Below are 288,358 nucleotides of genomic sequence, written 5' to 3'. Positions count from 1 at the left end.
GGATATTTTTGTTAAATTTCATGTTTTTTAGGGTGCTGAATTCAATTTTCCTCCATCATGTACAGTCTTTTTTTGCAAAAAAGGACAACAGCGATGAAAAAAATCTATATTTTGTTACAATTAACTATGTATCATTTTTCTTATAATTAAAGAAAGAAACAAAAAACTATTCCTTCACAATATATTTACCACTTTTTGTCTGTGAAACCTTTTCTTCTTCTCTTTGTAGCTCCTCCAAACACGCTTTCGCTTTATTTCTCTTGATTCTCACTCTTAGAAATATTACATTAATATAAGAAATTATTACTAGATATGGTTTTTTGACTCTAGTATAGGATACCAGATTAAAAAGGGAAATTATACGCTTAAGTAAACTAAAAGCATGAAAACCTGACTTGATGGAATTTAAAAAATATTTTTCCAGGTTTCAGTGATTATAAATCTATAAGGAGCAGTCAAAAAATCCTATGCAGTTTTTTGGTTGCAGACATGTGTTATTGAATTCAATAACAGAAAAAAAGTCAGATGTTTCTGCGGGTATGTGGTCACACTCCCTGATTGTGACTGTGTTCACTGGTCCCCCCTCACATTCACATGTCCACATCCTTCACTGTAGGGTTTAACATGTCCTCACCGGTGCCTCTCTCGTAAATAGGCCAGTGTAACCTCGGCCCTCAGGCAGCCTGTTTCGGTGTGTTTGCAGTTTGGAAGTTGTGAATGAGGCCAGGCTGTAGCTACCACCGAGCTGAGCAACTGGGGCTGAACGGGGACATGTGTTCACCTGATGCACACAGTCGTAACTGTGCCATTGGGCCTTTACCCATCCTCTCATCCGAGTTACCTGCCTAAATGCAAAAGGTGTGAATATGTAAGTGTTCATGTAACAAAAACCCACCATAACCCGCTATCATCCATCCGTGGATTTGACAGAAGAGCTGGATCTCGAAGCGTCCTTACTCACCTGTAGTTGTGTGTGAAACCACGTGACACATCACTAAATCAGTTCCACAGTGGACATCACTTCACACATTGATGATTTATATTCAAATTCTGTCTGCCTTTTTCTCACCATCATGCCCTGTGTGCGTGTTTCTGTGAAACTTGTCCCCGTGCCAGCGTGCATTAATCTCCATTATTGAATCACGTGTATTAAGAGTTTGCAGGGGGGGAAAGAAAAGGGAGGACAAATGGGGGAGAGCTCTGCTTTGTTTTCATGCCGCGCACACGTCGTGGGTGCCTACCCCAACCTTTTGCCCTTGTGCTGTACAGTTTCAGCCGCTCCTTTCGGGCCTCATAATGGCCGCTGTCATAGCTGATTGTGAATCACACGTCATTAAGCTGATAGTTTTCTGCTATGATTGAGTGGCGCACGTGAAGGTAGATGTAAAATTCAAGAGAAATGCACACTGTCGCCTTTCTAAACGTATGTGTAGTTAATCTTTTATGGGGTAATGCATTCTCCATGTGCAACTGTATAGCATGTTTCATTTGGGATCTCTTATTCCGACCTTTAGCCGACTCTTTAGCATAGCCTTTCTCTGGACTAGGATTGGTTAGATCAATTGGCCCACCTCTAGCTCCAATAAAAAATGGTGTGGATACTTGGGGTTAAGGCTACGTCCACACGTACCCGGGTATTTTTGAAAACGCAGTTTTTTCTATGCGTTTGCTCCTTTCGTCCACATGTAAACAGCGTTTTCGGTCACTGAAAACTGAGATTTTTAAAAACTCCTGCCACGGTGGAGATTTTCCAAAACTCAGTTTTTGCATTTACATGTGGACGAGAAAAACGGAGAAAACGCAGCGTCAAAGGTGTGCGCCTTTTTTGACGTCAGACTGTGCGCCACATTATTGTTTCGGTAAAATGGATTTCTACAATGGCGGACTTAGACAAAATACTGTTATTGTTAACTTTAATCTCTGCAGTGTTTACATGCTTACATATACAACACAGTTTCTGTCCCTCCACACATAGGACTCAGTTCTGCTTCTATGTGCTATCTTTGTTTACTCTTTCCCGCCCAGGTTTCTAGACTTCTGATTGGCCAACATTTCTAAACGGTTAGGAATATATCGCCACCTGTTGCTTTAGCATGTTCCTAGCAGCGTTTTCCTTTGTTTTTGCGTTTACGCGTGGACGGGATTTAAAAAAAAAAAAAAAACGAAAACAGAAAATCTCCGTTTTCAAAAATACCCGTGTACGTGTGGACGTAGCCTAAGTTTTTAATTTTTTTGCTGTTTTGTTTTATCAGTTGTTCTTAACTTATTTACTGTATAGCACATTGGTCCTGTGTTGGCTGTTTTAAAGTGCTTTATAAATAAAGTTGGATTGGAACTTTCTACCATAAGCTTTTTGCTGTCTATTTTTGGGGAAATTCTAGTTTTATTTTGGCATACCCATGTCTACAACAAAAGCTGTCACAGTGCCATATAAGCTATGCTGTAGCATTATGCGCACCTTCTTTGAACCTACATATTGTAACGATGGTTAAGTGTTACTGGACAGTGACATGTTGGTTTTTCTCTGCACACTGTTGTTGTTCCTTTAAGATTCATGTTTGGTTGGGCTGCAGGAAGTAGTGAGGGTGGTGTACAGGAAGGGGTGGGGGGACCTGGTTGTTCTGTGTGTGTGCCAGGCTGAAGAGAGGTGTAGTTCGAGAGCGCTTCCCCCTGAGTTAACAACCCGCTGGCTTATGTGCCGAATAAACGGACAAACTGAGACCCCAACCGTCTGGTTCTTGTGAACGTTACATTGGTGTCAGAAGTGAAGAAAGAAAAAAGAACCCCAGAACGCCCGAGACCCTGTTGCCGGCGACGCTTGCCGTTACGTGACGAGGATGTTGCCGGGCAGGATTAAGAAGGAGACGGAGGAGAGGGAGGTTCGTCCGCGCTCGCCCGCCCATGGAGTGAGGGAAACGGCGCTGCGGCTGTCTGCCGAGGCTGGATTTTCTGGGCTCGGGAACTGTTCGCACAGCGGCCGCGATTCCGGCGGGAAGGAGTCGACCTCGCTTGGCGCGCCGTCACGTGATGTAAACAAACATGGCGGCGCCCAGCAAGCTGCAGCGAATATAAAAACGCCTAAGTTCAGCGGCAAGACGCCATGGGAAGTGTTTATCGCACAGTTCGAGCTGTTAGCTGTTGCAGCTGGCTGGTCTGAGGAACATAAAGCTCTCCAATTGGCTTTGTGCCTGTGTGAGGATGCAGCTGCATGCCTGCTGCTGCTGACCGAGGAGCAGAGGGGAGATTATAATGCTCTGGTCGGAGCACTTCAGAGGCGCTTCGGGCAGTATAACCAACCAGTGCTGCTGAGGTCGGAGTTCCACAACAGACGCAGATTGCCAGGTGAGCCCCTCCGCATTTTGGCCCATGAAGTCGAGTGCCTTTGCCGGAGGGCGTATGACAGCATGCCACCATCAGTGCAGGCGGAGTTAGCTCGGGACCAGTTCCTGCAGGCCCTGAGCCCTAAAGAGCTCCGCATGCAAACTCAGCTTGCTCGGCCGGCCACACTCAGTGCAGCCCTGGAGCTAGCGTTGGAGAGGGAGATGCTTGCAGGATCCTCTGGGGGCGCTGACGACGCACACGTGGTGAGGGCTGTGTCAGCACCTGTGGAACAGATGGAGACGCCAGCGGGCCTGTGCAGTTTGGTGCAGACAGCTTCGCTGCAGTCGCCTTCCCCTCGGGCTGGCCCACACCGCCGACCTCAGAGCTGCTGGGGATGTGGACAAGTCGGACACCTCATCAGGCAGTGCCCCAAGCTTGCAGCGGTTCAGGGAAACGCCCACGGGCCCGTGTAGGCGGGAGTACACGGGCCTGGGAGAACGACATCCCCACACCACCGCCACCTCCACCCGGTGCGGCCATCACTGTGGGCTGGACCCAGGTTGGCGGCTTTTGCCATGTTCCTGTGACGATTGCGGGGGTGTCCTGTACGGCCCTGCTGGACAAGGGATCCAATGCAACGCTGGTCCGACCCGATATTGTCCCAACCGGAGCTGCTGTACAACTGACTAACGTGCAACTTAAGACTGTGACCGGTGATCTGGCCCCAATGAGAGGGAAGGGAGTGTTCCAGTTCAAGGTGGGGGACCTCGGTGTGTCTTATGCTGCCTGGGTGGCTGACGTGCAGGACGCCTGCATCCTTGGGCTGGATTTTTTACGAGCCATTGGTGGTGTACTGGACTTAGGCAAAGGCCTCCTCGTACTCCCTGATGGGAAGAAGGTGCCGCTTATTCCTCCCCCGGTCTGCACAGCATCTGCCGCGGCGTCCACCTCCACCGCAGAGACCCCTGCAGACCCGCCAGCAGAACAGCGAGCGGAGGAGGAGGAGGAGGAGAGGCTCTCAGCAGTGAGGAGTATCTGGTCAAAGAACTGTGAGGGGCTGACTCCACAGCAGCAAGAGAGTCTATGGCAGGTACTAAAAGAGTTTAGTGACATTTTTGCCCTGAAAGAAAGTGATGTTGGCTTGACACACTTGGTAGAGCACGTCATTGAGACCGGGGATGCCCAGCCTATTAAAGTGCGCCCCCGCCGCCTGCCCCTGGCTCATCAGGAGGCTGCAGACAGGGAGCTGTGTGAAATGATGAAGGCGGGCATCATAGAACCATCTGATAGCCCGTGGGCCTCCGCGGTGGTGATGGTGCCTAAGAAAAAAAGTCCTAGGATGCGTTTCTGTGTGGACTACAGACCACTCAACAAAGTGACGAAGAAAGACTCTTACCCCCTTCCCAGGATTGATGAGTCCCTCGACTTAGTAGCCGGGTCCTCCTGGTTTTCCACCCTGGACCTGCGGAGTGGCTACTGGCAGGTGCCACTGTCCCCGGAATCCAGACCGAAGACAGCCTTCTGCACTAACAGGGGACTATGGCAGTTCAAAGTCCTGAGTTTTGGCCTTTGCAACGCTCCTGCGACCTTCGAGAGGCTCATGGACAGTGTGCTGGCTGGCGTCCCACGGCAACGGTGTCTGGTTTACCTGGATGATCTTCTAGTGCACGGGAGCTCCTTTGATGCTGCCCTGGATGCCCTGAGACAAGTGTTGGAGAGGGTGGCGGCTGCAGGCCTGAAGCTGCATCCCGACAAGTGCCACTTCATGAGGAGGGAGGTGGAGTTTCTGGGCCACAAGCTGGGTCGTGAGGGCATCAGCACTTTGGAGGAAAAAATTCACACCATTACCGAGTGGCCCACACCAGCAGACCAGAAACAGCTCAAAAGCTTCCTAGGACTGGCGTCTTATTACAGGAGGTTTGTGAAGGGCTTTTCCTCCATAGCCGCACCACTCTTCCACCTGCTGCAGAAGGACCGTGACTTCATCTGGACCCAGGACTGTCAGCAGGCGTTCGACACCCTCCGCAGATCGCTGACAGAGTCCCCAGTCCTTGCCCCCCCTGACACCGCCCTGCCTTTTGTCCTGGACACTGACGCAAGTAATGTGGGGCTGGGAGCGGTGTTGTCGCAGGTTGGACCGGAAGGGGAGAAGGTGGTGGCGTACTTCAGCCGGGTCCTGAACAGGAGCGAGCGGCGCTACTGTGTCACACGACGAGAGCTGTTGGCTGTGGTGGCGGGGGTGAGACACTTTAAATACTACCTGTGCGGCACAGCATTTGTTGTCAGAACTGATCATGCTGCCCTTCAGTGGCTGATGTCTTTCAGGGAGCCAGAGGGACAGGTGGCTCGCTGGCTGGAGGAGCTCCAAGCCTTCAATTTCACCGTGGAGCACAGAGCAGGGACGCACCATTCTAACGCAGACGCCCTCTCTCGCCGCCCATGTGCTGCAGCTGGCTGCCGTTACTGTGAGAAGCGAGAGGAAATAGAGCGGGAACTCACGACAATAGACGGAGCAGCACAGCTCGCCTGCAGGGTTCTTCTGGTGGTGGATGCAGCGGAGTGGAGGGCACGGCAGGAACAAGACACAGACCTGCTGCCGGTCCTGCAGTGGCTGGAGAAGGGGGAGCAACCCCTTTGGGATGAGGTCACTGGGTTTTCCATCTGTACCAGGGGGCTGTGGGCCAAGTTTGCAGCTCTCAGGCTGAAGGAGGGGGTGTTGGAGCGTGCCTGGAAGGATCCTGCCACGGGGGAGGAGAGGTGGCAGGTTGTGGTGCCAAGGTCGCTGAGGTCAGCTGTGCTGGGAGCCTGCCATGGGAGCACTGGCTCTGGCCACTTTGGGGTCTCCAAGACTCTTCGCCGCCTCCGCCAGGGCTATTACTGGGGTCAACAGCGGAGGGATGTGGAGGACTTTTGCCGCAGCTGTGATGCATGTTCCTCACACAAAGGGCCACAAGACCAGTCCCGGGCTCAGCTTCAGCAGCAACCAGCAGGAGCTCCAATGGAGCGAGTAGCTGTGGACGTCATGGGCCCATTTCCTCGCACAGACAGAGGAAACCGCTATGTTCTTGTGGCCATGGACTATTTTACCAAGTGGCCGGAAGCATACGCCATCCCAGATCAGGAGGCTGAGACTGTCACTGATGTATTAGTGGAGGGGATGTTCAGCCGCTTTGGGACAGCAGAGACCCTCCACAGTGACCAGGGGCGTAACTTTGAGTCCAAGGTATTTGCTGCCATGTGTGAACGCCTTGGGATTAAGAAGACCCGCACCACCCCACTTCACCCCCAAAGCGATGGGCTGGTGGAAAGGTTTAACAGGACGCTGGCCCAGCAGCTAGCCATCCTTACCTCAGAACACCAACGGGACTGGGATTACCATCTTCCCCTTACCCTCATGGCCTACAGGTCGGCAGTGCAGGACTCCACCCAATGTACGCCTGCCCTGCTCATGTTAGGGAGAGAGCTGAGAACTCCTGCAGAGTTGGCTTTTGGGAAACCCCCGGACGCGCCAGAGGCACCACCGGGCCGGGACTACGCAAGGAAGCTGCAGGACCGGCTGGATTCTGCACATTCCTACGCCCGAGAGCAGCTGGCGAAGGCAGGCCTGCGCCAAAAGAGGAATTACGACATCACCACTAAAGGGAGGCACTTCTGTGCTGGGGAGCTGGTGTGGGTCTACAGCCCAAAGAGGAAGAAGGGACGGTGTCCTAAACTGGATAGCAGCTGGGTGGGGCCTTGCAGCGTCCTAGAGCGAGTGGGGGAGGTTGTTTACAGGGTGCAGTTGCCTCCTAGGGGGAGGATAGTAGCGCTGCACAGAGACCGGATGGCCCCCTACAGAGGACAGTCCCTCCCCTCCTTTCCAGAGGGACGTGTACAGAGCGTCCATGACCCTGCTCAGAGGGGCCCCCGACCGGGGCTGCGTTCCCCCCCCTCGGACTCTTCACCCCAAAGCCCCGAAGCTCCGTGTCCTCCTCAGGGGCTCAGGAGGTCAAGGAGGGAACATAGGCTACCGCCCCGCCTCAGAGACTGTGTCGTTCCCTCGGGGACGAGGAACTTATTGCTGGGGGGGCAGTGTAACGATGGTTAAGTGTTACTGGACAGTGACATGTTGGTTTTTCTCTGCACACTGTTGTTGTTCCTTTAAGATTCATGTTTGGTTGGGCTGCAGGAAGTAGTGAGGGTGGTGTACAGGAAGGGGTGGGGGGACCTGGTTGTTCTGTGTGTGTGCCAGGCTGAAGAGAGGTGTAGTTCGAGAGCGCTTCCCCCTGAGTTAACAACCCGCTGGCTTATGTGCCGAATAAACGGACAAACTGAGACCCCAACCGTCTGGTTCTTGTGAACGTTACAATATAATAGCGACAAACAGCAGCTGTGACAGGTCTATATTCTTGTAGTATGCTGTTTAAAAACCATATGCTCACATGACATTAGTATGAGGTGAGTACCTCTATGAAACAAAATGTAAAAGACTAAACTTTTATCTAGCTTGCTAGCTTGCGCTATGCTAATTTCTACACTGATAGAACAGCTAGCTTTTTGGCAGCGCTGTTTTTCTCATTGTGAACTGGCTCCTCCTGTAATTCGGTCAAAGGAACTGCCAGTTTGATATATTGGAGACCTTACCCATTTAAGATCTTGACGTAAGCTTTACGAACACGTAAAATCTATGCAAATACTTCAAGTTTTGTTTTGTAGAAACAAGCTAGATTTTGCTGACCTGTATAAACAGATTTGACCAATCTGACCACTGCTTTGAATGGGTCTCTGAAATGATTTCTTTGCCTCCTTAGATGTGGTGCCAACTCTGCCGACAAGAGCTCAAACTGCCATGCTGACCTCCTGAAATGTACAAAAGCAGCTGCGATACAGCTTCAACTTCCTGCTGTTGCCTCCTTGTGACATTTAAATGAACCAGAATTTCCGTTTCTTCCTTTTCTTGTCAAGAAACATCAGGACCAGCGCTGATGTCAACTTTATTGTTTTCACAATGTGTTTTTGTATGTATGTACTGTATGTTTGGTGTGTGCATATACATTACACAACAACTTCAGACCCAAATAATTTTGAATTTTGTGTCATGTTTTTGCAGCATGCTCGGTGAGTAATGACCTTTAGCCACAGACCAACCTTTATCTCGGGTCAGGTCTGCTAGTTTTCTCAGCAACTACTGTTACACATCTCAGCTGCAGCTCTGATTTAATGATGTGAAATACCAGCAGGTCACATTTTTCACCAGCGTACGTGTGTGTGTGTTAAGCCAATCTCCATCAAATATAGGGTGAGAATGCCTTATACAAATGAGGCCCTGTAAGTTTGGCTCCGAGCAGAAGCAGAGATGCCAAAATGATTTTTGCGCCCATCGATTTTTGACAGGGTAGTCGATGCTGTTGACTTTGTGGCTTGGCCAGAGAATGTAAAACCTCCTGCCTCAAGTTTTCTTATCTACAGGCTCAGGAGAGAGGAAGCGGAAGAAGGAGCGGGGGTAAAAACCAGCGTGTCTTTCTCATGCAGAGTGTTTGCCCTGCTGTTCATGACTTAAGCACTTTTTCTGTTTAGTTTGTCATCAAGTTCACTTGCAGAATTAATCTCTCACATAGCAGTTCCTTCATCTTATTATATAAGCATCCTCCTCAGTTGTCTCTGTCTGTAGACTGCTCCACGACTCTTGCAGGAGGCACTTGATGACATCACTGTTGATTGTAATGCTGCCAGTGATGCCCATCATTGGACACAATTACTTTTATCGATCATCTCTACCTTCTCTCCTCTCCTTTGCTCGCCTCCTTTCAACTTTGCAGACACTGCTGTTGGCGTCAGATCCATGTGTGTGTGAGTGTGTGTGTGTGCACAGCAGGAAATGTCTAACTCATATCCAGAGAAATCTTCTTTAAAACTTGGATAACATCTTTAGCAGCAGACCAGCTTTGACTTAATCTCCAGCGAGCTTTACACATCAGATATAATTGTTGTCCTCTTTTACTTGCAGCTACATGACTAACAAATGTGCTGCTAACAGATGGGACATAGTCTATGGCACAGACGTGGGAGTTTTATCAATGTCCCATAAGAGGCGATTTGTTCGGCTGAGAACAGGAAACAGACAAAAGACCTGGAGGTGAGGGAGAAAAGTTTCACCAGTCAGTCATAACCAACTGTAAAATAATATTGATTTTATACAGCCACGTGTTTCAGATTTGCACCATGACAAACAAGAAGAAAGAAATAATTTTTTGTTTCGTTTTTACTATTTAGACAATTTGCGATGTCTGTTGCCAAGCTTTAGATAGAATGTATCACAAATTACATCATTATCTCAGAGTTCTGACTAAATCTTACAAAATCTGAACTTTTTAAAAATCTCCTTTTGATTGATAGCTGTGACAATTTGCAAGTAACAGAGTCACAGATTCGGTTTCCATTTGCACTCCCGCGGGCGGCAGTCACTTTCTGGCATACAATAACTTTTTGGCACAACACCTGTAGCTAAGGGGGCAAAACAGTCGCATGAATGCTGCTGTTTGACTGAGGAAGAATAAAGTAGTCGTGGTAAGCCAATCACACGAACACTTCAACATGACAAAGCAACAAGGTGATATATACCAGTTTTGAAATTGTGTCGATAGGCCACGTAAAACCAGAGTCATGATAAACAATATACACGCGTGTTTTTTCCTGAATAGTTTCGTCATGTTTACTGTCTAAGGACAGCGCTAGCAAGCACTCTCTGCTTATGAGCAAATCCCCCCCCCAAACAAAACAAAACCTGCCCTTTCGTGTTGGTGGAAAAATGCACCACGTCGACCAATCAGAAAATGATATGGCAACATGACATTTGGTTGTTTAGGAAGAGGGGGAAGTTTTAGGAGTGATGGTGAGAGAGAGAGAAAGTTTTGAAATGTGAGAGATTTGTGACGTTTAGCGGGTTTGGAGTGTGTAGTTAATGTGTTGTCTTGTGTAGTTAGTGTGTAGTGTTGTGGATAGTTTTGTGTTGTGTGTCAGAATGAGGCGACTGCTGACTACGGGTAGAAAACAGGAGGAGTGATACACATGCTGCTGTCAGACCTGCAGGTATCAGGCTGTGATGTTCTCCTTTATAGTGGACAGAAATTTTTGGAGTGGCACAAATAATTTGTGTTGCATCTTATTGAATGCAGAACAGCTGACTGTTATGTAAATAGTTTGAAATGGTTATTTAAAAAAGGGTAAAAGGTAAATGGCTGCAAATATCTTTGTTGTTTGCAAAACTTGTGCATAGGATTTTAAAATTGACCATTTAAATTTGCATTTAAAGTCATGAAACATGATTAAATAAACATGTTTGTAGTTGTTACAGTAAAAATATAACTTTTTCTACTCAGATTTCATTTTTTTTGTCTGATTTTAGATCAATTGTGTTAATACAGTATGTCAAAATGAAAACATAACTGTAAATTCAGACACGTGAGGTTGTGCTGAAAAGGATGACACCAAACAAGGCAAAGTAAATAGTTTTTAAAGGTGAAATGTGGAGGGAAAATCAAAAGTAGTTAAAAATGGCCAATTATACCCTGGACCCCAGAGAGTTAAACGTTTTTTTTTTTAAAGTAACGCAATAAATTAATTACTTTTAGAATCTCGTAACTCAGTTACTAACTCAGTTACTTTTTTTGAAGAAGTAACTAGTAACTATAATTAATTACTTTTTCAAAGTAACTTGCCCAACACTGGTTAGTCTGTTGTGCGGTGTAGTGCGGTACTTAGACGGCCATCCGTACTCTCATTAAGATGTCACTGAGGTATTGCAACTCATTTGGCTGCTATCTGCCCATTGAATTCTTATCAGCTGTTATCAGTCCCATACGTATCACTGTGGGTGATACGCCCGCGTAGCAGGCTCAAAAGGTACTTTTCATTAATTCAAGGGGGTTGCCCCTCCACCCCACCTCTGCTAATGTGGACTTGAGCTTCTGTTTTAAACTAAGCAGACGTCACCCATTACCTCTGTTCATGACATGGTAACTAGCCACTTGAAGGAGCAGGAGGATGCCTGCTTGTGATGTGGGACTGATAGCAGGCGATAAAAGCCATGAAGTGGGTGACTATTCAAATAGGTGGGGGAGGTTTTAATTGACTTATACCTGCTGCTTTTTGTCTGCTAAAATGTAACAAGTTCTAACTAACTACACAAATCAGGAGTTTGTTATTTTTGCAGTATGGCCTCACCTGATAGGCAGACCACCTGCAACCAGCCCCGTCAACCTGCTTTCTCTTCTTCCCCTCTACATCCCTCATTAGCCTTTCGTCAGTACAGAATTATGCTGTCGTTTTATTATCCTCCTGAGGCGCCTGGTGCTGACGCAGCACTAAGGAGTTGTCTTGTGCCGTCTGCGTTTTTTCTTTTCCAACCCCTTTTTGCTTCCGCAGCCCAGGAGAAAAGGAAACGAGGGAGGAAGGAGCAGGAGGAGAGGGAGGTGATAGGATGGCTACCATCCTAGATGGCGGCATGGAGAAAGAGCAACGGCAAGGCTAGCAAAGACACGTGTGATGGAGAGGCAAACCATACACATTAAACTTTACAGCAAGAAAATGACGAGACAGATGAGAGACTGACATGTTACGCATCTACCAGAGATTACTGGTCCCAGCTCCGGCTCACAATTTGGGATCTAAAATAACTCGTTCTGCCTTGGCTCACTAATCTCTCCCTCTCTTTCTTCTCTTTTCCTTTTCCATCTTTTCCTCCGTCTACTATGAACGTACAGTTCAAAGACCCCTCCTGCTCCTCCCTTCCCGTTCCCACATTAATTAAATCTGTATGTAATTACTATCGTCAAGAAGGGAATCTGAGACGAGCAAAGAAAATTGGTCACGGCCTCGGTATCTTTGAAGTGAAATTACTTGAGCAAAATTTACTACCCGAACATAAAGATGCTTCATCGGGATCGACACGCAGAGGAAGGTGGAGGCTTAAAATCTTAATGTCCAAAATGTGACGCTGGGAACGAGCTTTCACTTGTTGCAACCTCAATGTGACATCTGACCCCACTATGAGGATACAGGAGGGGGAACAGGGAGACTGAGAGGGGTGAGAGGACAGAGCCTTCAATAAAGATTGTGCAATGATTTGTTGCTGTATCTCGCCTGCTTGTCCTCATTTCCTGACCTCAGAGCAAATGTTTCCCCGTAGCATCTTTAATAGTTTATTTATGAAAAGAGACTAATTATTCATAGCTGCTACAGGCGCTGGAAGACAACTATGTGAAGCTGTGACTTTGTAGGAGAGCGACGAGTTAAACCAATAGTACAGATTACATGTTGAGTTTGTGGTGTGACACGCTGAAAGCGAATTAGAAATACTGAAAGCGGTTTTCATGTGTACCTTCTCAGCTGAATATAGACAGTAATAAACAGGGCAGTCTGTAGACGCTCATGTTAAAATCCCCAACTTTACAGGAGAAATAGACACACTCAGCTGGGCCATCAACAGTTTGAGTATCTGTAGCTAATTTCCTGTGTTTGGGACAACTGGTGGTGAATTTTGAAAGTCTGAGGCCTTAGACCAGGGGTGTCGAACTCCAGGCCTTGATCTCACCCTGGATCAACACACCTGAATCAAATGATTAGTTCATTACCAGGCCTGTTGAGAACTTCAGGACATGTTGAGGAGGTAATTTAGACATTTAAATCAGCTGTGTTGGATCAAGGACACATCTAAAACCTGCAGGACACTGGCCCTCGAGGCCTGGAGTTCAACACCTGTGCCTTAGACTAACAGGTCCAGATCGCCTTGATCGATGATCCCCTGGCAACCACAAGGATAAAAGGTATATTCTCTCAACCGGTTGGCAAATGGCTCGTAGCTGTCGCTAGGTGAAATCAATTCCAAAGATTGCTTTGGTTGCTAGCAGATTGCTGCAGTTGTCCGTAATTTTACTGGTAAGATGCTGACTTGTCTGTAAACATATGCTAACTAATCACAGTCCCTAGCACAGTCAGCTTCACTTAGTTGTGCAGGTAACCTCTTTCAACCACTCAAGGAATTCACATTTTTCCCCAAAAGGTGGGTGGTTTTTAAGGGGGTCAGTGATGGTGAACACACTTAGAAATCTACCTGTTACCAGTGCTAATTTCTTATCTGTTGTTTAAAATAGATTACGCAGAGTGGGATTGCCATACTGACGGTAAAATCGATGTATTTTGGTAGCCTTGTAAAAACAATGTTTTTTTTAAATGACAGAGATTGCATTTGCATTGCTTAAACAATTTTTTGTCCCAAAGGGTTTTTAATCATATTTACAGATAAATGGTAAATGGCCTGTATTTGTATAGCGCTTTACTTAGTCCCTAAGGACCCCAGAGTGCTTTACACTACATTCAGTCATTCACACACTGGTGATGGCAAGCTACATTATAGCCACAGCTGCCCTGGGGCGCACTGACAGAGGCGAGGCTGCTGGACACTCTGACCACCACCAGTAGGCAACGGGTGAAGTGTCTTGCCCAAGGACACAACGACCGAGACTGTCGGAGCCAGGGCTCGAACCGGCAACCTTCCAATTACAAGATGAACTGCCAACTCTTGAGGCACGATCAGCTAGGACACTCGCTCAGAAAAAAAAAAAAGACCTACAGTATAATAAAAATATAGCACCCAGCAACTTTGTGATCCGAGGCAAGCTAGGTAGCCAGTGCTAATTACACAAAGCAAACGTTTTCCAGCTCTACCCTCATGTTCACATATTGCCACATCCTTTATTGCAGCGGTCCCCAACCTTTTTTGTGCCGCAGACCAATTTATGTCCGACAATATTTTCACGGACAGGCCTTTAAGGTGTCGTGGATAAATACAACTAAATAAAACCAGTACCAAAAAAAAGTCGCTCGCCAGTCTCGAGTTCACAAAAGTGCTTCAACCTTATTCCAGACTAATAACATGTGAGATGTCAATCATCCTCTTTCCCTCCAGGCTAACCTGCTGCCATCATCGACTCTTCATTCTGTGATTATTCACCATCCCTCCTACATGAACTGCTCAGGCCAGGGGACGGCAGAATACATGAATAATTCTAGCAGAGCTGTATTTATTCTTGCATTTAGTTTAATAGGACTGAGACTAATACGAGTGTGTTTGTGCATGTGAGCCTCTCTTTCACCCATCAATTTGTCCTCCATCAATTGTACTCTCTACACAGAGATGGAAGCTTGTTGGCATGAATAGAAATGTACCTCTCATCGTGAATACCCATGGTCCATGATGCAACATTGTGTATGTGTTGTTCCAGCTTTTATTGACACTGATGACAGGGAAAATAAGTAATGAACAGAAGAAGAAACCTCTGTATGTGTGTCTGCACGCACGCATGTGTGTGTGTCTATGTGTTAGCCTTTAAATGTGTGCTTTTACAAAACTGTACTTTTCCCTAAAATCTACATGTGTACTGTATTTCTGTGAGTGTATGTGCATATATTTACATACACTAAGCACACAGATTTATACACACACACACATATATATGTATACATATATATGCAGAGCTTATGATTGGGCTCAAAGGTGCTATTTCAGATATGACTTAAAAAGGCAGGTAATCCATTTTTGCACACACTTTTTCCTCTGGGTGTGTGTTTGGGGAAACGATAGGAGGCTGTAGTGACGGGAAAAAAGAGGTGAAAACAGGCTGATTGGAAGAACGGTGGAATACTCCAGGGAGAGATAATGGAAACAGATGAAAGGAGCAGAAAAATATGGAGATATGATATAGAGTAATAATCTCAGCCTTATATTACCTTTCATGTACGGGCAGTGGTGCGAACTTACATTATACAAACAGCACAAGAGGAGCAGCCAGAGAGCTGGTGCATGTGTGTATGTGTATTCATACTATGTGTGTGCATGTTTTTTGTGGGTAATTCATCATTTGCTCTACTTACAATACAAAGCAATTTTACAAGTAAACATACAGAGAGATTACAGCCCACAAAAGCACCACAACAGAACTGTTGTAGTAACTCACTCTGTGGCTTGCACACACACACACACACACACACACACACACATTGTTACGGCAGACCTCCGGCACCCAAAGTGCAGAATGCTGTTTACACTCACTGCTGTGTATGTTGTTGGGATTTAATACTGACAAGAAACATGCGACAGCTACAAAAAACAAAACAAAAACATATCAGATTGTTTTGTAGAATGTGTAGGAAGGCAGAGCTGTAGTGTTCAAAAAGTGGGTTTTATTTTAAACCCTAAAATATGACAAAATTATTACCTAAAAGCGATGATAATAAAAGAGATCAACTAAAAGACTGCCACATGAAAATACTGCTTAATTCATTTCATTTTTATAACAGTTGCCCCAGGGCGCTTTACATTGTAAGGCAAAGACCCTACAATGTTACAGTCAGACGACCCCCTACAAGCCAGCACTTGGCGAGAGTAGGAAGGAAAAACTCCCTTTTAACAGGAAGAAGCTGTATGCTAGTGGAGCAAACCATTATAAACACAAAAGGGTGTTTATATGGAGTTAAACCTCTGCAAAAATAAACATCGACGTTGCTCCCGGCTGGAAAAATGAAGCCCATGAGGAGGTGCCTAAAAATGCATTCTATGTGAAAGCCACATGATGATGATAGCTGCGTTTGTTAAAAGATTTCTGCTTCTACAAAAGTCTGTTTTACACATTTAATAAAAATACTGTTAATTTTCACGTAGTTTCAACAGAATTTTGTCTGCCACCCATTGTTTCTGGACTTTAGTAATCAAAATTAATGTTAGCAAAATGGCCACCACCATCTTGGAGCCAAAAAATATCATGTTATTGATTTATTGGGTAACAACTTTGATTAACAGCCGACATTAATAAATTATACAGGCACCAAAAATGACACACGATACCTGCTAATTCCTGCTAAGTAACACACTAATCAAACACTACAATTTCGCTTACCAAAGCTGGAGCACATTGTTCTTAGATGGACTGTACCTCACAGAAAACCAAATTTTTTGTTAGATATTTCCATTGAAATGCTATAAAATGAACCAACAGCACAACCTTGATCGAGAGGTTGAGTTCAGCAGCTTGACATGGCAGAGTAAACATGCTTTTTAATGTAAAGTTGGGCAATTTTAAGAAGTCTGACCCAGTTCAAGTCTTGCCTTTTGTGCATCGGTGGTATGCTAGCTTTATTTTCCAGCCCTGGGTGCTACGTTGCATGCTAGCTGTTATCTATTGGCTAGCCTTGGAACCAAACACAGTTAAGACAAACCTCTATGCTATGTCGGGAATTTAGGACGGTCGGGATATAATGTAACTACGGTTACACCTTTCTGCATTTTCTTGTAACTTTAAAGCATTTTCTCAGATTTCCTTGTAGCATAAGGACAACATTTGTTAGGTCTGATTCACTAGTTTGAAATAATCTTTGTGCACAGAGATGATTAATCTGAGGAAAGAAGCTAAGCTGATTTAAATCCTCTTGAAATTTGGAAATTTTCTGCATACAGCTAGCATGCTAATACGTAGCTTCCCATGTGATTGATGGCTACATATTCCTGATCCCCGTTGGCAACACATTAGTAAAATGATATCTTAGGCACACATGTATTCTATGACTCAGTTTTTTAATATTTTTTTTCCACAGTAAAATTTGAGCACACATGTACCGTGAGAGCAACGGGACTCTGGCTCATGTCGAGTCTCTGGTGCTGAGTATCTAGTGATGTGTACAGTAACAGCCAGCAGCAGCAGCAGTGAGGTGACATGAGGTGGCTGTCATTCAGCTCTATCTGCATATATAACATGTGCTCCTTTGTCTCAGCCACTTACTCCTCTTGTCCATCAACGTCTACATGTGACAGAGCCGAGCTACGGCTCAGTGCTTCATAGACGGAGACAGAAGGGGGGGGGGGTGCAGGAGCGAGAGAGACCACAGGAAGGACAGTGAGGGAGACGAGAAGAGAAGCAAGTGCTGCGCTGAACACAGACAGCAATTCACGTCTTTCACACTGTAGGATGAGTCATCGCACTCGGCACTGCGCTGTGAACGAAACAGAATGGGGAGAGACACCTGCAGAGAGGGGCTGTAGAGTGTGACAGAGGGCTAGAAAGCATCATACAGTCACATAGAGGAAAAAACAAACAAGCAAACAAGCAAAAAAAAACAAACAACAACCCTAGTGTCTGCCGGATCTCCTGCTGCAAATAGAAGGAAAAAGGATGAGTGACAGACAGGAGGGGGGACAGAGTGTTTGAATAGAAACCGCACTGAGTAAAATATAATATATAAAACAAAAAAATATATCAAAGTGATTGCTATTAAGTGAAAGCTTCCAAAGTTGTACGTATGAGATGCTGAATGTTTGTAATGTTGAAGAAAAACTACACAGAACTGGTGAAATGGCTCCTGTTTTTATGGATAAGTCATCATCTTAGAAAGATGCTCCGGATCCTGAAGAACGCAGCTCACTCTCTGGGCAGTATTTACTTGTTATATTTTGTGTATGTTCTTCAAATGTACTTTAAGAATTTTCTATGGTTGTTTGCAGAGGTGTGATCTCTGGTTCTGCTGCAGGACAGGAGTCATGCAGCGAGCTCCAGGGACAGTACCGGACATGCTGGCAGAGCATGCAGACTGGAGGAGCCAGGGATTGAACCACTAACCTTCTGATCAGTAGGTGACCTGCGCTACCTCCTGAGCTACAGCCACACCTGTAGCCTGCTGTAGTCCATCCCAGTGTTACAGCAGCAATAAAAATTTGCTTACGAGAGCGTTCCATCTGCGAGTGGTGACTGGAGTTTACAGCTGTCATCGAAGTGCGTTTTTCAAACATTATATTCACTTTAAAACGCTTTACGTTGAACCCTAAATGTAGTCTATACATGTATTAGTGCTACACAATGAGGTTGCCCATTGGTTTCTCATTTTTAGCATTGTGTCAGTCGACATTTTAAAGGGAGAAATTAATTCTAGAGGCCAGAGATCAACATGCTTTTTGAGCCTCCCTCAATTGGCCATTCAAAGAACTGCACTTCCATTGCAATCGCAATTTATCAGCCTCAGGTCGATAAAGTAGATGCACCTGGTGATCCGGGTTACCCTTCACAACTATAAATACTTTGTATCATTCCTTAAGCAGTTGTAGGTGCAAAACATTTCTTCTGCTTTCTTCTCATTGATTGCCCAGTGATAAATCGGCCCTGGTAAACAGTCCATTTGAGCAGACACTCTGGGATGGAAGATCTAGCAGAGGACACTATGTTGTTAGGAGCAGAGCGTTATGGATCCCTGCCTCGTGTTTTTCTCGCAAACCTTCCCCCTTTGATTTGAGTTGACAAAACCTTTTCCAGCCAGCTGGGAACAAAAAGATCTTCAATTACAGGCTTTCAAAAGCAAGGTTGATAGCAGAGGACACGCTTGGGTGTGGAGGAAGAGTTGATCCACGTCATTATTCAACAGTACACTCAAGTGTATTCAGTAGGTGTATGGGAACAAATCAAGGGGCCAGGGTGGAGGGTATGGCAGGAGCTGGGTTAGTGTCGCTAAACAAGGTCAAAGGAGAAGCTGAGCTGGAGGAAGATGCAGAAGTGAGAACACATGAGTCATCTTCAGACTCATCTATCTGAAGGATTATCGCACTGTCCTCTCACAAAGTTATGCAGTTCAGCTCATTATGGAGGAACGAGATTAAAGCTGACTTCTGGGATGGCAGTTGTGTTGTGTCCATGGCATCACTTCTGACCTACAATTTTTGTACTGGAGAAAAAGAAAGAAAAACAGGTTAAAAACATTTTAATCTTTGGTAAATATTGTTTTATGACAGGAACCAAAAGGTAGCTGTAGGAAACAAAGCCGTAAGTATGTTGATGTCACAACAGCCTCCTTTGTTGGCACTGTTGTTCAATTATAGCACCTTGACGAAAGTTTAACTTGATAGTTGTGCACTTCCTGTTGCCAGTGGTTATTTCCTGTCATCAGCACATGCAGTCACTGAATGCCACTGACTTTTTTCATCTCAGCTAGTTAATTTCTATGAAGATTAGTCTGGATTAAAAAGTCTTTTATCAAGACTTGTCATAGAGAACTGCTGCATCTCTCTAAATGGCTGAATAGGATATTCCTACAGCATGCATGCGATTGTGGATACTCATACATTCAAGTCTTTAGTTGGTATTGATTAAAGTATATGCTGTTGTTTTCCTTATCTTGAGGCATTTAAATGTAGGACATGAACCAATTTTAATTACAGGGCAATAAGTTGGTCAATCAAATCAATTATTTGAACCAATCGCCTGTATTGTCATTTGTCACGGTTCACTAGCTCCTATTGAGTGGAAAAGGGAACCCTGTCAAAGAATAACACGAGTTAATGGGAAAACTCAAAGGAAAGTCAAAAATCTTGTGGCGCTACGAAAAGCAGATCAAAGCAGAGGCATCAATATCAAATTGCGAATGGAAGCATCAGTTGAAGCGGATAACGACAAAACCACAAACGAAGGAGAGCAGATCGATAAATGGAATTGGAATCTTTTGCTGAGCCAGTGGTTGGGTCAACGACTTGAAGCTGGATGGAGATCTATAGATGTGGTTCCTTTGAGTTACACTGATAAGAGAACGGAGCTAAAGATGAGGGCTCCATCGGGGTCCACCCACTCAGTGTTTTCTGCTAACTCTTCTGTTGTTGTGTTGGGCTCATATCTCATGTATGATGCATACTGCAAGGCATATTCTTTTAACACCATGCTCTAAATGTTAGATTTCAGATTTCTACAGCTTGCAGTGATCCCAAAAGGAGTCACAGCTTTTTACTCATATTTGCATTCAGAAGTCAAATATAATCAAACTTTAATAAATGATAAGGTAGCATTAAGGTCAAATACTCCAGGAGCCTGGAGCCAATAAATGCGCTCAACATACATTTAATTTTGATTAAGCCCCTTTAATGAGAAGTAATTACAGCAGTCACTATACACAAGGTCTATGGCTTATGGGCAGCTTGACCTGCTAGTCCTTTTAATAATGTATTTAAGTGTAATGGGGTGAAAAACATTAGATGATGACACAACAACTGTGTAGTCTGAACAAATTGCTTTTGGTATGACAATCAGCCAATGAAGATATAAGGTGTCATTGAAAAGTTCTGACACAGCTCAGTCTGGCCCTGTGGTCCAGTTCCTCTGTGGAGTTTGCATGTTGTGACTGTGGCTGCTTGGGTTCTCTCTGAATACTAACTCACAATTCTGAGTCAGGTGTGAATGTGAATGTCATGTTGTGTGTCTCTCTGTGTAAGCTCTGTGTTATGCTGGCGACCTGCCCAGGGTGTACCCTGCTTCTCGACCAGTGGCAGCTGGGATAGATTCCAGTTCTCATCACCGGAAGTGATCATGGATGCAAAATGTGGATCAGTCTGAAGCAGAACTTTGATGATTGATCTTTGTGCAAGTTTGAGCTCAAACTGGTGAGAACAAACAAAGAGCAGTCTGGAGCTATACAAGGCATGCCCAAGAAGACCTTGAAGGTGGGATCGGACAAATTGGAATGAGAAAAGGTTTTTGATTTTTTTTTTAACAAACCACACATGACACATATTGTAACTAGCAGTTCTTTTGGCTCCCAAACCAAGCAAGTCCTCATAGACTTCCATGTTAGAAAGTATTACTTACATTTATTTAGGCTGTAGAAACAATATAAACGAAAGGCCGAAGTGAACAAAGACGAAGTTAACCACAAACAAAACTGGGAAAAAATAACCTAAACAATGAGCACTGAACACTGAAACACTGAAACCTGGACATGGAAAGACCTGGAACATGAAACACAAGGAATAGACGATCTGACGGGGAACAAAGGGAAACTCACACAATATAAAAAGCACAAAGGTGATTAGGGAGAGAGGAAACTCATGTGAACCCAGAGGAGGCAAATAGACTAAACGACACTCAGGGGAAGCAAAACTAAATTCAATTCAATTTCAATTCAATTTTATTTATATAGCGCCAAATCACAACAACAGTCGCCTCAAGGGGCTTTATATTGTAAGGCAGATCCTACAATAATACATACAGAGAAAACCCAACAATCTTATGACCCCCTATGAGCAAGCACTTTGGCGACAGTGGGAAGGAAAAACTCCCTTTTAACAGGAAGAAACCTCCAGGCACAGGGAGGGGTGGCGATCTGCCACAACCGGTTGGGGTGAGAGAAGGAAGACAAGATAGAAGACATGCTGTGGAAGAGAGACAGAGGTTAATGACAACACACTGAACATTGGATGAGAGACTGTCAAATAAAACAGGAAACACACTAAGGCACACACTAAAACTCCCTTTACGCGGGGACAAGAGGAAAGAAACAGACATGGGGAAGAGATGGACTGAGGAGGCAGAGAGATGAACCACAAGGAGAGGAACAAGGACATGACTAGGACACACAGAGGGCAAGGGAGACGTAAACACAGATGACACAACAGGCTCACACAAGTGACACAGGGGTGAGACGAAGACACAAGAGGAATCTCGCAGCCAATAAACCATAAACTGGAAACACAAGAAAAGTCAAAAACACAGAAAAAACTAAACCCAAGGCTAAACTGTAAAACTTAAACTCAAAATGCAGGGTCAAAAGACCCAGCGCCCTGACAATGTGTTTGTGCTGGTGGTAACTTTTTGGCATTTTATTAGAAGCAGCTGAGTTTCAGTATGGCCCGCTGTGAGGTACAGCCCGTCCTAGAAGTTTGTGGTTTAGTTTTAGTGTGTAAATTCCTAGTATTTTATTAGTCGCTGATGTAGCAGTGTTAGTGTGTGTCTGTGCATTCCACCTGTATGGTTTAAGGATGCAGCTTGCAAAGTGCAAAGTTAAATAATAATTCCCCGTGTGCTCATAATAGCTACCATTTTCACATTACATACAAATATTCTGATGTTAATATAAAAATCTAGATTGATGTGGCTTCAAAGTTACATTGGTAAAAACTAAAATGAAAACTTTATGCTGCAAGCCAGCTGCTGATTTATGCATGACAAATGTTAGAGGCCTATATTTGGGGAATTGGTTATGGCATTTCAAAGATTAAAATTCAAAACTGAACAGCTATATGTTCAGGAATAATGCATTGTGTTACTGACTGACCCTGTGTGTGTGCGTGTGCATCATTTGCAGAGGATGCTTGCTTTGTGGATGTGCATGTTCCTGGTTTGTTATATCACACTGGGGTTAATCACAACGTGCTGTCCTGATTGGTTTGAAGCTAATCCCCCCTGGAACATTAGCACTAACGGACATCCTCACACAGATGAATGCACACACACACACGCGCACACATAGCCTTTGCCAGACACACTTGTATAGAGCCATTCATCAGTGAGTTTTTTCTCTGCTCCGATCCTCAGGCGAGCTGGTACTGCTGATGAAGATTTAGGACCTCCGCTATGAGGTGTGTGTCTCCCTGTTAACACTACGTCTGTCCCCTTCCCCACACAGTCGCCCATGTGAATCCTGACATGTATGTAAGCTGCCCACACAGGCACTCTCATGATGTGTGTGAAGTGGGATACTGTTTAAATGAATGATGACACTTCTTAGGTTTATTTTCCAGCTTGTTTTCACGTCTTTGTGCGTTGCCAACAGACAGAAAATGCTCTGTTAATCTCTGTGTGTCTCTGTGTGTCTCAGTGGTATTCCACAAGACCTATAAGAAGGATTGTGTAAGAATTACATCAGAGAAACACTCTGCTCTGATTGGTTGGTTTTGGAGGTTCAGAGGCGGGGTGCAGTGCATTTTGTTTATCAGTCCATTACCCTTGTAGGAAGATAAGGATTGCCCACTAGATGTTGGGGATGCATTTGGGTAACGGTGTGCAACTGCCACACACATGAACAACTCAGATCTGCGTACAAAGTGTCGCCTTGTGTTTTCCAAGCTGGACAAGGTCACAGGAGGCATCTAGAGTATTCCTCCACGCAAGCAGTCAGTCATAGCAGAGCTGCTGATCCACTCACCTCTGTAGAGGTCATATTTGCCATCCCCAAAGCCCAGAGGCCTTTGAGGGAACATCAATCATTACAGACCTTGGATACATGAACACACACGTATACTTTAACACTATAGAACTATAATGTGCCATAGGAACAGCCATGGCTATCCCTTTCACCGAGGGATTTCTGTTCCTTAACACCCAGGTTGTATTTCCAAAGGGCATGCATAGAAGAATTTTAACTGTTGTTGAAATGAGAGCTTTTGATGTGAGGTAAAATATGTTCTTTACAGGCTCCTGCTGGGTTGACTTTGGTAAGTACAAAATGTCAAAGCATCTCAAACACAGATCAAGGTTGTTTCTGTTGCCGTCATCAGTCACTGTAGCCTCTGCAACAATTTCTCACCCTTTGCAACATAGTAAAAGCACAAGGACATGAAGGCTTCTCTTTCTTACAATTTCCATTAGCACTAGCTCAAAAATAGAGCGATTCATTTTCGTTCGTGCACTACATTCTGAATACTACTGAATATTGGAAAAGAATGGTAAATGTAGGACTGATGGTTATCTGCTTGAATCAGAAGAAGGTGCTCTTGTGTCTGTGCATCTTATTATAGGACGCAAACACAAGGTGTTACAATCTTTTGTTGCCAGACAGAGACATCCACGCGACACTATTGTATGCCCAACTTTTTCCCAAGTGGACTGTGAGAATAACAGCTTTAGTGCAATGTTTGCAGTTATCTGGATGTGAGTTTGCAAACGTGCATAATCCGGGTCTTGAGCTAGCCAGATGTAGCTCTGTACCAAATGCACAGGCAAAATAGTTTTTGATTGGTGAACAGGTTCGTCTGACCTACGCTGGACAACTTTATATTAACTCACTTTGCTTTGTGACAATAAAAAAGTTAAACCAAGCTCAAGTTGTGAATTAAAAAGTTACATACCTGTAAAAATCTTAGAAGATATTTTTCAGACATTTCATGAAAAACAAAAAATACTGGTATAAAGAGCAGGCCAGGACTTTATAAACCAGACAAAATGATTTAAAACTAGAGGACTAATGTACAGAAGAGGCTACCACAGGGCCCTGTGAAGTTTACAATGTCACGTAGTAACGAGGACTGCAAACCAAACAGAGATAAGTGCTCTGGCCTAGATTGTACGAGTTCTCGCCTGCCTTCCAGCACAGTATCAGCACTACTGTTACTTATGCATGCATAGCTGGTCAGGGCTGCACAGATGAAGTTGGCTCGGCTTAGCAGAAGCAAAAGCCATCTTCTTCAGATAACAGCAAATACTCTTACGGTAATTTATATTTTAATTTTTGTCTTAAAATATTCAATCCCCCTACCCTTACACGCACACAAACAGTGTCTTAAGAATTCAAACCTTCTGGCAATCCAAGCTGTTTGAACTACAGACGTATTTAGCTGACTAATATACAGAGCTAAAATGTATTCAAAATATGGAGATATTAAACATGAATACATTTACTGTCCAGTACAGTCAGCTGGAAATTCTACTTTGTACAGATTGTGAGCAGAATATTATTTTAAAGGATGTGTAGCATAGCAATGCATGACAGTGCCACCTGATTATAGCCCTTCAACCTTCCTCTGAAGAATTCTTGAAAGAGTAGTTGTCAAACAGCTGGCTGATCATTTGCATCCACATCGCCAGTCGGATTCCATCACAGTACAGAAACAGCATTAGTGATGGTTACTAATGATCTTCTTATGGCTTCTGACAGTAGACTCGTCTGTGCTTGTCCTGTGAGACACGAGTGCAGCCTTCAATACCACTGAGTACAATATTTACTGCAAAGATTAGTGCATGCTGTAGCTACTGCACCGCAGTGGTTTGAATTGTATCAATCTAATGGACTCTAATGTGTACATGTAGTTATGGAGCTCCACAGGGTTCCTTGCTAGGACCAATTATTTTTTTCATTATACATGCTTCCCTTAGGCAATATTACTTAAAGCTAGATCTAGATGATGCCCATCTTTATCTATCCATGAAGCCAGATAACACACAACAACTACTTACACTTAATGGGGCGATTGTGGCTCAAGAGTTGGGGTTTCGCCTTGTAATCGGAAGGTTGCCGGTTCGAGCCCCGGCTTGGACAGTCTCGGTCGTTGTGTCCTTGGGCAAGACACTTCACCCGTTGCCTACTGGTGGTGGTCAGAGGCCCGGTGGCGCCAGTGTCCGGCAGCCTCGCCTCTGTCAGTGCGCCCCAGGGTGGCTGTGGCTACAATGTAGCTTGCAATCACCAGTGTGTGAATGGGTGGATGACTGGATGTGTAAAGTGCTTTGGAGTCCTTAGGGACTAGTAAAGCGCTATACAAATACAGGCCATTTACTATTTAAAGAATTTCCTGCTTCTAAATTCAGGTAAAACTGAGGTTATTGTACTCCGCTCTAAAAATCTTAGAAACAGAGTATCTACCTTGGCCTCCGGTAACACTATGAGGAATCTTGGAGTCTTTTTTTTTTTTTTAACAGAATACGTCCTTCAATGCGCATATTACACAAATATGTAGGACTGCCTTCTACCATTTGTATAATATCTCTAAAATTATAAAAATCCTGTCTCAGAGTGACACTAAAAAACTTGTTCATGCATTTATTACTTCGAGATGTTACTATTGTAATTTATTATTATCAGGATGTCCTAAAAACTCCATGAAAGCCTCCAATTAATCCAAAAATGCTGCAGCAAGAGTACTGACAGGGGCTAGAAAGAGAGAGCAGATTTCTCCTATAATGACTTCTCTTCATTTGGCTGCTTGTAAATCCAAAATCAAATTTAAAGTCCTTCTTAAAGACCTCACAGTACCCTATCACCCCATTAGAGCACTTCACTCTCAAACTGCTGGTTTTGAGAAAGCATATAGTTAGAGCTAGATCAGGTGACTCTGAAGACTCTTATTTTTTAAGTTTGATGCCTTCATAAAGCAAAACTATAATATCTTAAATATTATAGTCATAGTTAAATTCTCTACCTTTGTTTAAAAAGAGATTTATAAACTAAATGTATTAGTATTAGTAACCAAATATTTCACTCTCTCCTGTGGTGTCCCCAGGGCTCATTTCTGGGACACTGTTTATTCATTTTATCTCTGCTGTACTTGGAACAGATTACTAAGCATTTCAACATGAACTATTACTTAATTACTTATGCCATTCAGCTTAACATGTGACTGAAATGATAAGGTTTACAGATTATCCAGGTTAATGGACAGTCTAAATACTATCAAATACACTGATGATAAGGCAGAATCTTTAATTGTTGCACCAGAAAATGCTGTCTACATTATAATCTCGAGCCTATATCCTCTGTTCACGTCAGTGTGTGTAGTCTAAGATTTTTGTGTAAAACAGCTCTGTTGCTGCTAGGCTACATCCTGGAACAAACAGATGGTTCCACATCACTCCCTCACAAACTGTTTCCTCTCCACTGGCTCTGTATCGACTCCGTTTAAAATTTTCACGGCACAGAGACTTGCATTGTCAGTTGAAACACGGTCGAGCTGCTTCAAGCTCTCTCCCATATAAGTCAACCGGTCTGAAATGACTGTTTTTAAAAATTAATTTAAACAGTCTCTTCCTGTCACGGCTGGCGGAGTGAGCCGTGTGGTGTGGAGGAAAGGGGGGACCCAAAATGCAGCAGTGACTGATGATACGAGTGATGTTTATTTACAAAGTGACAATGGCAGAAACAGGCAGTGAGGCATGACAAAACAACTGAAGAAACCTAAACTGGGAGAACTAAATGACAAACCTGAGACCATACAAAAGGGGTGCGGGGCAGAGAGACGCAGAGACAGGAACACCATAGAACGCAGACGAGCCGACAATGAACACAGACCGACACCCACTAAATATACACACACACAAGGTAATCAGGTAATCACACACAGGAGGGAAGAACAGCTGAACCTAATACACATGAGGACCGGAGGACACAAGCTGAACACAATGACAACAGACACAGACCTTCAAAATAGAATAGGAAATCCAGAACATGAGCCTTCAAAGTAAAGCAGGAACACACAGACTGATTTACAACACAACACGGGGACATGAACAGAGCACCAAGGACAGACACAGGTAGGGCTGAATACACACACACACCAAACTACAGGTTCAACCCTAAACCAATACAAAATCAGAATAAACACAAAGCACAAAAATGAACTTCAAGGAAACACAAAACGCTGGGCCAAAATGACCCAGGACCATGACACTTCCCCACAGGTTCCTCTTTCAGCACATCTGAGATACTGAGCTGAAGGTGGTTTGTAAAGGTGGCCCGTTACTTTTCACATGGAAATCATGTAAACACTTTGAGGAGGGGGAAATGGCATTTCTGTAAATTCACTTCTCACTGTATTAATTTGATCCTCTTATAATAGAAAATAAACTGTTAACTACATTTATTTATTTTGCTTCACAACAAACTGTTGCTGACTTCAAGAGAGATCCGATCCCAACCTGTGATCCTCTGGCGCCCGCAGAAACATTAACTCTCTTCATGTAAAACAGATGTTCCTCATTCCTCAGCGCCGGTTACAGCTGCTGCTCTCCACTCGAACAACACAAAATAGATAAGCTCTCCAGGATATTTATCATTAAGTAATTGCGCACGGATCCAAGTGAGAGTCATTATGCTGAAAGTAGAAAATAATCTGGGGTGATTTGGCTCCCCACCCATCAGCCTTCCTCTGCGTTCTCTCCCATTGCCAGCCATTTCCCCTCCTGGTCTTGCCATCCTTCTCCACTTAATCCACCTTGTTGTGCCCTCCCCCCCTTTGCCAATCTCCTCCCTACTTCCCCCCCTCTCCCTATTCTCCTCTCCCCCCAAAAGTGACCAGATGCTGGCAATTTCATGACTGTTGACTTATTTACATTTTTGCAATCATGGGAGCGCATGAATATTTATGCCGCTGGTCTCTCGCTGCGGGGCATCTGCCTATACAGCCTGCTTATTTGATGTGTGTTTGAGCGCATCATTTCCATGACACCGTGTGTGTATTCACAGTTGCATTCTGTGTGTTCCTCAGCCATACATTTCAAGTGTGTACTTTTGTCAGCAAGCAGTGAACAGCTGGTGTGTGTGACTGTGTGTAAAGCAGTACTGTACTTCGTTCCTCCTTTCTGTGAAGGAGCGTGAGGACGCAGATGAAGAAAGCCAATCACTATTTTATGAGGACTAAACCCTCATGGCACACACATTCTGTCTTTTCTCTCCCTGAATGCTGTTTATAAATGGATTATTTTCAGAGCGCTGGAGGATGTTCAAGGAATGAACTACCCTGACTTTGAGGCTATAAGTACATCTATGCTTGGCTGATACAGTACAAGTTTTTTAACATAGCAGTTCTCATAACATAAAACTATTTCGTACTTTAATCATCGTGCATTTTGGCTCAGTATATTTTTTTATTGAGCATATTTCAGGCATGTAAAATAGGTTTGCAAAAGTTGCTACTTTCCTCACTTTGAAGCAGCTGGAACAAAGTGAATTGGCATGCTGTGTTGTTTTGTTATCCTTTTATTCCTTGCCTAAGGGGCTGCTGCAAGGTGTAGTGGTTAGCACTGTTAGCTCACACCAAAATGGCCCTGGTTTCGAGTCAACTGGGCCCCACTGGGACCTTCCAGCATGGAGCGTTCGTCCTGTTTCTTTGTGGGTTCTAACCAGGTAAATACCCACAAAGTAAATAAATTAGGCCTAAACTGGCCTATGGCATGAATGTGAAGGTGTGGTTGTCCATCTCTTTGCGTTACCGCTATGGTAATTGGCAGTCTGTTGATGGTGCACACTGCCTGTCACCCAGTCACCTCAGGCAGGTACCAGCCTCCTGTGATCCAGACTTGGGAAATTGGTTAAAAAAATGGATGGATGATTATACAATCTTCCAGTCCTTTTAAATAAATATCAAAATCTGTAATGGCATATATCATTTAAAAAGTTCCTTACAGAACCATTCTGTGATCGTCGCCTTTATGATTATGGTTTAATTCAATTCAAGCACAAAACACTCAACTATGATGGCTTGAGCGAACACAAATACACTGCGACTTAAAAATATCAGGAAATAGAAACATGTCCCAAAAGCACACAAAACATCTTATGAGGCAGATAAAGATGTAAGGTAATCTATTTTAATCGCATGATTTATGTAATATTGTAGATTCATGTTTGCTGTTAGCCGTTCACTGTTAGCTTGAAGGGAGGGTTACTGACTTTGCGGTCCAAAGGCAACAATTAACAGGATTATTGTTATCTTCATGGCAAACTCAGCCATATGCTGTTTTACACTCATGTATTGAGGGCTGATGTACGGGGATTGCAAATCCGCCAAGACTCAAGCTGATACATCAAAGTAAATAAGATCAAACACTGAATTTCATTTGTCAGCAGGTAATATATTCCACCTAAATGATCATCGCTGCTTTTCACAAACAAAGGCATCTTTATATTGAGACTAAAACGGGGCAAAGCATTTAGAAACACGATTAGATTTTTCATGTGGTTTGTAGTTTTAAAGGATGGTTTTGTTGGAACACCCTAATTCACAAAAGTGGTTTTGAACTCTATCATAGGAAAAAAAGAGTTTTTCTTAATTTTTCATTGATTATGCCCCATATTTACTGCTTTCTATGTCTTCTAAAAACAGCAGAACTGGATGTGGCTCACGTGTCACAAGTTAATGTAGCAGATGATGGATTCTACCTTTTCCTTTAATGCACTTTTAAATTGGTTCTCACCAACTTTCTGCCACACTGCACATACCACACAAATGTAATTAAGTGAATTTCCCGCTTTACTGTGATGGAGAAATTAAAACGTAAAACTAAACTAAAAGTCAGATCCCTTTGATTATTTGTAGAGTTTAGTTTTGTGTGTCTTTTTTAAATTCCATGTTGACTTGTAATGATTTTTGATGTGTGGTTTGTTGCAGTGACTCATCTTTTTCATGCAGTTAAACCTCCCAATGAAGGTTAAAGACTCTTTGTACATGTGTTTTTAGATTGTGCACCGAGGGAGAGAGCTGAGTGTGCAAACAAAGGTGACATGCACAAGGAAAAACATTAGCGCTATTTATGCCACTGGCTGAGGGAGCGACTGCGTGCACACACATACACGCTGCAGCATGACAAGCGAGGGCTGTATGATTTAAGACTCTGGTCATGTTCTCCTCCATTTCCTCTTTAGCATAGCCACGATAGCTTTCTCTCTCTCTCTCTCACACACACTCACATACACACAAACATGTAAAATGATATAGAGAACCTAAAGCTCTGTTGCATGATAACAAAGGATACATTTGTGCAGACGCAGCCGTGTGCACTCCACAGTAAACAATTCAGGGTTTGCTGAGGTCATGAAAGGTTAACTGAGTGATTTCACCCAGTAATCATTTCTATCTACGAAGCAGAAGATAAACAATCACTTGCATCTTCCACTCTTCATTACCCGCTTCAACCTGTCCCACTAACCAAGCACAACACTGCACATAATGCATGGTGTTCGCTCTGTTTTCAGTAAGCCACCTAATACCTTGAAGACCTTTTAATGTGGTCTGGAAATGATCTCCTATCAAAAGCTTCTTCATCAAGCTGCACAGGCTCAGCAAAATGTGAAATATTTATGTTGGTTCACAGTAAACCTTGTTGTGGGGCTTCTTCTTTAAACAGAATTCATCAGCACACACATCAACACGTACCCAATTTATTTATTTAAATGTATTAATTTATTCTTTAGGCACTTTATAACTGGCAGCCTGTCACAAAAAACACATCACTTGCTCCTGATTCTTTAGTAAATTCTATCAAAAATGCCAAAGATAACACAGTTTGACAGACATTTTTGCACCAAAAAGTGATTCCCAAAGAAATATGAGGCAAACGTTTGGTATGTTTCAGGATGATGTGCAGTGTGTCCTTAAAAAAACAAAGAACGAAGGAAACTGGACAAGTGGAGGATAAAAGAAGAAGTTCCAATCCTAAAAAGAAAAATATCTGCAAAAGATTAACAGTAAAAAGTCGGAAATAATCCAGCAAAGACCTGACACCTGAGAGTCCTTCACTCTCCATCGAATGTTCGCTGAAGCCTCATCAGAAACATCTCAGCTTAAGCGAAACAGAGAAAATGCTGAGGTAAATTACACAAGAACTGGATGCAAAATGAGTGGCAACAGGTCTTGTAGAGTGGAAATGTCAACATTATTGAAGCAGTGTGGGATCATCTCGACAGAGAACGGAACAAAAGGCAGCCAAGATCCAAAGAAGAGCTTTGAATGTGCTTCAAAGAAGCGTGGAGCACTCTTCCTGAAGACAAGAGCTGAAGTATTTGCAAGAACCAACGACAATTCAGGTTGTGTTGACGAATGAAGGTGGTCATACCAAACAAAGTCTGTACAAACTCTGTTTATGCCTTATTTACTGAATTTCCATATACTTTTTCACATGTTAATAATTTGCTGTACTAATTTCCCATTTCCTCAAATTCCTTCCTAGTGTTACAGATCACTGTAGGTATGCTTAATCATTTTTCCTGGCACAAAATCAACTAATTCTCTCTACAGAATGTTTTACTTTGAAAGGTTTTTAAACTGAAGACTTGACAAAGAGTACCCAGAACAAAAAAGGAAAAAAAAGAAGCAGCACATGAAATGCTGAAAAGTGTGTTTTGTTGTGTTAACTAATTATTGTGGAAAGTTAAATCACATTAATTTAGTGATCATTAAATGTGTTCAGAATTTGCAAATTAATGATGATTCATGTCATAAACCACTGATCTCCCCTACATACACTGTTTTTATGGGTCAGAAGTATTGGTATCGACAACACTCGCCCTGTAGTGTTTTCCTTGAGAAGAAGTCTACTTGAGAGAGCAGATTTCTCCTGTTTTGGCTTCCCTTCATTGGCTCCCTGTTAAATCCAGAATTCAAAATCCTGCTCCTCACATACAAGGTCTTAAATAATCAGGCCCAGTTTGGATTTGGGAGACAGACACTATCTCTACTTTCAAGATTAGGCTTAAAACTTTCCTTTTTGCTAAAGCATATAGTTAGGGCTGGACCAGGTGACCCTGAATAATAATAATAATAATAATAATAATACATTTTATTTAAATAGCGCCTTTCAAAGCACCCAAGGACACTGTACAACAGATAAAAACTGGAAATATACACAATGATAAAAATAGAAGATCCTCCCTTAGTTATGCTGCAATAGACGTAGGCTGCCGGGGATTCCCATGATGCATTGAGTTTTTCCTTTCCAGTCACCTTTCTCACTCACTATGTATTAATAGACCTCTCTGCATTGAATCATATCTGTTATTAACCTCTGTCTCTCTTCCACAGCATGTCTTTTATCCTGTCTTCCTTCTCTCACCCCAACCGGTCGCAGCAGATGGCTCCGCCCCTCCCTGAGCCTGGTTCTGCCGGAGGTTTCTTCCTGTTAAAAGGGAGTTTTTCCTTCCCACTGTCACCAAAGTGCTTGCTCATAGGGGGTCATATGATTGTTGGGTTTTTCTCTGCATGTATTATTGTAGGGGCCTTACAAAGCGCCTTGAGGAGACTGTTGTCATGATTTGGCGCTATATAAATCAAACTGAAATTGAAATTGAATTTAAACTTGTAGTATCAGATTGATACTAAACTTTGCAGTATGGACAATCAATACTTTGAATACACTCTTGCAGTATAATATGTGCTTAGCTCACAGAAAGTAACACTTTATTCCATTTCTCATGGTTTTTATCCTGTTCATGGTCAGAGTGTAATGCACTCACAAGACACGGATTGTTCTGTGTAATACAAGCACAAGATAATCAATCCTTACTTTGTTCATAATTCCTTTCAGCTTGACTCGAAACAGAAATAATCAGTAAACATAATTTCTTACACATGTGATCATCATTACTGCAGTGTAAATTCAGCATTTTTGGAATTTCACTTTTGGCAGTAAGTTTAATTTTAGCAGCCATGAACTTCCATATCTGATAATATCTTTTACATTTTTTAAAATGTCGTTTTTATCTCCTTTGCTGCCTCCAAACAACCCTGAAAGCGCACCTAAATCTAACAAATACAGCATCCAGTATCTATTTTTACTTTCATCAGTGCCATCTTTCAGCGCACTTCTTCCCCTCAGGAGCTTGACTGCCTATGAGCCTTTCATCATCTCACCCTCATAAAGTCAGCTCCACCATCAATGGTTTATTAATAACATTACGGGCTTCTAATCAGATTATCTTCTTGAACTTCATCTCTGGAGAACTCTCATTATCCAAACAAATGCTAAACAAGCTTCTGATCCGGGACTCAATTTGATCTCCAAGTAGCCAGCCAATCAGCTGCTTCTTGAACTTTTTCCAAGCCTCAGGACACCCCTCACTCAGTGCGTGGGCCTCATCCATGGTGACCGATCAGCTGTTGACCAGGCTGTATGGATGACTGTCCCCTGGCTACTGCTGTCAGATTCGAAAAGCTCAGCAATAATGGCTAATCCAATTTAGCAAATCCCCGCTGTCAACAACTCAACATACAGCACCCAATACAGTGGGGAACAGATCTGTAGAATACACATAAGACCTCATGCTGTGCCATGTTTCATCATGATTCATCGTGGAGAAAAACTCTCTAAGCTAGTAACATCAAAGACCGGTCTCTGGGCTGTCTTCATGTGCCAGGCAGACTCCAACAGGACAGAGCAGTGAGTACAGAAGAAGAAGAAGAAGAGCTTCCACACGAGGAGATGTCATAATTGTTGGGATCAGAAAATAAAGATGAAAGACTGAAAGACTAATTTACCCAGAGGGTTGACTGCCTTCTCAAGGTAACACAGGGGTGAGATTACAAAGACACAGAGCCTGAGGCGAAACCTCAGGAAGACAAAGGATGGAACATAAAGTGATGAGAACATACTGGGGAAAAATTCTGCATGTGTGCTGAAGTGATACAGTGGCTGTCATCCAATCATTAAATATAGCAAAGCTGGGATGCAACCAAAGTGCAATTGTGTTATTAGGAAATATGGAAGAAAAAGGAAGAAAGAACTTGTCTTCCTCTCTACTTTAGAGCATGCTCCTAGCATCGCATGAAAGCAGCTCTACAGCTCTATCTCCACTTCCCTCTCCATCCTTCGCTTCCTCTTCCATCCCTCTTTTCTCCTGTGTGGATCATGGCAGACTAATCTCAATCTGTTTCGCTGAGATATCACACAACAGCTCTGTAGCTGCAGCGGCGCCAGCCCATTGGGCTCGCCGGTCTGCCAGCCGGCACCGGCTCGCGGCAGCTCTGGCGCTCGCCTAACTTTAGTGTTGGGGGGGTTTCCATCAGCCGTGCACAAACACTCAGCTCAGCTGCTCCAACAGCGTCTCTCTGCCATTGTGCCGATTGTTCCGTCCCCTGCTTCACACACTGAGACGTTCACGCTCCGCTTTCCAACGACACTGAGACTAATTAAGACTGCAAGTAAAATGCTCAGGCTTTTAAGCAATCCTATAATTTTTTCTTAACTGAAATTAGGAGTTTTTAATGAACACATGGGAAGCAATTGCTTCGCTTTGATGGGGTTTCACATAAAGTTGCTGAATTTTCCCAAAATCCCAACAGTTTTTAATGACAGTTTCACTTTTAGTGGCTCCGGTTGATGTGTCTCCACTGAACCAGCCCTTGATGGGAGCTCCTCTGTGAACAATTGCTTAAACGTGTTTAATTAGATGCTACACTGTGTGTCTCTGCGTGTCTGCGTGTCTATGCTGTTACACAAAGTGAGAGTACAGTCTGTAAAACTGTGCCTCTGCTGAATTTCCCAAGTGTGCACACCTTCATTTCTGTCACTTTTACCGTCGCTACAGACTTTTAATCACAGATTACAGCTTCTTAATGCCAATTAGACCGAGATCACATCATTATTATAAGTTCATTAGATTTAAGAGACCTCGTCATATTTCTGAAACTCTGAATGCAATACTTCACCGCACTTTTTATTTGAAACTTTTGTTCTTCCTGAGGCATTCCCAGTCTATTTGGCTTATGACCTTGGCACCAGCAGCATTTTTCTAGGAGTGGAGGTAAATCAAAGTAAATCAAAGACTCATAATGTGCTACTTGAATACTTCATAGCAGGGATGTCAAACTCATTTTGGATTGCAGGCCACATACACACTTAGATCTTGAATCAGTGTTAAGAAGTGTAGCATTTCCAATGTATGTCAGGCTTTCTACGTGATAAAGAAATGTTGCTGTAGATGAAAGACATCTGTCAGCATAACTCTTTGGGCTTTCTAAGAACTGTCCTATAGTTATAAAATAGAAAGTTTTATTGAATTCATAGAAAAGTGGCGTTAAAAAAAATGCATATCCATTGTAAATAAAGAAATTTTTCCATTAAATCGTCTTTCATTGTTTATTTATTGCTTTATTTCTTTGTTGTAGTATGAATGGCCAATTGGGAAGTCTTTATTAGGCGAAAACGTTGTAAAACTTAAAATATAGTTAAAAGTCCAAATTTTATGACCTTCTTCACATTTTCTAAAGCAGCACAGTGGTTCAGATTTGAGTCTTTGCTGGTCCCTGAGCCTTATGTTTGACACCCCAGCTTTATACAGACCTGAACCTTAGAAAAGATTACAAATAATTCTGGATAATTTTGTTTCTTGATCTCCTGCTGCCCCAGATTTACTATGACACATGGGTCCAAATCCAGAATGGCACCCTAACAACCAGTCAGTTGCCTAAACTAAGACCAGTCTGCCTCAGTTTGGCAGTCGGTGCTGCCCGAAGGCTCACCATTGCTGTTTTTTTTTTAAAGCTACTATGGCATCAGCAAAGTCGCTTCAAAACACGACTCCCCGACTGAACCTATACATCCATCTATTGCCTGCAGTCTTTGCCGAAAGGCGAAGACTGCAGGCAAAGATGGCACTGACCACCAGACACAACTAATGATTCCAGGGACACAAAGAGCTGCGGTTATCTCAGGCAGAAAGCTTTGGGGGAAGTATTTCAGTCTGGCAATAAATTCCTATAAGGCATCAGTTTCTGAGGTAAACACAGTTCTTGGTCTGCCCACGTTTTACAAGACCCAGGATCCAGTACCTCAGCTACTATTCTGCTCATCCTCAAACTACTCCTTTATAATTTGAAATGGTCAAGATTGTAGGAGTTAATTAAGTTTGTGCTTTTAAGTTAAACAAATCTAAAGAGTAATTGTACTTTTGATTATTAGTAACTGGGTAAAAATTCAGTTGTTTTACCAGTTTGAAACAGTCTGTTTTTTACAGCATAAGAAAACACAGTAAGCGTTTGCCATGTAGTCTCTCAGCTTATCCTTCCCTGGATATATTATTCAAACCGAAATATCTGCAGGTAGATGTTGGGGCGGTGGAGGGGTTGAAACAGCGGACAGGGATGCAGTTCCACTGACATGTCAGAAGGATATTAGTGACGCCTGCCTGAACTTAGTTGCAGTTCCATTAGTTTCCCACTGCTTTTGTTTTTTGAATGTTTTCACAGCAGTTTCACCGACGTCCCCAGATACGAACACTGCTACTTAGATGAATGCAGGACAACCAGGTTTGTGAAGATATACCAATAACTGGACAAAGCTGTGGATTTATCCGTCTTTTCCACAGCGTAACCCACCCTCACTTTGACCATGAAGCTGTTTTCATTTTCCACTCCACTTAATCTGTACTGCATTCATCTCCTTAGCTGTTTGTCAATAACCCCCCCCCCCCCCCCCCCCCCCCACGTATCACTCTGCATATTGATAGCATCGCCACGACCTCCTAAACACCCAGAAGTCATCAACGGCTTTAATTAAAACTTCAGGAATAGAGCTCATTTACGTGGAAGCAGACATGCAGCAAGCAAACGGTGTGATGGGGTTGAAAGTTGAAGTTGAAAGTTTTACAGTTGTATCGTGCTCGCCCCACTTCTTCCACAACTCTCAAAGGGAGTAAAGAAAGTTGTATTGAACAAAATGAAGGAGCTGCTGGAGGCCTCTGAGCTGCGCCCAGCGCTGCGGAGAGATTGTCCGCTCTGCTCGACTGGGTGTTCGTATCTGCTCGAGACAACGGGTCAGTTCTCTTCCTCCTGTCTCTGTGTTGCTCAGTCCGCTGTGGCTCTGTAAGTATTCAGAGCTGCTAGCCTTCTCTTCTGCTCCTCTAACTCTGTCTTTTTAAGTGGCTCTAATACTCCCTTGTCAGCTTCCCCTATTCTCCTTCCTTTTTTCCCCCATCTCCTCTTTCCATTTCCTTTCATGTCTTCTTTCCCTCATCAGCATATTTCTGTCCGCAGACATAATGTCAGTGTCCCCTCGTGTCTCCTGGCTTCTCTGTCCCTTTTTCTTTCTCTTAAAATGTCATATCTGTGTTGCATTTTGTTGCCCTGTCACGTCCTGTCCTGCTCTGTCTCCTCAAATAAAGCGTCAGTGAACCTACCTGCTCTGGACCTCTGCTTATGAGTCTAGCCTTACAGTCTGTGTTTGTGCCCACACATGAATATTCATGATCTTGCCTGCAAAGGAGACACATACAAAGAGGCAGTGTGTGTGTGTGTGTGTGGAAGAGAGTGACTGGTTCGCAGATGGAGCTTCTACTCTTCGTCTCATACTGTATACTCAGCAGCAGGAGCGCACACACACAGCACTGTAGATGAGAGGAGAGGGCTGTTCCTTGATCCGTGTATTGTTTTGGAGATTGCCAGAGAGCCTTCTGAACTGAGTCACTTTCATTTTGCTGAAAAGAGAAGTTTGTTGTAGCAGCAGCTGCTGGGATCCTGCCTTAATTGCCTTGATTCCTTCGGTATCTCCGCCCCTTTGTTCTTAACTGTGTGTTTTTATAAGAGAGCAGATCCACAGAGGCACCCGCGATGTACAGTGCTGTAGTTGGACCATTTCTACAGGGAACCCTTCAAAGTTGAAGAGCAATACCGACTGAAACATTAAGTGAGCTTCCGTCCACCTAAATTTAAAGGGACCTATATACAATATATTCTGCCAAAACAATTCACTCCGCCATCCAAATCATTGTGCTCAGGTGTCCCAATCACTTCCATTCAAGATTCAAGATTCTTTATTTGTCACGTGCATGGTCATACAAGTACAACACGCAGTGAAATGTGACCTGATACGATTCACAACTGTGCAAAAAGGACACATACAGTGAGTGAATATATACAAAGAGACATTATGTGCAGCAAGTGGGTGAGTTATATACATCATATAAATAAAATAAAGCCGGTGATTCTCTGGAAAAGCTGATAGAAAAAGTTCTTGTACAACATTGTTGTATATTAATAAAGCTCCCAGTAACCATAGATGGATTCAACTTTTAGTTATTGAGTCATTTATAAATTATGAGTAATTTTCATTACATGGCATCTGTGTCCCGTGTCTCTGTGTCCTTTCTCATTCTATTGTGTCTGCTGCTGAATGGGATAATCACATAGAAAAACAGTTCGTTCCAGCATTTTGTACTTTGAGAAATAGTCTTAAATCATCTATGATCTCATCATCATCACCTGTCTTTTCACAATCCTGATTGGTTTGTTGGGTAACCACTTGCTCCGAGCAGGAAAAACAACCTTGACCGGAAGTCATTACACCTTCATCCCTCAATAAATACACAGTGTCACAGAAACAGTCCAAGGTCTGGCTTTGCTAAAATAAATGGCAACAGAAGGTAGTGTAATATTTATGACAAGACAATAACAAGTCCAGCCAAACCTCAAATCTAATGGAGCTCTTAGCAGCGCACAATGTTGACCCGAGGCAAAAAGCTGTGCTGTGCTTTTATGCAAATGCAGGCATTTTTGTTTGAAGCTGATATCTAGCACTAATATCAAGCTTTGCTGCCTTGAATGTTTAGAAGAGTTTCATATTTTTATCTGCTAACATAGAGCACGAGTTTGTATTTTCAAAACAAAAGAAGAAAAAACAGGCAAGAAGGTTAATGCCACTTTGTTTGGTGAAGACTAAATAGCAGAAGATTGCGTCCAGTAAGAATTAAGCACATATATTCTACTCATATAGCATATCAAGACTCACACTTTTCTCTTTAGCTGAAACTAACAGCGCCTGTACTCATTAATTGTCATTTTGGTTCCAGACTTTGGCCCCAGGCTGTTTGCAATGTTTTTTTTTTCTTTTTCTTTTTCTTTTTAATTGAATTCTTAATGAATTTCTGTGAGCTGCTTCCTTGTTACTTGTCTTGTCCTGCAGACACAGAATTGAAGGGAGGGCTGCTTTGCTGCACCCACATAATCACTTTTTGTGAGGAAAACAGGGGTTTAGTTCTTTCTGCATGCTCAAATTAGAGATGAAAAAGTTGGTGGGTTGCACAAAGGATGCAGAAATTGTGGCTAACTAGATGGGTAACTTGCGAAGCAGCAAGCAGTACGCATTTTTGTGTGACTACTGCTGTGCAGCTTAGGTTGTGGTTGAGCGCTGAGAGACTGGCCAGCTTTGTCACGGGTACAGCATGGATTACAGCTGGCCATGCTGTTTCTGGCTGTAACTGGTTAGATCGTATGGTGTTGAAGAGCGAGTACTTTCACTGTGTGTATAGCTTCTGCCTGACTGCTTGAACAGCTGTGTCAAGTCTAATATCTAGGGGCATCCCCGTATACTAAACTGTTTGGACATTTGGTACATTGATAAGAATGAACCCAAAGTCGTCTTTAGTCATAACTCTATGATATCAGAATTAGTTTCAACATTTTCTCCCCAGTCTTGGCAAACAGAGGACAAAATAATGCAAGTAAGGTTGAAAGTTTCCACATACTCATCATGAACTTAGGTGTCATCATAATTTTGGGCTTTTAATCATTTCTTTAAACTGTTCTTTTCCAGAGTGGAATAATTGTATAGCATAAATGTGACTTCAATAATGACTTTAAAAGGAAGATTTGGGTTCAGAAGTTGGAAATTGAGTTTTCTGTATTCCAAACAGGCTCAAAAGTAAACATATAACTTACCTAATATTTGGTTTAATGTCTCCCAGCAAGTCGCACAAGTACTAAATGCTTTTAGAAGCCATTGACAAACTTCTGGCTGAATATTTGTTCACTCTTCCTGGCAGAATTAGTAGAGATCATTTAAATTGGCACGAACCAGACTTTTAGTCATCTGCCACAAATTTTCAATGGATTGAGGTCTTGGATTTGGGAAGGCCATCCCAGCAGTTAAATGTTAGCTTGCTTTATCCATTCCAAAAGCAACCTTGATGTGTTGTTTAGTTGGAACATGCCTCTTTATATAGTTCTCCTTCTTCATTATTCTAACCACTGGTACCATGGTAAATGGACTGATCTAGCATTCACACACATACATACTCCAAATTGCAATTCGGGGTTAGTATCTTGCCCAAGGATAGGGCTGTAATGGTCCAGGTGAGCTCCAGTGTTTTCCTATACCTTCCTGCGTTCTCTGGTATCCACCCTGAATGAAGAACTTGTCATGCCTTGAGGCGACTTTTGTTGTGATTTGGCGCTATATAAATAAAATTGAATTGAATTGAATGCCACCTGCTCAGCTCACCTGTTCCTGATCCGCAAGCTATCGGCAGCGTCCTCATCTTTCCTTTGCCAGTTCGTCAGCTAAAACCTCAAGTTGGTAGCAGGCCCTCACTTCATGTTCCCTGTGAAAGACTCGTACTTACCATATCTTCTCTGCGCTTCTAGTTGCCACGTTTCTCCATCATTCTACTGCCCGCAGCTCAGGATCTTCTGGACGCTGATCTCCATGACAAGGCTTCGTTTTATCGCTGCACACTTCACCGCTCAGGTTAGACTCCTTTCCAATACTCCTCACTTCTCCTGTCTAGTTTCCCCTGCAGTCCTCTCTAACCACACTCTCTCTCTGCCCAGTTCAGACCTGCTCTCCTCTGTGTTGACATTAATTCCGGTGCTCAATTAAAATTAACTAGTGGAAACCTTACCATTGCCTTCTGTACTTGAATCTGCTTTTGGCTTCCCGCACTAGCCTCCGGGCTCTCCTGACAGTAGAAGCAGGGATTGAACCACCAACCTTCCAATCTGCTCTACCTCCAAAGTGGGGACACATCTGAACAACTTGTTCTTGCCTGCAATTGTTTGAACTAATGATTTTTGAATCTGCAGTTGTTTAGAAAGGGCCCATTAAGCTTTTAGAGTTGACTTCCCAAAGCCATGACCTCAAACCTATTGAAAATTTGTAGACTGTACTTAAAAAAGCCTGGTTTGTGCCAACAAACCAGCTAATTTAAATGAACTCTACCAATTCTGCCAACCAAATATGGTTGCTGGTGAATGGAGCTGCGTGAACCAGCTCTTCATTTGTTCTCCCAGTTGCACTACTAAACTTTGCCTACCAGTAACCTCCAATACAACGAAGAAGGACAAACAGGGGATAACACAGAGCATGCATGTTGCCTTGTGCCTCGTTTCTTGCACGACGCAAGTTAAACACAGATTAGCATCCTGGTCCAGTCTCACTTGCCACCACTGAGAGATTTATTTGCAGCACCTAGGGAGGCCAAAGCGGTGGATACCTTCATTATGTGTTCATTAAAGCCCCCCCACAGAAATACCCTCCACATCAATCCCAATTTGGGGCTCATTTCTCTCAGGCCTGTACGAGTTAAACGGCACTGACTGACACAAAGGAACGGTGCATTATTGGATTATTTGAGACAGCGTAGAGCCGCTGGGGTGTAATTTACCAGCATCTAATCCACAGCTGTACCTGGAGATTTAGAGGTTAGAAGGGGTAGAACAACACCAGCAATCACACATAACGAGGAAGCGGAACTCGTACACCATGTATAAAACACACAAATGATAAACACGCACTTTTTCCAGCCTTCAGATCGGCTTTGACACGGCTCCGTTTATGGTTTTATAAATGCGTTGTATGTATTTTCTATCTTTATTGGGTATATTTATCTGTGACACCAAAGTCCCAGCATGACGTAGGTTGAAATATGGCGCCATAATGCATTAGCGCCCTCAGCTACCTCCGTGCAATTGCTGATGTCGAGATGACAAATCCTGAGCTATATGTTGCACAGCTCATATTTTTTTCTGTACACAGTATAGATGCTTGAATGCAATAAAAAGCATGCAGTCCTTCATTGTTGCACGCTTCAACACACATCCCAAAATTCCTTCCTTTGAATTCGTCTGCAGCATGAGACTTTATGAATTAGCCTGAGGCTTCCTGCTGTCACATGCAGTATATACTGTGTATATATGCTAACCTATATAAGACAAGGCTGCAGCCCTCTGCACTGCTTTCTTCTGCTACACTTCTTTACACACACATCCACTCCTGCTGGCTCCCAGCAGGGGGAGAAAGGGTGGGTGACAGATAACCGTGCATGAATACTGTACAGCAAATGAGGCATGAACCGGTTAGCATGAACCATTACTTTTATTTTTTGAAGTGGTGTTTTTCACTTTGACTTTCCGCTGGTGAGTCACACACCATCACAAATAAATGGCCGTGTTGTTTGGGGAGGTTAAAAAAACACAAGGAGCTTAGCTGTCTGTAAATGTGCAGCCTATGAATTTTCTTCCAACATATGTTGCAAACAGTAGTTCACAACCTTCAATCAAAGATTCCTCAAAGCCACAACTTGAAGTGTGTGCCAGTCAGTACCCAGTTTTATTCGCATTCAGTTGAGCAGTTTTTACCTTTTCCATTCCCTGCTGCTTTTTGTGGCATTTTATAGCCTTCGCTGAATCCCTGAAATCTGAATATCATTGAGCCGCCCACAGCGAAACACTCACTGTGTCATCATTTTTTTAACTGAATGCCTCCCATCTGTTTCAGGGAAAACAAAACAAAACCATGTAAGTGATGCATGATATTCACTCCTCACTGTTAGAAAAAACAGAAAGATGATGAAGAAATGGATGGTGAAGAGAAGTTTTGCAGGTTGTTGATTGCTGACACTCGCTAAAAACAATGAAGAGCTTTACATTAAACACACTTGCTTTCTTGTCATTACAGTTTAATGTAAACCTTGAGTCACAAACAGGTTTTTTTTATAATGGGAACTCCCCCTTTGTACCTTTTCTTGAGGGTTGCAAACAGAGTTTGTGAATCACTTCTTACTCTAAATTAACTGTCATGTTTTGAGCTAGCCTGAGAATAAATTAGCATTTAGTTTTCATATGTATCAATCAATATGACGACTAATATCCTGGCATGCAGGGAACAAAAACTAATGTAACATATTGTGTGAAAATAGTTATTTAATATTCCCACTTGATCCCAGTTCTTTTGATAGATTTGTGAAAGAAAAAACCCCGTATGCTAACAGTCTTGCTAGGTGTGAAAGCTAGCAGTCCTGTGAGGTTGGAAAGTCCATTGCTAACAGCATAATACATTTTTAATGCTTCCGAAATATTTATCTGTACAAAGTTTCAAGTACTATGACTTGGACTTCAAAACGGATTTCCGCTCTCCTCATTTATATCCTGAAAAGGCGAATCATCATAATCTGGTTAAATTATAACCTTGGAACAAAGTCAAAAAAACTTGTATGTGTGTTTGTAACCTGTGTAATTTCTCCCAGACTTCTTACGTGATTTGGTGCGTCCACTTGCAGCCACAGTCTTTGCAGTCTGTGGTTTTTGTGTCTAACTAAAGAGTGATGAGTAAGAGGAAGCTTATGGGAAAGTGTAAACTGTCAGTTGGGTGGCTAGATCCGTGTCATCAAATTCACTTGTCTCACACACACAGACCCACAAATTAAAATGTGCACATCTTGCCCTCTTTGACCTTCTTGGTTTTATTGTCTCTTTCTCTCTCTCTGTATTTATGTCCCTGTGTCTTGGCCAGCGTTTGTGCTCGTCTCCTTGGCAGTTCTGCTCTCCCTACTGGTACTATCTGTACTGTGTCTTGACACATGGGTGCCAAGTAATGTCTTGTGCCTCTCCACAATCTCCTAAACCAAAAATCTTGATGCACCAGTTGTTGTTGGGACTGGACCCTCTAAGCTGCCAGGCTTAAAAGGTGCCAGAGTTGGCACAAGGCATGATTTAAAAGATATGGCAGAGGCCGATCGTGGTAGGATGACTTCTGATGTGGGTTGGTGTAATTCTGTAGAGAGTTATGGGATGGCCTGGGGGTGGGATGTTTGGGAAAGACACCCATACTGCTGTAAGAGGAGAGTGCACTGACAGAAAGAAAGGTAACTACTATTTTAACAACTTGGGAAACTGCAATACAAGGGTGTTATGTGCATATATATGCGGGGCTAAGTGGGTATTTGCTGGGGGTGGGGAGGATCCTGCAGTCCAGCAGAAACAGCGAGGAAGAGAGACCAGTGACAGGTTTGCCTACAAATCACAGAATCATCTTACATTTGCCTTCTCAGGAAAAAGCTGGCCGCTCCGGGGGCTGACACACTCTTGTTTTCCTGCCATTACAGTTTCATAAAAATCTTGAATCACAAACAGGAGAGGATCTGGGCTCCATTTTTCTTTTTAGCTTATGTTATGAGTTTTATCATGGGAACTCCCCCTGTAATATTTCCTGATGGTTGCCAGTAGAATTTGTAAATCACTCCTTACTGTAAATTGACTGTCTAGGTAAATTAGTATTTAGTTTCTCTTCACTATTCAGGCTGAAATCCTGTCCATGTTTTGTGGGCTGCTACATTCATATCAGGCTCGGGCTAATCAGGAGTGTAGCAGTGGTCTCACCAATCCCAGGGTACGTAAACAGTGATTCAGCGGCAGTTGCTAGGAGTTCTTAAATTAGCCCTGGGGACGTTCTCGTAAAGAAACAAACACTGTGGCTAAGTTTAAGTGCTGCGAAGCAGGTGCCATATTTCTTCAGTGGTCCCTTTTTATGGACGTTGCAACACCGAATCTATTTTGGCTCTGTGCATAAATGATGCTCTGAGTGTCGTGTCCATCACCATTTCAGCTGTTCAAAAGTACATAGTGCCAATGTGCTTGGGAAACATATTAGTCATACCAAATGGGAATGGGAACGCGATTGCTTTTCTACTCTTACACTAGAAGTACACTGGGTATTGGGCACCGCTGAATTTGTAAGTGTGCTCAAAACAATAAACACTCTCTAATTTTATGGTAGTTTCATTTTAACGAAGAGAGACAGCGTATCAACCAACAATCAAGAAAAACATGTTACATAAAAGTCATAAATAGATTTGAATGTCATTGAGTAAAATAAGTATTTGATCCCCAACAAGCAGCCAGAATTCTGGCTCCCACAGACTGGCACTGTGGCCATGCGGCACACAGATCACAACTAACCAACCAACCAACCAACCAACCAATCAATCACAGATACTCCTGATCTCTACTTGTATTTTGTATAAGGCATAATTGTCAACAGCCGTTAAAGGTCAGGGACAAGACTGTCGATCTGCACATGGGTTGAATGGGCTACAAGAGCATAAACTGTTGGTGCCATTATTTGGAAATGTAAGAAATATAAACCATCAATCACCATCGGTTGGGAGCTCGATGTAGTTTTGTGCTGTTTCACCACCTTGGCAGTTGGGCCAATTGTGGTCATGGGGTTAATGACCAGTCAAAGCTCTTCATCAGTCCCTTGACTACAAGTCACATTTAACCCTTAAATTCACATACTCAATGTACTTGAAGTACTTTATGTACCTCAAATCTATAGTTAACTAACCAAACATGCATGTGTTTGAAAGTAGTTGGAACACCCACAGAAAAAGCCACACAGGCGCAGGTAGAATATACTCCATATTCAAGACCAGGATCCTCTCCTTATCAAGCACCAACCTGTTCCCCACTCATACAGTACCAGCTTGTCATTCACACAGTAAGCCTGTGCTGAAATCAATCCATCAAAAAAAAAACACCATGTACCCTATATTATATAGGATATATATGCAGAGATGGGCAGTAACGCGCTACTTGTAACGCGTTACTGTAATCTGATTACTTTAAAAAAAATAACGAGTAAAGTAAGGGATTACTATCGCAAAACAGTAATTAGATTACCGTTACTTTCCCGTAGGAACGCTGCGTTACTGCGTTACTAAAACCGTGATTTTTTTTTGCGAGAATGTCTCATGACATTGACGTAAGCGAGTGCGACGTTCGTGACAACAGCTGTGTGCAGATCAACAATGGATAATATATTGAGTGCAGGAGAGAGTGTGAGCGTGCAGCGTTTAAAGCGTGGAGGTACTGACCTTACTTTCAGTTTGATTCCATAAAAAGTGACAAAAACATTAGCGTCCGTTGTGCGTGGGAAGAAAACTTCTTTTTACAGCGAAAAAACCCCCTAAACTTCCAAGCAAGCACCGAGTGCGCAACGACGTAATGGGAAACTCACAGAGAAACTCGCGGATTCTTCCACTGACCGCTGCGGCACACCTGCACCAGGGTAAACCTCCGCCTACCCTACTCCTGCTTTACAGGTGAAAATAGAGCAACAGGACCGTTAGTCTTTGATTTTATTTATTTTCTGCTGTGTTTTACTTGATTCTATTTGAAAGACTGAGTGTAAACACAAAAAATATTTTATTTTATGTGCTGGAATGTGCAGAAAATAAGTTTAAATATTAAACTAAGTTCTTCAAGTCAGAGAATGGTGCATATAATTTAATATTTATTTGATGCATAAAGTTAAAAGATTAAAACTGATAAAACAAGTTAAAAAAAGAGACTTTTCCATTTGATTACATTTTGTATGATGGATTATGCAGAAAAAGTAGAATTGGGCTGAAAGATCTATCACTTTATCACCTCTTCAGGTTGTAAATCGTGTTTTTAAAAAGTAACTAAGTAACTAAGTAACTCAGCAATTAATTACTTAAATAAGTAATCAGTAAAGTAACGGGAATACTTTTTTGGGGAAGTAATCAGTAATTAGTTACTGATTACTTTTTTCAAGTAACTTGACCAACACTGTATATATGCTATATTATAACATTATAGCGTATATTATAGACTTATACAGCTGAACTTCTTGTTGGAAATCATCAGAGAAATCACCCACTGCTGGCCATTAAAAAAAAGAGAGGTTTAAGACACTTCCATAAAGATTTTTGCTTGATATAAAAAGTAACATTTGGTGGTATACTGGTGAAAATATGTGTTAAAAGTAGTGATTGGGCATTCCAAGAAAAAGTGCAGGTTTACTGGGAATTATTTTAATGAATTTTTTGGTTCTTTCTATATCATGCCCACCCCAAAATGGTGTCAGATGTGAGTGCATAGTTTAAGAGAGTCCTAACTGCAGAGCACCACACATGCTTTACTGGTCTGATGCATGCAGTCAGGAATGTGTTCCTCTATTTTTGTCGCTTAATGGGACTCAGCAAACAACTTCTAGGTGCAAAAACTCTTTTTTGTTAACATTTTTTAGTATTTGAAAATTTGAAAAAAAAAACATCATACAGCTCTTTTTTTATTTATTGATGAATGTTGAAGAATATAAATGCAGAAGTGTTTGTGCTTCTGAATCTCTTCACCATCAGTCGATTATCTCTCGGGGTCTTTTACATATAGTCAAGTGGATTTCATTACCCTTTTTTTCTTTGAAATTACTTACAAAAGCTTGTACAGTCACATGCCTTGCTTGATTTGAATAAGAATTGTGTGGTAATTTCATTGTTGCTACTTAACTCGATTCTTATTGGTCCAATAATCACTGAATAGGTGAACAGACTGATAAATGACAGATAGAGAGGTACGATGTGATTAATTGCCATAATTTACCATATTGCTACATCCTTGGCAACTGAGTGATGTCCTGCTGCCAGCTTACCACCTGTGTCATTCAGTCTGGGCATTCATAAATTTGCCCTCCAGCATCAAAATTTGAACATGGGCCAAAAGAACAGAAATATGTATGGAGATGTCAGCTGAAGTTAGAGGCAACTGCCAGTTCTCTCACAAGATTAAATGCACTCTAAATCTGTAGCTACTCCTGCCTTTCACAATCACCTGCTCAAACTCCCAAAGTGCTAAACTTGTTTTTCTTTCTTTCTTTCTTTCTTTCTTTCTTTCTTTCTTTCTTTCTTTCTTTCTTTCTTTCTTTCTTTTATTTTTTAATAGGCCTTAATCAGTGTAGTCTTTAGAGATTAAAACAGTTTTTATCTGACAGTGTAAGAGCCTTGGTGGAAGTGGTAATTACAGGATGTTAGCTGAGCAAGCAGTCAGCACAAGTATGTTTATTTTTTTTTAAAAAGAATGACTTACTTGGATTATTGGTGGGTCCAGAAAATTTTAGGCATCATTGATGGAACATCAGAAGTGTCACCCAAAAAATACTACTCAAGGTCATAATGCTCAAAGACTTTATTTGACCATTTTCACATCTACCATGTATGCTAGACAGAAGCTGGACATAACAGCATTTCCAACAAAGTGGCTGGCGAGCCCAAACTAATAGGCAGATAGCGCACATACAGTGAACTTGTGTTTATTGGTGTGGCCAAAGTTTTTTCAAGTATGTAGGCCAGTACCACAGAATACTTATAATAGACCTCAGTCTTTATATGCAGAATAATGACAAAAAACCAACAAACAAAAAACCAACAAACCCAAAAACAAACTCTGAGGACACACCTGATCAAGCTCCTGAGATGATGTGCCAGTTCTGGTTTAGGAGGTTGAGCAGATCATCTGATAATTGAAAGGCTGGTTTTTCGATCCCTAACCCGAAGTTGCTCTCCGATGAATCCTTCAGAGTGTGAATGTTAGAGAGAAAGTACTTATTTAGAAAAAGCATTGAGGGCAGGGAAAGTGTGGTAGTTTAAATACAGCAAGTTGTACAAAGTGCTTCGAGCACTCAGGTAGAGTATACCAACATCTTTGTACTCAGCTACATCGCTCAACAAAGTCAACAGGACCACATCATCCACAAAGCATAGATATCATCCTGACACCACCAAACCTAATACCTTCTAGGCCCTGGCTGTGTCCAGAAATCCTGTCTGTGAAGGTTTTGCAAGAAATAACAGTTGGACACTGACACCCAACGGGTCTAACAGCACCAAAACATGCTCCCGAACCAACTTTCCAACTGATTTGGTTGAATTCCTTCTCCAAGGCCACAAAGTAGGCCGACTGGACAAACTACCACACACCCTCAAGTATCCTTGAAAGGTTAGCAAGCTGGTCCATTGTTCCATGAATACATAATTTCAAGGCAATTCATCAAATATATTAATATTTTATTTTTTACATTTTTTTTGTCTTTGTTCAGGTTAACCGCACACGTCTGGGAATGTGCATTAGTTCAATATGGTCAGTTTGGTAAGAAACCGGGACACTATGGGTCAATAATTAATTCTTATTGGAAGAACGAACAAATGCTATCAGAAATGCTACGCGTGGAGCGTTTGAGTGTTGTGCTTGAGCTGGAGAAAACTGAGCTCCAGCCTGAATTACAGAAAATGGAAACTAAGAAGAACAGACAGCGTCTTGTTAGCCACGGCATTAAAAGTGAGTATCTGCCTGTTCTAAGTTGAGAAAAGTGAGTTCTGGGTAAATTTACATGATGTTTAATGTACTTTACTAGAGCGTTTAATGAGCTAGCTGTCTAGCCTGTCTTCCATACTGGTGTCTGTACAAAACTTACAGTGCAATTTAGGCCCATTAACCAAAGTCTGGGTGTAAACACTCTCGTTTCATTCTGCGTGATATGACCCCATAACTATGTGATGTTGTGTTTGTGTGCAGATAACATGACGGCAGAGATAGGAGGTCCTGACTGAATCAGGCTATGTGTCACAGCATCTGTATGTCCTCATCACGGCGGAGAACGCAGCACCGACAACCTTGCTTAGTTGGACTCTTTAAGGTAACATCACTTTAGATGTTGTGGAGTGGAGGTGGCTTGGTCTGAACTGGTATAACATATGAGAGGTGATAGATGGGAGATAGGGGAGGAGGCGACGGTGAATCTCAGACGTAGAAGGAGAGATCTGAATGACAGAGGGGGAGGAGAAAAGGGAGGGAAGAAGAGGAGCAAAGGGGAGGGTTTAGGGAAATAGATTTGAGAAAGAGTGAGGGAGGGAGTGTCTGTGTGTGTGTGTGTGTGTGTGTGTGTGTGAGAGAGAGCGAGAGACAGACAGAGCGAGAGGAGGGAGGGATTGAGCGTGTGAAGCACGCTGCCAGCACACGCTCGGTGAATGCACTGTGAACGGGAACATGCCGGAAAGCGAGTCACACATGCACACTCACACTTACACGACATGCTGGTCATCTGTGTCACACACCCTCGCACCCGTACACCTTCACAGTGTATACACATGCACACACACCCATCTCCCATATTCACTCCCTTGCACGTGTGCAATCGGGCTGAGAGAAGCCTTATACCGGAGACACAGACTTTCCTCTCACACGGACGCGGACTGTGCAGGTGGACTCGGCAGAACCACACCACACTGCTGTCACCCACCAGTAGACACTTTTGCACGCGCACCGGCAACACAGCACCCACCGTAAGGCAGAGCTACCTGCTTGCACACCCCCCCTTCCTCTGTCACTCCCTTCTCCTCATCACCTCTCCCTCCCACCGTCTCTCTCTGTCTCCCTCTATTCATTCATCTCTCTTCCCCCCCGCTGTGAAGTGGCATGAGTTTCTGAAGGACACAGCGCTCCGCTCTGCTGTGGTGTAGTGCGCTGCTGTTAGAGTTGGAGAGCCTGATCCGACAGGAGGGATAGATAGACTCACTGCACTCCCTCCCTCTCTTTCTTTCCCTCCCTCTCTCTCTCTCTCTCCCCCCCTCTGTGTCGCTGTCTGTCTCTCTGTCCCCGCGCTCTCTCGTTCATGAATGTCACCTCTATCTCTGGGAAATGCTGGATTTGTCAAGTCTCCGTCTTTTTCCCTGTCTTCTCTCAGGGCGCGGGTGAACGCGACGGGGATTCCAGGGGAGCCTGAAAGATGCTGAGGAAACAAGCCGCGCTCCGTTCAGCAGAAGCCGCATCCCTTCATCAGCTTGCAGAGCTGATACCTCAGGTCGGACAGTCACTACTTCTTCCTCTACTTCTCTTGCTCTGACTGTGTTCGAGGTGGAGAATTTTTACAGGTGAAGGCAAAGAAAGGACGGGAGTCACAGGCTGTCCCAACAGTGATACTCCTGTCATTTTGGAGAGTTAATGTGTGGACCCCTTTTTTGTCCCAGTGAACAGCATCAGGCTTCTTATTTTTGGGACTGAGCAGGTGAAGAGGACTAAATTTCATTGTTTTTTTAATGGTTCTGGTTTTATAATGCGACGAGTCCCGTTTTGAGACAAACTTCATTTGTGCTTGGAGTACTCTTAGACTGGGACAGAGGTGTCAGAGGGATAGCGGCTACACTGCACTGGAATTTGGGTGGATAACAACATGACTCGTCCTGGCAGAGGTAGAGTGACATGTGAAAGCTTTACTTGAATCGGTCTCCCAACCACAACGCACAAATCCCAGAAGGACATATAAAGGCAAACGACCACTCATCCAAACCTCCGTGAGCAGTGGTTGTCAGACTTGGGAGGGCTTTTAAAGGATCCACCCTTCTCTTTCCTCCACCTCCAACTCTTCCTCCCTTCCTCTCCTTCTTTTTCTGTTCCCTCCCAGTTGATTCGTCCTAGGAAGCCCCCTCCTCCGCTCTGCACCCCTCCCTCAGTGGTGCTCCGTCGCCCTGGGTGAGTGGGCAGGGGGGTGGCCCACGGTACCCCCCGACACCTGGGTGCCACCGAGCCGCCAGAGGCTGGTGAGGGGGCAGCTGGGTCAGCACTGGGAAGATGGCCGCTCTTGCCAGTTCCCTCATCCGCCAGCGCAGGGAGGTCAAGGACCCCCAGGCAAACCGGCAGATCGCCAGCAAGCGAAAGCCCTGCCCGAAGAGCAACAAGTCACTTTGCCAGAAGCAAATCCTCATATTAATATCAAAAGTTCGATTATGTGGCAGTCGAGGGAGAAAAATGGAGAAAAGACCAGGTGAGTTTGTAAAGGCCTTCCTCATTCAAATCCCCTTTTCCAGTTTGGCACTTCCCCTCTGTAACCCCCACCCAATCCCCTCTTTTTCTTTGCTCTGTTTGCTGGATAACTGAATTTTAGTTGACTTGCCAGACGACAGATTAATCCTCAGCTGTAAAGCCTGTAATTTCAGAGTTCAGGACTTAATCTGAATCTGGGAAACATTCCAGCCCATCTTCCTGGTAGCTGTACCCAACATGTCCTGTGTTTATTGTAACAGGGCTCGTACAGGAAATGGACAGAGTAAATTCCAGCTAATACACTCAGCTCTGTAACACTCACCACAGGCATCAGCCAACCTGTGCTGTGACTTTAGTGATGACTTTGTCAGGGTGCATGTGGACACATTCACACTCATACACTGACACAGACACGCACACACACTCTGGTAATCTGCAAGCCTACGGTAAATGTGGCCCATGCATGCAGTGATTTACTGGGAAGTAAAAATGTCAAGAGGTCTCTCATTTGTAATTCTGACAGCCATTACTCTCCCTGTGCTTCCTTCAAAACAGGTTATACACACTTTGGACTAACATGTCTTGTTTGCAAGTTTTTTTTTTTCACACTGAACTAAACAGTTGATTTGTTTGATTAGGGTGACCTTGCTGCACAAGTTGCACAAGAGGGTTTGTGCCCCTGATATAAACCTTTGGGGTCTGTTAGAAAATACTTTTCTAAATTTAGATAAAGAGAGGCAGGACTGGGTCGTGAAACACAGGCACACGTGCAAGTGGCGTGGACTTGGTCACTGGCAGTGTTGCCAACTCCTCAGTAAGGAAAATCGCTATTGGCTGTCCTAAAAGTCGCTAGAAGTCACTAAATGACGTCATCACCTAATTTGCATAATTGGTCATGCTAATGTAATTGTAACCTACGTTGTTGGAGACAGAAATGACATCGTGGAAGAGACATAAAGTGAGTAAAAAATGTCCTAAATGCACTTAGAATTTATTTAGAACTACAAATAAAATTTCTTTTAGCAGTTATTGTTTTTTTAATGTCACAATTCCAACCCTGCTCCTTTATCCGGGCTTGGACTGGCAGAAGTGACCCGAAATAGGCACTCTGGTAGAGTTACTTTGTGTGTGTTTATAAGTAGTTTTAAACCTTGTGATCCACATAACAGCAAAAGAAGAACTGACTGTGTTACAGTCAGTGCGCAATTCATTTGCAGTTTGGATGCATTGGTGTGAACATCTCCTGCCCTGATAGCGCTTTGGCACAGGCAAGGTGCCCACGGCAGTACCCGCCGCTTGTTGACTGTAAGAGTGATACGCGCTTTCACATCAAAAAGTCGTCATAAATAAGTCTCCAATAACACCAGAAAAAGTCGCCAGATTTGTTGCTAGTCACTTTTTAGAAAAAAAGTCGCTAAGGTGGCAACACTGGTCAACTGGTCGACTGACTTACTTGAGCCTTGAGCCTCACTGAATTAACAAAGGATTAGGAATAGGTGTAACTCTGAGGTTAGAGCTAGCCATATATGCTTTAGAGACAGGGGAAAAAACCAAAATAGATGAAGCACATCATTTTTCAGGTATGTCATTTTATTATATTTGTGCCTTGATTTTTTTTTTCAGATTTAACCCTACCATCAGATTAGTATGGAATTAAAAACGTATCGATAACTCGAATTTCGAGTTATCTTTCTCGAAATTTTGACTTATTAACTCAAAATTTCAAGTTACTTTTCGTTTTGAGAAAAGTAACTTGAAAATTTGAGTTTGCTCTTCCAGTCAGTAATCTACATGGAATGCCCCCTCAAAACCGGATCACAACAAATTGGTGCTTTCAAGAGTACGTTTGCTGATAGTAACGCCATTTAATTCAGCTAATAACACAAGGATTTCATCACTTGTGAAGCCACGCTGAAGATAATCAGCAATTTGTGCTTTCATGACTGGCTCTAATACTGATAGCTTAGCTGTAGTATTTGCAGCTGAGGGCTTCAGCTTCCGGGTAATAAGGAAATGACATCATTCACGTAATTACTGATTGGCAGTGCTAACTCAAAATTTTGAGTTATTAACTCGAAATTTTGAGAAAAGTAAGTCAAAATTTCAAGAAAATAACTTGAAATTTTGAGTTATAAATACTTTTTTTTTTAGTGGCAGAAATGGGCTTCCATAGATTAGGGATTTGGGGATCATAAAACTTAATTGTATATTTAATTATTTGTCTTTCTTATATTTTTTAAGCATCTAATTGAACTCAGATGATTGGGAACTACATTGAGGAATATCAACATTCTGCTGTCATTACTATGTTTCACATTATTAATAAAAGTTTTGACAATCTGAACAGGTGTGTGACCGGATGTGATAGTCGACTGACCAGTTTGGACATTGCCTTTTCCCGTCTACTTGCCCTCCGCTGTCCTTTATTGCTACTCTGTGCAAAGTATGCATGTTCCTGTGCACCTGTGTGATATTTATTAGCGGTATGCCGAGTTCTTTGTGATAATTACGTAGGGAAACCTCTGGCGTGTGAAGCAGCATCTGCCATAGAGGCAGCTGCTCTCTATATTATAATTATGGTTGTAAAATATGTTGGACAGGCCGTGGCAGTGCCAGCTCCTTGGGAAAAGGCCACGTGCGCTACCATTCCCATTGTTTAAAGCCATTTACATCCTGCTGGCTTCACTGCTTCTCACACTCCTGTGGATTTATTATCGTAATCACGGGCACGTATGGAGGCTGTGGTTTGAGACACATTACCAGCTTCTCCATTTCAAGTTATGATCTACAGAAGCCTGTGATGAGCACCGCGTGTGACAAGATATCTTCATCATGTGTGCATGTGTCATGGACCCCCCGTGTGTCTGTGTGTATGCTAGCTGGTGAGTGCGAGTTTGAATCCTCATCGTGTGTGAGTTTCTCCCTCCCTCTCAGAGATTTACCCGAGGCTACAGTTGACCCCTGGCCAGGAATAAACAACTGGAATATTCTCGAGCTGTGGCCTCTACCTCCTCCTCTTCTTCCTCCTCCTGGCATCACTTCAGACCAGCTTGCTTACAGCTTACCTTCACTTTGCTTCCAAATGCCTTCCATTGTTTCCATGGGCTTCATTTGCCTTCTTTTGGCTTATTCTGCATGCTGTGGCTTACAGTCTGTTGAATAGTCATGTATTTTCATTGGTCGCTGTTATCTGACATGAGCTCCTTTGGCTCTGGTTACCTTTTATTGGTTTCTTTTAACTCTGAGACTGTTAAATTAAAATTCAGCCCAGATTTAACTACATACATATTACAACACGAGAGCTTTCACAGTAAAAAAGAAGAAGAAACTAAACACATGAACTTATGAATAAGGTGCACATGTGCAAGTATCCCCAAGGCAGGTAGAGAAACACTGATCAACCCCAGAGCACCATTAACTCACTCAAGTTACACGTTAGTCCACAACTCACCAGAAAGCAGCAGTGAATCTTTAACTCCGAGCCAACGTTGTAACATCAGACCACTTGCAATGTGATCTGTGCTGCTTTTTCTCCTTGTTTTTTCCATTGTTCATTAAAAATCGGTCTCTGTCATCCTTACTTGTTTCCATCTGAAGTAACTGGACCTTTTTAGTCGCAGGAAGTCTAAAATGTTTGATGGGTCTTGTTGTGTGTTTAAAAATAAAGCCAATATTACTAGTCTGCTGGTTATTGAAGAGATTGCAGGGTTAAAGTGCTTCTACATTGACTTTACCTTTAAGAACCTGGAAGTTAATCTATCTTTGCTTCCTACTCTATAGCGAATGTTACACAGCTTGAGTTATTGTTGAATGTTCTGATACAACCTATTGGAGAAAAATGTGGAAAGGTTGGTAGTTTTGATACCACTTATGATGTGCTGCAGGTCTTTTCCAGGGAACCCCAAAGGAGATTACACAGCTTGGTGCAAATTTAGGTGGGGATTCAATCCTTTGACGAAGCACACAAAATGCCATATCCTATAAGTAAGCAGAAAGCATTAGTGAAATGATTTATTCAGCCTACCAGAGCTCATTTAATTATGTAATCTTGTAGTGCCATTTTGAATACATTAACCGATGGAAAACTTCAAATCTAGAGAGTTGTGTGGCATGAGTCAGCACAGATGAGCTGCTGTGTGCCAGTTTAACAATCTGCCCACCGTATTTACAGACCAGTGTGTCAGGGACTCTCCACAGACACCTCAAACGTGCACGTCAGTCTTTCCGTATGCCTGTAAGCGTGCGTGTTTACGCTATCGTGTGTCAACCGCTCTCTGCTAGTACGTCACTACATTGTGACTGGATACTTCAGGTTCCCTTTGTTGAAGACCATTTGAGGCTATTGCAGGAGAGGAGGAGGTGTACTCTGAAACAATTGTGTGTGCGTGCGCACGTATGTGTCCTCAAACATTCGCTTTGTACCTGTGCTGTAGTGATGGCCGGAGTGACGTGTGTTTGTGTGTCCTGGCCCGACCCACATACATCTCCCCCTTACCTTCCCTCTTCTACTGTCACCCCACGTCTCCCGCTATCTCACTCCTGCACCTCCATACACACACACACACACACCCTCTAACCCTCACCTAAACCATACTAATGATGCCCCAGCACTACAGCCCACTCAGCTTATAACAAGGTCATCTTGCCCCACACAAACACACACACTTACACACACACAAACCACCCTGAGCAGAGACACAATTTCAAGTACAAACATACAAACCCACACACTCATACAGGGACAAACACAAACAAATGATGAGATTTTATGATAATTTAGGTAGAGTGTGTAGGAGAGAGATAATTTCACCCCGGCTTTGTGCTTGTGTGTGTAAGCAGGGTTGATATGATCTAATGAGGATGTTAAGCCGCCTATTGGATATCAAAGCGAAACCAGTATAGCTTGTCTTGTCCTCTGACTGCCGGCTGGAGCTGCTGTGGAAACCTTCCTCTCTTCTGTTAACAGGATAGAATAACACTCGGAGTTGTTTCTGCAGCACGGGGGCCAAGTGTTCATCCAGCAACAGCAAATTGGTGTGTGTGTGTGTGTGCAGCACAGAGAGAAAATCTGCGTGCATTTGTATCAGAGACAAAAGAGGAATGACAGCGTGACAATAATGGGCATGCACACTTCAGCCTGACTCTGTGTGTGTGCGTGTGAGTGTGTCCGAGGCTCATTGTTGTGTCGTGATACATCAGGGCACATCAGCTCCTCTCATTAACACACACTGATTTATCAATAACGTGCGGCAGCGTTTGGAGAGCACACATTGAACCGGGGCGATTTACTGCCTCGTAGACCGGACACTCTGGACAGGCCACACGAGGGAGGACTATATTTCTTTCTCTGCCTCTCTGTTTGTCTCTCTCTTTATCAGCGTTCTCCCTCTCTCCTCCTGCTGGTCAATCCATCAGCTTTCTCCTTCTCTCTCTATCTCACCTCTCTTTTTTTCTCTTTTCGCCCATAGCTTTGATCACCCCGATCTTCCTCCACACACACATACACTTATCTTTTCAAGGACATCTTGCTTTCTTATAACTGTCCGTCTCTCAGTGTCTTCCTGTGTCTAATCATCTTTTCTTTGGTCCTTTCTTTGTTTATTCACTGGACACTAGAGAGACTCTTGTTATTGTGAATCCATGTGATGTAACATGTGGTTGAGTTGTTAACTGATCACCAGTGGGTGTGATGCATGCCCTATACCAGCTTTATCTTCTAAAATTATACCGGTGTACTAATTTTCAGCAGATGATACATTCTAGGAAAAGTTCAACCCACCATAGACTGTATGGATGTGATAGACCTTGCCACTGTGACATCACACATTGGTGCGCCACCGCAAGGTTGCATTTATCACTATCAGAAAACAAACTTATTATCCACAAAGACCAAAAATGTTGTTTTTACAAGGTTGTAAACTGGATTTTAACTGCAATGTTATTGGGCATTACAGATAAAGTGACTGGAAAGACAACATGTCTATTTAATTAACCCTTTAATGCATCAATTATGACAACAACAATCAGAATTTCATGCATGAAAGGGTTAAATAACAATAATTACAATGAAACACGTCATACATCTATAGTAACATTAAACGACCAGTGGGTGGCAGGATATGGAGTGACAGATCATTGCCCAATGTAATGGTTTATGTGCAAGTGCACCATCAACACTGACACAAATAGGAGAAAACAGCCTTTGAATAGCTGTCCACTGTAGTGACAACTATGCGTGAAAGGGTTAAAACCACAGTCCTTACCCAACATTAGAAAATGGCCCATGTTTATTAAAATGCAACTATAGACAGGAGTTTAAAAGACAACACTTCAAATATTTGTAGCTCTTTCAAGGGTCCCAAAAACACACTCTGATATCACTTGAATTAATTGCATGTTAAAGAAAAATGGATGGATGGATTTAATGGAGACATTGTTACCAGAAAAATCTCTGATTCAGCTTTTCATGTGGTGCGAGTTCACAGGAGCCATCGTAAAGCACTTTTTGTGTACCACATTTTTATTTTCAGTTTCTCTGTTACTGACAGTTAGTTAGAGATAACCAGCCTTCAATCTGCTGTCAGCCAAACTACTACTACCACATGCTTCATGCAGTGCATTAGTAGCTGATTACATCCATTGTTTTATAACCGGTTCTGCTCTCCGTCTTTGCCAGTGCGGCAGATGTTGTGTATGAAATGGGGCCCAGAATAAATGATTCAGAGATGCTAACATTTGCCCTGTGTGATGATCAATGTGGGCTTTCAGTCCCGCCCCTCCCAAACAATTGATTTATGGAGACAACCGGCGTTTGTTTTTGCTGCAGAGTTTTTTTGGATCAGCATCAATCATCATTATCAAACAAAATCGAATATTTCTGGTGGAAGTGCCCGTATCTGTGTGTGTGTTGTATTTTATCTGGCATCTGTCTGAACTGTGGGTGAGCGCTGATTGGGACACGTTTGGTTTATGAAGTCTAGTAGTTCCTACCCTAGTAGGAATAAAGCGAGCTGCTTATATGGCATTTTGTTGGCACGACACGGCACAGCGAGGCACTGAGTGCGTCAAAGTGTAATTAGAGCAGGGCAACGAGTGCCACGATGAGTTTCAGATCTGAAGACGTTGCTCTTCAAATGACCTCCAGTTGAGATCGTATCACACACAACTGAAACTCAGTGTTTGTCTGTGCATGGGAAGACGTTTGAGTTCATCAATCCTAATACTCAACATCCTGCTTTGGCATCAGACACTGTGATTTACCATCTTGAGAGCCCGAGTAACAAATAACAAATAACGTCAAGCCAACGCTACCACCATCACCACCAACCCAACATCGCCTTTCTCAATGTCACAAACCCCTACAGGAAGACTGTCCCTTTAATCAATGCTTGTAGTTTAACCCATTATATTAACATGCTGAGGGCAGCGAAGCCATCATTTGCATTTGATATGCAATCAATTTGCCGCATGGTCTCTGTGCGGAGCCGGGCGAAACGTGCATCACATGGCGATGACAGTTTAGGGGTACAGGGAACACAGACAGACGTACGACTGCAGCAACAATCAAGCGGCACGAGACCCTTCTGTCTAACATGATGACACACAGCAGTGCAGGGAGATCCACATAAGCACACAACACACACGCACGTACATGTCGTGGTCACGCGTTCGGAGTCTGATCTCTCTTTCAGCTCCACCACACAGTGTCCCTGACCGAAGTGAGGCTCTCCAAAAGAAAACTCATGAAATCAGATGCCATTTTTATCTCCCTTTCTTACTCTCTCTGTGTGTGTTTGTGTGTATAAACCTCTCATTCTAACACATACGCACCACATCAAAAGTGCTGTCGAGTGATGTGCAAAGATAAGCTGGCCTTATGGGAAAAGTCTCTGTGTGCATGCTTTTCTGCTTGCGTCTGTATCTGATTACGTGTTAATTTACTCTGATCACAGGGTGGTGGTGTAGGATTTATTGACAGGTGCTCTGGCCCGTGGCAGATCAGCACACAGCACACACGAGCAACCCTTTTCTTTATAGCTTCTTTATATAATTCTTTTAAAATGTTGCTAACATGGGGTTAGACTTGTTATGTTTTCTTCTATAACTGGTCATAAGAAGTAGATCTCCAGGCTTTCTGAAGGTCTTTTAGAGTTTTTCTTTGGACATTTCTTTTCACTTATATCAGTCCAGTCCTTGCACATGATCATTTTCAGAGGAATAACTAAAAGGACGAACCAGTGTTGTGTTGCACTGACAACAAATAATTTTAAATTATTTTTTTGGGCACTTTGTTACTAATAACCTGTCATAAAAATATAATTTGTTCGATTTTCCTTTAATTGAATCAACAACAAAAAAATACCACTACCAACAAGATGATTCTTAAAGAGCTCTTAGCAGATTAGCAAAACATGCTAATCTGCTAGTAGTTTAGCATGTTTTGCTAATTGGCTAATGTCCCTACAAAATTTGAGAAACTGGTTAAGTGAAGGACAAAAGAAGAAGTGGCAGGCCTAAGAACTATCTGCGGCACATGAACAGCATAGAAAGTCGTGTCTTTAAGAAATAGGACAAAAGATCCAGCAAAGACCTGACACAGGGCTTGAATAGCTTCATTTATTAGCATGACAATCCCAAACACGCTGCCAGTTAAAGCATACCTGAAGAGGAAAACATACCATTGATCACTGAGAGCCTGGACATCAACATTAATAAAGCAGTGTGGGATTATCTTGACAAAGAATGAAAGAAAAGAAGAGCTTTGAATACCCTTTAAGAAGCCTGGAGAACTATTATTGAACACCACTTAAAAAAATTACAAGAAAACCTGTCTAGAAGAGTTCAAGCTGTGTTGTTCAGGTTTTTTTTTTAGGTTTTTTTTAGTTTTTTTTTACCTTTTTTATTATAGGTTAGCATGTTTTTCAACAAATCCCTGCACCTACCTCCTGTTTTCCTAGAAAAATATAAAGAGTGTGGTTCAAGACTTTTGCAATCTACTATATACCAATCAAAGTGTGATCTAGTTTCCAGTCCATAAACTTCAGCTTGCACAAGTCATTCAAAGTAAATTTATAACAGAAAACCTGCCCAATGAGCTGGGTTTGGACTTTAACAGCCAGGGGCTTCTAAGACTGCTATGAATGATATTAACCTAAATTACAAGATCCAGAGCTTCTGGCATATGATCCATCCAAAGAACTCAGTGTGGCAAGTGGACTACTGCTGCTTTCATTCCAATTTTAACTAAATTCCTCATGGAAGTGTAATACTGAATCAAGTGTCCCTTTTATTGATGTCTGAGCAAGAGCGGCTATATGGCAGCATACTGTATGATAAACAGGGCTGCTTCCAATATATTTGTATTTTGCAGTGAAGAGAAACGTATTCAGCCACAAACACAGGGAGACACAAGCACACGCAGGACCAAATCCCAGGACCCCCACAGATATTTACCACTTGTCCTGTACTGTATTTACAGTGCTGTTTCCAAGTCACTGCACGAATAATCCTGCATTACGCCTCTTACGAGTGTCTATAGAGAGGCAGCAGAGGCAAATGTCTTCCTTATATAATCATAATTGATTGTGTTAGTGTACAGACATTGAACAGGTACAGCTTTTAAGACAACTCTCCAACGGATACGCACACAATGTGTGCACAGTAACACAAACACTACTGTACTTGTTTTGGAAAGAAATGTGGCAAATTGCATAGACAGACTTGCAGTTTACATTTGCAGTACACACACACACACACACACACACACACACACACACACACACACACACACACACACACACACACACACACACACACACAGGTGATAAAAGAGCTGCAGTCTACACTGTATCACCCTCTTTAGGCAGGTCTGTAGTTTTAATACTGTGAAAATCTTAAACTGGAACCTACAGCACACACGTTTCTTATGTAAAGGATTTTCTGTTAATTTCTTTTATATGTCACACACATAATTCATATGTATATGCATGTGTTTGTGTGTGTGTGAGTCATCTTGCTGATTGCGGCATCCTGTCTACCTGTGTGTTGTTCCCCAGCGGTACACAAGCACAGGTGCATAACGTGCCCTTCACTTTAATGTGCCATCAATCTGGAAAGCTGGAGGCAAGCCAAAGTGCAACCTTCCCAAGCCACTGCACACATCACGTATGGACACACGCAGCCATACGTGTGTGTGCGGTTAATGTATGGTGGAAATGCTTGCCTTAACATGAGAGTTTGCATAGAATCGAGAGGAGAATTTCTTCTAATCCCGGGGCTTTCCCTGTGCCATTAAATTATCCATCATGCAATTAGGTTGTCATTCATCAGAAATGGGCAGAGACGGATCGAGAGTGATAGAAGGTCCTCTTCACCATTTATTAAGTCTGCACTGAGCATTAAAATCTTATAAGTCAAATGAAAAATTTCAATTTGTAGATCTTTGATCAGCCTGCTCTGTTATTGTCCTTAAACCAAGCAGAAATATCACAAAAATGTCATCTCTCAATTTTTAGCAAAGATGAATTGGCATAATAATCTGCAACCAAATTTTTTAAGGTGTAAATTGGACACGAATAAATGCTACACTATATGGTTGAATTTTTGTGTGTATAAGCTGCAATAATTAGCACTCTTACATCAACTATGTTTTAAGCATCTAAATCAGTGGTCACCTAATGGTGCACCGAAGCCAAGTGATTATATCATAATTATTATTATAAGTCATGGTCCTTGAGATTTGTTCTGAAGTGGTGTAATTGAAATCAAACTGAAACTGGTTCTTTGCTAATTAGCATACAAGATTCTTGCAGCTACAATAACATCAAATGTTTGTTTGGAAAAACCCGTTTTGAAACTGTGAAATGCCAAAATCCAAATACATGTATGCAATGTACGTTTATATGTAGTCTAATAATTTGCCTCAGCTGCTTTAGCCTACTTCCTTTTCACAAAATAAAAGGAAATACTTAGCTTATCCTTTACATCTTACAGGGCAAAGCTAGCACAGTGGGCTACTTCTATTTACTATTTCTCTTACTTCATCATGCAGCACATCTTGGCGAGCACAAGCTCTCTACAGGAGTGCAGGTGTGTTGCTTGAGTGGAACAGCTCGGTTATTAGTTCTTAATTTGCATACTTAACATTAAGACAAATGCATCAGTGGCAGCTGTCGTCGCGGGCCGCCTAACGGGTATTAGCGGTGTAGAAACTATTGGCGTTGCAACTGCTGTGTTTACACAACTCTGCTAGCCAGCAAGACAGCGGCTGGTCTAGCTGTACACTAACTGCACCTTATCCGGTCTTTAAGTCTGACATCATTAGCCTTGTCTGGGCTGTAACTCCGCTGCAGGTCCATAAGTCAAACAATCACTGCGGCATCACTGAGAGTTGAAAACTGTCTAAATTCTTTCATCTTTAATAAAATGATCAGCGTTCTGCTTTACCAGGTGTAACAATTACGTTTAACATCCAGGCATCCATGAAAACGGAATTTATGACATTTAACGGAGTTAGAAATTAGCAGGAAGTTAGCTCGCTACCTTCCATCATACATAAATACAATATAGCATGTCCTGACTGAGGGATTTTGGAAACAAATTAAAACGTACAGCTCTGCTATCACTTCCGACATAAATGAAGACAGAAAACTAAACAGCAGTGACGTTTGTAGGGTTACTGAAGTTTGGCTAGCTGGTATATAATGATGTGCTACGTGACCGCTAGTGACACAGCTATGTTAGCATAATATAAACACGCAAACTTTTTTCCACTCAATAGTTAACATGAGGATTCTCAATGGTCAGCGACAAATGTAATCGCATGGCAGGATGCTGTAAACAGACCAAACTTCAGCCAGGAGAACAACTGAGAGAATCCATCCACAATATGAGGTTAGTCATTCATATAGTGCTGCATGAGCTGTAGTTACATCCAGAGATGGGCAGTAACGCGTTACTTGTAATCTGATTACTTTTTTCAGGTAACGAGTAAAGTAAGGAAATACTATTGCAAAAATGGTAATTAGATTACCATTACTTTCCTGCAGGAACGCTGCGTTACTGCGTTACGAAAACCGTGATTTTTTTGCGAGAATGTCTCATGACAGTGACGTAAGCGAGTGCGACGTTCGTGACAACAGCTGTGTGCAGATCAACAATGGATCATATATCGAGTGCGGGAGACAGTATGAGCGTGCAGCGTTTAAACCGTGGAAGTACTGACTTTATTTTGAGTTTGATTCCATAAAAAGTGACAAAACATTAGCGTCCGTTGTGCGTGGGAAGAAAACTTCTTTTTACAGCGAAAAAACCCCCTAAACTTCCAAGCAAGCACCGAGTGCGCAACGGCGTAATGGGAAACTCACAGAGAAACTCACGGATTCTTCAACTGACCGCGGCACACCTGCACCAGGGTAAACATCCGCCTAACCCACTCCTGCTTTACAGGTGAAAATAGAGCAACAGGATCGCTAGTCTTTGATGTTATTTATTTTCAGCTGTGTTTTACTTGCATCTATTTGAAAGACTGAGTGTAAACACAAAAAAATATTTTATTTTATGTGCTGGAATGTGCAGAAAATAGGTTTAAATGTTAAACAAATTTCTTCCAGTCAGAGAATGGCGCATATAATTAAATTTTTGCTTGATGCATAAAGTTAAAAGGTTAAAACTAATAAAACAATTTTTAAAAAGTGTCACGGCTGGCGGAGTGAGCCGTGTGGAGTGGAGGAAAAGGAGGACCCAAAATGCAGCAACTGATGATACGAGTGAAGTTTATTTACACGGTGGCAGTGGCAAAAACAGGCAACGAAGCATGAGTAATGACAAACCTAAACTGGGAGAAACTAAAGAGCAAACCTGAAATCTACAAAACTGAGAACGGAGCAGAGAGACGCAGACTAAGGAACAAGATACCAAGAAACACAGACGAGCCGACAACGAACAAAGACCGACACACACACACACACACACACACACACACACACACACACACACACACACACACAAGGTAATCGGGTAATCGCACACAGGAGGGAAGAACAGCTGATCTGAATACACATGATGACTGGAGGACACAAGCTGAACACAATGACAACAGACACAGACCTTCAGAATAGAACAGGAAATCTAGGGCACGAGCCTTCAAAGTAAAGCAGGGAACACAGACTGATTTACAACACGACACGGGGACATAAACAGAGCACCAAGGACAGACACAGGTAGGGCTGAATACACACCAAACTTCAGGTTCAACCCTAAACTAATACAAAATCAGAATAAACACGAGGCACAAAAATGACTTCAAAGAAACACAAAACGCTGGGTCAAAATGACCCAGGACCATGACAAAAAGAGACTTTTCCATTTGATTACATTTTGTATGATGAATTATGCAGAAAAAGTAGAATTGGGCTGAAAGATCTATCGCTTTATCACCTATTCAGGTTGTAAATCGTATTTTTAAAAAGTAACTAAGTAACTAAGTAATTAATTACTTTTGAAAATAAGTAATCAGTAAACTAACGGGATTACTTTTTTGGGGAAGTAATCGGTAATTAGTTACTGATTACTTTTTTCAAGTAACTTGACCAACACTGGTTACATCGTACAGTTTTAAAAACTGAGCTTTTAAATGATTAGCAGTAATAAAAGTTTTTAGGGGCTTTTTGAGAATAAATAGAAGAAAATACAAAACATTAAACATGTTAAAAACAGTAAAGCCATATTAAACGAGACTACTTTGGGCCCGGAAGCAGGATTTGTCACGTCATCACTTAAAGACCGGATACTGACAGACGATGTGCTTTGCTTTCATAGCTAGGGATTCCATGCCTTTTACCGTCTCAGTAAACTACGACCCATAGTGGTCAAGCAATACTAACTTAATTCTACTAATCTGAGTTTGACATACTTGCCTTGCAGCACTGAGTGGATGATCTTTCACCAACCTCTCTCTTCCACCGCGCTTTCCAAAAGCCATACCCGCAACCTTGTGGTTGTTAGTTCAAATTCATTGGCCAATGTTTAGCGTCATTTCGTTATGTGTCCCAACATCCAATGGCATGTCACATTGTTTTCATGACCGTGCCCTCGCCCCAGGTGCAGAGGCCTATTTCTGTTCAGGAATGTTGCAGTTCCTGCCTCTACATTTATTTTTAAAAATATATAATTAGCACAGCGTGGCCGTGCAATGTTTAATGTTTTTTTTTTTTTTACGTTTTTATTCATATTAATTATATTTTCACTTATTACCTCTGAATTATTGAAACAGACCAAGATGACATAAAATTTTCAGCAAAATTATCATTCAAATACTCCTTTAATTATTAATTGTTCTCATTAATTTTTGATCATTTTATATATTTTTCCATAGTATTACATTTGAATTTAACAGTTCACAGTTAACAATGTAACTATGCATATGTATAAAAATATATTTAAAAAATAAGAAAATATGTTTTATTACATTTACAGTGATTTTATGTTATTTTACATTTGACATGTAAAATCACAGTTTATTTATGTAAATTTAATGATATTCTAGAAAAACAGTAAAAAAAACTGTGAACTACACAGTAAAATAGAGAAGGTCTCTCCTTCCCTTCCCCCCCAACCAGTCACTACAGATGCCTGCCCCTTCCTGAAGCTGGTTCTGCTGTAGGTTACTTCCTGTTAAAAGGGAGTTTGCCTTTCCCCACTGTCACCAAGTGCTTGCTGTTAGGGGGTTGTTTGATTGTTGGGGTTTTCTCTGTGTTATTGTAGGGTCTTTACCTTGCAATATAAAGCTTGAACAGGTGACTATTGTTGTGATCTGGTGGTATTTAAATAAAACTTAGTTGAAGAAGCAGAAGAAAATGGATGGATTGACTTGATGTTTTATTCTGTATGACCAAAAGCAAGTGAATGGGCCCAAAACTCATCAGCAAAGTATTTACTGAGGTCAGGACCCTTTTTCCCCATTAGACTTCTATAGGACCAGAAGTGTTTGTGCAGTCACAGTTCAAGTCAGGTTTGACTTATTTAGGAGTTACTTAAAGAATCTTTACGCAAAAAAGCTAACGCAGTCTGCTTTAGTCTGATTCCGTCATTGATATGGTTAAAATATTTACCTGTTCTAAATTTGTATACAGATATAGAAATGAAAATTATACCCAGCTCAATGAGCTGCTACTGTTATGTGTGGTTATGTGTTTATGAAAGGCAGCCAGGGTACCTAGCTGTTTTTAATCCTTAACCTCCTAAGACCCGAACTCTTCCATGGCATGCATTTTTAATTTCTCTTTGATATTTGGGCATATTGAATGTAAAAACAAAGAATTACAGATTTGTTTGTTTTTTTTACCTAATTTTTGTTTCCAAGAAAAACGAGAGCTACATATGAGGATATTCGTTTAAAATTTTGATAGAACAGTAGCAGTATAATGTCCTCATAAGTGGATATCAGGTGCTTGTAGAGCAAAATTGAGAATTTTGGTCTAAAAACCCAAAATGTGATGTCCACATATGTGGACGCCATATGCTGTAAGCCACCCAAGGCCTTTGCGCCATGAAGACAGCCATTCAAAGATATTTATCATCATTATTTTTAAACCATTTGAGTTTCATTAGACATGCTGAAGTGGTAAATGATGGGAGTGTCGGGTGCTGACATTCAGTAAGGTCACAATGCAGATTTAGACTCATGACGTTTTCTTCCATAATGACTCAAATCTCTAGAACATCAATCACGTCTTTAATAACTAATAAGTTAACCCATGTTTTCATGCAGGCATAGGTGGTGAAGCATTGAATACTTACATAACTTATAACTTATTTAACCCCTTTTTCATCACAAATTTATGTCCGTCTTCTCTTAAATGTAACCTCATCATTTCAACACACCTTATTGCAGATCTGCAATCAGTTGTAGGTTCATTGCACATTCATACAGGCTGAGGTATTTCACATATGTAGGCTTGTATGTTTATGACAGACTAACAAGCTAATGCCTAGTGCCTAATGCAGAGCTGAGGAAATTCCAGTGTTGTGTACCAACTCTACCCATTCACATAAGGCTATGCCAGCGTCTTATATGCTTTCTCTTGAGTGCAAGGACGTTTCTTGGTTGATTCTAATTGAAAAAACAAAACTGAAAAAAGACCTTGTGATTAGGGTTGGAAGACCTCTCAAACGATCAATTCTCAAAAAAGTGCTCCAGCTTACTACACATAAGTTCTTGTACAACTATAATCCAAGTGAAAATGAACTTTATTTGACTTTTTAAAATTGTATTTGTATAGCTCTCTGCCACTACACCTTTCAGATGCCGGTAGGTGCTGTTGTTACTTTGCTGTGTTTGGCTAAGTTTTGTACTTCTTCTAACAAAATGCAGAGAGCGTAGCTGAGCGGTGTATCGTGTGTCCGACAGGTTTTCTTTGTGATACCTGGTTCAACAAAACCTAAGATCTCAAACAAAGATAATGGCTATCATGGCAGAAAAAAACCCTTTTCCGTTAAGCTACGATTTCTGCTTCAGGCTCAGTGCACAGAGCCTTAAACATGTCTGACACTAGGACTGACACTTGACTCTTCTTTTACACAAAACAAACCTATCAGGAAGAAACCAGAGATAAAACTTATTCTTGCATTATCTAAATTCCTGAAACAGAATTCATGTAAATTCCTTTGTGCTTACAGTTTGTGCTTCTTTAATGCGACTGCATGGGGCCATCTGGGTGTATCAGCCCCACAGGTTTCATGTATAATGTGTTCTGTGATCTTTTAGTGTCACTTTGGTGCTTTTTATAAAAGATTTTTTCCATGACTCTGAACACAACCTGGTCCACAGCTTGTTATATGTTCAGCATAAGTTACCACGGCAATTCTAGTGCCAGAGTTAGATGCCCCTCCCACTGTCATGGAGGAGATCTTTGCCTAATCAGGCAGATGATTGGCTGACAGATGTAAGGAAGCTCACAGGGGCGTACAAAACTACAGAACGTTTCTCAGATGTTCTCTGGTCGCTCCTTCCTTTCACCTTACGTCAACCTTCTTTGATCTTTATGTTAGTTCATGTTTAATAAATTATATTTTCTTAGAGTAGTTCTCTTGTGTTGGCTCCTTCTCTGTCATTTACCTCGAGCCATTTCCTGTCAAATGGGGGTTCTCGTCATCTTGGGTGCAAGAGATCCAAGGTGGTGATGCTGGATGATTCTCCTATTTGACACAAATTTGCATGAGGACATAGACAAGTGAGAAGAAGTGATTGGACACAAGACAATTTCTTAAATAAAAATAAATAACCATAAACATAGAATGTGGGTTAATCCCCAGCGGTACAGTTTCCTAATAGCTTGGAAAAATGTATTCTCCAGGGTCACATGCTTGCTTGTATGTGATTTGTTAGCACAGCTCCTTTCTCCAGTTGGAGAAATGATTGACCAGTTTACTATGGAGCCAGAATTTTAAACAGGGGAAACTACCCATCTGTATTCATTAGAAACTGCAACAGGGTAATGACCACAAAGATTGCATGTAGCAGATGGACAAAGCTGTCTGCCGGTTTATTGCATGCACTGGCAACACAGAGAAAACAATTTAAATTCAGAATATGTGTAAATAACATGAACAGCTGAAATCAGCAAACATGAACACAATGTTGGGCTGAATGAAGGAAGGGAAACACCAGGGCCCGACTGCACACAGGGCTGTCTCACAGAAGGCTGTGTCTCTGTCCATATATGCTACCATAAAATAAGTGTGATCCATGCGAATTACACTATCAGTACAGCTTCCTCAGAGTTCCTGGCAGGCGCATCGACACAAACATTTGCTGTTTTTCTAAGTGTGAAATGAGGAAGCCGCTGATTTTACTATAAAACTGTGCAAATGCTGTTTTTAAAAAAACAGGAATGTGGGCTATGAAGTGAAGCATCCGCTGCTTCCTCTTGCTCTCTCTTAGACTAAAATTGAGATGGGAGATGGTGTGATTAGAGCAGACGAGGACAGACTGAAGTTTGACCTCTAGCTGAGGATATGGAGAGAGTGGATGAGGAGGAGGAGGAGGAAGGAGAGATAAAGAGAGATGTAAGTGGGATCCCACAGGTCAGAGGTCCAGCGGAAAGAGAAACGATGATAGTTGTGTTTTTAATGTGATCAGAATTCAGATGGAGGGATTTTTCTTGTGCTGTGCTTTTCTGAGTATTGCTTCGTTGAGCATGAATTGGACAGAAAGGTCTATTTTAGTAGCTGCTTGTCATGTCTGGGTGCAGTAGGTGCGATTATTCTTACAAAGGTGGAGGCTGATGGAGGGTATTGACTTTTTGTCAGCTCTCGTTGAACTAGAGACTTTTTGGAGGGCTTTAACTTTGAAGAGCTGCGAAATGAAGACATTTCTGTTTGGACCTGGAGATAAAATAAAAAAAACCACCCTGACAAAGAGGGAGTGTTTGTTCACGCCAAATCTACTTGAACCTTTGAGCACACACACACACACACACACACACACACACACACACACACAGGTCCTTTTTCATATACTGCTGCTTAACCTACACACTGTGCTGGCTGCTCTGCCATCAGAGGTAGAAGTAGAAAAAGAAAGTCTTAATCCAAGAAATTCAGCTTCATACGGACCATTACTCATTCCTGTGTTAATTGGCTAATAACTGAAAGCTTTAAGTTAAGACAGAATGATCCAAAACATGGCACCTCTACAGGTTTAGTAAGCTAGTTAAAACAATTTGATTTCTCTTGAACCCCAACACTGCTGTGACTGAGGGCAGGAGTGGGAACATTTGGTTTTCCAGGCTCTGACGCCTGTGCGTTAGCCCCAGAAATGACAAGATCTCAGCTAAAAGCTCATACAAACCATTTCTACGACCAACAAACGCAGCTAAACAGCAAACTATTAAGAGCGCAGGTAGGCACATTTTGCGAAATGATGCAAACACAAAGCTCCAAACACCCATTCACTCGACAGCACATAACGCAAATTAACTGGACCAGCCACAAAGACCAAAGTCACGCTTCACGTTTGAAAAACAGTAGCATGAATTGAGCTTTCATTCCAAAACTTTAAAATTTGCGGTTATGTCTCATTCCCTGAATAACTCCATTTCCCACAATGCCTCAGAGCTGTTTCTCATCAAAACACAACACCAGTTTTCTACCCAGTTACAGCGATTTAATTGGATGACAGCGAGTGTCTCGAATTTTGCGTCACATGGAATTCTCGCCTTGCAATCGGTGATTTATGGGATTGATATAAACGCAGGGATCTTACTGTAATTCTATTGGCTCATTTAATCAAGATCACGATTGGCTCAATCATGCTAATAGAAGCCAAAGTTACTGCCCCTCAGAATTTAAAGTCCCGGAAATTATTTTCACTGTGCAAATTACATTCATGCAAGCCACATTACGAACATGTGTGGGCAATTCTTTACAAAATATTCAAAGACAAGCATGTTTCAAGCAGGTAAATAAAGTAAAATAATTTCTGCTGTTCAATAACTACAACATTTCAGCTCTCACAGACTGAGCCAAATGTGCCAAACTGCAAAATGACTGGCTATGTCTTCACTAAAACCTCTGTAACTTCAGCCTCAGCCTTTGCATAGATAATTTCCACACATTGATTCATGATTTTCTGGAGTTTGTTGTCTACTACAGCATATTTTCAAAGGGGTTATATGCTATGAAATAAAATAAATAAATAAGCAAGCAAATCTTATTTTTCTGTGATCCATCCTCAGTTACCTTTATGTCTGTGAAGGTTCTCAGTCATCCAGGTCATCGTAGTCAAAGGAGCTTGCAAAGAAAAGCGTCTGGACTTCTTTAAGTTGCTTGAAGACGTTTCACCTCTCATCCGAGAAGCTTCTTCAGTTCTTAGGGTCAAATGGTGGAGAGTCCCAGATTTAAACCCAGTGGGAGTTTCCCCCCAAAGAGGGACAAAGGACCCCCTGATGATCCTCGACCTAATCACATGAGCCAAGGTGTGAAAATGGGTGTGGGTCACAGTCAGCCAGGGTTTCGGGTGAGCTCATTGTGAAACCTAGCCCCACCCTACACAGCCAAATCTCCAGTGTTAAATTAACACTAGAGAATGTCTATATGGGTCCACACCTCTGAGTGTTAAATACAACACTGTTGAGTGTTAAATTAACACTTTTGACAGTGTTATATGTTTAAAAGTAACCTAGTCAGTTTTGAAGATTAACAATGGCTAACACTGAGCAGTGGTGATTTTCTAACACTGGAAAATAACTCAAAATGTTAGAAATATTCCAGTGTTAGAAAATCAGCAGTGGCTGTGGAAGTGGCTGTTTGGTCTCTCCAATGTAGAGGTCTGGGCATTCCTCGCTGCACTGTACAGCATACACCACATTGTTAAGTCGGTGTTTTGGAGTTATGTCTTTCGGGTGAACCAGTTTTTGTCTGAGCGTGTTGCTGGGTCTGAAATGCACTGGGATGTCGTGCTTGGAGAAAACTCTCCTGAGTTTTTCTGATACACCGGCTACATAGGGGATGACAATGTTGTTGCGTCCGTCCTTCTTATCCTCCCTCGCTGGTGTCTGATCTTCTTTTCTGTGCCTCTTTGCTGACTTATGAACGCCCAATTAGGATAACTGCATGTTTTGAGTGCTTCCTTTACATGTGTGTGTTCCTTCTTTTTCCCTTCAGGCTTAGAGGGAACATGTTCTGCCCGGTGGTGTAGGGTCCTAATTACTCCAAGTTTAAATTCCACTGGGTTTAAATCTGGGACTCTCCGCCATTTGACCTTAGAACTGAAGAAGCTTCTCGGATGAGAGGTGAAAGGTCTTCAAGCAACTTAAAGAAGTCCAGACGCTTTTCTTTGCAAGCTCTTTTGACCAGCTACCTTTACAAAATACCATCTTCTGTAATATTTACACCTCTGATGAAGTCTCACAAGCATTAGCTTTATTTTGATACCAAGATTGTTTATACAGAGTTTGTAATTGCAGACAAGTTGAGCAGGAACTTAAGAAAAAAAAAAAACCCTTGGGGTTTAAGAGGTTTAAAGAAAAGGGGTGAAAAAAAGCTTCAAGGACTTAAATTTTTCAGGAGCTAAGGAGATAATAAGGGTATAGGAGGAAAGGAAGCAGGAGGCAAAAGCCATATATCTTGGAAAGCCAGAGAGATACAAAGATAGGGAAGAGGAAGTAAGAACTAAAAGCACTCTAAAACAGCGAGGAGGAGATAGTGAGATAAGGATAAAGAAGGACAGAGATAGGCAGGTGGAAGCAAGGAGGGAGGTAAGAAGAGGAGGGGATGTAGGGATAGGAGGAGGTTTAAGGATGGAGAGGAGGAGAGAAGAAGGGAGGAAAATTGGGAAGGTGTAAGAAGGAGGAAAAGGTTCGAAAACTGTGGATTGAGAGAAGAAGGCAAGGCTGGGAATAGTGGTGGTGGTTAAAGGTAAACAAATTAGGCTGGAGTCAGTACATGGCGCTCTGAGGAACTTTTATCAGATAGATTATCTGAAAAATACCCGTGTGTGTGCGTTTGTGTGTATTAATGAAGGTTTCAGCAGTGAGCAGGAGAGACCTACATGGATAAGAAACAGAACATGTGAGAAAGACTGGATGTAAATATGAACATGCCGTGTGTGTGCGAGCGCTGTCGTGTAGCTGAGATTAGAGTCCGGGGGCAGGGTCCTTTCTTTAGGAGAAGATAAGCAGACATAATTAAGAGGCCATCAATAAACTTGCTAATAAGCACTCCACGTAACAGACAGACGGAGTGAGCGAGGATCATGTGTCATCGTGCATGTGTGTAACGCAGGGAGGGAGGGAGCCGTGCTCACTTTGCGAGCGTCTTTCATTTTTCCTATCAGGCGTATCTGCTGGCTTAGATAACTTATCATTATGAGATATATCCTGCCTGTGACACATACACACTGTCGTCTCCACTCCATTTGCATAAAGAGGGCTTTTAGCGATGCCCTTGTACCCTTAATGACAGTATCTCTGCATTAGTCAGTGTTCACACACAGATATCCTCACGCAGAAGCATTGCGTATTAATTGCTTAACATTCTGCCACATTTCAGTGAAAGGATGCTAACGAGCGAAGCGTAATGTTTACCATGAAACGCAGAATTATTCAGCGGGACAACAGCTTCACAGACGGCCTCTCAGTGAGGTCCAGAAAGCCCAAAGAAGCTGAGGGCAGATAAAGAGAGTGGATATTTGGTAATGAGCCTTTTTAAGTTTTTTTTTTTAGCAAAGAAATAACATCAGTGGACGTTTGGTGCTTTGCACTGAAAATGAAAGTCAACAGAAGTATGACTGATTTATGTGGATGATAAAGAACAACCGTCGGTGGCATTTGTGAAACTTTAGATTTCAGTTTAGAGCGACAGGTTTAATAAAATGCATACAGACAGAAGAGTTTCTCTAAATACTGAATGAGAGTTACGTACCATTATTCAGCAGGATATACTGGATTTAATTCACACTAACTGAATCCTCTTCCTTCTTCTACATGTCGAGGTAAAGTGAGCTCTCGAGCATCAGCGGCAAATATTCTAACCCCCTCCCACACACTCACCTCGTGGAGCGTGTTTTGCTACGTGTGACTTTCAGCAGAAGTCTAGATGTTAAGATTAATGTCAGTCAGGGAGCTGGGGAGTGCTTGTGTCGGAGAAGTAAACAACATGTTGAAGTGCATGTGTGTGCACGAATCACGGTTTACATTTGATCGTGTGTGAAGTTCAGGTTGCGTGCGGGGAACCATCCTGGGAAACACTGACTGGGCTGCAAAAAACGAAAACAGGAGGAGCATTGATTCTTCCTCCGCAGAGATCCGATCTGATACCGAGCTTGTGCCACGTGCACCGCTGAGCTGGAACTCTCAATGCATTTCATTCTTTTAGTTCTTTTAGTTTGAAAATCCAAAAAATGTCTGTCTATTAAAAGGCTCAGCCTGACATGCGAGTCAAAACCCTGCTGTGGAAATGCAGCTAATGCTCACATTACTGTATATTTTATTCTGTGAATGCAATTTCCAAAAGATTGGCATTCAATTTAAGAATGTGCACACGTTATACTTACACACTTGGACACTTGGGCAACTGCTTTATTGAAGCCTGACGTTGCAGCGCTCAGACTGTAATGTGTAGTGTCAGCATGATGTACAGCCTAGAGGTTGTCCACTGACAGTGATTTTGTGGACTTCCATGTGTTTCTGAATTTATAAAATCAAACTGGCTGTAATATTGTAATCAGTCCAAAAGGAAAAGCACTACTGAGAGCTCCTGTCCAGTGTCTGGTAGAGCTGAATGATTAAACATAAGCTGATAATGCTAAATGCAGCTTGGCAAAGTCCCAGCCCTAAAAGTCCCTTATGAATCCAGTATATTACGTACATTCATCTATTCATTTGTCACAGTTGTTTTTATAGGGTGTAATTATAGGAAAAACAAAATTAGCTGATTTGTGCGGTGCCCAGCAAATAAAGACTTCTGTCTACTTGCTGTGTAGTAATAAAGCTTTATGGTGACTGAGCACTATTTATTCAAAACAGACGGTGGGATAAGAACGTGGTTAAAGGAAAATTGAAGTTTATATATGTCAATTATTATAAAACTGCACTTAACAAAGATATTTGCTGACGTTGCCAAACTCTGTCACTGCCCTTAACCTGCCAGGCAACCAGATTGTTTTTATGCATACATGAATGAATGTGCAGTGTTGCTTACAAATTTCACAATATATATGTATTTGTTTCTCTGAAGACATATCCACATTTCTGTATATATTTTTTTAAATCCACAATTTTTTTTATAAAGATTCGTCTTCTTTAGAAATGTATGAAAATACATAATGACAATATATATTAATAAAATAGAGTGAATTTTAAAAATGTTGCCAACATTATAATACACTGACAATTTAAGTCAACTAATTTAAGTTTTTTCTACTTTACACAGCAAAATAGGAATATATTTTTATTTGATGATCGAAAATATAATTGTCTACCTACTAACTAGTAAAAGCAAAAGATTAGACAGAGTAGAACACCAGGGTGAAAACAACATCCAGATAAAGGGGAAAAATGAATGTGATAGCAATAATATAATATTCTATCAATCATTTTTAAAATACTATTTTTAATAGTGTCGAACAAGCTATTCATTAGCTCACTGCTAACAAATGATTAGCTAAATGTCCATTTGAAACATGATGTCTGTGAAGTAAGATTTTGTTGCAAAGTTTTATTTTACATAATGGTTACACAGTTTATTTACAACGAAATCTGAATAGCACATTGATAGCTGTGGTCAGGGGTGGGCAACTCCAGGCATCAAGGGCCGGTGTCCTGCAGGTTTTAGAGATCACCCTGGGTCAGCACACCCGAATCAAATGATTAGTTCATTTTAAGGTATGTTGAGGAGGTAATTTAGCCATTTAAATCAGCTGTGTTGAGGCCTGGAGTTCCCTCAACCCCTGGCTTAGGTAAAGCTCAGATCAACACTGATAGTTCTGATAACCTCTTTACACAGCTGGTTTCTCATCACGCCCATATTACTGGTGAATTTAGCTAGTGAGATGTCATGTCTGACATTAAATGGCTGCTATTTTAGCCAGTTTACATTAATGTTCTGGTTGTAGTAATATAACTGTTTTACTCAAGGAACATAATTATTAGTTTAAATTAGTGCTGTCAGTGTTAATCTCGTTAAAATGACGTTAACGCCATAACCGCATTAACGCAGCAAATCTCCGTTAGCGCGTTAGCGTGGATCGCCCCTTGCGTGGGGCTGGATGGCACTAAGGCGTTAACAAGCTAACCGCGCTAACATGTTGATGCTGTGCAGCCCCACGCACAGGGCGATCCGCACTAACTCGCTAACGGAGATTTGCCGCGTTATTGCGGTTATGGCGTTAACGTCATTTTAACGACATTAATGCTGACAGCACGAATTTAAATTATTATTAGTATTAGCACTAATCAGTGTTGGGTAAGTTACTTTAAAAAAGTAATTAATTACTAATTACTTAATCAATATTGTATTTAAAATACTTATCTAATTACTGTGTCAGAAAAGTAACTTAATTACTCAATAAGTAATTTAACTAAATACTTCTCAAAATCCCTATAAACCTTGAGTGGACAAACAATAGAAATTAAACTCTTTAAATAATAAATATATTTTTTTAAAGACGGAGACTCTACAGTACGCAGCGGTAGCATCTCTTCCACAATGTAGCCTGCAATCATTTTTTAAGCTCACCTTTTTAAGCACCTTCCGTGCTGCTGAAGTAAAATCAAGTTTTGCCTGCTTAGCAGGAGTTGCCGCGGTGTTATCCATGGATGATGAACAAGGATCACTCAGAAGTGTTCGTCCATGCTCTCGTGTCAGGCGCTTCAGTAATTACTCGTGCTATTAACAGCGGCCGATAGTTTTTTTCTCCCCAGGACATAGCTTACATACAGTATTACTGTAATATTCTTGTCTGCTTGTTTCAGAAAAGTGAAGAGACGGGAATATGTCCATTTCATAAAACAGCCACTCGCTTCAGCCGAGTCCGACATACCTAAAAATGAACAGTAATCAGTTACTCTACTTTTTCAGTGGAAAAGTAATTTAATTACAGTAGTAACGTGTTACACCCAACACTGGCACTAATAACAGTACTACTCATGTTAGATTCTTGTTTTTTGCTCATAATTGTAAAACCAACATGTCACATCTTTAAAATAACAAACAAAAAAACTTTCTACACCTCAGCATCTTTTACTGACAATGCAAAAAGTGTCTCAAATCACAGTTTACTAGAACTGCTTTGTAAACAAGAGGTGAACAAGAGAGTGGTTTCAGATAAAACATATGCTTTCATACGTCCATGGATTGACAGTGTTTGCCGTGATGTTTGACTTTACTGCAAAGCTTGTGTTCCTCTTTAAGCGAAAGCATTTTGCTCTCCTCCCCCATTTCCACCTTTCCCAGCCTCTCCGCTCTCAGTCCTCCTGGCTTTTGGCTTAAATGTAATTACAAAACTCTACTCCCACACCTGCAGCAATTAGACCGACAAAATGGCTGAGGATCTGCTGCCTCCCACTCCCCACGCCTTACCAACAATTAAACTACAGAGACAGAGAGAGGAAAAATGAGTAAAGCAACACGGGAAAGTTGATCATGTTATTGAAAACCCGCCTCTCGCCTCTTTACTTCTCCATGAGCCATCATTTATGCACAAATTATTCCTGTTTTTCTGTGCTGTTGCATGACAGTAATGACTGGGCTAATGATAGCAAATATGGCTTTACATGTTGTGCCACTGTACAAACTTGCTGCCGGATCCTTTGCATTTTCATCCTTGGCCTTAAAAAGATATTATAATATTCATTGTCAATAGTTATAATGGCCTTTTGTATTCCTGATCCTGCAGTCCTCAAATACTCTGCGAATAATGTATGAATTTGACACAGCTTTAAACATTATTTAAAATTTTTCTCCACACTTAAAAACAGATTGTCATAATTGTCATTCTGTTATTATCAGTTCTATGCAGTGGCCCTGAAACACAACAAAAATAGAAATAAATACTGTAAAAGCTTGTAAAGAAAACACAATCAGGGTACTTTCTGGTGAGACAACGGACCAACTGCAGAAATGACAAGCTAACAGTAAAGCTAAAAGCGAGCATGTATCTGCATTTTATATGAATAATGGGAATAAAAAACACATTACTTTAAGCTTTTTTTTACCTCACAACATCGATGAATCTTCCACTTCTTTTAAATTCTCGGTTTATTCAGCTGTTTTTTGTCTATTCACGTTGTGTTTTATTCAACATCCAATGTGGTTCTTGTGTTTCTGCAGCATTTTATTACTGGCTGGTATTTTCTTATGTCATAGAAAATTTGACCTCACAGGGCCACCATAGTTCTAACGTTTTACTTTCTCAGAGGCAGAATAAGTGCCTCTCTGCACTTATCATGCATAAGCAATTATCATGCATAAGCACTGTTACTACAGTAGCTGTAAGGGTGCTAAATTCCTAATATTTTGTCCAGCCAATGCACCTTTATTACTTCATGCATATAGTGCTGATTTTAAATTTCTTTTGTCAAAACTAGTTGAAAGTAATGAAAACATTTTGGCAAAAAGGCTTTAAAAATATCATAAAAGGTAGAATGTGCAGTGTCCATCGACTGTGTACATTAAAACCAACTTTTAATACTGTATAAGGTCGTGCTTCTGATTCTTGTCAAATGTGCGCACTGGCCTGTGTCCAACTGCCTCAGCCAACGGGCTCAGACATTATTTAGAGCACCGCTGATGGTGACTCAGGTTGATCGTCAGACTTTAACATAGACGCAATGAAGTGTGAGCAAGCCTGAGTGGGTTTTCTGTTTTCCTCGTGTGTGTGGGATATTTAATTTCATATTCACATGTGTCAGAAGACAAGTGTTATTTTCAGCACAATATGAAAAGTGGACAGAATTTAATTTAGACTCTGGCTTAATCTTGTAGTGCACCTGAACGCCTCATTAACTCACCCGCAGAAATACAGTCAGCCCTTCTGCGCAAGTACTTGGTTACTGCTGGATAACGCAGAGGACTAAAGCCAATATAAGCTGCGAGCTCTGAGGTGTATCACATGGATCTGTGGCCCCGTGGGCAGCCCTGCTCTGCTGCAGCCTTGTAGAGACACACGATTGCATGAAACGAATCACTAGCGGTGAGCCAGACAGACTGACCTACCAGCAAAAAGGAGGAAGAGATGTACTGAGGGGACGACTGGGAGAAGATAAGCGACAGATGAACAGGCGAACAGATGTAGGAGGACATCACCGGCTGGACATGATGGGGTTGCCCGGTTGGGTTTTAAAGGGGAGGCCTGCCTCCTTACGCACAGAGGGAATTATCCACGTCCAGTACAATAAAGTATGGTGTATAATTACAGTGCAGTTTAGTAGCTGGAAGGAAATTGAATCCTTCAGAACCGGGACGAGAGCAGTGAGGGAAAGAGAGGGAGGTAGATAAGCAGGTGAACAAAGGGGAAAAGTCTAAAGAGAGGAAGCCTACTGTAGCTTCACTTTTTCTATTATCTTGGAGGAGCAAATTAGACTCCAAGGCACCGGAGCTACTGTACAAACTGTGCCTGTGTGCTCTCTCTAGTTTCCTGTGATTAGCTGTGGCCACTTTAAAAAAATAAGAACGCTGCTGCGCTGTGAGGATATCCCCATCTAGCTGCTTTCATTTTAGCTGACAAATGAACAGCAGCCTGTGACAATTTCCCCTGCTCCACCCACCCCGAGGTGTCACTCCAGGACACTTTGGGTGGCTGTTTGTTGTTGAGTCATCGCTGTTTGGCGTCACCAATCAAAGCGCGGTTGTACTGGATGGGAAACAGCTGCTTTGATGAGATCAGGAAATAATTAGGAGTAACATTTTGCGAACTGCGTGGCATTTCGGTTGATTGCAGAACTGCCAACGAGAACATAGTGGAACGAGCGTAAGTGTGCATGTGCTTTGGTATGAGGGCACGAATGAATTGAGGACAGACCAGAGGAGAGAGTCTCTGCAAATCAGTTTAATTAAAGAGTACCGATGCATGAGATTAGATTGGGAGCCTATGGTGTAAAAGATATGATTACACAGTGAGAGAGACACAGAATAGGAGATGGAGGGAGAGGGAGAGAGAGAAAGGACAGAGTTAAAGAGAGAGAGAGTGATGGTGAGAGGTTGGGAACAAACACAGCGGCACACTCCTGTGGTAGTTGTCGCCTGTGGTGATGCACAGCATGCCGGTCCCACGGTGCTCCTTAGGTTACCACAGCACCCGGGGTGTTTCCTGTCTTGACGATTTGGTACCTCCCGAGTCAGGAGGGGTGTGCGTGTGTGTGGCTGAAACTTCTCTGGCTGTGCGGACTGTCTGTCGCTGAGAGCCTAATTAGTAGTGTCGTTCAGAATCTGGTGACAAGATTCAGCACAAGTGCTGCAGGATGCACACTCACCCACACACACATGCAATGTCCTTGTTCGTGAGAGAAGTGAATCCCACGTGCACTTTCTTGGATGAAATCCTCAGACCTAAGGCGACTCTTTTAATGTCATTAAATAGAGAGCTTTAGTCAGAAGTCATGTTTCAGCTACCGTTTTCTACAGTCTTTGTTACAAATTGTTACAATCATTGATGATTGCATAACCTGAAATTCAGGTCTGAGTAATACACTGGTGAGGTGTATGACCACTGACATGTGGAGTGAGTAACATAGTAGAGTAAAATTATGTCTTCATCACGGCACCTGTTGGTGGGTGGGATATGTTGGGGAGGAAGTGAACATTTTGTGTTTCGAGTTGATGTTTTAGAAGCAGGAAAAATGGGCAAGTGGAAGGATTTGAGGGAGTTTGCAAGGGCCAAAGTGTGATGGCTAGATGACTGGGTCAGAGCATCTCCAAAACACCAGTGACAGGGTCATGAGTGGCCAAGTGTCAATGAGTTTCAGTTTCAAGTTTCAAGTTTGATTGTCATGTACAGATAAACAGTGTAGCCACACATTTATCCAATGAAATTCTTTGGCTCGTGCTCCTTAGCTTTACATGAGCATGTAGAGAGTGTGCAGTTATATTAAGAAGAAAATAACAGAAATTAAAAGTAGTAATACAAATGGTGATGCACGTAATGTGGTCCCGTCCAACAGACGAGCTACTGTAGCTTAAATTGCTGCAAAAGATGAGGCTGGCTTTAATGGAAAGGTGTCAGAATATACATTGCATTGCAGTTTGCTGCCTATGGAGCTGCCTATCTTCAGTCTGGTCAGGGTGCTGATGCTGACCCCTATCCACTACCGGATGTGCCAACAATGGGCACATCTGTATCAGAACTGGACCATGGCAGCATGATGTGGATGACTGGGTAAAGTGTGCATCACTTACCTGGGGAATACCTGGCATCAGGATGCACTATGGGGATATGGCAAGCCGGCAGAGGCAGTGTGATGCTTTGGGCAATGTTCTGCTGGGAAACCTTGGTTCCATTGGTCTGATATGTTGACTTGGTCTCCAAATTAAATTAAATTAAATAAACCTATATAGCATTGATCATATAACACTGATCATATTCAGAACAAAGGTTCCCTCAAGGTGCTTTGTATTATAAAGCAAAGATGCTACAATAAAACAGAGAAAATAGAAAAAATCTGCAACTTTCATATGACCCCTAATGAGCAAGCACTTGGGAAGGAAAAACTCTCTTCTAAACAGGAAGAAACCTCCAATAAAAAAGGCTCAGGGAACGGCAGCCATCTGTCTGGGGGTTTTCTGAAACAAATGCATGTGTTTCTGTTGACAGTAAAACTGTTAAAACCTAGCATCTGCTTTCTTGCTACTCCTCTATGACATACATTAGCAGCTAGTTTTTCTGTTTTCTTCTTATTATTGATCTTCTTACCCACTTTAGATCATGGTGCAGTGCCTTTAAAAAACAATGACTATGGATAATAAAGCATACCCTGCACTAGGCCAAGTCAGTTTGGACCTTGGCCATTAGCTGTGAACTAGCCAATTCCAGAACCAACAGTATCAAGTAAACTCATAAAGCCTCTAAAAACAGACATGATAATTTAAATAATTTGTAGAATACATTTCACATTACTATTGACATTGACCACATGATCTCTGCCACACATTACTCTCAAAAAGATTCATAAACACGAAGCTAGCAGTACCTAGCTTTGTGCTAGCAGTAGCTAGCTTCATGTTTATGAGCTTTCTGTCTCGCTAGCTACTGATAGTGAAGTGGGAAATGAACTTTTTCTACATACAAGCGACAGTATCTCCACATTGTTAGTTGAATAGCTTTGCCAGGCTACAGCACACCTGGTTGACATCACATCACAAGTCATCATTATCACATTTATTTACTTATTTATAAAAGGCGCTGACCATAACTCCTAGTTAGCTGACAGCACCTGTTGAATTGTAATATTTGTGTTCTTGAAATTAAAAAAATAGGTAACTGCATGTATGTCATATGTTAAGAAAAATGTTGTTATGCATTTATTACTTTTAAATTTGACAAGTGTAGGATGCAGCGTCTCCACGAAAGACAAGATTTTATTGGCATTTAATGGCCGATATCAGTCTGATTTAGCACCACTGTTGTTCTGCTTGGAGTTAGAAATATCACAGCCAGCATGACAGATGGCTGTGAAGGATTACGGGTATAACCTGAGGAAAAAAAAGGTATTATAGTGGTATTATGGTTACATGAGTGCCGATGGCCTCATTTGGGACCTGATAAAGGGATAAGCAAGACAGGGGGAGGAAAAGTGAGGCCGCTACACTGCGAGGCAAAGTTTGTTTCCCTTTTATGACTTCAGTCACTTGTTAAAAGGAGTTTTTCTAGCTTGTAGGAGTAGAGAGAAAGTGAGAGGGAGTGTATGAGGGGCTGATTAGCATTGTGCCCCATGTTCCACTGCTGCGGCTTGGAGAGAGAGAGGGAGAGAGCATGAGGAAGACTGAAAGAGAGAGAAGTGCTGGCTCAGCACCGTACCAAAGGAAGAAGGTGAAGACGAGAGGAGGAGAAGGAGAGGAGAAAGGAGGTGAGAGGTGTTAGTTCCATATGTTTAAAGATGACTGAGAGCAGAAAACAGTGTGGGGCAAAAAGGAGAAGCAATTAACTGAGATAAGGTGCTCCCTCTCTCTCATTCTCCGTGCACTTCGTGGTTCTGGGCTGTCCCAGATGGAAGCCCGACAAACGTGGAGACTAACCCTTGTTCGAGCCAAGGGAGAACAAAGGCAACAAAGGCCGTCTATTTCAAAACTTGAAGACGCAATTATCACATCGAGATTGTTGCCACGATCGACATCGACAAAACAGCCAGTCACAATGCAGCGCAGCCACACCGTCTGCTAATAAGGTTAACTTCACAGGCATGTGCAGAACGATTGTGTGAGCTGGAGGCATGTCTGCAAGATTGCAGACCACAGTTGTTAGCTTGCGCTAAAATTCATTCTGCATGTTACAGCGTTTGCGATGTAACTACCGTACATGTGGAACACCTTTACCAGACATGCTCATCATAACAGAATCACTGAAACACATGCAAGATCTACTCTGAGCTGAAACCTCATTTAGCAGCACGTCAGACTGATATCCAATATAGTTCAGTTTATGAAATCTATATTGCCTGTATGATTCTGAGTAGTAGAAGTGAGTCCGCTCTTAGCATGTGGGGCTTTCTCTCGCTGTGAATTGTCTTCCAGATGTTGGCAAATAATCTGCAAAGAAATACAAATGTGATGATATATTTTAGTGTACTGATTATTCTGTCTACAGATAGAGTGCTAAACCATAGGTGGTTAATGGTGATAATTAACAAATGCATAATAGGATAATAATAGAATGTAATATGTTACCGTAGGCACACTTTGTTTTACTTCAGATTCGTTTTTTCTCACTGACACTCACACTGTCTGTCACTTAATTTTCAGCTGTCAGCCTGAGTTTCCTTTCTCCTGGTTTTTAAATGCTGCCTCTCGCGTTACATCGTGCCATCTATACTGTGTGTAAGACACCCTTTATCATTATATTAACAAGATGTGATGATAAAAAGCACAAATGTCATATTTATATGTCATGTTCCTTTCGATTATGTGACTCATTATGTTTGAGATTACATGATGATGATCACTGCGCTCTAAAAAGCTTGTTCAAAAATGCTCATAATCTAGTTTTTCCTTCCCCGTAAACTAGACATAGGAGAGCCTTCAGCTCAAACACTTTTGTGATTTGTCTTTGAGTTTATTTCATTTATTAGGGTTTGCTTGTTTCATCTTACTTTTTTATTCTTCAAAAAAAAAAAAAAGTTTAAGCATAGTTTTATTGTTAGCTACAGTATTAATATTGTTGTATTTTTATTATTTCAATGTGGATTTATTAGCTTAAAAATCTAATGAGCTAATCGATGACATTTTTTTTAGGACAGTGGAGTCATGATTATGGCTCAGTGGTTGTGGCCCCATGCCCCCCTTTAGACTCACCCCTGCTTTTCACAGAGCTGCGCTAACAATGAACAGCTACAAAGTTTGGTTTGCTTCATGTTGGCCTTTGTTGAACAGGTGGTTTGATTCAGCATTCCCACAAACTTTTAATGGGGATAAAACTAACAAGTGCTACAAATTTCTTTCACTTACTGTTAGGCTCACAGTCTCAGTAAAGGCTCCACCTCTTTAGTCTTCGTCGGACTCCGCCCCTATGTTAAACTACGTAGAAAGTGACCGCCTAGTGCTACAGAGTCGAGGATTAAATAAAGCAATGAAACAAAAAAATTTGCATCAAGACTTTTTTAAAATTGAGTTATTTGATGCATCGCTGGAACCCTAAGCTATAATAATCGTGTAGAGAGCCACATAATCACACCAGGTGATATTTCACCAAGTTCTCGTTACCACACAGGTTTGTACTGTAATAACTCAATCCCACACCTCCCTGACATTGTTATTAGTGGATTTATTCTCAATCTGCTACTTAAAATATTCCCCAACAAATCATTATGTCCTTCTGTTTGAATAATATTTGCATAATCCTGCACAGCCCGTCTGTGTTTTATGTTTCAAGCCTTAAAATATGAGTAAAATAGCCACACATCTATGAAAGGATCATTTTAGTTTCTCTGACTGCAATCCTTTGACATCTATTCTTCACCTTTTTTTAGTGATAGTGTCGTGATCTTCTGAAACATTGAGTAAGCTGGTCTTTACATTGAGACAGTGCAGTTAATTTCTCCCTGATTTCCTGCTTTCGAGGACCAGCACATACCGAGCTGTCAAGTCTCTCATAACAATGTGAGCGCAAATTGATTTGTCCTCTTTCTCTCAGCGTCTCTGCATGAGATCCAAGTGAAGGACTGAGCAAAGAATCCTTCTGGGTTGTTTAAATCCGTCAAGTCATCGTCGATTCACCCTTTCCCGCAGCCCATTATCCGTCTGCTCCTACGCACTCACACTGCTGCTACTTGAGGATGAAAAACCCACCTGAGTGTGTGTGTGTGCATGCGCGTGTGTCGGAAGGCAGGAAATGGTCATTAACTAATGCACGGTGGGGAAGCATGTCCACCGTTGCTGGCCTAGCTGAGGCCGGAGGTCACTGACGCAAAAGCACACCAATCCCTTGCAGGGCTGACTCTGTCTCATCCATCTCTGTCAGAGTCTCAGCCAAGAACACACACACAGACACAGCCACACACACACACACACACGCACACACCAATGCACAGAGACACATATGTAGGTTATCCTCAAGTCCATGTGTGAACACGTGGGCTCGCATGTCAGACGTGCGCACAAACACGAGCGAGTAAACATACATGGCCTGCGATCTCACACACACAGTGAGCGCACAGAAACAGATGGAGCATCCGCAAAGCATCTGGCATCACTTCCACGTGCGATTTCGTTGCGCTCTCATGGGAAACGATTGTGAAGCAGAATGACAGCAGCAAGTGTCATGACCCATTTCTATTTATTTCTTAGTGTAACGGGATCTTCAGCTGTACACATTCATGAACCCAAAGATACTTGATGAACGTTCATGACGCACCATGAAGATATTGAGCTGGCTCTCAGGAACACGGAGGCCTGCGCTTACTCTGGAGCATGATAGCATTGCAGAGATCTTCGCTTAATGCCTTTATTAGCGTCATTTAAAGCTTTTTTGCTGTCTACTCTGACTCTTTTGTTGGGGACATATAGCAAAGCAGTGCACAAAACAAATGTAAAGAGTCCAAGGTGCTCTCATATTACGTGAACTCATCCTTGACCTTTTCTTTGTGCGTCTACTAAGGTGCCCTAGTTTATCGGCACAAAGACAGGCGACATTAAAGGAGCAAAGTACAAATTCAGTGTTCTATAGATTTCAGTGCTTCAGCTAAAACTACCATGACCTGGTCTCACAGCGGAGACAGTGTGAAAACACAAGTATTATTAACATGTGTGCACAGAAATACTTCAGAATTCTGCCTTATTGTGCCAAAACATGTAAGATGGTAAAGCAAGAAGATATTGTGTAAGAGCAAAGAGGGTGGCATTTTTAAACCGTTTTTATCACACATTACTGGTGATTCTACAATTGTTTTTTTTTTATAAACCAGTAACAACTGAGGTGTTACTAAGGCGACTAACGAGGGTAGTCTTTTTTTTCCAGATTTACAAAGTTTGACTTACAGCTACAAACTCAAATTATATGTCAGCATCAACATAATTTGCAGCTGTAGTGTACTGGCGTAGCTCAGGAGGTAGCTCAGGGAATTACTGATCGGATGGTTGGTGGTTCGATCCCTGGCTTGAACCACCAACTTAGGGTTAATATCCTTGGGCAAGGTATTAAGCACTTAAAAGCATAGAAGATGTTGTATGAAGTGCTTTGAGTGCTCCAGGAGACTAGAGTCCAATCAGTCCATTTACCGAAACAAAGAATTTGATTGGCTGGGGCACAATTTTGTTAACCAACCAACACAGGATGCTAAAGCACAATAGTATTAGCAAACTCTTAATATCACGTGTGACATGAAGAGATGCAAAAGAAAAGTGAAAAAAGGCCAAATAAAACCTTTTATTGCTGATGATTGATTAAAATGTGTGCTTTGCTTGGCATGAACCTTTCCTGTTTCTTAAGTTGGACGTGCAAACATAATTCATATCGAATCAGATAATTTAGGGATGACCCCACGCTTGCCCTCGTTTGGGTTTCTGATGTTTCTCTGCATTTGTTAGTGTGTTATTTCCATCAGGTTTGGTATTGATGTGACTGTAAGATAAATTTCGGTATGATGTGGGAATTAATTTTTCATTGCTGTGAACAGATGATGCAGATTAATCTCACAGTGTCTACAACAAAGATTTATACAAACAAGGAAAAGATTTTGTAATGCAGAAATGCACCAATATAACTGTCATCCTCTTCCAGGCGCTTTTCGGACTCGAAGAGCCCCAGCTTTACACTTTCATCGGTGGGAGTTATAAACTTCAGAAATTTGGCCAATTTGTGTTTTTAGGGCTGTTTCTCGCACATTTTCATGCGTGATATTTATTTCTTCCACTTGCGCGTTACTCTGAGTTATTGCATAATGTGGTTTAAGTGTCATCCAGAGAGCTCCTATAGACAGGAAATTGGCTCGGATTTACCTCTAATGGGTCCAAAGGGAATATTCCTATTTATCTCCGTGTAGGTCAGCACTTACCAGGAAAGAGCAGAAATATAGCGTGGTGTTAAAAGGCTGAGAGATGTAAGGTGTTGTTAAAGGGAGCGAGGAGGAAGAAAGCAATAAAGTGAGGAGGACAGAAACACGTTGAGAAGGTTTTCCAGAGAAGAAATAGAGAGATGCTGGCGACGAAGAGAGAAAAAGTGTGTGGGTGGAAAGTTTGGTTCCCGGCCATTGACTCTTTTCAGTGTTACAACACCAGGGCCACTGGTGATTGATCTCTCCACTCGCCTCCCACCCTGCTCTCTCCCTCTGTGATGGCCCTCTGCTCCTTTTTCTCTTGCTGATTCACTTCTCTCGCTTTCATCCCCTCCTTCTGCAGATGTTTTCACATAGTTTATCTCTATCCGTCGCCCTCTTTTTCTCCCTTGCTGTTTACCCTGATTCCTCATTCTTCACTGTCCTTCCTTCCTCCTCTGTTGTTCCACTTTGTATCATTAATTCTATTGTTCTCTCATTACTTGTCCCTCCTCTCCTCTTCTTCCTTTTCATGTTGCACTTCCTCGTGGTGCTCTTCCCTTCTTTTCTTTCTCCTCCTCATCGTTTTCCCCCCATTGATTCTTCTTGTGCTTTCAAACTGCTCTGCCTTCTCATTTTCCTTCTCATTTTCCTTCCCAAGTCCATTGCACACGTTTGCAGTGTTTCTCCACAATAGTCTGCCCATCAGTCATTGTCACCCTCTTCTCTCACTCCTTTCCCACTTCTCTCCTTCCTAACTGCTTAATTTTCTCCCCTTGTTTCCTTCCTTGTCGATTGCCTCCTTTTCTTCCTCGCCCTTGTCTCTTTGTCCTTTCTCCTTCCCCCTCAGGTGATATTGGGTCCTGGCCTGGGTGGGCACAGTCTTCCTCCTGATCGTTACTCTAATTAACATCAGTAAAGAAGGGTCCTGGGATACTGAAAACCTCTGCACTGGCTGACTCACATTGCTCTCTATCTCTGTGTTGTCTTCGATCAGGCCTCTAGCGCAGGCATTTACAATAAAGACATAGTATTGGGAGACTGACTCATTTTAATCTTGCCATTTTTATTTGATTTTATTCAAGAAATGCTGGTTTCCCTATAAATAGCAAAAGTCCTCAGTGTTGTGCAAGTTTCTGTAGCTCTAGTTTGGTTCATTAGTAGGTCTGGAGAAGAAAAAATGACGTTTTTCAGGAAATCCTCCAACACAACCAATCATCCAACATCTAAACTCAGCCATTCAGTAAAATCCTCAATTTTACAATATTTAAGCACAGCAACCATTTTCTTAAACGAGACCAGTTATGCTCATCTGAGGCTATTATTTGTTATTCTTGGACTCTAGAGCAGCTTGGCCTGGTTAATAGTTCAAACAATCCGGATTTATCTTGGACTACAGTTTGCATAAGATGATCATTCCGACATCATCTTATGTTGGAAGCAGGCTATTTTAGCTCTCTTTCTCTTTGCAGGATTTTCCAAATCAATGTTGTGTGCTTGAAATTAACACATTAGAGATATCTGCAGTCGTAGAGCGCCAAGAGTAGAAAAAACCCTGTCTAACGTTGAGTGTTTGCAGCAGTCATATGTCTGAGCTTTTGGGTCACATAGGTTACGTGCCCATTATGAACACCAACCCAGAACAGAACAGGATATTAGGATGTGTTAAAAGCCCATACACTACTCCACCACCAGCATTATTTCTATCTACTTAGCATTAGGCACAATTCCGGCTGTTGAACTGGACAGCACGTTGCTCCTGGTGTCCATGCTGGGATACAAGCACCAAATTAGTTAAATGAAATATTGAAAACCAGAGTCAACAATGAAGGAACCAATCATAAAATACCTTAAATGACCTGCAACTGCCTACTGAAAACCCAAGCTGTTGGGGCTCATTTACACCTCGTGAATATGGGACAGAACAGAAATAGCAGTGGCACTAAAACTCGATTTTCACACTTTAGTTTTAGAACCTGTAAACAGGACCTTGAGATCAGGTAATAAAACCGGAACCACCGTTTTAGTAGTTGGAGTGCTTTAATGTCCACTGCCAAGTTTTCACTTACTAATTAGAAACAATTTAAGTGCAGAACTTTTGAGCTTCTTGACTTTTGATTCGTGGGGTTATTGCCTGCTTTGCACACATGCTAATTAGCATTACCTAGCGTTTACTATCTATAGCTATATTTATTCATTCACATTTGTCGGTGGCACATTTTCATAATTTTGCCTCTGCATTGCACTGCAGTGGATTTAAGATGAATCAGTGGGACATGCAGCTGTTTGTCTTTAATCCAAAAGGGATTAACAAACATGTTATATCTACAGCCAACATATTTTACTCATTTTCGGAGGCCATCTACTGAGGATTTCTCAGTAGCAGATAATGGCCATTTAATCAACATTTTGAGTTTCAGATTCACCAAACATTGATCGCAGAATTGATCAGTCAGGATTTTCAACTCATTCACTGCCAGCCATTTTCAAATGGCTGGCAGTGAAACACAACAAGACTTGCACCACATTTTTGTCTCACTGCGCAATCCCTTACGTGCGCAAACCCTGCACCTCCTTGCAGGTCTACTTTTACTGCTGGTGGGCTTCAGTTCAACTTACGTTGACTGCCATTGACGTCAATGGCAGTGAATGAGTTAAGACACTGACAATTGACACATGAATTTTACTCAGTGGAAGAGGCTTCCTGGCAATATAATCAATGGTGATTTCAAATGTCTACGCATGTAAAGCAGTGTGATGTAGCAGTTTAGTTTGAATTCAGTTCCATTTTCTTTATAAAGCTCCAAATCATAAGAACAGTCACCTCAAAGTGCTTTATATTGTAAAGTGAAGACTCTACAATAATACAGAGAACGCACCAGCAATCAGACGACCCGCTAATGGCTCCAAAGAGACCCAGCAAGTACTTGACGACAGTGGGAAGGAAAAACTCAGTGTTAACAGGAAGACAGCTCCGGCAGAATCAGGCTTAGGGACGGGAACTGCTGGGACTGGTTAGGGGTAAGGGGAGACAAAAGACACATTATGGAAAAGAACCAGAGATGAATAATAACAAATAAATGTAAAGTATCATATAAACACTTACTAAGACTTACTGGTAATGTTGTATGTTTCAGTGCTGGGTATTTGGTAGCTTTATTTCTCTTTTCACTTCCGACGGTTTTCCTGTCTGCACCCACCTGGGCCCCTAACTTCTCTTTAACTTTTATGTTTGCCTTTCTTGTACTCCCCACATCTTTGTGCATATTTTGCAAACGCACAGACAGTGCCCTCCCCCTTCCTCCTCCTTCATCTTTGCTCTTTTCTTGATTTATGCCCACCGTCTTTGTCCCACTCTTTCTCCTTTTCATCCCATTTTCTATCTTGTTCTTTATCCCCTTTCCTTATCTTCCTCTCCATATACTCTGCCTCACTCATTTTCTGAGACAGCTGCTTTTGTTTCTGTCTCGTCTCTCTCTCTCTCTCTCTCTGACTTAATCATTAGGCCATTCATTTAAGCTTTAAATCATTAAGCTTTGGAGTGCAGACTGAAAAAGTTCACCCATTGCTTTTCTAATTAATCCACAATGTCTCGCTCTCTCTGCCCTATAAATGTGTGTATTGTGTCGCTCTCTGTTCAAGTAGTTCCTAGTTCCTGGTCACCGTTTTTCTTGTTGTGTGCGTTGGATCAATTTGTGCTTGTCCAGGTGTGGTTGCTTTGTCAATGTAGTGAATCATTTTTGTAATTACTGTAGAACACAGCCAGCATTCATAGCCATTATATTCATATTGGAAAATCCTGGAGGGCACAATTTATTCGCTGTCCCAGTGTTCAGTGTAACATATTTTCTCAAAATGATTCTTGCATACTAATAATTTGTTCAGAAGTACAAAAGCAAATGACTTTTTCTAAGGGTAGAGAGAGGTTTTAGTTCATAGTAAATATTGCAACATCTAAAATATTCTGTCCAGTGTGTCAGTTGTGTTTTTATAATCTAATATGACCCCAGAAGCAGCAGTTATTTCTTATTAGGACATATAGGAAAACAACTTAATTAAACCATTTTACCATTTTACAGAATTGCATGCTATCATGTTTTGCTCATTATGTTTTGATTTGGCAAATAAGTAGATACAAGCCACCACAGGCCACCACTCATGCTCAGCCACAATACCAACGGCTCATCTGACGTTAATGCCAGCTCGCGTCAGCTGCTTGCTCAACCGACACCTACCGACACCTTCTATGCATCAGAATGTTAAATCTCATATAGGGTACACTGTTTAAGCTGCTGTAGATTGCATAAAGTTGGATCTGCAAGCTGCTTTGCAACCCACCGATACCAAGTGCATCTTTTCATGCTGTGACTGCCTGATGCCCGTTCTGTACTGTGCTGGAGTCTTGCTGATGCTCTCCCTGCATTACATTTTCCACAGATAGGGTTAACAGACTTCTTTTGGCTGTACTGGTCCTGAGCAATGTTGGTCAAGTTACTTGAAAATAGTAATTAGTTACTAATTACTGATTACTTCTCCAAGAAAGTAATCCCGATACTTTACTGATGACTTATTTTCAAAAGTAATGAGTCTCTTTATTGCTTAGTTACTTTTTAAAAACATGATACACAACCTGAATATGTAATAAAGCAACAGACCTTTCAGCTCAATTCTATTTATTCTGCATAATCCGTCATATAAAATTGAATCAAATGAAAAAAGTGTTAGCATGCAGAGTGCACAGCGGACGCTAATGTTTTTGTCACTTTTTACAGAATCAAACTCAAAGTAATGTCAGTACTTCCAAGCTTTCAACACTGCATGGTCGTACTCTCTCCCGCTCTCCATATTATCCATTGTTGACCTACATGTTGCTGCCTCGGACATCAGACGTTCGTACGTCATCGTCATGAGACACTCCCACAAACAAAATCATGGTTTAGTAATGCAGTGGGCTTACTTTAATTTTTTTGCAACAGTAATCCCTTACTTTACTTGTTACTTGAAAAAAGTAATCAGATTACAGTAACGCAGAACTTTTAACGCGTTACTGCCCATCTCTGGTTCTGAATAAAATGTGATTTATAGGACACAGTTTTGCAGATTGTCTGTGAGGAGAGTAGTGTGATCTTTCTGAAGCCAGCGTGAGGAGTAGGAAAACTAGCATATACACGAGGGTACGCATCGGTCTAAACTGGTCATCCACCTCTGCTCATGTCAGAAGAGAAAACATGTTCTTACACCGTTTATAAATAGTGTGAAGTATTCCCCATAGCTTTTAGTATATTCTTCTAAAGCAGCTTCTCATGCTGTGTTTGCTCGATTTGACTGTTGACTTGTTTTGTGTCCGAAATGTAATGAGAAGACTATCTCACACACGAAAAAGTAAAATTCATGGCTTAATTGTAGCTTCACTCTCACTCCAAAAAGTCCACGCATTACAGTTTCACACGCTAACTGTCTATCTTCATATCACAGCTTCCAAAAGACACACACTTAAGGTATAATAACTGGCTCAATAATGAGCTAATAATGATGATAGCGGCCAGCTTTTCGAGCCAGCTGACATTCTGTTCTCCTCAGCTCTTTCTGCTGCTGTTTGTGTGGGGGCATTGATCTCTCCTCTGCAATACAGAGTCTGACACATCAGAATCAGATTTTCACACACACGTTAATTTAATCTTGCCTTCCTGAGCAGTTACTTTCCCTGCAGATTTACTGGGTACCCACTTCTTCTCCATTTCTCAGCTAGCCACTGTGCTTTCTTGGTTTTCTTTTCTTTTTTTTCGACTTCCTTTTAAATGGTGTTATTTTTGTAATTTTAATTACAACCAACAGCATGTCTTAAGTGCGGGCCTGGTAAACTTTAAGCAGGATCGCAATTCATCGGTTTTGTCAGTATTGATTTTCCTAAAAGCTGAAGTTGGACCGCAGTGGGAGAGAGAGAGAAAGAGAGAGAGATTGAAGGGGAAAGAGGGAGAAACAGTTTGCTTTGAAGGCATCCCGCCCCTTTCTCGCTCTCCATCCTATGAGGGATGAGGCGTCTGGCGGTTTGGAGATGATTGATGCTCCTTGTAAATATGGCCATTACCATATAGGCTCTCCCCACCTCTATCCCCATTATTCACTGTCAGCTGGGGCCACCGTGAACCCCCTAATTTTATGCAATTTAGCAACACTCTTAATGTGAATATGAAAACACAGGAACTCGTGTGGCACTTTCTCATCTGAATGTTTTTCAGCTTTCTGGAGGAGCATTAAAAAAAAGAAATAAAAAGGCTTTTATTGTGATTTGAAAAATCATACTCCACTTGTTCCTATTTCAATACAGGATGTGTTATTGCTTTTGCGGCTGCTGCCGAGCGTTTACCAATGGCTGCAATAAATGCTGGGAGATGAAATACTAGCAGTTGTAAAATCCATATGTCCATGGATTAATAGCATCAGGCTTTCATGCTAGTGGTGAGGAAGACAATATTAGAGTCAGTGGGGAGTTACAAGCTTATTATCTGAGGAGAAGCCGAGGAGTGTTTCGGGGACCAGTGTGCAGAAGCATGACGTGTTAAGTAGCGGTGACCAAGGACTGAATTACAGTACCCACAGAGCTGTACATGATGGAAGAGAGATAGGAGGAAGTGATCCTTGCACACTGGATGGGATAAACAGAGAAACTGATTTATGGCATGAAAGAACCGAACAAACCAAGTTTGCTGATGAAGATGTGAGATGCAGGGCCCTGGCTGCAAGAGGAGTTTGGTTCACTTGTCTTGGCGAGAAATTACAGGCGTGAAATGGAACTAGATAAGATATTATGTATGTGTCTCTTACTCCTTTACAAAGGTGCACTTAAAACAAAGGATGTGTGAGACATTGTTTTCTCCTAATGCATGATTACGGAGGCAGGAAGTCTGTCCACAAACAACTCGTCAAATTTCTAACTTCATTTTTGTGTCTTGGCCTCACTGCCCTATTTACAAAATCCCTGGAAAAGCCCCTGGTACTCTTGCCACTGCATGACACAATGGCAAGAGCAAGCGTGGACGGTAAAGACGACACTCTTTCACATGAACAGCATGCAGCTGTAAATTACTGCTGCACTGCTGCTCAGCCTCGAGGAGTAATTACCTGTTTTTTGTTTCCACCTGTCACGCGGCACAAAGAACAATCTGTCAGCCAGCTCACTGAGTTACAGTAGGTGTTTCAGAGGCAATGCGACTTTACAGTTGCACTTGGAGGCTATGGATAGAAACAGCCCCGACTTTTAATGCAGTTCATTTCCCCCACTAAACTTTTAATCACATCTTAATAAAAAGATGCAACTAAATTAAAAATATAAAGCTTTAAATGACTGGTAGTAAGTGGAAAAGATTCACACACTTCCTGTCAGGATTTCTGTACGGAGCCCCGCAGGGGACATGGGAGAAAAAAAATAATTAAGATGGACTTTTGCGAGATCTTGCAAAACAAACTCGGGATCTCGCAAAAGTTTTAGCCGCATTCTTCGGAGGCCGCCAGCTCGAAGCTCGGGAGGTCGAGGCACGATGTGCCGGGAAAGCGGTGTTCCTCCCGGCTGTAGTAGGTCTCGACCTCCCGTTAGCTTCGAGCTAGTGGGTGTCAGATTTCCGAAAACGTCGGACCACTTTTGCAAATATGTGATGTCTTGTAAACCGAGCAGGTATCTGACGTTTACACAACTACATTCACTCCTCAAAATATCTTAAAAGTGTATTTTGTGACCCAGAAAGAGTAATATTACAACTAATCTCGCAAAAGTCTGTCTTAATTTTTTTCCTCCCATGTCCCCTGCAGGGCTCCGTATTTCTGGTATTAGTGTTCAACTAGAACTGCTATTTTTCTGTTGCTCGTACATACCACCGCTTGTCCAGGTTTAGCTTGACAGGTGAAAAAATGACTCTAGGTTATTTGTACAAGCAACTAATTATGAACCTTTAAGTTTTATTCACTTAACAATAAAACTTAAAAGTTCATAATTTGTGCAAGACAGTAAAAAGATACAAAGGCATGTTATTAACGAAAGACAGGGATAATTTAATATTTTTTTCTATTCAGTTCATCTAATAGAATGAAGGTTTTATATTCCGCAGGGTAAATGAATCCACTGTTGCATTCATAACATAACATGACATAATGCAATGCAACAACACATATTAACAAACTTCATCCTTTAATTAAAGCCTTGTGCAACATTAAGACGTAGGTTCATCATAGATGGTTTTTGAGTGTGTCTTTTTGAATGTGATGCATAAAGCTGTGGATTTTCTCCCAGGGAAGGTTTTTCTTTTAATTGTTCCAAGAGTTAATGAACTACAATGACCATATTTCATAAGTGATGTTGCACATCTGTGCTCCCTGGAGTTTGACTGTGCCGCTGCTGACAGAGACGGAACAGAGAACGCGTAAGAAGACGACTCAACAAACAGATGGAAGTATAATCATCAGCTCTCGCCGCAGTGCCATCAGCTTCAAGAGCTTTGGCAGTCTTTAATGTGCCTAAAGGAAAAGAAAAGAGTTACAGTGGAAGGATAAATGAAACATCAGTATCTTTAATGTTTCCCAGTGAACTTACTACCTGTGGGGAACACATGAAAACACATTATGGTCCAATCATAGATATCTTTCTCGCTCTTTCTTCTTCGCCATGTCTGCCTTGCTACATCTAACTCCTCTTCCTGCCCGCTCCTCTTCCTCTGAGTGACAGTCTGTCATTCAGCACTCTCTGCTGCCGATAAAGTGCTGTCCCCCCTTTTCCTCACTGCTTCACTATTTAAAAACAGGAAAAGTAAGGATTTCCCTGCAGGCTAGGCATGCAGTTTTTGGGGATGAGATGAGTGAAGATAGAGAAAAGCAAAGATGCAGGAAAAAAAGGAGCGCTCAAAGAACAGAGAAGAAAAAGAGGGGAAAGTTAGAAAGAAATCTTTGAATTGACCAATGTAGATTGCTGTGAGGACACTTAAGATAGGAAAGACAGTCAAGGAGAGAGAACTATTTCTACTGTGTGTGTCTGGTGTGTGTTTGATGACTGAAAGACAGACACAATCCTTGGCAGACCATCTCTGCTTCTTCAGCAAAGTCCATTCTGTTGGAGCTGTCAAAACACACACACACACACACACACACACAAACTTTAAGAATAGCAGTGTGTAATGGCCGTGAAAATAACACTAGCTATTGCCCAGTTGTCATCTGACTCGAGGCATCGGGCAGCTGGAGGGTTCAGGGTGACTTTGATGGTTGAAATTCTTAATAAGTGAAATTAATCCCGCTCTTTATTAAGGTCACTCCATAATTGGCGTTGAATGTCTGTGGGATTACGAGCACAAATCCTCGTCTGTATAAACACACGCACAGCCACATGCTCTTGCGTTGCAGGATATGATTCGCAAACTCTGTTATCTGTCGACTAATGCTGCGATTTTCCCGGGGATACATTCTGATGGGACAGAGTGACTGCTGTCCGCACAAGCGCGAATTTGTTTTAGCTGTAAGAGGCTTTTCCACACTGCCAACAATAGAAATCCAAGGGAAACTCAGCAGAGTTGTAATTAAAACAAAAACAAAAACAAGTAGATGTCAGTAGAAGCTTTAAAAATGTCTCCTTCAGTTAAACCCAAGCTTGATTCAGTCTTTGCCCTCAACTCACCAGGAGTCCTGGACAAGTGGTACCACTTACCGTATGCAGGATTTGCCAAAGTGTTTGCTTGCAGTCCTACAAAACCCAAGTAGTAGCTTAACAGGGATGTTCTTAGGTTGAATGCTGATTGGTTAAAAAACTGGCATGAACGGGAAAGGAACTGACATTGGAGTTCAACACAAAGAGGCAAAAGGGTGAAAAGACAACAATGGCTGCTGTGGATGATTTTTATTGATTTGAACACACTTCGCTCTTTATAGGTTATAACTTTTCTCTGTAACTGGAGGAAGGACAAACAATGGCTCACGCAAGAAGAGCCCACACACCACTTGTTTTCATATTTCTGTGACCTGCGTGAAACATCTGCAATCAGCTGTGTATAGGCTCTGTGAAGATGTCCTGGGGGACAAAAAAATTCAAAAAGATAGTCTGCATTACAAAGGAAATGAATAAAGGGACTAGAAGATGCTATAAAGTGTGCGTTTTTAGAGCTTTGCAGATGACTAAAAGCATTTTCACACCTGACTGGTTTGTTTGGACAGGTGAGATAGCTACCAATTGGAACCTGGTGAGAAACAACTGGACTGAGACTATATTTCCAAATGTCATTTTGTTTACTGTGGTGCAGTCTAAAAGCAAAAAGAAAACCACGATGTTATGTGATAGCAGATGTGTGATTTTAGCATGAGTGGAAAGCACAGGAAGAGCAGCGTGATCCGCTGTGAGTCATGAGGGTCCTGATGAGGCATCGAGGATGAAGGATTACATCAAGAAAGCTGCATTACTTAATAACTTTGTTTATAAAACATCAGTGGGAATATGATTCATATCTTTATATCTTTCCTTTGGTCTGGGTTAAATGAAGCACACTGCACCAATGAGGACATGAAAGTTGTGATGCAAGCTTGTTTTTTTGTCCTAGCTTGATGGGAGCTCTGCTGAGAGACAGGAAATGAGGGAGAAAGCTGAGGACTGACATGAAAATGTTCTCATAAACAGACAAAAAGAAACTTTTTTAATAAGAAAACTAAACTCTTTATAATCATAGCTCCAGGATTATTCATTTTTCTCTTTTGATGTCAGAGGATTATTTCAGAGAACTGAAGTTACGTCTTTATTAGCTGACTTGTCTGTCTCATTTACTGTGCTCATTTCCGTTTCTATGTTTTCTTCTTGTGGGCCTTTGTGCAGGCCCTCAGTTCACTCATTGTCTGAACCAACTTCATATGATCTTCTCTGCTGGCTGAACTGTAGGTTGTGGGGCTGCGGTGGAAATGACCACGTTAGAGACAACCACCCCTTCTCGCTGATGTCACACAGATCCAAAAGTAGAAAAAACTTTCTGAAGCATGAGCTTTTGAATCATTGAGAGTACTTGTACATAGACTGACCTCATTATTTGAAGCTATCTTTAATATGAGCATGCAGAGCTATAGCAGTATATTTATGACAGAAACTAGGTCCCCTTTAATAACTTTACAGCCACTTGCTGATTAATCAGCTGCTTGGCTATCAGCTGAGTGTAATCTTTAAATACCCTCAGGCATGCAGTGCAGCCATTATAAGTGCGTGATACATTCCTCCTTCGACTCTTAACTCGATCCAAGACGAAGTGTTTCAAAAACTAAATGTGTGATTGCATAAACGGTTTCTTCAGTATCAGGGTGAATCTTTGAACTGCAAACAAATGCAGCTTCAGTGACTTCAATTTTATTTTAAAGAGAAAATGCAAACCCTAATTTCTAAATATTATAAAAAACGTGTCTGTATTTAGTTTGACTTTGTTGGTAATGTTCGCCTTTTTCTGCAGCATCACTCTGGATCTGTTTCTAAGTGTGTGTGTGTGTGTTTGTGTGTATTTAAACTCTCGGTTTAACTAACATCCTGCCTGAGGTATGACTCAAGGCAATTTCTCCTCATTTTAGCTCAAGCGATGCTCTAGGTGTGTGTAAATACAATATCTCTGCTCTGCACATGCATCAGCAGTCTCCTTGTGTCCAAGCAGCACTTCCTATGTTTTGAAACACAGCATCATCACCAAATAGCCACACGGAGGCAGAGTCACGCAAAAGGTCAGCGTCAGCCTCCCACCTCGTGCCCGTTTGTCGCCGGGCTCTGCCCTTCCCTGTAGCAGATGTGTTAAGCAGCACATGGCCTGGTGTGTGGGCTGAAGCTTAATTTGGGATTAACACTCAGGATATTACAGATTACCTCACTCTGCGTTTGACCTTCTGTGTTTAGTCAGCCAGCGTTGGATGGATGAGCTCTTATCTTTTAGTAGTTACAGCGACTCAATCTCGCCGCTGAGGCCGGAGCCTCTAATGAAAAGCTCCCAAACATGTTGTGTCACGCTGTCAGCATGAAAGCAAGGATTACACATCACAAGTCTTTTGACTAATTCACAGATATAGTGGGGGTTGAACATTTAAGAAGTAATCAGCTTCAATTCATAGATTTCCGGAAAGATGTTCGAGTCACAAAGCAAACAAATAATTTCAGTCGCACACGGCATTGGTTTTGATCGCAGATGTACTACAAGTGTCAAAATGCTCCAAGCGTTAGAGGATGTATCTAAGTCAGTTGTGTCAATATGACGCTTTCCTGTTTTTTTTAGGAATCCATTAGTGTTGGACCAAAAAGATTGTGCCTCTTTTCTTTATTCAGCTCTTACTTCAAAACGCTTTAGTGCTCTGTAACTGCAAACAGTAGTTATGACAGGCTGAAATATCTACTGAAATATAAAAAAACGACTTTTTTTGATTAGCGAGGTTTGTTTGTGTTACATCATTGTTTCCCATGTGCTTAAACACACACACACACACACACACACACACACACACACACACACACACACACACACATACCCCTGCTGTCAACTGAGGACCAACTGCCAGCTGCCCCCATACTTCTCTGTCCTCATCTATATTTGATGCACCTCATTAAAAGTTGATTGTGGAAACACTTCAGCATTCCCGACATTCCTTTTGATCCACTATTTAGTCTCCCTCAGCACTTCGGACCGAAAAAGTCCCCTCAGTCATGCGTGAGTCAGTTAAAGGCAGGAAACAGAGCGCGTGAGGAGAGCTGAAGACATGCCAACTTATCTGTAGTGCGACAGCTGGTCCAATACAGCTCATAGTTGAGAGCAGGCTAAACAAATGTAGGGAGATTGTTCCTTGCCGACTGTCAGTCATGTTGCAAAAACCAGTGAATTTAAATTTCCAAAGCAATAAACGTTCAGAGGACGGAGAGGGAAAAACAGATATGGAATTTTTGGATGGATCTAGTAACTTGTGTTAGTATTTAGCCGTGTAATCCTACCCTGCACTTTGGGAGATCAGCACCAACCACTGCTAGCAAACAGTGCTTTCCAATATCAAACTAAAACAAATACCTTTGAGAGTTAAAGTAAATTTAATGGTAAGGTAAGTAAAGTGCACACATATCCACCGATTAATCAACAGACCAACAGCATACCAGGTGACATTTAACTTAATATGTGGGTCTGTGTGGATTAACTTGCTAGGAAGCAGTTTTGAGTGGCCACCCAAGGAGCTACAGCTTCTAGTCTACAACAAGATTAGTGTTTCGGGCTGATATACCACTAAGGCTTTACCTCAGTGAAATTTACTACACGTCTAAAACAAATCTTTTGACAAAAATACTAATAAAAAAATTAATAATCCTGCTCTCATAGATATGTTTTCCTTTAGTATTCCTCAAACAGCTGACCTTGAAGTTCTAACACTTTTCTACGCGTGTTAGAAGTGGTCACCTTTTGAAGTGACGTGCTGCTGCGAGGCCTCTCGTGCACGAATGCAAACACGCACACGGAATAAAGCATCTTAAACAGCTTGCCTCCCTCGCTTGAGCCTCTCTGTGAAAGATGCATGTTTTAACCCAACGCCGAGGTCCCATCAATCGTGTTGAAGGCCACAGTCACACACGCATATACGAGTACACACACTTCACTGTTTGACTGTTTCGCTGGGTAAATATTAAGACCTGCCTCTTAGGTAGCCGTGTGCATTAATATATGTCACCTGATGAGAGTGTATGTGTGTTCTCGGACGTTAGCGTGTTTAACATTGTGTTTGCTCTGCAGAGCCTCAGCTGAAGGGCATTGTCACGCGGCTCTACTGCAGACACGGCTTCTACCTCCAGATGCTGCCGGATGGCACCATGGAAGGCACAAAGGACGAAAGCAGCTCCTTCTGTAAGTAAAGGAGGACAGACTCTTAGATATTGTTGCTGTACAAGGGTTCTATTTCATGCCTGAGTCAGTACATGCACCTCTAGGAGTTTCCCCTGCTTCCATGTCAAAGTGTGTTTAAACGGGATCTTCCTGGTAAGACAGATTAACATCCTGAGAGCACGCAGAGGCACGACAACCCTGCCATGCTTTCTGGTTTGATTTGCACCAGGATCGATCAGGCTGAAAATGCATGCACACTTGGCGAGGTGGACTAGGGGAACGGCAGCCAAATGGGATTCATTCTCATTGCATAATATATCACAGAAGATCTCTGGCACTGATTAAGCTCTTCAAAGACATGCTTTTAATTGTTTTGCTTACAATCATTCTGACCTTCAGGTTGTAAGCCTTATGTGCCTATGAATAACTCATCTGTGAGTATACACACTGCACTGTAAGTGTGCATGTTGTGCTCTCAGTTTCAGGCACAACACCCTGAATTATTTAGGCATATGTCAGAGTGCAAGTTTCCAACAGAGTTCAATGAAACATTAAAGGGTCTTTAACCTGCTGGGTCCATGTGCTGTTGGAAGAATCCGTAGCAGCTAATATTCTGGTGTATTTATCACTAGTAAGTAGATGTCATGTGATGTCTCCTAAATGTTCTATCCAGGCAGTGCAATCACCACACAGACTTGATGTTACAGTGGTCACAGCTGTTCATTGGAACAACGTGTCAATGCTGCCGCCATATCGCTCAAGGGGAGACAGGCTGTCTAATGCATGCATGTCTGCAGTCTTTACACAATTAAAAATCCTCATTAATCACTGATTTTTCAAGTAGCTTTCAAGACAATTTTTTTGTTGTAAAAATGGTTTTTTAGCAACAACTCTTAAACCATTGGAAGTCATGTTTATTTCCTATTAAATGGTGACACTTGTGAGGAAAATACATTTGTTAGTTGAGCAGCAGAGTTGTTGGTTGAAAGATGTGGGTTGCACCTATTAAAAACTTCCCAAATCTTCTCTGCCAATGCCAAACAGCTTAATCTGCTACTCCCTCTTCTTTGGCGTCGTTCAGTTGATTGGATGGTTGAAGTATGAAGAAACAAGACATTTTGAAAATTTTGCAATAATTTTACAATATATTCCTTTAAAAAATTGGGGCCCTCTGTAGCATGTGGAAGAACTTCTGGTGATTTTCGTTGGTAAGTTAGCCATTGTTTGTTTCTGTCTATCTGCTGGTCTGACTTTTCTCAGCTTCAATCATGGTTTTTAAGAGAAACTTAACACCCTTTAAGGCACAAATACTGTAACTGAATTATCCTGTTAAATTAACACGCTCGATCTATGGAAAGGATATTTCCTACCTAACTCTAATGTTATAGTTTTATTGTTAGCAATAGCTGCTAACCGCTACCCAATGATAACTTAATAGATGGCTAATGTGGCTACTGGATAACTGCTAACAGTCTTTGCTGGCTGGGTTAATGATTATGATAACTGTTTAATGCTTCAGTGTTGTTGAAATGGGAGATTCTCTGACCTCTCGAAATTCCTCATGAAACAGCGTTCAGTGTTGTGAACACTGACTATTGTTCATGTGTTCAGCTGCTAGCGATTCAATTTCTAACTATAGTATTTCAAAACTACTTAATGGTATCAAATAACCACTCTGAAGATTTTATTGAAGACCTACAGTTCTTAACAGTCACACAAAAACCTGCTGTCCTTCTTTGGTTGCTGAGTTTGTGATTGTGCACACACACCTAACCCTGCGAGGGGCATCGCCTAGAACATTAATGACTCAAAACATCCTATCCCATGATTCCCTAGAGTCTCTGGATGGACTCCAACCTTTCCAAAGAGATCAATATTATATTACAGGAAATCCCTGATGTGGCAACACGGCAGCTTTTTTCTGTCAAAACACCAGTTTGGGTGGGAAATATGAGCTTAGCACAATTTTGGATTTACACTCTACACAGGGAGGGGAGAAAATCACACGTTGACACTCAGCTGTGGTTCCCCTGTACAAGATTATATTTCAGCATTCTATTAAGACGTCAGAATCCTTGTGGCTGCAGGATTGTTACTGGGTTGGAATAACCTGGATCTAACCTTGAGGTGTTCGTTGTGAGGTTTTCCCCTGGCATTTGTCCTGGAGACTAGCTTATGTAACTTGGCAGGATGATATTTGCTGATGGGAAACATAGCAGCGCATAAAGTGTTTATTTAGTGAAATAAACAATGAGTGAAATATTTCAAGACAACTCTCCAGAAGACTGATTCTCCAGATTCTCACATAACAATCCCCGGGACTGTTATCCCTGAAAGCTGGTTTGGCACCGAGGTTATGAATCCTCTAGCCCAAGGAGGTTGGTTAAACACCTCCATAAAGTGATTAGATCTGCACTCACCTCTCCCTCTTATGTAACTGCACACCTACGCTGAGGCAAATGTCGGCTGAACATTCTGTCTGAAGTGATCACATAATACCGCTGGGCACATCTGAAGGCGAACAGGGCTCATGCCCAGACAGATGTAAAGACGAGCATTGTGTAACAGCACCCCTAGCGTGCAGTGGCAATAAACTTCAGTCGGCGGAGGTCAGACCGCAACTTGTTTGCAGGGGTTAATTTTTATAACAACACTAATTCCATCAATGCCAGTATCTGGTGCATGGCTTCCCTGAGCTGTTACATTTTCAAAGGCGGCATGTGATAAACTCTGCAAAACCCAAACTGTGCACTTACAGATTATTTATTAATTCAAGCAAACAGTCTTCTAGAGATTGACATCAGTGAAATAGAGTATCAATCAGAGACACAATCATCCACCTGGCTGCACAGAACATTGAATGAGCAGAAATTGCTGTGTGAGCATCAACTCTTATAAACTGTATGAGTGTGTGTGCATGAGAATGTGTGGAAATTCAGACCATAAAATGCAATGTGACCGACAAACAGACACCTTTTGCTTTAACTCAGTTTCACTCTTGCATATAGAATTCACCTGTTTTTTTTTTTGCTTTCTTTTTTTTTTTGGTGATACATTGGGCTGATCTGACCATCCAATGCAGAATCACGATACAGCCAGAGAGAATACTCTTGAAGTCGTGTTGATAGAATCTCCTCAAACCTCCTCAGCAGCCGCAGAAGGAAGAGTTATTGTCTCACTGCTTTTGTGACCAGCTCAGATCCTCACTGACGTTGAGCCCCGGAAACTTATTCTCTCCTCCTGTGGAGAGAGTAACCCAGCAGTGTAACCTGCTTAGTTACACACTGAGCCCAAAAGCCATTCGATTCTACCAACTCTGTTCAGTCTGTCCGTTGTTACTTTCTCTCTTGGTGCGGCTAAAAATGAATTAGCTGTGACACTGGGACTTTCTGTGTGCTTGGCCTTCTCAGATCCTGTTCTCACTCCCGAGGTATCAAATGCTATAGATGGTAGAAGCTGTCAGAATCACAGAGATACACAGAAGGCATCCTTTAGTGTCAGTTCCATGAACCACTGGCTGTGGCAAGAGTAAGATAAATCTCAGCGTCCCAACTTGACACATACATTTTAAAAACAGCTGATATTTTTTTTTGTTTAGGAAAATTCCCAGTAGCTAACTGAAAACTAGGAAAGCATATGAGGAACTAACTTTCAGAATAAAACATGAAGTAAACACAAAGGACAATCCCCCCGTAGCAGGAGGAGGAAGAGGACAGAAACAGGTATTATTCCCAGTCTTTTTACTTTACATCTATCAACAGATACCCCTTATCCCAAACTCTACACAGGTTACAGGTGATCTATCTTAAGAAGTAAATGTATTTGGACTTTGGAAATAGACTAATCACTGCCTAACATTTAAAGAAAAAAAAAAATCCTTATTGATCATGGGGACAAAAGCAAACCTTAACCCAGGTTTAGGGGCAAGATTAGGGTGAATTGTTGGAAGTTAAAGTATTTGTAATTTTTTTCTTATATCTGAAACAGATCAACCCTTATATGTAACAATAGCCACCTTCTACCACTCATCAGCCTCATTTTCAGCAGTGATTACGCACCCCACTGAAGTGTATAACACAAAAGTGTGTAACACCAAAAAAGGCCAAATCAGCATCAAATGGGATAAATAATTAAGGGAGGAACAGGGAAGTTCATATCTGAGGCGCTGGCCCATGCAGCCAGCTGTGATACTCATCGGCTGATCTCCAGGATGAAACTTTCGCCTGTGACCTGCTGCAGTGAACGACCTCCAAGGGGCAGGAGGGAGCCCGGTCCATTGGCTCCCTCTTGTCATCTCTCTACCTGGGGTACCAGGCTTTACAGCAGCTACCTTAACCTCCTGTTTCTCCTGGACCCAAATGTGTCAGGAAGGCAGGACACTGAAAGGAAAGCCAAATGGAGGGAAAGAAAAAGCTGGGAAGAGGTACAGAAGCCCTGAGGGGATGTAATAGAACAAAAAGTGACAAGAGTGGCTTTTGTATGGCCTTGGAATACTTTTATCACTTTTTCAAAGCAAGCGGCTTCAGGGATTTCTTAACTAGGTGACAGAGGAAGCTGTCACCAAAGCACACTATATTTTTGCAAGTGAGAGATTGGTGGAAACAAAGAGGATCACAGAGGAGTGGAGAATGGGAAGACGGGCCAGAGCAAACTGAGCCAGTGAGACAAGATGGGCTGGCAGAGAAAGAGAGTAAGTGAGACGGAAGGAGGGGGGGGAGACGTGAGGATGACGGTGAAAAAGGCAGAGGGACAGGAGGGAGTGATGGGGAGCACGAGGAGCAGCTGGCATACAGCTGATGGCTCCTCAATCACTGTGTCTCCCCCCTTTGGTGGGAGGTCAGAGGAGCTGCCCCCCTCTGCTCCTCCTCTCCTCTCTCCTTGCCTGTTCTTGGCTCTTCCAGGCTGTTATATAATAAAGCTGGGAGAGGAAAGAGGGGAGGGAAGAGGAGCAACTTTAAGATTTACTTATCTTTTCAATGGAAATGAAGTTGCTGTACTGTGTGTTGCTCTGACATGTTTTAGCCACTTTAATAGAAATCAATTACACTTCATAGTTGGTTGAACATTTGTTTAAGTGCAACGCAGATTCTTGGGTTTTTAAACTTTCCATTCATTTGAAAAGTTCATGGAGACTCTGAATTTAGTTGAGATGACCATTAAAAAAAGTTTAATTATTTCTGTAATGATTAGAATTTTCTTCTAAGTTGTAAAGATATGGGAAATAATTCTACGTCTAGTAGGGCTGCCACAATTAGTTGAGTAGTCACGATTATGCCGACGATTTTGTCGACGACTTAATTAATAACCCTGTTACCGTCGTTTGAAGCTCTGTAAGATCCTGAAAGACACAGGAATAAGTACTAAGATTTAAGAGTGTAATAATGGACTGAAACAGAAGATGGCAGCAATGCATCTACAAGGATGCCAGCTGCCATTAAACGCCAAAGAAGAAGAAGCATTCCCCGGTATCATAGCTATCCCAGAATTCATAGCGCGAATCAGCCAGTTCCAGTTTCAAACAATTGCGGCAGCTACTTATTTTTAATTTGACTCTTTCTGGGTCTCTTAAGTTATTTTCAGGTGAGAATGTAGCTGTGTAAACTTCAAATATCTGCTTGATTTATCAAAACATCACATATTTGTAAAAGTGCTCTGGCATTTTTGGAGAAGTCTGTTAAGATAGCTGACCGGGAGGTCAATGTTCACCAGAGCCAGCGAGAACACCGAACCCCGGGCACATAGTTTTCAGGCCCCCTGCAGTCTTTCGCTACTCAGTTTAAACATGATATATAATTCACTTAGATAACTTAAAAATGTTATTGTTTGGCTTTTTCCAGTGTTTTATTTGTTCCTGACCAACTGAAAGTACCACCAAAGGAGCAAAGAATGCTGGTAACCGACATGTGTCTGTGCTGGAAATGTCAGATGATTACCAATTTGTCCAAAGATGCTAAGGACTAAATCCAAATCAAGGGGTGATGACCAAATTGCTTTCTACGTAAACAGTGTTTAAGTTATGGATAAAATTGTAACTTGAATAATGTGCCTCTTCAGGAATTTGAGTGGTTTGACTGTACTGCTGCCAAACAACTGTGGCTACATTTAAGTTACATTGTGTTTTTATAAATGGCCTCGGGCCATTTCGAAAGTGTTTCAAAAGGTCACATGTACCTGATGTCAGTACTGGTAAAAAAAAATCTGAGACAGGTGACAGAGCAAAGGAAGATTTAAAATACCTTAAAAGAAAGAAGGGAGAGAATAAATTCTGTGGATAGGTCATGAGGGATTGATCTTGATTTCCTTCGGGGGACGAAGAAAGCAAAAATCCCAGAAGGAGACAGATTGATGGACACAGAGAAAATGGAAGAAAAATGGACACAAGAGAAAGATAGATGAAAGCTATTGACTCTCAGCGTGTACATCGGGAAGCCATGAGGAGGAACTTGATTCCCAGGCTTTTATCCACTGTAATTACCATCTCCCACAGTTGGAAGGAAATTTTACTTATCTCGCTTTGCACTCTGGAACAAGTCTGTTCTTTTTTTCTTTAACTTTCCCCCAGTGCTCGATAACGCTCCTGCGCAGAGGGCAGGGAGGCAAAAAGCTTGAAAGGCAGATGAGGGAAGCTCAGCTCTGTGTGAGAGCTGAAGCATCCAAGGAGGAAAAGATGTGAAATTTGAAAGCCAAAGCTCCATCTGACAGATGAGGAGAAAGGTGGAAAGAGTAGCAGAGCGGGCTCACAAGGATGAGAAGAAGAGCATGAAGAATACCAAACAAGAAGAAGTGAGGATACGAGGCAGAGAGAAGAAGAGAGAGCGATGAAGAGCCAGACAGATGAGGCTGCAGGGTAAAATAGGACAAAGATGAATGGGAGAGCATTGGTTTCACAGGATGGGGAGAATGACAAGAGGCAACAGGGGAACTGAAAGGGAACAAATAAGGAAGAAAAATGGAGAGATGTGTAAAAAAAACAATAAGATAAGAAAAAGGGACGTTAATTCATGACAAAGAGGGCTGAAAAGACAAAAAAAACACCAGGGAAAGAGAGGAGAGAGATGGATGGAAGTGAAAGGAAGACAGATAAAGGCACAGAGAAATCAGTTATGGAGAGGAAGGTCTAGAGGGAAGAGGTGGAAGTTAAATAACAGGACTGTGAAAGTAGTTGTCTTGTCATCAGAGCCATCGACCACTGGGGAAATCAGGCGTGAAGCTCAGCTGCAACTCATTTAATCTGCTCTTGAGCCATTAAAGCTCATTTCTTTCCAACACAAATGACAACGTGCGAAGAGGCTATTTCATTTGTTGCCAATGCAAATCCACTTTTCTGTAGCTTTATTAGTTCAAGTGTCACATTAATGATCCCAGTGCAGTGGGCTGTCGGGAAAAGACTCCATTTCATATTCTTGCGACTATGTTGGGATTTTGATTATTTAAGTACAATGTTATTAAACAATGTTGTAAATTAAATAAGATCATGACTATCATCCAGTAGCTTTCAGTGCAGCTTAACTTTTGATCATTCCAGATAATAAGGAATTATTCACGAATACGTTAGAGTTCACAGCTTGACGTTAACGCTGAGCAAAAATACACGTTATTTAAAGTCATGTTAACATATCCAGTTGTAATGTGGTAGGTTACCACTGCTAGATATCGTTACCTTTAAAACTTGTTACGTTAAAGGATTACGGTCAATAATAAAATTAAAATGAAATTTCTGGTTCAAATCCACGTCAGTAGGTACGGAGGAATTCAGCGTCTAGAGCCACCGCCACTGTAAAGCACAGTGGAGGCTGTGTCATGGTTTCAGGCTGCATCTCAGCCAGTGGTGTTGGAGATCTTGTTAAAACTGACAGAATTATAAACAGAAAAGCACTGAAATTCTTGGTCAGCAATGCTTTACCATCTGACGAGCTTCTAATTGTCAGCGGCCTGGACCTCAACTTTATCAGAGGACTGGGGATGATCTTAAGAGAGAAAAAAAAAGAGACTTTAGGGATGATTCATCCCTAAAATAAGAGCCTTTGGGAACTGACTCGATTGTGTAACCAACCAAGAACTCCAGACTTGTCATGTAACCATTGGCTTCATCTTTCAGCTGAGGAGGTTACTACTTGGATTAAACCATCATGGGTCCTTTTTATGTCGAGTTTGCATGTTCCCCCTGTGCTCAGTGTGGGTTCTTAGCTGTCAATGTAAACACAAGTGGTTATGTAGCTCTGTGCTGTACCTCTCGGTTTTAACAAGATAGAACCTGGATTAATATTCCAGGCTATATTCCGGTTCTCACTTGTTGTGAGTGGGGAGAACCTTCAGCTCCTCTGTGACTCCTCCTCACGACCACACTGGTACTGGGAATTCCACCGTGCTTGTCCTTTTGCTTGTCCTTTAATAAACACACTCTCCACCGGCCTTACAAGGCCCGTTTGAACGGCTGCTGGCTTATCATACATGAAGCGAGCAGTATTCATACAACCCGTAACATTACTTTGAGTTAGGGAGTTAAAAATATGAGGTCCATGCGTCCATGTGCAAGAACGTTTCTCTCACACTCCACAGTTAGCAGTGGTGCACACCTGCGACATCACCAAACACTAAACTAGTTTTCCCAAGGAGACACCACACAATTCCGACTATTACAATAGGTAGCATAGCAAATGGACAAAAGCTATAGGCAGGCAGCAGTGTGTCTCTGTGATCCTCTTGCTCTACAGTGGTAACACTGTAAAGAAAAGAAGCTACAATAATCTAAAATCAGAGTAAAACCGAGTATTTTGTTTAGAAAATATTGTATAGCCAAGATAATTGGGTTAATTTAGTTACTTATCTGCGCTTATCTCTTATAGCACTGGTAAATTGAATGATTCTACTTAAAACCTCCTTCAGTTTAAAATTCCTGCCCTCTGGAAAATCTAGCACCATATGCAAAAGCTATTCATGTGAAAACTTCTAACTGCTGAACTTTAGATGTCACCTACATCACCGAAAAGTTGCATCTGAGCGTATGTATACCACATTACACCAATCCAAATCATATACTGAGCCGTGACTGGCTTCTCAACCAGTGGTGATGTCACAAAATCAATATCTATAGACACAGAGAAGGTCAAACATCTATGTGTGGCACATTTTTAAGGAGCAGGGAACTTTAAATAACTGCAAATAGTAAAGACAGATGTGAGGTGAAAAGGGGAATGTTAGAAAGCAACAGATGGGTGAAAATATTGAGAATTACTTACTGCTGAAGACAAATCATTTAATCTAGTTTTATCTTGCATGCTAACAGCAAGTTCATTTATATGTTTGCTTGAATGAGCCTATAGGATTTTAGCCTAGTTATGGAACAGTCTGGACGACTTACAGTATTTGAGATGCATGAATGATTTGAGCTCACATTGTGTGTCATCACTGACGAAAACTTATACTGTATCTGTAATTCCCTCGATTTACTCAGTGACCATCGACATAACTCATAACTGAAGGGTATGAGTGGAACATGTGCAGGAACATTATAATCTTAATAGTGTAGGAAACTCAAATGCAAGAACATAACTCATTCACAGTAGCTCAGCTTCTCTGTAAGCCCTGTTACCGTTTATGCATTCTTTAGTCTGTTCAACATAAGTAAGAAATAGTTTAGACATAACCTTGGAATGAGTCAGTTTTAGATGCATCAGCATCTCGTGACAGTGCTCTTATCCAACCAGCTTCACTGAGACTGGAAACTAAATGAAGCGCAGCTGTCCATAAGTTAAACTCTGTGTGACTTCTCAAAGATGACTGTAATCCTCTTCTCATTCCTGTAGAGACCAACTGTGCTGCACAATGCAACACTGCAGAGCAGCAGCGCAGAGTGCAGGCCTGCAGAGGCCCTCCTTACAGCTTAACTCTATGTCCTGCTTCCCAGTGCTGAGCCGCCCCTCCCTTTCCTCTTCCCATCTCTACTTTCTCCTTGTTTATTTATTGTGTAGATGATCTCAAGCCTCAAATTGACTGTGGGATTGATTTGGCAACGGCCTCCCCTTCATTTCCCTTCCCCTCTTCTTCTTTCCCCTCCCCCAAAAGACTTTTGATTAATCTAGCAGTGTCCTCTGTTCTACTAGAAGCGACTCAAATGTAACGACGGAGAGGAAGAGGGATGAAATGGGATGCCTCCGCTATCCATGCAAACAGTTATGTTATACATGCGATTAGCAAAGCTCTTTTTGATGGAGGATAAGAAGGAAATAAACAATCTGAAGTGTGAAAGCAGGAAAAAAGAGAGTGAGAGAAGGAATGAAGCAAAAGCTAAAGCCTGATTGTTTTGACCTTCTACTGGTGTTGTCCAAATACAGCTTATAATGATATCAGGGACATGCACACACAAATGTCTTTGTTATTTTGCTGAGGGCAGAATATTATTTTTAATGGCTACTATCAATTTTGAGCCTGTCTTATTCCCAGGATGTCAAAGTATTAAAAGAATCAGCAAAAACAAGGCAAGTGCAAACCAGCCGCTGGACTGCTACCAAAGGATATCTCGTGTTTCATAGAGGCAGCTTTTGAAGTAACAGGAAGTAATGTCTGACTTTTTAGATTCATAATTCTGGGAGTGAGCAGAAATTGCAATCTCATATATCGATTTTATCACTTATAAAATATTCTAAATATTTTTGTCTTTTAAATTTTTTCCCACCTGACTACCATTAAAACATAGATCATGAATGTTACTCAAAGAACACTTAATAATTATACACATGATATCTTGCTAGAGAAAGATACAAGCTTCATGCTAACAGCATCTTTGTTCCTGTTCTGCATGTAGAACAAAAAATATTGTCAGCAATGTGAACTGACACTTCTATCACACTTTTGCTGCTTAGCTACATGACGTTAATCTCCAAATCCAACAAAACAGGCTAATGTTAGCCAAAAACTCTTATGCTGTAGCTGTTGACATAGACTGATGACTTTTATATTGTCACAGCTATAACCCTTCAAAATATCCTGTATTTTTACAGAACATCTAGTTATTTCTGTAGGTTGTGTGCTAGCTACAAATGTTAACTATAAAGTTTTTGTATCTTTATGTTTGTAAAATGTAAAACTGTCATGCAGGGACTACGGCTCATTTCTGTCTTTATTATCTTGGACAGTGTAGTCCACCTGCATGTGTTGTGGTGGTTTTCTTCCTGTGTGTATAGATAACATGCAGTTATCGCCACAACAGTGCACCTAGCACTGTTAGGAAGTGAGAAGCAGGAGTAGGAGGGTGACAAGAAGGTGGGAGGCAATGTGTGTGCATGTGCCCAGCTCTATTTGTCATCCCAGCCATGCTCATTGGTGACACCTTGTTCATTTGCGAAACCAACTCTTTGAAATGCAGGAATCGATTGAGCAAATAGAAGCAACATGCTGAAGATGGAGAAAGGAAAGAGAGAGAGAGAGAGAGAGAAAGAGTAGGGTGGGCTGTCTTTATATTCAGTGCAGGTGGTAAAAACTGTACGTTACAGTGACTGTTCTGTGGAAAGTTGGAATATAATCTAAGTTTTTAAGTTTTCCTCAACAAAAAGTTAAAGAGCATAAATGCTGCTCGAAAAAGAAGGAATGTGTTTTGTTTTCCAAGTTGCCGTACTAGAAAGAAAATCTTAACTCTTAAGAGGTCAGAGCTTAATCTTCATCAGAAATAATACTGACAAGTTGTTAGTTTTTAATCACGGCCAGCATTGACTTTCTGACACCATCTGATAACTTAACTTCCATCCATTATGTTGGCAGAACTTTTGATTTGAAATTGATTTGTCTATTAGTGGCTAATGGCTTCATGAATCTAAAACATGCTCCTTAGACTTCATTTTTCATCCGTGTAAGAAATCTGTCACTTTGACAACTGGGCTCTGACTTTATAATGCACTCTTGCAATTTGCCAAAAGAAGACGAAATCACTCACACATACTGCATCCCAATTATGCTTCAGTTTTTATATTCTCGACCAGAGTTTAAACGAAAAGCTTAGCAGTGTTGTCTGCTTTGGCCTTTAGGACTAATGGCAGTATGGGAATTTTGCCAAAGTCAAAATCAACTTGATTGTAACAGACGTTGTGTAAAGAAATGAGTAGTTGCTGGTAACTATGTGATGGTGGAATGCTTCACAAGACAACAGCAAGTAGAAGCTGATACTCTAAAACACAAAATATGAGCACCTCTCCTTAGCGTAAGAACTAGAAAAGTGAGACACAATACGCTGGTAGGTGCATGAGTCCAGTCTCTAAAACCCAGTTATTAAAATGTTCTGTACTATTTCTCCAATCTTTATACAACGTCTGAGGTCGTGTTTGTTGTGTGCGGCAGGCAGAACTCGACTCAAAATTCAGCTTTATTGCTGGACTCCAAAAGAACAAACAAAAACTGGGATACACATGAACTAAGCAGGCAGGCAGGCAGAACAACAGCAGGGAATGAGGGAGAAAGCGACACTGGACAGACGGAAACAGGGGGCTTAAATACAAGAGGAATGACGAGGGAACAGGAAACACATGCATGAGGCAAATTAGACACAACGAGACAGCAGAAGCAAAACTAAACACACCGAACATGGAACGCAAGACTGTCAGAATAAAACAGGAAACACTAAGACGTAGACTAACTCACAACATGACATTTTTTGCTGAGAGGAAAGAACAGTCAGGGAAGCTAGATGGATTAAGGAGGCAACGGGAGGAGATAACGAAGGGGACGCAGGAACAGTTAACGGAGACAACACATAGGGAGAGAGCGAGAGAGCAATGATTCGAGACAGCACGAGAGAGCGAGAGGAGAGGCATGATATGACGGAAACATGGGATAAACATGACAGGCAGGGGAGGCATGGAATTAAACATAAGGAGGAGAACATGGAAACAGAAAAAGGAAAGAAGACACAAGGACACTCACATAAACAGACACACACAGAGAGTTCACAATTAGCATAATTTCTGACAGATTTCAAAGGGAGCCTTCAGAAGTTGTTGCTTCCAGACAGTAATCCCAGCCTAAACACTCTTACGGCCAAATGGGCTTTAACTGAGTGAGCAGTAATTGATGCAGACAGGAGATGTTAATATGTATACAACCTGTATCCATTTGGTAGATTATACCAACAAAACCTTTGGTTTCCTGTCGGTGGGTGATGGTAATATTACTAGCTGTTCTATTAAAATGTCATTTTTACTGTGGCGTAATTTCTTTTTCTAGCAAAACTCAGAAATGAAGCAGAGTAGTCGTATCTGACATTGTTGACTAAAAAACATTGTTGAATTTCAATAACTGAAAGACATTGTTGTCCAGCAGTGTGAACACAGACGTGACATTTCTATCCACACTCAAACAAGACACACATTACACATTACTGTGACATGACTTCAGACTGTCAAGGAAGAGAGACTCCTTGTAAGCCATACCACCCTTATATTATATATATATATATATATATATATATATATATATATATATATATATATATATATATATATATATATATATATATATGAATGCCATCAGGTCACTACTGACCTATCCAGAGTTAGGGTTATTGTAGAAGGTTAGTTTTATTTTAGAAACCTGATAAATCAGACATATTAGAAAGTAGAAGTTGCTACAGAAGCATTTGGGTGTAACGTTCTCCTAATCCTAGATGGGTCACCACTTATCTGGTAGATTTTATGAGCTTAAGTGTTTTTCATAGTTATATTGTTTTGTTTGATCTTTCAAAACTCATGTGTATTTTTTTTGGCTCAATCCATGTGATTCAGGGGCTTTAATCATCTCAGTAGCATTTGGTCATCATGACACTGTGACCACAGAGCAGCTGGCAGCCACAGGCTGCTTTGTCAGTACCGTTCAGCTTACCATGCCACATCATATAAGAAACTTTTTTAGACACTCAGACACGATCTACATTCATACCAGAAAAGCTTGTGCATCTACAGGAACAAAAATGAGAAGGAAACAGTGACTGTTGTTCTGGTGTCCAGGCTGAAGTTAGCTCTTATGCAGAGCTATGCATGTAGGAGATCCAAGGTTTCACAGGAGGACATTCAGCAAACTACATTACAAAGTGCTGTTTAGTGTGTCGGGATGCAGAAAATGAATTCACTTTCTAATGCACGCTATTCTTAAAACTCTCTGCTGAGCTACCTTCTCTCTCTCCTTCTCGCTGTGTCTCTATCTCTCTGTGGCATGAATCTAGATTTTAGGGAGAACCCAAAGGCCTGCCCGGCGACCACCACCACACTTAACCTCTTCACTAAAAGACTATAAATGTCAAACTATGGAAAATTCTTTATGCCCTTAATGAGTTTTTGGGGGATTGCATTCCTTGCATTTTTAGCCTAAGCTATGACCTGCATTACTTAATAATCCGGTTCACTTTCAAGCTATATACAGCCTTTAAAATGTGTGGCACACCTTGGGATGCAAGATTACAGAGCTTTGATTAAAATGAGCTAATGCTGATTTTTCTAATAAAATGTTCAGGGTTCATGCACACGTTCTCTGTGAAAATATCATTATGACTGTCAGAAATCCCATTGATTAAAAAAAAAATTCACAGCTGCATGTTTTTTCTTTTCTGAATTTACTTCATTGTAACTGCCACGTTCAATAATAGATTCGTGTATTGCAAATGAAAGTATTCCTATGGCATGTAGGGCAATGTTCTGTTTTTCTGATGTACACCTGGTGTATTCAAGAACAGATAAAAGAAAGCAAAGGAATTTGCCAGGTCTCTGTCCTAAACAAGGCACTCAAATGTATCTCGATATCAAGCATTAAACGTATTGAACTCTTACTCTCACCCCAAGAAAGGTAAACACAAAATTTCTGTCTCCAAATCCTTTCCGCCCTCTCTCTTTGCCTTTTTCACAAACTTGCTTTTCTCACCTTTGACAGATAAACTGTACAACAGGGAGTGTGAAACAGGAGACAGCTGGAAAGCAATTGTCTTTTTATGCCACGAGAAAGCACTGTGAACGTTTAAGAGACAGAATGATTGCTCTAACATCACTCCTCCCTCTCTGTGTCTTGCAGTGCAGTTCAACTTGATTCCTGTGGGGCTCAGGATAGTGGCCATCCAGAGCACCAAGACAGGGCTCTACGTTGCCATGAACAGCGAGGGCTACCTCTACACTTCGGTATGAATAGCAAACACACTGTCATTCCATGTTTGTTTGCTCCGATAGAGCTAATACAGATATATGCCCAAAGTTTACAGGCTTATCAAGGTCATCTGTAATTGCAATCGCTTTTCTTAAATTGCTGAGTGACATGTGATAGCTTAGGCCTCAGTCACACAGGAGTACAGAGTGGTTGGAGACTGCTTTAGGGAAAAATCTCGATTTGCAAGTGGTCGCTGGCAGTCACCGGGTAAAATTGGTCTTCCAGCAACCACTTGCCAACTACTTGGGGAATACATATTTTCTTTAGCGTCTGCAGATTGCCAGATGTGAATGTGGTGACTACTCTTTAAGGCATAATTAACACAGTTCTGCTGATCTATGTGCCAGTTTCCATTATAGTGGACTGATAGCAGTGTATTACTTCAGTGAAACATGAATCTCCCTCCATACACACAACTTTTCTAAATAACCAGCTTTGCTCACAGTCAGTGAGGCAGAGGTGGAGACGTCTGAATCTGCGCAGCGCTTGTAAAGATCTGTACATTAAACAGTTTCCTGCTCTCGGTCACAGCAGCACTTGTATGCCACCATTTTTTGAAAAAGCACAAACGACGCTCCCGCTGAGGTTTCGTATTGATGTGAAGACAGAAGCAGCAGAGCCACAGATTTGGAATAACAGGTGATCCGAGTGCACTCTATCAGGATGCAGAGAAAAGCTTTTCTTTTTTTTTCCAGCTGTTTTTTCGTCCTCTTGGCAAAATGGCAAAGTGTGTGAGATCTTGTTTGAAGTGCATCGGTGCGCTCACTTCAAAGTCCATCCAACGCTGCCTGCGCACATACTGCCAGAAATGAGGAGGGGAGGTAAAGGGTTTCTGTCAGGAGCAACAATGCAAAAACAAGCCTGGAAAGAGCGCACACACATAAATCATCCCCCTGTGCTGCCACACATACAGTATGTGAACAGCAGTTTGTCCTTAATTCTAGCAGCTTCTCACTTTGTCAAACACAAGCTGCACTGAGCATAAGACAGTTCTTACTTTACAGTCATCCTGGCCTAGAAATTACATAATATTAAGTAAAGTTAGTTAATAGGTTTGTTACCTCATGTTTGCATGTATAGATAAGTTGAATGTAGCCTCATTGATACTATCTATTGATCGCTGGACTCATTTTGAAGCTTCAACATTAGCATGTTGTCTTTTTGGTGTCAGGAGTGACAATATGTGGATGAGAACTTGTCCACAACCACAAGCAAACTTGGTAAGTGAGCCATGTCCACAGACAGTATGGGTGCAATGCGCAGATGGATGCCTGCTAATTAGTAACACCTCAATAAATACTAGAAGAAAAAAAATAGGACCACAAAATTATTGGATGAGCTGTAACATGCAGCAGGTGATATTCATTGCCAGATATCTCTTGTCAAACACCACAAATATGGTGAAGAGGTCCAGTTCACTTACTTTAACTTAGTTTATTTTAGGTTTAGCACTTTAATATTAAAACAAAAACAACTACAAACATATTATATCGTTGGCTGAATTTGGACATTTTAATATGGAAATTGAACGCTTTGGAGACTACTTCAAGTGTCAGAGGAACTGGCACATTAGCATTTACTTAAAGCTAAACCAAGCTAGCTGTTTTGCTAGGTGACTTTGCAAGCTAATGCTACATTAATATCATTATTCATAATAATAGAGACCAGCTGAAAGATGCAATTATAAGTAACTGTAAGTTACTTATAATTATAAGTAACTGTAATAACATTTGTTTACAGACTACTTATAATCAGGTGGTTTGATCACTTGTAGTCAGTTGTCAAACAGACTTTGGTTGCTAGCAGTGTGGGGGACACATGAGGGGTTTGTCTAAATGAATCAGTTTATCTGATAATTGACTTCATTATTTCTTTATTAATTTTGTTTTATTATTATTTTTAGAATTTACCTGAATTAACCTGTTTGATAAACAATAACCAGCAAATGGACCAAAAAAAATAAAAGACTGGATATCTTCATGCTACACTGGAAGTCCCTGAAGAAATATACGTTCCCCCCTAATGAGACCCAGAAAATGGTCCTTGCATGACTTTTCCAGGGCTTGGAACCATTTCTCGATCATATAAAACCTTGAATACACACACACACACACACCTCCAAACACACAGATGCAGAGGTTATACTTACCCAAGCATTCTCCTGACAAAAAGAAAGGTGACCCATTTTCACTAAGGGAAATAACCACAGGGAAAGAGAGTGTTGAAAAAAAATGTTTAAGAAAATCCCTCTGAGATGGGAACAGACGGAGGACAAAGGAGTGGTGTTGGATTTTTTTTTATTTTTTTGCTCTCCCTCACCTTAACTAGCTGCTCTGCTATTGTTCTGCACAAGTGAGCCCCAAAGACAGAGATGGGGAAGAAGACCCAAGGCAGGTTTTGTGCTCACCGGCCTCGGGGTCTGGAGAGAGGGAGAGTGGAGTCTTGACATCCTGTTATGCAACCATTAGTGTTTTAGGAGCCTGCATAATTTCTTGAAAGATAGGGGAATTTTAGGAAGTGGTCTCAGAGAGAGAGTTTAATATGAACATCTAGTGGAAACTGCTGTGCGATGTGGGAGAAGGAGAAATACTCAGTTGTTGTTTAATTTATCTGCATCCTTTAAAGTTTCATTGTTTTTGGAGGTAATGCCTGTTGGTGGTTGGTTTGTTTTACATTTGCCTTGGAGCTGAAGTTGGAGTTATCTGATAACTGGGTATGAAACATTGGTGTCTCAGTTAAAAGACAATAAGTTCAATGAAAAATGAGCCAATGTTATTTTAACTGGCTGTGTCTAATAGTTAATGAATAGTTAAGAAAAGGCAATATAGAAAACATAATGTAGTAAGTTGATAGTAAGTAGTATAGAAGCTCTGCTTAACATAAGGCAACTGACAGCCATACAGCAATTAGACAGTAACTCTGCTATCAGTGTGCAATTCAATGAGGTCAAGTTTGCAATCACATGCTATCAGTCAGTGATAAATGTGGGATCTGTTGCTATCAGCTGCAAGCGTTGACATCTACATACACAGAAATTCACGATAACTACTTACATTTGGAGTCCAGCCAGAACGGATCCATACCATGTTTTTAATATGTGCATTTAACCCCAAACCACAATATGCACATGTGAACCTCAACAAAGCAGTTTCTGTGCCTAAACCCACTTGCTTTGGTTCCTGTATCTTATCAAACACAGAGACACGGATTAAAAATGAATATAAACTGTGTCTGAAAGGAAAACCTACAAACTGAAAACTGTAGCTAAAACACATTAACTGAATATAAAAACAAAAAACTAGAGTTCAGAAACGACTGAGTGAGAGCACGGTTGCTACGTCCATCTTTTATGTACAGTTTGTGGTTACAACAACATCTGCTGTGAGTTCTGCTTACACCAATTTGTATCGTCCAGAATGAGTTTCTGGCTAAAAGCAAAAAGGATCAGTTGATGGAAGCACTACATTAATGTGAAGAATCAGTTGAAAAATAGCAACTGCACAACTAGGCAACCAAGATGGTTTACAGAAGTGTATACAATATATTTATACTTTGGTTATATTAGTGTTGACTGAAGTATTCTCCAGCGGGATTGTAACCAAGGGGTGTAAAGTTGTTCCCGTCCTTCTCCCTTTTGTAAAATAAGAAAAGCTCACATACACGACATCACTGCAGTGGCTACTCAGCATTAATCTTTCATTGGCCTCTGTGGTAGATGTCATGTGCTCTGCAACATGCACGGTAAATAATTCCAACAGTTGTTTGAAAGACATGAAAATGAAGCACGTTCTGGGTTTTTTAAGCAACGGCTCAGAGAAATGAGAAAAGTAGTTTTCTGTTTTCTGCCTTGGTCTTCCCCCAGAACTGTAATTTATCTTTATTCATCAGTTGCATCCTTCCCATTTGTTGCTCCTTTGTTGTAATTTTCCTCAGTATTCTCCATCTGATCTGTTCTCATTTTTAAACTCAGCACTCCTCTGCTGCCACAGCTCATTTTCCCCACGAGGATCACCGGGATTTAATATAATCACCTAATCTAATTTAATGATGACACCATTTAAATACTTCAAATATTTGTGATGACCTCAGTTTATCTTGCAAGCTGTGTAAACAGCCTCAAACAAAGATTTTGTTTAAGTCAGTGTACTTAATCATATATTTTGCATTTAATTTGTTGTTTTATCTTGCACGCCAAAAGAGAAAGGAGCCAGTGACAGAAAGGAAGCAAGGAAATAAGTAGATACAAAACGACTGAGTCTCTTAAGCAAATTTTTCTCCTTTCCACAAACAGAAAGGTCAAAGCTTCAGAGCTATCCTTCTCTGCTCTGTAACGCAACGTGGCTTGGAACCAGGATCCAGTATTAGAACCACACTTTTTTTGAAGTAGAACAAATGCAGCAGTCGACCAAGTTTGTTGATTTCTGCGAATAACTCGTTAAGGAGCAGCATCATAGATGAACTAACCAATCAAGGGGACAGTAAATGAAAAGCTTGAAGTGGAGCTAGTGGAGCGCATGGCTTTGCCTTCTTCCTGTCTGATGGCAAAGTGTTGAAAATGCTCTGACTCTAGCAGGCACTTAAACCAGTATTTCTCAGGTGGCTAAAATCTGTTTTGCTGCTGTTCATAGCAGCACATGGCTTCACTTTCTAAATCGCTCAATTTTCTGTCTGCTTGGGGGGGAAGTTGCCTAAAGACATCTATTACTGCTAACGCACTCACTGTGGAACAGACAGCACTTCAAAGAAAGTGAACTGAGTGAAGTATCCCAGCTGAGTGGACAGTTTATCCTGTGAAATGGGTATTATTTTAAAAATCAAAAAGAAATATGACTCATTTCATGGAAATCAGTCAGGGCCTCCCACCTGAGCCCCTCCAAATCTGCTTTGTTTTGTACAATAGCTGTAGAACATCTAATGAAGCCATGCAGAGTTTTGCTTTCATATTATGAAAATATCCCAGTTACAGGCCCTGAAAGTGCACAGGGGTGCACTGAAATGTGGCGCTTTTAAGTTACTTTCAGCCCTCATCACTTCCTAAGCACAGGAGCTAGCCAGCAATGACTCAAATACCAATATTTGCCATTAGAAAACAGTAAACGTCTATATACAGTACATGAGGTTGATTGCTTTAGATGGCACTGTGCTGTGACACACACACACACACACACACACACACACACACACACACACACACACACACACGCATTATGAATAATACATATTTTTCATTATACAATGAACACCCAATTCCACAGCTTGTTTTGTTTAAACAGTATAGACATTCTCTGACAACCACACACAGCATTAATGAAAGAACCTTCAAAGGAAAAATAAATAGAAATGATTGAAGAAGTATTTTTCTCTCTCGAGTGTTGACTTACCTGCCTCAGCAAGAATAGGCGGCCTTGAGAGATATTTAAAGACCACCAAACAACTTTGCCTTGCTTCTTGTAGCAGTTAGCGAGGCAGAAAAGGCTGGGACGTGTGCACGTTGCTGCAAAGTAATCTGTTGTAAAAAAAATAAAATAACAAGCTTGTAATACCTTAAAGCATAGGTCAGGAAGTTGTTGTGCACGAGATAAACAAGGCAGTGTGGGAGCGACAGGCTAAATGATGGAGCGAATGTCCTTTTGTCCCTACATGAGCCTCTTGTTTCGGGAGGATAAAGTGAGATGATAATAGAGGTGAGAAGGAGAGAAGGGGAGTGAGTCACTACATTGTATTTTTTTTTTTTTTTTTGCATTTACATAAAAATATGCAGAAAGGAAATGGGCTTTGTTTAAAAATGAGATCCTGACTTAGAAATAAGCTTAGAGATTGAATTGAAAGATGAATTAAAAGCTGATACAGATGTAACATTTTCAGGATTTTCTTCCGTGCTAGGTGGTTTTCATGAAAATCAGTATTCAAGGCGAGAGCCCCTTAAACTCCTTGAGAATAGAGTGGCCGGTGGGGCAGTTTGATTGACTGGAATGGCTGAATCTTAGCACCAGTAATAACAAACTGGGCTGACTGTTGAAAGGAAGGAAGACGAAAAGATCGGAAGATGCTGGGGAGAGAGAAAGGGAGAAGGATGGCCTGACAGCCCCAGACTTGGACCGAACATAACGTCCCCTCTGGGAGCAACAACCACGGCCATGCTCATCTTTCTTCCCCCACCCTCCTCCTTCCTTAACCCCACCCCCCCATCTCACTTGTATAGCTTTTACTTGCCTGTCAGTCTGTCTTACTCTCCGTCTGAACATTTGTGTCTGTAGGCGTCTCTTGTGGTTTGTCCTTTTCCTGTTCCCTCCTTGCTTTTTGTCACTAGCATATCACTGTCTTGATGTGTCCCTTATCTGCAGTCCTCGTCCTTGCTGTGTCCTCTTTGTCCTCGTCTCTCCCTTTGTCCCATTCCACCTCATCCTGAAACCTTTCCTTTCTGCTGTCAACCCTCCCTTCTTATACTTTTATCCCCTCCAAAAAATGCTTTTTATGCTTTGCTGCAGACAAATGAGATTTATTTGTATTTATTCTAGCATACAAATGTTGATGTTGAAAATCACGCAAACATTAGATACCATCTACACACAAATGCAGCATCTTCACTCTTACAGTCACTAGACTGATACTACTGTGTAGGTTTAATTGTTGATTAATTGAATGTGCCAGAATACTGTTCCTGATAGTCCCTGCCCACTTTAACCCACGGCCCTATGAAACCTACATTGATGCTTTATCTCAGTGATAGCTAAAGCTTGACTCCGTGATCATAACATGCACAAACATAAACTTCGTTCCTTCAAGAGACAGATAGTCCAGCTGTATGAGGAAAGAGGCCAGATGGTCTGTGTGTATCCATCTGTCTTTACACATCCCCAGCAATACACAATTCCTCTTTATCATCCTCCTGTCGCCTTCACCTCTGCAGTACCTTTATTCATCTGGCCACCATACATCTCTCTTTATTTCCCCATCTAGCACTTCTCTTTCAGTCTCGTCTGACTGCCTACAAATTTTAAATCATGCATACTGAGAAAGCACTTAAGAGCAAATGAGCATGTTGCAGTTATCTGCCCTTCATCCATTCTGATACCAAGTAGTTAGCAAAGGAATGTTTGTTTTAAGTTATTAATATTAATTCTGGGACAGAGAGCAGGCTTGTGCAGGTTTGTGGAGTTCTGTGCAGTGGCTGGGCACTGCTCTTGGAGAACTGGGGCATGTGGTTCAGCTCAGCAGAGGTTAATGGCGAGGGGAAACTCCTTGTCATGGTTCTATTGTCTGAGGCGGCTGGGACCCGCTTACCTGTGGGCACCTCCTGAAAATTGCTTTCTGATAAAAATAGTGCTCAGCCGTGGACCTGGCCCACTTTATTAGTCGTATGCTCTGGAAAAGCCTCCGGGGTAGAGAGATGGCAGCGGAGAGGGATGGAGGAGTGATGTGTGAAAGGGGTGCGGGTGGTGTTTTGAGATGCAGTCACACACAAAGCAACAAAATGAACCTGTACACCACACACCCACACTCACATTCCCTTGTGCAATTTAGCCACCCTCCACATCCCCACAAACACACATGTGCAACCAGGTATAAACAATCTGACAGAGGCAGGCAGACATAATTGGGCCGAACTCCGATACCCGGGACCGGCTCTGGCCAAGCTTTCCGCAGTTAACAGGGGAAAGTTGGACAAAGTAAAACTTTGCTCGAATGACATTGCGAATATACACCCTGAGGATAAACGAGCAGAGCCCCACTTCTGTCTTCTTTCACATGCGAAACATATTGTACTATCTGAATAAGCTGTTATTGCAGGATCACGATTACACATAAGTTAAAGACATTTTCCAACACAGAGGTTTTGAATTTCACATTTCACATTTCACAGCTTAAATTTAAGCTTTAAATACTGTAGAAGAACTATATAAAAAACACTTGTAGTTATGGTTTGGGCTAATATGACCTTCTAAAGTAAAAAGACTATATTGAGAACCTCTGCTAGCATAGTCTAGTTGATAAAGGATAATGGATGGAAGCAGCTGCATAGACGATAAAACAGTAGGTGTTTAGCTAAGCTGTGGATCCACACTGACCTTCTTCTTGCTCAGACCTTGTAAAAGCAACATCTCGGGATTTCCTTCTTTCCTCCTGCTAATTGTTACAAATGCTAAAGGACTTAATCACATGGTATTAGTCTGAGGTTATTCTTGGTACCCTTAAAATAATACAAATACAGAAAACAAAGAATGCAGCATACAAACTGTTTGTATGTTGTAAATTGTGTTTGTATGTAAAAGTTTGTGGATTGCTGGGAGAAAGGAGTCATAGCAGTGAAAATGTTTGTCCTCTTAGCAGTCAAGCTAAGCTAAGCTAAGCTAACTGCCCAACATGCTGAAGATTTGCATTAGTTAGACTAGTTTACCAGCTAGCCTGCTAACTAGCCACTTCTACATATGTTTTTTACACTATGAGTTGACTGTCCCTAGCTTTTTAGTTGGCTGCACTGTTATTATCACCAATTATTTTTGAGAGTAGTTACAGAAATGCAGTTTATTTCTCTCATGTTCTTGTTCCTTTGTTCCTTCGTTCGTGTTCTCTGCACTGTTTGTGACCTCCTCTAAGCTCTCCACTGGGAACTTCTTTTGAAATGCATTGAGGTACAGGTCACTAAATTGCCTTTGGTCACAAGACCAACCCGGGAGAGGAGGTAACGAGACGTGAATTAGAAAAAGGAGAGAGGGGTGGTGACGAATGCCTGCAGGTAGGCATGTGGAAGAAATGAGAAAGGGATGGCACAGGAAAACAGTAAAGGAAGATTTCATATCCGCTTTATAATGCTGCAGCTACAGCCAGAGCAGGCACAATGGCCTTGCTATGATTTGACAAGAGTTACGGCCGTCCCAGTGAGCTGAGAGGGTAAATCCAAGTTCTGCATTCTGATCAGTACCAGCAACTAGTAAACACGCGCACACACAAAGGGGGTAACATGCACACAAGCAGACAGCTATATTTGTAGACACATTTTATACAGTAATTTATAGGATACAAAACATAATTTAGAAAAGGTTCAAGTAGCAAAGCCTTTTACTGTAAATTAATTCCTGTAAGAGGGCTTTCCTTTATAAATCTCATGCTGTGGCATTTTGCTGTCATGTCTCACAAAACCAGTTAATTGGGATGGATGGTCTTTGGTGATATAGAAAGTTACCACATCCATCATTGCATTGTGTTCTATAAGAGCAAGCAGCTCCTTTCTCTGTAGAGACTGGCTACGAGGCAGCGTGTGTGTGTGTGTGTGTGTTTTTCCCCCAAGATATTTAGTTCACTTTGTTTTCCTGCAGAGATGTTGTGAAGACTTCTGTGCGGGGATAACAACACCAATAACTTCTATGTAGCTCATGAATGAAAAGATTATGTTTAATTCATATTATCAATTTAGCAGTTAAATACTGTAGTTTCTATTTGTGACCCACATATTTATCCAGGAAACATCAATAAAATATTTTGTTATTTGGTTTGTTTGTTCCACCACCTTTATAAAGTTACATTTGTATTCGTGTGAGTGTGAAATTCATTGTCTTTTACCTCTGCTTTGCTCCTACCAATAGCTGTGGGAAATGTTTGGTTAACCAGCTGCTCTATACTCTGTTTATGAGCTCTGATACATTTGTCTGTATTGTATGAAATTAAAACAGTGAGCAGAAAGAGACTACAACATACTCATTCTGAACAGCATTTAGTGTATACAAGTCAGACATCAGGTTAAAGTTAGGCAGCAAAAAACACCCAGGATCAGGCTAAGATACCTCCCGCTTATTTCTGGCAACAGATTCAGCATCTTCTTGCTTGTGGCACTGTGTCCTGACAATTATAACTAAACATCTTCAATTTTTTTTGTCAAAAGAAAGATTATTTTGTCATAGAAAAATTTCCATGTTATATGTTTATTTGACCTCTAACAAATACGCTGGCTTTTGTTCAGCTATTTTTCTTTATTTCCCTGCCCGTGTTGCACGTTCACATTTTTAAACTTACAGAGCGTTATTGCCATTTTCATGAGTGTTGCAGGGCTTGAATGCATTAAAGACTTTCATTTCCAAAGAGGACTTTCTATTGTATTAGTCATGCACTGTTACATCAAAATATCATCAAGCCAGGAATGTTTGACTTGAATAAAGTAGCTACAGTCTTTTATCCATCCATCCATCCATCCATCCATCCATCCTCTAGACACGGGGAGACTCCACATAAAAAGGACCCCATCAGGTGGAGTCAAACTCAGGATTTACCTTCAAACTGTAACGTAAAATTAGTGCGCAATGTTAAAGGTCTACTGCACTTGTTGTGAGAATGACCTATTAAAGATTGAAAGCAAGTTACATCTCATTGTTTTTGAGATGTAACTTAAACCTACACAGTAGTAAAAACTGAAAAAATATAACAACCCACCACCACCCACACACACACACGCACACACACACACACACACACGCACGCACGCACGCACGCACGCACGCACACACACACAAAAACCCACTACAGGCTGAGAGGACAGACAGTTAGCAATAACCTGTTAAATACCTTTGTATTTCTCCCAGGTTGCAGCAAAGAAACCCTACATATCTCCAACAGCTGTTTAGCAATATACACCTGTCTCCAAGAAAAGACCAAATGTCTGTGAAGGGAGGCTGGAGCTGATTAATGAATGAACACAGGGCTTTCATATGAGTAATTTATGCCACAAAACTGCATAGTTAGACTTAGGAAGCATGCCACTTAAGGATATTTCACAGAATTAGCCATGTTGTAGAAAATCATCTCAGAAAATCTTTCTGTCGATCTGTGCATCAGTGGAAACAGTATCTCATATACCATGCTGTATACACCAGGTTCTAAATAGCTTCAAAGCTGCAGCTTGGGGACAAATGTAAGCTTGCTTGTTGGTAAAGTACTGCTAAACCTCATTAGGATGCCCAATATGTATGTAGCATGTAAAATCATCCGCCAGCTTCTCCTCAGCCCATACTAATACATGTCTATGTGCCCTGTCACGCACAAACTGATGTTCCTGACAGGTGGCAAACTGGCAATTAGTCAGTTCTCTCAAAAAAGTCTACTTAGAGTATGACCTGAAAGCTGCCTGCCCACACACACACAAACACACACAAAAACTCACACACACTCCCAGCTCCTGTCCTCTGACCTTCCTCACCCACCCATCGAATCAGAAAATGCTTATGTCTTTTTCTTTGAGTCAGCACTCTTTTTTACCTTTCCACCTTTCTCTCTTTCTTTCTCTCTTTCCCCTGGTCTTTTGCATTTTGACCCCCACCCCACAGCCCAAACTAAGTCTCATCTGGCAGCTAAGATGTGCAGACACGTGACAAAGAAGGAATGGGGTGAAATGTGAAACAAGGCAGGAATGATACTGAGATAAAGAGAGGATAACAGGATGGTCGGGGGGTAGAAGCCTAATATAAAAGGAGACATGAAAAAGATATAAAAGGCAGTGTACAGGTAAAGACGGGTTATCTTTGGTTGCCTTTGGAAAATCCCCAAATGCACAGCGAGGGTCTGGCACTCAAGGTGAGAAGCAGAGGACATCCCTCCCTCCGTATCCCTCTGCTTCTTCCCCCTCCTACACCCGCCTGCACCCTCTCCAGCTGTTCTCATCACATTCGGCTTTTTTGTGTGCGCGGGGTTTTTTTCTGCTTATTACGAGTCTGCTTTCTGCTTCATGTGCACTTGTTTATTCATCTTTTGTGCAGACAAATATCATGAACATGTGTTTACAGACATTCATGCTGAATATATTTTGTTCCGGTATCTATGTGTGATGCCACAAATGTCTGTCTGGATATCATGACCATTCATGCCTGATCGAGCTCCTTATGCCGTCCCCTGTAAAAACCAAAATATTATCAACAAAAAGACATTGCCAAAAAAATGTTTCTACTCTCCGTAGGATGGCAACCCAGATGCACGAGAGGGTTCAGCGAGAGGCCAAAAGGTGGAAAACAGAGAAAAGACAGAGGACAGACTTCTAGAAAAAGCAGCTGGGTTGTTATTATCCTGTCAGATAACAAAAAATTCACTGTTCCTTAAAGAGAAATAAGCTCGTTGTATCTGAGAGCAATCTGGATCATGACTTGGATATCCAAATCTGTGGCAGCTGGTGTTCCCCGGTGTCATGTTATTTTATTTATGTTGTCAGATCTCAGTACTTTCCATGGTTGAGAAAAGTTAACTTTAAACTCAGTGAAGCAATAGACAAGTTTTCTTAAAAATAATCACTGTGGGCTGTAGAGGGAAATGATCCTTAGTTTACTGTGTGGTCAGAAGCCTGTCAGCATCCAGTTGCTGTATTAATGGCTTGGATGAACTTGTGGCTCAGGAGGAACAGCAGGGCATCTACTAACTGGAAGGTTCGTGGTTTGATTCTCCAGTCTGCATGACAATGTATTCTGATTCCCAATACTTTTGTGTGAGTATGTAAATGTTAGGTAGGAAGAAGTGCTTGTGTGAATAATGTTGTATAAAGTCCTTTGAGTGTTCAAGTAGGGCAGAAAAGCGCTATATAAGAATCAGTCTATTTACAAGAACTACAGTTATTAATTTAGGCAATGTCTCAATGCCAATTGATAATTATGAATATTTCTTTAAGTTGCTGCTTTTGTGCTGTTCAATTCAATTCAATTTAATTTATACAGCGCCAACTGACAACAACAGTCGCCTCAAGGTGCTTTATATTGTAAGGTAGACCCTATAATAATACATAGGGTCAGAAGAACCCAACATAAAGAGAAAAACAACAATCTTATGACCCCCTATGAGCAATCAGTTTGGCGACAGTGGGAAGGAAATACTCCCTTTTAACAGGGAGAAACCTCCGGCAGAACCAGGCTCAGGGAGGGCTGGCTATCTGCCGTGACCATAACATACAACCATCTACAAAAGCATTGGACCACACTTCTTAATGTTTGCATTCACATGTCTTCAGTCTCATTGCAACAAATCTACATAGTCAAGTATGCAAACTGCCTTTAAAAACATCTGTGAAAGAATAGCTCATTCCAGGACCACGATACTGTAATGGGACGCCACTGTTACAACAGGTTAGATCAGGAAACGTCTTCCCTCCTACATGAACTGTAAGTGGTTTTACTGCAGAGTGGAAGCGTTCAGGAGCCACGGCAACTCAGCCACTTTAGGAGTTGTAAGTGAAAAGACAGCTTGGATGGACAGTTATTGACCTAAAAATGCATAAATAAAATTAAAAACTGTCACTCTTTATTAATACTTTGAGTTCCCTCTGTCTGTCTTAATAATTACAATAGATGCAGCCTCCTCAGCATCAGCCTCCTCTGATCCAAATGCACCTGAGAATGTTACTGAGAGGCTGTTCAGAAGCAGCTTACACAGTCTTTTGTGAATCCTGTTATTTTTTTGTAGCATACTGTCCTACAGCAATAGAGCATACTTACACAGCTACAATGAGGATGACACATCCTTTTTTCAGAGTGAAGCATCTTTTCGCCTCTGAAAAAAAGGTCCTAACAGCCCCGCGTACAGTGGCAGTCCAAGTCAAGCAGAAAAATGCTGCTTTTAAAACTCAAGCAAACAGGCTCTTTTCTGGTTTGACAAAATTGCTTTGAATGTCAGAGCTTGTTTTTCATTTAATAGCTGTGGATGTTGATGCTTTTTAGCACTCGAGCTGACTAGTTTATTCGCTAGAGAGTACAGCGCTCACTTGGAGATGGAACTTTCCTTACCTAAAAGCTGAGCAGCTGCTTAAATGCACAGTTTGAAAGAATGGCGCTGATGATAGTGCGAAAGAGCAAAGCAGCAGGGCTGTATGTTGTCCATAAACGATATAATAAATGATAATTATGCCTATCTTTAGAGAATTGTTTTTTCCAAGCTCCTGTGATGCTTCCTCAGCTGTTTGTCCTCAATTAAAGTTGTTTTTCTACTCATTTGCTCAGATAATAATCGGCTTTTCTCTAAACAAGCATTTGTGAGGCTAACCTTGCTCTGTGTGCAGATTGTTATCCTCCTGACAAGAGTTGCATCTGTAGGTAAATATTCAACATGCACTTTACAGAGACACAGTCATTGTTGTTTTATTCCTCTGTCACGTATGTCCTCTGCCAAAATGCTGCACTTCCATGGCTTTATTTTGTTAATAAATATTTGAGATTTGAGGTTTTATTAATCAGTCATCTTCATTCATCTTCAGAATAACAACTAAAGTAGAAATATGCACAGAACCAAGAGCCTTTCAGGTGAAAGAAAACAATTCCTGTTCAATTCAGAATATTTTACAACCCAGCTATCTTTTTAAACTTTTGTGCCCTGCAGGATATTTTTATGACACTTCTTTTTTTTTTTATTCGATTGTGAAGTGAAAAGACAAGATAGATGTGACAGAGAAACGAGGGCTGATAATTTCAGCTGACAGTCGTCTGATGGACTTAAAGTTGTGAAGCCAAATTTGGCCTGTAGACCTTTGTGATGACACGATGCACTCGTCTACATGAAACACAAAGGAGATTAAAATAACTCGGTGTCACTTTGACGCTGATGAAAATGTGCACAGTACAAAAGTTTTGACCAAATACGTTAATGTGCACTCATCTTATAGTAGTCACATCTACTAAATGTAATGTGAATGGAGACGAACCCACAAAGAATTATCAGCAGATTTCTGTAGAGTAGCATCTGTTTACCAAACGCTTGCATGACTGTCCCGCCCTTTTAATGAAATGATTGTGTGAATGTTGTGTTTACAGTTTTTTTCTGCTTGCCCCAAGTGGCTACAGACATTGGTAATCCGATTTTTTTAAATTAAGTTTTCTCTTGTGTGTGTTACGAATACTTGAATGTGATCAACTTAGCAACTGTGACTTCACACTTTAGTTTCTGGACTCTGGATTTTGAAACCTCATGATTACCATTTTGGTCAACACCATGTTAGCTGCATAATTCCAGTCAATGCAATTCCGTTTATTTATGTTTTACATTGTAAAGTAAAGATTCTACAATGATATAGTGAAAACTCCAATAACCAAACGACCCCCTATGGGCAAGCACTTGGAGACACTGGGAAGGAAAAACTCCCTTTTAACAGGAAGAAACTTCCAGAACCTCATGGTGGGGCAGCCATCTGCTGCAACTGGTTGGATGTGAGGGGAGGGACACAGGACAAACGACACTGTGGAATAGAACCAGCGTGTAACTAAGGGTCACCTAATCCAGCCCCAACTATCCGGTTGTTCAGTCTGACGTCACTAGCCGTGTCTGGGCCTAAACTCCGCTGCAGGTCCATATATCAAACGATCACTATGGCATTACTGAGAGTTGAAAAACTGTCTAAAGTCTTTCATCTTTAATAAAATGATCAGCGTTCTGCTCTACCAGGTGTAACAATTGAGTTTAACATCCAGGCATCCATGAAAACGGAATTTATGACATTTAACGGAGTTAGAAGTTAGCAGGAAGTTAGCTCGCTAGCTTCTATCTAAATACAATATAGCATGTCCTGACTGCGGGGTTTTGGAAACAAATTAAAACGTACAGCTCTGTTATCACTTCCAACATAAATGAAGACAGAAAACTAAACAGCAGTGACGTTTGTAGGGTTACTGAAGTTGGGCTAGCTGGTATATAATGATGAGCTACGTGACCGCTAGCGCCACAGCTATGTTAGCATAATATAAACAAGATAACTTATTTTCCACTCGATAAAAGTTAACGTGATTGTTCTCGGTGGTCAGGAACAATTGTAATCGCATGGCAGGATGCTGTAAAAGGACCAAACTTCAGCCAGGAGAACAACTGAGATAATCCATCCACAATACGAGGTTAGTCATTCATATACTGCTGCATGGGCTGGGCTGTAGTTACATCCTAAGGTTTTAAAAACTGAGCTTAAATAAATGATTAGTGGTAATAAAAGCCGAGGGAGGTCAACAGTGATCACTGACTGTTTTAGGAGCTTTTTGAGATTAAATAGAAGAAAATACATAACATTAAACATGTTAACAACACAAAAGCCATATTAAACGCAGACTACTTTAGGCCCGGAAGTAGGATTCGTCACATCATCACTTAACGACTGGATAAGATTGATGCTAGAAGTTATGCTAATGCTAATACGCTTGGTTAGCAAGCTGCACTGTTAAGCTGTACAGCCTAAAATGTACATACTAATTAGTGTAAAACCGAAGCACAAACTCCCCGGAAGACTGTAATACACATCAGACCACATTATTTATCAGATAATTCAATTCAATTCAAATGCTCCCAAAGGTGCCAACACCACAACCAAAGTTCAGTTCAGTGATTTCAATGACCAGAGATAAGGCATAGAGCAGGGGTCCACAAGGGCCGGTGTCCCTGCAGGTTTTAGGTTTAGTGTCCTTGATCCATCACAGCTGATTTAAATGGATAAATTACCTTCTCAACATGTCTTGAAGTCCTCCAGAGGCCTAGTAATGAACTAATCATGTGATTCAGGTGTGTTGACCCAGGGTGAGATCTAAAACCTGCAGGGACACCGGCCCTCGTGGACTGCGATTGGGGACCCCTGGCATAGAGCCAAACCTTTTTATATTTTTAGGAATATTTATTTATATACATATAACATATGTTCAGAAATTGTCCAAAGCTAAAATAAAAAAACAACTCCCTTCAAGTAGAGGAGGAGATGGTCTGGGCAAGCTTCGCACATTTCACATAACTTCCTGTACGGGCGCATGAGGCGTCCTGTACTGTAGCTCTTTCCTTAACAGTCGCTGCAATGTTCAAATGAGGTCGCATTAATGTAAAAGTCACCCATATGTGAATGGCAAAGCCATCACTTTAACTGCCTAATGAAGCCGGCAATGTTACATAGTTGATGTCTTAAAAGGACTTTACTGGGTCACAGGAATTAAACACCTCAGCACCTCATCTGATTGGTTTCACTCCACCAAAGCTGTTTTTTTGTTTGCATTTTGAAACTAAGCCAAATTTTTGCAAAACTTTGTAGAGGGATGGTTAACGAGCAGTGAAAGTATCCATTACATTTTTATGCAGTTTATTGTGCCTTTAAAAAAACAAAAACAAAAAAAAAACGGAAACTGGATATGATCTGGATCTGCTGCTGGATTTAAATGTAACAATATTTTTTTTAAAGAGATACTAATTCCCATGACAAAGGTTGTAACAAAATATAAGATATAGATAGGAAGAGCACATAATGAGTTGTGTAAGGCAGTCAAACTGTTTGCCCTTGACTCCACAGCCGTGACTTACTCCTGTTGTTATCCAAATGAAGGCTCATTATTTTAGCCCATATTCAGATTATCACAATTTTTCCTTTTAATATGTTAAATAAAACATGTAACACGTATCTCCGACCAGCAGCATCCCCAGGACACAATCCCTAAGTGTCTGTGGCTTTGATTGAGGGCCACTGATTAACCTGCAGTGTCAGCTCAGCTTACAAATTGTTTTAAGTTATTCACGCTTGGTTGTGTTGCCCTGCCGTGTCACATGTCGTATGGAACCCTAATCCAGGTTGTTGTCTTTTTTCTGCACCAGAGCTTGTTGTCTTTTTGCAAAGGTCTCACATAAAGTCCCCCATCTAAGTGAACGTGAGGTTCATTGTTTAATAGCAGCTGTGTTGCTGAGAACAGGGCTGAATGATGTTTTTGATGATAGTAAGAGAGTATTCCTAAAATACTTTCTCAGTTTCTCCTTCCTCAGCTGTCATGTTTCTCCCCTCGTTTCCTTTATCCTCATTTGCTTTTTTAAAATTTATTTATTTTATTTTTTTTACCACACCTCTTCCCCCTGTCCCCCCCCTCCCATCACTCGCCCAGTGATCTGTCCATCCGTCACTATCGATGTCAGTGTGGTGTGTGTATTTGTGTGTGTCTATATGCATGTCATCTGGCACTGGGTGGCCTCCCACTGATGTAAGAGGGATCTGTCATGTCTCTCTGTCACAACAGCAGACATGCATGAGTAGATGTACACACACACACACACACACAAACACACACACACACACACACAAACACACACACACCTAAATGCGCATGGTGGACTTGTCTCTACTCAGTCTGTTCTTAGTGAATGCATGAGCAATTTTTCCTCTTTTCCTTCCATCCTAACCCCTGAGATTTACTAGACATTTATATTTTTCTGCTAAAACAACCTTCAAGGCTGCCAGTAGGTTGTGGAGTTGTAGAAGTTATTATTTGTTAGGGTTATATCCACTTCTGCATCCAGAGGTATGAAATACAACATGATGGGACATTTCAACTAAACTCTCCTTAAAATGTGGTTTGTTAAAAAGCTGCAGAGAAAGAATCCCTGGGTGGATTCGTGGCTGTTCTCCAGCTCGAGTGGTTTTTAGCAGGCTAAACGAAGCCCTTCAGGGGGTTACAGAGTGACAAGTGGACACCGGTTAATTTTGTAGCATCAGGAGCTACAGCAGCAGCAGAAGCCCCGGCTGTGTGTTTGGAGCAGCACCTGCTGAACACAAGAGGAACTGCACTGGAGATGCTTTAATGTAGTTTGTCTCTTGGATGAGGGGAATGAGGGGTTATTGGGCTCAGGTGACAGATCGTATTCTCTGTTATTAGACTGAGGCTTGTTGGTGTCCTCGGTGAAGAGATACGAGGATGGCTGCCTTTCCTCAGCATTGATGAAGGGGAAATGATCAGTTAGAAAATCAGCCTGAAGTCCACTGAGAGCAAATCATGAAGACAGATGCTCATCTGTCCCCTGTGTGTATGCTGCTTGAATAATGTGTGTCAGTGTTTAATTTTGAAAAGTCTAAACTCTATAAAACAGCATTGCTGATCTCTCCCTGAGTGCATGCTTTTAACTACATGCACAAAGCTTTCTTCTGCGTACAATTATATGATTTATTTGATATGTTCGATACAGTAGAAGTCATTTTAATCTTTTTTTAGTCACTAATGTGAGATGGAGAAAAATATCTGTTAATTAACTATTTAATAGGGCTGTGATAGACTGGCGACCTGTTGAGTGTGTACCCAGTCTCTTGCCTTAGTACAGCGAGGATAGGGTCCAGTCAACTTGAGACCCTGAACAGGACAATGAACTGAGAAAATGAATGGAATATATTGTAAATATCTAGACCACTGGTGTCACACATACTATGACCTTGGCCTTGATTTGGAAAGTGTGAAATTTGCAGTGAAGTCATGAATTACTCATTAAAAAGCATTTCTAGCATTTCTAGGCATTTCTAATAAAATATGTGGAAAGTTATCCGTATTTTAAGTCTGTATTTTAAATCATTTAACAGGAAATAAAACCCTCTGCTCTCTGTTTTTTAAAGGAGGGGCTGACAGGTATCACTTTGGTTAGTCTTGGATTGTCAGCTTTTTCTTTCTTGTTTCCTTTGTTAGGTTTAAATCTTGGCTGTTTGGCAGGTGAACATTGTCAGGATGTACTTTTTTACACTTGAAGTAACTTGTAATATTTTTTTAACCTGTTATTCAAGATTTTTACTGCTCTGAGTTTAAATCATATACAGGCATGATTCAGACAATCCATCTAACTGAAAAAAGAGTCTTATATGTGCTAATGCATGCAGATATTCACTTTAGTGCCCCACTCCAGATAGTGTGTTAGTTTGAAGGCTTAGTACACTTTTGTGTAGTAATACTGTATATACCGATTGTGTGGTACTGTAGTTACACTTTGACAGCACAGTAAGTGACTCAAATCAAGCTGTTCTCTTTAAACCTGACATTCTTCTTACGCTTTGGGAATGGACTGGCTTTTATATAAGCCAGTTTTCTAGTTGGACTACACTTACTATACACTTTAAGCACTTTATCTACCTCCCATCTACAGCCAGTTTGAAATAAGTTGATCTAACATGCATGAAACCCATACAGGCACAGGTAGAACATGCCGACTCATCACACAGAGGCACCAGCTTTCAAACCAGAAGTCTTCTTGCTACTTGTTATACGTTTAATTCTTATTCGTTTTCAGTGTTACTTTAATATTTTATATTTCTGTATTATTTTTATTGTAGTCTCTGGATTTTGTTTTGTCTCTAAGTTGGGATAGCTATCATTAAGGAGCAGACTGTAGTAAGCCCAGAGTGCCTAAATTGCCGGTGTAAAATGTGGGCTGGCAGATGCAACAACAACTTGATTGTCTTAAAACCATACTTGACTGTGTACTGAATGGAGATCTTTTTCCTTAACTAAGATTTTTGAAACCCATGTTTAAGATGTCAACACTTATTTTAGAAGGAATTCAAAGCACTGGCTAACCATATATTTGGTCTTACCCACGTCGAACTCTTAGTTTGTTTTTATTTTCTGTCAGCATAGACACTGAGTCAAGATGACAGATGAGGGAGCAGCCTGCCCTTTAACATCAGTCTGCACCTCAGCTTTGAGTGGACTTGGCATTTTGTTGAGGCTGAGATGTTAAGAAGACACCAGACACTCACAAGCACATTTTGCACATCTAGCAAAAACACAGTAACTGTTATAAGAAATGGCCCAAGAAATTTAAAATGTGGGGGAAAGTAGCCCTGATATCTGGTTTGCTGCTGACATGACACATGCTTAACAGAAAAGTCACAATGATCTCACACACATAACTGCACCATTAAGTTACAGTGAAGGTTTACCTCAAAGCAAACTTAAAATAGTTCGAGTAAAGGTCAAAATTTGAAACAGCTAAAATATCCACAAACCACCAAAACAATCTCTTTTCATATACAATTAAAACGCTTATATTCTCTGGTGTGGTTATACTGTACTGTATGGTTCAACACACTGAACAGGAATATGTCATGAGTCACTCTTGTATGCTTTTCATACAAGTTTCACACGAGACAGATACAAACTTCATAAGATTTATATATATCTTTTCCATATGGGTAGCAGCGGTCCCCAACCCCCGGGGCCGGTCCGTGAGTCGTTTGGTACCAGGCCACGAGAGTAGAGCCTCGGGTGTGAAATTTATAGTTTTTTCTCGTGTTGCAGTTGTGTCTTATTTTGAAAGAAATAATTACGTGTTACTATAGCGACCAGAGATTAATTAAGGGGCAGAGAGGAGGATGTTACTCTCAATGTTGTTGGCAGATTTCAGGAGGACGCTGCTAATAAAGTTACACAATTACACAGCGGATTTGCGTTTATTATTATATAATAAATACCACAGTTTTTGTCTTGGGCGTATCATTTTATTGTGTTGTATTTATCTGCAACACCTTAAAGGCCGGTCCATGAAAATATTGTCTTACATTAAACTGGTCCGTGGTGCTTAAAAGTTTGGGGACCGCTGAACTATAGTGATGCCGTGAGAATAAAGGCATGTTAATTGTACGTGAAGAGTGAGGGCCTTGGAGCTGTTTTATGTTTTACCTGATATAAAATGCACCACCAATCCAAGTGCTCCTTTTAAAACAGTTTAAAAATGACGTTTGTTAGAAAGCTGTAGGGAGCACTGCGTCAACACACTGGTCGCTCAAAATGATTTAGAACTTTTTGGAAGTGGAAAGACTGTCGGAGAGGCAATGAGTGAGGATTGCTTTGATGCACCTGAAGTCATCATATATGTCATCATATATCTTCAAATGTAGATGTGCCTGCACATGATGGCACTCTGGAGCAGTTCAAGTCATTTCCATCAAACGTTCTCCCCTGAGGAAACTGAGGACTTCACAGTAGGACCCTGTGTTGAAAACATGGTCCTTGTTGGAAACTGTGATGTGGGCCAGTTCCACTTTTCAAAAAATGTAATAAATGGGGTGTCCCAAGAAAATGAAAAAGTAAAGCAGAAGAGTTTCCATGTGAAAATTATACCAGGAAATTACATTGACAGGAGTGCAAGAACACTGGGTATTAGAATACAGTCAGTTTATACATCTGTGTTCACAACCCTGCAATAAAGTCTTTAAAGATCCTGCACAGAAAAAATGTCAAAACAGCAGAGCTGATGAAACATCCACTGAAAACTATAACAAGTTAAAATAAGCCAGGGTTATCTTTAAAATCCTTAAAGCACACAATTTAATGCAATGTGATCACTTTGTGTTACTTCTCCTAATCATGTGACCTTTTGTAGTCTGCAAAATAACAGAGCCTATCACAGAAAAGATGCTGCATCTTACCACACTTGCTTACTTTTGAGGATCTCCTAAATTTGCTTATCTGTTTCAGGTTCAGTTTAATTCACATAATTAATCAATTAATGGTCTTGAGCATGCATGTCTGATGATGGTGGTGGTGGGGTGGTAATGAGCTGCTGATCAGCTTTAAAGTTACCTTACAATCCTTTAAAGTTCCTACACACACACTGCACAGAGAAGATGAGACACATCACACTGCAGCGAAACGCAGTTAATGATAGCAATCTGATTACACCTTCAGAGACACTGCAGACCTTTGGATTTCACTCTGTGCTAATAGAGCTAAGGTAATGGGTGGGCAAGGGAATGAATGGCTGTCTAAGTGAATGGATGTGTAATTAAAGAATGGGCGATACAGTCGATGTAATTAGCTTGTTTATGTGTGGTACAATGGATATGGGCAGGCGTGAGGATCTGGGCCTGGAATGGCAGACGGAGAGAGGGAGACGAGATAGGAGACGGCGAGGAGGGGCGAGAGTGGGAAGGAGAGAAAGAGAGGGAGCAAACTCCTTATTCAGGCCTTTTCTGCTCACCCGTCACATCAAGGCTCGAAATCAATCCTGCAAATTGGTTTGTTCCTGGACAAGGTTACCAAATGACGGAGGGATGGAGAGAATGAAGTGGAGGAGACACGGAATATGAGATAGAGAAGGAATATGTGAGAGCTGTAACCAGAGATTGTGGGGAGGACGATGAAGGGGAGGAGGGTGGGGATGTCCCGCTGTTGACGTATTGCCTAATGCGGGGGCTCTGTGTGTGTATGTGTGTCTGAGTGTGTGTGTGAGCTGAAGGCCAACAGCGACGTCATTAAACTATGAAGGAGGTGAAGGATCCAGTTGATTGTTGTTTGTTACAGGTAAACCGTAGAGACTGAGTTATGACCTGCTGGCTCACAAAACACTTTGTCCGTGTGGCAAAGAGGCATGTACATGTTGGGACTGAGTTTGTCTGTGTGTGTGTGTTTGTGTGTCTGTGTGCATGCCACAGATGTTCCTGTAAACCTGTCACAATGAAATGTGGAACCCATTTCCTCCCATTCCCAGCTGAGCCAGTGGAACCGGAGAGTAAATATATAAATAATAGAACAGATAAAAAATGATGCAATCTCCAAATGTGTTATTCTTCTCCATTGACCTGACGTGTCTTTGTGTGTGTGTGTGTTGCTTACAGGAACACTTTACACCTGAGTGTAAGTTTAAGGAGTGTGTGTTTGAGAACTACTACGTCACCTACTCATCCATCCTGTACAGACAGACCCAGTCAGGGCGGGCTTGGTACATCGGCATCAACCGGGACGGCCAAGTCATGAAGGGGAACCGCGTCAAGAAGACGAAGGGAGCTGCTCACTTCCTGCCCAAACTTATTGAAGGTAAGCTTGTACGGTATGTACATGTAAAGCATGTTGCTTTCTATCATAAAACAATAAAAATTTCAATTTCAACAAGGGGGCAAAGAAAAAGATCTAAAATAAAAAGACAAAAAGTCATACAGAAAGAAAACCAAGGATAACACAAAAAATAGCAACTGTAACAAAGGAAGCAAGAAATTTCATCAGTCCAGAAAACTTTTTACTTTCCTTAACCTTCATGCAGGATATGAAAATAATAAAGATACAGGATAAGTTATAGAGATTAAAAGTTACATTAAAATGATCAACGTGATCACTTCACTTTGATCATTTTTCAAACCCCCATGAATAAAGTAACACTCATAATCTACTCATGACCTCAATCCATTGTTGAAAAGTTTGAACACATCAGCATGTCAGGAAATTACTATATCATCATAATCTGAGTCACAAATGTGAATCATGTCTTTTCTGTAAATGAGTTTTAGTGCAGAACATTAGATGCATGTATTGAGATCATATCATCAATTATTAGAGAACATACCGCTGAAACTTGTTATCATCCTTTTCTTCTCTTTTATGCTTTATGAGTAGAATTTATAACAGCAACAATAAAAACCTACAACGTTTTTCAAAAGCCATTTAATAGTGCATGATATTTCCTCGTTGCCCGGCACAGAACAGGTGCTGCACCTGCAGATAGTGAGCATGGATCAGTGCACACTCAGCGATGGTGGGGTTTATAACCCATGCCCACTAAGGCTTTATTTGATGATTTTCAGTGTTTATTTACTCCTGATTTTCTAACTGTTGTGTGTAGTCTATATTTTGTATAACCTGTACAGCACTGTGGTCAGCTGAGATTGTTTTGAATGTGTTATGCTGTAGAAATAAACTTTGACTTGATTTGACCTAAGACAGTGCAACCTACAAGGAAAAACACCAGCAGAAGTGGCAAAAATGAATAATAGAGGATCTATTGCTGCTTTTCTATTATGTTATAATGTCCACTCCCTAAGCCAGGATCTGGTTTCTTCCTGTTAGAAGGGAGGTTTTCCTTCCCACTGTCGCCAAATGTTTGATCTTAAGCTAAATTTAGACTTCTGCAGGAAACCTACGTCCTAGCTGGTAACCAGAAACTGCTTTAATCCCTACGCCACAACCTTCCATGCCTTTAGACTTGTTGTGGTATACGTCATCCCAGCGTGTAGTTACATTTCTCAGAAGAAGCACTCAAGGTTACGTAGAAGGTTGCAGCGTAGGGTTAAAATAGGGTTCTGGTTATGGCGTCAGTTACTCTATGCCGCATTAGTATTAGTATAATTCACGTGTTATGGGGTCATCTGATTGTGTGTTTATTCTCTGTATTATTGTAGGGTCTTATCGTAGGGTCTTTACTTCACACTATAAAGGACTTTGAGGCGACTCTTACTCGACTCGATTTTCTTATTGTGATTGTATAAATAAAATTAAATTGAATTAAAAGTAATCCATATTAGCCAGTATACTGTATATATTCAATTCAATTTTATTTGTACAGCCCCAAATCACAACAACAGTCACCCCTAGGCTCTTTATATTGTACACTGTAAAAAAAAAAAAGTAATATAAAAGTATTTTACTGTGTATTTTACAGTTTTGTACTGTTCTTCTAGATTATCATTAAATTTACATAAATAGACTGTGATTTTACATTTCAAATGTAAATTAACGTAAAATTACTGTAAATGTCATAAAACATAATTTTCTTGTTTTTTAAATGTATCTGTCTGTACATGTGCATATTTAGATTGTTAAAATACTTTCACAAATGTATCATAATTTCACAAATATGTGTAAGTTATTTGAAAGATTGAACTGTTAAATTCAAATGTAATGCTATGGAAAAATATATAAAATAATTCCTATAAACTTTTTTTTTACATCAAATAATTATTATTATTGTTGCGATTTAGGGTGATCGTGGCTCAAGAGTTGGCAGTTCGCCTTGACACTCTCGGTCGTTGTGTCCTTGGGCAAGACACTTTACCTACCGCCTACTGGTGATGGCCAGAGGGGAATTGTAAAGCGCTATATCAATGCAATCCATTATTATTTAAACCAACTGTTAACTGTATATTTCTGTACATTTAAGTGTTATTATTCATATTGCCACATTCATTGACCTTGTTTATGGGTAATTTCATTGTTTAATCACGTTAAAATGTTCCTAATTTAATGTTTAAAAGCACTTGAAAAAGGCAAAATCCCATGTAAAATTAGGGCAACAAACTGTATTGTCATTACTGAAAATAACCGTATTTTTATGGGAAAGTTATTTTCTGTTATTTTCTGGTATTATTTTGGCGCCCCAGCTGCTGGAATATTACTGATTTTTTAGGATTTTTTTTTACGTTGTAAGGTAGACCCTACAATAATACATACAGAGAAAAACCCAACAATCACATAACCCCCTATGAGCAAGCACTTGACAGTGGGAAGGAAAAAGTCCCTTTTAACAGGAAGAAACCTCCAGCTGAACCAGGCTCAGGGAGGGGCGGGGCCATCTGCCATTACCAGTTGGGGTGAGAGAAGGAAGACAAGATAAAAGACATGCTGTGGAAGAGAGCCAGAGACTGATATAATATACTGTATGCATTTATGTGTCCAATCTTTCTAATTTTTCTTTCTCCCTCCCCAAAATAAACTTGCCTTGCCCAGTGGCTATGTACAGGGAGCCCTCTCTACATGACGTTGGTGAACAGAGTCCGCCCAGAAAAACGCCCAAGACCTCCAGTGATTCGCCTGTGCTCCAGAACGGCAAGAAAGATCCTCAATCCAAAACCAAAACCTCCTCCTCCTAGCGCTCAGAGACACAGGAGAGAGGAGTGGTAGACAACACGTGGACAATGGGCACCAGCGGACACCTGAACAAGTTTGTTAGGGCTACCCTCCCCCCCACATGCTGCCTGTAATACTGATCCCATAATGCACTGGTGACAAACTGGGTAAAAAGCAGAAGCAAGTCCAGGCAGAGTGGAGTTGGCCAGTGGGAGGCCCCTTTTACCTTTACAGAAGCCCATTCACACCAGCCCACCATGTTCTTATTTAATGACCTTTATGATTAGCAGAGCCTGGGATCTAAAAGCAATAACTCCGCAAAGAGGTGAAAAGTGGCCTAACATTGTACAGCATGTCACCACAGCGTGTTCAACCAGCTGGAAGGGAAAACCCCCCACACCCTCTAGACATCATCATTGAGATCCTTCCAGTCAACCAAATATCCAAACAAAGTCTTCCTGGGTTTAACACAAAGAGTGCACTGGGTAAATCTGTCCCTCTGCTGCACATGCTCCACAATTGGGTTACGTCTTTATTCCCCTATGGGGTTTAATGCTAAGGTTAGCTTGATAAAGAGTCATGCTAATGTGAGGCTGTCACACAGACCCTTTGGTTCTAAAGCCATCTGCTCACTCCACATCTTCAGCGTGTGCGTCAGCAACTTTGTGAGATAGCCTGAATATGAGTCAGTCCTATATGCGTGTGTGTGTGTGTGTTCCCTTCTTCCATTCACCTTTGCTACGATTTTATTAGTTCGTGACATGGACTCAATTTTCCACTCTGCGGCACAAGAAAGCCCCTCCCTCCTCTGCGGCTCCGTTAATGGAGTCTGGGACTGATCAGAATCTTTCGACCCTTAAACGAGGGGTCAAAAGCTCCCCCGGCACATTGCGTAACCGCATAACCCACACTCATTTATACACTTACATCTACACATGCATGTTTGTGGTTTGTGCAGCACGTGCACACACTTTAGAGCCCAGATGTCCATGAGCATCAGCCGCTGAAAACCATCTCACACCTTAACACACTTAGCAAAGTGACACGCACGCTCGTGACTGCGCCCACTAACATGACACAGTGGTGAGTGTGTGTACGGGTTCTGGGAGATGATGAGGATATCATCAGCGAAATGGGTTGGTAATGGAGCCTGGCTGTGCGGTTTGTGACTGTGCTGCAATAGCTGTTTTCACTGTGGCCGGCCATGCATTGCACAAACCCTCAAGGGCCACACACTATCTGTGCAAATCATCTTTTGTTTCACTGCACACACACAAATACACACACACATATATATAGAAATGCCAATTTTGTATTTTTTCATCATACTCTGCCATCATGTTCAGGGGGTCTGACTTGAGATTTTGACCTAATTTTGTGTGAAATAGTCAATATTCACACATACACTGATATTCCAGTGAAAGGCTAAAACTAACAGAACAACCTTTCATTGGATATAAATCACAATCAGTAATCCTTTTAATTGGATTTAATGTCAAGTGGCTGTCTTGAAACTAAAGATAAATAATATATGACAGCTGGCTACGCAGCGCTGTGAGTAAAGTAGTCTGAAAGTGTCTGCATTTTCTGAGTTTTAAGCTGTTTCACTAATTTGTCATACACTAAGAGTTATCTTGCATCCGTATGAGAATTACACTTCCCCAAATTTTCGCGCTGCATAGCATTGTTCAAATAAACCGTGTTTATTCCTTAAAGATAAAGATAAAGTTAGAAGACATTATGGAAAGCAGCTCTGGTGGAAAAAGCTCAGTTCCCCCTGAGCAATGAGGCAGCAATACTCAAAAAATAAAAAAATGCCCAAAATGCTGACTTTAAGTAATTTGATTTAATGTAAGTTTCCATCTATTATTTATTTATTTTATCATGTAAGTACAATGTAAAAGGTTCACTTTAATGGTCAAATCAAATTTAGTTGATTGATATACCTTCGGTTTATACCAAGGTGATCCTTATTTGAATAAAAACCTTTGATTTTAGAAAGATTTAAAAATGTTAATTTTAATTTTTAAACTTGTAGTTTTCAGGTATAAGTTTGGGAGTTTCAAAAGTTACATTTTCAGAGACTTTATTTGCATGTATTCCCAGATATCAGTTTGGGAAGCAGATTGTACTTTGAAAGAGTACAATTAAATGAACTATGCCACCAAATTGCATTATGGGAAATGTAGTAACTAATGATCTGTTTTGCTGGAACCAAAGTCAGGATTTCTTCAGCTTCTTCTGCACTGATTTTTCATATAAAGTTCCCATACTTCATACATAAATTAGTGTAGGGTACTCAGTTAAATTACTGTAACATTAACTAAAGAAACTAATGCCGGGGAATCATTTGTTAATGTAATTTTTAACATTTTTAGAAATGAACTCTGCAGTTTTTTGGGGGTTTGGTTTTATAGTAAATCTCTCCCAGAGAGTTTGATTTTGATGCAAAGAGGAATTCAAGCCTTCTTTACTTGTCACGTCCTTACAGTTATTATTTAGAGCTTATATACTGTGATCCCATGATATGACTGAGGCAAAAATAATTAAAGTTGTATGAGCATAGATGATGGTACAAGAATGATGGCTCTGAAAAAAGGAAACTTAAGCGTCTCACATCTTTTTGCCAGTGTTTATTTGTTAGCCTGTCCTGGTAAAGAAAATCACTAGCATATTTAATATTTCACTCCTTTCTTTCCGGAGACCTTGTTTGGTGCATTTCCATTTGTTGTTTCCATTGAACACAAAAAGCAATCATTTTTCATATCAAACTTGCTACAATATGCCAGGCAGGGTAATTGTTTCTGCCTTATGTTTATGTACTGTGGGAAGCGAGGGAGTCCTTTGTGTTCGGGAGGTAAAGGCGAGGCGAGATTGATGATCAGGGCAGAGGGAGAGAGAGAGAGAAACAAAAGAAATGAGCGAGAGAAGAAGAGAAAATTTTAGGGAGGATAATTATGATGATGAGCACAACAAAAAGAGATTTAAAAGGGAATTATGCTAAGGTGGACACTCTTGCCTGAAGACACACATTTACTAGCGCTTCTCCTTATGCGCGTAATCCTCTGCCCCCATGCAACCTGTGGTTGTAAATAATAATAGCTGATAACCCAATCAGGATGGAGGCGAGGGTGCTGAGCAATGTAATCTTCTACCTGAGAATTGAAGCAAATTGTACCTCCGCTTTCCTGAAGGAAGAAAGGAAGGAAGGAAAGAGCAATCCAGTGAATACTTAAAGGAAAGGAAGTGGTCTGAGAGAGAGGAAATAAATAAAAGAGGGGGTGAAGGATATAAAGGAAGGTGATTCAATACATATATGATTTAAAATAATATATATTTTTTAATTTATTGTACTTAAGCTACTGTTAAAACCTCACTTTCACACTGAAGACCTTAATTAAACTGTTAAATAGACATTCAGGTTGATGTGTTTGACCAGACACCCTCCCTGGATCACACGATCCAGAACACAGTGTTTGACTATTATTTGCAGAGTAATTAGTGTTTAATTAAAAGAGGCTCCCTCCTCCCAGAACTGAAGCAAGTCTGTCTGAGACTGGATTCTCTTAGATGGAGAGAGTTACTCCACTCAACAAACAGAGCTTTTGTAACATCTATATTATGTATTTTAAGGGCTGGGAAATCTATGTTCCAATATTTTTTTATGTATGTCTCATGACTGTTGTTTTTGGGTTTTAAATAGGGGTTAAGGGCTAAAGTTTTAGTTTAAATAATCTTTGTGGAAGAGTTTAAGGAGCACGGATTTCGCACAGATTATTTTTACCATATAGATAAACAAACGTTTGAAAGTGTGTTCAGACAGAGCACCACCAAAGGCATTGGTGTTACGATGATAAATGACAAACTTGGCTCGTGTGTGCAAAGTTAAGCCGCTGTAGGAGTGCTTTAATCCTGCATTCTCTCTAATGGCCAGCAGGGGGCGACTTATCTGGTTGCACGAAAACGTCAGATTCTATAAAAGCCTTTGGGACAATGACCCAAAACCTCACTCCATGACGGTCTCGTTTGCTAGTTCCAAGATTTAATCCCATGTAGAGAGAAAAAATGCTAAAGCTCAAATCAGTGGATAAGAAAAATGAAATAATCTTTTCTCAAGCATTTTACAAAACTAACTATAAAGCACTATTCTACAAACAAGTAAAAAGCATATACCAGTTAAGGGCAAGCCAGTGCATCTCTTTATGTTTATGTGAGAGCTCAGCCATTAGCTCATCTTGCCAGGAACTATGCGGTCACCCTCTATTCTAGAATACTGTTGATATTGCTACATTCATAAAGGTAATTATAAAAGTGGCTTTTTTTTTTTTTTTAGCCCACAGCTGTTTTCATTTGCTAAACCAGTCCTCATCTCATCAAAAAGGTGCCCCGTGTCCTGTCTGAACACACCTCTGAGGGTAAAGTGACTGTGATGAAGTCTTGATCCACATTTTTAGGTTTGTGGTCTTTTGACAGAAAACCTTCGATACAAAGCTAAAAAGAACGTAAGAAGCAATGAAAGTGGAGAGGTGTCAATATGGGAAATGTGGGGTCCTGCTAGTTTGGATCTTGTCTCGTGAGAGTGAGAATATCTTTTTTAGTCCCTTTGTAATCCTTTCCTGACTCTTAAATACAGAAAATCACTGGAGGGGCCCTTTAACTTTCAAAATAAAAGCTGCATGAGAGCAAATAAGGAAAAAAATATTAAATTTTTATGGAGTAAGTGTAGGGCTGTGAACATTTTGTGTCATGCCTCATGTCATGTCATACAGTGACTTTAAAGCCAAACTTTTGTTAAACCAGTCCATCTTTGTCACTTCACTGACCCCACGTCAGTCAACACTGACATCTAGTGAATGATGGATTCAAAGCTAACTAAACTTCGGTGTGTTTTGCATGTGTGTGTGTGTCGATTCAGCAATTAAATGCAATCCATTAGAAATGATCCATCAGCCACTTAAAGCTGGATCAGACATCTGAGTGTCCCACTGTAAAATATGTAGACACTTTTGATTTTTATCCGACTGTTATTTAAATACTAGGTGCAGCCTGATTACTGATGTTAGTACCCATATTTTTTAAGTAACAACTCAGATTTCCAGTTAATAATATCATCGTCATTATTGTGATTTTTTAAGCTCAACTGAGAAGTAATCAGATTAATCCTGGAAGGTTTTATCTGTTATTTTTAGTCTATTTCAAGCTATGGTGGTGATCTTAAAGAGGATGTTGCTTTGTTTGCAGTCTTATTGATTTTACTTTTGCGGTGGCAGAAAAGTAGAATTACTAAATCATTTATAGCGGGTGGAAGGTTTGTGTGGCCACACGTGTTTGCACCGGTTTGTGTGTGTGTGTTTTATGCTGTGTTCGTACACACCTTCTTTTCCCTCCGTCTCTGTCCTGCGAGTCTTTTGTGAAGCCTGAAATCAGCCCGTCCGCTCTCAGCCTTCAGGCTTCACTTCAAACGACTCTGCGTAAATTACAGGATGTAAAGTTTGCCATTTCTCTCGGCGGCCGTCTCTCTGAGCACATGTTTGATTAGTGGACACCCCACTCCCCTCCCGTGGCTGAATTTACTGCTTTTAACTGGCTGATGAATGTCTCCGGATTCAGCTCTAAGCGTTAAATATTGGCCCTTTGGTGAGCTCGGCGTCACTGCTTCTTTATATATGAAAGGGATGGGGAAGGTGTGCCAGCTTGCGCCTAGATATCGAAGGGAGCTAAATGATGTCTATCTGATGCAGCTGCACCCTTCACACACACACACACACACACATACGCACACACATACGCACACACCTCTCCCCCCAGGGACTCCCTTCCCTCCCATTTCTCCCGAGTCAGGGCCCTCCCTGCTTACTGAGCGAATTACAACTGCAGTGAGAGTGAGAGGGTCATCTGGGGTTGTGAAGGACTCAGAGAGAAAGAGAGAGGCATGTGTCACATACTGTAGAGTGGCTACCTCGCGCCTCAAAGCCTCTCTTTGAAGTTCCATTTCCTCTCGGCGAGCCTTTTTTGCATACAGCTAATATGACTTCCCTTTGACCTGGAGGCAGCGCGTTTGTGTGTGTGTGTGTGTGCAGATATCCCACCTGCCAATTCTGGTAATCGTATGTAATGTTTGTGTAGCTGTTACTGAATATTTCTGTGTGTCCTTTATGTGTATCCAAGCAGAGAGAGAATAAAGTACAGAGAGCGAGAGAGAATAAATCAAGAGGCCAAATCAATAAGCATGAGTCCTTGGGCAGAAAGCAATAAACTCTTATTAACAAGGTGCAGCCACATTATCTGGGAGGGTGTGGAAAAAAGGGGAGAAATATTGATATAGAGAAAACAACTGCGTGTTTTATTAAAGCTTTTATTTTTCTAACACTTTGCCCTCTTTTGTGTGTGTGTGTGTGTGTGTGTGTGTGTGTGTGTGTGTGCGTGTGTGTGTGTGTGTGTGTGTGTGTGTGTGTGTGTGTGTGTGAGCTAGCAGAGCTGTTTAAGCGTGCGTGCGTGCATTACTTCGAGGTGGAGTCCCCTCACCACATCTGCAATGCAGCAGAAAACACAAAAAAAAGAGAAAGGGAGGAAGAGAGAGACTCACGTGCTCTGACAAAAGAGTGACGCCTTCCTCGGGTGTTTTTTTTTAATGAAAAAAAAAAAAGCTTTTAAATTTGAGAGCTGGAGTATTCAATGTCACACCCTGAGAAGCATTAATGAAACTTCAGCTATTAAAGTTTTGCATTTTTGTTGTTGCTTTTTTTTCTTTTTTTTTAAAGGCACACCCCACGATCTCTGAACACATCTGCATTGCACACACACACACACACACACACACACACACACACACACACGCACACACACACAACCCCCTGCATAGCCAGCGCAGATGTGGCTAAATCGGGTGACCTTTACAAGCAGATCATGGAAGGACTTCACCTCTTACAAGCTAATGCACCATCCACGCTTTAGTGGTGACTTTACTCTGTAGTGTTTCTTTACCTGTTTTCTAAAGTGTCATTTGTCAATCTAAGTACTTTGGGTGACTCTCGTGGAATTACTGTGATTTATAATGATATGATGTGAGGTCACATGTGATCCACGTAACTCCTGGTTAGTCACATTCACGTGTGTTTGCTGATTTGATGTGGTTTTGTTGCTGTTTAAATACATATCTGTGTCTTTTACTCTCATGTTGTGGAACTAAAAAGCTAGATCTGTAAAGAATGAGAATTGTGGGGTTTCAAACCCTCTCCTTCCGATCCCCCAGAATCCACCTGTCTGTCACGTACCGCCTGACTGACCAACCTCTGACCTTCACTGTCATCTGTCCTTCAAACATGCACACGGACACATTTCACGTGTGTGTGTGTGCTTGTGTCTGTGTGTTATTCTCTGATCAATCTGTCACTCGTTTTTTTTCCGTTCTGTTGGTTTTTATGGACGATCCAACTTATTGTGAGTCTTCCAGAAAGAATTTTAAGGAAATCATCTTAACATTATTTTAATGTTAGACATATTCTTGTCTTCCAAATGCAAAAAGAGTGCTTCAGTCTTCCAGCTATCAAAGCCACAATGACACTATTTTTGTATTCAAAATGGGGCAAAAAATATATCTATATATCTCTCTATATAAATATATACACGCAAATGTGGTTGGGGTGCAGTAACTCCCCCTGTTGCTGGCAAGGTGGAACAACACAACATTGAAACACCATCCAAACCCATGGATCGCTTGGAGGAAGGAGCTGAAAAGGACTACAGAGAGCCCTGGGAGTTCGGAGACTCAGACTTGTGGGCTGAGATGGAGGATCACAGATGGGCTTGACTACAAGCATGCATGCGCCAATCATTTACTGGACACCTTCAAAGAAACAATCCTTCCCCAATATTTACTCTTTGACACCCTTTAACCCCTTGACCCTCCCCCTCTTCAACACTTCTACTATCCCAAACTCTTCTCTCTGCATTTGCTATATGATCTGTATTTATTTCTATAATAACTTACCCAAAGTCAAAGGAGACATATTATTGGATATAATTGAATAAAACAAACTAATATATTTGTATGATTGTAACACTGGTCTCTGGAGTTTTTTTCTCTTTTTAATCAGGTCTTCTGTATCATTACATCTGCTTATTAGCTCTATGTTTGATTTATTAAAAAAACATCTAAATATCTACATACATATACATTCAATACATGCAAACCAAGTCAATTTAATGTCCATTTAATGAGCAAGAAGATACTTTTGGATGTGCCCTTATTTCCCAAAGTGAGACTGCAGCAGATGGCTCCACTACAGTTTACAATATGATATAGTATGGAAGATGGATGTAAATGCCCCCTGGTTATGTAATCCACACGTTAAAACCTCAACATTAGCCATTTTTGGGAGCTAAATGTTACCATATTTGATGGAAGAGTAGAGTGTGAATTTATCAGCTTGGTTAGGAAGCTGTCTTCATAAACTCTAACACTCACAGTCACAGCCAGTCGAAGTAATAGACTAATAAAACACAAGAAGAACTCGGAAAGCACAAACCTCTGCCAAGGTAATACTTACTTTTATGGGAACAACATTTTATTTATGTAAATTTATTTTGTTGCTTTTAAAAATACTTTAAAATTTCAGTGCTGTAAAAATCAGATAAAAGGAGCATGACAAACTGTTACTTTGATTCCACAAACATTCTGTAGGAGTAGTAATGGATAACATGAATAACTTGCGCTTATTAAATATTATTCTAAAATATATTTCTAACTAACTGGGCACTCTTTCTTTTGACAATACTTTCTTTAAAGATATAAAGCATTTTGGGTTCAGCTTGAAAGAAAGCCAGATTTAAAACGCACAAGTGAGATCAAATGTGATATGATTTTTTGAATCTTTATGCAGCATATGTTGATAATACACACTACAGTTATTAAGACGCTAGCTATAGGTTATAAGGCTTTTTGTCTGTTTTTGACCAATACATCATTGCTTTGGATGACCTTAGTGGATGTAAGCCAAATTTTAATGGACTGTTAACATGACCCTACTCTAGACCCCTAAAAAGTTTCATCATAATTTATTCAACAGGCTATGGTATTTACAAACAGAATAATGAGACACATCAAATGCTACCAAAGAACATGACCTCCTTGGCAGAGGTAACTAGAATTTCACTCGAGCACAGAAAGTAAGTAGCAAAAAGATCTGCATTGGCTTCATTTTTCTTCTTCAAAGGTTGCAGCTTAGCTTCAACATGCCAAGAAAATCACATCGTGTACTTTGTTTGCACTGTAAAAAATTTCCAATGTTTTTACAGTGCACTTTTAGTTGACCTCGGTTGGCAGTTGGCAGACTTTTATTTTGAAACTCTAAGAAAATGCAAAAATTGAAAGGATAAAACAAGATAAAAAGAAAATGATTAAATTGATGCTTTTTAATATACATACAGATGAACAAAAAGGAGGAAAGTTGACACTTTCAGTGAATAAACTATAATGACTTCCCCAAACATTTAGAATAAAGTTACACAACACAGGTTAACACATAATCTCTTTTTACTCATATTTGTAGATAAACAATCAATGTAATTTAGCTTAACTACTTCAGAATTAAATAATCATCTCTCATGAAGTCCTAGTTTGAGTTACTGCCAAAAAAAGCTTTATGCACTCTCCCCTGACCGGTGACGTGATGTGTGACTTGACACCGGGCGCTAGCTGTTAATAGTTAGCTTCTATGGTAATTAAATTGGCAGCAGGCCAAATGGCAGTGACAGTGTGTCATAAATTATGGTGGCGTGGATGGTCGACGAATGTGTGCAAGAGCAGTTTGGCATGAAGAGATGAGAGGAGGGACATAAAGACGGGGATGTAGATGTTTTACTGCAGGGGCAAATCAGAAAATACAGCAGTGTCTGGAGTGTTTCATCAACTTGACTTTATACTGAGAGAATAACAGCTGCTAATGTCTGGTCTGTTGGTTCTGCATGTGTCCTGTAGAACCAAAACATACATCAGAACTGAATGCACAAAAAGTTGAAATACAGTTTAAATAGGATCATTTAACCCCTCAGTTGGGCAAATAGGTTAAGCAATTAAAGGAAGTGATCGCAGCATGTGGGTGTAGGCAAGAGGAAGCTGGGGAAGAAGACTCAGCTGGAGGTAATGTCTCAGTGACATATTACAAAATAGGATTTTAGGTCAAAGGGTCATGAGATTAGAAAAAGAAAAGAGAAAGTCATTAAATAGATCAAATGAGCTGATAGTGAAAACTCTTGAGAACAAGAAGTTATTATTATTAAGATGGCAGCTGCCAGCGTGTTTTTGCATTCAAGAGTTTTGGAGCTGAGGAGAGCACTTACTGAAACAGCTTTCAAATCCAAATGTTTTCCAATTAATGTCTGATATTCTCCAGGATTTTAGCATCTCAACATTTTTGGGTCTAATATTTTAATTTCATAAAGCACGACATGTTTTTGTTAGGTGACAGGTCTGGTCAGCAGGCAGCTTAGTTTAGCACCTATTTCATCTTTATATAATAATACATGCAGAATGCGGTTTGACATTGTGTTTCATCGTGTCACCTTTGGACTGGATGTTGCTCTAAAACCTGTAAATATTGTTTAATATGAACCTTACAGGTACAAACGTTATCCATGCCATTTGGACTGATAATAACCTGATTGTTCCCTTTCCAAAAAAAATAATTTTAAATTATTATCCAATAGTCAGATTATTTCAGATTATTTGAGGCCCATGCAATTTTGGACCTTGTTTATGTATGTTTTTTGTTCCTCTGAATTATAGAGTTTTATCTTATAATGTGGCTACAGAACTGGCTTCATGGTTTTCTGAAGCAGAAAGCCAAAACAGCTGAACTGTCATTCTGTCAACTATCATTTCATAGGTTTTCTTTTTTCCCCCCAAAATTCTCAGAATCTCTTTTAGCTTCACAGTTACATAAACAGCAATCTAACTTTTTGGGGAGGGTTTTGGAAGAGGAAATATACCAGAAAAAATTATACAATTTTTTTGCATATAAAACCTCACAAGAATTTCTGCCAGTTTGATGCTTGTGTGTATCCCCAACCCCTTCACCAAAGCCCCACCCCTTCCTGGAGGTAATTGGAGCACACAGCAGCTGGCATGGCTGCCTGACTGACAGACAACAACAGTACAAACTGAGTACTGACCAAGTCAAAGTTTAGCTGTAGAGTTCCAGTGAGCTGAACTGGTAAAGAAAGCTAAGCAGGGAAGAAGTTTGATTCACTCATTCAAGATCTATTTCCGGGGAGGACAAGAGTTTGGTTTTGGGCCTCATCATGAAAAGCCTGGATCTGTTCCTGCTGGCATGTTGCTTATACAGCCTGAGCACATTGGGAGGTAAGTACAGGCTGACACAGTATACTCATGTAACAAAGCGTTAGTTGTCATGCAAGGCCAACATGAATACTCGTGTAGTATCTAATGTACAATAAGATCATAGAATGGAAAGTACCAGAAAAGAACAAATTCAAAATAGAAAACTTTACAGTAATACTTGAGAATATGATTTCTCTGACACGATGTCAGTTCCTATTGGAATACTGTACAATAAAAATGTTTTATTAGCACGTTTCGACGTAGGCTAGACATTAATACAGGCCCAGCAGTTTATGTGTTTTCTTCTGCTCATGTTTCTTTAGCTTATCAATCTGGTTTGAGTGTTTAATGTCTTTTCCCATGGGCTAATTTAGAAAATGGCAGAAATCACAGTGAGTCATTTATCAAGAGAGACATGTAGCATATCGTGCTGGTGTAACTGTGTAAAGAGCACAGAAAGAGCACAGAAACATGGTCATTAAACATAAAAATGAGAACCTTCAGTGGCTCTGTGAGGCTGTACCTCTTTGATCTGTTAACATTAGCATGCTAGCATTTGAAAAGCAGACAATATAAAAGATGGATGTGGCTATTGTGATGTCGCTCACTGGTTTCTGAAGTCCCAATTTGAAACATTGAGCTAAACATTACTTCCCTCTTGGTTGCAATAAATGTTAAAAGATGTAAGAGTTTATTTCCAGATTGACAACAGGAGGAGGCTAGTCTTTGGTTGATTGGTGAGGGAAGAAAACTGTGAGAAGTGTTGTGGAGCAGCATGTAATGGAATGTACTCAGATAGCAACAAACGTTTGCAAACCTCTTTGGGCCACAACAAGTCGTGAATGACGGCATTGGCTCATCGGGTAAGTCTGACTGCCTTTAGTCACAGGGTTACCTTTGGTGGGTCACATGCAGGTACTGTTGCAGGTATGTTGTAGCTTTTGGGCCACATTACACTTCTTGTAGCCCATGTTAGGTCCCTTCAAGAACTTTGGCTCATACGAGTTTACCATTACTGTACAGTAATCGTGCTGTGCGTTCTGGAAGTAGCCCTAATTAGGCCAAGACGTGTCTGCTATTGAGACAAGTGACAAACTTATTTCATTAGCAGACAGGAGCTGATGTACAGCTAAAGTTGATGAGTTTAGAGGATCGAGGTGCGGCATCCACACGAGCTCCAGAGTGACAAACGTGGCATACAGGGACAGTTAAGCACAGGGATTATATCACGTAGGGAGCCATGACAGATTTATGATATGTACCTCTCATTCAAATTGCATCTCATAGCATCAACAAACTAATAAAACTCACTAATGAATTTATGCCGAAGACATTTTTGAAAGATAACAAGAAATGATGAAATAGCGAAACAAAATACCTGTAACACAATGGCAGATTTCATCTTTAAGGACTTGTGTTCACAGCAGTTATAAACTAAAGAAAATACGATCAGAGACACGACAGTCGCAGAGAATCACAGCCAGTTAAGTTGAACACATTTCTTCAGAGAAATCAATAACTTCATTTTTTCATACAACTTATTTGGTAAGTTGCCCGGTGGTTACTGGACAGTGCGCTCAAACCACTCTGAGAAGGATGTAGTGTATACTGAACTTTATTGCAGTCAGTTTCAATTTTAAACCATGTTTATCACTGCTGAGCCACTACTCACTCGGTGAGTTTATGAGAAAAAAGCTGAATAACTGGGTCTTTTCAAGCAGATACTCACATATTCTCTCCATAAAAGAAAAATATAGTACAAAATCTTTTTAATTTTAACTGGTTATACAACCATCCAGTATTTTAGTTTTAGCTAATTCTTTAGTCAGTCTTGTTATTTACCAAGTGATCTCAGCTGGGTAGTGAGATAAAAAATGCTAAATTCTGGCCTTCGATAGTCACCTCCCGTTCCATCAGCAGCCATGCTTCCTTGTGCCTAGCTAATGGGGTGCCTTGCTGGGTGATCGTCATCATTTATTCCTGTCAGGTCAGATCCTGCTGGGGCCACAGCAATGCCAGACGTGATGAATGCTGCGTCACAAGAGCTGCTGATTATAAATGCTTCTAACCTTCCAACACCAAGGAGGAAAATGTTGCAAGTAAATCAGGGATTACGCATGAAAATGCAATGGAATGCAAGTGTTTGAGTAGGTTTGCGATTATGCAGACCTGAAGCGAAACATTTAGCATTGATATAAAAACAGGACCTTAGAACCTCAGGAACTTATTTGAAATACATGTCTTTTACTTGTTTTAATTAGAGAAAATAATGTGGGAATGCACTACTACTACTTCACATGGTAAGCCAATCCATCTGTCAATCCTGAATTCCACTTAAAGCAGTCTATCCACATCCAATAGCAGTACAGCTTTTCTGACTGAAAGGTCTGACTGATTGATTCTGGACTTGAAGGTGGTAATTGTCATCTAGTCACTTTTTTGGGGGGGTCATTGGTCAGTGAAGTCAACAGCATAGCATAATTTGCAAAAAGCAGAAAGACATAGAGCTGACCTTTCACCCCTTGGCTGGACCTAGGAAATTGGTCTGTAAAAGCAGTTAACAGAATTTTTGGTATTAAACAATCAGGAACTTTACATTGAAACATTATAGTAATCATCAAAATGAATAATCAATGTTTTTTTTTTTATCAAACATCCACTTGTTGCACACTATTGACTTCGGTATTGAGACAGTCGTCGATTGATTATATTTTGATGCACAGCACAGCTTGCTCGGCGACACAGTGTCACCAGTGTGTATCTAGTGAGTGAACTCCTTTATTAATTCAGTGCATCAATGCAGTCAGCAGCTGCTGAGGCTTTTGGAGGGACATATCTAGCTAAATCTGAGTGAATGACTAGCAATTATTAAAGGACTTCAGTTTGAAGCCTGCCATCACAACTGACCTCTGTCAATGTGTATTACAGGTGCAACTGAATCAGAGAATACTCTGATGAAGAGCCTCTTTTCCAAATACAACCTTAAGGTCCGACCAGCTCGTACCCCTGAAGAGAGGGTGGTGGTTCGCGTGGGCATGATCCTCACATCCTTCGTCGGACTGGTGAGGCCCAAAACCCCAACACAAAAGTACACACAGTAAACAGCAGGTCACTGCAGATTTAAAAAAAATCTAAATTCTAGCATAGTAGAATAAATTTAAACAAGGGCTGATTCTAATGGATTATAAGCCAGGTCTCCATCGACCCCTTTCGAGAACCCAGGACTGACTGTAACCCAGCATGATGTAACAGAAGTGTCGACCAGTTTAATGCTGATTCCCATCACCAAAATGTTTGCCATTAGCTGACAATTCACAAGAACGGTCGCCTTAAGGTGCTTTATGTTGTAAGGTAAAGACCCTACAGCATTTGGGAGAAAACCTCAACAAACTATGACTGCCTATGAACATCTGCTTTGTGACAGTGGTCAGAAAAAACTCCCTTTTAACAGGAAGAAACCACTCCCAACCACCTGTCCTTTAAGTAAGACTGCAGTCTGAACAAAATGAAGAGAGCAAAGCACTCCGTTGGCTAATACGTTATGAGGTCATGAAGATACAATGGAGCTTAATTATTTAAGGAACTATATATGAGAAGGATTTTACTTCTAGTCTGGATTTAGCAGAAATCCAGTGAAGAGAAGTTAATACTACTAGACGCTGTTACTGCTCTTTATGCAGTGTTCTGAATCGACTGACGGCTTTTCAGAGAGCTTGTAGAACAGCCTAATCATAAAGAACTCAAACTGTCTAGCCTAGAAGCTACATTCCTTTAATATCTTTTCCAAGATCTGAAAAGATGAATCTGTCATAATCGGACACATCAAAGTCTGTGACCATGCTACAGTAACTTCATGCTGGAACTCTTAGCCAGAGAGACGATGGTTTTTCTGTGGCTTTGCCTCTGAAATGTAAATGTAAAGCTTATCTTCCATATTCTCCACCATGAATGAATCCCAGTGCCATCTGAATTTAAATTCACAACCAGATGGCAAAAATGAGTACTACTACTGAGGTGTAGTGAAGTACTGTAGTTTTATTCATTCATGCTGGGAAATAGTGTTTAGTGGCATGCACTGATTGGGCTGCTGCCTGTGTGACTGCATTAAAGGATAAGCCGTACACACACACACTCACACACGGTCACTTTATGAGCTTTTTATTTTCCCCTTTACTCTCTTCTCCTAGGCAATCAAAAACCAACACACATAGTGCATCCACACACCCACACTCCTTACACCTCCACTCAAGGTCACGCTCTCTCTTCCACTCTCGTCACGTGGATCATCTTAAGCTGTGGAGTTGACCTGTCTTGAAAACTAACCCACTTGGATTCTTAGTTTGACAAGTAACTAGTCCAGCTGGGTAACTGCAGAGTTATTATTAACACTGGGCCTGATGGGTATTGATATGCAGGCAATGACATGTGTGAGGTAGCAAGATGTGTTTGCATGAGGAAGACATCCAACGTTTGCTGCCCCCACTCATGCTTTGGTCCCAGCTGTCCCAGTTGGGGTTTTAAATAGCAGGCCGAGGAGCAGAGAAGCTTAGCCAGAATTCATGACTTGACCTTCACATCATGGGTACAACAGTCCCACAATGCAATATGTCACATTTTGTACATGCAAAAATGCCACTCATGCAGCAAATCCCCTCATGTCTCTGCCTCTTAGTCCTTTTGTAAAAGAGTTGTTTAGAGACTACATGTGTCCCCTGCTTGTTAAGCTAAACTAATATCCCAGTGGTTCCAAAAATTCCCAAAACATTAAAAATTCCTCTGCAATAATGTTAACTAGTCGATTTAGTTAATAAGTCATTTAGACACCTTTGTAACAACAAGAGGTCGCGCCTAAACACAAACATAAACTACTCATTCAACCAATAGATTCAACTCCAAACCCTTCTTTCAATAAAGTGGTATTGCCTATCGCTGCAACATCATGTCGCCTGGCCTCAGGGCTGGACTGGGACAAAAAATCGGCCCAGGCATTTTGACTAGAGACGGGCCAACCAGGTATTACAGGAAAAGGCATAAAGCCTTTGAATGAAAACAGATGTACACCCTCTTGTTGGTATATGTATGATTTCTATACATTTTACATCAGATAAAAACTTTGGTTGTAAGATTCAGATAATTATTTTTTAAAAGCGAGACATTTTAAATGAGAATAAGAAAGAAAAGTATTTCTTTGTGCCCCCCTTTCCCTGTTAATGCCCTACCTGGCCCCCCTGGCAAAACTTTGCTAGACCCGCCCCTGCATAGTTACCAGCTGTCAGCTACGTAAAAAAGGATCCTGGTGTTATTTGTCTCTCATAAACAGTTCATAACTTCCCTTCAACTCATTCATGTCACCTAAAAGGTAAACCTGTTTCTCCATCACCTGTTCAGCTCTGATGATTCAGTAAGGACATCTCCTGGTTTCATCTTCATGTTTCCCTCTCACCACATATACAAACAGACATCATGACCAGCAGCTTTACAGCTGTGGCTCCAGCAAACATCAGCTGATAGTAGAAATTAATATTAAATAAATTTTAACAACAGCTGATCAAGCTTAAACGTGCTGCTGTTGTTTACCGCGACATCCGCTGGTTTCCTGTTTCTGGCGCAAAGTGAGCGATAAACAAACAAGAGAGACGATCAGCTGATCATTGATCAGTTTCATGATTGAAGTAGCTGTGCAGCATAAACACACAGAATAAATCCAGCTTTGTGTGTTTTTCCATTATAGCTAAACTACGGGACAAACTGTGTTCCTTCTCAGCTCAATACGAAACGCATAATGTTTTCTCTGAATGAGGGACCATTCCATTTTTTAAGGAGCCGTTGGCAACTCTACTAACCTTATGAATAAAATAAAGTTCACTATCAGTAACATCAAAGCACCCACCCAGCTGTATAGAAACTCCGTCATGCTAGCTAGCACGCAGTACGAGTTATTGTAACTGACTGTAAAAAGTCAGCACAATGAAAATAAACTCCACCTAAACTTGGTTTATATCTGACCCAGATAGACTGCAGGTCATAACTTCTTACCTGAAGTTCAGTTCACCTGACACTCGGACCAGCGGCCGCCTCGGGTCTCTGCTCCTCCTGCCTCTCCTTCCCTCATCCACCTGCTGGCCTCTGTGGAAGCTCTGCCACAGCCACCACCAAACAACTGAGTTATTTTTACACATCAGCCAGCATCTGGCCAATCCACCACCTCTCATTGTTCATGCCGTTACAAAAACAAAACAAAACAAAACAAAAAAAACATCGGCCCATAAAAACGAAAAATCAAACGCAAATGATGCCCGATGGCCAGTCCAGCTATGCCTGGCCTGTTGGAACAAATGGTTTTAACTATATAAAGGCGCTTACTACAAAGTTCACCACTGAGTGTATGTCATGGCTGTCTGATCACAGTGATGTAACAAACACATTTCCAGAGGCAAAAAATGACACAGGTATTAACATTAACAGTATGAACTACTAAAACTTAACTTTTAACCTGGTTTTAACTTTGAACTGTATGTATTATTTAGATATCTTTTAGACATCACACTGTACTTGCTGTCCTTCCATCAAAAGGTTAAGGCTGAAAGACGAACAAATAAAAAATTTTGAACCACATTGAGGTTCGATTAACCTCAGTAGAATGTATCCTGACTGTGGGGGGAAGTCCATGCAGTATGCACACTCCACACAGAAAGCCCTCAGCTGGCAGCATAGTCTAAACCAGGGGTGGGGGAAGTCCAGGCCTCAAGGGCCGGTGTCCTGCAGGTTTTAGATATCACCCTGGGTCAACACACCTAACTCAAATGATTAGTACATTACCAGGCCACTGGAGAACTTCAAGACATGTTGAGGAGGTCATTTTGCCATTTAAATAATCTTTGTTGGATCAAGGACGTATCTAAAAACTGCAGGACCCTTGAGGTCTGGAGATCCCCCACCCCTGGTCTAAACCAAAAACCTTCTTATTATGAGGCAACAGTGGTAACCAATTCTTGCAATTAAATGCTTGCAACAACCTAAAAACCTAACTTTTCATGCAAATGGAAGGCTTTTCATAGACTGATGATTGACTAACCGGATTTAGTCCATTAAACTGATGGATGGTGTTTGGTGGGAATGGTACTTACAGCACTTTTCTGCTTTTGCTGAGCACTCAAAGTGCTTTCTTATTATAAGCCCCATTCACAAACCTATTTCTACACCTAAGAGCTGTTTTAAAACCTGTCTTTCACATTTCATTGAATGCTTTGCAGGCAAATTAGGATTCAGTATCTTAACCACAGATACGTTGACATGCACCTTAGAGAAACTGAGGATTGAACCACTGACCTTCTGATTAGTAGACAACCTGCTCTGCCTCCTGTACCACAGCTGCCCTGAATACCATTTTTCAAACTCTCACCACCACAAAACCTGTAATGCCATTAGGGTGTTCTTTGTGCATAACTCTGTATCTGTATCCCTACAAAATGAAAAACGATCTGAAGCAAACAGTTATGAAGTACATACTGAAATGCATATTTTCGCATTTTTATAACAGAATATGAAAAATGAAGAAATGAGCACCACTGTTGTCATGAATCTGGTGAGTCTATTTGCATGCCTGCTCGTCATACTTGCAAATTGAAGTAAATCTTAAGCCGATAGAATGAATTATCCAACAGCTTTCTGAGTGTACTCTAACTGAAAAACTCTTTCACATCACACTGAGCAGCTCATCCGTGACTCCTACTCCAGTGGCAGTATGTTTATTAACACAGGGCCTCGTCTTTCGAGTACAGCTCAGTGCCAATGCACACTGTGCATATAATCAGTAGAACAGTTGGAGTAGTCATAATAGCAGGCAAAATGAAAAAATATGCAAATTGTGTTTTGTTATGCAAGGACAAATGCACAGGGAAGCCATCCCTGTGGAATCTAATTACAGAAGTGGAGAAATGAAAGATAAAGTGATACAATGACAAATTGGTTGCATTTGTTAAAGCAAAGTTTCTGCTTGCTGTCATTTTCTGCTTTAATCCCAACTCTTTTCATGGACTTGTGGATAATAACATCCCTACGTATTAAAAAAAAAAAAAAAAACTTTTATAAAAATGTTCAAACAGGAATGGACAGATTATCGGTTGTCATGGAAACCGAAGGAGCACAATGGGATTCAGGTGCTACGCATCCCCTCTGGGAAGGTTTGGCTTCCTGACATCGTCCTCATCAATAAGTAAGTATCAGCATTGCAACTTGCATTAGCATTAGCATTAACGTTAACATTAACAAAGACTTGAAAGGAGAACGTTTTTGATCTCTTTGTTCCATTTTCGTATTTGTATGCAGTGTTTGCAACCTTTTGTACTTACTAATTTACCCCTACCTGAGTGAAATAAACAAGTGTTGCCATATAGTAAATATTTTCATATCAAATCCGTATCCATCGTACTATATTGTTTTGAAATTGGACAAATTGCATACCCCTGTAGCTTGTAGCTGCAGGCCACTGGAGACTAGGTGATGGGCCAGGTAAATTATAGTAGTGCTCATGTGTATTGGAAAAACTATATAACACAGCATTAAATTAAAGATTTAGATACTCAGAACAGCAAGTTTAGTCTTTTCCCCATATTGGCTCACGCAGACACGCTCCCATTAACACCACTGTAAATATCCCCACTGCTCCATTCATCAACACTTTATAGGCAATTAAGCAGCATGGCTCCCTAATAACTGAGCTGATAGCACCGCTCAGCTACTTCAGCTTGTGAGGCGTTCATTTGGAACCGCACGGATACACACAAATATGCACGTCCACACAAATGCAAATTTGCGCGTGCTTCTCTTGGGTTGTTCAATGCCGGCCATTTTAGCAGCAGCACTTTCACAGGGACAGATTTTTAGGAGGGCCCGGGGTAAAGACACAAGCTTCTCATTGTTCAATTATCAGAGACATAAAACTCAAACACTGTACACTGACAGAAGGCTAAATCTGTGTCTAATTGACTTGATGTCTTTGTTGTGCATTGTGTTATGAGCCCGACAGCTTAGTATAGGAACAACATTAGCGCTGCACTTACAGTCAAAGTGCTCCATAAAAAGTGTGCAAAGAATCTCCATTTAATGCCAATTACAATGTTTAGATGTGGGAGTGGAGCTAAATGTTCATATTCTACACAGCCGTGACTTTGCCTTGTCTGTCTCTTTCTAAGCTTTGTCAGAGGAACTGAGATGATAACAAAACAAAGACTACAACTGAGATGCAAACTTTGATTGCTGCTATTTTGCAACTTTATAACTTAAGTCAGCAGCATAGAGAGTTGTTATTGCTTCAGTACTCTAATAATGCCTTGGTGGTGCAGCTGCGGAACAGAGACACCTCACTGTTTGTCACATTTTAGTTTATGCTGCCTGGATTTCCTCACCAAGCCCTCTCAGCTATCTTTGTAAAAGCAAAGTCACAATAAACCATCCATCTCCAGCACAAAATAGATTACTTCCCATAGTACGGAGGGAGGGGGGGTGTCTCTGACCTTTACAGAAAAGTGAAACCAAAAAGTCATTTCTTGTTACAGTTTTACTCAATTGCTCTGTCACATTTTTGAAGTTTTCTTAAAAACACATTTTCCAAAGCAGATCATACATGGAGCAAAACACTATATAAATACAGACCTCTGATAAAGAAAAGAAAAAGTTTTCACAGAACTTTGTGGAGTATGTTCTTAGTGCATCTATAGAAATTAAGACAGTAAATAGCAGCCAGATGTCACCAGCCTAATGCAATTGAGGAACTGATCATCAGCAAGTGTCACCGTGTCTCTAAAAAGTAGAAGTTTTGGCAGTTTGCAGGTCTGGAGCATTCAGCTGTGTGTTAACACAATGCCAAGGAGGTAAAACATCAGCAACGATCTTAGAGAAGCAATTGTTGCAACACATATAAGTGAAACTAATGACAAATGCAGGGACTTTTCGTCTAAGAAGAGTCTTATTTAACTGTTAGACAACAGAACAAATGCAATTCATTTGACACAATACAATTTGTGCTATGTTTCAAGATATGTTATGGAATTCTGTGATATGTCACCATCCATAACATACTACAGATTACCTCAACATATAACATGTGATATAGTTTGATTTATTAACCAAAACTGGCTAATTTGTATTTCATGTTTTGTTTTCAGTAATGATGGACAGTTTGATGTGGCCCTGCATGTCCATGTTCAGGTTTACAGTAATGGCAGGGTAACCTGGACTCCCCCTGCTCTGTACTGCAGTTCCTGTGGAGTCAAGGTAATTTACACAGATCTACTATGTATTTATCTTCCATCCAGTTTCGTCTAAGCTTGGACGTTGTTTCCAACTCGTTTAAATGCCAGTTTTTTGTGTCTAGGTAACATATTTCCCATTCGACTGGCAGAACTGCACCATGCAGTTTCGCTCTTACACATATGACTCAACAGAAATCGACCTGCAGTATGCCCTGAATTCAAAAGGCAAGGAGATTCGGGAGATCCAGCTGGACGAGTCTTTCAGTGGTGAGCACTCATGACGTGATACATATATTCTTAAGTAGAAGTACTTCAGATGTATTTTCATGTTACTGTATATTCAAAGCATCGCATTTTTGCATAACCCCTTCTTGTGGTTTGCAAATGTGTTGCTAGTGTAATACGATTACTAAATGCGCTAAAATTAATAGAAATCTAAGCTGTGGATGTTTCTCTAGAGAGTGGTGAGTGGTACGTAAGACACAAGCCAAGCAGGAAGAACACATTTGATGACGAATATGAGGAAATGACTTTTTACCTGATCATCGAGAGGAAGCCTCTGTACTACATCATCAACATCATCATCCCTTGCATCCTGATTACTATCATCGCCATCTTCAACTTCTATCTGCCTCCCGATGCAGGTAAACACTTTACAGAAATTGCTTTCAGATCACTTGATGACTATGAATTAAAGCTCTCTTTATGTGATCGTTATCGTTATGTTATCGTAAACAAGCTCCACCTTGATGTAAAACTGCTAATACCATTTCCCAATTGAGTTTGTGTGGTCGGTTTAAAATGGGCAATCAGGCATTTAGCTAATTATAAACGGATCCAATTTCAGATTAGATAGGTGCTTCGTGGAACACAGTTGAATTGATAACCTTTAAAATGAAGGAGGTAGAAAAACAGCTTAGAGCAATCGGCTTGACTCTGTCCTTTCCCTTATACGCTTACCTTTATGTTTGGACAAGCCTGCTCATTGGGTACATTGATTGATTAGGACACACATATGCAAAATACAACCTGAGATATTAAAGTTTGACTTAGTACAAAACCCACAGATGTGCAAATATGCATGAACCTCAATAAGGTACACAGATCGGAACATAACATACTGCATTCCTGCATAGCTGCATTAATATTCATTGACATGATACTGTCATTATGCATTGATGTAGGCATGTATTTTAGTATATAAATATATTAAACATTGATAAAGTTATTATTTTCTTGAACAATGATGTAGGCCTATTTTTAGGAGTTTAAAATAGCTATAAAAAGTCATTTTAACACTCTGTAATATTTTTATTTAAATTTTTTGGAACGTGTGGGAAAAAAGTATTGCAGAAAATGTCTGATTAGGATAACTGCTAAACGTATCATAGTTTACTGACCAGTGTGTGCCATCTGCTTTGTTCACTGAAAAAAGAAACCAGGCAAGTGACCTTTAAAAACAACCACTAAGAGTCTTATTGGGATGATCAAGCAAAAGCTTCTTTTTGCTGCTCCCGTATTCACAAGTGGTCGCCACCAGAGATGTATCTGCATATTTGATTGGCGGAACTTTCTGCTGAATCGCCTTCCTGATGCAACCCTCACAGGGATTTGTGTCTCCTACTAGTCTTGAACCAGGGTCATATGAAATGACTGATTTGAACACGCAGTAAAGGGACACATAAACAGCACAGGGAATCGTAGGGTTTGTTTTTTAATCTCCTCCAGTTTTACATTAATTTTCCAGTGATGCAGAAAGAGATGCTTTGCTTCTCAGTGAGAGGCCACAAACTGCTCTCTTAACCTACCAGCTCAACCCTTCTGGGCCCTGTACTATGAAGCAAGTTCAGCATACCCAGGATGCCTTTCTGTTATCTGGATTCATTTACCCCAACGCTGACAGTCAGGATAAGCCGTCACACGGAGTTGGTTAGCAACTTGCTAAATTAACCCTGGGTCTTGGTGTAAATCGTTTGCAGCCAACAGAAAGAAATCCATGCATCCATCCACTCGCTTCCGCTTGTCCTTTTCAGGGTCGCGGGGGGCGCTGGAGCCTATCCCAGCTGTCATAGGGTGAGAGGCGGGGTACACCCTGGACAGGTCGCCAGTCTGTCGCAGGGCCAACACACAGAAACGGAAATACATTAAATTTAAATAAAAAAGTTGTCTCTAAGAAACCAAGAGACATTAGATGCTACTGGAAAACCTTAAATCTTCCTATTGCATGTGCACAGAGGTCTGAGGGATCCACCAGGACTGGTAATGCAATTCTATTGGAGAACTAAGTTGATCTCTAATTTTGCAGGAGATTAGATAAGCATAAAGCATAAATTATCATGTGATGCACCCAGGTAAGACGTGAACCACTTTTGCAGTAGATAAAACTGCAGGTTAACCCCGAAGTTACCTTGGTGATGAAATCTGGCCTCGTAGTACAGGCCTGTGGTCATTTACAAACACAGTTCGTACACAGTTTGTACGTGACCACGGAATGAACTAAAGAGCCAATGCTGTGTCACCCAATCAGCCTCACTTAGAATGGGAGATGAATTTTTCATTAGCATCATTGCTAGTAAATTACATTCACCAGATGCTCCTCGAATCTCAGTGAGTTGAAAATGGAACAAACCTTGGCCCGGTAAAGCTTAATGAGTCGTAACACAGGAACAAGAAATGCGCTGTTTCTGACTTTCCTAAATAATTGTGTTTTTTTTTCTTTGCAAGGTGAGAAGATGGGTTTGTCAATCAATGTGCTGCTCACCCTCACCGTGTTCCTGCTGCTGCTGGCTGATAAGATCCCCGAGACCTCGCTGGGTGTTCCCATCATCGTCAACTACATCATGTTTACCATGGTCCTGGTCACATTCTCTGTCATCCTCAGCGTAGTTGTCCTCAACCTCCACCATCGCTCTCCCAACACCCACATGATGCCAATGTGGGTCCGCAAGGTGAGCGTACATTTCAGGGTCACACAAGCTTAATTTTTGCCTGCTTGGCACATCATCATACAAGACTTCTGAAAGGAAATAATATCTGTGTCTCTTAAGAAATAGTTTTTGTCTTTCTAGCATGTGTTGTTACAGTGTCTTGCATATATACTGTAGGTTGTTCATTTGTGCCAGAACAGCCCAGAAGCACAAGCAATCTTTCTTTCTGTTGTCAGAGGTTTTGTCAGAATACCACCTTTCATTTGCATTGTGAAAATACGTTAAGGCAAGTCATTAAGTGGCCAGCATGTCTGTGAGGAGAGCTGGAAAGGACAGGGGGATATTGGGAGGCTATGTGATAAATGAAAAAAACTTCTAAACATTGAATTATCTGTCAGCAAGGAAGTAGAGCAAGCGGTAGGTTAGGACCATCAACTCTAATTAGTGTGACCCAAGAGACCATCTATCTATCTATGCAACTCCAAGGTGAGTTGCATTTCCAACTTCAACAAGACTTCAATATGTTATATGTTTTGTTTAAATTACAGTTCAAAAACACCAGATAATTGCAACAAGACATTGCACGAATGCTAAAGAGACTTTAATGTAATGTCCATATTTTTAGACACACATTTTTCCATATTAGAAATTGGTTGAATGTAGTGAATCATATATACAACCAAGCTACACCTACCAACTTCCTTCAAGCATGACTACTCCTGATAGTCACAGGCCAAGCAATGATCTTTTTAGGACACTTTTATTACAAATCTTAGAAAGTAGATTCAGTCCATTTGCAGGTTGCGTCCAGATCAACAGAATTAACTTTCTGTGAATTAACTTTATTTTGTACTCAGTCAGATGGTCATGGAATATATGTCACGACTGGGGCAGCAGCCATGTGATGTGTGGAAGGAGGACTCAAATGCAGCACTTATTCAGATGTGAGGGTGATTTATTAAGAATACCGAACATAAAGTGGGGATGGCAAAACAGAACTAAGGATGACCTAAACTGGGAGAAACTGAACCAAAGAGCAACAAACCTGAACATGAAGGGAGGACAGCAGGGAGAGCACGCAGGGGATTCACAGAGTAATGCAGAGGCAAACACACACTATAAATACACAGAGGGACACTGGGAAATCACACACACAGGTGGGAGACACAGCTGGACCTGATTAACCTGACGAGACAGGGGAACACTAACACCAGGGACCAACAGGGGGAGCACAAACCCAGAAACCCACTATCTAAAACACAAAACACAAACCATTCAAAAACAGCCCACAAACAATAATGAAAATAATAACAATAAATACACCAAACACAAAATCACTGAGTCACGGACTCAGGATCATGACAATATAAAAGGCAGAATCTCCAGACTGATCAACAGCTTCCTCATACAAGCTGTTAAAATGTTGAACTCCTGATTAGGATATGTACAGTAAATGCACTACAAGTCAAAAGTTTGGACACATCTTCTCAGTTAATGGTTTTTCTTTATTTTTAACACTTTCTACATTGTAGATACAAACTGAATACATGAAAGATATGAAGCAAGATGTATGGAATTATCTAGCAAAGAAAAAAGTGATAAATAACAAAATGTGTTTTATAGTTTAGATTCCTGAAAGCAGCCACTCTTTGCTTTGTTGACAGCGCTGCAAACCCTTGGCCTCGTCTCAGTGAGCTTGATGATGAAGCTGAAATGGTTTTCGGGGTTCATTTGTGGAATTTGTTGGCTTCTTAATGTGTGACCTAAACCCAATGGAGATGGTTTGGGGTGAGATGGACCCCAGAGTGAAGGCAAAAGGACCAACAAGTGCTCAGCATCTCTGGGAACTCCTTCAAGACTGACGACCTCATGAAGCTCATTGAGAGAATGCCAAGAGTGTGCAAAGCAAAGGGTGGCTACAGGGTCAGGCTGAGTTCAGACACTAGATTGTACATGAAAAGACCAATCATGAGATGTGGCTCACAGAAAAAGTACTACCTCTACTCCATAGTACCTCTACTTCCCCTTTAGTAAATTAATTGGGGAAAAAATTTTACTAATTTGATACAAAGAAGCTTATGAGTAACCTGAGGGTTAGGAAGTATATTTCTACATTGTGAACATGCATGAAAACTAAAATCAAGACTCCACCTCAAAAAATTATATTTTACCAGCAGTTGTTAGCATCTTGAAAATGGTCACTGTCTTGTATATTCAAATGGCTAATGGGTCATCATGTTAAAGACTGTGCACCTGAAATACATAAATTAAACTTTGGCATTAATTTGGCTTTGAAAGCTGTGTTAGCGTGGGTCGAGGCAGACTACTCAATTAGGTCCACATAGTTCTCGACACTTTAAACGTCATGTTATACCATTAACCTCCATCAGTTGCTGTTGCCCCCAGTGTACATTGTGTGAAGCTAATTACAGGCGTAAGTAGCAGCTCTGTGCTTTGGTCCAAGTTCTGTCATGGTTTCAGGGTACATTCACCACAGAAAGGCTCCCACACACTGGGCAGATTTCCGTGGCTTAATTGAACTGCTTGGCGCCGGATTGATGAGGAAAAGGAGGAGCATAGATTCTGTTTCACTCCTACTCGTGGGTAATTAAAGAAACAATAAAATGTGAAAGGAAGACATTTTTGGACGCAAAACATTAGAAAGAAACGAATGATTAATTTTGTATTTATTGTTTCTGTGTTTCAAAAGCCTAATTTAAGGCTGGTCAATCAGCCACTAAAAGAACAAATATTTAAGTTTAAGGAAAAAAACTTCCTGTAATGGCCACCAGTCCTAAAGTGAGTGTGTCTCAGAGAAAATGACCAAATTTATGTAGTAGGCTGTCTAGAGCCTGTTAAATGGTGTTTGTTTCCATATCTGATTTCAATATTAATCCCTATTAATGACTAGTATGAAATGTACTGGGGTAATTTTTTTATGGCCTAAAGTTATGTTTCTCCTTCAGCGTTTGCTTGTATTCAGACACAAAGCAGCTGGCTCTTCAGATTTCTGCTATGTATGCTTTTTGTTTAATCCCATTATTGCTTGCTAAAATTTGTTGCACATTTAATATCACAGTTAATTACTGATGCACCTGGTGACACAGCTAACAGTGACACTCCAAATATGGTCATATCCTATTTCAGCATTTCAGCCCATCTCTAGGTAGACATTAACTGTGCTGCTCTTTATTCCACCCCCATCTTGGTGGCTGAATTCAGTGTTTCGTTTTCTTTCTCCAGACAGTCACTACAGACGACTAGGACACCTCCTCCTTCTGTTCCATCACCAGGTGATGCTTTAGATGCTCTCGAGTGCAGAGCTTACGTCTCTCTGTGGTGTCTGCCCGAGCACCACACACACTCAACAGCAATACTATCAGAGTTTTAGCAGCCATTGTTGAGGAATACGGTCTTTGTAGATGAAGTGCTGCTCTCCGAGGTGCTGTTTCCTCTCTTATTTTCACTGCTCATTGTCAGCCAAGCTGTGGGAAATCAGACAGATGTCACACAGTATCAGTAAGGAAGACAGTTGAGAGACAATTGGGGATTTTCTGACATTTCTCTGCTTGATCTATGATAATTACTAACAATATTTTGAATGTCTAATTGATAGTGCCATTGTATCATTTCTATGGAAAATGTTCATAAATGTCCCAGTCAGTCCGTCTGTTTCTTTCGGCATTTCTGACTTGAAATCTCACACATTCCACTTCCACTCTGGCCTGAACAAACGCCTGAGAGAAAGATTTTCCTATAAATGCTCCATTTTCTTCACCAACGACTGTCTGTGACCATCTACTCTTTACTGCTGCTGTGGGAGTGAACAAAAATAGTAAAGTTTATTAAATTTTATTTAAATTACATTAAAAAAGGACCCTCCATCATGTCTCAGAGCTCTCAGTCAAGTCTATCAGGCTCCAGCGAGTGACTCACTGATGTGCTGCCTCGGACTGAGAGCTAGGAAACATGGCAGAAACAGCAGGTGAAACTGACGCATACTGGAAGTTGTATAAAGGCGTGGACGTTTGGTTGTAAATGAACTCAAAATCACTATTAAATTCGCTATTGAGTTTTTGCCAGTTTATGTTCCTCGCCAGGGGGCTATTATTGACATCCATCTGTCAATACTGGTGAGCCAGGAGTTCTTTCACAAAAAGAATATGAAAGCACTTCAAAGCGCAGATAGAGCAGCCATTTACAGCATTTATGATATTGATCAAGGCTAAAGTTCAACCCTGACGTGCTGTTTTATCATTGACTCCCTTGATATTGATATCAAAGGAGCTCCAAGTCCGACAGCTTCTGATGAAGACTCAACGCACTTAATTTTTATCATGTCCTATCAAACTGTTTTTTCTGTTTTAATTACACTCCCTTGTGCCCAGGACAGCCTGAATCCTTTACTGAAGTGCTTCACTGAAGCACACAGACTTATGTACTGTGTTCGAAGAAAACCTCGAAAGGAGACTTTGAAGAACTGGAAAGCATTACCCATTTAGTTTCTCCACCCACATCATTCAGCAGCAACTGCTTTCAAAGGTTATCTTACTGCAAAATTCAATATTTAGAACTATTTGTCATCTCTAATAGGCAAATACAGGGCAAGTGCACTCCAGCTGTCCCCTTAATCATGAAACAAGAATCCTAACAAATGGACTTTTAATGCCAGCAAAGATGATGGATCCATGAGGTGTGAGTGCTAACAAGCTATTGACTGAAAATATACAGCAAATAACCTTCTGTGGTCTTTTTTCAGCAAAAGAAATGCACATCTACACATTCATAAATGAATGCTATGAAATGCGTTTTTTAACATCTCGAAACTGCTAAATTCTGAAGATGAGCATAGAGTTTGCTCAGACAGGCCACAAAGAAAAGCCTAGCAACAATTCCAGCAAATGAACCAATCTCAGAGCCAGTCCACAGCATCTGAAGGCTAAGCTGATCTTATATAGGGTGCACTATTTAATCTAGAGAGGGCAGGAATCACCAGACATGCCACAATATGATATTAACACAATATTTCATTCATGATTCGATATTAATGTGACTTTTACTGTGTATTGAAATAACATATATTGCAAGTTATCAACTTTTTCTAGTCCAACTTATGCCCTTAAATTTAAACTAATCAATTAGCCAATCAGACAAAAGTTATCTTACTGAGATGAGATTTTTAAGCATACCAACCAAAAACCTGCCAGAAATGTTGCATGTTGGCAATTGCATGCAGTCTTTTTCTGATAATACAGCAATTCACTGTGATAAATTGTAGAAAATCAAATACATGTTAATGTCTACATAGTCAGAAATTCAAATTTAAGTAACTTCATAGGAATAGGAAATCCCAGTATCACATTTGCAAGCTGCTTTGCCACCGCCTCTACCCCAGCTCCTGCTTCTACATTTATCACTTTATACTTTGCATGTATGTGTGGAAGAGCAGGAAAACCCTAGAACAGAGCCATGCTGACAAATATGATAAATGGTAAATGGACTGATTCTTATATAGTGCTTTTCTACTCTCCCGGAGTACTCAAAGCGCTGTATACAACATGCCTATATATAAATGACTGCGCATGGAAACATGGTGTTTCGGCAACCCTGATGAAGGCCACAAGCCGAAAGTGTTGGTCTGCAAATAAAGCTGTTCCCTTGTGTTTTAAATGTTGCTGGAGTCTTCACCTCACCAGATCATTGTCCCCCTCCACGCAGTCTTGGAAGTAGGTGAGGTTGTTCCTAAAACCTGGGGATCTCTCCACATGGAAACAGTCTTCTGGCCGAACTGTCTTTAATGGGAATTGTAAAAGTATCTCTGTTCTTCTTTGCCTTTACTCTCCACCTAGATCTTCATCCACATGCTCCCTCCTTACCTGGGCATGCTGCGGCCAAAGGTGGAGACCCCCCTGTCTCTGGAGACCGTACCCCGCCGGGAAAAAAAAGTCACTGCAATTAGCATAGCTTCTGACGAATACTTCATCCGGAAACCTGACTCTTCCATTTTATTTCCCAAACCCAACAGGTAAAGCCAGGCTTATACGTGCACATGCTTGCTCTCGTGGTTGTGAGTGTGCCTGGATTTGGTTTAGCCTGCATGTTTGAAGAAAAAGCAAATGAACCCAGAAACAGCATGTGTGAAGTGGAGCAGGTGAACAGTTGTTGATTCAGGCAAAACCCGGACAGATGGATATGAAGAGATTCCATTCATCATTAGTAGGATGAGAAGCGACTGCTCTTGTCTCTGTTATGTCTTATGGGATTCTTGAAGTGAATCACATACTGGTATATAAGTTTAATTCCATTATATATATATATCATTAGATGCGTTTTCCAAATATTACTTTAGAAACAATACTTGTGCAGTAAAATAAGATCAAATACATTAAGAATAAACAAATTTGATTTGATGTCATGTCGAAATGGATTCAAATATATATCACTTTAGTGTCTACACAACCTTGCACTCATAGAAGTTCAGGTTTCCTCCTTAGCGCTTACCACCTCAACTTAAGACGAATTAAAATTCTGTTATATTTTAGGTGCTTTTTTCACTTTGAATTAAATTCAACAGTGTTTAAAAGCACAGAGCCTCTTGAACAGACAAACACCATATTTAAAGATACCAAATGCTACCATAATAGCAGCAGCTGCAGCACAAGAAGTAATTCCTCTCCTCTTCTGTCACCTATACGTGCACACATTTATTACATTGTGCTGCATAATATATTCTCTCAGTGAGGCCAACGAAATCTATCCAATGTTTTTTGGCTCACAATAAGGAAAAAGAAGAAGAAGAAGAAGAAGAAGAAGAAGAAAGAAGATCCCTGTTCATTAGCTATAAGGGCTTTTCTACACTACCTGAGAACATTTATTCAGAATATGAGAACCATCTCCACATTCTCACATATTTAGAGTCATGTGAAAACGAAGGTACACCCCGTTTCAATTCTAAGGTTCTATATATCAGGACATAATTATAAATGGTTCTAGAAATATTTAAATACAAGCTCAGATGACAAAAATACAACATATTACACAGTGTCATTATTTATTTAACAAAATCAAAACCAAAATATGTGTAAAGGAAAGTTATGGATGCACTTTAGCCCACTCATTTTTTTACAAAAATACTTAATTTTTTTGTGGCAGTTTTCCTGATGAGAGAATTGAAAAGACAACGTATATAAACACATGTGAAACGCCTGTATCATCCCATAATCCAATACAAGGTTTAACTAACTAAAAAAAGAATTGGGTCCAAAAACTATTTTCAGGTTTCTCTATTCCACACGGTCAGAAGTCTGCATACAGACTCAAATTAAACACTTAAATTGTTTAATAAACGGAGATGGAGGTTCCACATTGTCTTTTAACTTAACAAGGCTCGACTAAAATTTGCAGCTGTTCACTTGGACAAGCCGAGCCAGAAAGGTTTTATGGTCCAATGAGACAAACACTGAGCTATTTGGTACAATGACAGGAGGCATGTTTAGAATAAAGGTGAGGATTTAAAGGTAACACTGTACCAGCTGTGAGGCATGGTGGTGGTAGCATCATGCTCTGGGGCTGGTTTGCTGCCAGTGTTACTGGTTGATTCCACATTAAATGCATTAATTAAGGCTCAAGTTCATATAGTAGGTTATGTCTGAAGCCCTGGTTTCCCCAGCCTCCATCTGTCATTGCTCTTAATAAACTTTTATCACATCACATCTGTTCCTTCTCCTCCTGCATCTCCATTTTCATCTACACTGAGAGATCCAGGCAGTTTGTGTGTGTTTGTATTTAAATGCACTTTACTTCATCCACTATACTTTATGTACTTTTGCTATGCCAAAATATTTTACTAAATGCACTAAAATATCTTCTTTGAAGTCTCATATTGTCACATATTGTATCGATGCCCTTTCTACTGAAGCTTAAACTGTCAAATCATCATTTATGGAGCTGTTGCAAAGAAGGAACAGATTGGCTGTTTAAGATCTCCTTCTGTGAGGTCTTTCTGACCTTTGTTTTATTCAGTGACAGATGTCTGAGCGTCAGTAATGACTACTGCCAAGGTCTTATCTTTATTTAAAGTACTCTGAGATGTTACAATATATATATATATAGCTTTATAAACCCAAACACCTCCACTGAAACGCAGTTTGCAGGTTTACATCAAAAGTTCCACAGAGGGCTGCCGATGATGTTGAGTAAAGAGCTGGATGCAGGCCAGTGTTGCACAATTTGGCAACAAATTGAATTACAGTAACCCCAGTCTCGATCCTTTGTGCATGGAAATTCTTTGACCTTCCTTAAGTAGTTACATAGGGTGGGGACCTGTATGTCTTCCCAATCAGCCATACGACACTGTCAACTAACGTGCATTCCTGCTGCTCTCACAATACACCATGAAGTTTGCTTCACAGTGTAGCTGTCCCTCAGTCTCTACTCCTGGGAGAAATTAGATATGTCTAGAGGGAAAGAATCTTTGCTAAAACAATAATGACCCACCCAAATGGACTCTGACACATTAGAGTCACTGTCTAGGTGAATGAACAGTGAGGGGGGAGGGGCTCTGTTAGAGGAATTTGATGAGACAGCAGTATCTCTCTTGGGTCCACACGTACATTCGCACGCCTCTCTTAATTGGGTTTAGTGCATGTCTTGGCACCAGACGCAGCCAGTTTTAGTTGAATTAGTCTCCTGAATACTCATTTACTTCTCGCTGATGAAGTGCTGCTTTGAGCCGTACAGGAGGGAAAAGGGAGGAGGGGGTTAAGAGGCCACACTGTGTCTCCCCCTCCCTTTTTCCTTTCTCTCTCAACCTGTTAGGACTTCATCCTTCTTAGGTCACAGATTCTTCACCTGCCACACTCGCAGGATGAGCAGCGGTGGCAGCGCTGCGTTGCAAACCTCTAATTTCATGCAAAGAATACCAAGCAGCTGTCTCCTCTGTCCTGCCTGAGAGGTTACCACTTTTAACGTTGTGCTACACTGCCCTCTGGTGGATACCTGCCTATCTTGTCAATCTTTTTTGGTTTTTTTTGGTTTTTTGCAATGTTTTTTAAAGGAGGTGTTTAATATTTGAGGTGTTTCATAAGAAAAGCAGCTGCTCTGCCTTTGTAGAGGTTATTGAATGTCAGGTGAAAATCCACAAAGTTTTAGGCTGGAACTTAAGCAATGCTACTCAGAAAAGCACTTCAGCTGTGATGTGCTTGCATGCTGTATGACTTCGTAAGTTCATAGAAGTATAGGAGGTCTTAGTGTGTCTTTCTGCTGAAGGCAACAAGGACATAATTAATGTGCCATTGTTGAAGGACATGCTGCATGATTCCGTGCAATAATTATTACCGAAAAATTATAGAATGAGTTATGTAATGTAAATGATCAACTGTGTGAAGCAAGACTATATCAGTGTTCAACAAGAAGTCTGAATTCCATCCTCCTGATGATAACAAGTTGAATTCATAAGAAACGGTCTGATCTGAACAGAGGTTTGTGAAATAGCCACGAAAAAGTAAAATGTTTTTATGTTCATGACAATGAATTGTTAAGTTATGTTTTTTTTTTCATGGTATTGAGCACATATTTGAAAGTAATACATTCCAGGAGCATACATTTTTGGGGGGTAGAAAAAGAAGGAAAGTGTAAGACTTGTTGTGTTGCTAGCGCGAGAGTGTGCTGACTAACTTAGAAACACGGTCTTTCTCTTGCTTTTAAATCCAGACACATGAGAGCAGACTGATAGAAATAATGCCACAATGCCCATTTTAGTACAATTAACATTTTTGATACTAGACTGACACACTTGCTGTTGTTTGACCAGATGTTAAAGCTGGCTAACATTCATAATTATAGTGCTAGTAGTAACAGGGCATTCACACGTGTACGTTACTTCTTGGCTGGATGGCGGGAGCTCTTGATTTTTAGTTGAGCACATTTACTTCCAGATTGTCATAGCAACAGTAACTCATCAATGACAAGGCAGGCTTCAGTTAGCAGTTAGCATGATCTAATCTAACTATATATTACAAATTTTGGTCATATTTAACGACTTGTTTGATCATATTGTTATGGTGCTGATGACGAATTAACTTCTAATAACAGGCTTGTCTGAGGTTATTGGTGAGAGTCATAAAATTTCATGCATTATTTATTCAAAACAATGTTAAATACCCTTTAACAATAAATTACTCACATCATAAATACATGTATTTAAATATGTAAACTACATATGTATTAATTTGTATAAATATAAAATGTTTTGTAATTGTAAACAATTGTAAAAAAGCATTTTGGATATTTTGTTTTAACTAGTCTGAAAGCAGACATGATAATAATAAAATAAAATAAAATAATAATTGCAAATTATAAAGTTCAATAATAGTGCCTTCGAAGATTGTCTTTTTGCGATGTAACTAACTGACGTAACACATTTTTTACTTTCTATGTTTTGAAAATAAAGAAATGAAAAATAACTTGACCTCTAAAGTTAGAACTGTCACGTTAATACAGTATTTATAACTGACAGCAGAGTCACACAGGTACACACAACACCTTTCTACTAGCTTCTCCCAATAACTCCTGGCACCCAGTAGCAGCTGACAGTTGGTAACTAAGGGCAACAACTAAACACAGAAACATGCACACACGCACACACACACACACACACACACACACACACACACACACACACACACACACACACACACACAGAGCAGCTTGGTCAGCATGTGAAGGGCAGCGCCTTGTACAAACTCGCAGAGGGGGACCCGGGGAGCTCCTCTGACCTTCTCATTATTCCTCTGTGGTTGACAGTAAAGTGCAAAGGAGACGCGCAGCCCAGCTCATAAAAGCTGAGCTATTTTACAGCTTTTAATTAGCGTGGGCTGACACCTGCTCACACATCGCTACATTCTGCACGCTCGTGTGCATTTGTTGTCTTTGGGTGTTGACACTCTGTCTTTTTCCTGAATCCGTCCAGACATATATATTTACCATCACAATATTTTGTTTATTATTGATACTTTTCTGTAACATTATTATAATTGTGCTGTCATGAAGGTACCAGCCGGATGGCATATGCACAGACCTGAGGAAGTTCATTGATGGCCCCAGTAGCTACCTTGCACTACCTGATGAGCTCAAGTCAGCCATAGAGGCCATCACATACATAGCCGAGGCTCTGCAGGCTGAAAAAGACTATGAAGCGGTAAGTTTGAATGTTTGAGCACGTTTAACCTTCTAAGATCCACAAGGTCACATCTGGAGTGAAGGGCAGGGTTTGATCATTTCGAGCATTCAACAGATAAAGCTTAATCACTGAATATCTAAGTTGTCTTTAGTGATGACCCCTAACCCTAAACATAAACCAAGCAAAAGTGTTTTTGTAATGCATATCACTTAGAATGACAGTTTTCTTTGTCCCCTAATTGTCAAGATTTGAGATGACATTTTTGAGGAGAACCAACATATTATCACAGGGTTAGGGTTAGAGCTATCATTTACTTAAACCTTAGAGCATTAATATGTTTATTGTCCTTCCATTTTTTCTTCCTCTCTACTTTTTATCTGAACAACATGGCTTTATTTCTGACGTTTGTACTGTTGTCTTTTTGTCTCTTGTGTCTGTCTGTCTTTTGCCATTTTCCCACTGTTTTCCTTTCCTTATATTCATTTTCTTTCTATCGTACCCATTCTTTCTCTTTTTAATCTCTTGTCTTTCGCTGGCCTCTTTTAGCTGAAAGAAGATTGGCAATATGTGGCAATGGTGGTGGACCGGATGTTCCTGTGGATTTTCGTCGTTTTCACCACTGTGGGCACGCTGGCCATCTTCGCCGATGCTAGCTTCAACCATACCCCTACGGACCCCTTCAAACCCTTCTGAAGCACAGGGGTGTCTGATTTTCATGAACCATGTTGCTGGAAGTTACGAATCCCTTGATGTACATGTAGAGGAAGACAATTGTAACTGTTAAAATAAGTACAGTTTCCAATGCATTGCCTCATCACAAAACACACAATGCCTTTTTAAATTATAGCTGTACTAGTACTTAAAGGGCCAGTAACTGACAAACCATATGGATTTTATGGTGTTCTTTTTAGATTTGTAGAATTTTAAACTTTTACTGTGTTTGTTAGATTTGGGAGAAAAGCTTTCAAAACCCCAAATTCATATAATGTACTTTGCAAGCCTACGATTAGGGTTATAAGTTAGGACTAAATAAGGTCTATGGTCTAGATAACCCCAACCCTAGCTCCATTCATAGGCAATTACAATATGCAATTTTTGTGTTTATATAATTGCTTTCCAAGTTTTCTCATTATAGAAACAAAGACAATAATCGGACACACAGAAATCAAAAACAGCTGAAAAAAAAACCCCAAACAGTTTTGGCTTCAACCAAAATAAATGGCTAGGTTTCCACTGTAAGGACTTGGATACCAGAATGTTAACAGGGTTACACTCTGTTGCAGACATGGACACACCCATCATCCTATGGTGAAATTTAGTTAATTTGGGGCGATAATTTTCATCGATGCTGACTCTACCTGACTCAACCAGAATTTGTAAAAGAAAACAAAGAAAATAACAATTCTGATGTACATCACATGAAAAACTACTTACATTTCACAAGTCTCCAAACTATTTAGTCAGGGTAGGTTTACCTCAGAAGATTAATCTGGCCCAAAACCTTCTCCTAATTCCAGATGTGTTGCCAGTGACAGTTTGTATGTTAAATTTTTAAAATAATTAAAATAACAAAAAATAATAAATGCATTGATGAAATTGCATGAAATGTAACTACTAAACCAATGTTAGCATACCATACATGCGTATAAATGCTACAATATAAACTACCAGCGTGGGATTTTTTTATTTTGTTATTAGCTGTAGTAGGGTTTGAAGTGTGGCTCCAGGACTGGGTGTTCATATGTGGTGTTAACACATAAACACCAAGACAAACCAGGCCCTATAATGAGCGTGCTGCAAGCCCATGTCAGAATGTGCTGGAGAGTGGCACATGCTTTGCGGTATATTTCTGCAGACACAGTAATCCTCTGCATTTCAGGCATTGGTGTATGTAACGGAGCAGCACACCAACCCCATTCATCTGCTGCACCAACAGCCAATGGAATTCCCAATAATAGAGAAGACTCGTGCCTCTCGGTGCCTCGTTTTGTCTGGACACACGCATGCTGCATGTCCCTTTTACCACACCTGTCCTCTTGGTCTTGTGCTTTCATTTTGCTTTTGTCTTTTAAATAGAGATCTGAGGGGAGAATATCAAAGGCTCCATCTGTTCTCAGAATGCTATCACCTGCCCACCCTGCTATTAATATCCCCACATGTTGGCACTGGTCACCGGACACTACTGCATGGGCTTCCCTGTTATTTCTCTGTGTAAATACACTCTCTCACTGAGATCTATTAGCGCAAGTATTTGGGGGCTGAAATTCTGCCAGTCCACGGCAGCCCACCTTGGCGACAGCACTGATAGCCCCTCAGTATTATAGACCACCATATGTGACGTTATCGCTACACTAGTGGTTGAATTGCACTTGTTCCCTTTCCCGTCTAACACATAACCTTCTATGAAAGAGTAGCTTTGAGAAGCCAGGCTGCACAAAAACAAACACAGAGGTCATTCTGAATGATGTATTCACGCTGAGAATGGCAGCTCAGAGGAGGTCAAGTCAGAGGCATTTTCCCCTCACTTAAGTTTCAATCTGCTGTTGATTTATAGTTTTATGTTTTCACACTGGAAAGGCTCACCAGCATGAGGGAGAGAGGATGGAATGACCCAACTGAGAGGAGAGAAATTTAAAGGCAGAGACAGAGAGTAGGGGATGGAGGAAAGATGAACTTTATGAGGCTTGAAATATAGACATCAGCTTCGTAAAAAGCAACACGAAGGATCAGAGATAGAGCAGAATCCGGAGTTCACTCGGGGGCCTTTGCTTCATCGATCATTACGCTTGTAGTCCTCGCAGCCCTCTATGGCAAAAAACATCCATCTCCATTTTTATACTTTCATCCACATCTTTTCTTGCCTCGAGCTCACATCAAACTCAGAATCAGCAATGCTGAGGTGCTTTTTACTAAGACCTCTCCATCAGTATTGGCATCACCTCCCTGCTCCTGCCAAGAAGTTTGGTAATTCTAGATTTCATCACGCCACAGTATCTGTGAAGCAGAGCCTTTCATTTTCAGCTCCTTAAATCACAGTGTGACTAAAGCCATAGTTTTTATAGGAATTTGTACCTAAAGAACAGACAAACCCCATCACTTGTGCTGTTTAGAAAGATTCTCAAAACAAGTTTATTTCATAATTTAATCAATTTAGGTTTTTTTTACCAGAACATCAACATTGTTTTAAACAGTAAAAAAATATATATTTCACTATTTCTATGAACATAAATATAAATAAGCATAGCATTAACTGATGGAGGTCACAAAGTCAAACCCAGTCTACAATCCCTGCAGATCAGCTGATACTGTTCTACGCACCCAACTTTGCAAATCTCATATATTGTAGGGATTAAACTTTAGCCTGTCTATGGTTGCTGTGACACTGCAAGTTGCTTTGCAGCCCCCCTCCACTCCTGCTCTTCCTCTTCATGTTGTAGCTGACTTAATCAGTGTCAAATCTGTGAATGCCTGCTTTTGTCTGTATCTCTGTGCCACTTCCTTCCTTCTGTGTGGAGATGACCTTTCTAAATGTTGATGGGTTTGTACGCCATGTCACGCAAAAAACGTTGACGCACATGGAAATAACAATCGTCTTTGACAGGCACGGCCTTGAAATATTGTTTTGGTTTAAAATCATTTTTTATTTTTAAATTGCATAATCGATTTTGCTACTTTTGATTTGTAGGAAAATTAGACAATAAATTCAGTGTTTGTGGTGGTTCGTCGCTGTCTCTCTCTTTATATTCAGGATTACTCAAAAAATGGTGGATCTGCGTAAAAGATGGGCTTGGAAGGATTCTATATCAATGCAAGGACACAGACAATATTAAGCTGAAATTAAAAACACTGACCTTCTGGATCCTGGGGCTCAGTTCCTGCATGATATGGATGAAGTTTTGAGTCTTGGTGGATATAAACTGCTCTTATTGGTGTCACACCACTAGGGGGCAGCAGCTGGGAAGTCAAAATTCCACACATAGTGCCTTTAAATTACTGCATTTTCCCCCCAGGATACTTTTGCACACCTGTTTAAAGGACATAAAATTAAAACTTTGATGACAAGCTATTCCTGTAAAACTAATGAGCTTAATAATTTTTTCATTGTCCACCTTTTCAGAAAACTGCTTAATATTTGAAAACCAATTTAACTCAGGGATATAACAGCCAGATAATACCACACACAGCACAGTGCAATGGGTATGACTGCAACAACCCCTAAGGTGGGAGGCTGAAAATGAATATTTAAAGCCTGAAGGAGGTAGAGAAGATTTGATTTACCAGGGAAGATGAATAGCTGAAGGGATCAAGCAGGCATTAAAAGTTAAGAGAGCCAGAGAAGCCACCTACAGCATGACCCACGTCAGCTTTACAGCACCACCAATCATCCTTCGCCTACCGACAACCCCCCAATCAACTTCCCAAAAATATCTCCATTGTCATAACCCACAGCACATAGCCATACCACCCCCTCCACTTCCTCTTACTCCCACACACAATCCCCGCAGTGCTAACCTCAGATTGGTGAGCACCAACAGGTGCCTGCCCCTCAGAGTTCCTAGTACAAGCGCACCCCCCCAGCACATCCATCCAATCAGGTCATGGTTTCACCCAGAGAGTCATGGCCACAAAAGAGACGAAAGGACAGGAGACAGGGTCGTTAGCTGAAGAGCGTGTGCCGTTCGGGGTGTTAACTAGCTGTAACCCAGCTGGAGCAGGGCACTGATTTTCCTGAGCTTTTAGGGGGTGACCATTCATCTTGTATCCAGGTGAAGGTGGGACGTGACTGGCTGTGGCTGCTAGAAGAGCCTTTGGTTGGCTAACAAGAGTCCAGAAGATGATATGATTGCCATTATTGGACAAATGAAGATGTACCTGAGCACTAGCATGAGGATGAATACCTTTCTCTTCGTGTGTGGCTGCTTTTGCCTTACTTTCACTGGTAAGGACGTTTTTAGGAATGCCAGTGTGTGACACTAGTTTTCATGGTTTGAGGATGTTTAAAAATAGATTTTAAGATGAATCATGCTAAGATGATTAAATGTCGCATAATCTGGCCACATAAATCTGGCTAATGAGCATTCCTGGAACTAATAGCAGCATGTTTACTAATAAGTATTTTCAGAAGAGAGACATGATGTTTCTCTTCCATCTAAATCAAAACCTACATAGTGAAATGTTCATTATACTAAAAAACAAACAAAGGAACAACATAAAAAAATGGAAAACTGCCGTTAACTTTTAACTTCAACTAAAAACAAACAACCATGGTTGCTGGTGACCTGCGGTGCAGTGTTCCTATTCGTCTATGTGTCCTAACTGCTAACTATTTCCTGGTGGGATCGAAGGGAATCTGCTTTCATGTGGAGGAATCGAGGCATAATTTGAATCAGACAGCTCCAGTCAAATCAGATAACACACAAGTATCTCACATCCACAACTTCACCCTGTCACTCCAGTTAAATTGCTATTGATTCCATCTCCTGTTTTTTTTCTTGATGTTCTTTTTTTTAATTCCCCCATTTTTGAGTGGGAAAGGCTAGGCGTTAAAATCATGATTAAAATTGATTTAACCAGGTTCAGCTCAAGGTCAGTTTCATTTATATAGTGCCAATTCACAGCAGCAGTTCCCTCAAGGCGCTTCCTATAGTAAGGTAAAGACCCTACAATAACCTTGACCTCCTGACACCATAATGTGAGTGAAAAGCAAAAGAAATAAATGAATGACAAAAAAAAAAAAAAAAGCTGCACAGGTGAATTCCACCATGATTGTGGCCATTTCTTGACCTTTTGTCACACAGCCAGTGAGAATTTACAGGTATGTTTCATCAGCGATAAAACTGCAGTCCCAGGGGAACAAAGCCTGTATTTTATGTCCTTCCACAGATGTTGTCCACTTGAAAACAAGAGTGGCCTCCTTCTTCTCCTCTGGAACATATAATGAATCACATTAACACATCATTGTTTGTTAATCAGAATCTAATTTTGTCCCCGATGGAGCTGGTATCTCAGCCATCCCTTTGATCCTATTCCCTTACTACATATCAATTACATTAGCTCAGTCACCTTTGCTACCCATCGTACACCACCAGCACCTGCCCTGCCTCTCCTGCGTGTCCCGTCTGTCCTCTGTCTTTGCCACATGCTGTTTAATCGCATATTTGGAAAGAAAGAGTCCCTAATGCTGAGCTTTCTGTGATACATGACTTCTAAGACATTGTCTTTTTAAAACATTATAACTTGACAGAGATTAAATGACAATAATAATAATAATAATAATGTCTAAGTACAATTCTACTGATGCAGTTAATTTACAGTACTGCGCAAACGTTTTGAGCCGCCCCTAATTTCTTTATATTTTTGTTTTCAAGAACCAAACCTATGAAAACTTTATTTTTTACATATCTTCTCCTTTCTAGTGGAAAGTTTAACATGGCTTTATCTGTGTTTCTTTTGGTTTGGTTTGTTTTTTCCCTCAGAACAATTCTTTTGGCATTTAAGAAACTGATGTTGATTAATATTTCTTCATGTTTATCATAATTGTCTCCTCACGGACACAAACTAAGAACAAAACAGCTTTGGGTTGAGCGAAATCTCCTTTATGTGTGTTAATCTGACACATGCATTCATGTCTTGGTTTGAGCTCCAGCATAGGCTGATTTCCAGTTTTCAAATATCCTTTCTTTTCAACAGATGTTGGATACAGTATAACAGTATGACAGTAAATAAATTAAGTTGATTACAAATTTTAATTTATGCCTCGGTTCATTAAGTATACAGTATTTGTAAAACTTGTGTAATGTGTTTGTATGATGACATTATAGATTTCATTACTAATTTAGGTGCCTGGGCACAAGTATACAAGAAGTACACATCATGACATGCATATACAAATCAAGATCCTACATCTTCAGCTTAGATTTGCGTTGACAGTTTTAGACACTTTCTGCAAACTTTACCTGGAGATCTGTGACGGCATTGAAATGTTTGAACAAATCAATGCATTTCTTTTAGTTAGTTTTAAGCCGTGCCATAGCTGTTCTGTCTTACACATTATTGAAAAGAACAACACAAGTAGAAGGATGGATTTCCTAAAAAGCATAGTTAAAAATATGATTGTCATGGTCCTGGGTCTCTGACCTAGCGTTTGTGCTGCCTACCTGTGGAGTCTATCATGTCTTGTTATGTATGTTCAGTTCTGTCCCTCGCTCTCTTGCCGTCACTCTGTGTCTCCATGTCTTGTCTTGCTCCCTCGTTCCCCAGTTCCCTGTAGTTAGTCAGTCTGAATCTCAGTGTGTGTTTCTCATGCTTCCTGTTTTATTTTGACAGTGTGCTTCATCCTCATGAAGTAAAACTGATGGTTCATGGTTTGCTTCACTCGCCTGTTAGATTATTATTCAGCTGTGTTTCCCAGGTGTTTCCACTCTGCCTTGATTCCCTGTGTTTATCCTGTCTGCATTTCCTTGTGTGTTTTGTCGTGCTCTCCCTCATTCCCTGGCTGTGTGTTCTGCCTGTGTGTTAGTTTGACTCCTAGCATATTCCCGGTTTAAGTTTGTATTCTGTAATTCCAGCAATAAAGTTGTGTTTTGGGGCCTATCCTGCCTTATCTCACACTGCTGTTATGTCTTTTGCCCCTTTATAATCATAAACTTTAGATCTATCACTTTTATTTGCTCATGTAAATCGACCATATCTCACAAATGCAGTATTGATATTCAGAATAATTGTAAATTCTAACTAATAATAATAAGTAGCCTGCTGATACGTGTTTGAGTATGAACAACATAACAGAGCAGCGGTCTGTCCACAATATAGATTAGATGATATTTTTAGCGTAGCTAATCTCAGTGGGAACTGAACCTCAAACCACTGCAGGCCTGACTCAGTGATTCCTGAAGAGCAAACATGCTGTGGTTTGGTGTCAGTGACTCAAATCCACAAATCAACATGTGACTTGCTTGTGTTGAACTTTATCTCACTCACATACACTAAGAATTGTTCAAGCCTTTCGCTTTTTTTTTAGTCAATTAAACCTTACTTCTATAGCACCTTTGAACATGCCAAAAGTATGCAAGTGACTGACAATCTAACAAACGTAAAACTTTTAAGTGGTAATAGATCTAAGGTCAATGTTTTATTTTAATTTGTAATAAAATAGGCTATACAACATTTACATGCATTTATAGACATTATACTAATTCCCAGCTCTGCTGTTTTGTAAGATTCACAGTTGAAACTAGTGGATGAGAGACAGAGCTGTTGGCACACAGAGATCACTTAAACACACACTGACATCATTATTTGAGACTTGTCCAGGTTTGATATGAGGATCTATCACTGTAGTTATGTGACAGAACAGAATGATAACTTTAGAACATAGATGAAAAAGTCCGGTCATCTTCTTCTAATGTAAAGTAAAGAGCTCAGATTTCTGCATCTTCTGCTTGCTAATACTAGAGTAAAACACAAATCTGGAAGACGCAAAAACATGGATGAGGCATTTCTAATTTTCTACAACTATGTAACTGTAGTAGCCTGCACAGTTACTACAGTTGCATAGTTAAATATGAAACAACAGGCCTGATGACGGACTCTTTAAGGGCATTGGTGAGATAACTGCCATCTATGCCACTGCAGAATTTTCATTTGTGACTCCAGTGCCATTTCTTTTTTTGTGATTTCATGTATAAAATGCAAAATTTCACATTGAAAGATCTATTTGTTTTATAGGATCTCTAAGGCCTTGCTGTCTCTCTTTATTTTACCACTTCTTCCCTTCACCAGATTTTCATCCTTCCTTTTTCTTTGTTGCATTTTTGTTCTTAATATCACTGCTGTTCCTTTTGCAGATGTTTTTTTTTTTTTATCATTTTCTCTTCATTATACTATGTGTCTGCATTCATGCCTTCTTGCAGGAGCCTCTGAAACAGAGAGAAGGCTTCATCAGAAGCTATTTGAAAACTACAACATGAAAGTGAGACCAGCTCGTTACTGGGAGGATAAGGTGACGGTGCGGGTGGGGATGACCCTCTCTCAGCTTGTCAGCTTGGTAAATGAACAACATAAACATAAATATTCCCTCAGACATGCAAACAAAATATTCTACATCCTACCAGTTAAGGATTCCGGATAGGGCTGGCTTTATATGTACCAGTTTAAACTAAATTTTTAGCTATTTCAAATCCAAAAATATTACAGCACAATAAATGAAATGCCAAATCCCTTTCTTAATCTGTAACAAGACTATCCAAACTTACTTGGCCCTACGTGATCTCTCAAATGAAGAAATCACTTAAATGGAAACTCTGACAAAATGAAGTAAGCTAAAAGATCTCAAACAGCAGCACAACATGCCAGGATCTAATGAAACCATTGACATACAAAGTCGTTGACATCAAAGCCATTTCTAACTGGTTGACCTAACAAAATTACTCCAAGACCATACTGACAACTCATCAAAGAGATCACAAAAGAACCCAGAACAGTATCTGAAGACCTGCAGGCCTTACTTGTCATATTTAAGTTTAGTGTTCATGTTTCAACAATAGGAAAGTGAATGAGCAAAAATTGGCATCCAGGGAGAGTTCTGAGGAGACAACAACCACTGCTGACCAAAAACAACAACAACAACGACACCACAGGCTCATCTCACATTGTCCTTGAAACATATTTTCTGTAGACTGACGAGACAAAAATGGAACTTTCTGGAAGGTCTGAGTCTAGTTACATCTGTTGTAAGATTAACAGAATTCATGAAAATAATCGTACCAATAGTCAAACATGGTAGTGGTAAAGTGATGGTCCAGGGCTGCTTCAGGGCTTGGATGACTTGCTGTAATTGGTGGAACAATGTCCAATGCTGAAGCATATTTGAGGATAATGATCCAGAATACATCCAAGTCCAACTCTGACTGGCTCAAAGAAAGCAGTCTGAACTTATTTCCAATTAAGATGCTTTTGAAAGACTTTAAACTTGCCATGCATTGTTTGAAAACCCTCTACTGTGGCCAAGTCAAAACAATTCTGCAAAGAAGAGTGGTTTAAATTTCTACACAGTGTTGCGAAAGACTCTTTGCCAGTTATCACAAACGCTTGATTGCTGTTCATGCTGCTGAGGAGGGCATAACCAGTAATTAGATTTAAGGGGCAATTACTTTTCTTTACATAGCACCAGGTAAAACTACAATTTGTATTTATTTTCTTTATCTAATAATATAATTATTTTAATGATTGGAAATATGTAACTGTGAAAAAAAATATGCTAAAGAAAGGAAGGAAACAATTACTTCATAGCATTGTATGCTTCTACACCATGTCTAAAATACATTCGCACTCTATCTTTTACCTAAAATGTAATTTGATTGCTGAGTTTGAATAGAACCAGGATCACACTCATCTGTCTCGATTAGTTTCAATAGAGGAGGTCTGAAAGTAATGGTACTGTCATACACAACAAGATATAGTGGCATCACTAATGTACATACGTCCACCCCTCTCCCTGTTATTATCCCACTGCAGAATGAGAAGAACGGCGAGATGACGACTAACGTGTTCATGAATCTGGTATGAGCATGAAAACATTCATCTTCATTAGTGAGCCTTGCTCTGATGCCTATCTCCTGTGCTCCTTCGCTCTGCCCTCAAACGGACTTGTCACTTTTCATAACTACAAATTATTTCATGTTTTATCTCTCTTTTTCTCTGACTCACTGTCTCAGTTCACTCCCTCGCCCTCGCTGATTAGATTTCAGGATGGCTGCTCTGTTTGTGACAGTATGTGTGCTTGATTGTGAATGTTTATGTCAGTGGGATTAAATGACTTGCCAAACGCTGGAGAATCAAAGATGGGAATGACAGGGACATCACCTGTTGTCTGTTCAGCTGTTTACTCTTTTTCGTGATTCACTTTGCCTTTCTCCTTTTGTTCATCCCTGCAGGAATGGACAGACTACAGGCTGTCCTGGAACCCAGCTGAATATGACGACATTAATGTTCTGAGAATTCCTCCCAACAAGGTGTGGCGACCTGACATCTACCTCATAAACAAGTGAGTGTCCTGACTGCACTCACACTTACAACATCTTGCATCATGACTAACAGAGTGCCTGCCCTAAAGACGCGGTTGGTCCACCACATTTGGCCAAGACTTAGAATATCTCAAGTAGTGAGTAGTACTATCATGTTTCTTCTTGGATGATTTATAATAAGTTCAATGATCCCCTGACTTCCTGTCAAGATGAACTTTTTAATTTGTCTATTTGGATTATAATCAAACCAATCATAGTATTTGTTTGGACACGCCACATCGTGTCAGATTGATCAGCACCAACATTGGTATTTGTTTGATGCTGTGATAGGATAGATACTTTGCCTCAATAAATGTCACGTTTCTCTTCCTTCAGTAATGACGGCCAGTTTGATGTGGCTCTGTACGTCAACGTCTTGGTTTACAGTGACGGCACTGTTAACTGGCTTCCACCCGCCATCTACCGCAGTTCCTGCTCTATAGAGGTACAGTCTAAGCTCGTTTCCATTGAAACAGTACCAGTGCATAGACGGTTCCTCCTTGGAGCTTTTTTGAGAGTCATCTTCAAAATGATATGTTGACTTTAACAATCTATAGGTGGCGTACTTCCCATTTGACTGGCAAAACTGCAGCATGATTTTCCGCTCGTACACCTATGATTCCTCTGAGGTTGACCTGCAATACTTTCTGGATGATGACGGCAAAGAGATCCAAGAGATTGTAATAGATGAGAACGCTTTCACTGGTTGGTGCACGTAGTGATGCTTTTCAGTATTTGTCCTGTTTTTGTGAACAGGGTGTCGAACTCCAGGCCTCGAGGGCTGGTGTCCTGCAGATTTTAGATCTCCCCCTGGGTCAACACACCTGAATCACATGATGAGTTTATTTCTAGGCCTCTGGAGAAATTCAAGACATGTTGAGGAGGTCATTTAACCATTTGAATCAGCTGTGTTGGATCAAGGACATATCTAAAACCTGCAGGACACCGGCCCTCAAGGCCTGGAGTTTGACACCTGTGCTTTACGTGTTCTGTACGTACATTTTTTTAAGTGGCTTCATTTTTTATTTACCAGACTGTGTCTGATTTAGAATAAATCCTCTTTACATTTAACTTCTTCTCCTTGCGCCTCACCTTGGACAGAGAATGGTGAATGGGCCATTTGTCACAAACCAACAAGAAAGAACGTTAAGGAGGACCTGTATGAGGACATCACCTTCTATCTCATCATAGAGAGGAAGCCTCTTTTCTACATCATCAACATCATTGTGCCCTGTATCCTCACCAGCGTGTTGGCTATATTTGTCTTCTACCTGCCTCCTGGAGCAGGTCAGCACATGTGACATGTTGTGACATTATGACTACACATCATTGCCAAGAGCAAGCATAGGAAGTGAAAAACTGCCTAATCTCATGACAATAAGCATGTGTCTAATTTGAGCTGCTCTGTAAGTCAGGGCGACCTTTAAAGAACTGTATTGATCTACAATACATTGAAGGTGAATGATGGATCACTGTTATTAACTGTCGTTTTGCAGACACATTTCATAATAATGCTTCACTGCCAATGAAAAAACAAACAAAACAGCAGAACATATTCAACGGAAAGCTTCAGGGTTTTTACAAGTGTATAACAAACCTAGCAGGCTGCTCGGCCTAAGATACCACTGACTAAAAGATAGCAGTTTGATATAGTACCTCAGTGTATAACCAGATTAGAGCCAATTGCTAAACCCTGAAATTGATGGAAATCAGCCTGAGTCTGATAAATATCAGCAAGTCTCTTGATAGCAAGTTCCTTAATGTCTTGAATTCTGCTCTTGTTAGTATAACACTGTCTACAGACAAAATGTTTTCTACCTTACTGTCATAATTAATTTGTCAACTTGTCCCTTTTCTTTACAGGAGAGAAAATGACTCTTTCCATTTCCGTCCTCATTGCTCTGACTGTCTTCATGTTGCTGCTGGCTGACAAGGTCCCAGAGACTTCCCTCGGCATCCCAATTATTGTCAACTACGTCATGTTCACTATGATCTTGGTGACCTTCTCTGTCATCCTAAGTGTGGTAGTCCTCAACCTGCATCACCGAACACCCAGCACACACATCATGCCAAGCTGGGTCCGAAAGGTATTTAATAATCATCTAAAATGTTTATGTAAGAATTTGAAATCATGGATCACATATAATTTTTTTTATGAATATACTTAAACTTTGAGGATATCATAAAGGTTACTTTATATGTAATTTAACTGTCCTGTGATGTCAGTTTCTCAGGTGCAGCAATGTGTTTTGTGTTCCTGACCCAGGGCATGTTTAGTTACGGTCTTATAGGTCATGGTTCAATGAGAATATATTTTTACAAAAAAACGTAAATCATTTTTTTAAAAGTACGCTGGAAAGACCTATATATAAAATATAATAGTTTTTCATGACACCAATTATTAAAAAAACCTCTTTAACATTATTATTTTTTTATGGGATAATAATAACTGTCACCGTATCTGTCTCCCATCTGACAGCACTCATTATGAAATGGGAGAAAATACTGAGTCTCCAGAGACGTTGTAGTACACAATATACTGTAGATCATTTCACACCAGAATGGGTCAATTTGACAGCCAACATAACAGGAGGGTTAAGAAGACTTTATTTAGTGTTTATTTTTCTCTAACTGTAAGCTCACATTTACACTGCTGGGCCATCTGTGACTACCCTAGCCCCGCCCAACCCTAATTTTAGCCAATCAGAATATTTCATTTGTGTTTTTAGAAAATTGTTCTTTCAAGTCTTGCAAACAGACAACAAAAAACAACTTTTCACATTTCCCCCCCCAGAAGTAGTACTTTTGTCTTTCTCCCAAAAAATACTGGGTTAATTTTCCTAAATATGATGCCTTAAACTTTAGAGCGTTAATATTATCAAAAAACGCAGAGGGGTGTATAGTGTTAATTTATTATTATACACATGAAATGTGATTGATAATTAATGAATAAAGGTTCATTATGTTTAACTGCATTACCAGAATAGCAGAACAGCAGAATAAGCAGGTGAGAATTTACTAAACCACGTTCCACAGATTCATTAAAAAGGGTTTTGTGCACATTATAATTCTATAATTTGAAAGTATGTAAGCATATGATAAAAATACAAAGGTCAGTATGAAATTTGGTTGGATAGGACATAAAAATGCACCACTTACAGATGGCAAAAATGGATACAATTGAATGAGTGTTGACATTCAAAGTTAACAATCTAATAGCAATTAGCTTCTGAATTTTTGCTGACTCTTATGATTAGGCACTTTGCAAAAGTGTGTTAAATTAAGTAGTTGTTGATTGTAGTTTGTCTGAATTCATTGTTTGAAAAGTGACATTACATGTAAAGCCACAGAGTAAAACAGATACCTTCTATAAAGTTGTAATTTATGCTTGGGTTAAGTTGGGTCAGCTTGAAACAAAAGTACAAACCTCTGTGAAACCACTGAATTCCTCCATTTGATTTTTCAGGTGTTCATACATTTCCTGCCTAAATACATTGGCATGATGAGGCCAAAACCAGAGGAACCCTTTTTGGAAGAGGAATCTTCTGATGACACACCTATTCAAAGCTACAATGGGCGACAGCCGGGAGGAGAGTATTTCATTCGCAAGATCAACCCTGATCTTGTCTTACCTTGGCGAGGCAGGTATGACAAAGAAAAAAAGCAATCTATTAGAGGTGTGACTGTGTCTAAATGAAATTGTATGAGTATCCAAAAATATCTACTTCATTTTCTTCGTATTAATAATTCACAAAAGCTTTGTTCATCTATTTGTAACCTTCCTTGACAATCGCTGAGCCAATATACTTCAAACTTCTTTGGTTTATTGCCAGGAAACAGCAGTTGGCTTGTTGTCATTTTGATTAGCTCCTCTCAGATCTCAGATTTTGTGCAGAAATCATGTGGATACTGCCTGCTCTGGTGTTTGTGGAAGAAGCTTAACTCTAACCCACATATATATAAATGTACAGGTATGGCTGTAAGGCTCTCTCTGAATCAAAATGTACTGACATTGATCCTCAACCTCAACCCCGACTCCATTCTGACAGCAACCAAAACGTACTTTTGGGAAGAATATGAACATATTTTGATGGGTGCCAGTTAGAATTAATATTTTCTGTTTCCCTGAAAACCAACATTTAAGTGAATTGTTTTTAATATAAGTTAAAAAAAAAAAAGACATATTGCACCAGAATAGGGTTAGGGTTGAATGCCACAGGTTGAGCAAACAAAAAACATCACAACTATAAAGGTGAAACCTTTCCCCAACCCTAAGCTAAATTCTAACTTTAACTATTAAAACAAGTCTTAACCAGCGAATAGGTCTGTGAATGGTTGTGAAAAAAATGAGCGGGCAGTTTTTTTTCAAGGCATTAAATAACTAAGAAATAGAAATAAGTGGAGTTTGTGTTATGCACATCAGCAAAGTTGGTAAGACAGACTCCACACAAAGTTTTCCACTAGCAGAAAACTTTTACAAATATTCATTTTTCTTCAGGCAAAAATGTAACATGTTTGATGGGATTAAATGTATTGGTTTATATCATCAAATAAAGACAGACTGCCAAAAAGTTCTAGCGCCTGTCACGAATATTAAGAACCACAGAGCTGAAGTATTGACCCTGAGGCTAATTCATCCTGATTCAGCCTCTTTCTAAGCTGAGATGTGCAGATCCTGATGGGGAAAGCTATTTCTATTAACATTAATAAAAGCCAGTGTGGGCATGAATCTCCTTTGTAGAGTGTGCCAAAGTGTGAATGTTGGATCTGGTGCCAGATCAGCTATTATAGTAAAGTACACTGTGTGCTGGAGTTGGCAGAGTTAAAGCCATCATTGCAGAAGCTCAGAGGATCTGTCAAGGCTGCAACAGTAAACACATCTCCTTGAGCCTTCTGATATCATATCTAATAAGATTGTGTTAAAGGTGTTTTTAAGAATTGAATTGTCGTACTAATTCAGAATGTATTGGATGCTTCAAAGGCATGACTGAAATGCAGAATATATATTCAAATCTCCACAAGTTGGATTATAACATTATAACAATCTCGTTAAAATGACATTAACGCCATAACCGCATTATGCAGCAAATCTCCATTAGCGAGCACCTTGAGGCAACTGTTGTTGCGATTTGGCGCTATACAAATGAGTTGAGACTGAGATTCCACTAATCTGGTCTGCTTCTGTAGTCCTGACTGAAACATTATAATACCTATTACCACTGATGAACTGCAGAACGTGCAATGATAATCACTGTCAGATGATGAATTTGAGCAAGTTTTGGTAATTATTTTATGTTTTCTGAAATGCATCAACAATTCAATCCAGATGCTCAGCTTACTGTTTTAATAAAATGACTAGAATGTGCGTGTGCATGTTAAAGCCGTGTCATAATGCAGTTTTAGGGTTGTTCATGTTTTGCTTCATACTGTCATTGGTAGTAGTTAAGAATGGGTGAGATAAGCTACTCAAGATAACCAGAAAGAGTGTAGTTGCTTAGAAACATGATGTCTTTATGTTACCTGCTTCATTCTGGCTAATCAGCTGGTACCTTGCCTCGTGGGTCTTGCCTCATAACCAGCTTCACAGTCCCATGAATGAGATCTTGTGCTGGACAGCTCTCATCCTGTTCCAAAAGCATCACATTCAGCCCCAGCTAAGCCCCACACCCACATCCACAGTCGCCAGCCACTAAGCCTCTGTTTAGGTTTGGCATTAGGGGGTAATCCCACAGAAAGGAGCTCGAGGGACAGTGAAGAATAGATGAGTGGAAGGGAAAGCTGGTGCTGAGTGATAGAGGCATAGGAGGCTTTTGTCGTGTTAGATGTGGGAGAGATGGTGGCTGTGCTATCATAGAAATACAGACATGATTCATCTATATGTCTGTTGCCTCATCCGGTTCTGTGAAAAATGAGGCAACACACTGTAACTTGATTTCACTTATCAGTTGACTATCAGACTTGTTGCTTATAAGAATTTTTTTGAATAAGAATTTTGTGGATGTTTGGTGATATGAGACAACTTTATACTATTCCAAACTCTGTGTGCTTGTTATAAAGTGCATACATGTTCAAAAGTTGATTCTGTTCATCTGGACGTAGCGTTTTGTGGGAGAAAAGTTTCGTCACTCATCCAAGTGACTTCTTCAGTCTCAGCTGACTGCAGGTTTCCCCAAATCTTATAAACAGCACATTTGCATAATGACTGAAACCAGCCCACTGAAGGAACAATGGGCTGGGAGGTCAGTTCCTTAATCTTAATTATGCAAATTCTCATGACCATTGATCAACAACCACTGATCAATGGCCATGAGTACCATTCACAGAGAGTATACATATGCATACATATATGCATACATGTTCTATTCCCACATCTTGAAGCAAGCATGCAGTTTGGGCAAATTTCTTTTATTTTGTTTTTTATGTTTTTTCCCCTCTAATAAGAGTTAAACTCAATATAGATATATTTACATGATGGTATAGTTACAGTCCCAATGTACAGTACATACATGTGCCTGTGTGTGTTTGTCACAGTGAGGACTCCGTGAATCTGAGGTAATGAATACAAGCTGTGGAATGTGGGTGGCGTGTGGACCACTACTTACCACACACACGCACACACACACACGCACACACACGCACGCACACACACACGCACACACACACACACACACACGGATGCATACACCAGCACCAGCCTTCCTATGGGAGTTGATTCATTTTTACTGTCCTATCCATCTGTTGTCATGCTGTCTTTCTGTAACACGTCCTGCTTCCTTACTGACGCCGTCCTCATTCTGGTGCTAGTTATCGACTCTCACACTGAACAACTATAGACCATATACATAGACTGCAGATATGTAGTGATGGTGCCAGTGTGACAGGTGCACTGTGGTGCCCAGCCAGCCTGTTACATGATATGCATCCATGATATCTACATGTTTTCATATAATGAAGAATGAAAACAATGTGAATCTAGTGGGTGCAAAGAAAAGTTGGAGCACAGCGTAACTGTTCTCAAAAGAAAGGTATGAACTCTCTCCACCATTTTCCATCCCCAAATTTAATAAGTGGGATAAAAGGCATGGATACATCACACTCAAATAGAAATGCTTTATTTAATACAAAGGATGTGCAAAATACAGGTGACAATCTTAATTTTATAGACATAGATAGATTGCATAAATCCCTCAAATTTGTCATTTCATAATCTAGTCTTTTGGTTTAATTATGAAGTTTAGTTTGTTACGAAGCAAGTGAGTTACAGAGCAGAAGAAAGAAGAAAGATCCTGCCTGGGTCTCAGTATAATTTGGTGGTTTGACCCTTATGCCGAATGGCTGTAACAGCGGTTTGACTCTTCCCTGGTCCATTTCCTGCATGTTATTCCGTCTGTCTGTTCGACCGTCCTATCACAAAAATAAAAGAGGCCTAATATAAATATAAAGATTGTGTCAGCACATGTGTTTCGCTTCATGGAACAGCTGTGTGAGACAAAGAATGAAGAAGTCAAATGTTACTGCATCACGTAAACGTTAACCCCTCTGCTTGGAGTTTGCTGCTGTCACTCAGTGTTTAGAGGAGCTGCAGGAAGCCTGCCTGGGTCAAGGACACACAAAGACACATTCTGTATGTTATAAAGAGACAAGACAGATGTGTCTAAACAGAGTCATGCTTTGTTTTAGCAGAGATTAACCACGCTGCACAGTGACTCGTGACATACGCAGCATAAATCTCAGGTTTTGAAACATTTATGAGGTTGTTACTACAGTTTTTAACTTCTCACAGAAGTGTTTTTGTGACAAACTCGAGCGGCAAGATATCCTCCAGGTTAGAAGGTGCTTTCTTTGCAAAACACATTGTTCTTTGTCTTATACAGTAAGAGGGGTTTTGAGTTGAATCTCATATTGTAATTGCTATAATAAATATTAAACCATGCATGGGGTTAGATTAATTATGGATTCTAAATTGGGACACCAGTCAAAAGCACACAACTCCACCTAGGACATGCTGGGCTGACTGGTTGTGTGTTTATTCAATTTATTTTATATTGGAATCAAAATGGTCCAGATTAGTAGTAGCAACTGTTATGATTGTTGAGATCTACACAGAGCCCAGTCGGTAGTCTGTGTATGTTAAATATGTTGAGAGGATGAGGGTTAATGCTTTGTGCTATAATTACCAAATGTTATCACATTAACATGCTAAACGCTTAAGGCTACGTTCACACTGCAGGCGAAAGCGCATCAAATCCGATTTTTTTGACCCTATGCGACCCATATCCAATCATGGTATGACAGTGTGAACGGCACAAATCCGATATTTTCAAATCCGATCTGGGTCACTTTCGTATGTGGTACTGAATCCGATACATATCCGATGTTTTAGAAAGCGACTGCTGTTTGAACGGTCAAGTCGCATTAAATCCGTCTTTTACGTAACTGACACAAGACAGATGCCAATTATCAGCTCCGGAGAAGCGCCCGAGAAGACATCGCGAACGCTTCCTGGCCATCCCGTGTAGATGTCAGTGAAACTGCTGGGAAGACAACGTTGGAGAAACGTGAACATTTTATTTGTACTGTATAATGTTCAGATTCTGACAGAAATCTGCAACTATCCTTTGAAGCACCGCTCCTCTCTTAAACAGCAGTAAGGATAATTATTAGGCTATTTACATTATTATGTAATGTAATTATTATGTATGCAAAAATTGGAAACGTAAAGTCCGAAGTCTTTATATTAAGGGCCATCAGTCAAACAATACTGTTTGATTTGGGTCTAAACAGAGCGTGTTGTGTGTGACGTCTTCTTTTGCGCATGCGGGCCGCTTTGAGCGTTCACACTAGAGCACGTTTGCTGTCGCATTTTATTTGTAGTGTGAACGAGCAGACAAAAAAATCGGATTTGATCAAAAAATCGGAATTGAGCATTAAGACCTGCAGTGTGAACGTAGCCTAAGACAGTGTGAAGGGTCAAAAAAAGCTCTAGCTGCTACACATTAGCGTGTTAGCATTGTCAGTGTGCGCATGTTAGCATAAACTAGCAAACACGAAGGCAACTACGAGCATGACTGCAGACTCTTAGTATTGCTTTTTAAGCTGCATAACATATAGCATATAAAAGCTAGTTAAATGGAAAACTTCCACAACAGGCAAAAAAAAAAAAGCTTTTTGCTAAAAAAAGAAGAAGATTTAAAGCAGAAGTTTTTTGCACTGCATTTTAAAATGAAAACATATTGCATTTATTTGCAATTAAAAACACACAGAGCAGAAAGTGTGTTACTGTTTTACATCCACAGACACACAAGAAAAGAAGCAGGCAACATGAGGTCAAGTTATGGCAATTTTATTTTTGTATGTCAGTAAATGCATTCAGAATAGAGTTTTTAAAAAACAAACAAACGTCCCAAGTAAAGTTTGGGGGGATTTTTGTGAAAGAAAGGTTGAGAGAGGGGGAAGGAGGAAGATGCTGCTGGGTCAGTTCTTTCTCAGCAGTCTGCTCCAGAATCCCCTCCTGTCCTCGGCTTGCTTTTCTTTTGCCTTCAGCTCTTTTAAGGTTTTGTTGAGCTGCTCCTCGGCATCTTTAAATGTTTCTTTCAGCTGCTGTTTGGCCAGTTTCCCTTTGTGTTTGAGGAGCTCTTTAGCTTCCTTTTTGTGCTTTTGTATTTCTTTAAGTTCATCTTTGCAGCCTTTCTTGGTCACCGTCGTTTCTTTCTTGAATACCTTCAACTCAATTTTCCCTTCTGCAAGTTCCTCTTGCACTTTCATCAGTTCCTCCTTCATGTTTTGAGTGTAACTCTTTGTATCTTCCATTTCTTTCTTTGCTTCCTGTATTTTAATTTTCTCTTCCTCCAACACTTTTTGAGCTTCCAACAATTCTTTCTTCATATTTTCAATCTCATTTTCTGTCTCGTGTTTACATTTTTTCTCATCTTCAAGTTGTTGCTTCACATGCAGTAATTCCTTCCTTAGTGTTTCAGCTTCAGCCATTACATTTGCAGCGTCTTGTGTTGCCAACTGCATTTTGCTTTTTTCCTCTTCAAAAGCTTCCTGCACCTCCTGTAATTCCTGCATCACATTTCCTGCCTCCTTCTTTGCAGTTTGATATTTATTTTTGGCTTCTTGTGCTGTGCTTTTCTCTTCCTCCAATGCTTTTTGAGCTTCCAACAGTTCTTTCTTCATGTTTTCATTCTCGTTTTCTGCCTGTTGTTTTCTCATCTTCTCTCCTTTAAGTTTGAGACCCACATCCTGTAATTCCTGCAATACTACTTCAGTTTCAAACTTTGAATTTTTAGCTTCTCCTCTTGATTTTTCTGCCTCTTCTTTTAATTTGACATTTTCAGCCTGTATCATTTGAAATTTAAAATGAATCAGCTGTACTGTATTGTGAGGTGAAGCACTCGCCGATCCTCTTCTCGATCTCCCTTGATTCATTTTGGCCTTTTAAACAAAGGAACCAACGTTTTGTAGAGGAGTGAAGTGAAGTTTTCGATGTTTCTTCGTCAACTGTCGTTTGTCCTGCACAGAGATGCTGCTGTAGATGTGTCTCTAGCTGTGTCTGGATACAATGAAACATGCTGGAACTAAGTGCTTGTGTTGCACAGTTCTACTAAACATTCCATTTCATGCATGCTCCGCCCACATGGTCAGGAATGTCAGGTGCTGCATCTCCAAATGCTGCTCCCGTTGCCTAGCAATAACAGCTGTTTACTTTTTGGGGTCTGGTTCATTGTTTAATAAAGAAAACATGTCCAAGTATTGGGTGCTGAGGCTCAGCGCATATTCTAGCCTGCTGTGTGGGTGGGCAGCTAGAAATCACTGGTGGGCAACATGAGTGAGGAGAAAACTGGAGCAGCCAAGCAGGGAGCTGCAGGTTGCTGGTTTGAGTCTCTGTTCAGATGCTGGTGTCTCCTCTCTCTGAGATGTCTGCAAACAGTCCCAGATAAAACAATAAGGATAATAAACAAACACGTGACTAAAATAACAATTATGACTCTGATGTGTTTCATGTGTAGCAGGATGGCCTCTATACAGCAGTCGCTGCAAGCATCCACATCGCCACACTTACTATTCTTTAAGCAGGCGTCCTGGGCTCCTCCTAAGGAAAGTTTGAAACTTCATTTCCTTCATGCTGGTGAACTTTTTACCAAATATTTTCATCAAAGCTTCTCCATCACTGACAGGGATTGTTTGGATCTTCACACTCATCTCCACCAACCCTAAAAAATGAGTCTCACTTTGCTCATATAATGCCAGGAGTGTCTCCATATTCCACAAAAGTCTATGCAAACATGTAACAGTATCCCATATTCATAGAAATATTATTGATATTATAACAAAAGCTGTCACCAACACAATTGTCCCAAGTGCTTTTTTTTTATTAGTTATTGCAAATGCTTGACTGCAGTTCTTGCTAGATGACAAAACCACTTATTAGGTTTAGAAGGAAATGACTTTTTCTACATGAGGTAAAGTTGGAGAGCTGTTTCCCCAAACTAAATGAAATCATCATTTGAAAAACTACAATCTGTATTTACTCTGAACATCTGTGTTAACATTTGAAATTGGAAACATGTAAGTGTAACAAACATGTTAAAACATAAGAAATCAGGAAGGGGCATGTATAGGAATTTCTTTTACTTATGCATTAATCACATTATTTTATTGTATAATGCCTTGGTGCCACTGGATTTTAACATGTCTCACACTCATACAGTAAGACAAATGCTGGGGGTCTAGTAAGGAAGTTGGGGGAAGCAGACAACTCCACAGGAAGAGTCTTTTGTGTCTTTGAGGACTCTGGTAGGAAGCAAGGGAGTGTGAACCTTAAGGTGTGAAACAGCTGTGTACTGCCTTTTGTTCCTGGAGAAGGTATTTAACTGAGAGCCATGCTAGGCTCAGGGAGACTCTGCTGACCGTCTGTCCCGCGGTCATGCAGGGACTTCATCAAGCTTGCTTGTCTGTTCTTTGTGTGTTTGGATTAAAGAATGTTAGCTACCGCTCACCGCTCGTCTGCAGGCTTTATTTAAATGGAAAACTTCCACAACAGGCAAAAAAAAAAGCTTTTTGCTAAAAAAAAAAAAAAAGATTTAAAGCAGAAGTTTTTTGCACTGCATTTTAAAATGAAAACATATTGCATTTATTTGCAATTAAAAACACACAGAGCAGAAAGTGTGTTACTGTTTTACATCCACAGACACACAAGAAAAGAAGCAGGCAACATGAGGTCAAGTTATGGCAATTTTATTTTTGTATGTCAGTACATGCATTCAGAATAGAGTTTTTAAAAAACAAACAAACGTCCCAAGTAAAGTTTGGGGGGATTTTTGTGAAAGAAAGGTTGAGAGAGGGGGAAGGAGGAAGATGCTGCTGGGTCAGTTCTTTCTCAGCAGTCTGCTCCAGAATCCCCTCCTGTCCTCGGCTTGCTTTTCTTTTGCCTTCAGCTCTTTTAAGGTTTTGTTGAGCTGCTCCTCGGCATCTTTAAATGTTTCTTTCAGCTGCTGTTTGGCCAGTTTCCCTTTGTGTTTGAGGAGCTCTTTAGCTTCCTTTTTGTGCTTTTGTATTTCTTTAAGTTCATCTTTGCAGCCTTTCTTGGTCACCGTCGTTTCTTTCTTGAATACCTTCAACTCAATTTTCCCTTCTGCAAGTTCCTCTTGCACTTTCATCAGTTCCTCCTTCATGTTTTGAGTGTAACTCTTTGTATCTTCCATTTCTTTCTTTGCTTCCTGTATTTTAATTTTCTCTTCCTCCAACACTTTTTGAGCTTCCAACAATTCTTTCTTCATATTTTCAATCTCATTTTCTGTCTCGTGTTTACATTTTTTCTCCTCTTCAAGTTGTTGCTTCACATGCAGTAATTCCTTCCTTAGTGTTTCAGCTTCAGCCATTACATTTGCAGCGTCTTGTGTTGCCAACTGCATTTTGCTTTTTTCCTCTTCAAAAGCTTCCTGCACCTCCTGTAATTCCTGCATCACATTTCCTGCCTCCTTCTTTGCAGTTTGATATTTATTTTTGGCTTCTTGTGCTGTGCTTTTCTCTTCCTCCAATGCTTTTTGAGCTTCCAACAGTTCTTTCTTCATGTTTTCATTCTCGTTTTCTGCCTGTTGTTTTCTTATCTTCTCTCCTTTAAGTTTGAGACCCACATGCAGTAATTCCTGCAATACTACTTCAGTTTCAAACTTTGAATTTTTAGCTTCTCCTCTTGATTTTTCTGCCTCTTCTTTTAATTTGAAATTTTCAGTCTGTATCATTTGAAATTTAAAATGAATCAGCTGTACTGTATTGTGAGATGAAGCACTCGCCGATCCTCTTCTCGATCTCCCTTGATTCATTTTGGCCTTTTAAACAAAGGAACCAACGTTTTGTAGAGGAGTGAAGTGAAGTTTTCGATGTTTCTTCGTCAACTGTCGTCTGTCCTGCACAGAGATGCTGCTGTAGATGTGTCTCTAGCTGTGTCTGGATACAATGAAACATGTTGGAACTAAGTGCTTGTGTTGCACAGTTCTACTAAACATTCCATTTCATGCATGCTCCGCCCACATGGTCAGGAATGTCAGGTGCTGCATCTCCAAATGCTGCTCCCGTTGCCTAGCAATAACAGCTGTTTACTTTTTGGGGTCTGGTTCATTGTTTAATAAAGAAAACATGTCCAAGTATTGGGTGCTGAGGCTCAGCGCATATTCTAGCCTGCTGTGTGGGTGGGCAGCTAGAAATCACTGGTGGGCAACATGAGTGAGGAGAAAACTGGAGCAGCCAAGCAGGGAGCTGCAGGTTGCTGGTTTGAGTCTCTGTTCAGATGCTGGTGTCTCCTCTCTCTGAGATGTCTGCAAACAGTCCCAGATAAAACAATAAGGATAATAAACAAACACGTGACTAAAATAACAATTATGACTCTGATGTGTTTCATGTGTAGCAGGATGGCCTCTATACAGCAGTCGCTGCAAGCATCCACATCGCCACACTTACTATTCTTTAAGCAGGCGTGCTGGGCTCCTCCTAAGGAAAGTTTGAAACTTCATTTCCTTCATGCTGGTGAACTTTTTACCAAATATTTTCATCAAAGCTTCTCCATCACTGACAGGGATTGTTTGGATCTTCACACTCATCTCCACCAACCCTAAAAAATGAGTCTCACTTTGCTCATATAATGCCAGGAGTGTCTCCATATTCCACAAAAGTCTATGCAAACATGTAACAGTATCCCATATTCATAGAAATATTATTGATATTATAACAAAAGCTGTCACCAACACAATTGTCCCAAGTGCTTTTTTTTATTAGTTATTGCAAATGCTTGACTGCAGTTCTTGCTAGATGACAAAACCACTTATTAGGTTTAGAAGGAAATGACTTTTTCTACATGAGGTAAAGTTGGAGAGCTGTTTCCCCAAACTAAATGAAATCATCATTTGAAAAACTACAATCTGTATTTACTCTGAACATCTGTGTTAACATTTGAAATTGGAAACATGTAAGTGTAACAAACATGTTAAAACATAAGAAATCAGGAAGGGGCATGTATAGGAATTTCTTTTACTTATGCATTAATCACATTGTTTTATTGTATGATACCTTGGTGCCACTGGATTTTAACATGTCTCACACTCATACAGTAAGACAAATGCTGGGGGTCTAGTAAGGAAGTTGGGGGAAGCAGACAACTCCACAGGAAGAGTCTTTTGTGTCTTTGAGGACTCTGGTAGGAAGCAAGGGAGTGTGAACCTTAAGGTGTGAAACAGCTGTGTACTGCCTTTTGTTCCTGGAGAAGGTATTTAACTGAGAGCCATGCTAGGCTCAGGGAGACTCTGCTGACCGTCTGTCCCGCGGTCATGCAGGGACTTCATCAAGCTTGCTTGTCTGTTCTTTGTGTGTTTTGATTAAAGAATGTTAGCTACCGCTCACCGCTCGTCTGCAGGCTTTATTTAAATGGAAAACTTCCACAACAGGCAAAAAAAAAAGCTTTTTGCTAAAAAAAAAGATTTAGAGCAGAAGTTTTTTGCACTGCATTTTAAAATGAAAACATATTGCATTTATTTGCAATTAAAAACACACAGAGCAGAAAGTGTGTTACTGTTTTACATCCACAGACACACAAGAAAAGAAGCAGGCAACATGAGGTCAAGTTATGGCAATTTTATTTTTGTATGTCAGTAAATGCATTCAGAATAGAGTTTTTAAAAAACAAACAAACGTCCCAAGTAAAGTTTGGGGGGATTTTTGTGAAAGAAAGGTTGAGAGAGGGGGAAGGAGGAAGATGCTGCTGGGTCAGTTCTTTCTCAGCAGTCTGCTCCAGAATCCCCTCCTGTCCTCGGCTTGCTTTTCTTTTGCCTTCAGCTCTTTTAAGGTTTTGTTGAGCTGCTCCTCGGCATCTTTAAATGTTTCTTTCAGCTGCTGTTTGGCCAGTTTCCCTTTGTGTTTGAGGAGCTCTTTAGCTTCCTTTTTGTGCTTTTGTATTTCTTTAAGTTCATCTTTGCAGCCTTTCTTGGTCACCGTCGTTTCTTTCTTGAATACCTTCAACTCAATTTTCCCTTCTGCAAGTTCCTCTTGCACTTTCATCAGTTCCTCCTTCATGTTTTGAGTGTAACTCTTTGTATCTTCCATTTCTTTCTTTGCTTCCTGTATTTTAATTTTCTCTTCCTCCAACACTTTTTGAGCTTCCAACAATTCTTTCTTCATATTTTCAATCTCATTTTCTGTCTCGTGTTTACATTTTTTCTCATCTTCAAGTTGTTGCTTCACATGCAGTAATTCCTTCCTTAGTGTTTCAGCTTCAGCCATTACATTTGCAGCGTCTTGTGTTGCCAACTGCATTTTGCTTTTTTCCTCTTCAAAAGCTTCCTGCACCTCCTGTAATTCCTGCATCACATTTCCTGCCTCCTTCTTTGCAGTTTGATATTTATTTTTGGCTTCTTGTGCTGTGCTTTTCTCTTCCTCCAATGCTTTTTGAGCTTCCAACAGTTCTTTCTTCATGTTTTCATTCTCGTTTTCTGCCTGTTGTTTTCTCATCTTCTCTCCTTTAAGTTTGAGACCCACATCCTGTAATTCCTGCAATACTACTTCAGTTTCAAACTTTGAATTTTTAGCTTCTCCTCTTGATTTTTCTGCCTCTTCTTTTAATTTGACATTTTCAGCCTGTATCATTTGAAATTTAAAATGAATCAGCTGTACTGTATTGTGAGGTGAAGCACTCGCCGATCCTCTTCTCGATCTCCCTTGATTCATTTTGGCCTTTTAAACAAAGGAACCAACGTTTTGTAGAGGAGTGAAGTGAAGTTTTCGATGTTTCTTCGTCAACTGTCGTTTGTCCTGCACAGAGATGCTGCTGTAGATGTGTCTCTAGCTGTGTCTGGATACAATGAAACATGCTGGAACTAAGTGCTTGTGTTGCACAGTTCTACTAAACATTCCATTTCATGCATGCTCCGCCCACATGGTCAGGAATGTCAGGTGCTGCATCTCCAAATGCTGCTCCCGTTGCCTAGCAATAACAGCTGTTTACTTTTTGGGGTCTGGTTCATTGTTTAATAAAGAAAACATGTCCAAGTATTGGGTGCTGAGGCTCAGCGCATATTCTAGCCTGCTGTGTGGGTGGGCAGCTAGAAATCACTGGTGGGCAACATGAGTGAGGAGAAAACTGGAGCAGCCAAGCAGGGAGCTGCAGGTTGCTGGTTTGAGTCTCTGTTCAGATGCTGGTGTCTCCTCTCTCTGAGATGTCTGCAAACTGTCCCAGATAAAACAATAAGGATAATAAACAAACACGTGACTAAAATAACAATTATGACTCTGATGTGTTTCATGTGTAGCAGGATGGCCTCTATACAGCAGTCGCTGCAAGCATCCACATCGCCACACTTACTATTCTTTAAGCAGGCGTGCTGGGCTCCTCCTAAGGAAAGTTTGAAACTTCATTTCCTTCATGCTGGTGAACTTTTTACCAAATATTTTCATCAAAGCTTCTCCATCACTGACAGGGATTGTTTGGATCTTCACACTCATCTCCACCAACCCTAAAAAATGAGTCTCACTTTGCTCATATAATGCCAGGAGTGTCTCCATATTCCACAAAAGTCTATGCAAACATGTAACAGTATCCCATATTCATAGAAATATTATTGATATTATAACAAAAGCTGTCACCAACACAATTGTCCCAAGTGCTTTTTTTTATTAGTTATTGCAAATGCTTGACTGCAGTTCTTGCTAGATGACAAAACCACTTATTAGGTTTAGAAGGAAATGACCTTTTCTACATGAGGTAAAGTTGGAGAGCTGTTTCCCCAAACTAAATGAAATCATCATTTGAAAAACTACAATCTGTATTTACTCTGAACATCTGTGTTAACATTTGAAATTGGAAACATGTAAGTGTAACAAACATGTTAAAACATAAGAAATCAGGAAGGGGCATGTATAGGAATTTCTTTTACTTATGCATTAATCACATTATTTTATTGTATAATGCCTTGGTGCCACTGGATTTTAACATGTCTCACACTCATACAGTAAGACAAATGCTGGGGGTCTAGTAAGGAAGTTGGGGGAAGCAGACAACTCCACAGGAAGAGTCTTTTGTGTCTTTGAGGACTCTGGTAGGAAGCAAGGGAGTGTGAACCTTAAGGTGTGAAACAGCTGTGTACTGCCTTTTGTTCCTGGAGAAGGTATTTAACTGAGAGCCATGCTAGGCTCAGGGAGACTCTGCTGACCGTCTGTCCCGCGGTCATGCAGGGACTTCATCAAGCTTGCTTGTCTGTTCTTTGTGTGTTTTGATTAAAGAATGTTAGCTACCGCTCACCGCTCATCTGCAGGCTTTATTTAAAGATCTTGAAATGGACATGTGTTTGTCATGGTCCTGGGCCATGTGGGCCCAGTATTCTTAGTTTTCATGTATTTTTGTATTTTGTTCCTTATTTAGGCCATGCTTCCTGGGTTGATCTGTTACGTTGTTCCTTATGTGTTTTCCCTTCGTGACTCTTACCCCCTGTGTGCCCCTCTGTGTATTTATGAGCCCTCGTCTCTCTTTGTGCTTTATTCCATGTTTCCCCAGCCCGTTATGTCTGCGTTCTCCCCGTGCTCTCTCTCCTCCTGTCTGAACCTCTGTGCCTGTACCCGTCAGCGTTATGTTCACCCCGCCCTGTCTCGTTATGGTTATCTGTGTCACCTGTGTTCCCCGTGTGTTCCCACTTTCCTCGTTAACCCTCTGTGTATTTCTGTCTGCGTCTTCCTCTGTTCGGCGTCGCGTTCTCCCTCATGCCGTGTGTGGTTCTCCCCGTGTCTTCCGGTATATGTTACTTTAGCTTTTCCCAGTTTAGTGTAGTTTTGTATTGCTTTTGTATCATCGTTATTGTTTGTCACTTATCAGCAATAAAGCTGCATTTTGAGTTTATCCCCCGTGTCTGTGAGTTTGCAATTTGGGTCCTCATTCTGCCTGCCACACGGCCGAAACATGACAGAAGAACGCGACCACGATATGGACCCAGCGACTCCTGGCAGAGACGTAATACAAGCGGTGGAGTCGTTATGCTACCAGTGGAGCCGAAGCTCTAGTGAGGAGGAGAGGGAGGAGTTACTTTCCTCGTTGGGGACAAGCGTCACGGTTTTTCCCTGGTTATGGGAGGCGCTACCCCCTCTGATCTCGGACTTCCTCCGCACCATCCTCCCAGCCTGCCCTCGGCAGCATCAGCGGTCCGGTGTGCGGACTGCGTCACCACAGCCCCGTGGCCGCGCAGCCTCCCCTCCGCCTGCTGTGAGCATACAAGTCGGCACGCTGAGGTTCGCCACGGCACCACACTCCTCTACGCTGGCGCCGTCCCTCTACTCGCCGGTTTCCACTTCGCTGTCGCAGCTCAGTCGTTCACCCTCACCGCCTCGACCGACCTACCCGTCTTCCGCTTCCTATCTGGCACGGATGTGGTCAGAAGACGAGGAGCCGGTCGCCACAGAAATCGAAGTTTCATCCACGACCACCTCAAAGAGGAAGCGGCGTTCGCGTCGCCGTCGCCCAGCGCTACGGCATGTTTCGCCCTCCAACGAGCCACACGAGGATGCGGGGGAGGTCATGGATTTCGACCTGGAGGAGCGGCAGCGTGCAGCATGCGATCAACTGGATGAAGAGCTCCGGTGGAAGCCGTGGCTAGCTCCTGACTATGAGGAGATCTTCCGGGGAACCCGCCTGGCTCTCGGGGGTCCCCTGAGCTTCCAGGAACTCTCATCTACCGCTCCATCAGCACCCAGTTCACCAGCCTCTGCGACGCCGCCCGGCGCGCATGAAGCGCCGTTGTCTGGTTCATCGGGAGCTGCAGTCAAGCAGAAACGGCGTTCGCGTCCCCGTCGCGCTGCGCGACAACCGGAGGTGAGTGAACGCACTCTCCCATCACCAGCCTTCGTTGAAGCCGTAGAAGAGGAACTAGATTCAAGTTTACAGATCCAAGGGTCACCATTAAAGGAGACACATAGTGTGGAGGCGGCGGACTCCAGTACTGTGACTGATGTGGTCAGTTCGTCTGGCTTCCATGAACAGGGAGTAAGACCCACACAGACTGTAAATCCCAGCACTGGAGAACCTCAGCCTGTGTTCTCGTCACCGCCACCGGAACAGGAGTTTGACGGTCCAGCCTCTGAGCCGACCGGGGAATCCCCTGTTCCGTGTTTTTCTTGCAGCGAAAACAATGACATTATTTCAGAGACAGCCAGTGCTAACTGTGAACTGAGTAATACAGCGCTAACCGGGCCGCCGCCCAGAGAGTTTGCCCCGAAGACACCCGTAGACAGACCTAGTGATTTGGCAGGGACCTCTGGTATAATACTTAGAGGGAGGGAGACCTCCACAGACCTGAAAGCTAATTGTGTGACAAGAGGGGAGGAGGAATTTCCTCCGTTGTCCGTTGCTTCGCCTGGGGTTCCATCTAAAGCTGAGTTGCCTGTGGCTAACGCCTCCCTTCCTGAGTCTGCTCTGCTCACCTACGAGGTGCTTAAAGTAGACACTTGTGCTTTCACAGCGAGTGAGGACTTTTTAGAGGAGGGTCATGTCGCAGAGCATATAAGAACGGAGGGTGAGACGAGGTGTGATCATGTTTTGCCTGCTGCTCCTGTGTCCAATGAACTTAAAAATAAGAATGCTGGTCATGACCTCATGTTGGGACTTAAAGGTGACAACAGGGATTCTAATCAGGGTAACACGAACTGCAAAATGTCCCCACCTAAATTCTGTTTTCCCCACAGTCGTGAGCAGGGTGTTTTTGGACTGTTTACCTCCATCCCTGCCGCCTCTACTCAGAGGATTGAGTCTGAGACCAGGGGATACGATTCCACTATTAATGACCATGTAGCGTCCCCTCACGGAGTTACTTTGACACAGTTCTCCGAGGTTTCTGTGAGCACATTATCGGGCAGGGTTTTGAGTCCCAAGGTTAATGTTAACACCAGCACAGCCGGAAATGTCACCCATCTCGGCTATGGTTGCTAGCACAGCATTATCCGTACCCATTTCACCATACACTCTACATAACACCCTTGAGTTACAGTCCACCTCTAGCGTGGTTCCAAGTCAATGTACCACTTACCGCTATCAGACTGGTCAATTCTCATCACCCAGATCCATATCTGAATATCTCATGTTCACCCAGGGACTTCCCCCTGGAGGTTTAAGTCATGTTTTTGTGGGTAATATAGTAATCCTTGTTTTCCCTGTGGCTGACCCTGCTTACCTGTGCCATAACGTTATGTCATTGATTGAGTCTGAAGGGCGGAATGTAGACACAGGGCTTTCTGTTTTTGAACCTATTATGTCAACTAACATGAGTCTTGCAGTGACTGGGCTGGTCTCTGCCTCGAGACATCTCACACCTGTTTGTTTCTGGACCGATACCTATAAGATGTCATGTGAACGCAGCCGGCCTATTGCCACGTCAGCTGGAGGGTCCGAGGGGCCCGTTCAGCCTCATGCCTCGTCAGCTGGAGGGTCCGAGGGGCCCGTCCAGCCTCATGCCTCGTCAGCTGGAGGGTCCGAGGGGCCCGTTCAGCCTCCTGTCTCCGCTGGAGGGTCCGAGGGGCCCGTCCAGCCTCATGCCTCGTCAGCTGGAGGGTCCGAGGGGCCCGTTCAGCCTCCTGTCTCCGCTGGAGGGTCCGAGGGGCCTGTCCAGCCTCACGCCTCGTCAGCTGGAGGGTCCGAGGGGCCCGTTCAGCCTCCTGTCTCCGCTGGAGGGTCCGAGGGGCCCGTCCAGCCTCATGCCTCGTCAGCTGGAGGGTCCGAGGGGCCCGTCCAGCCTCATGCCTCGTCAGCTGGAGGGTCCGAGGGGCCCGTTCAGCCTCCTGTCTCCGCTGGAGGGTCCGAGGGGCCCGTTCAGCCTCCTGTCTCAGCTGGAGGGCCCGAGGAGCCCGTCCAGCACCATGCCACATCAGCTGGAGGGCCCGAGGAGCCCATCCAGCCACCTTCTGCTACGCCTGGTCCAGCCTGTGCTTCGTCAGCTGCGGCCTCGGAGCCTTCGTCAGCTGCGGCCTCGGAGCCTTCGTCAGCTGCGGCCTCGGAGCCTTCGTCTGCTGCGGCCTCGGAGCCTTCGTCTGCTGCGGCCTCGGAGCCTTCGTCTGCTGCAGCCTCCGAGTCTTCAGCCTCGCCTGGTCCAGCCCCCGAGTCTTCAGCCTCGCCTGGTCCAGCCTCCGAGTCTTCAGCCTCGCCTGGTCCAGCCTCCGAGTCTTCAGCCTCGTCTGCCGCGGCTCCGGCCTGTGCCTCGTCTGCCGCGGCTCCGGCCTGTGCTTCGTCTGGTCCTGTGCCCACCGGGCCATGGCCAGCACGCCTGACACTGGAGAGCCGCCGCTGCCTTCCGCGCGGCCGGCCCCCTGAACTGCTCCGTCGTCTCCTCCGCCGCCGCCGCTGCCTTCCGCGCGGCCGGCCCCCTGAACTGCTCCGTCGTCTCCTCCGCCGCCGCCGCTGCCTTCCGCGCGGCCGGCCCCCTGAACTGCTCCGTCGTCTCCTCCGCCGCCGCCGCTGCCTTCCGCGCGGCCGGTCCCCTGAACTGCTCCGTCGTCTCCTTCACCGCCGCCGCTGCCTTCCGCACGGCCGGCCTCCGGACCAGCTCTGCCACCTGTGCCACCCGCCTGGTCGGCCCCCCGACCGTGTGACCCGTGAACTCTTGTGCCTGTGGGCTCTGGGTCGGCCCCCTGAACTTTATTTTGACTACGGTCATGTGCTCCTGTGTTTTCTGTTGTTTGTTTTGTTTCCCGTTCTGGTCCCTCCGTCCTGGTCCCCCGCCTCCCGCCCTGGGTGGGTTGTTTTCTGTTTTTGTTTCTCGGGTTTGGGCTGTCGGGAGCCAGCCCTTTAGGGGGGGGTGGTGTCATGGTCCTGGGCCATGTGGGCCCAGTATTCTTAGTTTTCATGTATTTTTGTATTTTGTTCCTTATTTAGGCCATGCTTCCTGGGTTGATCTGTTACGTTGTTCCTTATGTGTTTTCCCTTCGTGACTCTTACCCCCTGTGTGCCCCTCTGTGTATTTATGAGCCCTCGTCTCTCTTTGTGCTTTATTCTATGTTTTCCCCAGCCCGTTATGTCTGCGTTCTCCCCGTGCTCTCTCTCCTCCTGTCTGAACCTCTGTGCCTGTACCCGTCAGCGTTATGTTCACCCCGCCCTGTCTCGTTATGGTTATCTGTGTCACCTGTGTTCCCCGTGTGTTCCCACTTTCCTCGTTAACCCTCTGTGTATTTCTGTCTGCGTCTTCCTCTGTTCGGCGTCGCGTTCTCCCTCATGCCGTGTGTGGTTCTCCCCGTGTCTTCCGGTATATGTTACTTTAGCTTTTCCCAGTTTAGTGTAGTTTTGTATTGCTTTTGTATCATCGTTATTGTTTATCACTTATCAGCAATAAAGCTGCATTTTGAGTTTATCCCCCGTGTCTGTGAGTTTGCAATTTGGGTCCTCATTCTGCCTGCCACACGGCCGAAACATGACATGTGTTTCCTTGAGAAATAAAATGATTATTGTCTCATCTTTCAATAATAAAGTCTTCTAAAGGAGAAGTTCCTGTGGGGGTTATGAGAAAAGGTCCACAAAGTTGCAGTGATTTTTACTTTTATTCATTTTTGTTTTTGCATCTTCTTTGCTGACGTTCTCCCTCTCTGTGTTTCAGGTGTGAGAGCACAGTACAGCTCCAGAGAGTCCCCAACACTGACAGTTTCTGTCTGATCCTCCCTCCCAATCTGAAGTCAGCCATCGCTGCTGTGACATACATGGCCGAGCAGCTGAAGAAGCAGGACACGGATGACTCGGTGAGTGTCAAGCAGCTTGTTATTCACTCTGCCTACAGTTCCTGAGTACAGATTGTTCCAGACATGCCCTAGCGATGTTCTTGTGTCATTACCTACTTACGGTACATTGCTGACTCAGTTTTGTGTCTGCGTGTGTGCGTTCTCTGCAGCTGACAGGAGACTGGCAGTTCATCGCCCTGGTGGTGGACCGTCTCTTCTTGTGGTTGTTTGTCATCATCACCACCCTGGGAACTCTGGCTATGTTCCTGGATGCCAGTTTCAATTACACACCTGACAACCCCTTCCCATAGTGGATTCCATATGCACAGCAGCTGGAGTTTGATTCATTGTTGCCACTTTACTTCTACTTCTTGTTGGTGCTTTCCGAGATCCCCGGATCTAACTTTCCATAATATCTATTCCATAGGTGTGTAGTCAGCCTCTGAAATGCTTTGTAATTAACTTAACAAGTAGAAGCATGCCTGTGATTTCATACCACAGAAATCGTGTAAAACAGTGATTTCTCTAAATGATCCAAATAACTATATAACAATGTGTGATAGTTTTTTTCATTTTTTTTAGTCTAACACTTGAAATACTTGTTTGTTTGGTTTTTGTAACACTCATGTTTAATGTAATTTGAAATACAGTAGTTAGCTTTTGACTCTGTTGCCCTTTGACATGTATCTGTGGTCAGATTCTGGGACTGTAATGTTGAACTTTTAGCAGTAGAGGGCAGTGACATAATGTTCAAAGATAGAGTCACTGCTGAGGAAAGAAAGGTATTTTTAAAGAGGCGTGTTTTTGCTTATGCCTTTGCATGTATAATTTAAGAATATTTAATTTTTAACTACAACTAAATATTAAGATATATATGTGCTCTGTACTTATGAACTATGCTTTTAACACAGTGCAATTTTCCTAAAACCCAAATAAGTACATTTGACTCTGTAGTGTTTAAATCATTTATCTAGCATTAATGATAATTTTTGTATTTTTTATTTACCTTAACCAGAAATGTATGACTAATTTATATTGGTGAAGAGAAAGAGTATGTCACTTTAATACTTTTAATATTCTAAAGGTTCATAAGACTAGATAAAGAAGGAAAACATATTTATAGAAAATACAGAATGCTCAGTTTATTATGTTCTCTGTGGAAGGAAGGGAGGAAGGGTTAGATGCAAAGAGTTTAACTATTTTAGCATATTTCTTTAGCCCTAATCCGAATCACTGGGGTCCATACACCCCAAACCCTACAGGAATATTTTCGTAATATCTCGCACGTGTTTTTTTTTCTATCATTCCGATTTTTATGATTTTGTCAGTGCCGTGAAATCATTGTTTTCTATTCTTGCTTTGCTTAGTGCTTTTTACAAATACAAATGTTTTGAGGTGCCAGGGGACCCCAGTTGAAAGCACCCAATTCCACCTCTGCAGTTTTAATAAACGGAAGTATTTGTTTACTTAATATTTGTCATGGGCTCTAAATTAACACACCGTGTCCAGGGGACTAGGTGCACACTGACAGTCATTTTTAAAAAAAGAAAGACTTCATTGCTGACTTCATTACCTGGATGGGAAGTGGGAGACAATGCTGGATCTACTGTACCTGTGAGAGCTGCAGCATGCCTCGGTCATACCACACATGAAAAGGAGAGCAGATACTGCTACATTGCATGTTTACTCTGAGCAGCAATGACCTTTCTAGGAGTTAGGAAACCTCCACCTGCTGACTGACAAGTACGCTGTTGGAAGATCTAGTTAACCAAAGAGTTTCCTTTGCCCCTGATTCACAGACAGGAAGGTTGAAACTATTTGCTCCTTTTTTCATTGCTAGCATAGCATGCGGAAAATACTACAACTGCCCATTCCGTCTGGCTAGCTTTAGTCTAATTAGATTGTTTCTTGTCCCTTTACAGCCACAGAAAATAAAAACTCTGTTCATAATATTTGCAGACAAATGATGTGGTTCCGTTGGCTTTGTCAAGTCATGACTTCTAGCTTGCACTGGGGCAGTAGGCGAGGGTTAGGAGTTTGGTCGTTTGGGACTCAGAGTAGAGTAAAGCCACTTCTACTCCACATAGAAAGGAGCCAGTTGAGGTGGTATGGCCATCTGCACAGGATGCCTCCTGGGTGAGATGTTTTGGCCATGTCCCAGGAGGTGGTGAGACAGCTCCAGGACAGACCCAGGACCAAGATTACATATGTGCGCTGCCTGGTGTTTATTTTGCTAATTTCTGTGGTTATTTCAGTTATTTTATATTGGGGTCAAAATTACCTCGACTGGTTCATCATATAAATCACAAACATATTTAAAATGACAGAAAACCACAGAAGTGGTAACATTGCCTGATAAAAAGCTGCAAGTTGCATTAAATATATTTTCATTTTGCATAATGGGCAAAACTAATGACATTAGTTGCATTATCAATGATGCTTTGGGAAGAAATAAGTTTTGCTTTTGTTATTATTTTGCTTCTCACAGCAAACGCCCCCATGGACCCCACACATACATACATATATATGACAGATGGATGAGGGTTAAACCAACAACTAATGATTATTGTTGAGATAATGTTAGTTAAGCAGTTTTCCAATGCATGTCTCCTTAGAAACGTCCTACTAATTCAGTTTTGGACAGATTGTTTGATAATGAAGTTTTAGTTACTTTCAAGTTGAACTACTGTAATCATATTCAATAAGAATGTGCCTTTAAAAAAACCTTTTAAAACTGAGACTCATCTCCACAGTCAACAAGACATATTCTGTAAAGGAATAAAGTGAAGTGTAGAGGCTATAAACATGACTTGAGTATAGAGTTAGTTCCACTTTAACAGGAGAGTTTGCTCAGTCCACAGTCCCAACTCAGCATAGCTTTTTTTTGTTGTTGTACTGTTGCCAATATGACCTCAACTAAAAATATGTTAGAGTCGGTTTTAAATTCATGGTCGTGCTGACTAAGATTTGGCAGTTGAGAAGGTTTTAGCCTGTTGGATTCAGTTTTAGTATCAGAATGCCCTTCAGTTAACTTCTCCTGAAATTTGTTGTAGTATATTTGTAGTAATAAAATAAAGGCAAAACCACTGGAAACACAGCTTACAGTTTTCATATAGCAGTGTGTACTTTTAGAAAATCAGCACATTCTGGATCTTGCAAGTACAGTTTAAAGACAAACTAATCTAGCTTTCTAATCATTCAATTGTCATTCATTGTCAAGAACTTTTCAAAACTTTAGTGCACACATTACACAGTTAACAGTGACCACGTATGTGTTCTACCTAAAATGCACAGGAGAGATATAAAACTGAGAAAAGGATGCCCCTCTTCTTCAAATCCTCCTGCTGATAAGGCTCTGTACATCCTGCAGATAACTGTCTGAAAATGTTTCTGTTAAGAATGCAGCACTTGCCAAAGCTCCTAAGAGAAAACAGTGTCTCTTTCATGTCGTGCTACCTACAAGGGAAGACAAAATAGAAGTCCACAAGACCAAGAACACAATCTATTTGTCCTGTCCTGCTGTTGCACAAAAGCCAAGACTTCTTGTATAAGGAAACTGAAGGTGGAGAAGAGAGGGGACATGTAGAGACAGGCGCCATCCCCTCATTTATGCACTGAGAGCCTTTCAGGGAAAAGCTGTGGGCCCACTGTGTTTTATTGCTAATGCCTCAGTGACTTCCAAGGGCACTTAGAGTTTAATCCTGGGATTTGCACTCCACTTGCTCACTTCAGACCCAAGCAAGGCCTCAGTAACAGGAGGGAGGGCCCCTGAGAGAATGTTGTTAGTGCCCCTTGTTGGTCTGATTTAGCTGTTTTCTTCTTCACCTCCTATTGAGCTTTGAGCAACGGCTAAACCGGCAAGACGAATGTGTGTTTACGCTTTTAAAAAAAGAAAGTAGTAAAAGAGAAAGGAGGAGATAGAGAAGAGGGGTGGAAAGAGCAATGTTCTTCCTTTTATTTTTTGTTCTTTGCAGTCCAAGACCTGGGTGGAAAAGCAGCCAAGAGGACATCATATAAATCAGGTTACCAGTAGCAACAGCACTGCTAGTGCTGAGCCCCTAACCGTCTTCCCGCTCATCTTCCTCTTCCACGTATCACCCAGCGCTCACCTTTTCAGATGTTTGTCTTCCACCCCTAAAAACCTCCTGCCTCATCCTCCTCCTCCTCATCAGCTTCTACTGTATAGAAGAGAGAAACAGAGAGATTCTTTATGTGTTCATTCCTCCCCAGCAACAGTGAAGCATTTGGTGGTCTTAACAGCAGAGCCCTGAGGCCAGGATACAGTAGAGAAGAAAAGAGTTATGAGGTGGTTTAAAGTGGGCAGAAAGGGCGAGAACGTGACAAAATGTAAAGTTCAGAGGAAGGCCGAGTAAGGGGGGTAACAGAGCTGCGAGAGCAATCTGAAAAGCCTCATTACATCTTAAATAGGTAATCCAGCCAGTAGGTGAGCACATTCCCATTAACCTGGCAGTGGGAATAACTTCCTCCAGGCTTATGGGTTATTACTTCCTTTCCCTTTACTGTAGGGCTATTGTTTATCCCCAGCTTGAAGTCATACACACTGCAATGCTGACCCTGACATCTGACCCGGACAATACGTGCTATTGTCTCTTGGTTTCTGTCCATTCACAAAAGGAAGTGGCTAAAACTGGTATGTTAAGTGGACCTAAGAGAATACATATATTATGATATATTATTAAGAACCCCCATGAAAAGTTTTTTGAAATTTAATAAATGTACATTTGTGACATTATTTGAGTCCAAAGTTTGGATTGGCCATTGTTGGAAGTAATTAAAAGGCCAGTTTTTAATGTTTTTTATATGTATGATTTTTTCATTACTTATTATAATTGTACTAGTAATTATCTTTAACATGTAAGGCTACAAAAGTCCTGAGAAGTTCTCCAAACATGAAGTGCATGCTCTTCTGCTAACTTTTCTGATTAGATATTCTTCTGTTTCGATGAATTTTCCTTTTTTGTATGAAACTGCCCCATGTGGACTTTCTTCTTTTTATATTCTTAACCTACTGGTTATTCCTCTTTTTTTTTTTTTTTTTTTTTTTAGCTTCTTTTCAATCCTGACCTCATTAGCGTGGTGTTGAACACATTAGTTTAACAAGTAAAAGGTTTGATTCCAGCAGGAAACACAAATCCCTTTGGGGCTGTGTCAGTGAGGACATCTGGGGCAATCATGTACAGCTACCTGCTGTGATAAGCTTCTATCTCACTGTAAGTAGGAAATAAGTTAATTTGGAAGTCAAAGCTGTGGATGGAGAATCGCGTAAACAAGATTAAAAATCAAAGTGAAGTCATGTAAATTTAAGGAAAATACTTAATTTTCCGCTTTTGTGGTGATATGAGTTGTGATTAAACGTTTGGGTGAGCCACATGTCAACACAGACTGCAGTGAATTGAAGTTTAGGATTTGCAGTTCTTGCCCTTTTTAGATAAGATAAGATAAGATAAGATAACCTAAAACACTAGAATAGGATAAGATAACAAGAATAAGATACTATATATATACTATATATAGAATAAAATACAAAGTTGTCAAAAAAAAGAGAATTGCACTTAGTGTTATTGCACAAGTGTGGATCTGTGTGTTTGGTCAGCAGTGAAGTCCTTGTTTTGGGGTCTGACAGCAGTAAGGAAAGACCTGATAAATACAGCGAGATGGGAAATCCTCATCAATAAAGAAACATAATTTTCTCTCGTCATTCAGACTAAGGTCACACATTTCTCAAGGCTTCCTTTTTTCAGACATAGTAGATGCCGCTATGAAGCTTTAATTGTTTTGTTGAGTGAGAGCAAGGTTCCTCTTTGGGTATGTTTTGGTACTTCTTGCATGCACTGCATACTTCTGTAAAGAATTTACTTAAAACATTGTTTTAAATAAAGCAAGGCCAAGACACCTGCAGGTACAACTGCTACACAACGGTACATTTAACTCTTACAGTTAAACTTACTATAGGTTTGAGTCATATCATCAAATTGTGTCTCCAACATACACCTGCACACACTGACATACATAAGCAGAAAGAGCACATTCAGCAGCCTGTCACATATTTGTTCCTGTTTTGATCTTTAATAACTTTCTTAGAAAATGTTCAACAGTGTTTTTTATGTTATTTGACGCTTCAATATGCCCTTTCAGTCTCATACGTTACCACAGAAAAACTTTTGAGAAGTTAGGTTTAAAAAAACAAAAAAACAAAACAAAACTAACGTTGACTTCAGACTACTCATCCTGAGTGATGGCAGCTGAACAGCGCAGGAATTCACAGAGACGAATTGTCGGGTTGAAAGACGACCTGTGGCTTTGCTGGAAGCGGTGGGGGCATTTCCCAGCAGAGCACAGAAAACTGCGACTCCATGCATCAGCGGGCATGATAATTACACACCCACTTCCATCATCACCAGCAACTTAGATGCCCATCCCCAACTAAAGACCCCCGCCACACACTTCTGCACGGACACGGACACTACCTGCGACTTTTGCATCATTTCCTGACTAATAAGAACAGACACTTTAGAAGTTCTGTAACTCGAGCAAAGTGAAACGAACACCGGATCCTGTTAGAGGTTCATTAAGAGCATGGCCAACTCCGGGATCCAGCTGCTGGGATTTTTCCTATCATTAATAGGTATTGTCGGTCTGATCATCGGGACTATCCTGCCGCAATGGAAGATGTCCGCGTACATCGGAGACAACATCATCACAGCTGTAGCCATGTACCAGGGACTCTGGATGTCGTGCGCTTTCCAAAGTACCGGGCAGCTCCAGTGTAAAATCTACGACTCCATCCTTCAGCTCGACAGTAAGTGGCGCATTTTTACCCCCTTGGTTTAAAAAAACCACTGAACAGGTTTAGTTCCTGCAGGTGCAACCTGCTCATCACAAATCATTATTAAGTAGTCCTTGTTTATTGTCTTGTCTAGTCATCATTTTATATGGAAAGTTTAAAAAAGAGGAAAATGACTTTAACTTTTAAAAGGAAACAACACACTGGCACGTTCTAGGAAAACCTTTTTTAACCACATGCCATTTGCTCCAGGAATGAACCTGAGCCCTGCATCACCACAGAGATCCTTTAGAACACATGTGGTCAAACTCATGGCTGGAGGGCCAAATCCAGCCAGATGCTAATTTTAAGCAAATTTTCCAGCTGCTTCAGGTCACAAAACAATAAATTTAAAGGTTTTTCACACTGAAAGGTATACCTTTGCGCTATGATACATGTAAAATACATGATCCAATTTCTATTTTATTTTTGAATATAGTTGTCATATCAAGTTTTTGTATTCACATGTTGACTTTAATGTCAAATAAATGGATGTGACTCCAATTGTATACAAGAAGGATGTTAATTACTGATATAATGAGGGGATTTTTTATTTTTTTATTTATTTATTACAGTTATGAATTACATTTTTAATTCCCAGCGTGTCTCTTTGTGAAACTGAGTCCGACACCCCAGCTGTAGAATATCACATATGGTGCAAACAGTGCAGGAGTGGCTGCTGCCAAAATAATCTCTTTCATACCTCAACTGTAGCTTCCCAAGAACAAGTACAGAAAAAAATGATTTAAATACTCGATATCTTCAAACTCACAGGAAGAGACGTGACCTCTGTTTGTAAGCTGGCTACAAAAAGAAAAAACAAGCAAAAAACTGACAGACAGTGCTGCTTCTTTACTGATGATGATGAAAAATGTAAATGTTTTCACATCTGCTGTTATAGTTAGTACAGGACACATTCTTAAATGAAGGATAACACACTGTGGATACTAAAGCTGTGCGTGATGGGTGTGTGTTGGCCCACTTCAGTGGTTTGTTGTAATGCTGTCATGCTGTATTAGCTGAAATGATGATGGCCTCAGGCTGTTCTCTGTATCTGTCTCTGAATCGGTTTTTGAGGTCTAATTATACCAACACTGAGAAAAGTGGCCTGAATTGGTTTACTAAAGCGTAAAGCTTTATTATACAAATACAGGCCATTTACCATTTTTACTATGTAATTAAAATGTTATTTCTAAGACACCTTTCAGGATAAACACCCTACACAATAAAATACCAGAGGATAAATTCTCTGATTCTTATATAGCACTTTTCTACTCTCCTGGAGCACTCAGTGTTCACTCATTCACTGTTTTCTGTGCTCTTATGTGCATAGAAAACACATGTGCATCTTATGTGAACACTGTGACAGAGAACAACTTGGGGTTAGCGGCCTTCACTGGCATGCAGGCTTGGAGAGTCAGGGATCAAACCATGAACCTTCCAATCAGCAGAGCACCTGCTCTACCTCCCTCCTGAGCTACAGCCACCCACCGCAACCTATAAGATAAAAACAGAGCTAACCAAATGCATAATGGCCTTATACAAAATCTATCATTGTACATGGTGTATAAAAGGTATACAACTTTATTTATTATGAGATAATTTAGCTGGGTTTTTTTTTTGAGAACAAGAAAAGCTACGGTGTCTTACAAGCGTCCCATTGTAGAGTGTAATCACACGGCCAAACATTATTAGCATATGTGAAACAGCAGACACTCCAAGCCAGGATACAGTGTATCCTTCTCTGCTCTCATTTTACTGTATAATGACCCTGTTGCTTGGCATTTCCCACTGATTTATATTCTGTTTCTGCATCCTCCTCTCCCCTGCCTCTCTCCACCCATCACTCCCTCACTGCAAAAGGTTTTGTTTGTTTGGGCAGAGCAGGGATGGCCTAGACTGGCACAGACTGGTTCTACCGTAGGTGGACAGGGGGGAGAGGCAAAAGGGGTCTCACCCTGTGATAGGTTTATAGTGTGTGTGTGTGTGTGTGGGGGGGGGGGGGGGGGGGGGCACTGACAGATGAGAATCATGACAGCAATGTTTCCACGGGCCTCCTCAAAGGGAAGACATTCGAGGGTGTAAGATGTGTTCCTTCATACTGTTTATGTGTGCTCATGTGTATCCCATGGTTTCCCTTCCAGGAAAAGCTCACATTAAAATGTCTTCACAGGCTAATGCAAATGTAATTCACAACCTGGACAGCCACATAAAGCCTCCTTGATATGTTGGAGGCTGTTTGTTAGTCTTTATTATGTTCTGTTTTGTGACTCCTCATTTGCACTTTAACAACAGGATTATTATAAATGGTCTCATTTTAGTTTAGTATTTTTTAGACATTACTGTATGAAACAAAACAAATTATTTTCTTAAAATGCACACCCACATTCCACAACACAAAAGGTCATTTATTCTCAGGCTCCACACTGTTCTGTTACATTTCCTCTGCTTCATCGTTTTCTGTTGCCTTTCTTTCTCTTCCTCTGCTCCAGGTTCGCTCCAGGCCACTCGTGCCCTGATGATAGTTGGCATCATTGTTTCCATTGCAGGTCTGGGTGTAGCCTGCATGGGAATGAAGTGCACCACTTGTGGAGGAAGTGACAGACTACGCAAGGCCCGCATTGCCATGACAGGAGGCATCATCCTGTTAGTGGGAGGTGAGGGAGCTTACCAAAGAACCTAATTTGGCAAAGACCAGTGAATAGAATAGAACAGAATAGAATTCAACTTTATTGTCATTGCACATGTCACAAGTACAAGGCAACAAAATGCAGTTTGCATCCATCCAGAAGTGCTTTAGCCATGATATAGATATATTACAAAATATATATTAGCAATAATATAATAATATAGGTATATAGATATATATGACTGATTGGTGTAAGATTTAAACTGTCAAAATGTTATATCATCCAAAGGTTTTCACATAGGGTCATGTATGGTAATACAATGATGTTGTGCAGGGTAATTTAGCTTTGAAAAATATCTTGTTACATTATAAGATTACCTCCAATAAAAAGTAATCTGTCATGCTACAGCATTACCTGATGAGAAAAATAAATCTTCAGAGTACTTTGGCATTACCAATAATGCAGACGACTTGCTAATTTTATTCAGAAACCTTTATCTTAAAAGCTTGCTGTTGTGTTTTCTGAGCTTTAGCACATGTGTCAGTTATTAAAGCTATTTACAGAACCTTGTGAAACACGTCTGATCAGGAAAAAGTGTACTTTTTACAACGTTTAAATATTTTTAACGTTGTAAACGTTTTAAATGCTGATGTTGGGTAGAGTCTTTACCATATTAACTATCTTGGTTTAGCCAGTTAGCATGCTAATATTCGTGAAGAGCATGCTAATATTCGTGAAGACAGTTGTTGGATATTTGGTGAATGTGTGGTGAATTAGCTTTGAATTAGCTTTCCAGATAACGTACTGCAGCTTTGCTAGCTACCATATGAGACGGCTAATTGTAAAATAGCCCGTTTAAACCCAAACGTTTGTTTTTGCACCAAGAAATGAATGACACTATTATAGTTAATGTTCAGGGAAAAACTACATTTTAACATTTACCTTTCCATCCATGTCCTGGTTGACGTGAAGCATTACAAATAGTAGATATGTTACAATAACTCAAAGCAACACTCAACACGAGCTTGCTGGAAGAACATGCTAATATTGTTGTCTTCCTTTCCAAATATATTTAAAAGGGATGATTGTCACTGATTTGTGTTTGTAAGTATTTCATCACTATATTGTATAAAACATACACATTCAGTGTAATAGCTTCCTGTGATCCAATAAATAATGGAATCCATTTATGTAATTCCATCAAAGCACAATTGCCTAGATGTCCTGCACATCATACAGTAGGTGGGAGGAGGTTTGATCCCCACTCCAAAAAGCTTTCTACCCACTGATCTTCTCTGGCCCTCCAGAGGTCATTAGAATGAATGAATCCTGGCACTGAATCTAAGATCAGAGCTCTAACTGGCTCTGAAGAGAACAGAAACACTAAAAGCTAATTGTTCTGGAGTCAATAGCTAGCCGCCTGGTGACTGTATAAAGGGAATAAAAGCCTGGCTGGGCTTTTTCTGGCTTTGACGATGTGTTGATTGACTTTTGATCTTGCAGGGCTGTGTGCTATCGTAGCGTGCTCCTGGTTTGCTCACAATGTCATCAGGGCTTTCTATAATCCCTACACTCCAGTCAACACCAAGTAAGCAATCTAAAAGCACCCATTTCTTCTTTTTTTCTGTTTTACTGTTATTATGATTTATGTATTATTTATGTATTATTATGCATAAAAATTGTTTTTCCTTTAGTACTGTAGCTAAAACTGGTGTGAGAGAACAGTGCATTTTATTCTTTTACAGCAGTGATAAGCTAGTTATGTGACATAAAAATCTGGATGTCATCTGATCAGCTCAAACTAAATCTGTGTTTATGCTACTGGGTGAATGAGGCTCATAGTAGAAAAGGTTTTTTTTTTTTTTTATCTCTCACTCCGGCTTATAGAGCTCTGGGGACAGTCCATGTCTATTATCCCTTAAAAAAAACCCTTAAAAACGCCAATCTTGTGATTTAATGCTATTTTCATACTATATGTTCTTTCTCTTACTCTCTTTGCATTGATGCACTACTTGCTTTTGAAACATAACAACTGCATAAATGACACCAGTGCAGGTTACTTTATTAACACATCAGTTTTGCCTTTGTTCGTAATATTGAAGCTGAGGATTGGGGTTGCCTTGTCTTTCCAGGTTTGAGTTTGGTGCGGCCATCTTCATCGCGTGGGGCGGTTCTCTCCTAGATGTCTTAGGTGGGGCCATGTTGGCTGCTTCTTGTCCAAGGAAGAAGCAAGTGTCCAAGTACCCAGCCATCGGCAGTACCCGCTCAGGCCCTCCAAGCAGCACTAAGGAATATGTCTGAGATTCCCCAACCATGTAGCCAGGAACTTTAAAAGAAGCTGAGGAGAATGATCCTCTTCAGCATCAGCGAGGCGGAAAACCGAAGATGTATGGATGATTGTGAATCACATGGAGGCAGGAAGTACTGAAAAAAGACTTTCTTTACTTTGTGTTCAGGCCTTTGATGACCCTTTGATTATTAAGCAGCACCCTCAATTGTTTAATGACGGATGTCTCTCACCCAATCCATACATTCCTCCATTGTTTACAAGTAGTCTTCACAAATACATTATAATTGGATGTCCTGACTTAATAGACAAACCCTCTTGGGCTAGCTCTTGAATTGCAGCCTAAATGGTGGGTTATAGCCAATACTTGCGCCCTCATGTTAGAACCAGCATTTATTAGCATTTGCCATGTAATTGAAAGTAATCAATTACAGTTTGGTGAGTAGTCTGCAAGTCAACACGCTGTCCAACACAGGAACACGGTGACAATACAGCATTTTATATCAACTGTTAGTACCAAAATAGATGTCACAATGAGCAGGGTGTGATTTCACACACTGCGATGACACAGGCCACTTGCTACAGGACTCCCCACAGCTTTTCATACCAGCATGTTACAAAGCCTGTTCAGATATAAAATATCTGATGTTGTAGTCATCACGCCATTATCGCTCTATTGGCCTTTCTATCAGCCACTGAGGTTAAACTGCAACTATTTATTTTGTCAACTGTAGGTCTTTACTCGTGTAGATTTGCACGATTGTTAGTTCACTGTAGCTTCTTGTAGCTTTCACAATTTAGTGTTTTTTAAATGTTCTGAACAGTTGGTTCTATGTTTGTAAATGCCATAGGTTTATATACTTTTAGCAGATAACAGCACCATGGAAAATATATGAAAGAATATTTTTAACATGTCCATCAGTACTTAAATAATAAAGATAATGCAACATTGTTAACTGTGTCATGGTCCATCAAACTGGTTATATGGTTGTTTTCTCCAGTGCAGTAGCACAGTAACATTTCTACTGACAGTCTTTTCATAGATTTTGCACTTTCTGTTTCATTTGAACTAGTAAAAGTAACCTTTAGGGGACATTTCATGAATGTTTTTGAAGACATTCATAACATTCATCAAAGCTTATGTTGTGTAAAACCTTTAGAGAACCTTCATGGAAGACTGGATAATGGTTCTTTGAAGTGTGTTTGCAGCTTTTAAAAAAAAAAAAAAAAAAATCTGCTAGGATTCTCAGAACCTTTAGGGAACCCTGAGGTGACATTTTCCAAAGCTTCTCTGAATGTGGTCATTTTCAACTTTTAAAGAACCTTAAAGGAACATTTTATAAAACACATTTAAGTGGAACCTTTAAATAACCTTCAGGGAGCAGTTTATTAGTAATGAACTAGTCGATACTAAATGTTAGTAACTTTATCAGAGTTCTTAATGCTTTAAGTATGTTGTTTAGAGTCTTAATTTACTCCTACAGACACCTAATTGATGAAAACATTTAGAGTGATGTTATGCGAGTTACTGTATGCATCCTTTGAGCTTGAAGTAGTCTGGCTATTCTCCTATGAACTCTGACATCTACAAGGTATTGTCACCCAAAGAACTGTTGCTCACTCTTCTTTGGCAATTCTCTGTAAACCATAGAGATGGTTGTGTTAAAATGCCAGCAGATCAGCAGTTTCTGAAATATTCAGACCAGCCTGTCTGGCACCAACAACCAACCCACATTCAAAGCCACTTAAATCACCTTTCTTCTCCGTTTTGATGCTCTGTTTGAACTTCAGCAGGTCATCTTGATCACGTCTACATGCTGTTGAGCAGGTGTACCTAATAAAGTGGCTGCAAGTTTATCTGCGTGATAAAAGGAGTTCAGAGTCAGCTGAACCACAGAAACACAGAGATTCCACAAAGATTCATGTTTTATTTCCCAGGATGCTTTATGAAAAGTTATTTCCATGCAAAGATCAAAACAACTATCTTTGAGTCAGAGAGCAAGCTGTGAGGTGCAGTGCTCCCATGACACCAACAAATTAAGTAACGAGCCAGCAAAAAACAGGAACATGACATCAACATGAGCCGCCTTTTATAGACAACACCATCTGAACCCGAGAGAGCCACTGCCAGCTTAAAAAAAATCCAAAGATTGTCTCTGCAGCGAGGGTGCTCGTTTCTGTGACCTCACACTGTAATTATAAAGTCTGACACAATAGTTCACCTAAACCTGAAAGACATTACCACACCACGTGGGTGTAGTTCACAAAGCAGATTAGAGCTTTTTTATAAATAAACATAAATACAATTAAGTTTGACCTTTACACGTCGGCATGCCAATCAGAGTCAATTTCTTTAAGCATCAATCTGATGTAGCATCAGGAATCATTTGGCAATTTCATCAAAGTCATTTACTGTACACATTTTGTTTTTATTGTCCTCACAGTCATGTAGCCAAACTGGGAAAGCCTGCATTAGGAAACACACACAAAGCTCTATGAAGCCGTTGTTGTTTACTGCCGAGTCAGCAGCTCAAAACCACCAATGAGCTCAGGGAAACGCTGACTCTACCAGATTTGAAGAGCAAAACGGTGGTTTGGTTTATCAAAGTCTACTACGTAGCCCTTAAATAACAGGATGCCAGTCACAGGTTTTGATGCTTCATGCATAGAATTCTGCAACATGTCACTGCACATAACAGGCATTCCCACAAAGTGCACCATTTGGAAACATAATAAAAATCCCACAGACTGAAGCGTTACCTGCTCAGAAACAAGTAAAAAAACAAAACCAAACAGATGCCGTAACATCACAACAAAGTGTCTCATTTTTTAAATAATAAATTATTAGCATTAGTTTTTCTCCTTTGTTTTTTGTTTTTTAAAGCAACTAGCGAGCTTTCATCCACTGGATAATAGTACACCACTTGAATCAGTGAGAGAGTAGAGAATGATAGTCATTGCACAACCAAAGCTTAACAATTCACCTGTCCGATACACATTAACAGGCTTGTGTTCCAACACAAGCAGCCCACGGGTAATCAGTAACCCTCACCAGTAAACAGGCAGGCGAGAGGATGCTTGTCATCTAACCGTTTGCTCAGTGCAACTTTAAAAATGTAGCCCTTGAGAAGAAGCTCTGAAAAAAAATATAGACACTTCCTTCAAATCTTTCTTAAATCCTGATAGTCCACTACCTACCGAGGTATAGTGTAGAGAGCAATGCAATACGAATTCATTCACAGTCTGACCAAAGTTAAGTTAAATAAGCGCTATATACACAGTCAGGGCTTCAACAGGCGATAAATGAGCCGTTTTTTAGCCTTGAAGAAGCTTCAGTAGGACACTTGACAGGAGCAAGGACAAGATCGCTGTCAGAGGGTGTGGGGGTGGGTTTGGCGACCCAGGGGTTTTCTTTGTTGGCACTTCTTGGTGAAGCTTAGGAGATGGGTGACAGGGATACAGGGCACTGCCCGTTGTTGTTCATGATATCATCCAAGTCTTCATCATCCAGGTCCACTGAGGAGGAAAAAGCAAACAAGCAGTTATTATAATAATCACATATTAGCTACAATTCAGTTCAGTTTTATTTTTATAGTGCCAACTCACAACAACAGTCGCCTCAAGGCGCTTTATACTGTAAGGCAGATCCTAGAATAATACATACAGAGAAAAAAACAACAAAAATATGACCCCCTATGAACAAGCACTTTGGCGAGAGTGGGAAGGAAAAACTCCCTTTTAACAGGAAGAAACCTCCGGCAGAAGCAGGCTCAGAGAGGGGCAGGGCCATCTGCTGTGACCGGTTGCGGTGAGAAGAACAAAACAGGAGATTAGCTACTTAGGCAAAATGAAATTTAAAGGGGCAAGAAGGGTAAGTTCAAATCAAACATTGCTTTTTTTTTAATAATTTGACAAAAAGATTGACCACCCTTGTATCTATATGTTAAAAATAAAGCCACTGTGGGTAGCCAGTCAGCTTAGCATAGCATTACCACTGGAAATTGGGGTAAACAGCTAGCTTGCCTCTAAAAACAAATGTTCCTAAAAGCTGTTTGACACAGGGTTACATGCTAGCCATTTCCACTAAGCTACGTTTTCTGCTTTTTATCTTAGCCAGGCTAAGCTACAGTCACGCTGTATTAAAGACGTAAGGGTGATGTCACTTTCTTTATCTAACTAGTTACTTATCTGTAACACCTAATTTTCCATTTACAGATATCACGGTGAAAGGCACAATCAGTGTATCGCTGCACGCCTACTTGTGGTTTTTTTTTTTCTATAGTTGCTTGATTTTGTTTCAGTGGAGTTTGATTTGTTTTTACTTAATTCTTTAATTGTAACCTTGCTTATGTCTGCCCATTGACTTGTTCTGCATTATCTATGAGACATCTTTATTTGTATACATCACTGCTGACTGAAACACACATACAAATATAATAGCAACATTTTATCCACCTTATAAATATTTATGACTAATCCAATACAGTTCAACAGCCAATAAGGAGCTCTGACATATCTACTGCTACTGTTATGTTTTATTACATATGTGCATAGAACAAATGCATATGCTGCCTGCTATACTGTCATTGTGTAATTGTAAACTGTGTAGGTGGGGTCATCACTTCATACTTCTATATGGAGCCTCACCTTTCTTGGACCGACCGATCTGGCCTAGTTTGGGTGCCCTCTGTCCGAGTCTTTGAGGGTTGGGCCCGCCACCGTGACCGTTGACCTGGGGGTGTCCCGGGTTGAACTGCCCCGCCGGGCCGGGCTGCCTGGGCGGCCCGCTGGGCGGGATGAGCTCGGGGATACCTGAAGCACCGTACATCTCTGGGAGGCGTCCTTTAGTGTCTGACCGCTAGATGTCCGCACAGCCCAAGCTTTGTGTCGTGATGGAAAGCTTCGCACTTCCGCAATGGTATTAACCGATGAATGTATGGGCAACAGACGACTAAATACTGGAAATTACAGAAGGGAAGTCCGCCAAACCTGTCAACCAAAGTGAACACGTTTGTCAAAAAACGCGAGTGAGAGAGCGAAAAGCTCTGCCAGTTGTCTCCCAACACTTCTCGGCTGTTTACACTACAATAAGCCGTGTACTCGTACGTGTTTTCAGTTGTATTACTACTATCAGGTGTAGCAGCTCCCTTCCTGCCCACTACAACAGCACAGCGACACAAAGCGTGTCTTCGGTCATTCTACTCGCTATAGTCAGAATAAGAAAAGCTTTTCCACCCGTCTCTAAACAACAGTAACTCAGCGGTTTCTCTACAATACGCTTAAAATATGACTAAATATAAAAATACGGCCTCACCTTCGTTTCTTTGAGGCCGCAGTAAAGAGCTGAATTCGGTAAAAGCCGCTTCTGAGAACCGTGTTGTTGTTTATCAGCGCTGTTTCTCTCTCTCCCTCTGTTGGCACGGCGTTGAGGAAGCGTCGATTTAAAGGGGCCTCTCAGCGTTTTCTCGGCCTTGGGGATTTCCTCGTATTGTGTCTTGACTCATAGCGTCTTGCGGACGTCACCGTGCGGTTGACAGCGCTGAACTTCAGATTATACAGTGGAGGTGTGCCAAAGTTCCGAGGGCTCAAAGCGTAATTACGCACCTCTTGTAATGAGAGAGTGACTCTAGAGCCAACCAATGACGGACGGTGTTCAATAACACCCCTCCCCCCCCTCCACCCACCCCATACACACCACATAGAATGCTTCATGTCGGGTACTTCACGTCAACCCCCTCTTCCAGAGACTTTCATTTCATTTTATATGGGGAACATGAAAGTGTTTACAGGAAGTTGTTATTTACCACAAAAGTACACAACTTTTTGTCCGCTTTGACACTTTGTTCTTTTTTCAGGTTACTGCAGTATGCTGTGGCCTTGAGTCAGTGCCCCTGGCAATGTCTGAGTTCACCTTCACTTATCTAAGCAACCTGACTCAACCCCAGCCACTTACCTCTGCCACTTATTGACTAAATGAAACAGACAAAAACAAATCTTTAACTTCTTAAACAACACTGTCAGTGATTACAAATTCACTGCCCTGCATTTGGATCAAACTCAAGTGGTCTTTTGTTTATAGTACAATGGAAATTCAAGAGAGTCCAAACACACCAAAAATGTTATGCTAATTTTGACAATACATCTTTGACTCAGTGGGAACTTCATAAGTTCAGTGAAGAAAAGGCAGACTAGGCTTCAGTATGATACCATTTCCATTTTCTTTAATTAAGCTCATATCAGCCATCAACTAAAAATCATTGGTTTTCAACCAGGGGAAATATTACCAAGTACACACTTTGGTGTAGATGCAGCACAAATACTTTGTTTTAATAATCAGTGTTGAGCAGTTAGGTTATTATAGATGAAAGAATCCTGTCCCAAAGACTAAAAATAGGTTTGGAAACATATATTAATTAACTGAAAAATAAACACTCAACTTAAAAAAAAATATAAAAACAACAAAAAAAAAAAAGACATTAAGCACTTGCAAAACTGACTAAAACAAAAATATAAATGTTTAGTTTTAGATTGAGTCGATGGATAAAGTTTTGTTTTGTTTTGCTTGAGACGTTTGCATAACTGTGAATCACCTTACTTTGTAAAATGTATTGAAATACTGGTTCTGATTTGGTCAAATTTTACTGATGGACAGCAAACACAAAGGTTCTTCTACAACCCCAATTCCAAAGACGTTTGGATGCAGTGTAAGCTGTCAATAAAAACATAATGTGTAATTTGTAAATCCCAAAAACCCATATTTTATTCACATGTTTGAACGGAGAAAATTTACCATTTTATGGAAAACTGAATTCATTTTAAATTTCATGACAGAAACACATCTCAAAAAAGTTTGTGCTGGTTCATGTTTATCATTGTGTAGCATCCCTTCTCCTACTTAGGCAGTCCATAACAATCTAGGAACTGAGGAGGCCAGCTGCAGGACTTTTGGCAGAGGAACGTTGCCCCATTCCTCTTAACAGTCGTCTGCACTGCAGGGTACGGAAGATACGGAAGAGGATTAGGGCCACTGGAAAAAAAAAAAAGAATTTGACTTTAATCTCAGAATTCTGAGATTAAAGTCAGAATTCTTTTTTTTTTTTTTTTTCCAGTGGCCCTAATCCTCTTCCGTAGCAGGCAGATCAGTTCAGCACCTGGAATCTTTCACTATGAAGCCATGTTGTTGGAGTAGATGCAGTATGCAGTTCGGCATCTGGCTGTGAAGATATGTTGCTCTAAAATATGCAAATACTTTTCAGCATTGATGATGCCTTTTTAGATGTGCCTGCCTAAAACGGCATAGCCTGCATTTATGAATGACACGGTGAACTGCATTCATAGATAGTGATTTCTAGAAGTGTTCTTGGGTCCATGCAGTGATTTCCACGAGCGAATCATGCCTATTTTCAATGCTGTGCTGCTCGACGGCCAGAGTATCACAGACATCTAATGTTGAATGTCTTCTTTGGCCTTCTTCCTTGCGCACAGAGGTTTCTCCAGATTTTCAGAATCTTTATATATTATATAGATGATATATACTGTATTTAAATAATGTATGTTTTTTCATTCAAATACATTAAGTCAAATTCTTTCTAAACGACAGTTTTTGTTTTATGGCAGATTCGAGAATCTTAATCTCTGCTTTCTGTATTCTGTTGTTAATAAGATATGTGCTTATAAATCATTGCATTCTGTTTTTATTTACTTATATGCAATAACCCAACTTGTTTGGAGTTGGAGTTTACATTCCCATGAATAGTAGGGTTAGTTTGTTTTTTCTGTTTGTTATTGCAAACCAGTTAACAGGGGTTTGTTTGTTTATTTGTTGCAATTTCTGCTAACATTTCATGTCATTAATGTATCAGCCATATTTGTGTAAAGCCAGAAGTCAAGACTGTTACATGAAAGCGGTAAAAAACAGTTTATGTTTATGTACTGCTTAGAAATGTCAGTAATAGTGCAGTGGTTGTTAAACACCCATACTAATCTTTAATCTGACCAAATAGCCTCCTGTGGTGTAAACTAACAATTCTGTGGTTTTAAATGCATTAAAGCTCATGTTTGGTGAGGATTAACCCCAGTGCAGAAAAGAAAACAATACTCCGGGTCACTTGCATTCAGCTCACAGTTTTTGAGAGGGTGTTATCTCCATGTTTATCACATTTTACAGGTGAGCCCATGCACAGTTGAGAGATTATCCAAGTAAAAAATTCTTAGACATGCCGAGACTGATCTGAAACACAAACTGTAGACCCCACGTGGATGCACACCGTCTGGGCAGCTATATAACTGTCGGCATAAGCAATCACCAGACTCAGAGTTCCTCGTCGTCCCAACGAACACTTTAAACACTTCGGAGTAAGAAGAAACACCTTTGGCATCATGTCCAGGATCACCGCGGTAACGATCTTGCTCGTCATTCTCGTCAACAGCTTGTGCAGCAGCGCAGGTGCGCAACGATTATTCTTTTTCACTTGTTCTGCAGAGATGTAGATGTCACAGTTTTACTCTGCAACATGGCTGTAAACAGGTGACTCTGTTAAACTGTAGACTGTGACACTGGTGTTATACAGAGCTGATGGGTAAGGTATCGCTGCTCCACATGACTGATGTCTTATTTGTTATCTTCTTCCACTGCAGCTCCTTCCCATGGAGTATCCCTGTATATTCGCAAGTGCAGATGCACAGGTGAGTGACCAGTGACCACTTTCATCTTCTTTGCGTAAAAAAATGCAAAACAAACAAAAACAAATTTAAAGACACAAAACAAATATCTTAGTTCTTTGTGTTGCTATGGGCGTATGTGATGGTGTTTCCAATTGAACATTTAGGGAATTTTCTCCTAAGTTCTCTGCTATTAAAAACATTCCTTTTTTATGTGGAGACAGTTACAGTGACCAGCTGTCTTCTCTTGCAGAGATTTCCACAGGCAGGTTTAAGTGTCCCAAACCGCTCGTGCCCACAAACTACAACAAGCAGCGAGATGTGTTTAAATGCGCCTGCAAAAAAATACAAGAAGAGAGTAAGTGAAACACAATCCCGTCAAGAGAGATGTTTCTCTTTCCTGTGATAATATTCAGTAAATATACGAAGTTGTCATCATTTTTTTTCTTTTTTTGTCTTGTAGAGCGTTCAGATCTTCTGCAGTTCTGCCGTGTGATCAAGAAATACAACCTTGCTGATCTGCTCTGAGATAAAGAAGTCCAGACACTGACTAACCAAACTTAATATCCTATTACGTATGACATTAATCTTGTTATGTAGATGGTTGTGATTTTTTCTGAAATTGTAAATAAAGACAGTTATTTTTTTTATTACATAGAGTCTCGTCTCCTTCTGTGTTTCCACATATTTAACTGAAAAAGCCCTCAACCTTGAAAACAAATAAAATGAACATTTTTAATATCCTATTATTCATTTTTTGTCCTTTTTTTAGTATTTTGAAATTTTAAAAACATGAAAGAGAAGCAATTATTGTTATATATGATCTGGTCTCACTCTGAAATGTGTTCATAGATTTCACAGAGACAATGACATAAATACACTGATTAATAGTGAATCATTTCTATGGAGGATTACTTGTTTCCCAGCTGCCTGGCCTCCAATCTTCATGTTGAACTATAGTAAAAGAAGTTCAGCACAAAAGTGAGAGTGGTTTCTATGTCACCCAGAGTTAAACAAGACATTAAATGGACATTTTTCCCTAAATATCATCTAAGTGTGTGTTGCTTTAATGGCAGGAATGCTTGTGAAATAAATGACTCATTTCTTCAATGCTGTTACAAAACCCTCACCACACAGGCAGGAATGTCCACTGATATATAAACTGATGATAATGTTCATCTTCTTTTTTTTTTAAAGGTTTATTTTTTTATGCCTTCAACTGAAAACAACAATAAAACAACAAAATCAAGACACAGAATCACTTTTCACATGTTAGCCTCACACGTCCTGTTCTTGTCTTATTGTCAGTTACTGTTAATAATCAGGTCCTACATTTCTGAGCAGACATAATATATTTTCAGGCTGCAGTATTTTTAATGCTACTCGAGCTGATTTCTGTTAGCTGTGGCCCCTGAAGAAGTAGACAAAACCTTTGTTTGATGGAGGCATCGATTCACAACTTTATCTGCCAAGACAAAGAGAAATTCAGATATCAGCACACCAGCGCTGCATATGTGGACAATAGGACCTGCCTTTGCAAATCATTTTGTGTAACTTTCAAACTTTAATAGTCATTATTTCCTTGAGTTGAAAGCACTAATGAAAACAAATGACATTAGCCCATTGTGCCAACACAGGCACACTCTCTGTCACTGAATAGTGAAGTAAAACCTGTGGGTTATAAGTCCTTTTAGAGTTTTATCTGTGAACTCCAAATCCTGCAGGTCAGCAGTGATAGCAGTCATGGGAACACAGAGGCTTGTTTTTCCAAACAATACGATCTATCTGATTTCAGATTTGTAGCAGAACTCTGCAGGCAAAGCACCATTTTGTCTCTAATGTTCATCAAAGGCTTGTAGAAGCAAGTCCACTTGGCGGTAGCCATCTTGGCAACAATTTCATGTAGTTTTTTCCAGCTAAACAAAAAAGAAGGGGTCATATCCAGAGCATTAAAACATTAAAACTCCATATATGGAGCGTCCAATCACATCTAACAAATAAATTAACCAATAAACAGTCCAGTGCAACAACATGTCTGGCTCATTATCATTTAGAATGTACTACCAAATGATTCTTTGGGTCTAGTGGGTCTTACACTAAACTCTCCTACACACATCTGTTCAGGATCCATTGAGTCTCTCTCTGATGAAGCCTGGTTTTAAATTTACACCTCAGTGATGCCACCGTGCAAAAATTGTTGCCAGCACTCAGTTTTCCAACGATTTGGATAAGTTCTAAGATTTTACAGATGAATCCATGCAGAGCTGAGATAGCATCTGAACAAACAAACAAGAAAACATCCCCCTTAAACATGTCAGGACTGATCTGTAAGTTCAAGCTCCTCACACCGTGTCAGCGTGGACTCACTGCGGGGGTATAAAACTCAGATCCTCGTCTTCTGCAGAAGAATCTGAACACGTCAGACGGAACAGACGAACCTTCGCCACCATGTCCAGGATCACAGGGATGACGCTGCTGCTCATCATTCTGGTCAGCAGCCTGTGTGATAGCACAGGTACATACGAGGATCATTAGTTTTGAACTTTATATGCATGGATGGTTATGTTGCTGTTTTACTCACCAACGGGACGATAACTAACTGACTCATTTTAAATGTAAACTATTGTGCACCACTGCCCGTGAGTTTGAGAGGAAATGTTACACGGGGTTGATGGATAATGTTTTACGTTCGTATAAATGATTTCTCACTTGTTTGCTTTTCTTTTTCACTGAGGGCAGAGTCTGCTGCTCAGTCTGGTGTGACCAAACAGGATATTCTCAGATGCAGATGCACAAGTAAGTTACCAGCAGTTTTGGCCTGTATGGCCTGTATTTGTATAGCGCTTTTACAAAACCCATTACAGTTTTGTTTGGTAATGTCATTGTTGCAGTTGTAACTGCAACAAAACACACAAACACCAACATTGCAGTCCTCAGGGCTGCTATGATGCTACATTGAAGTGTGTCCTATCTTGAAAAGATCGACTGCAAATCTGTGCCGTTGTAAACGTTACCATGATGCCACATAAAGTTGGTTAACTGGCAATGACTGGAGTGAAATGGTTTCAGTGACCACCTCTATTCTCTCTTGCAGAGTCTTTCAGGGGCAAACTTAGGTGTCCCCAACCACTCCTACCCATAGACAGCAAAGAGAAACAGGCTCTGAACAAATGCCTCTGCAGCTCAGGAAAACAAGGCAGTAAGTGAAATGCAGTCATGTTTGTTTGAGGTTCATGTTTCCTGTAATAATGTTCAGTAAAGATATTTAAGTTGGTGTTGTTTAATTTTTGTCTTTTGTAGAGCGTCCAGACCTTCTGCGATTCTGCCACAGAAGTGTGTTTGGGGGAGCTGCTACACCCCTCTGACATAAATCAGTGGAATTATAAACAAACTTGATATAAAATTACATTTTGTATGATATTAATCTTTTTATATGTTTGTGAATTTTCTACTGCTGTAAATAAAAAAACAGATCTTCATCAGAGTTTTGTGTTCATATTGTTGTATGTATTATTATATTATTTTTTTGGTTCCATCATATATTTACAAAAAATGAGATCAGTTTCAGTTCTTCCATTCCATTAAAGTTAAAGGAAAAGGGAAGGATTTTCCCTGATGTCATTAAAGCACGTATAGCTTTGAAGCCATGTGATGGTTATGAAACTGTGGTTATGTCTCAATGAAACAATCGCCACTGTTACATAGAATTATGCCTTTTTGTCTCCACACTGCATTCTTTTTCATTTTTCTAATTATTCAGTTCAGTTATTTTATTTCTATAGCGCCACAAAGTTGTCTCAAGGAGCTTTATACTTTTTTATAACAGGATATAGAATTATTCCAGCCTGTCCCCCTTTTCAGTTCTCATCTTGTTTCTTCTTGTCAGTTCATACTGTTAATAGTCAGGTCGTATATTTTTAAAGAGACGACTATGCAAAAGGTTTGAGGCTCCTCTCATTTCTTTACATTTTTCAAGGAAAAAAGGAAATAGTCATAGTGAGTTGAAATATGTTCAAACATAGGTGGGAACACAATATATACTTGTATACAATATACAAGTCAAACTAAATGAGTCAAAACCAGATGACAATTCTAATGAGCTTGAAAGTCAGAATTTGGTATGGCTGGTTTTATCCTTCAACACAGACTGAACTTTGTTGGGCAGCTTTCTTGTAATTTCTTTAAGTAGTCTTCAGGAATAGTTCTCAGGCTTCTTGAATGACATCCAAAGCTCTTCTTTGGATGTTTGCTGCCTTTTGTTCCATTCTCTGTCAAGATGATCCCACATTGTTTCAGTAATGTTGAGGTCCAAGCTCTGGAGAGGCCAATTCATGACTGATAGTCTTCCATTGTGTGTTTCTTTCTGTCCAGGTAGGCTTTGACTGGATTAGATCATAATCATGTTGCAAATTATCAATCAGTTTCTTTCCAGATGGCCCCAAAAGGTTGATTCTGTTCATCTGGATGTAGCATCCAATGAATTGTTTATGAGGTTGGGGAAACCTGCAGTCAGCTGAGACTGAAGAAGTCAATTGGATCATTTAAGAAACGTTTCTCCCACTGAAAACGCTACGTCCAGATGAACAGAATCAACCTTTTGGGATTTACTTACTTAGATGATTGAGCATGCATCAAGAGTGTCTAGATGCTCTTGCATGTTAGATTAAAGACTGACAGTAAATTTCAATGTTTATAATTCTGTCAATTTTGAATAGCACCAACAGCACTGTCTAAAATGCAGCTCCAAACCATGACAACCATGGTTTACAGATGGCTGTAAAACCCTGTTGTGCCTCTCCTTCCCTTTTCTGTTCATGCTAAAAATTTTGTTGCATTTGTTGAACTACATTGGACAGTTTTTGCTGTGACATTTAGATGGTAGAGTCAGAATTTGATATAAACACCATGAAATTGGGGATTTTACTGGAATTTTGCTTTCTAAGTTTAAACTAAGAAAATAGGTGTTTCCCAAAATGACAAAGTTTAGCTTTGCTTTATTTCACAACTATTGCGTTTTGGTTGTGAAATGAGAACATTACTCTGTGGGCCTGTGAAATATTAAGTACAGTATTACAACAGATCACCACAGTATAAAACACAATATGAGACTGAGTTATTTTTAGTGCTTTCTATCTTCTATGAAAATATTAACGTCCTTCTCACCATCCCCCTCTCTTCTTTTCTAGCTATTTCTTGTCAGTTGTGCTGTCAATAATCTCCATTTTCTTATATTTTTCATACCCACCTGTTTACTGCCTACGAGGAATGTCACCTCTTTTAATCTCTTTTATGATCATTCGTCTCAGCTTTAGCCCTGATGCAAGAGAAGAACAGGTTCTGTGTGATAAGGGTAAGCGTTAGTGAATGGGCCTTTCCTGTTAAATGTTTTGCACACTTCAACAAGAAATGAGAAATCAGATATCATAGTGGAGACATTGTTTGTGGTGAAATGGTTTACCAAGAAGAATCACTGGAAACCCTGTTCGGATGGTGAAATTCCAAACTACTAATTTTCTAAATTAGAGGTGTTGAGTTATGCAATAGTTTTATTTTACACAGCTTCCTACAAATTTTCGTGTCTAAACTACTTTTTACACTTTAGCCAACCTCTCACTGGACTCAGCACACTGCAGGTCAGCAAAAAGGCCTGTTTGTCTCGTTTCACCCATATTTACACCAAAACATTAAAGTCAGGTGGTGACTTATGAGCAGCATTCAGATATGTAAGTAAAATAGGGAAGAGTAAAAGAAAGAAAAAGTGAAAAAGAGTAGAGCACAAAACTTGGCTTACAACGGTTTGGATAAGGTGAGTCATCTATTCTATCATGTCTGGTTGAACATTTCCACACTCTCTGGAACAGCGATGTGAATTATTCCTCAGACGGAAGGCTGCCTGTAACCCGGTCTGCTCCTGAGCAGAGTTCTAGTGGAATATTTTATCTCCTCGGGGACTGAAATGTGGCTGAAGAGATAAAGCTAAATAACAGCTTATGTTAGAAGACAGCAGTGTTTAATACTTTAATGAGTGAGGGACAGCTTGCTCCTGAGGTCACAAACAAAAAGTTTGCTAGTTTGTACATCTGTACCTGTTTTTTTGTTTGTTTGGGGGTTTTTTTGCTGCTGTGTAGAGAAGTTAATCTGCGTGGTTTATGCTGGGGCATAAATAAACAAAGTAAAAAATAACTCATTGCTACAATAACTGCAAAAATGTTCACAGGTGTTTATTTTCCTAATTCCTAAGCTATTGATAATATAATTTCATTTTTGAATGAGGGAATGTCTCATTTCTGTGGTGACCTCCCGACTCAGGGAGTTTTATACTTTGTGGATCAGGCAGGGGTCGGGGTGGAAATCCTGGTGACCCTGAGCCTGGTTTCTGGTTAGATCTGGCTTTAGGAGTATGAAATATGACTTCTGGTAGAAGAGGTGGTGAGCAGGAGTAGGTAGACTTGTATTTGTCCAGTTTGGTACCTGCAGATTGGGTTTTTCACCCCCACTGGATTAGAGAATTGCTTCTGTGTGCCTTGGACCTGGATCCTGGAACAGGTCCTGACTGTCATTTGTGCTCATGTGCCATATCATGTTTGTACTCAACCTTCTTGGAGTCCCTGGGCAATATGTTTGAAGGTACGCATGATGGGGACACTATTGTTCAGCTGGACTGCTTCAGTGCTCACATGGACAATGACGGTGTGATTAGGAGGGAAGACCTGAGTGATCTGAATTCACATGGTGTTTTCTTGTTCCACTTCTGTGCTAACCACAGTGTGTCAATTACAAACACTGTATTTGAGCATAAGACTGTCCATATGTGCACTTGGCACCAGGATGCCCTAAGACACAGTTTGAGGATTGATTTTGTAATCTTATCATTAAACCTGCGACCATGTATGTATTAGACATTTTGGTAAAGAGAGAAACAGAGGCATCAGCTGATTGCCACCTGGTGTTGAGTTGGATCAGGCGGCAGTGGGAGATGCTGGAGAAACCTGGTTTACTCTATGTACAGTAAAGGCTCTTAAGGATGTCTGGGAAAAACCTGCTCCACAGGATCTTCAAATCCCAGCTTTGGTAAAGCTTTGAGAGCATTCCAAGGGTCCACAATGAGTCCCTCATATCGTGCACCTCTGTTGCCAAAGCTGATTTATGGAGCTGTGGCTCCAAGATAGTTGATGTCTGAGTGGCAGTAAAACCCCAAACCAGATAGACCACAAAGGTGAAGGTAGCAGCTAAGATGAAGAAGGAGTCCTGTGAAGCGTGGGACTCTGGAGGCAGTTGACAATATAACCCTGGCAGTAGCTAAAGCAAAGACTTGGTCAACTTCAAGGTATTTCTAGCTAATCATCAGATGAAAGAGGAAGGGGTAGTGACTTCCTCCTCACACTGCATAGAGTGGGCAAGGACAGCTAACCTCAAATTAGAGAGTATAATTTGGTGGTAGAAAGAATGATGTCTTCAATCCCACTTACACACCTTCTGCAGTGGTCCGGGACAAAGGGAGATGAATTGAACCTCATGTTCAGAAGGAGCAATGTAGTCCAACCACCCTTTGTAGCTTGGTCATATGGGAGGGGCTTAGAGTAGAGCCAGTACTCCTTCACACTGAAAGGAGCCAATTGAGGTAATTAGTGCATCTGATCAGGGTGACTCCTTGATGCCTCCTAGGTGAGGTGTTTCCTACCATGTGCTACCAGGAGAAGGATAGAGGGCAGATTCAGGATAGTATCTCTCCACGACGCTGGCAAGATTAAATCTCTTGGTTGGCATGGGAATGCTTCTTCAGTGTCCCCACAGATGATCTTGGGAGAGGAAATATCAGGGTATCTCTGCTCTGACCCAAACTTGAATAAGCAACAGAAAATGGATAGATGGACTAAACTTCATCATGTAATGAGCATCGTCAAGGAATTTATTTGCAATTATAATATAGTTCTCTTCTTATCTTTTATCTTCTAATGTTAATCCACTTTTCTTTTGAATAGTTCAATAATGTTGCGACAGGTGGTACAGGTTCAGCCACAGAGCACGGTTCAAGAGGAAGGGCAATGGAGCACTGGTCTGTGTGAGTGCTACAAAGACATGGGCGACTGTAAGTATATTAAATTATTACATTGTCTTTGCTGATCCCCAGTGATTGACTGATAGTTGGATTGAACTCTTATTACCTGTCAGTGATTTAATATAGTGTATTTATGTAATCTATGCAGGCTGTTTTGCCCTGTGCTGCCTCCCAGTCTTTACCTGTAAAGTGACCAGTGCAGTGGGAGCTTGCCCCTGCCTACCTCTGCTGGACTGTATAGGCTGTGTACCACCAGCCTCTCTTGCCATGAGGGCGTCTGTCAGGCAGCGATATGGCATAAAGGTACTAGAAAACAGCATAACTGTTGCCTTTTTTTTTTTTAGAAAAAAACAAAAACAAACCCATAAAATTGTTTCCTGATGAAATTCTAAGATATACCACACTCAAATCACATGAGATTCACATGAGATTTTAAAATAAAACCTGTGAGGTCTAAGCATCTCTAATCGCACTACCCACATAGCAAGCAGGTCTGACCCAGATCTGGCATCAAGCTGGCACTTCTGACTGATCAGTGTTATGGCAGGATGTTATGTCAACCAGATGTGGGGCAGGTCTGGCAATGATGGCACTATTTATGTTCCTATTTTCCTATTTTAGTTAGAAGACCCAAATGCCATGTTGCAATACTGTACTGCTACGGTAGCCAACGTTTCAAATGCAGGTTCGACAGGTTTGTGAGTGTACACTTTATCAAAAACCTAGTGACGGTTTACTCATCTTTGCTAGTTGGTGGCTGTAGCTCAGGCGGTAGAGCAGGTTGCCTACTGATTGGAAGGTTAATGGTTCGATCCCTGGCTCCTCCAGTCTGCATGTCAAGAGTGTGAATGTGTATAAATCTAGTTAGAAAGTAATCCAGGAGAGTAGAAAAGCTCTGCGTAAGAGTCAGTCCACTCTACTCTGTCTGAATAGAGTTTCATTGTGTTACTTTTGCATTATTATGTTCCGGCACATATTGTTATTAGATGGCTTGATTAAGGTAAACATTAGGCTGACATCTGGGGCCAGAACTGAAATTGTTCTGGGCCAGCACAGGGCTAGCAGTATGTCTGCAACTGGCCCGTGGCTGCACACAACTTACACATGGCCCACATACTGCAATGAATGATGGCCCTTTGGTGGCCCAGATCAGGTTTGCCAGAGGTAATCCACACATGGGCCAGCACAGGACCACCAGTGTGTCTGCAACTGGCCTTGTGCTGGCCCATGTGTGGGCCACCTCTGGCAAACCAGGTCTGGGCCGCCAAAGGGCCGTCATTCTTTGCGGTATGTGGGCCATGTGTAAGCACATTGTGTGGGCCAGATCCGGCCCATACCAATTTTGCTATGTTGGTAGGGGCAGCTAGCTTCTCTGAGCCTCACCAAAACATTAATAATAGAATTAATAATAAAATTAAACATTAATGACAAAAAAAATCTCAGTATATGTATATTTGAAATAAGTAAACCTCCAGTAACACTCACATAACACTTACATAATACAACCTAAAGAAATATGCACAAATAGATATTTTAGTTCATGTCTTCCAGTCAGTCTCAAATTTGGAACTTTATAGCCTAAGGCGCTGGAGAAATTGTGCCTTAGACTGTAAAGTTCCAAGGTGGGTCTTTGTAGCAGTTTTGTAATTATTTGATTCAAGTTCTTATTTCTTCCAGTGTTTGGGCTTAAATCCTATCCAAATCAATTTTTAATGGACAATGGAGTGGTGGCAAATGTTTTTTCTTTCTTTTTTTGAGGTAGAAATGACTGTCTTTGACTGACAAGATGAAATACTAAGCTAAAGTTATAACTCAGTGCTAGCAAGCTTTGGTTTCAAAGAGACAGTAACTATTTACTGCTAAGATACAGATAAAATACTCGATACTCACATTTTAGTGAGTCCAGAGCTCCAGAGGTTGCTGCTTAGTAAACACAAATGGTTAGTTAATGAAAAGTAACATTTTGCTAATGCTAATAAGGCTAACAATCACATAGAAAGGCTACATGTCTCGTTGTCCTGGACACTACAAGTTTTTTAAATTCCCCTAAAAAGACTGACACCATGTCTTCCAAAATATATTTTCCCATGTGCTTCACTGGTGATAATATTCGAAACTCCTATCTGAACCTGGGGAGCTGCTTTTCACTTCACACAGAGAGGACAGATGGTTTGAAAGAGGAGTGAAAGAAGCCATCTATGTCCACTGTGAGCGACCATCTTTGAACAGAGGCGGGGGTTTACGACACCAACTCTCTGCCATCTATAATCCAGTTTTGAGATCCCTTCCCAGACGCCTTAACACCCACTCACATCCTGGGCCATCTGACCTCAAGAATTCGCATGATAAGGTGGGGCCAGGTTTCACAATGAACACACCCGAAACTCTGGCTGATTGGGACCCACACCCAGTTTCACACCTTGGCTCAGGCGATTAGAGGATCATCAGGGGGTCCTTTTGTCCCTCTGTGGGGGGAAACTCCCACTAGGTTTATATCTGGGACTCTCCACCATTTAACCTTAGAACTGAAGAAGCTTCTCGGATGAGAGGTGAAACGTCTTCAAGCTACTTAAAGAAGTCCAGACGCTTTTCTTTGCAATCTCCTTTGACTACGATGACCTGGATGACTGAGAACCTTCACAGATGTATTAATAAAACTTAGCTGTTCTGCAAAACATATGTGGGTCTGTATTGTTGTATAAGCGGGTTTCAGTGTTTCCCTCACTTCTTCTGTTGGCCGTATTTAACAGGATGTAGGCATATTCTGTTTAAATTCAGTGTTGGACACTGATGTGATTAAAGCTTTTGTCACAGTTTCCTCAGTGAATAAATGATAGAGCCGTTTACCACAGGGCTCTTCCATGTTCAGTCTGGAAGACAAGTTAAACTTTACTCTAACTGTTAGCGATTATAAAGTCTTTCATTCAAATGAAAGAATCTATCCCTGCAGCCGTAGTTGATGTCATGATAAACAGAATGTGACTGATTGCTTCCCAATGCAGCGCATTGTGTCCCCAGCTCAATTACCCAGAGCTGCTGGGCCTTTGCATAATTCTGACTGTAGCTGAGGAGATTGAGGTATATAAGTGATGAATCACAATAACAGCACACAGGAGAAATAGATCCAACGTCACTACGTGCTATCGTAATGACACCAGTTATTACTTGAGCAACGCAAACATCATTGTTAGTCTGTGCGGTAACATTAGATATTTGTTAATTATTAAATAAATAAGCGTGCATAACTGCCATGAATAAACAAATGAATAAACAACTAAGTACTGAATTGCTCCGGCACCCACCTACTGCCTCACTGCTGTGTTTGTCCACACTGTGCACTCATCCACCTGGATGTGTGAACACAGACTCCTGATAGACATCAGGTCGCCGTCACTGATCAGTGCTCAGCTAATATGAAACAGCTGTTTCCCATGCAAACAACAAATGTTCAGTTTGATGTGGGATAAGGCCAGCCTGTCCTTTCTGGGACAGTGAAGAAAAGGAGAGATATGGTGGGAGTGGTTGAAGGCCAGCAAGGCAGATGCTGGAGCGCTGCCATCGGAGAGAAGGAGGTGGTTGGTAATGTTGGCTTTAATGGAGGTGGAGTGGGCTGTCAGTGGCTGTCAATACCGCAGAGCATGAGCTAGGAGGGTGCCAAAAATTCTTATGAAAACAAGTCCCAGCATGTAGGCTGTTTGTGAAACAAGGCAACTATTCTCTCATAAGAGAAAAGAGATAAGGCCTTAACGGTACATACCATGAAAATAAAACTTCCTTACATACGCTGACGTTCAGAGCCATCTTTCTGTAAAAATTAAATATATTTATCCCGCTATGTTTCTTCAGTTACCCCCAGTTTCACTGTTCATAGACATTCATGGTTCCCAGAGAATCACTGGAGTAGACACTGGTGATTGCCAAGGCCAGCAGGATTTCTTGTAGTGCTACTATGAGATTCACATTTTAGATGAACTGTCTAATAAATGGACTCGCATGGAATTTGGTACAACTTGTTCTCATTATTTTTTGGGCTTGAAAGTGAAATATCTTAATTTTTATCTGATGTATTGCCAGGGACTTGTCAAAATACCCGCAAAAGTCTTTCAACTGCGGAAACACATCAAACGTGGCCGAGCTGTTGAATTCTCCAGTTTTTCTTTCACTTGTCTTTTATCATTAGCATGACACTGACGTAGTTTATAGCGAAAAATCTGTCTGATGTGTACCCTGAAAGTGTTTGTAATTTGTGTTTATCAGATGTCGGTAACAGTTTATGGCTGGCATGAGCATGAGCTGGCAAGTCTTCTAACCAACCATATTTCTTAGTGTTAAAAAGGTTTAGTCTGCTTTGCTGGCTAGAAACAAAGAGTTGAAGGGAAGACAAATGCTCTTTTGGAGTTTTTCTGTAGGAGTACAGTGTACTTTCCTCCTTTTGTCAGTTCTGTACAAAAGGTTTGCATTGGACTTCAAGAATTCTGGCCCTAATCTATGAGCACATGCAACTAATAGATCACTTGATGATCTACAAAGCAAAAACTTGTTTAGCTGTATCCATAAACCACAGAGGTGCAGTGCACAGACTAATGTATCTGTTAATCAAAACAGAAGAACAGGACTTCATTTGCCAAAACTTCCCAGACCCACACAAAACTTCCAATTAGGCCTAATACAGTCTGTCTGTTGGTAAAGGTCATATTACATCATAATCAAGCCAAAATGAAGTTAGAAGTTTAACTTACACAAGGCTAGACCTGCTGTTCTAGAGTGAGGAGTGATAGTAGGGAAAGAAAACCGACAAAAACTGGCCTCAAAGTTGCTCTGCTGACTCAGTATCATGAAGGGAAAAATCACATGCCGTAGCTGTGCATGGAATGAACATCGGCTGTTTTGCTGTTTCTCAGACTTTATTGATTTATCAAATCTCACCCACCAGCATTTTCATCCTGACATTACTGACAAGTCCTTTCTCTGTTGCTATGAGCAAAGACTTGGCTGCAAGAAAGCCGATGTCCTCAGAGAAAGGATTCTCACTGAAACACAAGAACACTTAGTACTCATGCACTGACAAAGATACTGCCTGCTTTTATCCACAGTACATGCATTTTTGAAATCTGGCCTTCTTTGTCAAAAAGAAATGTTGCAAAACTATAATGTAAATATTTGACTCTATTTGTAGTCTAACTTTAAGTAATCGTGCTGGTTTACTGCAGTACCAATCTGCTGCATGGCGTTTCTTTCACACCTAAATGCAAATGTTCACCTTTTGTTTGAGCCTCCCACTTGCGTTCAGGCTTCTCTTCGTGTGTCTCACAGGGGAGTGTGTGGAGCGACTGTCTGTATGGTTGCTGCTGCTATCCGCTATCTTGGCTCCAGATCTCCAGAGAGCTGAAAAGAAGAGCAGCATCCCACGCCTCTTCTTCTTCAGCCAGATACACCCATCTAACATCCCTGCAGGGGGCGCACTTGGTCTAGACACATCTAAAACTGACTTTCTCCCCACAGTGTGTCCTCCAGAGTACAGGAGTTGATTTAATCACATTTCCTCTGCTCTGGAGCCACTCCCGGTTACCTCAGAGAATTCAGCAGGGACACAATGCGTCCTGCGGAGAGGAAAGTTCAGTTTGTCCCAAGATGAAGTGAAAGAGCTGTGATAAAAAGGCATTTCAATATCAGAGCCGGGGCTTTGTGTTCCTTTAAGTAACTACTTTGATTGTGAGATTATATTCTTTCACTGGTGGAAACTAATAGAGCTCAACTCTACAAACAATTTCTTTTCAGTAACCTTGGAAGATATAGCTTCTCTTATGATGATAAGTGTATGTAAGAAAGTGTTCTTCTCTTTCCTAATGATAAGGTAGATTTGGGGGTTTCAGGGATTTCAGGGTTCAGCTGGCAGTACTTCTGTGCACATAGCGAGTACTATTTATGCACATTGCTGTATTAATGTAGCATTTTTAGTGAAGTGAAACTTGTTATTGTTCTATACATGCAAGACACTACAACATACTGATGGTGTAAGCACTATAAATACATATATGGATATGTAAACACTGGACATTGTTATCATAACGTCACCATTTGGTTTCATTCGAGGTGAGAAGTTCACAATGTGCTTCTTTGTTTCTTTAAACCTTTTTAAGTGACAGACACTTGTGAATCACAAGGTAGCCACACGCTAATGCATGCTTCACTTTATTATTTATTCTACTCTAAATCGGGCCATAATTTACAAAATGAACACCATGCTGCAATGTTACGTCGCAATGTTATGTACAATGACATGAATTTTATCACTTGAGAAAATGTCTTTATAAACTGTTATTATGGGTTTCATGCAAAGAGAAGAGAGCTTTTATCTACAGTCCTAATTTAATGCTATTTTTGACACCATCTTCATATTAAGTGCTCACCTTCTAGAAGAATGAAGGAAACACAAACTACACAGAACGTTATTTATGAGCAAAAATGCATCTGTTTTTGGTTAATAATGATTATATGGCAATGCTGTTTATACTGAATGTACATATCAAATTAAGATTTTGAGATGAAACCAGTCATCCATATTTGTGTCTTCTTATCCAGTTCAGTTTGGTTTAGTGAGTGGGCTGTTGGGGAAGAATTGAAGAATGTCAAATATTTCCATTTTGCTTCTGTAAACTCTTTGATTATTCACTGTAAATATTCTGTTTCACCGCTAATATTCCATTTCCTGTGCATATCTATTTAGCTGATCTCTGTGTCGCTGCTAAATATTTAGTGTTGGATTGTTTCAGTGACTCGTAATAAATGCTAAATGTTGTAAAGCTGATTTTAAAACAATAGTGTGATGTGAATCCAAGGAAATGCCCAAGTCAACAACTTGTCAGTGAATTTGATGAAGAACACTTGCAGTATTCAAAATATGGGCACGGAGCCACATGCCACTGCTCCGCAGTACTCCTTTGTTCTACTCTATATCCCTTTAAAGGTTTAAACATGTAATTTTTATCAGCATTTTACGCGTAAGCATCAACTTTGAGTTGGATTTTACCCACATGCTAAATCAGCATAATTTGAGAAGCTGCTGATTTAGCAACTCTCGTTCATGCATTTTGACCTTAAAGTTTTTCTGTCTTAATGTTTTGTCAACATCCTTAATCACGCCCGCATGGTTAAAAACACGGGGACTCAGGGGCTGGTGTGTGTTGTGGTGTGACAAATATTGAATAAAATGGCTCAAACCTATGATCCCTGGACCTGCCGTGTCTCATTCACACCACATGTTTCTATTTAGGTACACCAGTTCCATTTAAGAGGAACATTCCAACCTAACCTTTACCCTAAATGGGTTACTGGGCGATTTGTTAGATGTTAACGTTAAGTTCTAACTATTTATGATGATGAGGAGGGTATGAATTAGTGTATTTCTCTGATTTACTCACGTTGCCACTGCCATGTGTGAACACATAGCATTGAGGTTTTGAGGGCACCTTTGCCATCATGTGAAGCATCCACCAAATATGGCCAGATGGTCATTACATCCCCCGGCCTCTGTCATGACCTCTATAACCAACCTGTGAGCCTCTGGCATCTGCAGCTGTTTTACGGTTCAGTATAAATACAGGATCAGGACATAAACTGAGTGCAACTGAGTGAGGTAAACAATAACTGTGTTTACTTTTAAAAGGTGTAAAAGATCAAAAGGAGGCATTTGCACATATCTAACAGCTAAAATCTCATTGATGTGTACCGACTGCTTTGTTTTTTGGTGCCTTAGGTAATGCCTTTCATGCATTACCTGTAAGATAGCAGGAAAAGTTTGGGAGTATCTGCGTTTACCTGCCCTGGATCCTTCTGGACTCATCCCATGGATGACCACAGTTGTCAGGGTGTTGACATGCCAGTGATACAGTATTGAGGCGCAAGTTCATATGACATTTATTATTACTGAGGCTTTTTTTAAATAAATAAATGGCACCGTAACTGCGTCAATACTTAGCAAACCATCACAAAAGTCACAGCTGCTTTCACGGTTTATCTGATTTGGGATCAGCTTCGACGTGTTCAGTCTGTTTTTACTTTCTCAGATTCCGTCTGAGAAAGCTCGTGGTTGTTTCAGAGGGTCGTACTCCACTCTGCACTCTACTTTTGTTCCAGGCGTTTTTGTTTAGATTGACTTGGACTATGTTTAATGACCACAGCCAAGCAATCAGCTGTGTTATAGAGCTGTTATAGCTTTGAACATGAACTATTTGATAACATTTGTTTCTTCTGTATATTTAACTCCCTTGATCCTTGCCCCTAGCTCGTGTCTGCACAGGGAACGGTATGCAATAACTGCATGTACCACTTCTTTCTGCAGGCCTTGTACATGGTGCCAGATAGCAAGAGGGAGCCAAATGAGGAAGAATACCATCACTTTTGTCAACATGTCCCAATATGAATCATTAACAGAGACGTCACTACCATCATTCATGCTATTTGAAAAAAGCAAGGGCCATTTAGATGGATTTCTAATTCTGCTTCAAGCATGACACTTCTAAGAAAAGGATTAAAGATCAGCACATGACAGCCATAAATCATCAACATGGGGTTCAGCAGACACTGGGTTTCTGTTATATACACCTATACAGCCTATGGAGGCATGCTGGTAAACTGATGATGGCTATTTATGTGCACACATTTGCAGTTATTGTTGTTTTTTATGTATTTTTGCTTTGCTTTGTATTTGCTTGATTCTTATTGCATTCTTTAAAAGTATATGGATGCCCTTCAGCTTGTGGTCTCTGCTCAATGTCTTGTTATAACTGAATAACGATTCCAAAATGAAAGTTGGATCAAAATCTGTGATGTTACTTTGACATCAGTTGCAGATGCAGGTCCGACACCTGGATTCTTATTAGACCTTCTAGCAAGAGAAATCCTTGCATTCAAGGATTGCTTTTTATGCCTATTTATCAGTGAGAAAATAAACAAATAAACAAATAAATAAACAAAAAAAATGTAAAAGTGTCTAAAGAAAAAAAATGAAAAGAACAAACATGCACAAACTCAGTGGCTCAAACACAGTACTTCAAAGATTTTGATGCTTCACTTGTCTTGCTGAGCTAAATGACTTCAAGTTTAAGTGTTAGCATTCCTGAGTTTATGATCTTAACAAAGCTTGGATAACTGCAAAAGTCTAGTGTGTTAAGTTCACCATGCAACAAATGAAATGGAATTTAGATGAGCAAAACAATAATACTTTAGTGTTATTTTATGTGGAGGAGACATTTTTTCATAGCCATGTAGTAACCATAGCACCTTAATTACCTAGGAGATAAAAGCCACTGACATCAGGACCAGGAAGCTCCTGACCATGCACGGAGGGCTTCACCCCAAGTCCAGCACTCTGAGCCTGTATGCTAAGCCTCCAGCTGCTTCTCTGTCTGCAAAACCACCCATGAAAGCATTTCTGTCTCCATCTGCTGGATGTGCTGCAGCGTGCTGCGGATGCCAGATGTTGTTCGTCCCATCGCACCCTCTGCATGATTCTACGTATATTCAGACAGATGCCTTGCTCCTTTTCTCCCTTGAGACATTTTGTGTCTCTACTTAGGGACACGTGACAGCTGACTATATCCACAGGCCACATCCTGCTTTTAATCCTGCTCAATCCTTCCAGTATTTTAGGCTTCTGGGTTTTTATGATATTGAAATATCCAAAACACATTACTGGATGTCTTTGTCTGGATATCTCATCTCAAAAATCCGTTCTGGCTTGCTCAGCATTCTCAAGCTGATGCATATTTGGTTCTACTTTTGGATGTGAAAGTAAAATTTTATCAGCTTTCCTAATCCAGGAATATCATCCTATCTTTTCCATGGTATGAGATATGTAGTGCTGCCCAAACCTGTTAGGAGGTCATTTGTGAGAAGACGGGCGTGCACACGGAATACATGGATTAACATGAATGAAAGTGGTCTAAGGAGATTGCAAAGAAAAGTGTCTGGACTTCTTTAAGTTGCTTGAAGACGTTTCACCTCTCATCTGAGAAGCTTTTTCTGTTTTAAGGTCAAATGGCAGAGAGTCCCAGATTTAAACCCCGTGGGAGTAACCCCCCAAAGAGGGACAAAAGGACCCACTGATGATCCTCTACCTAATCACATGAGCCAAAGTGTGAAAACAGGTGTGGGTCACAGGATGTGAGTGGGCGTTAAGGCGTCTGGGGAGGGAACTCAAAACTGGATTATAGATGGCAGACAGTTGGTGTCGTAAACCCCCGCCTCTGTTCAAAGATGGTCGCTCACAGTGGACATAAATGGCTTCTTTCACTCCTCTTTCAAACCATCTGTCCTCTCTGTCCAAAATGTGAACATTGGCATCCTCGAAAGAGTGACCTTTGTCCTTTAGATGCAGATGGACTGCTGAGTCTTGTCCCGTGGAGGTGGCTCTTCTATGTTGTGCCATGCGCTTGTGAAGTGGCTGTTTGGTCTCTCCAATGTAGAGGTCTGGGCATTCCCCGCTACACTGTACAGCATACACCACATTGTTAAGTCTGTGTATTGGAGTGGTTCACCTGACTTCTTTATGAACGACTTAAAGAAGTCCAGATGCTTTTAAATCCAAGCTCCTTAGACTTAGACTTGACCTGGATGACTGAGAACCTTCACAGACATGAAGGAAAGTGATCGTGCCTCAGAGATAAACAGCATGTGTTTGCATGCTAATTTATCAGCTAACACTGGAAAACTTAGTTAGCAAGCTGCATCCGCGCTAATTACAGTTAAAAAAATTACTCACCAAACCCAAGGCACAAACCACTTGTAGCACACAGTGTACTATGTTATTTACAATAATACTGCCACATAAATCCCAACACCACAAACGGTGAACCTGCCCGCTTGATGACAAGAAATGACATGAACCAAGGTCGGGAAATACAGGTTGATATAATTCCTAACATTCGTCTCCACAAACTTATTAGAAAGGACCTGTATTCACAACCGCAAGTTTCAAACGCTTTTCACACCTGACGTTAACTTTATTAATTTCAGTGGGAAAGGCATTGCTTGGAGAATGCATAGGTTTGTTTTCGCAGATTGAGCTAACCAGAGACCGAATCCCAGTGCCTCGTTAGTTGTTCCTGCCGTACACATGACGAACCACATGTGATCACATTGGAGCAGTGCTTGCAGGTTAATGCTATGCTTTGGTGTAAGTAGAATTTACATGCTTGGTAATGGGATTTATCTGCTGCTTTATGCAAAGCTTTTTCTGTTGTGGACTTCGGAGGTTGATTCTGATAACTGCTGAAGCCTGACCTGCACAGAAACGGAGCTTGGAGCTAGTTCTCTCCTCAGCTGAATGAATTTGTGTTCTTTTCAATTCTTCAAAGCTGCATACGTCTGTACGTCTGTGGGCCGCCTATACCTCCAACTGACTCCTGCTCTTTGGCCCAGGTTTATGTAACTCCACAGAGACAGAGGATAGGTGGGGCAGGCTGTGTTTCACTGATATGACTGCTGAACACTGAATCAGGCTGTTATTGTAACTACTTTATTATTTTCCCTCCGGTGTGTGACCTTGCTGCTTCCTTCTTCCCTCGTTCCCTGAAACACCCATCTCACACTCAGTCACACTCTTGTGTTCTACAACTTTTGCTGCCTTTGCAAACATTAAAGAAACATTATTCTGTCCCTTAAACATGGGTCTCTTCTACTTTAATGTTCCTCACAGCTTCATTCAAACAGTCCTGTTCCTCTCCCTGTGAAAATGATCCAGAGTACTTGCAGACATTTGTGATTGTAAATGTGCGTAACTCTATCACATTGGCTGTCTAATCAATCAGCTTGGGATGAGCTTGAGGGACCTTAAAGAATCAGGCTCACAGAGTTTATGCTCTTGCTTCACCTGAGCAGTGTCCATACTACCAAAATATACAATCTCAGCCAGCTTTTCTATCAAACTGTTGTTATCATCATCAATAATATAATCTGAATCTATTTTTGGTCAATTTTTTAGGCCCTATATACCTCGAACACCTTGAAATGTCAATATTGACATAGATTAGCAGTTAAGACTGAAGAAGTAGGGTAGGTTGTCGGTAAATTTCAAGGTCAGTATTTCAATACCTGCGTCCCATCTTTCAGCTGCACATAAACTGCATGTATAAAACAGAACAATGTGTGTGTGACTTAAAGAATAAAGTGTTTTGTCAGTGTTTTGATTGGTCAGTAAGTCCAGAATGCACTAACTAAATGTTTGGGTTTTGTTTGACAGCTATGTTCTGGCGGACGCATTATGGTTGTCATGGTTACAGGGTGACGCTCTCTCTGTGATTGTGTGTTTCCTGGGTGAGAGAGCGTGTCACTACCCGATCCGAACCAGATACCCGATCGGTACCACACATGTGCGAATGGTGTCTACTTCCGGTCAAAGCCTTTTACGATAGTTATGGGTCAGAGTATCTGTTAAGATGTTAAGAATAATAAGTATCTCTTAAAATGTTTGCAATAATGAAGCATTTCAATATAATGTAGACAAAAATGAAAAATAAAAAGATAGTTACGGATCAGGATTCCCCGATCCTTACTGCGCATGTGCAAAGTCGGACCGTACAAATCGGGTCTACCCGATCCGTACTGCGCATGTGCAGATTTTTTCTTCTTCTTCTGTTTGATTTAATAGCAGTTTACTCCCCAGTGTACGAAGATACCGCCACCTGCTGACCGAGCAAATGAACCGTATTGTAAACTTAAGTAGCGTCATTACAAATGCATGTTTAATTTGATTTAGTGATAGTCAAGTGTGTTTATGCTTGTCTGTGTGGAGAGGATTGTTGGAATAGTGATAATGATGTCCACTATCACTGTCAATTGTCAGTAAACACTTATTCTGGCTGATGAATCTTCACGTGGCGCGGTCAATGTATTTTACAGCGCTTGAGGCCGAAATTCTGATGGCAGCATATACCGATAACATGCAAATTCCGCGGAAAAAAGTAACACAGCCACAGCTGCAAAAGAAAGAGAGCATGCATGGCAAAACATAGCCGACAGAGTCAATGCGTGAGTGTTAATATAAACATTGATCTAGGGATTTCCACCCATTTAACACGTTATTTTATCATATGTTATTTTATTTGTTATTTTATACATTTTATTTTGTGATGTGATGTGAGCGCAGGTGCAACCCAACAGGCCCCAAACGTTCCTGGCAGCAAGTAAAAATGAAATATAAAAATATAGTCCAAACAGGTAAGGTGTAATTGTATTATGAGCCATAGTGCTTGGTCTGTTTGTCCGATGTAAATCAATTGCAGTTAGAGGCTACATTAATTTTCTTTCTGTAAGCACTTATTGAAATTATCTGAGCACATTACAAGTACATATTTGCGTACTCTGTATGCTCAAATGTGACCCGTTATAGCCAACAGAAAAAAAGCGGAGGCCTGAAAAACAGGTGGGGGTCCTCCACCACCACCACTCACAGAGGCTGAGCAGTTGGCCCTCAGCCAAAACAGTGGGCGCCCTGTGGCCGAAGGCATCTCTGCGGGGACATCCTCTGAGTCAATAACCCCGCAAGACACAAGTGCCTACATAGGGGGTGAATTCAAAATAATACATGATGTGCATACATCCTTTCTTCACAGTCACCTTCGCAGTGCTGCTCATTCATTTGATAAACTCTTTACCATAATGGATTATTTTGTAGTGAAGTTATTTTCCTACTGATTTTGCCTTGCCTCAGTCTTGGTTGTCTTTGAGAGCATAATGACAATGAAGTGTAAGGTGATTGGTATGTTTGTTAATTGCCATTTGGTCCCTTGTAAGTCATAAGTGACCTGTATGAACCTCATATTCTATCAGTTGATGGTGGTGGTGTACTGCATCTGGTGCAGCCTCCTGTTGAGCCAGACCAACATGCAGTTGTGAGTAATACTCCACAGATTATATGAGTTTACAGTAGAACAGCAATGTTGTTAATTTCTTTACTACAGGAAAATAATGAAGAAACATTGACAGCTGTTACAGAGGAGGAAGCAACAGAGACACTTTATGAGGTGTACATCTTTTAATACTTTGTGTACAGGAAACACAGGTGACCAATAAAGCCAGTTGAACAAAAAATCAGTTTATTCTTCTTTCAACATGTTGAGGTGATGGGTCAAAAGAAATGATTGTGACATATGGTGTCTCTGACTGCGCTTCCATCTTGTATGTCCGTGCGAGGGTCAGGATGTTCATGGTTTGGATCACTGCTGCTGTTTGGTTCAGAAGGACAGTGTTCTCCTCTAATTGTGGCAATGTTGTGAAGAATCACACATGCCACAATAATGTCACATGCCCTTTCTGGGGTGACCCTGAGTCTTTGCAGGCACTGGAACCGGGCCTTAAGCATTCCGATAGTCATTTCAATTCTGGCTCTTGTCCTGCAATTAGCCAGATTATATCGCTGCTGTGGGCCCGGTTCAGGGTCAGGGTAAGGGGTAAGCAAATAGGGTAAACATGGATACCCCCTATCACCAAGCAAGTAGCCAGTGAACTCTCCTAAGACAGAAGGATACACTTCAGTTCAAATGTCCCTGAAGCAATTGGTCTTTATATATTTTAAAGTATTCTCAACTCACCATGTCCAAATTTTGTGCTCAGTGTACATTCACGGAATATTTGTGAGTCATGGACAGAGCCTGGCCACTTGGCTTCCACATTTGTGATAATGTTGGCAGCATCATGATCTTCACAGTGCAGAGAACACAAATTAGCATCCATTACTATAATGGAATAATTTGTTAGTTTGAAATGCTACAGGGAACTATGTACCTGTACATTAATGCTGTGGAAAGACTTCCTGTTCACATAGTCTCCTTCATTTACTGAAGGAGCAATGATTGGAATGTGAGTGCCATCTATACAGCCAATCACGCCTGGGAACCCTGAAAATAAATGTAAAATTTAAGTAGTAGTCCAAGTATCACCACACCATAAATTAAGTTTTGGTCATCCTGATACCTGCAATTTTGTGGCATCCTTCTTTGATAAATCTTGTGGGTCTATGACCGGGGAACACCACAAACGAGTGCAGGAGACGTTTCAGTGCAACTGTAACATTCCTGACTGCCCGACAGACGGTAGCCTTGGAAACGTGCTCAGCGTCACCAATATTATACAGAAAGCTCCCGTTTGCAAAAAACCGAAGTGCAATACAAATAATATGCAATGAACTGAGAGCATGTCCGCGATGTGTCACATGCGTAATATTAGGCCTGAGGATGTTATCCAAATAACTTATAGATTGTGCTGAGAAACGGTAACGTTCACACAGAAAATCATCAGGAAATGATAAAATGTCCAAACGCGCTCTGATCACTCTCTCCCGGCGGAGAGCTCTGCGGAGAATTTGGGCTTCACGATCTACTGGCTCTTCAAGGAAGGGGCACGCCATGTCTGACACTTCCTACTGTCAGGTTTCTGACAAAGAGGCGGAGACAGTCAGGGTTAGTTGTAGTAAACCTGCTAGGGGGCAGGTTAGCTTCACGGAGTGTGTCGTCATAGTGACTCACTCAGGCTTCAGCTGAACTCGCTTTGTGAAACCGAAAACCCAGAGTTTTTGTTAACTCAGGGTATACTTACTCAGTTTTTCCACTAAACCGGCTTCCTGAAACAGGGCCCAGAATTAGAATGAAAACAACAGAATTAACATGAAAACGACGGAATTTGAATGAAAACAACAGAATTTGAGAACAAACAATGGAATTTAAAATGAAAACAATAGAATTAGATTGAAAACAATAGAATTTGATTAAAAACCAAAGAATTTGAATGAAAACAACGGAATTTCAATGAAAAGAACGGAACTAGAATTAAATGAATAGAATTTGAATGAAAACAACGGAATTAGAATGTACAGAACAGAGTTTGAATGAAAACAACGAAATTAGAATGAACAGAACAGAATTTGAATGAAAACAATGGAACTTGAATGAAAACAATGGAGGTTTAAAACAAACAACAGAATTAGAATGAAAACAACAGAATTAACATGAAAACGATGGAATTTGAATGAAAACAACAGAATTTGAGAACAAACAATGGAATTTGAATCAAAAGAATGGAAATAGAATGAAAAGAACAGAATTTGAATGAAAACAACGGAATTTGAATGAAAACAACAGAATTAGAATGAAAACGACAGAATTAACATGAAAACGACAGAATTTTAATGAAACGAACAGGATTTGAGAACAAACAATGGAATTTGAATGAACAGAACAGAATTTGAATGAAAACAATGGAACTTCAATTAAAACAACAGAATTAAAATGACGGAATTAGAATGAAAACAACAGAATTTGAGAACAAACAATGGATTGTGAAGAAAAAGAGTAGAATTAGAATGAAAACAAATGCATGTGAATGAAAACAACGGAATTTCAATGAAAAGAACGGAATTAGAATGAAATGAATAGAATTTGAATGAAAACAATGGAATTAGAATGAACAGAACATAATTTGAATGAAAACAACAGAATTTGAATGAAAACAACGGAGGTTTAAAACAAACAACCGAATTAGAATGAAAACAACAGAATTAACATGAAAACGACGGAATTTGAATGAAAACAACAGAATTTGAGAACAAACAATGGAATTTGAATGAAAACAATAGAATTTGATTAAAAACGAAAGCATTTGAATGAAAACAACGGAATTTCAATGAAAAGAACGGAACTAGAATTAAATGAATAGAATTTGAATGAAAACAACGGAATTAGAATGTACAGAACAGAGTTTGAATGAAAGCAACAGAATTCTAAAACAAACAATGGAATTTGAATGAAAAGAACAGGATTTGAATGAAAACAACGGAATTAGAATGAACAGAACAAAATTTGAATGAAAACAACGGAATTAGAATGAAATGAATAGAATTTGAATGAAAACAATGGAATTAGAATGAACAGAACAGAGTTTGAATGAAAACAATGGAACTTGAATGAAAACAACAGAATTAAAATAAAAATGACGGAATTTGAATGAAAACAACAGAATTTGAGAACAAACAATGGAATTTGAATAAAAAGAGTAGAATTCGAATGAAAACAAAAGCATTTGAATGAAAAATGGAATTTCAATGAAAAGAAAGGAATTAGAATGAAATGAATAGAATTTGAATGAAAACAACGGAATTAGAATGAACAGAACAGAATTAACATGAAAATGACAGAATTTGAATGAAAACAACAGAATTTGAGAACAAACAATGGAATTTGAATCAAAACAATGGAAATAGAATGAAAAGAACAGAATTGTAATGAAAACAACGGAATTTGAATGAAAACAACAGAATTAGAAGGAAAAAAACAGAATTAACATGAAAACGACAGAATTTTAATGAAACGAACAGAATTTGAGAGCAAACAATGGAATTTGAATGAAAACAATAGAATTAGATTGAAAACAATAGAATTTGATTAAAAACCAAAGCATTTGAATGAAAACAATGGAATTTCAATGAAAAGAACGGAACTAGAATTAAATGAATAGAATTTGAATGAAAACAACGGAATTAGAATGTACAGAACAGAGTTTGAATGAAAACAACGAAATTAGAATGAACAGAACATAATTTGAATGAAAACAATGGAACTTGAATGAAAACAATGGAGGTTTAAAACAAACAACAGAATTAGAATGAAAACAACAGAATTTACATGAAAACGACGGAATTTGAATGAAAACAACAGAATTTGAGAACAAACAATGGAATTTGAATCAAAACAATGTAAATAGAATGAAAAGAACAGAATTTGAATGAAAACAACGGAATTTGAATGAAAACAACAGAATTAGAATGAAAACGACAGAATTAACATGAAAACGACAGAATTTGAATGAAACGAACAGGATTTGAGAACAAACAATGGAATTTGAATGAACAGAACAGAATTTGAATGAAAACAATGGAATTTGAATCAAAACAATGGAAATAGAATGAAAAGAACAGAATTTGAATGAAAACAATGGGATTTGAATGAAAACAACAGAATTTGATCAAAAACAAAATAATTTGCATGAAAACAACAGAATTAGAATGTACAGCACAGAGTTTGAATGAAAGCAACAGAATTCTAAAACAAACAATAGAATTTGAATAAAAAGACTAGAATTAGAATGAAAACAAAAGCATTTGAATGAAAACAACGGAATTTCAATGAAACGAACAGAATTTGAGAACAAATAATGGAATTTGAATGAAACAACAGAATTTGAAAGAAAAGAACAGAATTTGATCAAAAACCAAAGCATTTGAATGAAAACAATGGAATTTCAATGAAAAGAACGGAACTAGAATTAAATGAATAGAATTTGAATGAAAACAACGGAATTAGAATGTACAGAACAGAGTTTGAATGAAAACAATGAAATTAGAATGAACTGAACAGAATTTGAATCAAAACAATGGAACTTAAAATGAAAATGACGGAATTTGAATCAAAACAACAGAATTTGAGAACAAACAATGGAATTTGAATAAAAAGAGTAGAATTAGAATGAAAACAAAAGCATTTGAATGAAAACAACGGAATTTCAATGAAAAGAACGGAATTAGAATGAAATGAATAGAATTTGAATGAAAACAACAGAATTAGAATGAACAGAACAGAATTTGAATGAAAACAACAGAATTTGAATGAAAACAATGGAAGTTTAAAACAAACAACAGAATTAGAATGAAAACAGCAGAATTAAAATGAAAATGACGGAATTTGAATGAAAACAACAGAATTTGATCAAAAACAAAATAATTTGCATGAAAACAACAGAATTACAATGAAAACAACGGAATTTGAATGAAAACAACGAAATTAGAATGTACAGCACAGAGTTTGAATGAAAGCAACAGAATTCTAAAACAAACAATAGAATTTGAATAAAAAGAGTAGAATTAGAATGAAAACAAAAGCATTTGAAGGAAAACAACGGGATTTCAATGAAACGAACAGAATTTGAGAACAAATAATGGAATTTGAATGAAACAACAGAATTTGAAAGAAAAGAACAGAATTTGATCAAAAACCAAAGAATTTGAACGAAAACAACGGAATTAAGCCTCCACATTGTGAGTACGTTGACCATATGACCAAGATACAGCCAGAGGTTGCACATACTATTAACTTCTCCTCAGCAGCTGCCCCAAAAATTGCTCTAGATGAAAACATAAACACATCATCTGCAGTGAAAGGCAAAAGAAGCCGTCCGCAAAAAAGGCAAATTCCACTTGCTACTCTGGAAGAGTTGTCACCGATAAGCTACTCCATTAACAGAACATAGTTCTGCTGCATCACACATTAGGATGTTAGGGTAAGCTTTATTTTAATCGAAAACATTTCACTTAAAAATGACAGCAATAATACAGATTGAGTGGGGTTTTTTTGGGGTTTTTTTTTTTTTTAAAAAGCATATTCACACAAGATATTCTGTCCAAACAAATAGCTAATTGAAGGGTGGATGTGTGAAGAATTCCAGCCACAGATTATAGAGGGGGCAGATAGTGATGACTGTTGGAAAAGTAAAGTCTGATGTACTATATATTTGTATAGCCCCTTAATGACCCCTTTATTAAACTTTTTAAAATTCAAATTAAAAAATTACATTCATTCTTACTGGAAAGATCCCAACAGTCCCAAACCCAGGGACTCTGATCTGTAACATGATGAGTGGCTTCAGAGCCTGTTACTGACACGTGTCTGTCTGCTTATATTTATTGGTCTCTGCATCCATGTGAAAGTCAGAAAGCTGAACAATAGGTTAGAAATTTAAAAGTATCTTATCTGAGTGAAGGGATGAAAAGACTGTCTGAAGTAAAAAAGGATTGCTTCAGACCTGTACTGGCTCATGATAACCCAGTAGAGGTTGCCACGTTGCCAAGTAAGCCAAAGTAAAGAATTCTACAGGTTCGATCTGGGTCTCCTGCAGGGTTGTTTATGCACTGAGGAAACCTGGACTCATCAAAAATGACAAACTACTGGTAAAATATTAAAGTGGCAAACAGAAAAAGAAACAGCTACCTGCTGTTGCTAACAAACAACAGACCAGATCACATTCTAATACTAAGCTAGTAGCAAAGATCATTGGACCTTGAAAGATGTTAAAGCTCAGTGCATCTTGATCCTAAATCAAACAGGCAAAATTTGATTTTCATAATGTTATAAAACCAATGATGAGCAATTGGACTTTTAGCACTCATCCTTTGAACATATATGTATATTCTTTGCCCTAAGAATCTTTACTGTGACAAGTGAGGCTTGGAGCTGTTTAGAAGTCTTTTTGGGGGGTTTTCTGACCTCTTGCATGTACTCTTGGAGTCATTATGGTAGCCCGGCCACTCCTGTGAAAGTTCGCCACTGTTACAGGTTTCCTCCATTTGTGAATAATGGTTCTTACTGTGGTTCACTGAGGTCCCACAGCCTTATAAATGGCTTTTTAAGCCTTTCCAGAATAATGGATTTCAATGACTTAAATTCGCAGACAATTTCTATTCAAACAAAACACTATATAGCGAAAAGTGTTCACACTTTGCACGAATCATTAAATTCAGGTGTTCCGATGACTTCCATGGTCACAGGTGTATTAAACCAAGCACCTAGACATGCAGACTGCTTCTACAAGCATTTGTGGAAGAATCCTAGGAGCTTAGTGAATTCCTTTGGGAAACCGTGAAACAAAATTTCCTTGCTACTAAATACTCCACAGTGAGCTGTTAGTGGTATTGTAACAAAGTGGAAGTGATAAGGAACAACAGCAGCTGGGAGGCTGGTGGCAGGCCATGTAAAATCACAGACTGGGGTCAACGGATGCTGAGGTGCATATAGCACAGAGTTCATCAAATGTTTTTATTGACTATGTGTTACTAGGTAAATTGAGTTGATAATCGGCCCGAGTTAGTTTCCGAACATTTGCTTATTGACTATGGGATTAAAACAAAAACCAGTCTGAAACGTAAGTATTTCGGCAGTGACTCAGTAACTATTAAACTTTTAATGTATTAGCGTTCACTGAGGTTACAAGTCTGATTATTTGTTTCTGTCTATTATTTCTTCCAGGAAATGTCCGGTCTTTCCATCCCTCTGATTCTGACACTGCTCTGCTTCCTGCTTCTCAGCCCCCCTCCATGTAGCAGCAGCAACATTCTGGTAGTCCCTGTCGATGGTAGCCACTGGATAAACATGAAACTTATCCTTGAACAGTTACACTCCAGGGGCCACAACATCACAGTTCTGCGTTCTGCAAAGAGCTGGTACATCCCTAATAACTCTTCCATTTATACTTCTATTAATATAAGCACGGTTGTGGATGAGTCAGACATTAACTACTACAACAAAATGTTACAAGATGTTATGGAATGTCGCACTTATCCTACATTTATACGCACGCTCTGCCAACAGTACTTGATCACGTCCGTGTTAGATCAGGGTCACAAGATCTGGGCCAGATCAGTTGCTACAATAATAGAAGACACAGTATTTATTCAGAAGCTACAGGATACCAAGTTTGATTTAATGTTAACTGACCCTGGTATGACAATAGGGATGCTTCTTGCAACTTACCTCGAGCTGCCTATAGTTTTTAATGTGCGCTGGATTAATACTGGAGAAGGTCATTTCACCATAGCTCCCTCTCCTATCTCATATGTCCCTGTGTCAGCTAGTGAGCTCCATGATCAGATGGACTTTCTGGAAAGAATCAAAAATATGCTGAATTATCTTTATAATGTCATTGAACAGCACTTGATCATAAATCCTGCCTACTCAGACCTGCTCCAACGACACTTCCCTCCAGGTACTGATTTGCTGTCTTTACAGCGTAGAGCTGATATCTGGCTGTTCAGGGCAGATTTTGTCTTTGAGTTCCCTCGGCCCACAATACCAAATGTAGTATATATAGGGGGCTTCCACTGCAAAAAGGCCCAACCCCTTCCTGCTGAGCTGGAAGCATTCATGCAAAGCTCCGGAGATCACGGGGTGGTTTTCATTTCTCTGGGGACATTTATATCAGCCCTACCTCGGAAGGTCACAGAGGCCATCGCTGCTGCTTTTGCTGAGCTCCCTCAGAAGGTGATTTGGCATTTTGTGGGTGAAAAACCTTCATCTCTCGGAAACAACACCCTGCTGTTGGAGTGGCTACCTCAGAGCGACCTCCTGGGACACCCCAAGACTCGTGCCTTTGTGGCCCATGGAGGCACCAATGGCATGTATGAAGCCATCTACCACAGTGTTCCTGTTGTGGGCCTCCCACTCCTCCTTGACCAGTTTGACAACTTACCAGTTTGACAACTGACCAAAGAAGACTTCCTGGGCGCTCTCAAGGATGTTCTTGAGAATCCCTCTTTCCACACTAACATGCAGCGTCTGTCCCAGCTACACCGTGACAAGCCAATGACTCCAATGGACACTGCCATTTTTTGGATTGAATATGTCATCAGGAACAAAGGAGCACCTCACCTACAGTCAGCAGGTTTTCATCTGCCTTGGTATTCCTACTTCTGTCTGGATGTGGCTGCTTTAACCATAGCCATAACTGGAATTTTCATCTGGGCTGTGGTCTTTGTCTGTAGGCTCCTCTGCTGCCGGAGGTCAAAGAGAAAAATGAAACCAGAGTAAATGAGCCAAACATGATGCAGTCTTTGCAACGTTTAGCTTGACAGAGTCAGTGTCACATGATTAGTCTTTACAATAATTTCTCCCAAAATTTTTCTCCAAAGAAGATGTAAATCATTGCAATTAGAACTGCATTTGCTAGAGATTTCGAAAAAGTTACCCCAAAAGAGATTTGTCATTCAGGGGGAATACTTTTACTTCATATAGGCACCATATAGTACAACATGGTTTTTGATATGATATCAAAGGTCAGGAAATTTGTTTTCGATCCATTATTTGTTTGTTGTAATAATGCTTCTTGGTTGATTGTCAGAGAAGGTGCACTCCATAAGCTCAGCTCTGCTGCTAAACCTACAAATGCATTAAGGGAAAATAAACAGCCTTTCCAACACATACGATATATTGACAGGAAGCATCGTTACAACAATGAAATAATTGACTAAACACAAATTTCTTTACTTTTTTTGCTAACTTTATTACAATTAGCTACAAATGTGCTTTAACTGTTTGAAAGAGCTCCCTTTCACTCCCTTTAGGCCAAATTTATTCTGATTGGCTGCCCCCCATAAACAGTAAGTTTAAACAATAAATGGGAGGAAGAAAGTTTTTGGCTCATTGGACTTACTTGCACATGCTGTCCTGGTTATTTGATGGGTTGGCCATGTTTAATATGGCCAGCCAGCAATGACTACAAGGAAAGCAAAAGAGGTGAACTCTTTTCAAGCCTTGAAGCTTTTTTGAGCTTTTTGACATAGTTTTAAGCTGAGGTTTAGAGGATGGGTGTGAGCGTGTTACATTTGGCATAAACTGCAGTTGGTGTGAAATTGATATTCTATCTTTGAGTCACAGCTCAGAGAAATGCAAGATCACAGGTTATGACATACAAACTGTGAGTTTACAATGCATGAAACAGAACTTACAGAGAACTGTACTCTAAAAACAAGATGTTAACCTTCAATAAAAGACCATGTAAAACCAATGGTATCGGGTTTTTTTGTATTCATGTGATGTTTGCTTGTGTCTTGATGCATGTTCAATCATCCAGGTAAGGAAATCCCAAAAGGTTGAGTCTGTTCATCTCCTTTGGGTCGACCATCTCTGTGATCCTCAAAAGACGCTGGCCAGTCTTTCAATGATGAGAATGTACACATCTTGGACAGGGAGGAACACTGGTTTGAATAAAGACGGGGGCCTAAGGGTATATCTTTCACTATCTTACAATGCTTTGATTGCAGCCATTCCCCAACTCTCTGTGATTGGTTCTCAAGGCCTTAGATTTAATAACAATTGATCATTTATGAAACTGACTGATCTTCTTTCTTCTCCTTGGTTATTTCTTATAAATGTTGATGTACATGAGCAAATTATGATATTTACTGAACAGTCAAAATACTGCACTTATTTTGTATTAGATTGTAGTGTGGCAATTGTGGGATTGTTTACTTCAGGGCTGCAAACAGCACAAAGGTGGTCAGTGTCTGTTCAGTTGTTTTTTTTTTTTGAGATGCTAAATTTGGAAATAACCTCTGACCAAGTCAGGAAGAGACTCACACATTAGTAAAAAAAAAACAAACCCAAAAAACGTGTTCGGTAGATGGAGATGAACATGTGTCAGCATAAAACTGTTCTTTAACACTTTATGGGTCTCTATTGTGTGGAGGAGAATCTTCAGGGAAAAAGAAAAACCAAAATCATATAAAGTGGCATTTGAAATAGTTTTTATTCTTTGCAAAATGGCTAAACACACCATTATGTCCAGAGTACATAATTCAATTCAATTCAGTTTTATTTATACAGCACCAAATCACAACAACAGTCGCCTCAAGGCATTTTATATTGTAAGGTAGACCCTACAATAATACATAAAGATAAAAAAAAATGAAAAATCATATGACCCCCCCATGAGCAAGAACTTTGGCGACAGTGGGAAGGAAAAACTCCCTTTTTACAGGAAGAAGCCTCCTGCAGAACCAGGCTCAGGGAGGGGCGGCCATCTGCTGCTACTGGTTGGGGTGAGAGAAGGAAGACAGGATAAATACATGCTGTGGAAGAGAGACAGAGAATAATAACAGGTACAATTCAATGCAGAGAGGTCTATTAACACATGTTGAGTGAGAAAGGTGACTGAAAAGGAAAAACTCAATCCATCATGGGAATCCCCCAGCAGCCTACACCTATTGCAGCATAACTAAGGGAGGATTCAGGGTCACCTGATCCAGCCCCAACTATATGCTTTATCAAAAGGGAAAGTTTTAAGCCTAATCTTGAAAGTAGAGATCGTGTCTGTCTCCTGAATCCAAACTGGAAGCTGGTTCCACAGAAGAGGGGCCTGAAAACTGAAGGCTCTGCCTCCCATTCTACTTTTAAATACTCTAGGAACAACAAGTAGGCCTGCAGAGCGAGAGCGAAGTGCTCTAATAGGGTGATATGGTACTACAAGGTCATTAAGATAAGATGGGGCCTGATTAGTAGGATTTTGAATATAACAATGTAATTTGTAAGTGACCACCTGCCCAACACAGACATGTTTGCAGAGGAGCCGAAAAACATGAGCAGCTGTGTTTGTTTCACAATTTTATGCTCACTGAATGACTAATATATCCAGCGTTGGGAAGGTTACGTTTAAAATGTATTCCACTACAGATTACAGAATACATGACAAAATGTATTTTGTCATGTATTCAATGAGAGTAATGTATTGTGAATACTTTGGATTACTTAATATATTATCATGCTTTTTTACAACTAATGAATGTCCTATTGCTGTGTGATTTATTACTATTACTGAAGGCTACTCACCGTACCAATAGCAACTAGATTTTTAAAAATGATATAAAATGAGTAACAGTAGGTGGACATTAGGTAAGGCTACACTTTTTGCAGTGATCTCGTGTAGAAAACTATTCCGCGCATATATAAAACAGGTCCGCGGCTCTGAACTGTAGTAAAGGGACCTCTGGCTAATACGTCAGGTTCGTGTCGGGCTCGTAGCCGAAAACTAGCTTTACTTTGTTGTCAGGGTCAACTTTGTTAGCGAGAAACAGAGAGAGGCGTCGAAAGGCTGCACCAATGGAGCTTAATGTTTTGGAAGAAAACAGGAACACAGTGTACAGTCGAGTCTTAATAGCTTACTTACAACTGGGCTCGTCAGGCACTCTTTTTGGCTGCAGTGGTTATTATTATATTTACATGGAAAAGTACAACTTGTCACCAAGTTGTACTTTTCCACTCACCTTTACTCCCTCCCTCACTACAGACACATAACGGCTATGGCAGTCCATTCTCCCTGCAGCACGGACTACACTGCCCATGAGGCTACATTCTTTAGGGCTGTGCCTGTAACAGTCTGCCTATTGCCTTCATATTAAATCATTTTAAAAAATATTTCTTCACATCATTATGAGACACGAGATTGAGACATGAACATTTGAGTCCATTTTTCCCATAGAACACTATGGCAGGGTGTGGCTTGTGGCTCAGGTGCAGGGGAGGAGTGGAGCAGTGGGCTCAGGGTGGTGTCAGGGGAGCCTGAGACACACCTGAGCTCCATCCGCTGATTATGTCTCACCTATAAAGAATGTACCGGGACCTAAGTTGGTGTTTTGTGTGTGGCTGGCAGTTGAAAAGCTGCGGCCGAGGGTTGGAAGAAAGAACAACTAAATAAAAAGTTTTGAAACATGTGAACTGTGTGGTCGGGTCGGTCATTTTTGTCACAAACACATATTCAGACCAAACTAATCTGTTAATTAACTGTTTATATACATTTTTTCCAAGCTGGTCTTACAATCCTACACCTGCTTACAATATTCTTGCTAGCACTCGTGCATTCAAATGACTTTGGAAGTTTACATATGCAAAAGATTTGCCAACCTAAATTCTGACATAGTGTGAAGAGGTTTTCTTTTAATAGTTTATGCTGTAGTGAAATTCGTGCAAAAATATTGTGCGATGAATAGTAAACAGTAGCTGTCAGTACATGCCAGGCGTCTGAGTAAATGGTGTCATGGGGGTTGAAATGAGCCATATCATGACGCAAAACAATTGAAGGAAGGAAAAGTTCTGAACCAGCGAGTGCCTCGAGGAGCTTTGTTCACATGTTTTGGGTTTGAGGTCAACTTTGAAAAGGTGCAGTGAATGTAGAAAGAGTCCCACGAGAAACATAGCCATGCATGTCTTCATTTGCTGACCTTACGTATTGAAGTAATCACCCTAACAACAAATGTGTTTATGCAAACAGCAGCCTCGGTCTTCAATTAATACTAGCAGAATGTTTTGTTGTATTGCCAATATACAGATGAAGATAGGATTATTAGCCCTTCCTATGAAAATTCATTGTTGTGTTTTACAAGTATATTTCAAGTGTTGTTAAACAGAGCAAAGAATTTTTAACACAACTTTTCCAAACATCCAAGCTTTATTATGGATGCTTACATTATTTTACGTTGCACACAGAACCCCCCCCCCCCCCCCCCCCTCAAAAAACAAACAAACAAAAAAAAACCTACCAGGATCAAACATAAGCTCTCCAATGCTAATAGTAAGTTGTGCATCCTTTTTGTTAGCTAACCGCCTGTAGTCAGTTGTTGCTTTCAACAAGTCTCACACTCACCTCCTGAGCAAGCCTGGCTCATTGTTCTCTGTCGAAAGTCTCAAGATTGTCTTTCAAAATCTTCAGTCTTCATTTCTAGATGCAATGAAGCACCGCCACAACATAATACTCCCTGTACTTTGGATTGTATTTCTCTCCCTTCTTTCTCCAAACATAAACAGTGTCTCTATCTGCTCTTTAAGTGATGATGTGATGAATCCTGCTTCCGGGTCCAAATTACTCCACTTTTAATAAGGCTTTTGTGTTTTTTACATCCCCACAAGCTTGTGAGGATAGGTCAATTGGATAATCCAAATTGCCACTAGGTGTGAATGTGTGAATGAATGTGAGTGCGAATGGTTGTCTGTCCCTGTTTTGGCCATGTGACAGACTGGCGACCTGTCCAGGGTGTACCCTGCCTCTCGCCCTATGACAGCTGGAATAGGCTCCAGCGCCCCCCGCGACCCTGAAAAGGATAAGCGGAAGCGAATGGATGGATGGATGTTTGTTACATGTTTTAATGCTTTGTAACTTGTTCTATTTAATCTCAACAAGCCCCTAAAAACAGTCAGTGATCACTGTTGGCTTCTCTCAGTTTTTATTACCACTATTCATTTCAAAGCTCAGTTTTTAAAACCTTACGATATAGGTTTTAAAAACCTACATGAAGCGCCTTGAGGCGACTTTTGTTGTGATTTGGCGCTATATAAATAAAATTGAATTGAATTGAATTAACTACAGTCCATGAATCATCTCAGTTGTTCTCCCGACTGAAGTTCGGTCCATTTACAGCATCCCTCCATGCAATTGCATTTGTCCAGAACCTTCAGGAACCCTCACATTAACTTTTATTGAGTGGAAAAAAGTTAGCGTTCACCCTCCAGCTTCACTGTTTATATTATGCTAACCATAGCTGTGTAGCTAGCCAACAAGTAGCACATCATTATATACCAGCTAGTCAAACTTCAGTAACACCTACAAATGCTGCTGTTTACTTTCCTGTCTTCATTTATGTCAGAAGTGATAGCAGAGCTGTACGTCTTAATTTGTTTCGGAAATCCCTAAGTGAGAACGTGGTATATAATATTTTGATGGAAACTAGTGAGCTAACTTCCTGCTAACTTCTAACTCTGTTTGGGCCCAGGCACGGCTAACGACATTAGACTTAAAGACCGGATGGACAAACACCTCTAGTTTTGTCTCATCTGTGTGTCTTTTGTCGCACAAGAGACACACTTCCACTATGCTTAAACTTCCTTTGGGCTGTTCTTAGTTCAGTCTGGTTTGAAGGTGTTGGGGTCAGGTGTTTCAAGTTTTCTTTGCAGTCAATTCCTGTGCACATTTCTAGTGAGTGTCTTCTTTGAGACTACACATCCCAACTTGGCTGAGTCAGTCACTCATACATTGTCAGTTGTTCTGTCTTTAAACACATCTCTCACCAGTTCTTTCCAGAGTCTTTGAAATATTTCTCTTCTTGCCTCTGCCAGGCTTGTTCCGTATTCTGTGATTCTCTTACTTTCTTGAAGATATTTTTTAGTACACTACTCTTGGGAACACTTGTGATAACTTTGTATACCCATCTCCTGCTAGCAGTAGTCTACACTGATTTATTTTCCTTTGGACATGATGCTTTAAAAAGTGAGAGCTTAAACCCTCCCTAAACATTTTATATCACATGTAAATTTGAAGCTTGTACTAAAGTCACTTTCAACTTGATTTTACAAGCTTTGGGGATTACAAAGTTAAAACACATAATTGCACAGCAGTGGTTTGTGCTGTGGCTCAGTAAAAAGTTCAGTTTTTCATTAGAGCTAATACTACTGACCCTGTTGAAATATGATGTTTAAAATCCATTGCTCTGTTAATAAATCTTTGACAAAAACTTTAAATGCCGTAGCCAAGCTAATAGGTTTATCCACATCTGTATATACAGTATTTAGCGTGTTTATGGAAACACACAAAAAACATTAGCCAACTTAATAGAAACCGTGAGCTAAAAAGTAGGTAAGTATACTACTGAATTAAACATGTTGAATATCCAGAGCATTTTTCTCTACCTGCCCTTATGTAGACTAAAGTCTGTATTTAGAAAATTATATTGATATATCTAACTTCTTACAACGAACAAATAAAGATAAAGAATGTGATACAGCTTCTCAGATAAGGCCTGTTTTCCCATCACAGCCATGTGACCTTCTGCAGGTTGTGTTGCCTCCAGCTGCTTCTCTGTCTGCAAAACCACACATGAAAGCATTTCTGTCTCCATCTGCTGGATGTGCTGCAGCGTGCTGCGGATGCCAGATGTTGTTCGTCCCATCACACCCTCTGCATAATTCAATGTATATTCAGACAGATGCCTTGCACCTTTTCTCCCTTGAGACATTTTGTGTCTCTACTTAGGGACACGTGACAGCTTAATATATCAAATCTGCTATCTACAGCATCTGCTCATTGTGCCAGGTGGTTAGAGATCAACAATACAGGCAGGAGGCCACATCCTGCTTTTAATCCTGCTCAATCCTTCCAGTATTTTAGACCTCTGGGGTTTTTTATGACATTAAAATATCCAAAACACATTACTGGATGTCTTTGTCTGGATATCTCATCTCAAAAATAAGTTCTGGCTTGCTCAGCATTCTCAAGCTGATGCATATTTGGTTCTACTTTTATCAGCTTTCCTAATCCAGGAATATCATCATAACTTTTCCATGGTATGAGATATGTAGTGCTGCCCTAACATGTTAGGAGGTCATTTGTGAGAAGACAAGTGTGAACATGGAATACATGGATTAAAATGAATGAAAGTAATTGTGCCTCAAAGATAAACAGCATGCATGTGTGAATGTGTCTGTGTGTGTAAACTTTACAGAATTTTTACCATGTAATGGTTCTGTTTCTGAAGCCTTGGGTCATACATTTAGAAACACATATCATCGACTTAAACATTGTTTCGAGCTCCAAGCACCCTTCATAGTATATTCTCTAATGGAAGTGGCCTCTCCCAGCAGGACAATGCCCCTTCAATAGGACAGAACCTCTCAGGAAAGGAACATGACAAACAGACCATATTTCCAGGATCCTAATACTATAATCTAAATGAAACGTGGATTTAAACACTGAGACATCACCCACTGGTTTTTGTACTGCAAATTTTAAAGCCACAACTTTAGCATTTTGAACTGTGCTATTTTCTTGGCATCACAACTAACCATAATTCAACAGGAAAGTACTTTAGGGAGCTAGATATCAAGTGGCTTTCCTAAATAAGTTGCATTTTATTGTTGAAGTACTAAACTGAGTCAGCCCAGCTATCGCCAGGTCATGCTAACATCAAGGTCAAGCTAGCTAGTTTTGAGATTTCCCATTGTAGTAAGCAGTGTTGGGAAGGTTACTTTTAAAATGTATTCCATTACAGAATACAGAATACATGCCCCAAAATGTATTCTGTAACCTATTCCGTTACGTTACTCAATGACAGTAACGTATTCTGAATACTTTGGATTACTTAATATATTGTGGCGAGTTCAGACAAGGAGGAGACGGAGGTATCGTTTGGTCTTGCTTCCCGTGAGCTAGCCAGGGAGCACAGCCGTTTATTACATTTGCAGAAGAACACACTGCCACTAGCTAACTGCTCAGCGCGGCAACCACAACACACATAGGGCGCCCTCTGACCCCGGAAGGACACACCGTCGCAGTGAGAGGGCGTCACCCGTCACCATGGCAACATACACAAAACATAACTGTACAAGCAGAACAGCCCTGACCCGCTACAATATTATCATGCTTTTTACAACAACGTGAATGTACTATTGCTGTGTGATTTATTACTATTACTGAAGGTCCGCGACTCCGAACTGTAGTAAAGGGACCTCTGACTAATGCTGGGCTCACACTGTGCGATTTTTGGCCCATTTTGAGCCGATTTTTGAGTCGTGCGATCGTTTTGGCGATCGGCCCGATTTTGGCCTTTATCGTGCGTCGTGCATCGTGTAGTATACGTGGGGTAACGAGAAGCGATTGACACCTCACGACCAGCTCCCGATCATCAATCGCTTGGTCTTGAGGGTGTCACCGCAGTTTGCCACACTGCGCACGCGCAAACACAAATGTCAGCGAAAAAGACGGCGTAGCACGGCAGTGCAGCGTGTGATCTGGACACAAGCGATGGAGGCACAACCTGTAGAACCATCCGAGCCCTTTCGATGTGGCCTCACAAAATTATCACGACCACAACAACCGTGAAAATAGTTGGATCGACACTGCTGCTCAATCACAGCTGCCTGACCAATGTTTTTCATTAGCAATTTAGCAAAGTTGATGGTGGTGGTGTGTCTGTGTGAGTGAAAGACGGAGAGGGAGAGCGAGCGACAGAATTTCTGTTATAACCTTCATTTTTATGGACGCACAGTGTGAGCACTCAGGTCGCATCAGAGCATCGGGCCGTATAGTGTGAGACCCTGCATCGTGACCTATGAACTTCTAACCCCTGCGAGTCAATCGTACAGTTTGAGCAGGAGCTGAATCGCGCGACTGAAAAAATCGCACAGTGTAAGCCCAGCATAATACGGCGGGGTCCCTGTCGGCTGGTAGCCGAAAAATAGCTCTACTTTGTTGTGTGGGTCAACTTTTCTTGCGACAGACAGAGAGAGGCGTTGAAAGACTGCTCCAACGGAACTTGTTGTTTTCGGAGGAAAACACGAACACAGTGTACAGTCGAGTCTTAATAGCTTACTTACAACTGGGCTCGTCAGGCACTCTTCTTGGCTGCAGTGGTTATTATTATATTTACATGCTTCCAGCTCCCGTTTTTGCTCGATGACTGCTCGTACCTTTCCACTCCCCTTTTTCTCCCTCCTAGCGCTCACAGACACATAACGTGTATGGCAGTCCATTCTCCCTGCAACACGGACTACACTGAACATGATGCTACATTCTTTAGAGCTATGCTTGTAGCATTCTGCCTGTTAGCTTAGCACAACAACAACAACAACAACGAAAAGGCGCTCTCTCACCCAGGAAACATACAGTCGCAGAGAGAGAGAGCGTCGCCCTGTAACCATGGCAACCGTAACGCTGCCGCCTGGAACAAAAGAACGTAGCTGTCAAACAAAACCCAAACAGTCCTGACCCGCGACAAAATGAAACAGAAAAGTACCCCAGTGTATTCCATTTATTTCAACAAAGTAACTGTATTCTGAATACCACCTTTTTAAACGGTAACTGTAACGGAATACAGTTACTCATATTTTGTATTCTAAATACGTAATGGCGGTACATGTATTCCGTTACTCCCCAACACTGTAGTAAGCAATCGGGTGTTATTGTTTTTTATGCAAATTTTATGCACGTGGCTAGAAATGGAAAGCATGCTAAGCATTATCTTTCGTGATAATCGGTTATAAACTGTTGTGTGCAGTCCCTCTAGTTTTTTGCAGACTTAAATTGTGAACATAATCAGACAGTTTGTTCGCAGTGAAAATAAGTTTGCTTTTCTTTTGAAGCAAACATCAACGAACTATCACGCAAAACCTGTGAAACTGTGAAAGTGCTAACTTTGCTCTAGTGTGCAAACTTTATATTACGAGAGAAACACTGCGATTGTGTTGTGATAGCAACAAACCAGAGCATACTGAGTAGAAATTGTCACTATTTATTTCCCTCTAACATTATTTTGCTTCTTCTTTTCATGGTGATTACTTAAGCCTTGGACACAAACTCATTGAAGTGTCAAAGATTGAATTTCAGCAGATATAATGATGACATGCATTTGATATGGTAATAGGTTAATAAAATAAACACTTTTGCAACCTAATCTGTAAGAATGTAAAACTCTGTGCCACATTGATCTAGTGAACTGGATAATATGACCGTACAAGGCTCTATAATGTAAACTGATCTGAAAACTAAGCTGCTAGCAAACAGAAAAAATGGCTTTTTGACATTTTCTGAGACCTTGAGGCTTGTTGGTCCTTGTGGTTCTTGCAGTTGTTCACAACGTCACCCAAATGAAATAATCCTACCTATTAATGTAATGTGTGTGTACATCACGGTGGAGACAGCCACAGAAGCTATGGTAATGAAAAATAGTTAATTGCACATGTTTGTTCCTCGTCAGTCCACACAGTGTCTTTGGTAATCAAAGAAAAATTTGGTACCAAAATGTTTAATGTGATATTTCCATAATACAGAGACTCTGTATTCTATTCTAAAGGTTCAAGGTTCAAGGTTCCTTATTTGTCACATGCATAGTTATACAAGTATAACATGCAGTGAAATGTAACCTGACACGCTCCTCGACATGTGCAAAAAAAAAAAAAAAAAAAATATATATATATATATATATATATATATACATTGGGTGAATGTGCAGTAGTAGCAGCAAGCAGGTGAATTCTGTACGTTAATATGAATAGACATCTGACTATTTTACAGAATAGACAATATAAACATATTTAAAATTAAAGGAATTTGGAATGAACATTGTGCCTGGGTTTAGAGTGTCTGGAAGAGTCCTGTCTCAGTCAATTATAGATGATGTGAGAGGGCGGGTGTGTGTGTTTAGGGCCCGGATGGCTTGGGGATAGAAGCTCCTCTTGAGTCTCTCTGTCCTTGCCCGGATGATGCGGAACCTTCTACCAGATTGCAGAAGTTGGAACAGTTTGTTGCCAGGATGGGACAGGTCCTTCAGTATCTGCGCTGCTCTAGTTCGGCATCTCCTGGTGTAGGTGTCCTGAAGCGGGGGGAAAGCAGTATCCAGCAGCAGCGTTCTGCTGTATGGATCACTCTCTGGAGAGCTTTTTGGTCCTTCACACAGCTGTTCCCAAACCACGACGTCATGTTCTGTGTGAGGATGCTCTCCACAGCGCCTGTATAGAAAATCCTGAGGATCTTTGGAGAGACCCTGAACTTCCTCAGTTGTCGTAGGTGATACAGGCGCTGCCTAGCCTTTTGGGTCTGGACCTTAATGTGGGCAGCCCATGTCAGGTCTGAGGAGATGCGGACACCAAGATACTGGGGTGGCTGTAGCTCAGGTGGCAGAGCAGGTCAGCCATATCAGAAAGTCGGTGGTTTGATCCCAGGCTGCCCCCTGGCTGCATGCCAAATATCCTTGGGCAAGATACTAACCCCATGTTTGCCTACTGGTGGTGGTCAGAGGGCCCGGTGGCACCAGTGTCTGGCAGCCTCGCCTCTGTCACTGCGCCCCAGGGCAGCTGTGGCTACAATGTAGCTTGCCATCGCCAGTGTGTGAATGGTTGAATGACTGAATGTAGTGTGAAGCGCTTTGGGGTCCTTAGGGACTAGAAAAGCGCTATACAAATGCAGGCCATTTACCATTTGAAGGACTGCACCCTCTCCACTGGAGCTCCATTGAGCTTATGTGAGCCTATGTGAGCTTCTCACATAATTACCATTCAATCTCACTTTAAGGAACTGATATTTCTTTCTTGATCTTTCAGCCAATATAGAAATAATTGCAATTAAGTACTAAGAAAGGCAGTTTCTGAGAGCTCATACATTGGACAAAAGACACAGACTGCTTAAAAGCTGCTTAATGATGACAAGTTAGTGTCACGGACCCGGCTCTGGAGGACTGGGGGTCCGTGAGCAGTTTTGACTGTTGTTGTTATTATTATTATCGTTATTATTTGGTGATGTGTGTGTCTTTCTGCACAATGCTGTGTTAGTCTGTGTTCCACTCATTATATGTATAGGCAGGGTGTGGGTGTGTACATGTGTGGCTGGAGGATGGAGAACAGCCACATTCAGGCCTGATGGGTGTGGCCCTGCAGGAGGACTGGCCACACGTGAAGTTTCTGCCACACACCTGTTGGTGATCAGGGCTTGTCGGGGGAGCTACTTAGGAGAGTGTTGGAGCTCCCACCGGCACGGGATCATTGAGTTGTCTACCCAAGTTAGTGTGTGTCAGCGTACGACGGTGCAGTTTGTGTATTCCGCCAGAGTTGGTGTTGATGGCTGTTTTTGTGGTTTTCCCCCCAAGTGGAAGAGTGGACCAGAACAGCAGCACGCACAAGGTGTGCTAGAACACAACAGCGGGGAGCACACACACACGGGATTCAAGGGTGCAACGGGGAGTTATTGTGTTTACAGCCTTCACTGTAAATAAAGTGCACTGTTCCCCCATATCCCCACGGTCTGACAGCCAGACCGTGACAGTTAGTGCACTGTAAACCTGTGGGTTCCAGGATATAATTGGCCATTTTTGACCACTTTTGATTTGTTTCTTTATTTCTTTCTTTTTCTTTCTTTCACCATTAAAAACTGTTTACTTGCCTAACAGTATTCAGGAAAATGCATCACGTAAATTATTTATCATAACCCTTGTTTTACTTGGTAAGTCAATACAATTTAAAAAAAAAACTGGTCTATAGTTTCATTATATAGAGTTTCATCATACGGTGCCATGATCCATTCTGATCATGGCACTGTAAAAACAAACATTGATTAAAGCCCCTACTGCTATTATCATGGTTAATAGCACTAAACCGTAAGTGTTGTTGCCATTGCACATTGCACTTTTTTGATGATAAAATTTAGGTTATTTTCTCAGGGCTTATATTATTTTTTTGTGTGTATGTGATGTGTTTGTTTGTTTGTGTTTTTTATATTTCTGTATGGACATACTGCAAATCAGTTTCCCGTTAGAGACAATAAAGTTACCATTGACCATTGAGCATTCATTCAGTGATTGTGCAAATGTACTGTTTATAAGGTTTGTTGCAGGTTTCCCCAACTCTCTGTGTGATTTGAAGAGCAAAGCTTTTTGCCAGTGTTTTGACTGGTCAGTAAGTTCAGAATGCACTAATTAAATGGCAACCCAATTCCATTAGGACAGTTAAAAAAATGTCTTACTACTGACCTAACTCCTGTCTCATAAGTGACTAGAGTTTTGTACAAAAAGTTAATTTTGCTCAGTAGACTTTGAGAATCAGAATAGAAACCTGTTGAATTGGGCTCTCACATGGATAAGACTGTCACTAAACCGTCCTCTAGAAAATGATTAATAATGTTGAGCAAATCAGGAGAGAAGGTGAGGGGTAATTTTGTACTAAACCAAACAAAATTCCATCTGATAACCAGAGTTACCTCTCGGCTATATACTGAATTGACCTGGCCTGTTTGTTTAAAAGGTACAACGTGTTTTTGGAAGTCAAACTTTTGGAAGAAATAGGTAAGTTCTATTATAATTTAACAATATGTCAGCCATAATACAACTTTATTTGTGTATTATTTTAGCGCTTTACATGTCACTGTCAGTGGGGATTTTATACAGTGTAATGCACAAAGGTGAACGCAACTATTTGAAATATGTTTAAAGATTAGAGGGTGGATGTGTGAAGAATTCCAGCCACCGATTATAGACTGTTGGAAAAGTGAAGTCTGAGGGACTATATATTTGTATAGCCCCCTAATAGCGCCTTTAATAAACTGTTTAATATTAATGTCTTATATGATTGAATACTCATTTTGCTATATGGACATTAGTGTCAGGAATAACTAGGAATGGGATTTGAAAAGATTTCATGATGCTGCTGTGTGGTAGGCAATGGACTCAAAATTCAGAGCTCTAGAGGCGAGGCGTAACACAGGAAGGCAGCTTTTTGGCTGTACTCTAACAAGCCTGAGTTGTACAAAATGCTAAACTAAACTATGATTCAGATTATAAAGGAACACAGAATACACGGGCAAAAACAAAAGTAATATCCATGCTGCAGACTCTGTCATTACTTTCCTCCTAAGTACACAAACTGAAATCTGATTGTAGCAAAAATACAAGGGGGACCAATATGTCCGATCAGCAGACAGGCAGGCTTACAGTTCCAAGGAACTGGACTACTGCAAACCTGGTCTTGATTCCCATCCCTTGATGTAACACATCTCAAACTACTTGCAGGAACTTTTTCTGTACCGCTGTAATCTAATGCATTACTGATCACAGGTAACTAATAATGTGTTACTTGTTTTACACAGAGTAAGCTCCTCAATTATCTGCATGAAAAAAAAAAAATCAAAGGTGCCTTTACGCTGCACACTTGTGTAGCAAAAAGCTCACATGAGCCACTTCTGACGAAGTTGGAAAATGGAACAACTTCTGAGGAGAAAGTTGCATTGATCTATCTTTTTTTTTTTTTTTTACATACAATATTTTCTTTTGTCTTGGAAAGATCCCAACAGCCCCAAACTCAGAAACTCTGATCTGTAACATGACGAGTAGCTTCAGAGCCTGTCACTGACATGTATGTCTGTTTATTGTTTCTTCATCCATGAGAAAGTCAGAAAGCTGAGTAATAGGCAAAATATGACTAAGTATCTTACGTGAGTGCAGGGATGAACAGAATATTTATCTTAAGTATAAAAATCCTGAGAGTAAAAGAGTTGCTTCAGAATTACTATAATAATATGACCTCTACTGGCCTATGGTGACTCTGCCAAAGTAAAGGATTCTAAAGCTTCCACCTGGGTCTCCTGCAGAGTTCTTTTTAAACTGAGGACCCTGGATGCAACAAAAATGGCATAATAATGGTAAATTGCTAAAGTAGCAAACCCATTTCTACCAAACTGTTTTAATTCAGCCACATTGGATGGCTTTTGAGCATGAACAGCCTATTAAAGGACATGACAAAGTTTCAATTATTGGCCCTAGTTAGTTTCTGAACATATGCTTATTTAGCATATTGCTAAAAAACAACAACAAAAAACCCATTTTGAATCTTAGATGCTTCACCAGTGACTTGGCTAAGTCATGAACCTTAACTGGGACCTGGATAGACTCTTGGAGTAATTATATAATTATATTATATTGCACTATAGGTAAACTGAGCGGATAATCAGCTTCTAATTACTTTACGAACATTTGCTTATTGAATGTGGGGTTCAAACAAAAACCAGTCTGAATCTTAGGTCCTTCACCAGTGACTCAGTTTTTTCCTGTACCTTTTAAACAGACAGGCCAGGTCAAGTCAGTATGGAGACGAGAGGTAACTCTGAGTTCTGTGGTTGTTATTGAATGTGGGGTTCAAACATTCATTCAGTGCAAATGTACTGTTTATAAGGTTTGTTGCAGGTTTCCCCAACTCTCTGTGTAATTTGAAGAGCAAAGCTTTTTGCCAGTGTTTTGACTGGTCAGTAAGTTCAGAATGCACTAATTAAATGGCAACCCAATTCCATTAGGACAGTTAAAAAAATGTCTTACTACTGACCTAACTCCTGTCTCATAAGTGACTAGAGTTTTGTACAAAAAGTTAATTTTGCTCAGTAGACTTTGAGAATCAGAATAGAAACCTGTTGAATTGGGCTCTCACATGGATAAGACTGTCACTAAACCGTCCTCTAGAAAATGATTAATAATGTTGAGCAAATCAGGAGAGAAGGTGAGGGGTAATTTTGTACTAAACCAAACAAAATTCCATCTGATAACCAGCAGACACCTGGATGAAGGAGAAGAAAAACGATAATATGTGACATATTTAAAGCACAACCACAAAACTCCGAGTTACCTCTCGGCTATATACTGGCTTGACCTGGCCTGTCTGTTTAAAAGGTACAGGAAAAAATATATCACACAGTATCTCGGTTTGAGTAACACTTTTTGGAAGTCAAACTTTTGGAAGAAATAGGTAAGTTCTATTATAATTTAACAATATATCAGCCATAATACAACTTTATTTGTGTATTATTTTAGCGCTTTACATGTCACTGTCAGTGGGGATTTTATACAGTGTAATGCACAAAGGTGAACGCAACTATTTGAAATATGTTTAAAGATTAGAGGGTGGATGTGTGAAGAATTCCAGCCACCGATTATAGACTGTTGGAAAAGTGAAGTCTGAGGGACTATATATTTGTATAGCCCCCTAATAGCGCCTTTAATAAACTGTTTAATATTAATGTCTTATATGATTGAATACTCATTTTGCTATATGGACATTAGTGTCAGGAATAACTAGGAATGGGATTTGAAAAGATTTCATGATGCTGCTGTGTGGTAGGCAATGGACTCAAAATTTAGAGCTCTAGAGGCGAGGCGTAACACAGGAAGGCAGCTTTTTGGCTGTACTCTAACAAGCCTGAGTTGTACAAAATGCTAAACTAAACTATGATTCAGATTATAAAGGAACACAGAATACACGGGCAAAAACAAAAGTAATATCCATGCTGCAGACTCTGTCATTACTTTCCTCCTAAGTACACAAACTGAAATCTGATTGTAGCAAAAATACAAGGGGGACCAATATGTCCGATCAGCAGACAGGCAGGCTTACAGTTCCAAGGAACTGGACTACTGCAAACCTGGTCTTGATTCCCATCCCTTGATGTAACACATCTCAAACTACTTGCAGGAACTTTTTCTGTACCGCTGTAATCTAATGCATTACTGATCACAGGTAACTAATAATGTGTTACTTGTTTTACACAGAGTAAGCTCCTCAATTATCTGCATGAAAAAAAAAATCAAAGGTGCCTTTACGCTGCACACTTGTGTAGCAAAAAGCTCACATGAGCCACTTCTGACGAAGTTGGAAAATGGAACAACTTCTGAGGAGAAAGTTGCATTGATCTATCTTTTTTTTTTTTTTTTACATACAATATTTTCTTTTGTCTTGGAAAGATCCCAACAGCCCCAAACTCAGAAACTCTGATCTGTAACATGACGAGTAGCTTCAGAGCCTGTCACTGACATGTATGTCTGTTTATTGTTTCTTCATCCATGAGAAAGTCAGAAAGCTGAGTAATAGGCAAAATATGACTAAGTATCTTACGTGAGTGCAGGGATGAACAGAATATTTATCTTAAGTATAAAAATCCTGAGAGTAAAAGAGTTGCTTCAGAATTACTATAATAATATGACTGGCCTATGGTGACTCTGCCAAAGTAAAGGATTCTAAAGCTTCCACCTGGGTCTCCTGCAGAGTTCTTTTTAAACTGAGGACCCTGGATGCAACAAAAATGGCATAATAATGGTAAATTGCTAAAGTAGCAAACCCATTTCTACCAAACTGTTTTAATTCAGCCACATTGGATGGCTTTTGAGCATGAACAGCCTATTAAAGGACATGACAAAGTTTCAATTATTGGCCCTAGTTAGTTTCTGAACATATGCTTATTTAGCATATTGCTAAAAAACAACAACAAAAAACCCATTTTGAATCTTAGATGCTTCACCAGTGACTTGGCTAAGTCATGAACCTTAACTGGGACCTGGATAGACTCTTGGAGTAATTATATAATTATATTATATTGCACTATAGGTAAACTGAGCGGATAATCAGCTTCTAATTACTTTACGAACATTTGCTTATTGAATGTGGGGTTCAAACAAAAACCAGTCTGAATCTTAGGTCCTTCACCAGTGACTCAGTTTTTTCCTGTACCTTTTAAACAGACAGGCCAGGTCAAGTCAGTATGGAGACGAGAGGTAACTCTGAGTTCTGTGGTTGTGCTTTAAATATGTCACATATTATTGTTTTTCTTCTCCTTCATCCAGGTGTCTGCTGGTTATCAGATGGATAAATAACCTTTTAGTGAATGCTAAAAGGTTATAAGTTACTGAGGTCACAAGTCTGATTCTTTGTTTCTATTATTTCTTCCAGGAAATGTCCGGTCTTTCCATCCCTCTGTTTGTGACAGTGCTCTGCTTCCTGCTTCTCAGCCCCCCTCCATGTAGCAGCAGCAACATTCTGGTAGTCCCTGTCGATGGTAGCCACTGGATAAACATGAAACTTATCCTTGAACAGTTACACTCCAGGGGCCACAACATCACAGTTCTGCGCTCTGCAAAGAGCTGGTACATCCCTAATAACTCTTCCATTTATACTTCTATTAATATAAGCACGATTGTGGATGAGACAGACATTAACTACTACAGCAAAATGTTACAAGATGTTATGGAATGTCGCACTTATCCTACATTTATACGCACGCTCTGCCAACAGTACTTGATCACACCCTTGTTTGATCAGGTTCACAAGATCTTTGCCAGATCAGTTGCTACAATAATAGAAGACACAGTATTTATTCAGAAGCTACAGGATACCAAGTTTGATTTAATGTTAACTGACCCTGCTATGACAATAGGGGTACTTCTTGCAACTTACCTCGAGCTGCCTATAGTTTTTAATGTGCGCTGGATTAATACTGGAGAAGGTCTTTTCACCATAGCTCCCTCTCCTATCTCATATGTCCCTGTGCCAGGAAGTGAGCTCCATGATCAGATGGACTTTCTGGAAAGAATCAAAAATATGCTGCATTATCTTTATAATGTCATTGAACAGCACTTGATCATAAATCCTGCCTACTCAGACCTGCTCCAACGACACTTCCCTCCAGGTACTGATTTGCTGTCTTTACAGCGTAGAGCTGATATCTGGCTGTTCAGGGCAGATTCTGTCTTTGAGTTCCCTCGGCCCACAATACCAAATGTAGTATATATAGGGGGCTTCCACTGCAAAAAGGCCCAGCCACTCCCCGCTAAGCTGGAAGCATTCATGCAAAGCTCCGGAGATCACGGGGTGGTTTTCATGTCTCTGGGGACATTTATATCAGCCCTACCTCGGAAGGTCACAGAGGCCATCGCTGCTGCTTTTGCTGAGCTCCCTCACAAGGTGATTTGGCGTTTTGTGGGTGAAAAACCTTCATCTCTCGGAAACAACACCCTGCTGTTGGAGTGGCTACCTCAGAGCGACCTCCTGGGACACCCCAAGACTCGTGCCTTTGTGGCCCATGGAGGCACCAATGGCTTGTATGAAGCCATCTACCACAGTGTTCCTGTTGTGGGCCTCCCCCTCCTCTTTGACCAGTTTGACAACTTACTCCGGCTGAAGGTGCGTGGTGCAGCTCGGGTTTTGGAGGCCTACTCACTGACCAAAGAAGACTTCCTGGGCGCTCTCAAGGATGTTCTTGAGAATCCCTCTTTCCACACTAACATGCAGCATCTGTCCCAGCTACACCGTGACAAACCAATGACTCCAATGGACACTGCCATCTTTTGGATTGAATATGTCATCAGGAACAAAGGAGCACCTCACCTACAGTCAGCAGGTTTTCATCTGCCTTGGTATTCCTACTTCTGTCTGGATGTGGCTGCTTTAACCATAGCCATAACTGGAATTTTCATCTGGGCTTTGGTCTTTGTCTGTAGGCTCCTCTGCTGCCGGAGGTCAAAGAGAAAAATGAAACCAGAGTAAATGAGCCAAACATGATGCAGTCTTTGCAACGTTTAGCTTGACAGAGTCAGTGTCACATGATTAGTCTTTACAATAATTTCTCCCTTAAATTTTTGCTTTGACTAAAACTGCATTTGCCAGAAATTTACAAACAGTTTAGAACAGCGAAGATTTGAATTACCCCCACGGAAATTTGTCATTTAGGGTGAATACTTTTACTTTACATCATAGGATATCTTTTTATATCAAAAGATATCCTCAAAACTTAAAGGGGACCTAAACCTCCCTAAACCTAAACTTCTCAATACATCTTGATTGACCAGCAGAGGAAATTTGGCAAATTTTTCAAGGGTGCCACTCACTAACTTGACTCTTGTCTTTCTTTCACTCCCTTTAGGCCAAATTCATTCTGATTGGCTGCCCCTCATAAACAGAGGGTTTAACCCTTTAAAACCGGTCGGAGCGGGAACGCTCCGTTTTGCGTAACTATTTTTGAATCCCTGTTGAACTGGAACCACGTAAGCTAGCGCAATCATTTTTTTGCATATAAACCGGAGGAGTTGTACTTACATGTTATGCCATTAGCTTGTCCTAGGTCACCGTTTCCTTCCACATATAGCTTTGCAAAAATAGCATAAAAAGCACTTGCAGCAACAAAAAAAATAATATTCCAGAAACACGCTTTGCCGATCCGATCAGCTGTTCACCACACTTCCCACACTGGAATAGACGTCAGTGCGAACTATTGTATGTCTGCCATTACCTGGCCGAAACCAGAAATGACGTCATTTTTGCGGAAAATGTATTTTTTTTTTTTTTACCTTCAGGGCCTTATAAGCCTATACTGGTGTTTTTAAAAGTCATGTTTGACTTTATGCTTTTCTGAATAGTTTCTGGGATGCTTAGAACTCAAATTGCACTGCTGGTAATAGTTTATTTTGATTCACATGCTGTTGTTTTTGCACATTTGCATTATAATATTTATTTTTGTTTTTCCTGCAGTATATAAAAATGAAACTATGGAGACACTCAAAATCAATTTCCTGTGGTTGGAAACTATTTTCTGCAACTTTTCTGTATTAACAGTTTTGAGGGATAAACCTCTTAAATTTCTCTAACTAGAAATATATGTGAAAAAAAAAAAGATTTTCAATTTTTTTGTAGTTTATTGCACTTTTTTTGCAATTTATGTAGTTTCTATGGACTTAATGCATAGATATTATTAAAATTTGGGCTATAACGGTTGTATTGATGTATAGCAACTTGAAATGCTCCCAAAAATGGCACTACAGCATGTAAAAATATAAAGATAAGCTCTGGCGGACTTGGTTCTATGGTAGGTCTTAAAGGGTTAAACAATGAAAGCAAACAAGATGAACTCTTTCCAAGCTTTAAGCTTTTGTGAAAAGGAGCTTTTTGACATAGTTGTGCTCTTTGCATAGTTTTAGGCTGAAGTTTAGAGGACTGCAAACTGCAGTGTACGTGAGAGCGTTACATGTGGCAGCAGTTGGTGTGAAATTCATACTCTCTCTTTGAGTCACATCTCAGACAAATGCAGACACACAGGCAGGGTTTCAGATTCAATATGAGTTACACTATCATAACGCCATCATCATGTTGACAAATGTAAGCAACTTATATTAACAGTCAAAATACTACACTTATATTATACGTAATCAGATTGTAGTATAGTACTTGTAGTATTGTTTTTTTCAGTGAGACAACTGTATCAATGTCTGTTGAGTTTTTTCTTTGAGATTCTAAATTTGGAAATACCCTCAGACCAAGTCAGGTAGAGACACTGCTCGATAGAGGAGAACATGTTCCAACATATGCTGTTAAACTGTTCTGCAACACTTTATGGGCCTCTACTGTACTTATACCAATTGTTATGCCGCGAGGAGCGGTGAGGGAAACATCAGACTTCACTCAATCTTAATTGAAGTAATTGTTTTATTGTCTCTTGCCAACATCATGCACATACAGACAGCAACTTCTCAAAATGACTCCCAATCCATTTCCTGCTCCCTTTAAATACTCTAAAGACACGCCTTCTTAATACAGACTGGCCTATAAAAGAGCTGCAATTGAGGCAGGCCTCCTCTTTACTGGGAAAACAAGATGGCCACCACAGAGCTGTACAACAGCGGAACAAATAAAACAAATCGTCTTACGATATGACAAAAATCATGGACAATCCATAGAAAAGCCGCACCTTACTAAAAGCCGCAGGGTTCAAAGCTTGTGCAAAAAGTAGCGGCTTATAGCCCGACAGTTACGGTAGTTATTTTGTACTCTACTTCACCACTTAAACCAATTTATACAACGCGCATCATTCACCCATTCAGACACATTCATACAATGACTAAGTGATCTATCTGACATTCACATGCTGATCACCACATCAGGAGCAACCTGGTATAAGTATCTTGCCCAGAGATACTCTGTTAGTTGGAAGATCAGTGGCTTCTCTTCTCCGGCCCTAATGTCCAAGTATTCTCAGGCAAGCTACTGAGCAAACAATCTCCCCTAATGCATGCAGTGGCATGTAAGTGTATACGTGATAAAAATACCTGAAAACCAAAGATTAAAACACAATATTAATATGTGTGTGTGTGTGTGTGTGTGTGTGTGTGTGTGTGTGTGTGTGTGTGTGTGTGTGTGTGTGTGTGTGTGTTCTGGTTCTTCCTATCTTGGTGGGGAACAAAATCTGAAATTTACTATACTGGTGGGGACCAACAGCCCTTGTGGGGACCAAAATCCAGGTCCCCATGGGGTTGAAGGCATTTTTCACACTCAGAATGTGGTTTTAGTGTCAGGGTTACAATTGGGTTATGGTTAGGTTTAGGGTAACGGTTAGGGTTAAGCATTCATTTTTGATGGTTAGGGTTAGGATAAGCAGCTAGGGAAAGCATTATGTCAATGAGATGTCCCCACAAGGATAGCAAGACCATACTATGTGTGTTCATGTGTGTGTGTGTGTGAATAGGTGAATGTGACAAATTGTATCAAAAAGCACTTTGAGTGCTCTGATTGGCAGAAATACACAGCCTACCAGGGTTTATGGAGGACTATTTAGAGTGACTGCTTCTGACTTACAATCTGTACAGTACATGGCTCCCATCTGTCTTTATGGCCAGTCATGTACAAAGAAATACGAAGATCTTTATTTGGAGCTCTGGAGAACCTATGTACTTTCTAATTTATAAATAACAAACTTGTGTTATCTGATGAATCAAAGTTTTGTGACATTTAAAAGAAACAAAAGTGAGTGATTAGGCTCCCCTCCCTCTGAACCCATGTGGTAAAAATACCAAGTAATACCTATTGTTTCAATACGCCCATTCTTCAGTCAAACAATTTCAATTGTGTACTCTTTTTTTTCGGTCTGCACTGTATGAAAAAAGTTCCTCGGAGCCAAAGTGTAAAACATTTACTGACTACAAATTATTAATTAAATCAGTTGGGGAAGAAGCTTATTCTTCTTTTACCCTGCAATAAATTTTACCACAGTATTGTGTTTGGTTTGGTAGGTTTGTCTATCTGCACCTTTTTTGCTGTGGTTTCAACCTTCTCTCTCTAACCTACACAGAATACACAAACCTACGCACACTTACTGTTTTGACTATATTTGTGAGAACATTTCTCTTCACTCTAACTTTCTATTCCTATTTCTATTCCAGCCCTATAGTAATTCCAGTCTTAGATATCACATCAAGTCTTAACACTTAA

General features: G+C 40.8%; 6 protein-coding genes, 4 long non-coding RNA genes and 2 pseudogenes across 15 annotated transcripts in view; 10 read left to right on the top strand and 2 right to left on the bottom strand.

Annotated features, from left to right (window-relative positions):
* The first annotated feature begins 50,959 nt into the window (after window positions 1–50,959).
* On the top strand, window positions 50,960–151,821 carry fgf11a (fibroblast growth factor 11a). Its single transcript, XM_026161600.2, has 5 exons — window positions 50,960–52,241; window positions 102,171–102,281; window positions 117,306–117,409; window positions 140,764–140,962; window positions 143,642–151,821. The coding sequence occupies exons 1-5, from the start codon at window positions 52,049–52,051 to the stop codon at window positions 143,782–143,784; spliced, it is 750 nt and encodes a 249-aa protein (XP_026017385.1). The 5' UTR covers window positions 50,960–52,048; the 3' UTR covers window positions 143,785–151,821.
* Window positions 151,822–154,863: 3,042 nt separating this feature from the next.
* chrnb1 (cholinergic receptor, nicotinic, beta 1 (muscle)) lies at window positions 154,864–183,182 on the top strand. Its single transcript, XM_026161599.2, has 11 exons — window positions 154,864–155,123; window positions 158,031–158,164; window positions 162,643–162,687; window positions 163,208–163,317; window positions 165,269–165,377; window positions 165,478–165,622; window positions 165,814–165,999; window positions 168,080–168,303; window positions 174,132–174,307; window positions 179,332–179,479; window positions 180,008–183,182. The coding sequence occupies exons 1-11, from the start codon at window positions 155,063–155,065 to the stop codon at window positions 180,152–180,154; spliced, it is 1,485 nt and encodes a 494-aa protein (XP_026017384.1). The 5' UTR covers window positions 154,864–155,062; the 3' UTR covers window positions 180,155–183,182.
* Window positions 183,183–183,313: 131 nt separating this feature from the next.
* On the top strand, window positions 183,314–215,221 carry chrnb1l (cholinergic receptor, nicotinic, beta 1 (muscle) like). Its single transcript, XM_026161598.2, has 11 exons — window positions 183,314–184,400; window positions 188,374–188,507; window positions 189,977–190,021; window positions 190,396–190,505; window positions 190,861–190,969; window positions 191,082–191,229; window positions 191,626–191,811; window positions 192,388–192,611; window positions 193,991–194,169; window positions 213,633–213,771; window positions 213,921–215,221. The coding sequence occupies exons 1-11, from the start codon at window positions 184,301–184,303 to the stop codon at window positions 214,059–214,061; spliced, it is 1,515 nt and encodes a 504-aa protein (XP_026017383.2). The 5' UTR covers window positions 183,314–184,300; the 3' UTR covers window positions 214,062–215,221.
* Window positions 215,222–220,134: 4,913 nt separating this feature from the next.
* Window positions 220,135–226,463, top strand: cldn7a (claudin 7a). The gene is made up of 4 exons (XM_026151917.2): window positions 220,135–220,570; window positions 223,087–223,251; window positions 224,728–224,812; window positions 225,357–226,463. Exons 1-4 carry the CDS (start codon window positions 220,348–220,350, stop codon window positions 225,523–225,525), a joined length of 642 nt encoding a protein of 213 aa, XP_026007702.1. The 5' UTR covers window positions 220,135–220,347; the 3' UTR covers window positions 225,526–226,463.
* A 956-nt stretch (window positions 226,464–227,419) lies between these two features.
* LOC145426235 (uncharacterized) lies at window positions 227,420–231,087 on the bottom strand. Its single transcript, XR_013906962.1, has 3 exons — window positions 230,826–231,087; window positions 230,159–230,500; window positions 227,420–229,027 (listed from the first exon to the last, which is right to left on the bottom strand). It is a non-coding gene; the product is annotated as an uncharacterized LOC145426235 (long non-coding RNA).
* A 2,675-nt stretch (window positions 231,088–233,762) lies between these two features.
* Window positions 233,763–234,825, top strand: LOC145426233 (uncharacterized). The gene is made up of 4 exons (XR_013906960.1): window positions 233,763–233,957; window positions 234,149–234,196; window positions 234,426–234,530; window positions 234,636–234,825. It is a non-coding gene; the product is annotated as an uncharacterized LOC145426233 (long non-coding RNA).
* Window positions 234,826–235,352: 527 nt separating this feature from the next.
* Window positions 235,353–236,672, bottom strand: LOC145426234 (uncharacterized). Its single transcript, XR_013906961.1, has 2 exons — window positions 236,540–236,672; window positions 235,353–235,637 (listed from the first exon to the last, which is right to left on the bottom strand). It is a non-coding gene; the product is annotated as an uncharacterized LOC145426234 (long non-coding RNA).
* Window positions 236,433–237,656, top strand: LOC145426232 (uncharacterized). Its single transcript, XR_013906959.1, has 4 exons — window positions 236,433–236,687; window positions 236,912–236,968; window positions 237,267–237,371; window positions 237,473–237,656. It is a non-coding gene; the product is annotated as an uncharacterized LOC145426232 (long non-coding RNA).
* A 2,195-nt stretch (window positions 237,657–239,851) lies between these two features.
* On the top strand, window positions 239,852–249,455 carry LOC113011963 (placenta-specific gene 8 protein-like). 2 transcript variants are annotated; one of them, XM_080299817.1, is made up of 4 exons: window positions 239,852–239,978; window positions 242,155–242,261; window positions 242,380–242,534; window positions 247,545–249,455. In XM_080299817.1, the coding sequence occupies exons 2-4, from the start codon at window positions 242,162–242,164 to the stop codon at window positions 247,701–247,703; spliced, it is 414 nt and encodes a 137-aa protein (XP_080155943.1). In that variant the 5' UTR covers window positions 239,852–239,978; window positions 242,155–242,161; the 3' UTR covers window positions 247,704–249,455. The 2 variants fall into 2 exon arrangements, with proteins under 2 accessions (XP_080155943.1, XP_026007654.1); XM_026151869.2 differs by lacking the exon at window positions 239,852–239,978 and adding an exon at window positions 241,636–242,059.
* Window positions 249,456–263,302: 13,847 nt separating this feature from the next.
* On the top strand, window positions 263,303–265,856 carry LOC113011955 (UDP-glucuronosyltransferase 1-2 pseudogene; annotated as a pseudogene).
* A 12,647-nt stretch (window positions 265,857–278,503) lies between these two features.
* Window positions 278,504–288,141, top strand: LOC113018518 (UDP-glucuronosyltransferase 2C1 pseudogene; annotated as a pseudogene). 2 transcript variants are annotated; one of them, XR_013906956.1, is made up of 2 exons: window positions 278,504–278,634; window positions 283,055–288,141. The product of XR_013906956.1 is annotated as a UDP-glucuronosyltransferase 2C1 pseudogene, transcript variant X1 (transcript). The 2 variants fall into 2 exon arrangements; XR_013906957.1 differs by lacking the exon at window positions 278,504–278,634 and adding an exon at window positions 280,880–281,080.
* Window positions 288,142–288,283: 142 nt separating this feature from the next.
* Window positions 288,284–288,358, top strand: part of LOC113018527 (G-protein coupled receptor 4) — an 8,472-nt gene continuing 8,397 nt past the window's right edge. For all 3 annotated transcript variants that reach the window (XR_013906958.1, XM_080299826.1, XM_026161596.2), the window contains exon 1: window positions 288,284–288,358. This exon is cut by the window's right edge and continues 774 nt beyond it. The gene's annotated coding sequence lies outside the window, so the exon portion shown is untranslated.

Source organism: Astatotilapia calliptera, chromosome 3, assembly GCF_964374335.1.
Source record: "Astatotilapia calliptera chromosome 3, fAstCal68.1, whole genome shotgun sequence".
Taxonomy (NCBI): Eukaryota; Metazoa; Chordata; class Actinopteri; order Cichliformes; family Cichlidae; genus Astatotilapia; species Astatotilapia calliptera.
This window is presented reverse-complemented; position numbering and strand designations above follow the sequence as displayed.

What these genes read in the sequence shown, in the direction of transcription:
- LOC113011963 (XM_080299817.1), top strand. Translation starts at nt 242,162, where the DNA reads ATGTTGCGACAGGTGGTACAGGTTCAGCCACAGAGCACGGTTCAAGAG. An exon ending in CTACAAAGACATGGGCGACT is followed by an intron (nt 242,262 to 242,379) that starts GTAAGTATATTA and finishes TAATCTATGCAG; the next exon opens with GCTGTTTTGCCCTGTGCTGC. An exon ending in GGCAGCGATATGGCATAAAG is followed by an intron (nt 242,535 to 247,544) that starts GTACTAGAAAAC and finishes TGTGTCTCACAG; the next exon opens with GGGAGTGTGTGGAGCGACTG.
- fgf11a (XM_026161600.2), top strand. Translation starts at nt 52,049, where the DNA reads ATGGCCGCTCTTGCCAGTTCCCTCATCCGCCAGCGCAGGGAGGTCAAG. An exon ending in AGGGCTACCTCTACACTTCG is followed by an intron (nt 117,410 to 140,763) that starts GTATGAATAGCA and finishes TGTTGCTTACAG; the next exon opens with GAACACTTTACACCTGAGTG. An exon ending in CCTGCCCAAACTTATTGAAG is followed by an intron (nt 140,963 to 143,641) that starts GTAAGCTTGTAC and finishes TGCCTTGCCCAG; the next exon opens with TGGCTATGTACAGGGAGCCC.
- cldn7a (XM_026151917.2), top strand. Translation starts at nt 220,348, where the DNA reads ATGGCCAACTCCGGGATCCAGCTGCTGGGATTTTTCCTATCATTAATA. An exon ending in CATCATCCTGTTAGTGGGAG is followed by an intron (nt 223,252 to 224,727) that starts GTGAGGGAGCTT and finishes TTGATCTTGCAG; the next exon opens with GGCTGTGTGCTATCGTAGCG. An exon ending in TACACTCCAGTCAACACCAA is followed by an intron (nt 224,813 to 225,356) that starts GTAAGCAATCTA and finishes TTGTCTTTCCAG; the next exon opens with GTTTGAGTTTGGTGCGGCCA.
- chrnb1 (XM_026161599.2), top strand. Translation starts at nt 155,063, where the DNA reads ATGAAAAGCCTGGATCTGTTCCTGCTGGCATGTTGCTTATACAGCCTG. An exon ending in GACATCGTCCTCATCAATAA is followed by an intron (nt 163,318 to 165,268) that starts GTAAGTATCAGC and finishes TTTTGTTTTCAG; the next exon opens with TAATGATGGACAGTTTGATG. An exon ending in TGCCAATGTGGGTCCGCAAG is followed by an intron (nt 168,304 to 174,131) that starts GTGAGCGTACAT and finishes CTCTCCACCTAG; the next exon opens with ATCTTCATCCACATGCTCCC.
- chrnb1l (XM_026161598.2), top strand. Translation starts at nt 184,301, where the DNA reads ATGATTGCCATTATTGGACAAATGAAGATGTACCTGAGCACTAGCATG. An exon ending in GCAGTTCCTGCTCTATAGAG is followed by an intron (nt 190,970 to 191,081) that starts GTACAGTCTAAG and finishes AACAATCTATAG; the next exon opens with GTGGCGTACTTCCCATTTGA. An exon ending in GTCTTACCTTGGCGAGGCAG is followed by an intron (nt 194,170 to 213,632) that starts GTATGACAAAGA and finishes TCTGTGTTTCAG; the next exon opens with GTGTGAGAGCACAGTACAGC.